The sequence below is a fragment of the Pyrus communis genome, chromosome 6, assembly GCF_963583255.1.
Source record: "Pyrus communis chromosome 6, drPyrComm1.1, whole genome shotgun sequence".
Lineage (NCBI taxonomy): Eukaryota > Viridiplantae > Streptophyta > Magnoliopsida > Rosales > Rosaceae > Pyrus > Pyrus communis.
In genome coordinates this window covers 25,119,702-25,342,976 of record NC_084808.1, presented here as the reverse complement: position 1 = coordinate 25,342,976, position 223,275 = coordinate 25,119,702, and the positions used below count along the sequence as shown (strand labels likewise).

At 37.2% G+C, this 223,275-nt stretch overlaps 28 protein-coding genes, 1 non-coding gene and 2 pseudogenes across 33 annotated transcripts; 18 read left to right on the top strand and 13 right to left on the bottom strand.

Annotated features, from left to right (window-relative positions):
- Nucleotides 1–15,767: 15,767 nt before the first annotated feature.
- Nucleotides 15,768–20,993, bottom strand: LOC137737829 (protein NRT1/ PTR FAMILY 4.6-like). The gene is made up of 5 exons (XM_068477396.1): nt 20,870–20,993; nt 20,630–20,738; nt 20,093–20,310; nt 17,474–17,914; nt 15,768–17,242 (listed from the first exon to the last, which is right to left on the bottom strand). Exons 1-5 carry the CDS (start codon nt 20,870–20,872, stop codon nt 16,256–16,258), a joined length of 1,758 nt encoding a protein of 585 aa, XP_068333497.1. The 5' UTR covers nt 20,873–20,993; the 3' UTR covers nt 15,768–16,255.
- A 12,108-nt stretch (nt 20,994–33,101) lies between these two features.
- LOC137738302 (putative pentatricopeptide repeat-containing protein At5g40405) lies at nt 33,102–35,067 on the bottom strand. Its single transcript, XM_068477941.1, has one exon. The coding sequence runs from the start codon at nt 35,018–35,020 to the stop codon at nt 33,173–33,175; it is 1,848 nt and encodes a 615-aa protein (XP_068334042.1). The 5' UTR covers nt 35,021–35,067; the 3' UTR covers nt 33,102–33,172.
- A 4,716-nt stretch (nt 35,068–39,783) lies between these two features.
- Nucleotides 39,784–41,893, top strand: LOC137737864 (homeobox-leucine zipper protein HAT5-like). The gene is made up of 3 exons (XM_068477433.1): nt 39,784–40,239; nt 40,733–41,124; nt 41,305–41,893. Exons 1-3 carry the CDS (start codon nt 40,107–40,109, stop codon nt 41,773–41,775), a joined length of 996 nt encoding a protein of 331 aa, XP_068333534.1. The 5' UTR covers nt 39,784–40,106; the 3' UTR covers nt 41,776–41,893.
- A 5,516-nt stretch (nt 41,894–47,409) lies between these two features.
- On the bottom strand, nt 47,410–49,400 carry LOC137738431 (uncharacterized). The gene is made up of 2 exons (XM_068478066.1): nt 48,533–49,400; nt 47,410–48,032 (listed from the first exon to the last, which is right to left on the bottom strand). Exons 1-2 carry the CDS (start codon nt 49,093–49,095, stop codon nt 47,618–47,620), a joined length of 978 nt encoding a protein of 325 aa, XP_068334167.1. The 5' UTR covers nt 49,096–49,400; the 3' UTR covers nt 47,410–47,617.
- Nucleotides 49,401–51,450: 2,050 nt separating this feature from the next.
- Nucleotides 51,451–52,697, top strand: LOC137736821 (uncharacterized protein At1g27050). The gene is made up of 2 exons (XM_068476097.1): nt 51,451–52,010; nt 52,111–52,697. The coding sequence occupies exons 1-2, from the start codon at nt 51,666–51,668 to the stop codon at nt 52,414–52,416; spliced, it is 651 nt and encodes a 216-aa protein (XP_068332198.1). The 5' UTR covers nt 51,451–51,665; the 3' UTR covers nt 52,417–52,697.
- A 72-nt stretch (nt 52,698–52,769) lies between these two features.
- LOC137736820 (ultraviolet-B receptor UVR8-like) lies at nt 52,770–55,252 on the top strand (annotated as a pseudogene).
- A 356-nt stretch (nt 55,253–55,608) lies between these two features.
- On the bottom strand, nt 55,609–59,081 carry LOC137736819 (protein PTST homolog 2, chloroplastic-like). 3 transcript variants are annotated; one of them, XM_068476096.1, is made up of 8 exons: nt 58,327–59,077; nt 57,917–58,034; nt 57,298–57,487; nt 56,969–57,198; nt 56,603–56,748; nt 56,379–56,526; nt 56,005–56,073; nt 55,609–55,920 (listed from the first exon to the last, which is right to left on the bottom strand). In XM_068476096.1, the coding sequence occupies exons 1-8, from the start codon at nt 58,905–58,907 to the stop codon at nt 55,825–55,827; spliced, it is 1,578 nt and encodes a 525-aa protein (XP_068332197.1). In that variant the 5' UTR covers nt 58,908–59,077; the 3' UTR covers nt 55,609–55,824. The 3 variants fall into 3 exon arrangements, 1 of the variants encoding a protein (XP_068332197.1); XR_011068797.1 differs by having other exon boundaries at nt 55,858–55,920; nt 56,349–56,526; nt 58,327–59,080; XR_011068798.1 differs by lacking the exon at nt 55,609–55,920 and having other exon boundaries at nt 56,620–56,748; nt 58,327–59,081.
- Nucleotides 59,082–63,467: 4,386 nt separating this feature from the next.
- LOC137737889 (protein NRT1/ PTR FAMILY 2.13-like) lies at nt 63,468–69,252 on the top strand. The gene is made up of 4 exons (XM_068477464.1): nt 63,468–63,785; nt 64,092–64,309; nt 65,895–66,475; nt 68,222–69,252. Exons 1-4 carry the CDS (start codon nt 63,587–63,589, stop codon nt 69,090–69,092), a joined length of 1,869 nt encoding a protein of 622 aa, XP_068333565.1. The 5' UTR covers nt 63,468–63,586; the 3' UTR covers nt 69,093–69,252.
- Nucleotides 69,253–76,591: 7,339 nt separating this feature from the next.
- Nucleotides 76,592–83,091, top strand: LOC137737027 (AMP deaminase-like). Its single transcript, XM_068476370.1, has 20 exons — nt 76,592–77,151; nt 77,560–77,753; nt 77,852–77,870; nt 78,300–78,446; nt 78,632–78,807; nt 78,950–79,001; nt 79,163–79,290; nt 79,367–79,546; nt 79,723–79,790; nt 79,873–80,015; nt 80,211–80,272; nt 80,551–80,664; nt 80,901–81,041; nt 81,474–81,626; nt 81,723–81,776; nt 81,854–81,964; nt 82,091–82,264; nt 82,344–82,424; nt 82,535–82,633; nt 82,719–83,091. Exons 1-20 carry the CDS (start codon nt 76,653–76,655, stop codon nt 82,785–82,787), a joined length of 2,664 nt encoding a protein of 887 aa, XP_068332471.1. The 5' UTR covers nt 76,592–76,652; the 3' UTR covers nt 82,788–83,091.
- A 5,610-nt stretch (nt 83,092–88,701) lies between these two features.
- Nucleotides 88,702–92,647, top strand: LOC137737036 (uncharacterized). The gene is made up of 4 exons (XM_068476385.1): nt 88,702–89,523; nt 89,633–89,811; nt 91,844–91,918; nt 92,033–92,647. The coding sequence occupies exons 1-4, from the start codon at nt 88,857–88,859 to the stop codon at nt 92,417–92,419; spliced, it is 1,308 nt and encodes a 435-aa protein (XP_068332486.1). The 5' UTR covers nt 88,702–88,856; the 3' UTR covers nt 92,420–92,647.
- Nucleotides 92,648–98,438: 5,791 nt separating this feature from the next.
- Nucleotides 98,439–100,145, top strand: LOC137738120 (thioredoxin H-type-like). Its single transcript, XM_068477745.1, has 3 exons — nt 98,439–98,677; nt 98,931–99,053; nt 99,516–100,145. Exons 1-3 carry the CDS (start codon nt 98,537–98,539, stop codon nt 99,648–99,650), a joined length of 399 nt encoding a protein of 132 aa, XP_068333846.1. The 5' UTR covers nt 98,439–98,536; the 3' UTR covers nt 99,651–100,145.
- Nucleotides 100,146–104,312: 4,167 nt separating this feature from the next.
- LOC137736420 (thioredoxin H2-like) lies at nt 104,313–105,320 on the top strand. The gene is made up of 3 exons (XM_068475690.1): nt 104,313–104,464; nt 104,693–104,814; nt 105,185–105,320. The coding sequence occupies exons 1-3, from the start codon at nt 104,333–104,335 to the stop codon at nt 105,318–105,320; spliced, it is 390 nt and encodes a 129-aa protein (XP_068331791.1). The 5' UTR covers nt 104,313–104,332.
- Nucleotides 105,321–112,551: 7,231 nt separating this feature from the next.
- LOC137737414 (uncharacterized) lies at nt 112,552–114,427 on the bottom strand. Its single transcript, XM_068476874.1, has 2 exons — nt 113,763–114,427; nt 112,552–113,184 (listed from the first exon to the last, which is right to left on the bottom strand). The coding sequence occupies exons 1-2, from the start codon at nt 114,209–114,211 to the stop codon at nt 112,737–112,739; spliced, it is 897 nt and encodes a 298-aa protein (XP_068332975.1). The 5' UTR covers nt 114,212–114,427; the 3' UTR covers nt 112,552–112,736.
- A 2,500-nt stretch (nt 114,428–116,927) lies between these two features.
- On the top strand, nt 116,928–119,011 carry LOC137738290 (pentatricopeptide repeat-containing protein At1g59720, chloroplastic/mitochondrial). Its single transcript, XM_068477927.1, has one exon. It carries the CDS (start codon nt 117,056–117,058, stop codon nt 118,892–118,894), a length of 1,839 nt encoding a protein of 612 aa, XP_068334028.1. The 5' UTR covers nt 116,928–117,055; the 3' UTR covers nt 118,895–119,011.
- A 1,109-nt stretch (nt 119,012–120,120) lies between these two features.
- Nucleotides 120,121–126,111, bottom strand: LOC137738060 (uncharacterized). The gene is made up of 4 exons (XM_068477663.1): nt 125,398–126,111; nt 121,554–122,153; nt 121,171–121,462; nt 120,121–120,550 (listed from the first exon to the last, which is right to left on the bottom strand). The coding sequence occupies exons 1-4, from the start codon at nt 126,025–126,027 to the stop codon at nt 120,516–120,518; spliced, it is 1,557 nt and encodes a 518-aa protein (XP_068333764.1). The 5' UTR covers nt 126,028–126,111; the 3' UTR covers nt 120,121–120,515.
- Nucleotides 126,112–130,334: 4,223 nt separating this feature from the next.
- On the top strand, nt 130,335–133,355 carry LOC137737283 (LEAF RUST 10 DISEASE-RESISTANCE LOCUS RECEPTOR-LIKE PROTEIN KINASE-like 1.5). The gene has a single exon (XM_068476723.1). The coding sequence runs from the start codon at nt 130,671–130,673 to the stop codon at nt 132,579–132,581; it is 1,911 nt and encodes a 636-aa protein (XP_068332824.1). The 5' UTR covers nt 130,335–130,670; the 3' UTR covers nt 132,582–133,355.
- LOC137737284 (uncharacterized) lies at nt 133,315–137,156 on the bottom strand. The gene is made up of 14 exons (XM_068476724.1): nt 136,954–137,156; nt 136,690–136,839; nt 136,499–136,597; nt 135,673–135,774; nt 135,285–135,428; nt 135,098–135,192; nt 134,889–135,018; nt 134,713–134,817; nt 134,325–134,431; nt 134,187–134,238; nt 133,869–133,958; nt 133,693–133,777; nt 133,547–133,611; nt 133,315–133,450 (listed from the first exon to the last, which is right to left on the bottom strand). Exons 1-14 carry the CDS (start codon nt 137,044–137,046, stop codon nt 133,361–133,363), a joined length of 1,407 nt encoding a protein of 468 aa, XP_068332825.1. The 5' UTR covers nt 137,047–137,156; the 3' UTR covers nt 133,315–133,360.
- A 1,519-nt stretch (nt 137,157–138,675) lies between these two features.
- Nucleotides 138,676–139,970, bottom strand: LOC137737761 (glutathione S-transferase U17-like). The gene is made up of 2 exons (XM_068477315.1): nt 139,543–139,970; nt 138,676–139,343 (listed from the first exon to the last, which is right to left on the bottom strand). Exons 1-2 carry the CDS (start codon nt 139,858–139,860, stop codon nt 138,960–138,962), a joined length of 702 nt encoding a protein of 233 aa, XP_068333416.1. The 5' UTR covers nt 139,861–139,970; the 3' UTR covers nt 138,676–138,959.
- Nucleotides 139,971–140,711: 741 nt separating this feature from the next.
- On the bottom strand, nt 140,712–143,046 carry LOC137737536 (glutathione S-transferase U17-like). The gene is made up of 2 exons (XM_068477050.1): nt 142,591–143,046; nt 140,712–141,296 (listed from the first exon to the last, which is right to left on the bottom strand). Exons 1-2 carry the CDS (start codon nt 142,906–142,908, stop codon nt 140,919–140,921), a joined length of 696 nt encoding a protein of 231 aa, XP_068333151.1. The 5' UTR covers nt 142,909–143,046; the 3' UTR covers nt 140,712–140,918.
- A 961-nt stretch (nt 143,047–144,007) lies between these two features.
- Nucleotides 144,008–144,078, top strand: TRNAG-GCC (transfer RNA glycine (anticodon GCC)). Its single transcript has one exon. It is a non-coding gene; the product is annotated as a tRNA-Gly (tRNA).
- Nucleotides 144,079–144,315: 237 nt separating this feature from the next.
- Nucleotides 144,316–148,008, bottom strand: LOC137738319 (pentatricopeptide repeat-containing protein At1g05670, mitochondrial-like). 3 transcript variants are annotated; one of them, XR_011068886.1, is made up of 4 exons: nt 147,890–148,008; nt 145,009–147,433; nt 144,734–144,916; nt 144,316–144,622 (listed from the first exon to the last, which is right to left on the bottom strand). XR_011068886.1 is itself a non-coding variant. In XM_068477957.1 (2 exons), exon 2 carries the CDS (start codon nt 147,321–147,323, stop codon nt 145,086–145,088), a length of 2,238 nt encoding a protein of 745 aa, XP_068334058.1. In that variant the 5' UTR covers nt 147,324–147,433; nt 147,890–148,008; the 3' UTR covers nt 144,924–145,085. The 3 variants fall into 3 exon arrangements, 1 of the variants encoding a protein (XP_068334058.1); XR_011068887.1 differs by having other exon boundaries at nt 145,012–147,433; XM_068477957.1 differs by lacking the exons at nt 144,316–144,622; nt 144,734–144,916 and having other exon boundaries at nt 144,924–147,433.
- Nucleotides 148,009–150,677: 2,669 nt separating this feature from the next.
- LOC137736447 (uncharacterized) lies at nt 150,678–151,968 on the top strand. Its single transcript, XM_068475712.1, has 2 exons — nt 150,678–151,563; nt 151,715–151,968. The coding sequence occupies exons 1-2, from the start codon at nt 150,693–150,695 to the stop codon at nt 151,762–151,764; spliced, it is 921 nt and encodes a 306-aa protein (XP_068331813.1). The 5' UTR covers nt 150,678–150,692; the 3' UTR covers nt 151,765–151,968.
- A 163-nt stretch (nt 151,969–152,131) lies between these two features.
- On the bottom strand, nt 152,132–156,206 carry LOC137737742 (hydroxyproline O-galactosyltransferase GALT6-like). Its single transcript, XM_068477294.1, has 7 exons — nt 155,032–156,206; nt 154,510–154,742; nt 154,140–154,430; nt 153,914–154,042; nt 153,652–153,825; nt 152,840–152,947; nt 152,132–152,750 (listed from the first exon to the last, which is right to left on the bottom strand). The coding sequence occupies exons 1-7, from the start codon at nt 155,906–155,908 to the stop codon at nt 152,544–152,546; spliced, it is 2,019 nt and encodes a 672-aa protein (XP_068333395.1). The 5' UTR covers nt 155,909–156,206; the 3' UTR covers nt 152,132–152,543.
- A 4,898-nt stretch (nt 156,207–161,104) lies between these two features.
- LOC137736510 (glycerol-3-phosphate acyltransferase RAM2-like) lies at nt 161,105–163,945 on the top strand (annotated as a pseudogene).
- Nucleotides 163,946–164,583: 638 nt separating this feature from the next.
- LOC137738250 (exocyst complex component EXO84A) lies at nt 164,584–168,338 on the top strand. Its single transcript, XM_068477880.1, has 6 exons — nt 164,584–164,974; nt 165,357–165,454; nt 165,628–166,672; nt 166,834–167,544; nt 167,676–167,812; nt 168,038–168,338. The coding sequence occupies exons 1-6, from the start codon at nt 164,801–164,803 to the stop codon at nt 168,204–168,206; spliced, it is 2,334 nt and encodes a 777-aa protein (XP_068333981.1). The 5' UTR covers nt 164,584–164,800; the 3' UTR covers nt 168,207–168,338.
- A 1,192-nt stretch (nt 168,339–169,530) lies between these two features.
- On the top strand, nt 169,531–173,166 carry LOC137736305 (probable polygalacturonase At3g15720). Its single transcript, XM_068475595.1, has 8 exons — nt 169,531–169,665; nt 170,052–170,192; nt 170,393–170,563; nt 171,578–171,785; nt 171,862–171,943; nt 172,052–172,160; nt 172,332–172,448; nt 172,912–173,166. Exons 1-8 carry the CDS (start codon nt 169,531–169,533, stop codon nt 173,164–173,166), a joined length of 1,218 nt encoding a protein of 405 aa, XP_068331696.1.
- A 1,821-nt stretch (nt 173,167–174,987) lies between these two features.
- Nucleotides 174,988–176,630, top strand: LOC137737935 (LRR receptor-like serine/threonine-protein kinase ERL1). Its single transcript, XM_068477523.1, has one exon. It carries the CDS (start codon nt 175,217–175,219, stop codon nt 176,612–176,614), a length of 1,398 nt encoding a protein of 465 aa, XP_068333624.1. The 5' UTR covers nt 174,988–175,216; the 3' UTR covers nt 176,615–176,630.
- Nucleotides 176,631–176,766: 136 nt separating this feature from the next.
- LOC137737934 (uncharacterized) lies at nt 176,767–180,888 on the bottom strand. The gene is made up of 9 exons (XM_068477522.1): nt 180,352–180,888; nt 179,694–179,777; nt 179,120–179,584; nt 178,574–178,709; nt 178,164–178,326; nt 177,656–177,784; nt 177,302–177,496; nt 177,070–177,192; nt 176,767–176,959 (listed from the first exon to the last, which is right to left on the bottom strand). The coding sequence occupies exons 1-9, from the start codon at nt 180,554–180,556 to the stop codon at nt 176,852–176,854; spliced, it is 1,608 nt and encodes a 535-aa protein (XP_068333623.1). The 5' UTR covers nt 180,557–180,888; the 3' UTR covers nt 176,767–176,851.
- Nucleotides 180,889–185,698: 4,810 nt separating this feature from the next.
- On the bottom strand, nt 185,699–188,514 carry LOC137736304 (uncharacterized). Its single transcript, XM_068475594.1, has 14 exons — nt 188,443–188,514; nt 188,325–188,369; nt 188,146–188,244; nt 187,910–188,020; nt 187,607–187,781; nt 187,460–187,516; nt 187,200–187,336; nt 187,039–187,098; nt 186,871–186,948; nt 186,534–186,607; nt 186,300–186,376; nt 185,973–186,052; nt 185,802–185,885; nt 185,699–185,719 (listed from the first exon to the last, which is right to left on the bottom strand). The coding sequence occupies exons 1-14, from the start codon at nt 188,512–188,514 to the stop codon at nt 185,699–185,701; spliced, it is 1,170 nt and encodes a 389-aa protein (XP_068331695.1).
- Nucleotides 188,515–196,863: 8,349 nt separating this feature from the next.
- Nucleotides 196,864–200,063, top strand: LOC137737446 (transcription factor BHLH089-like). The gene is made up of 6 exons (XM_068476922.1): nt 196,864–197,560; nt 197,808–198,008; nt 198,289–198,354; nt 198,603–198,671; nt 198,764–198,835; nt 199,396–200,063. Exons 1-6 carry the CDS (start codon nt 197,225–197,227, stop codon nt 199,522–199,524), a joined length of 873 nt encoding a protein of 290 aa, XP_068333023.1. The 5' UTR covers nt 196,864–197,224; the 3' UTR covers nt 199,525–200,063.
- A 1,324-nt stretch (nt 200,064–201,387) lies between these two features.
- LOC137737558 (phospholipid-transporting ATPase 3-like) lies at nt 201,388–212,843 on the top strand. Its single transcript, XM_068477079.1, has 27 exons — nt 201,388–201,833; nt 202,651–202,716; nt 203,152–203,213; nt 203,607–203,688; nt 203,890–204,000; nt 205,066–205,143; nt 205,276–205,372; nt 205,551–205,657; nt 206,005–206,070; nt 206,380–206,501; nt 206,629–206,734; nt 206,826–206,903; nt 206,996–207,112; nt 207,714–207,863; nt 208,011–208,115; nt 208,452–208,594; nt 208,904–209,005; nt 209,117–209,180; nt 209,270–209,482; nt 209,715–209,880; nt 210,024–210,103; nt 210,211–210,450; nt 210,958–211,179; nt 211,260–211,427; nt 211,563–211,913; nt 212,002–212,108; nt 212,209–212,843. Exons 1-27 carry the CDS (start codon nt 201,660–201,662, stop codon nt 212,504–212,506), a joined length of 3,675 nt encoding a protein of 1,224 aa, XP_068333180.1. The 5' UTR covers nt 201,388–201,659; the 3' UTR covers nt 212,507–212,843.
- The last annotated feature ends 10,432 nt before the right edge of the window (nt 212,844–223,275 follow it).

Sequence of the window (223,275 nt, the reverse complement as noted above, 5' to 3'; positions counted from 1 at the left end):
CCTGATTTCCTCCATTTCTACGTCAGTTAATGTCAAGCTTGATGATTCGAACTATCTCAATTGGCATTTCTAGATGGAACTTTTGCTTGATAGCAATGGCATCATGGGGTATGTTGATGGTTCGATTGCCTGTCCATCTCAATATGCTTCGTCATCCGGTGAATCTGGTATCTCTTCTTCTTCTCTAAATGATGAATACATAGTATGGAAAATGCATGACCGAGCTATTATGCAATTGATTACTGCCACTTTATCTCCTATTGCCATGTCTTGTGCGATTGGTAGTACTAGCTCCAAGGATCTGTGGTTTAGGTTAAAGGAACAATTCTCAACTGTTTCTCGGACTAGCATCTTTCAGATGAAATCCAATTTGCAAACCATTAAAAAGGGGTCCGATTCGATTTCTCAATATCTTCATCGCATTAAGGAAGCTCGAGACTATTTGTCTGCTGCTGGGGTCTTTTTTGCGGATGAAGACATTGTTATTCTTGCTTTGAATGGTTTACCTGCTGAGTATAACACTTTCAGGTGTGTTATCAGGGGGCGTGAAAGTGTGATTTCACTGAAAGATTTTCGGTCACAGTTACTTGCAGAGGAAATCATTGTTGACAATTCAGTTCATAATCCTCTTATGACAGCTATGGTTGCTAATACAGGTTCCACTTACACAAAAGGGGCTTCGGTTCAGTCTCAGGGTTTCTCTCCTCATCATGGTCAATCTCAGGCAGCCACTGGAGGCTTTAGACCCTATAATGGGAACAAGAACAAGGGCAAAGGTCGTTTCAATCAGGGCTCGAGATTTTATAATTCTCGACCAGTGTTTTCCCCCATGGCACATATGCTTCCTCACTCTAATCCTGGAGTTCTTGGTCCATCTCCTGGTCAACAGCTTGGTCGTCCTTCTGCACCTATGCCTCACATTTATCAGTTGTGCAATTCTGAGGGACATACTGCCCCATTCTGTGGAGCCTCTTCACATGAGCCAACAAAATGTCACATTTGTGGTCGAAGTAACCATACAACTTGGTATTGCTTCCATAATGATAGGGGTCCCAATTACATGGGAATGCATAACCCTTATTCTGTTTTTCCCCAGTCCTCATATGTTATGCAACCACCGCCTGTTCAGTATAATTCCTATCAAGCTCCTCCTCAGCATTCATCATTCACACCTTCTCAGTTTCATGCACCGCAACCCCCTATGCAAGCCATGCACACAGTGCACAACTCTGCACCTCAGTCCTCAAGTTCTTCAGGTCCTTCTCAAGTGTGGCTCACGGACTCTGGGGCCACCAATCATATGACAGCTGATTTGACTAATCTGTCCCTGGCATCACCATATCCATCAAATGAAACAATTCACACTGCAAATGGGGAAGGTTTGAAAGTATCTCATGTTGGTCATTCTACTATTCATACATCAGTTTCTCCAATCAAATTGAACTCTGTGCTTTGTGTTCCTCAATTAACTCAGAACCTGTTGTCAGTACATCGCATTTGCCTTGACAATAATTGCTGGCTTATATTTGATGCTTTTTGTTTTTGGATTCAGGACAAAACCACAGGGAGGATCCTCTACAGAGGCTTGTACACTAATGGGCTGTATCCTATCCACTCTTTGTCCACTTCCAATTTCCAGAAGAATAATCAAGCTAAGGCTTTTCTTGGACAGCTTGTTCAATCTGATCTGTGGCACCATAGGTTAGGTCATCCAACAAATAATGTTGTCTCTCTGATGTTGCATAAATCTAATGTACCTGTTCCCAAATCCTCATTACCTATGCTATGTCATACCTGTCTAGAAGGCAAATTTAGCAAGCTCCCTTTTCCAAAGCATGTCAATAAGTCAGTCATTCCTTTTGAAACTATTCATACAGATTTGTGGGGTCCTGCACCATGTATATCAGTGGATGGTTATAAATATTACACCATCTTTATAGATGAATGTACCAGATACTGCTGGATTTTCCCTTTAATAAACAAGTCTGATTTGTTCTCTACGTTTGTTGTTTTTCATTCCTTTGTTGTTACTCAGTTTTCTGCCTCAATTAAAATTCTTCAATCTGATTGGGGGGGGGGGGGGGGAGAGTATACCAGCCTCAAATTGAAACATTTTCTTCTTGACAAAGGCATTTCACATCAATTATCTTGTCCCTATACCCCTGAACAAAATGGGGTAGCTGAAAGGAAGCATAGACATATCATTGAAACCACTATCACACTGCTCCAAACAGCTAAGTTGCCACATCAGTTCTGGTCTTATGCTTGTCAAACAGCCACCTATCTCATCAATCGAATGCCTACTGCTGTACTTCATAACAAATCTCCTTTTGAGATCCTATTTGGGACATATCCAATGCTTACACATCTTCGAATTTTTGGATGTGCTTGTTTTCCCCTTCTCAAACCCTATAATAGTACCAAACTACAAGCAAAAACCACAAAGTGTGTGTTTCTAGGGTATGCCACAAAATATAAAGGTTATATGTGCTATCATGTGTCTACAAAGAAAGTGTTTGTTTCTAGGCATGTTATCTTTGATGAACAACATTTTCCCTACACAGATTTATTGACTGCATCTTCCAACACAGTTTCAAATGCACATAAAATTGTCTGTCCATCTCCTAGTTTCAATTGTCATGCCCCTATAGTTACTCCCGAAAATAGAATTGTCTCATTTATCCCAGAATCACCTTATCAACTTTTTGCCTTGGATTTATCTGAAGTCTCTCCAAGTTCTCAGTCCATTACTGCTCCAATCCAAGTCTCTTCTCAGATCTTTGTGGTACCTGAGATCAGTTCCAATTCTGCATCGGAAATACCTGTTTTTAATCCTGATACTCTGTCCGTAGTTTTGCCCATTCCTCCACTTAATTTGCATCCTATGCAAACCCGAAGCAAAAGTGGGATTTTCAAAAAGAAGGCTCTCTTAGCCAGTGTTCAGGATTCTGGGGGCACTGATCTATCCTTGGTTGAACCAGCTAGTTATAAGTCTGCCATCAAAGTACCTGTGTGGTTAGCAGCCATGAAAGAAGAAGTTAATGCTTTATATGCTCAAGGCACTTGGAGTCTAGTTCACTTACCAGCAAACAAGAATCTGGTTGGATGTAAATGGATTTTCAAGATTAAGAGACACTCAGATGGGTCTATTGCAAGACACAAAGCCCGGTTAGTTGCTAAGGGCTTCAGTCAAGAACCCGAATTGGATTATGGGGAGACTTTTAGCCCTGTAGTGAAACCTACTACAGTACGGTTAGTTCTTGCTCTTGCTGCTCAGTTTAATTGGTCTCTTCGCCAGTTGGATGTTAAAAATGCGTTTTTGCATGGCCTTCTACAAGAGGAGGTCTACATGTCTCAACCTCCAGGTTTTGAAGATCCAAATCATCATTCTCTCGTGTGTAAGCTGCACAAATCTCTCTATGGTCTCAAGCAGGCTCCTCGGGCCTGGAATGACCGCTTTACTCAGTTTCTTCCTTCTTTGGGATTTGAAACCACCTATTCTGACTCATCTCTGTTTGTTAAGCATGTTGGTCATGAAATTGTGGTGTTGCTTCTCTATGTGGATGACATCATTATAACTGGCAATGCTTCTGGTGCAATTACACAGGTTATTAGTGCTCTTACTACTGAGTTTGATATCAAGGACTTAGGCTTACTCCACTACTTCTTAGGGATTCAAATCACTAAGACTGCACATGGTTTGTTCCTGTCCCAAACCAAATATGTTGAGGATTTGTTGGTTAAATCTGAAATGATTGAAGCCAAACCGTGTGATACCCCTTGTCTTCCTTACAACAGGTTACTGAAGGAGGATGGGGAACCTTATTCCAATCCTACGTTGTATCGAAGTCTTGTAGGAGCTCTTCAATACTTGACTTTCACACGGCCTGACATTGCTTTTTCTGTGCACCAAGTGTGTCAGTTCATGCAGAATCCAATGGTGTCCCATTTTACTGCGGTTAAACGCATATTACGATATCTGAAGGGCACAATGCAGTTTGGTATATCATATACTAAAGGAGATTTGCAGTTGAAGGCTTTTAGTGATGCTGATTGGGCAAGGGACCCTAATGACAGGCGATCTACTACTGGTTTGGTGGTCTTTTTGGGTAATAGTCCGATTTCCTGGTCCTCTAAGAAGCAACAAACTATTTCTCGATCCTCAACCGAAGCTGAGTACCGAGCTTTATCGTTTACATCTGCTGAGTTGGATTGGATCAAACAGTTGTTAGTTTTTCTGCACATTCCCTTACCTAGTGTGCCTGTCCTCTTTTGTGACAATCTGTCAGCCATTGCCTTGTCTTTCAACCCTGTCCAGCATCAAAAGACCAAGCACATCGAAGTCGACGTCCATTTTGTTCGCGAAAGGGTCTCACAGAAACAACTATCAGTGCAATTTGTGTCTTCTCAAGAGCAATTTGCCGATATTCTTACCAAGGGCTTGAGTGGTCCTCTTTTCCGAACTCATTGCCGCAATCTCATGCTTGGTTCATCACCGCATGTTCTTGAGGGGGGATGTTAGAGTATAGTGTTTTAACATTGTGACACTTGTCACAATCTTACTATAGTTAGATAGTTAGCTGTTATATGTAACAGTATATATAAGAACTCATGATGTAATTACTGTTATGATCGAGAAATATAACAGATTGTTCTTCTCTCTCTAACTTCTCTCTAGTCTCTCTTTCTTTCTCCTCTGTTCTTGATTCAATATACAAGATTACAGTATATGTTAATCATCTGATATAGATTAACAAAAACAAGGTCACCACCATCACCATGCACAGCTCAGACCTCCTTCATCGTCCTCATCCTCTGTTATCTCTTTTACTACGCTCATCTGCGAAAAACCCAGACACTGAGAGTGTGAACCCACTGTATATAAATGTACACTCCACTGCATTGAAACAATCCCCAAGAAACCATGGCCTCCGTTTTCAAGAACCTTTCTTTCTTCACCTCCATTATCCCCTACTTCGTCCCCATCTTCTTCTCCTGCTTCTTCATCGTCTCCCATTCCGAATACTTGTCAAATGCCACGTCGTTACCCTCCATTACGACAAAAAATAGTAATGTATCCGACGGCGGCGAATGGGTTCTTTTGCACAAGAGCATCGGCATCTCGGCCATGCACATACAGCTCTTCATAAACGACAGAGTCATCATCTTTGACCGGACCGATATGGGCCCTTCCAACCTCTCCCTCCCCGACGGCACCGCCTGTTTGAAATGGTACCAGGCATGTTGTTTAGGTTGATAAAAATTCAAACTTTGAATAATCGTTTGAATTTGTTTTATGTTTTGTTTTCTAGAGAGAAGACGGAAGAGCAAAAGACTTTCTGTATTTTTTCTTTTAATCTCCAAAGACAAAATTACAAGACTATATCTTTCCACAGCCGGTCTAAAACCAGATCCTAGAACTAGGGACCTAGTACTCCTCTTCGATCATTAATGGTTCTTGGAGAATATCATCCATCCACTTGGAAGAAGATGAGAATGCTCAGTACAATTAAAAGTAAAACACCAGCTGTAATCTTTCTAAAACTAGGAAAAGAAACTAGCCGTTGAATTTAAAAAGTTCCTTCTAATTTTAGTAAGGTCTTCATCTCTTCATGCTTTTCTGCTTCCTTTCTGATTTCATCTGCAGGTTGTCTCTAAAGCTAGGAGGCAGCTTAATTCTCAACAGCCTCTCCTAAGCTGCTTACTGGCTTCACTCCTAACTTCATTCTCAAGTAATTGAATCGATCTTTAGGCAAGGCTTTTGTAAATATATCTGCCAACTGTTCTTCACTTCTGCAATACTTCACATCAATGGATCCTTGCTGCAATGCTTCTCGAATAAAATGATATTTCCTGTTTATATGTCTGGTTCTCTGATGAAAGACAGGATTTTTGACCATTGATATTGCAGACATGTTGTCACAAAACAATGGTGTTGCATCAGCTTGCAATTCACCAAAATCATCCAACACAAATCTTAGCCAAATGGCTTGAGCTGTTGCTCCAGCTGCTGAGACATATTCAGCTTCTGCAGTTGACAATGCAACTGTGTTTTGCTTGACTGAGGCCCATGAAAAAACACCACTTCCAAAGCTAAATGCATATCGAGATGTACTTCTACTGTCATCTTCACTTCCAGCCCAATCTGAGTCACAAAAACCAATCAAAACAGCCTTCTTGTCCCTTTTGAATTCAATATCATAGCTGAGAGTGCCTTGAATGTATCTGAGAACTCTTTTAGCTATTCCCATGTGTTTTTTCGTGGGACCATGCATGAATCTTGATAGCAAACTAGCAGCATACATTATATCAGGCCTGGTTGCAGTTAAATATAACAAACTACCAACAATCTGCCTAAATAAACCTTCATCAGTCAGCTCACTTCCATCAATTTTCTTCAGTTTCTCACCAGTGGGAAGAGGAATTGTCACAGACTTACAATCCTCCAGGCCAAACTTTGCAAGTAAGGACTTTGCATACTTACTTTGATGAATAAAGACCCTTCTTTCAGTTTGTAGAACTCTCATTCCCAAGAAATGGTGTAAGAGTCCTAAGTCAGTCATCTCATATTTCTGCATCATGTCCCTTTTAAACTCACTGAGCAATGTATTGCTACCTCCAGTGTATACTATATCATCAACATATATAGAGATTATGATCATATTTCCTTCATCATCAGTTCTAGTATATAAGGTAGCCTCACTTATGCTTCTTTTGAAATTACAGCTTGTGAGATAAGTGTCAATCTCACTGTACCAGGCTCTAGGAGCCTGCTTCAAACCATAAAGTGCCTTCTTTAACTTATAGACCTTGTGACTTGCATTTTTGACTTCAAACCCTTCTGGTTGCTCAGTGTAAACCTCCTCCTCAAGTACTCCATTCAAAAAAGCTGATTTAACATCTAATTGGAACAGCTTCCAACCCTTCTATGCTGCAAGTGCAATTAAAGTTCGAATTGTATCTAACCTTGCCACTAGAGCAAAGGTTTCATTATAGTCAATGCCAGGTTTCTGAGCATACGCTTTTGCCACAAGCCTAGCCTTGTGTTTTTGAACTGATCCATCTAGATTCCGTTTGGTTTTGAACACCCATCTGACTCCTATAACAGGCTTGTCTGCAGGTCTTTCCACAAGCTCCCAAGTTCCATTTTTCTCAATGGTTTCAATCTCAGCATTCATTGCTTCCTTCCATGCATTGTCTTCAATAACTTCATGATAGGTTTCAAGCTCAATGATAGTCATATGACATCTTGCATAAATGTCTTCCAAGCTTCTCAGCTTCACAGGTGTATTACTTGGTGTTGAACCTTGACTAGTATTGCCATTGTTACTTCCAGTGGCTTGTTTATCACCAGGCACTAATTGAGTGAGATTTGGAGAGTCACAGCTTTGAGTTTCATGAATGAGTTCTTCTGGTTCAGTTATCTCTGGATTCTCATTTTCAGAACTGAGTGGCATGAAAACAGTTTCTTCTTGCTTGCTTTCCCAATTCCATGATTTGCTCTCATCAAATATAACACTTCTTGAGAGTATGATCTTCTTAGTTTGAAGATTATAGATCCTATAACCTTTCTCACAGCTGCCATACCCCATAAATATTCCCTTGTTTGCTTTATCATCAAATTTCTGTCTCAGATTTGATGGAATGTGGCTGTAACAAATACTTCCAAACACTCTCAAATGTTTTACACCTGGTTTTCTTCCTGTGAACGCTTCAAATGGTGTTTTACCCTTCACTGAGATTGTAGGACACCTATTCTGCAAGTACACTGCAGTTCCAACTGCTTCAGCCCAAAAAATCACAGGAATGTTCTTCTCAGCCATCATTGATCTGGCCATTTCACAAATAGTTCTATTTCTTCTCTCAGCAACACCATTTTGCTGAGGGGAGTATGCCACTGTTAACTGTCTCTCCATTCCAATATTAGAACAGAAATTCAAGAATTCATGGGAGGTATATTCACCTCCTCTGTCACTTCTCAGCTTCTTAAGCTTAAAACCACTTTGCAGCTCAACAAAAGCTTTAAATTTCTTAAACACATTGAACACATCAGATTTGTTCCTTAGAAAATACACCCAACACATTCTTGAGAAGTCATCTATGAATGTTATGAAGTATCTGTTGCCACCAACAGATTCATTCTGCATTGGTCCACAAACATCAGTGTATACCAGTTCTAATGGTTGACTAGCTCTCCAAATTTTCTCTTTATCGAATGGTTCAATATGCATCTTCCCAGAAACACAACTCTCACAGACTTCCTTCATCTCAGATAATGCAGGCAATCCAAGCACCAATCCTTCTCTCTGCATCCTTTTCAGACTGTTAAAGTTCAAGTGACCAAGCCTTTTATACCAGATTCTTGACTCTTCTTCAATTGAAGCTTTTCTAGCCACTGCATTTATAGATTCAAAGGACAATGGAAAGCATCTGTTCCCTGTCATAACAACCTTTGCTACCACATTTTCAAGATTACTATCATCAAATATCACAGTCATGTTATCACCAAATAGAACATAATAACCGTGTTCCATCATTTGACCAACACTTAACAGATTTTCATTTAATCCTGGAACCAGCAGCACTTCATTTATGTATCTTTTCCCTCTTCTTGTCTCAACTACAAGTGTTCCTTTTCCTGTGGCTTGAACGAGATCACCAGTACCCATTTTCACTTTGCAAGTCACTGACTTATCAAGATTGATCAATAAAGACTCTTGAGAAGTCATGTGATTACTGCAGGCACTGTCCACAAACCACACAGACTTACTTGATGCAATTGAACTTGCATGACAAGCATAGAACATTGTTCCTGTGACCAGATTTTCTTCCTTTGCACAATTTGCAACTTGTTTACCATTATCACAGTCCTTAGTTAGATGACCAAACCGATTGCACCTGCCACATTTGGGTTTTCCTCTATATCTGCATATACCAAAGTGATATTTGTCACATACTTGGCATAGTGGTTTCACATTACCTTGACTGCCACTGGTTTGTTTGTTGTGTGCAGGAAACTTGTTGTTCCAGCCACCACCAGTACCATTATTCCAGCCGCTATTCTGATCCCAGTTATTTCCCTTCTTATACTGACCAAACTTTGGATTTAATTTATACTGAGACCCTTTAAAATTTCCAGTGCCACTTCCATTTCCTCCAACTTTAAGACTACTGAAAGCCCTCTCAGTACTTGTGTATTTGTCTCTTTCATCATGCAAGTCTTCCCTCTTATCATAAACTTTCACTGAGGCTAGGACTTCTTCAATCCTAATAGTATCTAGATCTCTGGTTTCTTCAATAATCGACACTATGGACTTGTACCTTCTACTTAGACTCATCAACAGCTTTTGAACAATCCTTTTTTCTGTTACATCTTCTCCTAGAGATTTCAAGTTGTTTACTATCTCAAAAAATCGAGCCAGATAGTTATCCAGAGATTCAACATCATTCATTCTTAGATATTCAAAATCAGCTCTAATGGCTTGTAATTTCACAGCTCTTACCTTTTTGTCTCCTCTGAACTCTCTTCTCAAGATTTCCCAGGCACCCTTTGCAGTCTTCTCATTTCGGATTCTGGGAAAAAGTTCATCAGTGATTGCTCCTTGAATAAGACTTAGAGCCTTGGCATTCTTGATCTTTTCCTCCTCTGTAACAACTGGTCTTTCAACTGGAATGTGCTCTGACTCGCTTTCTCCTTCTTCCTCAGAGGTCTCCTCTCTGGAAGTTTGTTGTCCAGCAAGACCAACTTCAACCACATCCCATAGATCGTATGCTATGAAAATGGTTTCCATTTTTACAGCCCAAAAATCGTAGTTTGAACCATTAAATTGTGGTGTTCGTAAATCACCACCGGAGGAGCTTGATCCGGCCATCTTCTCAGGTAGCACAACACAAATGGTTATAAAGGTACCACCTTTAACCCTTTCTGGATTTGTATCTTCACAGAATCACGTCCCTTCTTCGAAATCAGACCTAGAGCTCTGATACCATGTTTGAAATGGTACCAGGCATGTTGTTTAGGTTGATAAAAATTCAAACTTTGAATAATCGTTTGAATTTGTTTTATGTTTTGTTTTCTAGAGAGAAGACGGAAGAGCAAAAGACTTTCTGTATTTTTTCTTTTAATCTCCAAAGATAAAATTACAAGACTATATCTTTCCACAGCCGGTCTAAAACCAGATCCTAGAACTAGGGACCTAGTACTCCTCTTCGATCATTAATGGTTCTTGGAGGATATCATCCATCCACTTGGAAGAAGATGAGAATGCTCAGTACAATTAAAAGTAAAACACCAGCTGTAATCTTTCTAAAACTAGGAAAAGAAACTAGCCGTTGAATTTAAAAAGTTCCTTCTAATTTTAGTAAGGTCTTCATCTCTTCATGCTTTTCTGCTTCCTTTCTGATTTCATCTGCAGGATTTGTTGGAAATTCAAATCAAAAAAAGGTTGCTACTAGCTATTGTTGAAAATCAATGTCAAAGTTAGGCATGGAAAGTTAGGCAATGTTAGGTATGGTTGAATAAAAATTATTATGTGCATTTAATGTGTTTTGTGTGGTAATAAATAATCTTAGTTTAATCATTTGGTTTGCTATAAATACCCAAGTTCTCAAACATTGTAAATCATCCCATCCAAATCCCACTTCCAATTGTGAAGAAGCTTGTAAGCTTTCTTATTCCAATAGTTTGTAAACCTTTTTCATATATCAAAGTCCAAGTGTTTTGCCAAAGCTTGTTGCTTCCCTCCTTTCTCTATTTCTTTCTTTGTCCAATTTTATTTGAGAGTGCAAAGTGAAAGAGGTGTGATAGAGTTTGTAAACTTATCACCCACATATTTTGGTATTGAGTTAGTAAACTGTCAAATACCAACAATTGGTATCAGAGCCAGAATACCATTCTGGCAGGTGCAGCAGTTATGGCGTCCAACTTAGTGCAACTCCAAGTTCCCACATTGAAGAAAGAAAATTATGAAAGATGGTGCATCCAATTCAAAGCATTGTTTGGATCACAGGAGCTATGGGAAGTTGTCAGTAGTGGGTATGTTGTACCCACTGCCGAGCAAGAAGCCGTATATACTGCGGATCAAAGGAACACTCTCAAGGACTTACGAAAGAAGGACCAAAAGGCGTTGTATCTTCTATACCAGGGTTTGGAAGATTCAACGTTCGAGAAAGTTGCAGAAGCAACAACGAGCAAGCAAGTATGGGATACACTCAGTACAATCTACAAAGGAGTAGATCGAGTCAAGAAAGTGAGGTTACAATCACTTCGAGCAGATTTTGAAACTGCTCATATGGATGAAGAGGAGAGCATCTCCAACTATCACTCAAGGCTCATTGTGATAGTAAATCAGATGAGGAGAAATGGCGAGAGACTCGATGAAGTACGAGTTGTGGAGAAGATACTCCGGTCACTCACATCTAAGTTTGAGCATGTGGTGACTGCCATTGAGGAATCCAAGGATTTGGAGGTGATGAGCGCAGAAGAGCTACTAGGATCCCTCCTAGTTCACGAGCAACGCATTCAGAAGAATGCAAGCCCCACAACGCTAGAGCAAGCTTTGGAGTCAAAGTTGAATATTGACAAACCAAATAAAGGTCGTGGGCAGTGGAACTCACGTCGTGGGAGCTCATCCAACCGTAGCCGAGGACGAGCCCGAGGAAGAGGTCGAGGCTATGCACAAAATCAAGGTCAGTCTCAGGAGTGGAGATCTACTCGAGGAAATGCGCATATCCAGTGTCACAACTGTAAGCAATATGGACATTATGCCAATGAATGTTCACATAAAATTGGTGAGCATGTCAACATGGCAGAATCAAGTGGAAATACTGATGAAGAACTTACAGTCTTACTAGCACACCATGATTCCAGTAGCCAACAAGATGTTTGGTATTTGGACTCTGGTGCAAGCAATCACATGTGTGGAAAGAAGGAGTTTTTTGCCGAACTCAAAAAAGGGGCCTATGGATCTGTAAGTCTTGGTGACTCCTCAAAGTTGCCAGTTGAAGGCAAAGGGAAGATCAAGATCATCCAGAAGAATGGAAGAGAAGAATACATCTCCGATACCTACTACATACCAGGTATGAAGAGCAACATTCTGAGCATTGGTCAACTGCTCCAGAAAGGGTACATTATACATATGGAGAACATGCTTCTCACTCTCAGGAATGCAAGGAGAAAGCTTATTGCACGTGTTCGAATGTCAAAGAACCGGATGTTTCCGTTGAATTTGAACACAAAGATTGGAAGCTGCAACATCGGTGTAATGGAAGATGAGTTATGGAAATGGCATCTTCGATTTGGCCATCTTAATTTCAATGGCCTAAAATTGCTGTCAAGTGGAGGAATGGTTCGTGGTCTACCCCAGATTGAAGCCACACGCCAAGTATGTGAAGGTTGTGTGCTTGGCAAGCAAGCACGACTATCGTTCCCTGTTGGTGATACATGGAGAGCAAAGGCACCACTGCAGTTGGTGCACACAGATATATGTGGTCCATTGGATCCCATGTCTTATGGAGGTAATAGGTATTTTATTACCTTCATTGATGATTTCAGTAGAAAGACTTGGGTCTATTTTCTCAAGGAGAAGTCAGCTGCCCTAAAAATTTTCAAGGAGTTCAAGGCACTCACAGAGGCAGAAAGTAACCACAAGCTTGTGGCTGTGAGATCAGATAGAGGTGGAGAGTACACCTCCAATGCTTTCCAAGCATACTGCAAGGAGCAAGGAATTAGGCATCAACTTACTGCTGCCTATACCCCACAGCAAAATGGGATAGCCGAAAGAAAGAATCGAACCATCCTTGACATGACAAGGTCCATGCTTAAGGAGAAGAATTTGCCAAAAGAGTTATGGGCAGAAGCTGTAGCTTGTTCGATTTATTTGTTGAATCGATGTCCAACAAAGAGTGTCAAGAGGATGACACCACAAGAGGCTTGGAGTGGATACAAGCTGAATGTTACACACCTAAGAATTTTTGGGTGTATTGCATATGCTCAAGTTCCAGAAGCCAAGAGGAGGAAACTTGATGATAGAGGTGAGAAGTGTGTGTTTGTGGGCTATAGTGAAGAGTCCAAGGCATACAAGCTCTACAACCCACTAACTGGCAAACTAGTGGTTAGTAGAGATGTCATCTTCAGTGAGGAAGAGACATGGACGTGGAACAACAAAGAAGTCAGTAAAGAGAATATCGTCTCCACTGATTTTGAAGAACCAGAAGTTGTACCACTGATTGAGCAACAGCCTGCTCAAACAATCACAACAACTCCAGTGCACAGAATTGCAAGGAGTGGTCCTACATCTAGTGAGGAAAGCAGCTCCTCAACTCCAGTGAGGTTAAGGAGTCTCACAGAGATTTATGGACAAGAAGAAGAAGAAGAAACCAACCTTTTCTGCTTGTATGCAGACTACGAGCCTTTCTCATTCAATGAAGCTGTGGAAGAAGATTGTTGGAAGAAAGCCATGGAAGAAGAGATCCATGCCATCGAGAAGAATGACACTTGGGAGCTGACAAAGCTCCCACCAAATCAGAAGGCTATTGGTGTCAAGTGGGTTTACAAGATCAAACGTACTGCAGATGGGAGTGTGGATCGATACAAATCAAGGCTTGTAGCAAAGGGCTACAAACAGAAGTATGGAGTGGACTATGATGAAGTCTATGCTCCAGTTGCGAGACTTGACACGGTAAGATTGCTAATCTCTCTTGCCGCACATCATAAATGGAAAATTTATCAACTAGATGTCAAGTCAGCCTTCCTTAATGGAGTACTTGAGGAAGAAGTGTACGTGGAACAACCGGAAGGCTTCCAAGTACAAGGAGAAGAAGATAAGGTGTATCGTTTGAAGAAGGCTTTGTACGGCCTCAAGCAAGCACCACGAGCTTGGAACTCAAAGATCGACAACTACCTTCACCAAAATGGATTTCAGAAATGTCCATACGAGCATTCAGTTTACATGAAGAATGGTGAAAAAGGGGAGTTCTTAATTATTTGTCTCTATGTAGATGATTTATTGTTTACAGGAAACAATGAGGCAATGTTCCATGAGTTCAAGCAATCCATGTTCAGTGAATTCGAGATGACTGACAATGGATTAATGTCATACTTTCTTGGCATAGAAGTGAAACAAGAAAGTGATGGTATCTACATCTCTCAACAAAGGTACATGAGAGACATATTGAAGAAGTTCAATATAGACAAGTGCAACACTGTCAATACCCCAGTCGCAACTGGATTGAAGCTGTCCAAATGAGGAGAGGGTGAGTTTGTAAACTCAACAGTGTACAAAAGCCTCGTTGGAAGCCTAAGGTACCTTACAATCACAAGACCTAATATAGTTTATGGTGTTGGACTCGTGAGTCGATACATGGAAACACCAAGGGAGTCTCATTGGCTGGCCGCCAAGAGAATTTTGAGGTACATAAGAGGTACTCTAAACTATGGTCTATTTTATAATTTTGGTGAAGATGCAAAATTATTTGGTTATTCAGATAGTGATTGGGGAGGTGACCAAGATGAAAGGAAAAGCACAACTGGCTATGTGTTTTTTCTAGGATCAACAGCTTTCTCATGGACTTCAAAGAAGCAATCAATTGTTACTTTGTCATCATGTGAAGCCGAGTATGTTGCTGTAGCCTCAACCGTGTGTGAGGCAATTTGGTTAAGAAATCTGTTGAAGTCAGTGTGTCATCCACAAGTGGAATCGACTGTGATTCACGTAGATAACGTGTCTGCAATCAAACTTGCAAAGAATCCTGTTCAACATGGAAGGAGCAAGCACATTGATACCAGGTTCCATTTTCTAAGGGACCATGTGAAGCAAAAGACAATTGAACTTGTCTACTGTCACACCAAGGAACAAGTGGCAGACATCTTCACAAAGTCATTGCCAATTGAAACATTCCGGCTACTGCGTGAAATGCTAGGAGGCGTTCCACCCGCCGTACCTGGCCCCACTCTTCGCTTCCCTGAGGCCGTCGGTCCTGACCGTCGAAACGAGGGACGATACCATATCGTACGGCCAGGAGTTTTCTGTTACTTTTGTTTTATCCGAGTACCGGGCCGATCCCGGGATTACGGTGGCGCTCGTGACGCCGTCGTTTACGACGCACTCGTTCGCAATGAATCAGAGGATGGTGGTCTTGGACGTGGCGCGCCTGGTGCACCTGTCGACGTCTGCTTACAAGATTACGGCGTATGGCCCACCGAAGAACACAGTGGCCCCACCTGGATACTACTTGCTATTTCTTGTCCACGCTGGGACTCCCAGTCACGGTGTCTCGGTTCGAGTGCAGTGAATGTCTCCATTCATTGGGCAACATTAGTTTGGGATTTGATTGAGAATTACTGTATTCGTTCATACACATTACTCCTTAACAGTAATAATAACCATAATTTAATATAGTTGGGAATTATTCGACCAATTTAAAGTTTTGTTCATGCTTATCTGATTTTTTGACGCATTAATTCGAATGGTTAAGAATATTATCATTGCAACGATAATATACGATTATGTGATCATAACATTGAAAAATAAATACAAATCAATGAAGCTCAAACGAATCCATCTAAAGTTAATTATCTTAATTTTGACTTTACAAAAGTCATTAGTGCACTCCTCAATTACATCGACAAGACGAAAATTCTACTTAAGTGAGTGTAGAATTACCTTTTTCGAAATTTCAATTTCAATTTCCTTATTATAGCTTGTGTAGGTTCCCTTCCCTTAAAATCGAGGGTGAATATTTGCATCTTACAACCTTCACTAATGAGTTAATCTCGCCAGATACTTTATTTATTATCGTTCCAAAAAGGAGCATAGGTTACTTGCAAAAACATGACATGAGCACACGACACATATAATCCACTGGTCCATTGCCAATCTGACAACATGAACCAAACTACCATACATTTCTATTATGATAGATAACTTAATGACTACAAGATTATAAAGAAAAAACTGTGCTTATATCCCATTTCTGTGTAGGCCTCTCTGATTCAGTTCTGACTCGCTACCAGTTTGGGCATCATTATTTACAGTCCAAGCTGTTGTCTTGCAAGTTATGATCATCATGCCACATATATGATCCTGCCAAAAAAACTGTTTTGCAGATGACTTTACGGCACGGGTATACTGTTACCATAACATCTTATATCAACGATACGTAGACATGTGTAAGTTTTTGTTTGCATAATATTGTATCATTGACACAGCACATCACAGTAATAGTGTACCCGTACCATGTAAGTTGTTTTCCTGTTTTACTTATTTGTTCTTGTTGATCTGTATTTGTATCTGGTTGCCCAGAAAAGATAGTGCAAGAAATTCAATCCACTCAGCACACACATGAGCCAATAGAATCTCTCCAGGTGGTAGTGATTCAGCATTTTACCGGACAGCCATTTGTGGTCGGAGTATTTCCCTGAAACATCATTCACCACAGAAACAATCACTGAGCTCAGATAATACCCCATTGCCAAGGAAGCCCAAGTGAGAGCTGTTGCCAGAGACCTCATGCTCGTCGGCGCTTCCGTGAAGAAGAACTCCAACAGTCCGGCCAATGTGAAAAGGTCCGCTGACCCCAGGAACAAGTACTGAAGCGCAATCCAAAAGAACGTGATGGGGAGTGGCTCGGTTGAGTCTAGCATTCCAGAGTTGGACGCTACGCGCTTGCGCTTGATCTCCACGAGGGCTGCTATTGCCATTGCAATGATGGAGAGGGCTAGGCCGGCTCCTATGCGTTGCAAGTGCGTGATTCCCATTTCGGATTTCTTGGCCCTACGTGCGAATGGGATGATGAAGAAGTCGTAGACTGGTGCTATGATCATGATGAAGAGTACGGGGAAGATGGGGAGGGAAGCAGGCGGGACTTTCAGAGAGCCGAGCTTTGTGTCCATGGTCGCAGCTTGTTGGACGGAGAATGTGGAGAGCTGAGCTAGGCAGCAGTTGAGAATGATCGTGCATGCGAAAATCGGGAGGATTTTAAGCACGATTTTGACTTCTTCTACTTGCTTCACGGTGCAATGTAGTTTATCGTGGACTGGCTTGTTCACTACAACTGCTCTGTTTAGGAACTTGAGGCTTTCTGTTGGTGTTTGGTTATCAGTGGCGTAATCCTCCTTCTCCACGATGTTTGGTTCTGATACTGCTTTGGTGATTAGGGTTGAAGAAGGAGTTGGAGCCATGCTCACAATGGCATTGCTTGGACTTCCGGTCACACAGCTGTGAAGTGTGGCAGCAATTAAAACCTGCTCAATAGCAACAGAAATTAAATTAGATTACTTGGAATTCAAGCTACCTTTTAAGGCCATTCCCCGTATTTTAGATTAGTTTAAAGCAGAAAATCGCTTATATAAAAAATCTGCGATTTAGATTTCATCCCTTGCTTAAGTAACCTAGATCTCCCCGATGTGTTAGTGATGTGGAATTTACATTATCACGAACATTACAAGGTGCACATATCATCTTACTTTTCTTACCTTGAAAATGGTTGTTAGGGGACTTCCATTAGGTATCTTGTTCCTGTAAAGAGTAGAGCCAGCAAGGAACACCGGTATGGACAACAATATGCTAATGGTTGCAATTCCGAAACCCCATTCCCACCCTTTGTTGTCTTCAATCCACACCACCAGTGTCACCGCAATCAGGCCGCCACAAGCAAGGCAGAAGACATAGTAGTTGAAGAAGGTTGATCTCTGCTTCCTGCCTTGTGGAGTGCTCTCATCAAATTGCTCGGCGCCATGTGATGGTAAAGAGCCCTTTATCCCTCCGACCCCCAATGCCACCAGATACAGGCCTAGGAACAACATGGCAGCTTTTCCACCTTCAACTTCTTGGCATGGATTGTCGAGGCTGTCTTTGGTGCATGATGGTGGCTTCAGTGAAGGTAAGCGAGCTTGCACTGTGAGTAGGATCAAACCCTGTGACAATGTTGGAAGTTTGAATCGATTGATAAGGCAGATAAGCATTAGGCAAAAGAATAAAACATTTGCAAGTTAAGAAGACTAAAATATCTTAAAGTTTGTGATTTTCGTGCGAATGTAAGTTAGCTCAGTTGGTCAAGGCATTACATCCATTCCGGTAATCAATTTCAATCTCCTCCCGTGAATTAAACTAATTTAAAATATCGCCACGTCTATGTTGTGAACTTGGGTTTGCCCTTGGACTTAAGTTGGGCTGACCAACTGCCATAAATATGTGGGCCATGATTGGGCCACAGATAATGGGCTCTACACCCTTCGAAGTGACCAATAGAAGAGTTCCAAAGTTTATGGTTCAATCAACAGTAAACCCCAAAATTTTCTATAGGCAAAAATGGAAAGCTAAAAACATTGGGATTGGGTCCCCAATCCACGTGTTGAATCCCCACTTCAATTTTTTTGGAAAAGGACTTGCTTATGAAATGTCACTACGGATGAAAGTAATGTTTTTGCCTTGGGGTCCTATTTATCCTAAGACCATGGTTGATGGCTCTAATTTGATGTACATTTTGTCGAATTCCACATCCCTCTCGGCCTCTGGCCCCTATTGAAACCGTAACCAGACACGTGGTTCTGTGAATATGGATAGAAGACACCGTCGTTGTATATGATACTTGCCTCTTGCACAGTTAAAACTTATACGAGATCCAAAATAAGGAAATATATGTTGGATGTGGATCTTTCAACCACAATATATATGATTGATTTTACTTGGTACAATCATGTTTCCCAAAACATGGGTGTACGTGGCAGAAAAAGGGCCAGCACAAGGGGTGGAGGTGGTGCACCAAAGAAAGGGATCATTTCTAGATCTCTTTCTCCTAATTCATCAAATCGGGAGGATCCGTGCGTTGAAATTTGATCCAACGGCTGAAGTTATTATAATTTTTAAAGTGTGCCTTTGTTTGTAGTCGTTGGATCAAATTTCAACAGCACAGATTCTCTGATTTTATGGATTAGGAGGAAGGGATCCGGAGATGATACATTTCCATACACTAATGAGTGATATAGCTAGTGAGATCTTATCATGTAGTGCTGAGTAGTGTTTCTATCAAGCAAGTCTTAAGCAAAGACAAGGTTGTGAAGGGAGAAGACAAAGATTGTATTAATGCATGCATTGCTGTCAAACTGAAATTGAGCATTCGAAGTTTCTCACTGTCATGGCATGACATAAGAAAACAAATGCATAGCAATACATGGGCCCTCAACCTCGACAACAATTTATATGCCATGAGTACATTGTTATGATGACGTTTCATGCCAATAATACATCGTTATAAGGACAAGGCGGAGCTAGAAAAACTTATAGGGGTGGGCTATGTTTTCTTTCTTGTTCATGATAGGCTAATTTTGCCAAAAACAAAAAAAAAAAAACATGGGCTAGTAACAGTTGGTTCTGTCTAGTATATACTGCTCTTGTCATCCTGCATTATCTGTAAAAAATAAAAAAATATGTGCAGATAGCACCACTCTTTCGCCTTATCAAGGCTGTGAGCTTTCTCACATCAGAAAAAAAAAAAAAAAAAAAAAAAAAAAAAAAACAATGAAGTGGTGTGATGTCTAGGCATCAACTGAACTCATTGACTACAGCAAGTTATGATTCTAACTAATATATCCATACAAGTTATCAATTTCTGAGAGGCTGTGAGGGTTTTATGGAGCTTGCTCCCAACCCCAGTTTGCACAGACTCCGAGTTCCTGTTGCAAGCCACGTGCCCTTTGGAGTTTGGACTCCCTCGAGAGAACCAACCCAATTATTCTATATATATTATAGAATTAATAGTCCTAAAAATGATGCAAAAGTTAAGGGGAAAGGAATGGAAGAAATGCGTGCAGATTATCAGCATATATATAGCAATTAACAAAAAGCAAGAGAAAGCTTGTAACCGAAAAAAGAAAAAGCGGTGTTATTTATAGATGTTTTTAATCTCTCACACGTTCACACACTGGTATTATTTTTTATTTTTTTTTATTTTATTCGATGATTGAAAATTAACAAGAATGTGTAACAAATAAAAATTAGTATGTAAATAGCATTAGAAAGAAAGAGAGTTGCAAGCAGAAGTAACCAAAAAAGAAAAAACGTTCAGAGAGAGGAGGACTGGAAACTGTAATTACCAGAAATTCAATAACTGTACTTATCAGGTAGATGTGATAAGTTGTGAAGAAGGCATCGGATAAGAAACCACCGAGAAGGGCCAGAAGGAAGGCGGTGCCCATGAAATCTGTGACATTGTTTGCGGCTTTGGACGGAGATAAATGCATATAATCCTTTAAGTACATGACCAAGTTGCTTGAATTTGCCAGATATGCCAAGTTCTCCAATACCTCCGCCACTAAAAAATATGCATAACAACACAAAAACCTATCAAATCAGTGAAAAAAAGCACCAAAATACTTAGAAATACAACATAATCAATGATTTCAAAAACCCAATTCTTTGTTTTGGGGTTTGGAGTGATGAGGATTAGGTAGAAATGTTCTCTTGTTCATCAAGTGACCAAGGAATGAATGATCACTTACCTTTGGATTTGACATCAAGGATGGAGAATAAATGAATGTACTTTATGTGTTTTATTCTCAATCCTTGATGTGAAATCCAAGGGTACTTAAACCAGGTGATCGATCAGGTGACAAAGAAAAAGAGACACATACCCAGCACAAGGGAGGAGGCGAGCATGCCACCATGGCGACCTCTGATTGCAGGTCGGCTTCTCCAGTCCACGTAGCCTTCCCATCTGGTGCTGAGCTGCTGTTCTTGCTCCTACAGGAACCATTACAAAAACTCATGTGACTTAAAGGGGTGTTGCAACTTGCAATAAAGAAAAAGCAGCATGACAGGAAAAGAAGTGTGAGGGATGGGAGGAAAAAAAAAAAAAGGAGAGAGGAACCCACCATTTCTTTCTTGTGCGCCCTCCTTTTCTTCCCACTTTGGATTTCAATTTAATTTGGATTGGATCCCTGGTGCCAGAGGGTTTTGATTAATAAAGAGTGGTGACTGGTGGTGGGAGATTTAAAGAGTTGGGAAGGATTGAAGGGAGTCCAACTTGGGGAGAGACTGGTCAAGAGTCAATAGACCCTTTAGAAAATGACTTAATTTCCCTTTAAAATCTCACATTGCATGTCACAGTAGAGAATAAATCAAATGAATACTAATACTCTTCACATTTTATAGTCTAATGAACATATAAAAGTAATTAATTAATTTGTGCATGCATGTTAAATTGTAATTTTCAAAATGAATCCATGCAAGCAAGTATTTTGAAATCAATTATTTTTCATGCTCAATTTATATTATTGGAAGGGTAGATGTTTTATGGAAATATACCATATAACTAGACAATAGTAAGTGGTGAATTGCCCTAGTGATTAGTACTGTTTTCCTCTTCAATCCCCAGAGTCCTAGTTTTAGACTCTTCTCCTCATCTTATAGCGCGTTTACTAACTCATAATCAGAATGAGAATAAGAAATCTGATTCCGATTACGATTACGGATTATACCTGTGTTTACTAAAATTTGGAGGAATCAAAAGTGCGTGGGGCCCACACAAAAAATGGAATCCAATTCTTGAAATTGGAGGATTTGGATTCCCAACATATACAAGGTATTTGGATTCCGGATTGCCCTAGCAATCGGAATGATAATTTTTTTCCCTTTATGCCCTCACTTACTTTCATTATTTCCAAGATTATCCTTTTAACCCTAGACTTATTTTTCTAAAAATGCTCCTAACAATTTCTTTCCATGTCCTTCTAGCTCATTAAGCATAATTTCATGCTCATTCACATTTTGCATAACTCCATACATATGCCGACAAGAAAAAACTACAACTTGAGCGAGAAAATTTAGATATTAAAGTCAATACTTAAATTTATAAAAAAAAAATAAACAAAATCATTTTAGTATGTCTATGAAATAAAAAAGCAATTTAATTTTTTCTTACTATTATATACTATATCAAATTTATATTCCGATTATGCTGAATTAGTAAACAGATTTATGGAATTGTATTCCAATTCCGGACAGTTTTAGTAAACAACTTCAACAAGAATTTGATTCTGATTCCATCTCATTTCAATTCCCCCTCAATCCAATTCCTCTCAATTTGATTATGGATTAGTAAACGTGCTATTAATGTAGATTAGTGTAGAATATCTCACATACTTAAAAAAATTAAAATAAACAGTAAAAGAGCAGTAAATCATGTTATATATACATCTTATTGTCTAATTAGTGTTCCTTAGTGCTATTTTTTATTTAAAATTAACAAGAAGTTTCATTAGTATATATTTTAAAAATAGATGCTTTACAGAAGTATACATGTCTGAGAGAAAAATAGGGAAGCATCAAATCATCTTGACCCAAAATGAAAAAAAATGAGCCAAAAATTATTGGGTACCCCTTGTAATCCTTGTAATGTTTTCCCACCAAACTATATATTAAATGTAAAGGTGTTGGTGCCTCACCTTCTATGGTATGTAGGTTTCACAGAATGGGGATGTTAAAAGGGTGCTCAATATATACTTATCTCTTCTTTAAATATTTCTGCTGATCCTCTCTCCATTGATACCAAGGCTATCTTTGAGATTTCAAGAGCATTGTACGAAATTTGTAAAGGGGCTCTTCTTTAAGATAGTTTTTCAAAACAGTAAGACAATGTATTAATGTTAAAAAGTAATAACTTAAATCAAAACAAACTTTAAGACTCATTGATTGTAAGTTTACAAATAACATTAAATAATAAGTAAAAAAAGCTACGAATATAACCTTTAGTAAATAATTGAAAGTAGTTCAATCTTAACAACCAAAAGCTTCAAAAACTTTTCGCTCCCCTTCAAAAACATGAAAGTAGTTCAATCTTATATAATAAATATTAAATGGCAAATTTTTTTGGGAGCTTCTTCAAATTTGAAATCTTATGCGATTACACTTTTCGCTCCCCTTCAAAGTCGTCTCTGACTGTCACCATCTCTTCTTTCAAATGATAAATATAAAAATTAAAATAAAGAACATATTCTCTGTTCTTTTAATCTTTAACAGAAGCATAACGATCAAATTACTTAAATTATACTTCCCCCGGCAGAATGGAAATCCAAGTTGCATGAAAGAGTGGAGCTTAAAGATATGGCATGATCACAATGTTAGCTATTGGACAATTGTGATTAAAAGATTAGTGATGGAAGATTGAAAGTTAGTCAAATTTAAGCTTTCAAGGACATACCTGATACCCACCATCACCAAAGCTTATGACTCATCAGTCTTACTTACCATCTGTTAGTGGTACGACCGCGGATTTACTTGTCCTAATGCAAATACAATAATATATATATAGCAGTAATTATCGAGGTCTCATAATATTGTCTAAACCATTAGGTTAGTAAATTCTTTGAATCTAACGATTTTCCGTCTATTATATATCTTCGTTCCACAAAATTTTCTTAAAATCGATTAGGGTGAAACGTGGTTGAACATGATCACATATTCCATTACGGAAAAGTAGTACCATATATTACTATGCCGACGTTCACGAAGATATGCCTTCAATCAATCATCAGTTTTATGTAAAAAAGAACTTGATCTCTTTTTGTGCATATATATACACACATGGAGGGCCGACGGAGAGTGTTGGGGGCATTTTGACTATCTGACTTGCGAGAGTCTGAGAGAGAATGTGTTGTTCTAGCCTCTACCACGACACTAGCTCCCACTATTCAGTTCAGTGTTCTGTGAACCAAAGGTCTCTCTGCTTGGTGTTGGAGAAAACACGTATCCAGATAAAAACATTGGGCAGACATTGGGAATCAATTCATAGCATAAAAAAAAAAATTAGGTTTTGTGTCTATAACTTGGTACTGACCGATTCTTAGTACATATAAGATACAACAATCGATATATAAAGTAAATATTAGCATGTCTCTTCAAATCCAAGCTTGCACTATAAATTTTATAATATAACGTTATTGTGTTTAATACGCATATTGAATACACACACACACACACATACGTACTTTCTAATAATATTTTTATTTTTTGTATATGCGTTAATGAATTTGTTAATTGTACTTTTTTAAAACTGCACAATACCATACATATATTATATACATACGCACATACCTTTTATGTTCAATACATGTTATTTTTACACATTTTTCAATAATGAAAATAAAATTCACATTTCCTGTACATTTTTTAACATATTAATACAGGTATGTATGTTTCACGTATTATACACACATTTCATATATTTATTAACAATGCGTTCAAGTATAATTTTCTACCTTAGCAGTATATGTTGTTTTAGTTCTAAACTTCAATAAAAGCCCCGGGGGTTTAAACTCAACTTCATTGACGGAGGACATATGACAAGAATCTAACTCTATTTAACATATATGAAAAAATACATGGCAGTAAGCTACTGTAATTAACCTAGTAGTAAATAAGATGATGGGTAAGATTAGATTTGGTTCAGCATTCAAAACTCTTTTAAAATTTAAATTAGTTATAAATAACATTTTTTGTAAAAACGATAAATTTATAATGAGAAAGTGAGGAAATAATTGACTGTGAACTCTAAATTCTCGATCGAAATTCAAGTCTAAGCGTTAGACGATGTTAAATAAACAAAACATACAAATTAGGTTTAAACAAATGCACGGTGAAAAAACATTGCATGTGTCTCCTGTCTCCATAAAGCTCCTTTTCATTAACAAGTGTATAATAATCTCCGCCCGATTATATATATTGCCCCGTATATATGGCTATTGGCTAGTTATGTATTTACATTATGTAGCTCGTGTTTTTTTATTAACTTGTTTATTATCCTTAACATGCAAAGATGCAAAAATGAAAGAGACATGCAATGCAAGTAGGTTAATTAGCAGAAACAACACGGGGTTTCCCTTCTTCTAAAGTTTTTTAATGTAATTTTCAACTTGTGGCCTCCCATAACTAGTCATGATAAGCAAGTAACCCTAGCTGTCCCGTTACTGTGACTGAAGGTCACTGTTTCAACAAAGACAGCACGGTTCAGATCAGTTCAAATCAAAGGCCGTTTGGATATGATTCTGGCAAGTTTGGATCTGCAAATATATTCTGCACATATCATGAAGTATTAATATTATTTTCCTCCAACTCAAAAATACTTATTATCTTCCTTCTTAGGCCAAACATTTAGCATATCCCCTTATCCATTTCATATAAGTAATTTGGTACCATGTTCCATTATATCGTCTTCTTCCCTCTTTCATATAAAAACTTGGAAAATACTAGATGAGAAACCATATTTTAAGACCAAATTATATAGACTACATAATGTGGTGGTTGAAGAATCCAGCAATCAACCGCTACATTATGTCTCTATAAAAATCTAACAATCAACCACCACATCATGCGGTCTATATATAATACTAGAGTCTAAAAACATAATCCTAACATTTTTCAATTTTTTATATGGAGGAGGAAGGAAGACGATGTAATGTAACATGATATCCGCATTACTTTAATGAAATGGACAAGCGGATATGCTAAATGTTTGAGGCCAAGCATTGAAAATAGATCAACTTCACAATTAATCTACTATATATATATATATATATATAGATATATAGATATAATGTGGCCGCATTGCAATTTACAAGAACGTCCAAAATATATATACATATATGAGTTGAGATCCTCTCCGGATCTCGGACGTAGTACGGAGTTGATAGACAAAGAAATTTGAATCACTCATTTTAAATCTTACGATCTTCAACAGTTCATCTCACTGCTCATTTCACACAATTCAAGGATTTGATCTCTCTTTTTCTCTTGAATGGTCTAAATTTCTCGGGTTTGTAGGCTCCGACTATAAGTTCCAGAGAATTCTACATATATAATTAAGGTCGATTTTAGAAGAAATAAAGTAATGTTATCTCAGTTAGGTAATTTTACGTGCCGATCGATATGTTGTTTTTGCTTGTCACTACTCAGCTAAAATGTTTTCTGTCTTTCCCGATATGTTAAAAATTGTGTTAATCTTCACGGGATGTCAATGACATCCATGTGTGTTTAAGTTAGTTAATCAAAACAAATTGCGGCTGTACCTGAATTTATTAATTAATTATATTCTTAGATTACAAACAAGTAAGAAACAAATCTACAGATCTAAGATTCATTCTGCTCTGAAACCATGCAACTGCAACATGGTCTCTAATGGATGAGGTTAGAATTAGGACAACTCTGTCTTTGACAAGGTGAATTTTTCTACTCATTGCCTCATTCATTCGAATGACAAATTTTTTAACGAAGCAAATGTCAACTGAGAATATCACATATACCAAATTAATGAACCCATTTTCCATGATATATATGGCTAGCTGTACCTCATTTGCCTTGACCTTTTCAATCTACCTTATCAAACTCATTGAATCAAATCAAGTTGTCTTATTGCTTGTTGCCTAATCGATTTTAGAGGTTAAAATATTGAGATGGCAAGTTGAGCTTGTCTTCCCATTTGTTTTTACATTTGCAAAAAATCTTTCAGCATAAGTAACTATCGTATCGTCACATAGGGATATTATTTCACCCGTATTATATGTGTATCTATTTATTAAAGGGATTTGATAAACACACACCATTTCCCTGATAAAAAAAATTGCATAAAAATTACTTCTCTTTATTAAATATTCTCACCGTCCATGTAATATCAACAACTCCGTCACACCAAACATTGTGGTCCCTAGAAGATGCTGTACAGGTGTGATTGAAGGGTCAACAACATTTTCATTTTTCCTATTTCTCCCCATTTCATCCATCTGTCTTTAGCTCACAGTGACATCATTTGTGTGTTCAATTCAAGCCATTGCGCTGAGTACATACATTATACATGCAGGCAAAAATTATGGGACTCACCGTCCCAGAACATAGAGATAGCCAGCAAGCCATAAATAAAGCTTCCAATGAAATTTATTTATTGTTTGTTAAGTACGTCGCTTTAAATTATATAAGACATAAGGCCAAATGAAAAGGGTCTACCCTTTTTGTTGTAACCCTAACGAAAAGTCTACGTACGTATATCCTTATCTCAATTGCTAGCACAGATCACACAGAGAGAATTCCATCGTATGCAAAACCAGTATTGCTCACGTTACTGTCATTAATCACTCAGAGCAATATATTGGTGTTGTAATCCAGTTTGTGTGCATGATACAGTGATCCGGCCGGGGAGCATGATAATTAAGGAAATTAGGTGCATGCATGTGGATCGCATGCACATATATATATATATATATATATATATATATATATAGACACACACACACACACACATATATATATATATATAGTTGAATTCTTTTTTAAGCTGACTTTGGAGACGACCACGTGTGAACTGTGAACTATGATATGATGATCTGCCCTAGGGTCCGGCAGATCCATTGTTCATGGTCATTTTGCTCCATTGATTAGTCTAAGCCCCGAGGCTCAGGGCATTATTCCTTCATTTTGGTCCCCACAATGGCTGGAATATAATCAGAAATGCAACTTATAGTCCGAGAATCCGAAGTGCGTGGACGGTGGTGGACTGTTAATCATAGTGAGAAATGCAGCTCATATAGTCCGACAATCACTATGATATAAAGTGAATAACGGTCAATTATTAATTACGTGGAGTACATTAGCGCATCAATAAGTGATAGTCACTTGCATATACTTGTAAAGTCCAACTTGAACTAATAATTCGTGGGTTCACTATTATGTCAATAAATATTATTACTCACCCTAATTATGATTAGCAATTAACCCCAAATGGAAATTTTACCTTTCTTGTATCATAAATATTAGTAACATATATATATATATATATATTAATTTATCCATATTCATAAACAATTATGGGCACATTTTTTGTATGAAAAAAGATAATCATTTGTACAATAAGATATTTTGCATCAAATAATATTGTTTGCTAAAAATACAAACAAATTAATATTCTTTATGTTGTAGGTAATTATTTTACATGGTTATTACATACATTAGACATTTTTTATTTGTTATTATATATGCGTGTTAAAAATAATTTATCTATATTTACATGTAAAATATAAGTAAATTAATTTTGAATCAAATAGCATTTATTTTGTAGGTAAATTAACATAGTAGTTACATTATTTTGGTCAAGTTAAACAGTGCCTAAATTATTTCGTAAAAACTAAACCAAGACAAATTATCGCCATTAAAATAAAACAGTAGATACATTATTTTTTTTATAAGATTAAACAATAGGTAAATTATATTGTAGGTACATTATGTTTGTAAAAAAAAAAAAAAAAGGAAAATTGAAAGTAGTAGATATATTATTTTTACGTGCATTATATATATATATATATTGGGCACATTTTATTACTAATATATATGTGTGCAATGGTTCACCTATATTATTATATAAAATATAGATAAATTTATTTTGAATCAAAATAACATTTCTTTTATTTTATAAGTAAATTATTTTGCATGTATTATTACTGGGCAAATTTTATAGTGCCCTTTCAGATTTTCATTTCATAAGAAAATGACAAGTTAAAATTAAAATTGTCTAATTTTATGCAAATTTGAAAAATAATTACGAAATATTAAGGAAAGTATAACATCAATGTTTTTTTTTTCCCAAAAGCATTAACATAAAATTTGTTATGATATATTAATATGCAATGATTTTAAACATTAATGCATTTTTTTTTTCATTAAGCCCTCCCTTCAAATTTGCATTGAATTAAATGTATACATTAAAACTGTAATTAGGGGTGTTTTAGCCATCTAAAAAATGCAAAATGTGTGAAGGCGAACAAAATTAATGAATTTGCTTATGTGGAGCTTGTCATTGGGTTTTATTCAGGTAAAAAGACTATGTAGGGTTTTATGTAAAGAAACTTGGATTTTAGGAGCTAAAGTCATATTTTCAGAATTATATATGGTGGTTGGTTAATAAGAGAAATTCCACGTCAATTTTAAAAGATGCCAAAGAAAAGGCCACAATCTATAGAACGGTAATATCTTATCCTTAATTGTATAGATAGATAAACATGCAGAAAAACAAAAGTGAAAGAACGGTACAGATGCTGTTGAAATATAGGGTTGATAATATCTTATGTGGAGCTTAGTCATTGGGTTTTATTCAAGTAAAAAAACTATGTCGGATTTTATGTAAAGAAACTTAAGTTTAAGGGGCTAAAGTCATATTTTTATAATTATATATGATGGTTGGTTAATAAGAGAAATTCAACGGCAATTTTAAAAGATGCCAAAGAAAAGGCCACAATATATAGAAGGATAATATCTTATCCTTAATTGTATAGATAGATAAACATGCAGAAATACAAAAAGTGAAAGAACGGTACAGATGCTGTTGAAATATAGGGTTGATAAAATCTATCATATCAATGAAAGGATGATCTCCCTGTATGGGTTCAAAATCGAATCCAAATTCCCCTGAAAATATAGGTCAAACATATACATGTGTGCATGCATGGCCGTCCGAATCATTTGTGGCTAGCCTGCTGCTATATTAGATATTCTTATCCCACGCCACCCCATCATCCCCTCAAAAAAAAAAAAAAAAAAAAAAAGTTATTAGCATCATCATGACAGGAATTAATCGCAGAATATGTATTTTGCATCATCGCGACAGGAAGTAAATTAAATCATCCTTTTTTTTGTTGCCCAAGCTTAAGGCACACGTCTTTCCAAAGCTTGCAACTAGGGCATCACTCGTGTTTTGCTAGCATCTTGCCTTAGATGCAATACTAGAAACATATCGTACTTGAAATTTTACTGCATTTTTACTGAACCACTTACTATGGTTAATCTAAATTATCTCTATTCTTTCTAAAAAGTAGGCGTGGTGTACGCTTTAGACAACCTTTTACCAAAAGTTTGATTAATTGTTTACAGTCACGTAATCCCATTTTAATTAACAAATGATGCTCTTACGTGATTACAATCAGTTTGCATGTGGGTGGATAGAATGTGGGTTTCCACTTATGTATTTTTGATTCGGAACTTTGTCTTTTAAATTATTATAATAGTTCCGATGATAAATTTAAAAATATATATAATAAAACAAAAATAATTGCATTCAGTTTCAGAAAAGGACTTTGGGTGGTGTATTTTCCTTGGCAAAGAAGAAAGCAGATACCTTGCAACTTGCTTGGACACTAGTAAACTAGTGGCAAGAACACTTGCTTTTTCAGGAAAATACGTCTCATAAATAAATCTGGGCCGTCTTGTGACATCTCAAAAAATTTAAAATCAATTGTAATTGGAAACATTGATCCAGTTGACTAAAAATATCTAATTTTGGTTGGCTAGCACACAATATAGTTCAATGAGATTTTTGTCATCCTAAGGATCAAAACTAACTATGGTACTAAGGAGTGGGGACATTTTAACAAATATAGCGTAGGTCAATTAAACAAGTGGTAGATTGTTGTAATTAATGGATAGGAGATTCGTTTTTAAACTAGTGTAGCTTAAAATAATATTATTGCTTGTAATTAAACGAAATGAAATTACAGCAAGGTTTTCATTTTCTAAATTAATCAAATATTTCTTCCGAAAAAAAGGTTGCTGCTATTAACATTGGAAGAAAAAAAAGTAGTTGTTTAAAACTAACATGGATTTGTTAAAAAAAAGAAAAAAGAAAAAAAAAGGACTAATATGGATTTTTGTTTTTGGTAAAGAAAACTAACATGGTTTTTCACATGGCTACAGTTTTTGAAATTCATACAGTAGTTTTCTAATAAAAACATTGAGTATATTAGAATATTGCAAGGTTTAATTAAATGAAGCATAATCAAGTATAGTAGCTGTTATTTTGGGCACAAATAGCATTTCCAAATTGTTTTGTATGCTATCTAATTGATGTGGAGGTCACTCAGTACTACGGTCTGGTGGAAAGGTCTTAAGTTCAAATCTCGTGGATATCGAATTCGATACCAAATTAGGCTACCCATTGTGTGGATGAGCCGAACTCCCCCTCCTTTAGTTTAAAAATATCGATGTACTAAAAAAATTGATGTGGAGACCTAAGTTAATTAAACAAAGATTAAAAAAACTTAGCAATTTAATTATATAACATTTTATGTAGTTCGAAGGTCTTGATTTGTGTCTCAAGAATTATAAGGTCTTTAAGCCAAAAGGGTTATTGAGATTGACATAACTCTTCATTTTGGTCTCTGATATTGAAAATCAATAGAGTGGTCTCCAAGTCTATCCATCATAAAATCATTTTGTCATTCTGAAAAACCTATCAATTCTTTAAATTGTCACATGAACGATCACGTGACCACCTTTTAAGGGCATTTTTGTCACACAAAAGTCTTCACTTAATGAGGATATTGACAGATTTTTCACGTAATGACCAAAATAATTTAGAGTAGACAAACTCATGAACCATTTCTATCAATTTTCATTGTTAGAAATCAAAGTGAAAAATTATGTTAATCTCATAGTTTATTTTAGCTAAAAAACCGAAATATAATAACACAGGACATAGATTATCCTAATAATTATCTGAGTTGAGGACTGGGATTCGCATCTCTCCTACCATTGACGTTGAAGAATTATTATGATTTAAGATATATTAAAAATGCACGCGAAGCCAGAGGAATTTGAACTCAGAATTGACACGACCCGTACGCCTGTCTCATAGCCGTAGTAGGGGGCGGCACCGGCACCCTTGAACTGCTGGCTGTTCGAAAGATTTGTTTACGCGGATTCCTTTTTTCCTACCAATAAGAACGAAGGTTAGGGCCTGAAAGTAAAAGAAGAATATGTAAGCATTAGAAACTAGGGTTTCAAATTCAATTATTGAAGCAAAAGCAATTTTAATTGAAATTAGAGTTAGGCATGGACAATTATTCAGTTGACCCTCTTCAAAATTGGTACAGGACATCCAGGCATCATTGAACCTGATTATTTAATGTTGCATAAGCGATTAGACGAGATTAGCTCCTCATTGTCGGCCAAAGACACAAAGTGACACTTTCAACCTGAAAGAGAGAGGACAAACACATTATGAAAAGATAAACGCACACACGCATATAACTAAACCTTGCACAAAAAGGGAACCAACCAGCAAAGCGAAAGGAACATATAAGCTTGGGCGGGAAGTCATAAACGAAAATAAGCAATGTGAGACGCAAATTCATCTTAATGAACTCGAAAAATTGAGGAGAAGAGCAATATTACGATGATAAGCAAAAATAGCGGAGGGAGGACAAGAATCCGACCAATAATAAACTCCATAATGAGGTTAATGTTGCATCATGAATCATACACAGAGATTTGAATTTCTCAATTGTGTTTTGAGTACGTACTCTGCAAGATCCATGATTGCACATTTAATTAAAATTAATTGGTCTTGTTCATCAGCTAAATGGAGCTTAATTGGCTAGCGGTAATGTGTAGTGGTAGTTATGCCACAACAAAGTTTCTATATCTTTCCTAAATGTTTTCACACACAGCAAAAAATATGGACCGACCAAACAACGACTTAGCCCCGAAAGCTGATAATTTCATATTAAAAAGTGAGATACATGCCTAATTCTACAAAGACGTGTAGATTTTTATATTGGAAATGTCTCTTTCTTAATTCATAGATTAGGTTTGGTCACGGTAGAAGGACCATCTCAGTGACTTTGGTTAAACCTTTTCTACCATAATTACATAGAAGCTTACAATTTTATGAGCCAATAACATGAAGCCACATGGAGACCGTCAGTTGGCCATGTGGGTGTGTTCGCTCTTTTGCAAGTATTGTTAGGCTATATTCTCATTGCAAGTGGTGGATTATCGTCAGGTGGATATGACATTCGTCTTAATTAAACCCTCTATGTCCCGCTTTCAGACACTCTCCTTGTCGTTAGTATAGCTTAGATTAGTGATATCGGTTGTTGTGAACAAGAATACTTGTTTTGTCAAAAGAAAAAAAAAAAAAAAAAAAAGATTATATTGGGCTGGATCTAGTGGCTTAGATAGACTTAGACTGTACTAGTAAAACTTTGGAAGTGGACTTGGCTGGGCTGTAGCCTAAACTTAGTCCAGCCCATTGATTAGATTCAAAGAATGAAGAATAAAAAATCACCTTTATTTTTCGCCATTCTTTTTCTTTCCAGTCAAAATTTAAAGGACAAAAATCCTAATGAACATTTGATTTAACATCACCAGTAACCCTTGCAAGAGCACTCACCATCTTTAAAGTGGTGAAACCTATTCCTATCTCTTACAACAATCTCTCTGTTAAAAAGCTTAGATATCATTTTGGTTACGTCATGGCAATCCCAACAGACCCTGAGGTTCTTCACAATCCGAATTGGCACGCCTTCTTTTAAACTGATCAAACCGAAAGCAATCGCTACCTTCTCGCTATGTTTACACAATGCATCCTCTTTCTCTTCTTCTTCTATGTCGAACAGCACAGGATTTGTATTAGCCACATAACCGGCCAACTTCAGCCGCCGGGAGATTTCTCCCAGCATTGTCTCAATTTCATTGTACCGAGGATGGGACTTGTCTCCCACAAGGAACTCATGAACTTCTCCATCGACCTCTAGGACACTACAACCGGGAAGCTTCCTCACACCTTTTGCCTTCATAGTCTGACGCACATTACTAACTCCGTCCCAAAACTTGGAATCGGCATAAATATTGGACAAAAGCACGTAAGCGCCATGGTTCTTGGCCTCCAGTTCTACTATCTTCCTCAAGGCTAGCTCACCTATTTCCATATTCCTGTACATTCTACTAGCGTTCAGCAAAGCCCCCCAAGCACCCGCGTGAGGCTTCATTGGCATGTCGTTTATGAAGCTCAGGGCTTCATCTAAACGCCCGGCACGACCATATAAATCAACCATGCACCCGTAGTGCTCTAGCTGAGGCTCAATCCCGTACAATTTTCTCATTGAGTCGAAATGCTGACGACCCTTCTCAACTAGTCCAACCACAGTGCAACCCCTCAGAACCGAAACAAACGTAACTTCATTCGGATGAACCCCTTCGTTGTTCATAATGGAGAAAAGCTCAAGACACTTCTCACCAAAGCCATTCATAGCTAGTCCTCCCAATGCACTACTCCATGTATACATATTCTTTTCTTTCACCCCCCAAAACACTTCCATGGCCTTGTTCATGTTCCCGCATTTCGCATACATGTCGATGAGTGCAGTCCCCAGCGTCACCGTCATCCGCACCTTGTTCTTCTCTATATAGGCATGAGCCCATCTCCCTTGATCCAATGCCCCCAAGTGGGAGCAAGCCGATAAAACCGAAACCATAGACACCTCATTGACCCTCACACCCTCCATTTGCATCAAATGAAACAGATTCAAGGCTTCCCTAGACTTCCCACATTGCGCATACCCTGCAATCATCGCATTCCAAGCAACGGGATCCCTGTGAGGCATTTCATCAAACAGGTCCCGTGCAAAACCAACGTCACCGCATCTCGCACAGGCACTCACCATAGCAGTCTGGCAAACCAAATCCGGCTCAACAATTTCTCTAAACACTCTGCGACACGGATCTAAAGAACCCAATTCAGCATACATGAAAATTAACCCGCTTTGGACATGTGGGTCGTTCTCAAACCCGTGCTTTATCAATCCGCCATGGACTGTAGGACCGGTCTCACGTGCCAAAAGCTGCGCGCAAGTGCGAACCAAGAAGTTGAAGGTGTAATTATCGGGTGAAAGATTGTCACTTGATCGAAGAATTCTGCTGTAAAAGTTAAAACTTTTGGATGGCGTGGAGCTTTTGGAGTAGGCTCTGATCATGGAGTTGAAGGCGAAGAGTGTTGGGTTCTGGCATTGGTCGAGGACTTGATTGGAATAATCCAAATTGGTGGGGTTTCTGAGGGCAATGGCGGCGACAAAGTGGCCGGAAAGGTGACGGTCATTAAGAAGGCCGTTAACGAGCAGTTGGGAGTGGATTTGCTTGAGCTCTTTAAGGGTGCTGTATGTGTCCACTAGGGCAATTGTTGGGTGTTTTGCAATGCATCTTAGGGAGCTCATGACTGGCAAATAATCATAGTGATGTGCTTTTGTTTCGGGTGGCTATATGATGCATTTGTGTGTCAAACATCTAACAAAAATAATGAAAATCAAAACACCCTTTTGTTCTCCTTCAATGTCATTTTTTTTGGAATCCGAATCCTCATTAGATCCTCTCTATGAGGATCCTAAAAATTCATGAATCGTATTCGTTCATTGTATATCGTACAGTCATAAATTATTTTACATTTTTTATTTAAAATTAAACACAAATAGTACCTGACAAAAACTGATCATACGATGTACGATAAACATACACGATTTATAGATCCCCAAGATTCTTACAAAAAGGATCCATAGGGGATCCTGTTGGATTTTTTTTGTTCAAGTAACATTGGGAAATTGATTAAACGAGCATTTTCTAAATTTCGATTCAAATTATTAGTCTATCACTATTTCATCGATATTTAATTGATATGTTGTCAATAATTAATTTTGAGTAGTTATGATATTTGCTTTCTTGTCGGTTTTGTACATTTTCATAAACATAGAAAAGGTAAATTGCATCTACTAACCTAAAAACACTTAAATAGCACAATATGATACGATCATGTTTATCTCACTCCTCATTTGTTAAGTCAAATAAGAATGGAAAGTGAGTTGAGGGTAGTTTATATTAAGTGAAAGACTATCAGTGATTTGTGTAATTTAAAGAGTATTCAGTAAGGTTGCCACCTCAGAACAACGTTTAAAGGATATGATTTTTGTGTGTGAGGGCTAGCGGGCGGATGAGTTGCGTTACTAAAGTTTCTTCTCTCTTTGCTAGGTAAATTCTCCTATAATCCTATTAACCATGCTTGGAACCAGTTGGCAGGGAAAGAAGATATTACCTTTTATATGCAATGCAGCACCGGATACATGAAGTTCTACATCCTATACGATGAGACTTTTTGTTGAAGATGACATCTGAGTGCTATAAAAGTATTGTCTGTTGGGAAAACTTTGCATCTCCAGTTTGTAAAGAATCAAGACGAGCTAGGGTTAGCTAGCAGAGATGCTTGTACTCGTAGCTAGCTAGCATCCAACAAAATAAAGTTAAAGTAGCTACGGCATGCAGTAGTACAGTTTCCATATTCCTCATGGCTCATGCATGTACTCGTAGCTAGGGCACGAGTGTTTCCTTCAGATTATCCCAACAGAACAATGTACAACCGAAACCTCACGAGTTAAAGTAGCTATCTATATAGCAATGTGCTTGATGTTTGGAATCTTTGGATGCATTCTGCTCAGTCCTCAATAACATACTGGATTTACTACTGTGCTGTTCTATATATCTTCATTGCCAATGATATTTTCTGCTAGCAATTAATTGTCGTATATGAAATTTGAATTTTGAACTCACGGTTAATTGGAAACTAGATGCACAAGACCAGACGGTCACGTGCCATTGTCGATACCTTAAAGGAAAACAGAAAAGAAAGCAGTACAAAATAAGAACATCATTCTAACCAAATCCAGTTGATTAATCACCAGGCTTGCTTGATATGTAAGTTGTGTTCTTCTAATAATCATTGTGTACAACAATTAGAGGACTAGATTAAAATATTTTAGATCATATCTGACGGTCTAAAAATACCTACAGTTCACTGCAAAAGGAAATCATCATAACTCAAGTTGCTCTCTTAATTGTGTCATAAGACTCCTAACCATTCCTGATGGGATAACATGATAAGGTACTCCAATAGTCCAATGATCTGATCAGGGAAGCCGACTATATGCATAATCTACGAATGCATGATATGCATGCTACACTCGATATGTCGACTAGATCTATGCAACGTTATGTTCCTCCAAACTATCTTATATTCAAAAAAAATTTACTGTTAAAATATAATGATTATATGATTAACAAAAGAAATTAACGATTGATAGCCTCGCCCTAGTATAAAATATCCCAGAGTAGACTAGGAAATCTACGCAAAAGCCTTTGACATTGTGGGAGTTGACTGTTGAGTAGGAACCAAAATTCAAACCGTATGGCAAGTCCATGCGTTCACTGGCAGGCTAGCTAGCAAGTAGCAGCCTTGACTTCGGACATGACACTCAATTGCTCGGATCGCAGCAGTTAGCTTATCAAGAAGAACACCTTTGTTGAATAATACTCCGCGTTCACCGCCAACTTGCTTTGCTGCAACCGTCTCAACTCTCTAGTCGTGAGCACAATATAATAAACTATTAATAATATAGTTGAAGATTTTGTTATACTCGCAGCCAGTACATAATAACTTCAATTCTTACGTCAATTAAAGAAAATAAAATGTTAAACTTTTGGCTTGTTTAGAACTACTTATGAGTTCTTAGAACTTGTGATACTATAATCGTAGTAAGGTAATAGGGTTATAATAAGGGTATGAAAATGGCGTCGTTTATCTGTTAATTCGGTTCGGTTTGATTCTCAAACTATTGAAATCAAAACTGAACCAACTAATTTTAGTTCAGTTTGATTTTTCAAATTCAATTTGATTTTTTTCAGCTTTGATTTGATATTCCGCTTGGTTGTTTTTGGTTTTTGGTTTTTCGAATTCACCCCCAATGCTTATGGGGTATTGAATTTGATTTAAGTCGACCGAAACTCCACAAAATAGTTGACTGCAAAAGAAAGAAAGAAAAAAAGTCGTTAGCATGTATAAAAAAAAAAAAAGGTGTGTTATCCACACATCATTTTTTACTTCTCACACACTTTTTGTTAATTTTTATCATTTTATCTTCTTCAATTTATCTAATCTGATAATCGAAAATAAAAAAAATATGTAAGAAATAAAAAATGAAGTATGGATATTACACCTCAAAAAAAAATATAGGAAAATTTTGAAATAGATCCAATTTTATATATTACCTTTTGAAATAAGTCTAATTTTTAGTTACTTGAATTCATTTCAAAAAAAACCCCAAAAATATATAAAATGAGATAGGAAGTATGAAAACAATAAGGGTAAAATAAAAAAAAGCAAGAGCCGATATTGTGGACACTGCGGCGGCTGGGGAGTTTGCGCCAGTGGAGCCACGGAGGGTTGGAAGGAAAACTGAGAGCGTGGTAGGTCAGTTGTCAGTACCCTGAGAAATTAAAATTAAAGCATCGTAGGGCCCATTAGGCCACAGGCCTCAATGACCCCTTCTTGTCATCTATGTAAGACTATAGTCAGATCCATTTACCAAAATACCCTTTTAGTAGGTGGCATTAATTGAAGGTTTTTATGTTTTTTTTGTTTTTTTTGGTCGAAGATAAATTTCATTATTAACCGAACAAATGTGCATAAAAGATTCAATTACAAGATAAGCACTACACAAAAAACAAAACAAAGCCCAAAATAGAAAGAAAACAAATCAAAAAAAAAAAAACAAAACATAAACCCTAGTAGCTTGCAACCCCTGTCCTCGTCGTAGCAGCACAGATACACCAACATGAAAAGCCTAAGATCCAACCAAACGACATCCTAGAAGTGAAGGAAATGAAAGAAAATAAGGCTCCATTGTTCTCCACCAAGCACCACCACAAAGATTGCAACCACAAATCAAGGGAAGACCATGAAAATTCACATCCCACAAGCAACATTGCCTAAAGGCAAACAAGGGGAAGGTGATGGTGTGAACTCCCGAGTCAGAACTCAACACACCTTCTAATAAACCTACAACTTGTCGCGGTAAAGAGAAGTGGTTGCAGATCAAGACTGATGTTGGATCGAGAAAGGACAAAGCTAAGTGGGAAGGGTATGAATTAGACTAATGAGAAATATGGAGGTGAACAGACAACAAGGAATGGAGGGAACCGGAGGACAGACTTTGGGGATAAGGATGGTGAGATCGAAGGCAATAGGAGTGTAGAACAGGAGATCATGAGGGAGTAGAGGAAAACGCAAGCTGAAGCAAAAAGGAAGAGAATGAGCAAGAAGCTACCCCAACCCTAGCCACGTCTAGGATCGATGACTGTAGAAAAGTTACCAGATTTGAGATCACTCACACAACAATGAGAAAAAACTCTCAGTGAGAGAGAATGATTCACGAAACGGGAGAGAATTAACATAATTGAAGGTTTGGCAGGTAATTAACATTGCTGATCATATAGACGTATTGTTCCAATCTAATTTTCTATAATTGAAATTCATCAATTCTCCGTTCCGGATTCTTGCATGTCACTGAAGTATATCTTCAAGTTTACGACATTTATTACGTGTTTATCCAATGAACGATTATATAAGTTACACTCACAAGGAAATATATCTAACTAACACCTAATTCCGTCCTCTCACAATGCTTTGAAAATGAGATGGAGACACTGATCCGTTGTTGAGTAATATCAAACATCACATCACTCGAATACAATAAAATTACCTGAGCATTGAGCAGCAGAATATAAGTAACTTTGGCCATTTTTTCAAATAAACAGATAAAATACTTTGGACCCAGACTTTTTACGTTAACAAAACAAGTGGTAAATCTCAAATTTCGTCACAAATTTAACCACTAATTTTTTTTTATATGAACATTGAAGATTATCCAATTATTTGTTAGTTTAAAACAAGATTCATATTATTTTACTCTATTTTCTAAAAATGCAAGCAACAAATTGGAATAGAGAAACCAGAAGGGGGGCATTCGGTAATTCCATCTACCTGTCTACTCTCCCCCAAGAAAAGAAAGCCTCCCGTCTCTTCACCAAAGCTCCTTTTATAACCCCACCAACAAGCTCTTTCCCCAATAGAAGAATCTCCTCTCTCTCTCTCTCTCTCTCTCTCTCTCTCTCTCCCCCCTCCAAAGTTTTAAAATTTCTGGCTTTCACAAGTTCCCAACCATAGAAAAAGCAGAAACTTGCAGCAGCAGAACAAAAACAACTCTTTCTTCTTCTGCAAAACAACCCCATGATTTTACCATTTTTCTCTCTCACCCCAAGCTCTTTACTCTCACAAGAGTGATGGGTGTAAGCTCCACTTTCTCTCACACTTTCCACATTGCAGTAATCCTCACATTAAACCCACCACTCTTAAGCCCCTGATAATTCGATTAATTACACACACAGCATAGGAATTTTGTAAACTGATTGCATTAATATATGACGAGTGGGAAACTCTACGGTTCTTCTTCTTCTGCGGACATGAAAGTAACTTTTCGAAACGAAAAGCGTCCTCGCTCTTCTGACGTTCTCGAGTCTCTCTGGATTCCCAATCCTTCCTCTTCTTTTTATGGTAAATTTTTTATCTGCTTTGCATTTTATTTTCTGCTATTTTATTTGTTGGGATTGTAGCCTTTCTGATATCGTTTTTCTTTTCTGAGAAATTGACTCGTGGGGTTTTCTTGGTTGACTTGATGGATTAATGTTAAAGCTTGAAACTTCCACACTTAGCATCTGAATCAATGCACTAATTTGTTAAAAATCGAGTTTTTGTAGCTGAATTCTCCTAGTATTCACCAAAGTTAAGCACTTTTTCTATTAAATGTTGCCAGTACTTGCTTAATTAACATGTAAAAGATTGGAAGTTTGGAGCTTTTTGGATTTTTAGATAGAAAGCTTGAAGCTTTTTGCATGTTTAGATGGAAAGTTTGAAGCTTTTTGCAAGTGAAGTTTGAAGGATCAAAGTTTTTTGCTGACATGTTGAATAGTTTCTCTAGTTGCTAGTTTCAGTCCGTCAACAAAATTGGAGGACTTCCATAATTTGGTTGCACCTTTTTACTATGCAGGCTCAAATTCAATGGTTAATTTTGAAAATGTAAGTGGAGGGGATTCATTGGATAGGCCATTCTTCCAACCTAAAGAAGAAAATGAGGATGAGGATTATGACGGTAGCTACCTTCATCAGCCCGGAAAGAAAAGGCGGCTCACGGCGAATCAAGTTCAGTTTCTGGAGAAGAATTTTGAGTCAGAAAACAAGCTTGAACCGGAGAGGAAGGTGCAACTTGCTAAAGAACTTGGCTTGCAGCCTCGCCAGGTAGCAATCTGGTTTCAAAACCGGCGGGTGCGGTATAAGAACAAGCAGTTGGAAAAGGACTATGATTCATTGAAAGCTAGCTATGATAAGCTCAAGGTTGATGCTGATAATCTCCTCAAGGAGAATGAAAGTTTGAAGAATGAGGTATAACAAATTCCTCAATTCAATATGTATTGCCTTTTAATCACTCACATTCGGCTGATAAGCTCGGTTCTGAAGCGCACATTCAGCTGTTAAATTCAGCTATGTCTGTCGTACTTTGGTGTACTCTAGAGTTTAATTTTGAGTAACTAGTAATTGTGTGGTTTTGTTATGTGTTAACAGATTGATTCGATCAAGGATATTTTGCTTTCGAGAGAGAAAGGAAACCCAGGAAAGGGAGATTCGGATTCACAGGTTGCGATCAATACATCGGATTTGGAGCCTCGGAATGCAATTCTGAATGCAGGTTCAGAAAATGTGACCAAAGTGGCAATGGTGGTGTGCAAGCAAGAGGATGCAAGTTCTGCAAAAAGCGATGTCTTTGACTCGGACAGCCCGCACTGCACTGAAAATCATTCGTCGTTGTTAGAGCCGGCGGATTCCTCCCATGTGTTTGAACCAGCTGATCAATCAGATTTCTCGCAGGATGAAGATGATGATCTGGGAAAGACCCTTCTGCCCCCACCACCACCACAGTTGTTAAAGCTTGAAGATTGCTGCTATGATTATATACCCCCTCCAAGCTCTAGTAATTTTGGGTACATCCCTTTGGACGATCAGGATCACCAACCCTATTGTTTCTGGCCTTATTGAGAGAGAGAGAGAGAGATCACGTTTCACAGCAGACTGCCGCTTCATTTCTTTGCACTATCTAATTAGTTGCCAGTTGTAATTATAGTTAAAACAATAAATGAATCCAATCATTATGCCACTAATTATGTTTATGCTTACGGGTTTACGATACAACATGGTTTTTCATTCAAAGCTGCGAGATCTCAAGTTTGAATCTTCCTGTCCCTAACTAGAAAACAATATCGACATGAAAAGATAAGAACATAAGGAATTTTAGTGCAAGTAAAAGGAAGGGAAACATCGTATCTTAATGCATATTTTGGAACTAGATCATGCTGCTGCATTCGATTACCTGTGTTTTAAATTGATTCTTCTGCATTAAGATAGGCAGCCCCAACGAAAATACAGTAAAAAAATAAAGAGAAAAGCTGAAACGGCGGTTCTTAAAAGTGGGGCTCTTCACGAATTGTTTATCATGTCACTTTTTATGATAATATTATAAAATATTATGTAAAAAACATGTGATAAGATAGAGTTCATGAAAATTTTATTTTAAAAGAGTTTTCTATAACAGAGAATTATTTACACATACTTTTAAAGGAAAAATAACGAAAAGTAAAAAAAAATTTAGTTTTAATGAAAAATGACAAATAAATGCGTAGTGAATAATATCAGGACAAAAGAAAAAAATGTGATTTTTCGTTAAAAATAAACAATACCGAAAGTATTCCGATAAAACTCATTTCTTTTAATCATTGGATTTCTAGGAAAGATTACATTAAAATTCGAATTATTACCATGTTGTTCAACATAGCACACGGAGATTAAATAAAGATCACCAATATTTTAATTTTTGTTGTAAATTAATGTGTTGAATGCTACGTCCTTGTGAAGTAACGGCCAAGACAAGTATTATTTTATACTTGAAAAAGATGGCGGAAATTTACAGAAATAGAAGGCTTTCAAAAAGTCAAATTTTCTGGTATAGTTCGTCTTCGGTGACAATTACTTGTGTGGGATTGGAAAGGACTTTTTGGACAACCCAGATCCCGATAGCTTATTGGGGATGTTGACACCTTGTTTACGTTATTCAAAGAGAGATAATGTTAGGAACACTATTTTTTTTTGAACTGAATTGACAAATAAAATAATGTGATTCTTGATGATTAGATTATTATTTAAGTATTGGTTAATGTGTTTATTTTATATTAGTGACATATCATTTAGTTGGCAAATTTAATTCAAAATTTTGATTTCTATAGCATTACTCTTAAAGTGTAAGTATTTTACAGGTTCAGACTAATTATGCAACTTAACTTCAATTTTATAGCTGAGGGAGTATGACGTTTGATTGTGGCATGTGGGAGGATGAGTGTGTTGAGAATACCAATTTTATCTCGAAAAAAAAGAAAAAAAAAAAGATATTATGTGTTTATAAGCAATTGAGTTATTAACTATATTACTAATTGATTTTATGATGAAACATCAACTTCGTCATGATATCAGAGTAGATTGTCTTAGGTGTGGAGCCCAACGGCCAGTGATTTGTGTTGTTCACGTGCTAAACTTGAAAATTCGTCATACATAAAAGGACATATTAAGAATTAGTCTCATATCGAGAAAAGAAAAAACCTTCTACATGCTGTGTCATTTGATTGTTAAATTGCCTTTTGTCTTCATGGCCTCCACTGAAAATTAATTCTACTATTCTGTGTGTGGAATACCTCATCATTTTTGGGGCAAAAACAAAACCGTCAATTTCATAACTAATATTTTTGTATAAAAATATGTAAAATATTTCAACAGTTGTGTATACATTTTTCTAATATTGCGACTGTATTATATACATATTTCTAATCCATACGTTTGCATTTGTCCGCAAGATTGCGTCCGTTGCAGAAAAATCTTGCTGATGCAATCGTGGGACGTTGCACAAGAAATCGAGTCCTTGACACTGTAAAACAAACCCTAATGAGGGAATATAATACATAAGGATATGATCCTCTGATTTATTTAATTAATTTTATGGAATATAGATTGCATCATGCATGGTCCATGCCCAGATATTAAAATGGAGGAGGTTGCTGAGAGAGAGGGGTTGAGTCTTGTTGGTTCACGTGAAAAAAACAGAGATAAAAAAGCAGCAGCAGCAGCTTTGGTTTGATGTGAAAATTTTGAACTTGTTGGGTGAAAGAGAAAATACCAGTGACTTTGATATGACACCAATGAAGAAGAACTTAACTTTTGACTGAAAATATGGTGCTTAATCGAGGATTTTTTTTAGTATGCGTCGTATATATTGCTTTATGTGATGTGTGTTCGAGGGTTCGATTTGGGTGCGTTGATTGTTTGATTTTTGCAAGCTTGTGAGTTGTTACTTGTAAAATTTGTGTGGGTTTTGTTTGAATAGGTGATTTGGCTGTTTGAATTGAGAAGAGATTATTTTCGGATCTCTTTCACCAAGACCACCGGATCAAGTGATCCGCGTATTTGAAATTTCATCCACCGGTAAAAAATTATTATAACTTTTATGGGGTCAAAAAAGGTGGGCCGTTAGATGAAATTTCAAAAGCCTAGATCACTTGATCTGGTGACATTAGTCTAAGAGATTCGGAGATGATCTCTTCTCGTTTGAATTGAGGGATTTGGATGTTTTCTGCAAATTGATAATTAAAGAAAAGTAAGAGGATTATCTCTCTCCTCCTATTTGAACGGTTACAATTAAACCATATTAACATCTTACATTGATTTTTTTTATAGAGACAAAAAAATAATAAGCAAAGTGTGGGAAGATAAAAGGGAAGGAAAGAGGAATAAGAGAGAAAGATAATCATACTCCGTAAAATGATGTTGGGAAGACTAACGACAAGTTTGGGGAGGAGGGTTGAGTTTTTTATTCTTTTTTGTTATTATTTCTATTTACACTAGCTTTAAGAGATACTTGAGTTCACGTTACATTAAATGAACGAGAAATGCAAATTGAAGAAGTCATAAGAAAAAAATTGCTAACGTTTCTCAAGATGCAAGGAGTAATTTTCCAAATGGCTTATTTTAATAAGCGAAAAACTTTTCAATCGTGTTTATGAAGTTTTATTAAATACTTTGTCGATTTTTAAGGCGAACCTTATTGCATTGTATGATATATCTAACTCGAAATCTGACTAATGATTGCTTGTGGGAAGCAATAGGATGGAAAAGTGGAAACTTCTCCTCCCAAACATCCCCTACTCAATTGGGAAAAAACAAATTCAATAGAGGGTTGGCAAGAGTTTTTGTCACGACAAACATTCCCAATCACACACAATAGAAAAAGAAGCAATTCACTCAAGCAAACTTTTGACTTTTACATTTGGAGCAATTTAGTTCATCTTCTTAGTTATGGGGATAAACTTCGAGATTTAAATTGCTTTTATCACATCGATAACAAAACCATCAACATATAGAAAGACCCTGCTCGTGAGACAGGATGAACAATACATATCATCAGATTGTTCTATCCAAGTTTTTCTTGCAAATTGTAACCCAACCACATATCAATGTGTTCCGCGTGAGGTGTGAGAACTCCAACAATGATCACACTACAACTTCTAATGGCTCAAGAAATCTCCCCAGCAAGTAGTTCGGAGTTGGCAAGCTACGCCACGTGGACACGGCCATTTCATAGTTGGCAACTATGCCACGTGGACACAGCCGTTGGCCACTTCAGTTTTTGTAACTTTTAGATTATTATTATTATTTTTTTTTTCTAATTAGACCACCACACTTCAGTTTTTGTAACTTTTAGATTATTATTATTATTTTTTTTTTCTAATTAGACCACCACACAGTACCGACGATCTCACAATCATATCGAAGCAGACAATCACTTTCTCCAGAAGTGTCAGAAGGGGCTAGAACGTACACCATATACGTGGCAACTTTCTACTGGGTCAGCACAACACCATAGGCACTTTAATGGGCCAGGCCCACATTCGGGCCGTGGATGAATAGCTTGCTACGTGGCAAGCAGGCTATGGTGGTTCAGAAAGCGAAGGCTGGGCCCACTGCACAAGGGTCCCTTTCCGTAGTCTGTTTCAGGAGAGGCGCAGGACAAGAAAGCAAATGGGTGGGCCGGGATATGATATGGATTTTGTTTGATTGACAGGTCTGTCCCTGCGGGACCATCCACACTCCTCTCCCGGCGATGGCACACGTATACGGTCTCTTTCGTTGGTTCTACCCACGTGGCCACCCACACTTCGTCAGCTGATTCAACGATGGAAGTGGGCCAGTGACTACACTTCTCCGGATATCTCCCACTAAATTCATCTAATCAATTAATCTGAACTCTTGAAATTTGATCAAACGATTAAAATTATTATAACTTTTTAAAAGACCCCTATTTGTAGCCGTTGAATCAAATTTCAAAGATCCAGATTTATTGATTGATGGGCTTTGATGGGAGAGATCCGAAGAGGATATCTTCCTAGTTTGTTCTATGCATAGCAGGACAGTGGCTAGGCAAGCTGATTAACGTCTTCGTCTGATAATACAATGTGACATGCAATGTTAGATGTAAGTTTCAATTCACATAATGTTTATAGGATAATACTAGATAGACCAAAATTTTAAATTAAATTTGCAAATCAAATGATATGTTACTAATAAAAAATAAGCATGTTAATCAACACTTAAGTAATACATCAATCATCAACAACCACATCATTCGGTTTCTCTAGCATTACCCATATTTATATGGGTGGAGTGAAAGGGTGAGCCCATTTCATGTAAATGACGCTTTTATGCTTAGGGTTAAAGCTTATTTGGAAGTGCTTTTAAGATGAAGCACTTGTAAAGAATATTTTTGCGCTAGAAAGCACTTAAAGTGTTTTTCTAGAATTTGCCTGCATTTTTATTAAGAATTGGTTCCAAATATATTTTCACCAAAAATATTTTTAACCATTTTAAAAACACTTCCAAACAAATTTAATTATTTTCACAAAAAACACTTTTAAATATTTTTACCAAAAACACTTTTAAATATTTTCACTCCCATGCATAGAGCTAGAAGGATTTTGGTCCCCACATGCTCAACCTTACATTGGGCCACTTAAGATACCTACAAATCACTCAAGCAAAAGCAATCCAATCCTAAAGCCCAATAAGAAGAGTTGGCACTTGACACCTAGTCATTCCTTTCAAAACAAGATTGCTCAACTCCCAACTCCTTGAGATTCTCATGTGTCACCGGTTATATACAGGCATGCACAAATCTCTTTCATCATGTGCCAAGACGGGAGACAGACAAAGATAGACACATGATTGTACAAACCCGAGGAGTGGGGAAAATTGAAAATTCCCTCCAATGCCAGAATGGTTCATTATTAAAATTGCCGGGGTACCATAACCATAGATTGACAAAGATACTAGTCCTTGAAATCAAGGGTTGGACAATCACTTCATATTCAGAGAGGCTAAACACATTCTGGAATTCTTTACCAGTGCTTGAGGAATAGATTTAGACAAGCAGAGTGGATAGATTTCGATCGATGATTAAGGCTATCCCATATGTCCAATCATTGTGTTTAACAGACAAACAAAATGCGATATTCATCAAATGACAAGACAAAACTCAATCGAAAGGTAAGCATATCATAGATTGTAGCAACTCGGTTCTGATACATGTGCTTTAATTGCCCCGAACCACAACTGAACAAATCATATTAGTAACAAAATACGAGGGTATTCATAGAACTTCTCCACCATGTTGTGTAATGAGTTAAACTATGCTTTGAAAATTTGATACAAATGAACATGTAGAAGCGAATAGAGAAGTATACAAGCTCAAAAATTCAATCGTCGGTAACAAATTTAAAATTTCATGTCAGTTTGATGAGCTTAAAGACTTCTTAAGATTCCGAAGGATGCTCCACATGAAAGTGGAAATAAAGAAGAGGACAATACCGGTAACAACTGCATATTTGAGGCCAAGGTTCACCAACAAATTTACCAGAAGCCCAGCCAACACAACACCAAAGAAATTTGCAGACACCGCTGACCAGAATGGCATGTCGAGAATGGAAGCTATGATGGCCCCTGTCCATGCTCCTGTTCCCGGGAAAGGCACAGCCACAAACAGCATCAGACCAAGCCATTGGAACTCCTCTACAGGGCCAGCTTTCTCTTTAGCCCTCACAAACAGCAAGTCAAGGAACCGAGCTGCAGCCTTGTTCTTTCCAGCAAGGAAAGATGCAAATCTCTTCAGGTAAAGTATGATGAAGGGCACAGGAACCATGTTCCTACAGATGCATAGTCCCAAACTCTGTCAATCCCTAACTTTGTGAATTTCAATGAAAATTTTGACTAAACTACTCTTCTTAGGATCACAAATGTCACATTGTACAAGAAAATGGCATAGATAGTGCATAAAGGTAAAATGCTGAAACTTGAAGCACCCTTTTGATCAAATGGGCAAAAGCCAATAGGCCATTACGAGCGTTAGGATTTCAGACTGACATACTAGCGTCCCACTACTAATCACACGTATGTACTGTATTTCATTTTGTCAATTTACCGACGTGGGACGTTTTACATTCTTCAACAAGGAAAATGCTGAATGTATGAATTTGTTTAAAAGTTAAGAACCACATTTGCACAAATATTTCCAGAAGCAGGCACATTCTATCAAACAGACACAAATCAATCATTAAAGACCTGTCAAACAACATTGGCGAAACAAAATCCCAACAAAAATAAAGTAGAATGTCGAAAATGGCTATAGTAGAGAAAAATGACTAACCCAACAACAGATAGAGCTGTTAGCAGAACAGGCTTAAGCTGCATCCAGTAACCAACAGGAATGGCCCCACGAAGCTCAATGACCGGAAGTGTGGCCAGAGCAAACACCACAGCCTCATCAGGCCAGCCGGAGCTTCGAAGCGCCGTCGCAATCTTCAGGCCAAAGTTGGAGGCTCTGATTGAATCCGCAGCCGCCGCAGCAGCAGCATTTGCATTTCCGGAAGCCGCGAACAAAGCAAGCGACACAGATGCCCAGACCAAAACCCAAAGGGCAAATTTGACCGGCCGCTCCTCAAACAACGGCAAAAGCTCATCTTCCTCGTCTGTTTCAAGGAACCCACGTGAGGAAACTCTTGATGCAGCGCGAGGGAGGGGTGAAATTGCAATAGAGGGGTTTAAATTGGGCAAAGTTTGAAACTTCAACTCAGCATTGGGGCTGGAAGGGGATTGTTTGATGTGGGTAATGATTGGACGGCTATTTTCTGGTGAAAATACGAAGTGGGTTTTTCTGAGAGACAAATTTGACGTCAATGGTGATGTGGATGCTGATAGAGATGCAGCCATTGCAGCAGAGTTAGGTGAGCGATAGAACCCAAATATTGTGACTTGCGAATTGAGGCAAGGTTTTAGGGGGTTTCTGTTGGGGAGTTAAGCTCTCTGAGTGAGGATTTTACTGCGTCCAGGCAGGGATTTATGAACACCCATCAGAATGTTGGAGTGTGGGTGGAAACTATAGGGTTGTTTTATTTAAAGTTTTGGTTTTTATAGTGAAATTTCCGGAATTGGCAAGGTTGGGGAGAGATGAGCATCGAGGGTTGAACTTGAGCGGCATAAGGGCAAATCCACCCCTAAAAAATGTGCTGGTGATAGACCTCTTGAACAGTTGAATTGGCAAAATGTATTTCCACCTCTAAAACTAAATACCCTAGTCAATTTTATTAAAATATTATTAATTTTTATTATAAAATAATAATTTGATTTTTAATAAACGATGAGGAACTGAAAAATTGGGCCACTCTACCACTGACCTTGAAAGCCCAAAATACTAGAAGCTCCCAGTCCGTCGTCAACCTGCCAACCACGTCTCTTTCTGTCAACATTCTCACTCATGGCTCCCCCCAAAATTCTGCTCTCCAGCGACGTTTCCAGCAACCTCAAGCAGCTCTTCAAACGCGTTGTTTCGGTATCTCTCTCTACCTCTACCTCTGCTTTTGTATCCTTTTTCTAGCTCCACTAGTTTTTAATTTCTAATTTTACTGAGTTAACTCGTTCTAGGTCAACAAATCGGCGGCAGGTCCATTCGACACGTTGTTATGCGTGGGCTAGTTCTTCCTCGACTTGACGAGTTCAGTGACTACATTGAGGGCCAGGCCCAAATTCCCCTCCTGACCTATTTCATCAGTGACTATTGGTGGTCCTCTTGGTGCAAAAAAAAAAAAAAAAAAAAAAAAAGCAGGTGCCCTCCGACTCCACGCTAGCATTAGCATGACGTCAGATGGTCTGGTCCATAGCTCTGTCAATTCTGGGTTGGCCTGGAGACCAGCTTGGGCTGGGTGCCAGCCTATTTGCTGGGGTAGAGTGGATTGGATGGGCGCCAGGTCAATAATTTGACTATTAGCCTAATGGTTCCTCGATGGAACTGCTCTAAGAGAACAAGTGTGGAGGAATTAACGAGGTTTTGGTGGAGTTTAAAGTTATGGTAAGGATGGGAAAGGAATTTACCCCAACAAAGACGATTGTAATTGCATTTAATTTCCCTTCTTTGCATGAATGAGTTCGCATAAGAATATAACACTTGTACTAGTGGTGAAGCTAAAAAGTTTTTTTTTTAAGGTTCTAAAAAACGTTACGCGCTAGTTGGACGACGGGTTGAGGCCTAACGTCTATGCGGATTTAAGTAAATCTATTGTATTTCGTGTAAATAAGTGTCTGTTTATACTTAAAATATATATAATTTCATCATAAACTAAAAAATAGAATGACATATATATTATGAAGTATTGGAACATAATGAAAATATAGGGAGTAAATATATAATGTGTGTTTATTTAAGTGTTCAATAAGTCTCTTATAATTTACTGGAAACAATAAAAAGCAAAAGGAAAGTAATATATTTTCTATCCAAGTGAGTTGCAACCTAGGTAGGTGTCTAGTCGGGTCTGGGCGGGCACCTCAACAGGTCTAGGCACTCTTTCTTAATTTTCAAACGCCTATGCGTTAAGCGGGGCCTAGGAGGCTCTAGACAGAGATTTTTAGAACAATATTTTTAAAACATAGCTAAGTAGTGGTAGATGAAGTCTTGTGAAATTCCAAAAAACATTGCGCACAACGTCAAAATTTTTAAGTGAGGCATTTTGTGGAGGTAAACGCGTACATATTGTGTGTTTAGCATACATTCCCACACTTTGTTATCTTTTAATTGTATCTTTAAGTTAATATTGTTATATTTAACATAGAGTTAAATCATGTAAGTATAGGATTATGAGGTAAAACTTATAAGATGAACGGGAGGTAAGAGAGTTAATGGGCTTTTTATTATTTTAAGAAGTAATAACTAACTTTAAAACTTTTTTAAAAATGGTATGGTTCCCTTGAAATATATAATTTTTCTCCTATTTCTTCTTCTTCAACGTGAGCTACCATAATCAACTATGCAACTAATTGTTTTTTTTTTTTTTTGGTTAAATCTGCTTCCGGGTGATTTTAAGTGAGAAGTGAGTGATAGAATTGGTGATAATGATAAATTAATTATTCTTCGTCATGATCCGATACGACATCGTACCAAACGATGAAAGGTGACTACAAACGAAAAACAAATATTGTCAGAATTGTTTGAATATATCCACTATTTTTATGTACTCGAGCTCGAACGATAAACTCATGTCATGCATTTTATTTTTCTTGGTGAACCACACAAATATGTTTCCTATTCCTTTTCCGATAGATATTTACCCAAAAGAAGGAAAGATATTTTCTACTTGAAGAAAGAAAAGAATTCCGAGACTTTTTACAGTTCAATACCACCAATAATCAACCCACATGGACGGTCAAACTCCAAACTCGCTTATAATACACTTGCACTATATCGCAAGAACAAGCCGGGAACTGAAGTGTCAACTCGAACATCTAACACTATGAGCCGGAAGAGAGACAAACCCTACTTCTCCCGCCACGCCCCCTACTCCGGATCGAAACGCCGTCGTCCCCTGCCTCCACATCCGGAACCCGAACCCGAACCCGAGCTCGACAAGCCCACTTACAAGCAACCGCCGCCGCCGGCTCTGGTCGTAACAGGTCTCCCGCCCGACTGCTCTGTCCTAGACCTCAAGTCCCGGTTCGAGATCTATGGACCCATCTCCCGCATCCGCATTGACCGCGACGCGGTTGGCTACGTCACCTACCGTGCCGCCGACTCCGCTCAAGCCGCCATCGCTGCCTCTCTCGACCCATCATTCGGTATCACCATCGAATCCAAAAAAGTACTGATCTTTCCTCATTAATTGACCCAGAGAAGCTTTCTTTTTACTATTTAATTTCTGGGTTTTCGAATTTTTGTTGAAATTTGGGGTTTTGCCGCAGCTGCAGGTGCTTTGGGCGACGGACCCACTTGCCCAATGGCGGAAGGGAGTCGGAGCTGGTGCTGAAAATAGAGATTCCGGTGCCGGGTCGTCGGCCAGTTCGAATCTTGTGAGGGCGGGGGTGCCGCTGAGGGGGCGCGGCAGAGGGAACAAGCTTGCTTCGGCAATAGTGAATCCCAGAGGCGGCGCTGCTGCTGCTGCTGCTCCAACGACTGCTGCTCCTGCCACTGCTGCTGAGAGTTCTTCGTCGGCGTTGGATGCGCCTTCCAAACCCAGAGAAATCGTTGCTTATGATGATATCCTGTAATACTATGAGCTGCGTTTTGGGATTTGGAGGGTTTAGTTTTGTAACATTAGCAATGGGTTTTAGTTCATAGAGATATGAGAGGGTATGAAGTTGCTTGAGTTAGCAGAGATAAAAGGTTTGGCTTTCAGATCATTGATGATTGATGTTTTTATGTTTGTTCGTGAATCCGATGTTTTGCATTTGTTTGGTTTGTGAATCTGTATGCTCTTTTGTTTTATATTTTAATGAATAAGGCTGCTCCATGTTGTGAATAACGTAATGCAGTACTATATTTGCTTCAAGCCTTCAACTGTTCAACAATGTAGTTGTTCTGATTGTGAATGTGATTGCATTCTGTTTGTTGGGTTAGATTCAAGCTGCGGACCTATACCAGGCCTTGGAGGCAAGTGCCAGATTTTAATGAGTAGGAGAGGACACGGCAGCTGCCCAAAAACATGAATGGAGCTCTGCAGATCTTGGTGATTGTATCAAATATTCAAATCAGAACTTTGAAAGCGGCAGAGGAAATTTGTAACTCAACTGCAAGAAATATATGTAAATCTCAAAAGCTATGAAAATGTTAAGCCCAAAGAGCCCACGATCGAGCAGTTTAATAGAACAGAATTGTAAAGCAAAGTAATTGAAAACAAAGAGCAGAGACTAGAGAGCAATCAGAGAATTGTTGTAATGGAAGAGAATGAAGAAAGCAGAGGAGTACAGCAAGAAGAAGCAAGCAGCGAGCAAGAGATATGGAGTTGGGGGGCAGGAGCGGACGGGCAGCTGGGCACGGGAAGGCTACAGGACGAGCACCTCCCTTAACTGTTTCACCTCCCTACTCTCTCCTCTGCCACCGGACCCATCTCCTTCCTCGCCTGCGGCGGCGCTTCCCTTCTCGCCTTGACCTCAGGTCTCTTCCTTACTTCCGTCTAAATATTACAAAAATACTATATTTTTCATTTCTTTTTTTCATAGGAACGAAAAATAAATAAAAACCACGTTTTTGCAGGTGGGAAGGTGCTGACGTGGGGAAGGGGCACATCCGGTCGACTAGGTCATGGTGATGTGGTCAACAGCCCAGATCCCATGCTTGTTATGTCTTTGAACAACTTCTTCATTACTCATGGTTCAGCTGGTTGGAACCACTCCAGTTTCGTTTCAGGTATATTCTGGCAGTTTGTATGGTTTACGCTGGCGGTATTCTACTTCAAACTAATCTAGCCAATGTGTAACTCGGGTGCATAGGAGGACGCTGCTCTAGCCAATGCAGCTATTCGTGCGTCTGCTCAGGCAGTTGATATACATATATATATATATGTGGTGAAATATGTTTATGAATCTTTGACACTTTTATGCCTATTTCTATCTGTGTGGAATCGAAAAACCAATTTGAGATTTTACCCCAGTTCTTGAATTTTGCATGTTTTACTGCTTTGTATTTAACTCGATGGCAACTTGAATTATGGGGAATCCGGGAATGTTCAACTTATTTCTGGATTTGGGACTTTTCTTGCTTGTTTTCAGATGCAGGGGATCTTTTCACATGTGGAGATGGCTCATTTGGTCAGCTCGGGCATGGTGATATCCAGTCACAATGCCGTCCTGTCAAAGTCTCCTTCTTTGTTGATAAGCATGTGGAGCAAATAGCATGCGGAATGCGCCATTCGCTTGTTCTGCTGAAAGGTAGATTGTAGGGTTGATCTTGTATGATTCTGGCAGATGCAATTCTTAAATGTAGTGATGCTGATTTATGTGGATGTATATGTTTCTTGACATGCTTAAAGCTTTGGCTTTTTGAACTACAAGAAGTCATTCCCTTTATTTGATATAACCCATTTGTCGTAGTGTATGATGTTTTCTGAGATCAATATGCTGCAGGTGTTTCAGGAGATGAAGTTTATGGGTTTGGTTCTGGAAAGCGTGATCAACTGGGTATCTCCAAAGATAAAGATCAAATCAATTAGTCTTTCTTGACCGAACTTACGGATTTGAAGGCGTGAAAATTGCTAGCATCGCTGCAAATGGAGATCATAGTGCAGCATTATCTGGTGAGTGCAGCAAATCCCCCTTTCTTGAATTGGTGATATAAAGCTGATGGCTAGTAATACGAATATCCAGCTTAAAAATGTTCCAGTTCACAAAAGATCGACGAACTTCCTTGCTAGTCGTGGTCCTTAGTTTCCCATATAGTAAAGAAGCCGGTGCAGCCCATAGAAAGTACCAATTGATTCTCTGAACTGTTGTTTTCTTTGTTGTCTATGGCATCAGCTGAGGGGCATTTGTACACTTGGGGAAGAGGGTTTGGTGGCAATTTTAGCACTCACTGCTCACAGCGTTTACCTAAGTTGTTCTCATTTACCAGAGTTGCTGTCCGATGGAATCATGCTTTAGTATTAGCTTGTATGTACATTGATTTCATGTTTTAACTAGTTCTGTGTATTCATATCTGTGGTGAAAAGATGTCGTGTTTTTAAATAGCTGCCCTGCCTCAGATACATCGTAAACAGGTGCAGAAATTCTTATGCTTGGTGGAAATCACCATGGAGTTCTTAGTAATCCTGAAAAAATGACTCCAGTAAAGCACTTAGCAGGTTAAGGCATTTCATCGTACAGATCTGAAAATTACACTGGATATTTCTGGTAAGTTTAATGTATCTGAATGATCTTCGTGCACAAATTGTGATTGCTGCTGATTGCGTGTGTGATTCTTTACGTCAACAGAATCAAAGGAAGTTGTCGTGGAGAAAATCCCCGGTCTCGGTGAGAGTAGAAGTGTGCAGATTGCAGTTGGAGCCGAGCACTCTGCTAGTGTGGCACAGGATGGAGTGATTAAGACATGGGGTTGGGGTGAAAATGGTCAGCTTGGCTTGGGAAATACAGATGCCAAACGAGTCCTCAAGAAGTGAGTTTCTGCCACAAATTTCGGGAAGAAGCCGACACAATCAAGATTTACTGTGGCAGCGGGTTCACAGTTGCCATAAGAACTTGGTGTCGCCGTTCTCAGACTGATTAACCACCTATTTACCTGAGCTTTACCTAGTTCATGCTGTGTAAATATATAAGTTATACAGGGTCGTGTTTTTTGAACTGAAAGGTCCTGGGTTCAAGTCGTGAAAACAGCCTCAAGCAACCAACCTTACTTTCGAAACAAAAAGCCGTAAACTTAAAATAGAGTCTGCGATCAGAGCTAGAAAAGTGACAGTTTTCCGGAAAATTTCCCATTGAGTTACTTGTCACAATTTGAAAATTCGGGTTTTACATGAAGAAGATTAGAAGAAAAGACGCCAATGGTGATGTTACATATGAATCATGACATAAAAGAATCACATTAGTTAATATCTACACCCTATATGTTCAAGAATCTGGGGAAGAATTGCTGTCTGTGCTCGATGAATACCTTCGTATGCTTGTAGGGGACTTCAGTTGTATGTGTTATGTTATGATCAGGACGTTGTTTTCATACCCGTTGTTGCGAACAATTGGGCGTAGGGGATCAACCCGCCATTCACCATCGGCAATGAACTTAATCTGAAATGCAAGATACAAAAGATATTAATCGATGGGGTTCCGGAAATATAAAAGCTCAACCGGATAACAACAAATTTTACTTGCCTCGTATCTGCCCGGATACAATTTAAGGCACAAAGAGAAGACTCCTGGTCTCGACTTCTCCATCTTTCTCTGCAAGCAAACAACACAGGTAACAACATTTGTATTACAAAAGCAAGTAGAAGACCACTGCTAAGAAACATGGTAGTAGTACTGGTATTTCGAAAACGCGGGTAAATGCGAGTATAAATACCTCATAAAACAAAAAATACATGCACATGATAAAATAACTTATTATTTTTATTAATCGTTTGCAGTATTTCTGCATCTAATAATGAAAGGAAAGTAAGAAAATAAATGAATGAGTGGACGAGGACATGCATCTACTCTTATTACTTAAGCCTAACCTAACTGATCAATTCAAGAGGAGATCAGACCTGGGTGGTCCAACCATCATATGATCCAGCTATGAGCACTTCTGAGGCTGAATTTGGCCAAACAATGCAAGCAGTGCGAAGAAGTCGTAAGGCCTTGCGAGCATCACCAATCCGCTTCTGTTTCTCCTCCACAATCTTTTGCGCTTCGCTGATATGGGTGGGTAACATGTCAATGGTCAAGCAAGTCATAGTCTTGTTTTTAAACTAACAGAAATTGTGCATACATTATTGCCATTGCCACCTTTCCTTCTAAAACAGCTATCTTTGCACGTGTTGAACGCAATTTGTCCCAGGCATGCATAATCTCATTTTCCTGAAACTCCCAAGCATCAGCAAGGTTCTGCAAATCTGCAGAGTTGCTTTCTTGACCCTGATGAAAAATATAGAATGTGTTTAATATAATGACATGAATCCTCTTGAAACATTATAACTGTATGAGAACGCTTCCAAGAGAAACTGAATGCAAACAGAACTTAAGGATTCCATGGCAAAGAAAATGAAAGCGAATACATAGTTAAAACTTTAGAGTGAAAATTTTCAAACTAGATATAATTTTAATATTTTTTGTAATTAAGACTGTTCATACCCACCTCCTGTGATGCAGCTTCATCGGTTTTAGACCTCAACAAGCGAAGTGCAGAGATGAGCTCTGATTCAAGGTGCTTGATGTGACCACGTATTTGCTCGTGATTGATCCCTTTCTGATTAGAATCCAGTTCAATCCTTCGATCGGGTTCATTAGTTCCTGCTCTTAGTTGAAATATGCGATCTCTTGAAACATCCTCTGACACTTCCGTTTTATCACAAGAAAATTCATCAGCTGTACATTACACACATTATATCATCAATCAAAGGTTACTTGAACCAAATATTGAACCATCAATCTGGTGAAAACTGAAAACAAGTAACTATAAAATACCTTCAAAATCCAGATCCGAAACTCCAGCCCTCTGGGTGCTCCAAGTTCTCCACATGTCAGGTCTGGGTGAGTCTCTTAGCACATCAATGTTTGAAAGAGATCTGTTGTGGTTAGACCTGTCTCTTGAATCGTTAAGAATGGCTTTGGTGGGGTTTACTGATGCAGGTCCGCTGCTTGTCAAGGCCAGCAACTGTCTTTTACAATGCAACATGCATCACGTTATGTTCTAGAATTTCTACATGCAAAGGAAACAATCACATCAAACACTTAAAAACAAATTATTTTCATGCCGATGCTGTCATTGTGACTGCCAACATAAAAGTTATCCTCTCTTTCAAGTTTCAAATGAACTTCATGCTGGAAAGAACAAAATAAGTTTCATTAACATTTGCTGATAAATTAGAATCATTTTGTTTTAGACATATGCAATCCTCAAGAAATATACCAAAAATGCAATTCGATTCTGAAATATATATCATCAGCTTACCACCATAAATGTATACAGAAGCATGTAAACTGGAAACAAGTAAAAATTTCAGGACTTTGCATAATGCTTTCCCCTAGAATATCACCCCACCAAAAGACACAATATATTTCAAAGTAAATTAAACGAACTTACATCATCAGCTGAGTCTTCTTTCTCTCTCAAAGTAAAACCAAGCGTCAAATTTCTCTGTTTCTCCAATCGATTCAATATACCCGCAATTCCAGTATCGTCCTCTGTTGTAGCGGCTTCTCTACACATATATACAACAGTTGAGTTGAATCCCTTTCCCAAAGAGTATTCATCGATTCTAGTGTTAAACATAGAGTATCAATGAACGATGAATATCTTGTCCTCCCCTTTTATTTTAGATAACAAATCTCATCCACACAATATATATCCATGGTGCAAATATTCAATGAAAATTTCACAGTTTGCACATCGCTTTCCAAATTAATGACATAGAAAACAAAAAGAATAATTAAACCAGGGAAAAAAACAAATCTAAAAACTTGAACAAGTTTCAATTATAACAGAATCCTCACAGTGATCGACCAGAGGACGATGCTGCTTGAGAAGAATCATCAAGAATCGAAGAACCCACGCCGGAAATCCCAGTTTGATTGCCGCTGGAGGCACCGCTGTCGAATTCCAATGTGGAATCCCAATTCCTGAAGTTGCGTTCTTGAGCTCTATCTTCGTCATCCAAATCCCAACCCAACGAAAGCCAACCGCCTTTCTTCGTAATTGCATCGACCAAATCTTCTCTCCCAGCTTCCAACAGCTCCTTCTTGCTCGGAAACGCCTGGGGCTTCTTGGAGCTCTTCATGAACTCCAGAATCTCAGCTTCCAAGGTGAAATCATCCCCCTCGCCATCCCAATCTTTACACCGGCTCGCAAACCCAGAAGACCCACAATACAACCCGTTGTAATTGTACCCTTGTCTCGACTCTGAAAACCCTAGAATCAAAGAACAGCCGGTCATCGGGTGATGACCCCGCAGCCGCCGGGTTATTGCTCTTGAATTACCGATGAAAAGAATCGAGGGAAAGGCGCGAGGGACGACAACTGGGGAGGAGGAGGGCGGGAGGATCAGGTGGTTCGCGGCGGTGGTGGAAGAGAGCATGGCTCAGGCATTTCGACGAACAAATGGGGGTGGAAGGCGGAGAAATGGAAAAAAGGAGGGGAGGGGGAGCGAAGCAACGAACAAAACCACCGGGACACGTAAACGGGCATTAAAGGCAAAATAAAGGCGAAGGTTTACGAATAGAAATTTAGCGTGCGTTTAGAACTCCCAAAAAACAATTGTTTGATATTTTAGTCATTAATTAATGCATGTTGCAAGAGGATACGATAAGAGGACCAAGGGACCAAGGATTCCGTTGAATGAGAGAGATTCTCCAATGTAAGTCTTCTTTCTCGCAATTAATGTTGAAGGGAGGTTTGTATCTTACACGATTGATTGTCATTAGGACTAATATCATTTGACATAGAGGGACTCAGATCCTCTCTGGATTAGTCCCGTCGGGATCCTCCTCACGAATTAATCTCATCCGTTGATGCATATCCAACAATCGGATTGGTTGTATGAATATGGATATGAATGAAAATTGAAATGTCTGAAATATATAAGACATAAACACAGCCCTAAAGAAGTTGAGGGGCCTTAGGAAATTAAACAACATGAATATGGATGAAAATTAAAATGTCTGAAATATATTACAATTTTCATTTTGCAGTTTTGGAAGTTGACCTTGGTTGACCTTAAACACGAACGTCTCATAGTATAACTATGAGTCTTGCTTGTTCACGATTCTCTTCAAAAACGATATATTTAGGCACCCAATTATGATACCAGAATATTTTTTACTGCCTATTTTGTTGCCATATCGATTGAATCCAATTTCTCAACTTTAATTTTTTTTTTCAGAAATTGAAACATTTTATTTTCTTCATCTTTCTCCGTTAGAATTGACCCATATCTTGTCCTACATCATATTCTCTTTTGAAATAATGAATAATTTTAGTGGTTTATTATTTAAACACCTGTCATTGCTCTCAAATGCTTTTGTCATTGTCATGTTACTAATTGCATGATAAAGATCACTTGTCCATTTGATTTGAGATATATAAACCTCCAGCGTTTGTGTCCACCAAAATGGTTTCATGTGGAACTTGAATTCAAAAGGTCCTCCCTTGTGTGTCATCCTTGGACGTGGAAGCTCCTATCCTAAAATTTATCAAGTAAAAGGGGTTAGGCTATTGGATTAATTACAACTAAACATGGATGTTAGTTAGTATAGTACCCTAACAAAACGAATTAGGCTTCGTGTTTTTTTATTTTTTTATTTTTTTATTTTTTATTTAAGAGCGACGATAGCATATCATTTAAAAATAAGGGCTGATTACAACAGAACAAGAAGGAGGGAGACAACAGACGAGTCCCCTCTCTAAAATAATCAACCATTACATTCAAGCACGAAAAGATCAGACAAAAGGATGAAGATCTTAGTTCTCAAAAAAAAAAAAAAAAAAAAAAAAAAAAAAATACAAGAGATGAAGATCAGTAACTGGATCCAAACACAACTCAAACAAAGTCTGGGTTGAAAGCCATGCCTTACATATATGCGTAGTACGTTTCTCGCTTTCTCAATGAATTCTTACATGCATGTTATCGGGGATTTATAAGTATAGAGAACTCGTATAATTAATATTGTGATAAGTATTATAATCTCGTGACATGCAATATATTTTCAATGATAAAAAAATTTATCATGACACTCATGGCCAGTCCAGGACCTATATAAGACACATGTCCTATTCATTTTAAAATGAGCCAAATAAAGTTCGATCTTACAATCAGGCTAAATTAACCACAATCTAAAAAATAGAATCGAACTCGAACCCGCTCATTAGGACTTAACGCTTTTTACATGCCTAATTTGAAAGAAATTTTGAGATCTGACACCAGACCACGTATCTGTGTGGATTTGATACACAAAAAACATTACATACACCTTGATGTGTTATGCTAATCCTACCTTATTTTGGCCCGCCCACTCTCTCAAACCAACCCCAATCCAGTTTTCCTGCCCAAGAACTTCTCCTAATTTGGCTCCAGTGTCTCTCTCTCATTTCATTTTTTCCTATTCTGTTTTTTTTTATAATTATACTTTGGCTTGGATTCCTCGTGTTAACTCATTCCTCCTCAGGAGCTTGACAACTCAGTACGAAAAAAAGGACGATGAATGCCTTATTGCTTTTTTTTTTTTTTGGGTGGGGGTCCGTTATGTCCAAGGTAGGTGGCTTCTTCTCCGGATTTCTCCCTGTTACACATATATTAGCTTCCTTCATCACGCTCCAAATTAACATCACAGAGAGAGAGAGAGAGAGAGAGAGAGAGAGAGAAAACAAATGGCGAGGGATAAGAAGAGAAGTTGCAGCAGCTCTTTCTTGTCCTTCTCCTCCCCGAAAGGTACATCAATAATCCCTTCTTATGAAAAAACTCTCCTTCCTCCGAGCCATTATTATTGCCACAAAACCATGACCAAACAATGCCTGAGTGGAAGCCCATGCCTCACATCTTAGGTGTACATATATATGTTTATATGTGTTTTTTTATTCTTCTTTGAATTATTTAATCTAAATCTCAAAATAATTGCAAGTGGGGAAAATAAATATGCAGAAATCATTTTCTTTTATATATATATATATATATATATATGCATGTCTTCTTTTTTTCATATATGATTTTTATTTTGTGTGTGTGTGAAGGTACTGAATCAATTTCGACGATGGCGACATTTGGAATGGCAGCAAATTTTATGGTGTATTTGCAGGGACGAAGCCAGAAATTTAACTAAGAGGAGGCACCTTAAAAAATTTAAGTTTTTTCTTTTTGGACAAGTAAAGCTAGTTTTTTCACAAATGCTAAAAAAATTAGTTACAAAATGCCTAATTTTATTACTTTATTGTCTAATTTTGTCTTTGATTATTGTATTGACAATCTAATGCTTATTCGCACTAATTACTCAAATACATGCAACTCAACAAGGTTTAGACATTAAGTGCGTGAGGATAAAAAAAAAAGGGCATTTTAAAAACTAAAAGAGAATTTTTTACCATTTTAATATGATTAATAGAATAATTTTTAATGAAAAAAAAAGGGTGAGAGGGGGCATGTCACCCCCCCCCCCCCCCCCCCAACTCTCCCCACAAACAGCCTTACAACCCTCCGTCCATGTGTATGGAGTATCACATGGAGCAGGTTACTGCTGCCAGTATAATTAACATTTGTCCTACTGTTTATTAACAGTCGTTGGTACCTCCATTGCTGATATTTATCTGCCTAATTTTCATTTCTAAATTGTTGGTTCCCAGCTTCTTGAAGAAAGCTGCTAGAGAAGTGGACAATGAACTAAAAGATGATGGATCTTGTACAACTCCATCGAGGCTATGTAGCATTCAACAAGTTGAAGAGGTAATACATGTTATGAAAGTCCTCCCCAGAATTTGTTTCCGGTGTCATCTGCTTGCTGGCCTGGCCCTTGCCCAAGAACCAACAGTTGTAGTAGTACTCGTATCACAAGCCATGAAAATGGATCGTCACGTTGGACTGAATTTCGGAATTCCTGCTGCATCGGCGAAAATGATGTCAATTATGACGCTCTTGATTTCCCTCACGTTGTGCGACCGTGTCTTGCAACGAGCCCTAACAAAGTTCACTAAATGTGAAGGTGGGATACCACATTTAGTGAGCAACAAAGGAGAGCTTTGGCTACATCACAATGCTTCATCGAACGGGGTTGTAGCCACGTCGGTTTTTTGGCTATTTCCCCAGCAAATGTTGCTCGATTTGTGAGATGTTGGGCGTTGTTGGGCTCCTTGAATTTTACAACAAAGAGTTTTCTGAGAAGATGAGAAGTATTGGGAATTCTCTGCCCTATCTTTGCTTGGCCGGGGTTACTTATCTGAGTACTGTGGCGGTGTGCATTCTGAGTAGTGTTACAGGAAGGCATGGTCAGCCCAACTGGTTGGACAATGATATCAATGCAGGATTGGACTATTTTTTACCTTTTTGTCTCGTAAAATTATCACGTGAATATTTTTAGCACATTAGAAAGAACAAACTTTAACGTCGAAATGCAGTTGAATAGCATACATTTAGGAGAAGAAAGTAAGATTGTCCTCGCTGGATTCATAACTTTTGAATACATTTGATTGGTTAGGAAGTTGGCTAAGTGTCTTAATAGACTAACTATAATTTGGCTTGAGTTATTATTCGGCATGGACGAATATCGTAAACAAATACGTCAGCAAGTGAACATGCTTCATCATCAATCTAACCATGAAAATTGTGAGTCGAGATGGTCGATCCGCAATCCAAGCATCAAAATCACGCGGCAAAACGGATATATCCAGAAAATGCGACTACATTTCGCACGACTAAAAGGAAAAATATGGAAATGATGTATTGGGCCATATTGGTAAAGAAAGAAGATCATAAATTGGGCCTCAATTTTTTTGTAATGGGCCTGTCTTTTTTTGTTTTTTTTCCTTTTTTTTCTTTAGAGATAAGTCAGCCACAATTAATGGAGGCCGCGCACACTTCAATGTGGGACTTCTTTCGCCATCTTCCCTATATATACGTCTGCCCCAGCCAAGCATGTTACCTCAAACTCACAACTCTTCATACAGTGCTTTGAGAAAAGCACTTCCTCAAAGCTTAGCTAGCTAGTGTAGTGCCCGCTGCCCGCTTAATCTTCTTGCATGTTGATAAGCTGAATTAGAAGATCAAAATATATAATGGCGATGACGGCTGAAGGCAAGAAGCAGAAGCAGCAGCAATCAAGCCACTGCCTCTACGTCACAAAGTGGTTTCAGAAAAGCACTTCCTCAGAGCTGTCACACAAATTTCCTTTAAGCCCAGATAAAGAACCAGTTGATAGAAAACGTGATGTCACAAGAAAACCTGGTGGTTGGAAGGCCATGCCTTTCATCTTAGGTCTCTCTCTCTCTCTCTCTCTCTCTCTCTCTCTCTCTCTCTCTCCCCCCCCCCCTCTACCTCAACCTCTCTCTTTCTCTCTCTCATGGAGGATGTTGCACCGAAATCGTTGTGTCCCAGGTCATTGATGAAAAAATATGCAAGTTTTTTTGTCGACACGATCGAGCAGGGGATGCTATCGGTGGCATTTTACTGTCATTCCATGATGTGTTAATACATCTTTATCCATTACATTGCGGTCAAACAGTCTAATTTATTAAAAGATGATAAAAAAGGAAAACGTTTTTAATGGTGGTGGTGGTGCAGGAAATGATACGTTCGAAAGGTTCGCTGCTTTTGGGTTGCTGGCAAACTTTATGGTGTACTTGACGAGGATGCTACACCTAGACCAGGTTTCAGCTTCCAACATTATCAACGTCTGGTCTGGTTTGACCAACTTTGCTCCTCTCCTCGGTGCCTTCATCTCCGACGCCTATGTCGGCCGCTTTCGGACTATTGCTTTTGCGTCCATTTCTTCTCTCATGGTAGCTCTCTTTCTAACTTCTCTCTCTCTCTCAATTATATATTTATTTTATTACTTTTTTGCCAATGCTTTCTTTGTTTTATCTTGGCAACTTCATTAGTTTGGCAACTGTTTGTCCTAATATGTTAATATTTGGTTACTATTAAATACTACTTTGACTAAATTTGAAGATAATTCATAAAAAAAAATAATTTAAATCGAAGTTTGTTTAGTCATCTAAAGTATCGAATAAGTTTCGTTAAAAAAAAAATATTGAATAAGTTAACACTGTGGTACCAAGTAATATATTCATAATGAATCGTCAATTTATTTTGATATATTTGAATGACTAAACGAACTGCTATTCGAATTTCGAAAGAGTTTTTGTACAGATGATCTTTAAATGAAAACTAAGAAATTGAGCAGTTTCGATTATTAAATTTTCATATACATTATTTTTTTTTGTTGAACAAAGTAAAGATACATTATTAACAAGTCAGAAAATAAGTTCATTCACCAAAAAGTAACACAAGTATTATCCACTTAATAATGTATCAAATACTGTATATAGATATAAAGTATTGAATTTAACAACTAATCACTCCTAAACCCTGTATTTACTTTTCAGATATGTGATTTATAAATCTGTGGCCCTTCTAGGGCCATTCTTCATTAATTAATACCAACAATTGTGCATGGTATTATTAATATTTGTTTCATGTGTCACGTGCTTTAGTACTCTTTGGTTGTGGGGTTTAACTTTTAGAGGTGGGAGAGCGCCGGTGATGATCTTGTAGTTGACTTTGTTGTCTTCTTGTACGTAAAATCTCAGAAAGTCTTTGAAAAGGTACCCAGTGAGTTGATATATGGATTCGAAAGGGTAAGGTTTCTTTAAAACCTACCCTTTGTGCACAGTTGAAGTTTTATTTTAATTTTTTACACGACGTTGTTAAGTTAGAAATTTGAGTAAAGTTGCGCAATAAATCAAATATAATTTTGTGTTGAACACGTCAACTAGAGAATGAGAGAAATCGGTTGAAGTTGAACTGCCAGTATAATAGGTAATCCAATAAGGAAACCCAGGAATTGAAGCTAGAGCTACCAGTCAATATGGTATACGGTTTTGGAAAGCTTAGCCAACATTTCGAAAACACGCGAAAAGTTACGAGATGAATAACAGTAGTCTTTTTAATCCTGTCTTTATTTAAAATCTACTAGTCAATCAATAATATAAATATTATAATGGAAAGGCTCGTTACTCGTTGGTAATTTGTTATTCGACGGGTTAGGTCACACTGAATCCCATTCAGGGATTCTATTGTTCCGAGTTTAGAGAAAATAAACGAGTTTTGTTATGAAAATGCACATCCGAACCCAATCACCTCGTTGTCATCCCTAGCGTCATTTTCATTAGTTTTACAAGAAATTATTACTTTCACTGTGTATGCAATTTTGCTTTGTAGTAATTTTTTTCTTAATTGTAATAGAAAATTTGCTACAAATTTTGAAGTAAATAAAAGTTCAATTAGATTTTTCTCTGTGGAACTCCTTTTTAAATTTTTACCCATTAGTTAATTTATTGTGTAACATTACTTATATAAAAACAGGGAATGGCGACAATTACTTTAACAGCGTGGCTGCCGCAGCTGCATCCTCCGCCATGCAACCCACAACAGCAAGCACTGAGTCAGTGCACCGGTCCAACCCGAGCTCAACTCGGTCTCCTGCTACTGGGCCTAGGGTTTCTGTCCATAGGCTCAGGTGGCATCAGGCCATGCAGCATCCCATTTGGCGTTGACCAGTTTGACCCAACCACCGAAGAAGGAAAGAAAGGAGTGAAAAGCTTCTTCAACTGGTACTATGCTACGTTCACAGTGGTCTTGTTGATCACCCAAACCGTAGTGGTTTACATTCAAGACAAAGTCAGCTGGAGTTTAGGGTTTGGGATCCCAACGGTGCTAATGGCTTGCTCTATCCTGCTTCTGCTTATCGGGTCTAGGGTTTACGTGCATGCAAAGCCACAGGGCAGTATGTTCACTGCGATTGCACAAGTACTTGTTGCTGCTCATAAGAAACGCCACGTTAAGCTTTCGGAAGAAGCAGAAATTATACAAGTTGACAAATTCTATGATCCTCCAATATTCAAGGGGCATTACGCCTCTAAGCTCCCTCTCACAAACCAGATCAGGTAACAAATCTTTGTCGTGATAGATCGATCCGTTCTTTATTCATTAATTAATCATTGATTTGAAAGTATTAATATGCGTAAAGTTGGCATCTCCGGCCTAATCTATTGATTATAGATTTTAGGTTTCCAAACATGAGAGATGATCCTCGCTGAATTCTCTTTGTGATGAGGATTCCGGGGATCCTCCAATCATATCTGTTTGTCGTACATCGTGCGGTCAATTTTCGTCAGGTACTGTTTATATTCAATTTTAAATAAAAAAAAATTACAATGATTTATGACTGCACGATGTACGATGAACGGATGTGATTTAAGGATCCCTAAAAATCTCACAAAAAGGATCCGGCGAGGATCCTCACTCTCCAAACATATCTGGAGTGGCCAAAGTAAAGTTTAATTAGGTTTCTTGAGGACGTGTTTGAATCGTGACAATTAATAATGAGTATTTAACAAATATAGCCAAAAATTAACTCTTAATTTCAAAAATTTCACTTTTTATAAAAACTTTCAAATATATCCAAAATTTCAATTAAATAGACACAAATACCCTCAAATTTAACAATTAAATAAATTAAAGGTTTTTTAGCTATTGTCACCTCAAGCTCCGGTCCAACTTCACCTTTGCTTCTACACTCCACCACCACGACCCTATCCCTTTTGACCCACTCATCACCGACATTGAGCGCCACTGCGATTACCGCAAGTGGAAGTAGCAAAATTTCAATCATGCCTTCAAAGCCTTTTTTCTTACTAATATCATTTTTAGTTTTAAGTATAAAAATAGTTTTTAAAGTTAATCTGCATGTTGTTATATGATTGTATTTGTGAGACCCACATGACGCCACATCATCACACTAACATAACAATTGACAGATTTTTCACAAAAAAAAAAGACTAAAATGATCACGATGGACAAATTCAAAGAAAGACTAAAATGATTCACGATAGACAAATTCAAGAACACTACTATTGATTATCATTAATTGTTAAGGACCAGATTAAGGAGTTACGTCAATATCACGAATCATTTTGGCTAAAAATGCTTTAATTTATTTAATTGTTAAATTTGAGGGTATTTGTGTCTATTTAGTTAAAATTTTGGATATATTTGAATGATTTTATAAAAAGTGATATTTTTAAAATTAAAAGTAAAATTTTTACTATATTTGATAAGTACTCATTAATAATACTTAATGAGTGTTGTCTAACCTCTTTGTATTACTTGTAATAAATTTTCCTTTTTATTGATGAAAGGTTTTATTTGACTTGCACAAATGACAAATTAAATATCTAATTATTACAGATAAAAAAAAATTCCAATTATTATGACTAGCCACTGACTGGTTTGGCCCAATTGGATTGACAAATAATCAAGAACCATCATCACATCACATTAGATTTTTTGTTTTGAACGATCATCACATCAGATTAAGACTCAGATTACATAAGTATTCATAATATAAGCTCATCGTTAACCACCGTCACATTTGTAAGGTGGGGTCCATACTTATATGTTTATAATATTATAATATTTCATTTCGGTGTCAATGAAAAATAGTAGTAAAGTTTTACCATAAAAAAAAATTAATAGTAAAATGTCTTAGTTGAATTCAAATTCAATTGCTTAAGTTAACTACAAGTACAAAAGTAGGGGCAAAATTTTGTCTACTATGAACTGTGTTTCTTTTAATTTTTGACTTGTTCATCGTGTTAATTAACTATTTTGGTTCATTGTATTTTCATTAGGTTCTTGAACAAGGCTGCTGTAATATTGGATAACGATCTGAAGCCTGATGGTTGTCCAGTCGATAACTGGAGGCTGTGCAGCGTGCAACAAGTGGAAGAACTTAAATGCGTATTAAAAACAATCCCGATATGGTCAACGGCCATAGTTAGCCTGACCGCCATGACACAGCAGGGCACATTTACTGTGTCCCAAGCCCTAAAAATGGACCGTCATCTTGGCGCTAACTTCGAAGTCCCAGCTGGGTCCATCAGCGTCTTCTCCTTTCTCACCATTGGCCTCTGGCTCCCAATCTACGACCGGATTATAGTCCCGTCCCTCAGAAAAATTACAAAGGTCGAAGGTGGGATTACAGTCCTGCAGAGATGTGGAATCGGGATTATATTCTCCGTCCTGTCCATGGCAGTGGCCGGAGTTATAGAAAAGGAGAGAAGGGATTTTGCAAATTTGCACCCTGACGCACATGTGTCATTCCTCTGGCTAGCCCCACAACTTATTCTGATGGGGCTCTGTGAAGCGTTCAATATTATAGGTCTACTGGAGTTTTTCAATCGGGAGTTCCCCGACCACATGCGAAGCGTCGGAAATGCCCTTCTGTCTTGCTCCTTTGCTGGTTCGAGCTACTTGAGCAGTTTCATGGTGACTGTGGTGCACCATGTGACTGGGACAGAGAAGCACCCGGATTGGTTGACCAATGACCTCAATGCTGGGAGATTGGACTACTTCTACTTCCTATTGGCTGGGATTGGGGTTCTGACTTTTGCCTACTTTCTGTTTTGTGCGCAACGTTATCATTACAAGGCCACAACTGTGAACGTTGAAGAGAAGCCATATGATACTGATCATGTGCAGTTCGGTTCAACAAATGCTTAAACATGGCTATGTATATATGCAAATAAAATCGAATCAACCTGCTTTAGTATTAGATATATCCCCAGAAAAATTTAGGGTAATTTTCACATTATGGGAGTTGTAACTTTTTGGTATGGATATGTTCATATAATTAATGAATAAAATTGCAAGAATAAGGACATGTATGATCTTAAGTGGACAATTATAATATATTATACCAATAGTGAGGGAATAAATTGGTTTTAAACTCGACATCCATAAGATTCAAATATAAAATCTTTCACTTACAAATAAATATGATACTAAACCCTTATATTAATTCGATAGTATTTGTTATAACTAAAATATAAAACCCATAAAAATAATCATGAAGATTTTTTAGTAGCCCAACTATATGTATTGTCCTAATTTTCTAACCAATACTAACTATTGTGCAACACATAACATGACACAAATTGGTAAAAAAGTCATGAGTAGGTGCAAAACAAGAAAATGTGAGCAGACGAAAATTAAAAATTTCAAAAATCATTTCATTTATGAACATACTTAACCTGATCCGTTTTGAAAATCATAAACGGGAAAACGTACTACGTACATATATGTAGTACCAATAAATTTAAGCATGCCGAGTTAAGTAAAGAATCCAACGCATCACATCGTAATTAACATCTGTGGCATTGCATGACAGAGGCACTGGCGTCAACCAGCTCAAACATGAAATGTAAGCACTGTCGTCAACCAGCACATATATGAAATGCAGACACTGTCCTAGTGTGGGACGTTTGGGTGGACAAGACTACTACTGAGATCGCGCATTCAACATGCCTAGATTACTAGAGTGGGAGGTTTTGGTCGACAAGACTACTACTGATGAGATCTTTGTTTGGTGGCTTCTTGGTTGGTTTCCAGTATGTGCGAATATGAGCTTTCAATAATGATAGTGATCGGTCGGTGCTTTGCAATTTGCAAGGTGGACGAGACGAGAAAATATGAGCCATAACTAGCTACCAAATTGCCTTATTGCTTTGTTGCGAATCTGGAACCTTCTCTTGTTCTGGAATTTATGGTTGTAGTTTCTTTACCGACGGAATGTTAGTGAAAGCAGAATTATTGGAGATTTAATGGACGAGGAGAAAGAAAGAATGTGAGAGATGGGATATTAAATCAGAAACTCTAAATCACTTTAACAAGAGCTAATCCTGATCTTCTAGAATGTTAATGCACCAGCAGAATCTCCGACGTACTCGATCTACTGTCTACAGGCTTACAGCTAGCTTGCCCTAATTAATCCCTGAAGGAGACACGGAATGGTCGTATATAGTGTGGATAAAGTCGTCTAATCAAATTCAATAGAGAAATTATAAAGTGGTTGTGTATAGTGTGGATAAAGTCGTCTAATCAAATTCAATAAAGAAATTATAAAGAGACTCTCTGAGACTATTTATAGACTCTTTGCCAGTTTATAATTTAACGTTAATTCATATGCTAACATTACAAAATATTGAGCCAAAAAATGAAAGATGACAAATAATCTATAAAGAGTTAATACTTTTAAAAGAATCTCCTTAGTATTTCTCAATTGAATATACACAGGATTGCAGGGCGCAAGTGCTGTGTGTGGCTCAAATTTAACGTTAGCTTTTAGTTACCGCTAGTTACCGCTGCACAACTACTTGATTCTGGTCCCAATCAATGTTAATAATACTGTCATATCTACTAGTCCTTGCCATAGTAAGCTACCGTGTGGTGGGAAGTCGACCTGCATGCATGGACAGACCAGGACCAGCATCTTATTTATATAAAATAGACCGGAGTTAGGGAGTATACCATGAGGATCCTCTCCGGATCCTTTTTATGAGGGTCCTATAGATCATCAAATAGTGTCCGTTTACCATAGATCGTGCAGCTAGTTTTCGTCAAGTACTATTCATATTTAATTTTAATTTAAAATAATTTCTGACTGTGCGATGTACGATAAATATATACTATTTGAGGATTCTCGGATCCTCACAAAGAAAATCCGGAGAAGATCCTCATTCCAGAGTATAGTAGATTTTTCACTCTCAATATTTATATTTTAATCTCAAATGCAATATTCAAATTTCTTACATTTGATTGCAAAAGTGGTGGATTTTAAGACGTGTGATATTCAAAACGAACATAGATGAGAAGCCCTAAAGTATATTTTGACTGATATGTACCCAGCATTTGTCTTTATTATTGGAGATTGCCTGATTGATTGATTGAAACTAATGCTTTCACTAGTAAAACGTTGCTCAGAAGGGATTTGATGGAAATCCAATTAATTTAGAATTCTGTTCCAAAAGGGCTGATGGTTTGAAATCCATTTTAGAATTCGATTTGGCTTCTTGGTGTGGTTGTTTCCTGTTTAGAATTATAGTTTAGTTGTATTTTTTTCAATTTGTAAGTTACATGTTTTAAATTTAATTCTTATGTATAACGAGTTCAATATCATATAATTATCTTATTTTTGCCCCGAAAAAAAAAAAAAAAAAAAAAGCATGTCAGGCAAATTTGTACTAGATCGGCTGATGGGACACGTTGCTTCTCATGACTTAGGCCAATTAACTAAACAAAATATACTTTATTAAGTTTATGCATCATTTTAACATTTACTTTTAGATTTGCCTATTCATGTTGAAATATGCAACAATACTGTCACTTAATATTACAGTTTAGTAATATTTATCTTTACTTATAAGTAAGAGATCTTATATTCGATTCTCGCTAAATATGAATTTGAACCACATTATTATAGCAAGCTTATTGTAAGGCTTATCTCATTTCCTCACCCCCTTATAATGTGTAATACTATCGTTTGTTAAAAAAAAAAATGTAGTGATACCTATTTGGGAAAAGTAGGAAAGAGATTTGCCTACTTAATTGTCTAACGTCTATACTATTGGAACAAATTTTTGCCTACATGGTTCCACCGGCGGAGCCACATTAAGAGCTATCGTGGGCTATAGCCCAGGTAGCTTTTGATAGAAAATAAAAATTTTCATGTAATTTTTATTGGTTTTCGAATGTAGCTCACCATATATTTAGGGACTGATTCAAATTCTCTCTATTTAATTATATAATACAGTTTACAAACGATCTCTCTTTCTCATATCTTTTTTCTCATCGTTTCTTGTACATATACAAGTTTGAATTTGTTTGAATAACGAAAATTCTTAGCTCACCTTGTGAAATTTTCTTAAACTAACTAATATTGTAAAAAATATAGTATCAAATTTTTCTGTTTATAAAAAGTTAAACCCTTAAGCTAGCCCATCCGATGAAAATTTTCTAACTCTACTTGGATGGTTCATCAAACCTTTGCTGTATTATTGCCTACTCAGTTACCTAAAACATTCTTTAAATCAATTCAAATATTACAATTCAAATTTTCTGGAATTGTTCCCTCACTTTTGGTCCAAAAAGTAATCATATGCATGCACGCATGACTCGGGTCCTACCTTGTTTCTACCGCATGCACACCCACCATCCCCACCATATCTGTAGTGCTGGCTATACAGACGAATTTTTTAGCCGACTGATTGGTACACTTGGAATCTTGGACCATTTAATTCATGAACTGCTAGTCAATTTGAAAGCCCTCTCTCCCACATGCGAACAATTGTCGTTCGCTACAACCACGAATTGGAGGGAGACCGATTGTCTACCCTCCTTTTATCATGCCTATCCCATTTATCTCTTATTTATATGATCATTGTTAAATCACGTCAATATTTTATATTCTTATTACTTTATATTTTATTATTTTTATTAAAAAATTAATATAAAATATTGACGTGACTTACCTATAACCGCATAATATAAAAAGGAATGAAAACGGTATGATAATGAAAGGGCATACAATCTGCCTCCGAATTGGAGAGCCGGTAACTTTACTAAGTGACTGTAACTGTCAAAAAGATATCTTTGATAAACCTAAAATCAACTCACTCAGTGGAAATAGCTTTCAAAATCGAAAAATCATTTGATCCTGGATGCGTGATGCGTGATGAATCAATCTCTTTCACGTTTCTACCTTCGTGCAGTGTCATGCATACGTGTACCCAAAAGAGCCTGGCACTCACTGAATTATACATATGTCAGATTGGAGAACACATATTTTGACATTTCTTTTTGTATTCCTCATTTTCAAACTTTTTTTTTCCTAAGATCTGAACAGTCTATGTTTGAATTTATCATTCATAAACTAGCCTTACCAAAACATAAACGAATTCAAAATTAAGACTTCTATTTATAATAAACAAAATAAACGAATATAATTCTACAAAGAAACAATAAAGTTACTACCATCTAATCCCATAGTGAGATAATTTTCGAGTTTGAGTAATATTTCAAATAATAATCCTTGAAAAATTACTTTACAAATAAACGGTTGAATTGTTAAACTACATTATGAAATTATGAAATAGACCCTCAAATAAACGGTTGGATCGTTTAGGTCACGATGCTTAGTGCTTGTTGTCTGTCTTTTCTCACGACCGATGATAGGGGGGTGTGCTAAGCTCGAAATTATTGTGGTGCGAACTGCTCCAGTTGTCACGCATAAAAAAACAAACTTATCTCTTTCCTCCGTTGAAGAAACAACCAATATTTTTTTTTATCAAAAGTCTGGTATGCCTAAGCAGAAACAACCAAAAAAAACAGCGACGACGATGGAGATATTGTTGTGATTTCCCGTGGGTGGGTGGGCGTGTCAAGTTAGAAATTATCAGGAGGAACTGTGAAAGAAATCTGGGCTTAGATTTGGATGAAACACTTGATTCCTAGGTTTAATTGAAGGTCCATGAAGAAATGGGTTAATAACTTAACGTACAAGAAATAATGGGCGAGAGAAGAGAACAATGAAATGGGTTCAGTTCGTGCCTGATCCAGCTCCATCATGAAAAATGTTACTGACGAAATTGGTGCGGATATGACCATTTCGATAAATTTGGACAATGTCATTTAGTACTACGATGTAATAATATTTTTATTTACTTCTAAGTGAAAAATCTTAAGTTCGAATATCGAAAACGACGAGTTGGCAAGCAATTTATTTTCGCATCCCTTGGTAAAAATATATCATTGTATCTAAGTGTCCTAAACTTTCTTGCTCCACGACCTATCATTATGAACTAATCTCAAATGTTGGACTATAGTCTTGAGATAACGAGGTCCAATTGTCCCTCCACTACTCACAAGCCAAGTCCAAAGTTATCCACTCAAAAAACTCCTTGGTTATCGCCCAATTTAGTTTCATAGTCCATAATATTTTAACCAAACCAAATGACTTTTTGAGAAAGGCAGGCATATACTTGTAGCCGGGCAAAATGGTGGTTGATTGATTTTTGTTTCAAAACAAATGATAAAACTTTTTATTTTTTTTACAAAGCGATAGAAATAATAAACCTTTTTTTGCAATGTAAAGTCAAAGACAATTACGTGCTTCACTATTAATCTGTCTCTAATTTAATCACTTATACAGTTCAATAATTGTAGAATTTTATATAAAAGATCATGATACAACTACTAACGAAGTCATTCAAAATAAAAGAGACTTAATTTTGCTAAGCTTCCATGCTTTAACATGTACATTCTTAAAATAGTACATTCACAAATCGACATTTACTCAAGAGTTGTCGGATTTTTCTACGACTCCAACAACAAATACACAATGATTTTAATTAATTCTTATATTATACCAACTTCAGCAATATAATTAAGCGGATAATCTTAGATCATAGCAAGCATTTATATGTGCATGGCTGCTATTCTGATGACAATGATCAATGAAGATCCGACTTATCATTAAGCCCCGAACGTGGACAACTGCATAAGGTACTCAACGAACCTCTGAAAATCTTCATAGGACCCTCCTCCTTCGGCACAAGCAATACCCAATTTCTTCTTCCACTCCACCGCCTTGTTCCTCGTCACCTTCCCACTCTCCCCCTCCATCATCTCCCTCACCAAAACCTCCACCCCCTTCCCTCTTCACATCGCTATAGATCTCCAACCCTACCCCCCAAGTCGTGCATGCATACCTACAGTTCACTTGCTGCTTCGCGAAAAACGGCCAGCAAAGCATCGGCACCCCTCCACATATCCCCTCCACCGTCGAGTTCCAACCGCTATGAGTCAGAAACGCTCCCACGGATGGGTGCGCGAGCACTTTGTCCTGGGGGCACCATCGGGCAATCATGCCCCGAGGGATGCGAATCAAGAGGGAAAGAGAAACGACAGACTATTTCCAAGAAAATGTATTACTTGCCACATTCCCATTAAAGAGGGAAGTTTTGCTTTAATATCATATAAAGAAATCATTGGTTTAGTTTGAAGATCATTTAGCCATCTTTATGTCTTAAGCACATCGACAGTTAACACGTGACAATTTATGATATGAACCGATAATTTCTTTGAATCAATTTACGAATGACAACTACACGACCTGTCCCTTCCCTACTCTAATTTAGTCCTTACCCCTTCTTGAAATTATAAATAAAAGTAAAATCATTCCTGCAACATCAAAAAGTTTGATTAGAACAACTGCTGCTACGCATGTATTGCAACAACATCATCAGGGAAAAGACATTTGTTATGTAAACAATTAGCATACTGCATGCAGTTGTGATGTTAAACATGTTTGTGCAACAAAAGGGTGTCCCGTACAAGGTATAACATAAAACTAGTTGAATAACTTTCAATTCATTAAACGTGAGGGAAACTTTCATACTAGAATATGTGATATCATGCTTCAAATGAGTGGACTTCATTAGATCATTGTTCGACTCTTGATAGCAAGATTAGTCCACCCTTGTACATATATATGTGTGTGTGTGATGGTATAAAATAACAAAGGTCCTTCAAGTTAATGAACGAAAGAAAGTGATGAATGATGATATTCTAGTGTGGTTGAGTCCATACTATAAATATGGATTCCAACAAACAACCAATTAAAACATGAAATCTATATATGGACATTTAATTAAATGTTTAGTAATATTTGTGATGCAGTTCGGTTTCGATTTGGTTTTCAAAAGCCAAAACTAAAACCAAACCGTTTCGTACGTTGCGGTTCAGTTTCAAAACCAAAACCTTTAAAACCGCAAAACCAAACCGTTCGGTACGGTTCAATTTGGTTCGTGGTTCTAAATGCCCACCCCTAATAAAATCTATTTATATTGGGCCGAATGAGCTTCGGCCAGTGCCTAATATGCAAGGCCCAAACGTTTCGTATTTTAAAATATGACGAGTAAGGCCCGGCCCTATGACCGAGTTGGAGCAGTCCGAAGCCCACTTTTAGTTTCCACCATTGGATGAAAATGTTAACTCAAATATTAAACAGTTGGTACAACATATGCACTCCACGTGGAACATGGGTCCCACCAACATCGGGTTCTTCGACACATTGGCTAGAGTCCTGGGTCCCACTCTTAAACCCTCGGGTTCCCTATAAAAGCCCAGTCTACCAAACGACCGTACGCAACTCCTCCGTCGTCAGCTCTCACCTGAGAAGCTTTAATCGCACAAAACGCGCGAGAGTCCGCGTTCCGAGTTCCGATGGACTCGTCCTCCGCATCCTCAGCTCCTTCGGCTTCCTCTGTGCACTTAGCCATGGCGGCCTTCGTTGGCGCCTCCCTCATGGCCATCTCCGCCTTCTACATTCACAAGCGCAGCGTCGATCAGGTCCTCCAGCGCCTCATTGAGTTCCGCCGCAAGCCTAATCGAGTTTCCGGCAACCGCGCCGCCGTCGAAGCTGAAGAGGAAGAAGTTTACAACGATGACGAAGATGAGCGAGGGTTTGATTCCGACGGCGAGGTCGCTGACGTGGCAATTGATCGGAAGATGCGGCCGAGGTCGGTGGAAGATAAGGCTCTTCACTCGTATAGGATATCTTCTTCGCTGCCCAATGTGGCTATGAGGAGCGGCGATTGGGTGGAAGAGGAAGCTAGGTTCGATCGGCCACGCAATTTTGGATCTCCAGGGGTTTCTTCTTCGTTGGACAAGCTCAATTTCATTCCCTCCGGGCTTCCGCTTCTTCGGACCGATCAGAGAAACGGTTTGCGTTCTAAGCTTCTACTTGTATTTCTCAGTATTTTAACTTAAATTGCGGACATTTTTCATAGGAAATGATATTTTCAGAAAAATTGCTTTTTTTTTTTGGTAAAATGTGACTAGGGTTGGAAATGGAGGCCAACTTTCAAAATATTGTAGGTAGAAATGGATTAGTCACGAAGAAAACTCAATACTTTCAATCCGGGATTAGAAGGGATAAGTTTCCGACTTCACTAATCCATCTTCTACCATGAAGTTGGACAAAGCTTGGAACTTGGCATTCATTTCTTCTTGAATTTAGTGAGCTATCTAATCCAATCCAATATTAGGCATCAAATGTGGCCTTTAGGATTTTGGGTACTTGATCAATCCCAATTAGCTTTGTGTTTTTATTTCATCTTGCTTTTTGTAGGAGAGGGTCAGTCTGCTACTCACTCTAGTACCAATACAAGGACACCAATTGGTAGGTTAATGACTCCGAGATCCCAGGCTGGAAATGCCCTCGACAGTATTGGAGACTCCGACGAGGAAGGAACTGAGTATGCAAATGAAGATGACGATATTTTCAACTACGGGAATGCAGATGCTTTAGATAATTCCATAACTGTACGTGTGCCTTTAATCCTAGTTTATTTTTTCCCATGCTTTGCCTTGATGCTTATTGGAAAATGATCATTATTTTTTATTTTGTTTTTTGTTTTCAGTCAGTTTACCAAAATGAAGGTACAGATGCGAAGGGTTGAAAGCAATGATGCAAACCAATAGATTCAGACAATTACCTGGTCATGCCATGTTCATAAAGAATCCATTCTTGACAATGACGAAATAGATACTGTAAATAATCATCCTATAATGAATGCCAATACTGTACTTATCATAAAGTAAGAAATGTAGAAATTGCCTGGAACCTTTTTTGAAATGAGAACTGTTGCGTGTGTATGGCTAAAATATCAACAGATTGTACTACAGCACATAAGAATCTCACTATACATGATACATGTTTACTTTGCGTAGTATAGGGCCCTCTTGATGAAACAAAAGCATCTAGAACCAACCCATTTTACTAGTAATTGGATTTGCAGGATGTAAATTCATACCTTCAAGGTTCTTCTGCACTTCTACATAAAAGTGATGCTAAGAATTTTATACTAGGTCAAATGTATCAAATGACATTAAGTGAAGCAAAATCTGTTGTGGATCATCAAGGTGATGGAAAGGTAGATACAGCTTCAGCACACTCGGTGAAGAAGGATCTAAATTTTACCAGCATAGTTTCACCAATGACTTCATCAATGCGTGGTAATTCCAATGACTTCATTAATGTTGCAGCATATTCGATTCTGACTTTGTAATCATAGAAAGGCTGCTTTTGTGGCAAGTGAATTAAAACACACATTTAGTCATAACCTATGATGAAATATATCATTGAATGATGGCTAATAACTTGTGATTCCATTGTGATTTTTCGAAACAATTATGTTCAGAGTCAATAAGCAAAGAAGAAGAGGAAGTACATAAGATGATTCAAGAATGCTTGGATCTGCGTAAGAGGTATCTTTACAAGGAAGAGGTTGCTCCATGGATGGTCGCTAGGCTAGAATCTATTGCATCAGAGAAGAAAAGTGACCCATTTCATTTTGATCCTGTGGAAGCATCAACTGTGAGTCATTCTATGCTCATTTATAATGTTTCCTTCCTTCCTTGCAGCATGTAGAATCTGTAGGGATTTGGAGTGTCCAACTGAATTATATTGTCATTAAGTTTTTGTTTAATTCCTTATTTCTTTCAAACTTTTCTTGCAGCATTGCTTTAGGATGGAAGATGGTGTCATACATGTTTATGCGAGTGAAAAGGGTAAGCACTAAAATTTAATTTGTAGTTTAGTATAAGTGATACATTATTAGGTGTCTGACTTTGTCAAATGGGCTTACTCTTGTGTGAGTATTTTTAGCTACTTGAGCGAAGAAATCTTGCCTTCTAAGACCTTACCTTTTACTAAAATTTATTTTCTGCCGACCCTGTAGATGTATTCCCTGTTGCAAGTGCAACGGAATTTTTCACGGATATGCATTATCTTCTAAAAGTTATGTCTATTGGAAATGTTCGCTCTGCATGCCATCATAGGTTGCGATTTCTTGAGGAGGTTGGTTCATTAAATTTGTGTTTGTCTTGACATATGTTTTGGGTCTCTATTTATGACTTGTCTGAACATCATGCAGAAATTTCGTGTTCATCTGTTGCTAAATGCGGATATGGAATTTTTAGCTCAGAAGAGTGCACCACACCGTGATTTTTACAATGTTAGAAAAGTTGATACACATGTGCATCATTCTGCTTGCATGAACCAGAAGCATCTCCTCTCATTCATCAAGTCAAAGCTAAAAAAAGAACCTGATGAGGTAGATACTATATCCCTTTATAGTTGTTCGTTTACTGAACTTGCTTTGAATATTTGTTTCAGCACTGTTATTTTTGGTCATGGATTTAAACTTTAAAGAGAAGCCATGGCCATTTGGTTTCTCAACAACAGTTAAATTTTACTTCCTTACTATGGTGCTCAACTTAAACTGGGCAGGTTGTCATATTCAGAGATGGAAAATATCTTACACTTAAGGAAGTTTTTGAGAGTTTGGACTTGACAGGGTACGGTTAACCTTGATCGTGTTATAGGTATCTGTCAATTATAGACTCTATCTCTCTGTAACTGACGTGTTTTGCATTTTAGGCATGACCTGAATGTTGACTTATTGGATGTTCATGCGGATAAGAGTACTTTCCATCGATTTGACAAATTCAACCTAAAGTATAATCCATGTGGACAGAGCAGACTTCGTGAAATATTCTTGAAGCAGGACAATCTTATCCAAGGTATGATCACAATGAATGTGAAGCCCTTGATTTCAGTAACTTCATCTACACTATTTTCTGCTGGGAAGGATGTGCATCTCAAAATCAACTGCATCCTAATGCAACGCAACCTATATTGCACCTTTCTCTTAATCTTATTCTATTCCTTCTGCTCGTGTCTCACAAAGTTGGTTTGATTATTTGTAAAAATTGCAGGGCGGTTTTTAGCAGAAGTGACAAAAGAAGTTTTGTCAGATCTTGAAGCCAGCAAATACCAGGTTTTTTATTTGAACTTTTATATTTACTTTATATGGTCTTGGAAAACGTAAATTATCTGTTCAGGTCTCTAGGTCTTTCTCTCTCTCTCTCTCTCTCTCTGTGTTACCCTCTCTTCCTCCCTGTGCTAATTTTAGTAAAGTATTTCTCTAAGTGGGTTATCATGTAATGGTATGTTTGATGAATGCCCATAAACTTCAGGAAATATTGTACTTGTATGAGTTATTTATTAAAGAAAGATTGTTAGTAAACTTTTTATATCATTCATCTTTTTTTTCAGATGGCAGAGTACAGGATTTCAGTTTATGGAAGAAAACAAAGTGAGTGGGATCAGTTGGCTAGTTGGTTTGTTAACAATGAAATTTATAGTGAGAATGCTGTCTGGTTAATACAGGTATCTAAATATTTCTTACTTTATCTTTTTCTTTTCTTTCTTTTTCTGTTCTGTTGTGTGAGTGGTCAACTGTTTGTCTGCCCTGCGGATCTTGTACTATTGATGGCGTTGTTCTTACTGCGCTGGGCTCATATCATTAGATATAGCCTGCGCCTATGTGTGGTTGGAATTTGGCTCATCAATATGCACCTATTTTACATGACCTCACAAGGTTTAGTAATAATCAAAATTTGCAGCTACCACGGTTGTACAATATCTACAAAAAGATGGGAATTGTCACCTCTTTCCAGAATATTTTAGACAACGTGTTCGTGCCACTCTTTGAAGCTACAGTTGATCCAAACTCCCATCCTCAACTACATTTGTTCCTGATGCAGGTTGGTCAAACTTCTGGATACATAGATGCCACTTATCCATTAGAAATACAATTTTAGAGTTGTGCTAGATAGTTTTGTGTGTCGAGAGAATTTCATGATCAAATCCCCTGAAATAACTTAAATGATGGTTTTAGTTGGGTAAAAGACTCTTAAATCAAGAAAATATTATGTTTCCTATGCTTGAACATGCATTTTCCCAAATACTCAAAGTGAAGAATTGTACAAAAAACTGGGTAGAGGTCCGTAGTATTGACAGTCTGTAGTTTTACAACGTAGAAGGTGATAACTTCTAGCAATCATTTACAATGAAGGATGAACCTTCTATACCCTTAAAGTCATCCACCATAAATTTCCAGATGGTGAGAATCTTAATACTTGTAGCTTTGCAATAATTATACCAGATGTGCTAACGTGGCAATCCATTTGAAACAGGTGGTGGGTTTTGACGTTGTAGATGATGAAAGTAAACCAGAACGCCGTCCAACTAAACATATGCCAACACCATCTGAATGGACTAATGAATTCAATCCTGCATACTCTTATTATGCATATTACTGCTATGCAAACTTGTACACTCTTAATAAGGTTAGCAACTCCATATCCTTTTAAATGAAATGGATGATCAATTATAGTTGGGTGATATTGAAATTGGTTTCGCTCTCTTGTTTTCCTTTGTTTCAGCTGCGTGAATCTAAAGGAATGCAAACAATCAAATTTCGGCCTCACTGTGGAGAGGTTATTGTCTGCAGCCTAAACACAGGTATTACTCTTTAGTGATGATTGTGATCTCATGATTTTTATATGTCATGCAGGCGGGTGATGTTGACCATTTGGCTGCTGGATTCCTTGTATGCCATAATATTTCTCATGGGATTAATCTTCGGAAAACCCCTGTTTTGCAGTATCTGTATTATCTGGCACAGGTTAGCTCTTGTGACTTGATTCGCTCATTTGTCCATGCCATTTAGTTTCATTTCCAGTTTGCTATTGACCTTTGCTTCTGCATTATATGTGATATCAATACAATTAGTAACCTCCTCTAACTGCAGGTTGGATTGGCAATGTCACCTTTGAGCAACAATTCCCTTTTCTTGGATTACCATCGCAACCCCTTTCCTATGTTCTTCCAACGTGGTCTAAATGTCTCACTCTCAAGTGATGATCCTCTCCAAATTCATTTGACAAAAGAACCACTTGTGGAAGAATATAGTGTTGCAGCACAGGTTTGTTGATTTATGATCTTTGCCAGTCTTCATAGTCGTGGCCCTGTAATGTGCATCTTATCAAATCAGTGTGATGCAGGTATGGAAGCTCAGTGCTTGTGACCTCTGCGAGATAGCTAGAAATTCTGTCTATCAATCAGGATTTTCACATGTAGCAAAGGTGAGGAAATTCACCAAAGGAAAATTCTGTGTTCCTGAGAAATATGAACCATCCAATTAATACCCTAAAAGGCTTTCACCGTGATTAATTCCTTTTTTCTCCTCGTGCAGGCTCATTGGCTTGGTAGCAAGTACTTCCTGAGAGGACCTGAAGGAAACGATATGCAGAAGTCAAACGTGCCCCATTCGAGGATTGCCTTTCGACATGAGGTAACTGTTTATGGTTAAACTACTCCAATGTCCGTCCCTCCCTCCCCCTTCCACTTTTTCATGCTGAATGATCCGCTTTTTGCAGACTTGGAAGGACGAAGTACAGTATATCTTTTCGGGAAAAGCGAGGTTTCCGGAAGAAGTAGATCCATGAAGCAAATGTACCAAAGTGTTGCTTCTTCCTAGTAGTCCGATTCCAATGGAATGACAGTGCTTAGTTAGCGCCGACGTCAAAACTTCCCCAGGCCCTTGTTCAGCTGATTTTGAACCGAAATTGGGCGGTACTAATTTAAGTCGCGTACAAGTTTTGAAGGAAGAAACGTAGGAAAATATTGATCCAGTTTTGTTCTAGTCTGTAGACTTTGGCTTTCTATAGGCTCCGAGTCCCTGGAAATCATCCTCTGCCATTGTTAACGAAACCTCTACTATCAAGCTTTAAGAAACCAACCCTAATTATATTTGATTGACGTGTTATCGTAATGTTTATGATGTTTGTCTTCCGATTTAGATTCCCATGTTTTTGGGTTGCAACGATTGTAAGCTCCGGCGGACGCACAGCCGGTGCCTACAACGGTTGCAAGTTTTTCAGGGCTCCATGGTCCGTCAATTAGGATCGGATCTATGTGAATGAGGATCCTCTCCGGATTCGGATCTGGGAATCCTCAAATTGTGTCTGTTTATCGTACATCATGCGATCAGAAATCATTTTAAATATTTTTATTTAAAATTAAATATGAATAGTATTTAACAAAAACTGACTGCATAATATACGATGAATAAACACAATTTGAAGATTCCAGAATCTTCTTCCGGAGAGTATCCTGCTGGCATTTCTCATCAGTGGGAAGAACTAGTCACAAATACAATGTTCAAAACCGTTACATTCGGTGCCAGACCGTCAAACCACCAAATCCCAAGTCACTCGTTCACTCATCCAAATCAGAAAACATTCAAAAACACATAAAAAAGTCACTCGTTCACTCATCCAAATCAGAAAACATTCAAAAACACATAAAAAGGCGAATGACACTTTACTGCAGTGTCAAACAAATAACAGGTCTATGTATTTTAGCGAAAACAATCATTACAACCAATAATTTAGGTTGCTAACATTATCTTTTGTCAAAAAGAAAATTTAAAAGAAATTACTATTAACATTTTAAAATTTGAAAAATACGAAAGAGATTTTATCGAAGTGAAACTCTTTATGAACTTCCACCTACTACACAGTTTAACATTAATTTTTCATGCTAATATTGTAAAAAATTGTACAAAATATTGAGTTGACAATAAGTCTATACAAAATCCTACTGTTAGGAGAATCTTCTTAACATTTCTCTTAAAATTTTAATTCTATATTTTTAAAGGGAAAAATAGCTGAAAAGTATACAATTTTTGGAGTAGCAACGTATTTACCCATAAAAATTGTGTTCGTATTGTGCCCCAAACATTTTATTAAGGGCAATATTGTAAACTCATCTTCTAGGGATAATACTTAGAGGTTAAGAAAAACTATTAGTTTGTTACGATAAGATTCCTCTTAGTTAGAAAGTTGCTATGACATAGTTAGCCTACACAACTTGTATATATACTAAAAGTGTAACTTTATTCATTTGTGAAATGAAAAATAATTTTTCTAATATGGTATCACCTGTCGACGTCTCACAACTTCTCTCTATTTGATCCAAAATTTCCCGCTTATCTTTGTGTGCTTATCTCTGTGCTTTCTTGCAGATTGATCGTCTTCGATCTGCTAGTCTCCAATCTTGCTCGTTTCCAATCTTGATCGTCTTTGAGTTCTTTTCTTCTTTGTCTTTATGGCCATGACGACCTCCGCCTCTCCTTTATCGACATCAGATTCTCAGATTCATCCTCCGACTGCATCCTCAAATCCTAATTCTTCGAACTCTGCTTCAATTACAATTCAGAACATTAGCTTTATGGTTCCGATTAAGCTCACCATTACCAATTACCTGACATGGAGTGCTCTCTTCACTTTCGTCGGTATAATCTCATAGGTTTGATTGATGGCTCTTTGCCCACGCGCCTCAATTTCTTACTGATTCTTCAGGAAATCGCAGCGTATTGCTTGGTTTGAGAATGATCAAAACATTCTCATCTGGATTAACTCAACTCTCTCTGAATCCCTAATTCCCTATATTGTTGGAATTTCCTCAACTTGAGAACTATGGGCCAAATTGAAGTTGCGTCTTACCGCCACCTTACACTCTCACATCCACAAACTCCGATCTCGCCTTCGCAGTCTCACTAAATGGAATCTCATTGCTGCTCAATATGTTCAATGCACTGAGGAAATCGATGATGCTCTTACCAGTACTGGTGCTCCAGTTGAAGATTCTGAATTAATCTCTGTGATTCTTCACAGCTTACCTCCAGAATTTGACTCTTTTGTGGATGCAATTTAGTTTCGCCTTGGTTTCACAAAAATTGATGAGTTACATGGTTTGTTTCTCAGTAAAGAGATCCAACTGAATAATCGCAAGCAAAGTGCACTGGTGTCATCCTTTCAGTCCTACAACACCTCCATTCGTATTCTTCCTTTACCTGTTCACTCTACCTCTCAAGGATATGTTGCTCATAATTCATCTTCTTTCAACACTCCAAGTTGTGGACTGGATCGAAATTTCAATCGAGGCAACCACAACAATCGTGGAAATTTTAGGCTAAATAATAATAAAAGGTTCAATAATTTCAATCGAGGCAACAATCATCGTTACAATCATGGAGCTTGGTTTAATTTTTCATCTAACAGGCCTTGAACAAGTGTACATTGGTAATGGCAAAGGTTTGCTTATCACTCACTCTGGTTCTTCTTCTATTAACACTTCACATAGCAATTTTGCACTCCAGAATGTGTTATATGTGCCTAATTTGAAACATAATTTACTCTCTGCAAATCAATTTTTAATTGATAATCACTGTTTCATGCATCTTTATCCATTTCACTTCACTGTGAATGATCTTTTATGCGTTTTAAAGGTTATGTTCAGCATGTTTTCTATCCATTTCATCACTTTTCTAAAACTGATGACAAGCATACAACACTCACTGCTACCATAAAAGCTTCAAGGAACCTTTGGCATAGATGATTGGGTCACCCTTCAGTCAAGATTATCAATAAACTAGATTCTCATTCTTGTATCTCAGTTTTACAGAATACGAATAAATCTTTTTGCTTATATTGTGCATTAGAAAAATTTTCTAGACTACCCTTTGTATCCACTACCTGTACCACAAGGAAACCACTATAACTCATTCGTACAGATGTTTGGGGACCCTCACTTATATTGTCTCATGATGGTTTCAGGTACTATGTCATATTTATGGATAATTTTACCAGATATTGTTGGTTTTATCCTCTGAGATATAAATCTGATGTACTGTCCATATTCATGTAATATAAATCTATGGTTGAAAATATTATGTGCACAAAGATTATTGCTTTGAGATCTGATTCTGGTGGTGAATTCATGAGCATTCTATTTTCTAATTTCTTGGCAAAGCATGGTATCCAACACAACTATCTTGTCCACACACCCTATAACAAAATGAGTGTACAGAACGTAAACACATACATCTTGTGGAAACTGCACTGACCCTTTTAGCATGGTGAGGAACTTTAGATGATGCCAAAAGGGTCAGTGCAGTTTCCACAAGATGTATGTGTTTACTTTCTGCACACTCATTTTGTTATAGGGTGTGTGGACAAGATAGTTGTGTTGGATACCATGCTTTGCCAAGAAATTAGAAAATAGAATGCTCATGAATTCATATGCAGTTTCCACAAGATGTATGTGTTTCCCATGGTTGAAGCCTTATACCTCATCTAAGTTGGGTCCCAATAGTAAGTCTTGTGTTTTCTTGGGCTATAGTCTCAACCATAAGGGGTACAAATGTCTTGATCCCATCACAAGGAGAATTTATATCTCTCGGCATATACTATTTGATGAGTGCACCTTTCCATTCCATTAACTTTACCATTATTCCTCTATTTCCTAACCTCATCCTCTCATCCCATCTTCTGCCATATGATCAACCTTAACCTTTACCTTCATTCCTACCACATCTCCACCACCTATACCATCTGCAGCATCCTCACCCTCATTTCAATCTGCACCTCAATCTAATCCCACTTCCCCACTTGTACCTTCATCAGATTATGTACCTAGTGATCATTCCCCATCACCATTTAACATTCATCCTATGCAAACTCGATCTAAGTCCAGTATATACAAGCCTAAAGCTCTCACTACAACTTAACATCCCTTACCCTCTCATTTGTCACCAGATTACTCCCACAACCTATCTACAAGCTCCAAGCATCCACATTGGCGTCATGCAATGCATGAGGAATTTAATGCTCTCCTCAATACTGGCACATGGTTACTTATTACTTAGCATTCCTCTCAGAACATTGTTGGCTGCAAATGGGTTTTCCGGATCAAACAGAATCCTGATGTATCTATAGATCGATACAAGGCATGGCTTGTTGCCAAAGGCTTTCACCAACATGAAGGTCTTGATTACACTTAACCATGTGGCTAAATATGTGACAATCCGAATCTTACTCACTCTGGCTGCTCAATTTGACTGGTTTTTGAGCCAACTCGATGTCAGCAATGCATTCTTGCACGACACTCTCTCTGAATCTGTTTTTATGCAGCAGCCTCCTGGATTTGAAGACTCTACCAAACCAAATCATGTGTGTCAGCTCCATAAATCCTTAGATAGCCTGAAACAGGCTCCTTGAGCCTAGTATGATAAGTTACTTGCTGCACTTCATTCTCTCAGATTTATTGGCTCTCAAAGTGATCATTCTCTCTTTGTGAAAAATGATCATTCCTTGGTTTTCATTATGTTTATGTGGACGATATTCTGGTCACTGGTACTTCCTCTACAGCTTGTCAAACTGTGATCAAACAGCTCAGTACTATGTTTCCTATTAAAGATCTTGGAGCTTTGCACTATTTTATTAGCATTGAGGTCAAACGGTCTTTTACTGGAATTTTCCTATCTCAAACGAAATACATTTTGGATCTGTTAACTAAAGCCAAAATGGTTAGAGCCAAATTTTGCAGTACACCACTCAACACCTCCAATATTGATCATGACTCTCCTCTTATTGAGAATGTTTCTGAATATTGATCTTTGGTTGGTGCTCTCCAATACCTAACCTGGACATGCCCAGGTCTCAGTTTTGTTGTTAATCTTGTGTGTCAGTTCATGCATACTCCCAGAGTTTCTCATTTCCAAGCTGTTATGAGAAAACTTAGGTATCTCAAAGGAACCATTGACCTTGGCCTCTGGTTTTCTAAATGTTCTTCACTCCTTATATCACAGCTTTCTCAGAAGCTGATTGGCCTGGTTGTACTTTGGATAGGCGATCTACTAGGGGCAATTCCATTATCAGTTGAAGTGCTAAAAAGCAACCAACTGTAGCTCGTTCTTCAACAGAGGTCGAGTATCGGCCCCTTGCAAACATTTTCTCTGAAATCACTCGGATTTGTAAACTGCTTACTGATATAGGCTATTGTCTGCCTTGTTCTCCTCAACTTTGGTGTGACAATGTCTCTGTTATATCTCTTGCCAATAATCCTATCTTTCATGCTCGGACGAAACATGTGGAGACCAACTATCACTATATTCGGAAAAAGGTCTTGGCCAAACCAGTCTGCCTTCACTTCATCTGCACCCAATATCAAGTGGCTAATATGTACCAAATCTCTATCTAAGTCCAGATTTCTGTTTCTCCAAGACAAACTTCAACTTCGAGTTTCGCAGTTTCTTTTAAGGAAGGATATTAAGGGCAATATTGTAAACTCATATTCTAAGGATAATACTTAGAGGTTAAGGAAAACTGTTAATTTGTTATAATAAGATTCCTCTTAGTTAGAAAGTTGTTATGGCATAGTTAGCCTACACAACTTGTATATGTACTGAAAGTATAACTTTATTCATTTTTGAAATGAAAACATATTTTCCTAATACATTTCACCTCCTATTTAATATTTGGCAAACCATCTCCCAAAGGGCCAAATACCCTTCATTCCACCTCTACCCCTCCCTCTCTCTCCCTCTCTCCCTTCCCAAATTCCCTCCCGCCGCTTCGTTATCTCCAAAACCCTTACCACCACGCCGCCGCCTGGTGGTGCTTCTCCGATAACCCGAATTACAAAACCGTAGAACTTCCGCAGCAGCCGAAATGGAGGCCACGGCGGCTTCGGACCTCTCCGATGGACCAGTCCTCAGCCTCATCAACAAGCGCATCCGAGCCCTCCGCAAAAAGCAGAACCGCATAATCCAGATGGAGGAGTCTCTTGCCCAAGGCAAGGTCCTCAACAAGGAGCAGGAGGGCGTCCTCAAATCCAAGTCCGGCGTCTTTGCCCTAATCGAAGAGCTCGAGAAGCTTCGACAGCCTCTCGCTGACGCCGTCGCCGAAGAGCAAAGCCTCGCCGTGCAGCGCCATCAGGTATCCGCCTCTACCCAGCCTATCTCCGATGATAAGCCCAATGTTGTCCAGCCCAGTGAATCGGACGATTGCCAAGCTGCCGCCGTCGAAGAGCTTCTGAATCTGCTCTACTTTGGGTCCTTGTTCGACGTGAAGTCGCAGAGTGACTTCACCCGGATTATTCTAACCAGGACCCACGAGAGAGAATGCTGCTTGACCTACGATACCATCACTGACGACGACACTGAGATGCTGGCCCCGAGGGACTTGGATTTGATTTCGTCTCTCGGTGGATTTTTGATCTCGCGGCCCGGCGATTCCAGCTTGTCGCATAAGAATGCGTTGCAGCAATGCCTCGAACACGCCAAGCGTTGGCTCGCTAAGTCGGAGCAACCCATTGAGCCGAATTCCAATGTGACATGTAAAGTTTCTATCTTTTTGTGAAATATTTAGCTGGTTTTTGTAAATGATTGAAATTCTGTTTTCTATGTGGCTTCTTTGTTGACATCAATGGTTTAATTTGTGTGCAGATGCGGGCTTGAGAGAGAGGCTCAGTAAGATTATGGCTTCGGACTACTTTACCACAACGCCGCAAATGAAAGAAGTTTCGGCCGCAGCAGCTGCAGGGAACTATGCTCCATTTCAGGTGCCGGTACATGAGCCTATCTTGCCTGTTGAGGTGCCTGTCCAGTTGGATTTCCAGCAGAAGGTATTATTGATTTAGTTGTAAATTTTCGTCATTTGTGATATGCTTTGAGTTGTTCTATTAACAATTTGGGGCTTAATTCATTATGATGGTTTTGGTGTTTTGATTGTGAGGCATATGATTTGTATTATTGTGGTATTTCTTATGAGATATTGTTTTATATTTTTCTGAGTTGCTGTTGGTGTTAAAAGAATAAAAGTAAAGACTATTTCAGCATCTCTGCTTATAACTGCATAGAAATAGTTGCCGTTGAAGCAAGCAGAGACAGTCTCCAAAATGGTGGATTTGGGTTGGTTACGTGGCAAGCTATTGAATCTGGCAGTCAAAACGCTGAAACATGGATGCATGTTAGGTGGACAATGTAGCATGAGTACTGAACTTTCTTTTATTTTGAAAGTTTTAAGAACTGTTGGCTTTGTCTTTTCTTATTCGTGCTACTGCTTCTCTTGTGGGTGATGCCAACCTTGAACTCTAAGATATAGTGATCTGATTCAACTCTATTACTCTCAGGTGTAGTAATAGCTTTCACAAGTTTAAAAAGGGTTTAATTTGACCGGAAACTGGAAGTCGGTATTAACAGTCTTATGAAGGAATGAGTTGTTGGCTACTACCTACCCTTCCAGACGCAAGTTAAGGGTTTAGGGAAACCATGAAATAGTGAATGATGCTTTTTATTTAAACTGACCAACATGAAATTGGTATTTGGTGCTACATGAAACTAAGATTGTTTGAACCGCAAGCATAATTAGGTCTCACAAAGATTTGTTTTTATCTATTGGACATCAGAAGTTTTTATTCTTGCTGTGTATTGTGTATGGGAATATGTGCCCTCCCCTTCCCAACAATGATCCGTGAAATTTTTATGTGCTTCGTATATGTAGGACAAGAATCCCAATTATTCTTAACACTATGCCTAATAATTATTAGAATCTTTCAACATGCACGGGTGTATTTGGTTTGAGATTAATAGGAGTCTTTTTTTTTTGGTTATTAATGCAAATGAAAACATCATTATCTCCTTCACAGATGAACTATGCATAGTAAAGTAATGCAACTTCGGACTTTGTGAAGGAGGTATTTGAACTCGTCCACTTTTGCTAGTTGTTGGGAACAGTGTATTGATGAATAATTCAGAATCCGAATAAGTTCAGTCCAGGGGACAAATCAATAGGAAATGCTATTTTCTTTGTATGGATAATTTATGCTTGCCTACTTTGGGGGCCACGTGACTGACATTCTTGAATTTCTATGCAACAACTAAAACTTTGATTAGGCAATGGTTAAAGAGGTACTGTGTCTCCTTCTGGCTGTGTAGTATTTTACTCTCTTTACTTCTTAAGGTCAGAGGTAGAAAAGTGTTTGTGGTTGTTAATTTATAAATAAAGAATATAAAGAAACATCTGTTTTAGCATCAGCCTTCTTTGCATGCGCGGGGTGATGTAAACAAGTGCATCGTGATCAATCTAAATATTGGATTCAAGATTATCTAATGCATGGCCACCTTTCTCTTTGTTATTATATCTCCAGATATACTAAAGCTCTGTTTTATCTTTTCGAAGTTTCTATTAGGTATGGTAATTTTGTGGCTTTCTTTTCCTTTATTTTTTGGTTTACCCGAGCGTGGATGATAAACAAGTGAGAATGCAATTTTTACTAGTTTCCTTTTGACAATACATTTGGCGTCGTTTTCTTTATTTCAAGTTCATTGCTGTGCTGTTTTCTGGTCACACACCTCCTCATCTTACTAGCACTAGCATCCATCCCTATATGGGCTGTTAACAGTCGCACTCCGTCCCATCTTTCAGTCACCCCCTTTCTCAACTTCTGCTATCTTTTTGCGTGCTTTACACCATATTTGTTTGAAGTTGTTAGGAACAAGAAATTATTAGCATGAAATCTTTAAACTTAATGAAAGTTGTTTAATCAACTATAAGTAAGTGTAAAATGATTATTTGATTTTTTTCCTGTTATTGTTGACTGAGTGATAGATTTTGGTCAAGCAATACGCATTGAATTTTCTTTAAATGCTCTGTAGGTTGAAGACACTGCAAATTTTCAAGGACATGATACTGGTGATAGCCAATCGAGTCATACAGAGGAACTTCAGAAGGTGCTCTCAGCATAGCATTCGACAGTTGGTTCTTCTTATTTTAGCATTTTAAGGTCAATTTTTTTTTGGAATTTGCATCTAGTTTATTGAATGTGGGAGGTTCTTTCTTTGCAGGATGAAGTAGTGAAAGAAAATCAGTCGGAGGCTGTCTCAGCTCAACAAGAACAGGTTCAGCTAGAAACAGAAGCAGACTACAACCAGAGAGATGTAGAATTCGAGCAACAGCATGCTTCTCGCAGACCATACCAAAACCAAAGAGGTGGTCGTGGGGGAGGTGGCCGTAGAGGTTACGCTAATGGCCGTGGAGGTCGAGGTAATGGCAGAGGAGGTGGTTCCTTCCAGAATGGTCGCAACCAGTATTACGACCAGCCAGGAAGTTATTATCCAAGACCCTACTATAACAATAGGGGAAGGGGCGGTAGGGGTGGCGGGTCCTCATACAACCACCAAGGTGCAGCTCAAGAGGGTCATACCTCGGCCAACGTTGGAGTTGCTTCATAATGGTACTTTCAGTCTCTGTAGAATGTTTCTTTCTAGTTTTTGTATGGGGCGGTGGGGTGGAGACGTTTGCCGCATTGCATGAAACATGGTTTTTCGATGTGGGCGGTTGACGGACTCACCACCTGGGATGGTTTTTGGTCGTCTGTCGTTCAGTTAATGTGTTTTGTGTTGGAAAACCTCCAAAGATATAAAGATGTTGAAGTATTTTTGGGACATTGTTTGACTTTAATTAACCCCGGTGCGGCGGTGCCTGATGCCTGATGATTAAATTTCTTCGTCCGACTACAATTTATGATGGAAATGGTTCGTGTTTGGGTTTACTTATCCGTGTTGAGTCTCGACCCTCGAATCTGTATGCAAATAATTTACAGTTGCTCATACTGTTTGTCAGAGAAATTAAAGTTGTTATTTTGTATTTGATTATTTGAACAGTGTGTGCTGTTTTGAACAAATGAAAATATAAGGTTTTTTTTAGTTAAAATAGTCTCTAAGATTGACATAATTTTTTACTTTGGTCTTGAGATTTAAAATTTGTAGAATTGGTTTTTGAGTTTGTTCATTATCAATCATTTTAGTTATTCTGTGAAATTTTTTCGTTAAATAAAAATAAAATGACAATAATACTCTTAATTTTAATCAAAAATATTTTGACATATTATTTATTAAATTGAAGGTTTTTTATTTTTTATTTATTTTATTTAATAGAAATTCTTCATGGAGGGAGATGGTGGAATAACTCATTCACCACTACTATTTATTTCAAATCTCAATTACCAAACTGAGGAGTTATGTCAATCTCAGAAATTATTTTGGCTAAAATATCTAGATATAATTGTATAAATAATATATCTGTTTGGTATATCGAATTTCTTTTTTGGAAAAATTACAGATAAAATATACTTTTAATACTTAATTTCACATTGAGACTACTTTTTAAATATTTTAAGGAGAGAGAAAAATTAATACATGTGAAAGACGACATTATTTACTTTTTTTCTTTTCTTTAGAGTGTAAGTTACAAAAATATCCTTTATCTTTTGCATTTGTTCACACTTCTTTCTCCTGTTCCCTTATCTTTTTTTTTTTTCTCTTTCTCATGCTCCCTCTGTCTCTTTTTTTTTTTTCTCGAATCTCTCTCTCCCTTCCTTTTTCCCATTTCATCAGTAAACAAATAACAAATACCGATCCATACATCAATAAAATCTTAATTTATGCATGTGCCTGATCAAGAAGACACGGTACGATGAAGCACAAACCATTCTTCACGATTTGTCAGAAGGTCATCTTCAAGAATTTAACAAGCCCAGGTAAAAAATTTGATCTGAGGAAATATTGCAGGAGCTAGCTAGAGCAATGTTAACTTGTAGGTTTGTCTACCAACTCTTTATATTTAAATATAGAAAAAAGCTTTTCTCGGGGAGCTTGACCACTTGGTGAAGCATTGAAATCCTCTAAGGTAAAGGAGACTTCCCATATTTGAAGAGATTTCTTCATTTAGAAATGAGTTAGTTTGCTAATTTTGTAGAGATTTATAGATGTTGAAGTGGATCTTAATTTGAATTCTACTATAAGTTAGAAGGCCAGTACCAAAATAGCTGATATCTGTACAAGAACAACAGCATTGAAATTTATTTTTCTTTACCTCGATTAAATTATGGTAACAAAAATAGGGTGACATCTTTATAGTTCTGAACTAACATATATAGTTTTATTTTGTTAATTTGAACAAAAGCATACTTATTTTCTAGTTACTGAGCTTAAAGTATCACTATAATTTATGTTTTATTTCTTCTTCTTATTTGCTTTCAGGTTCAAAATCTACTGATGAAACAAATAAAGATTTGTATGCGAGGATTAGTGAAATATAGTTTACTTTGTACTGTAATTTTGTTGTATTTTCGTTGGGTTGTACAGGGAGCTGAGTTTGTAAATGAATCTATTAAATGTGTTCCTTTTGGTCTGCAAAAATGGTTGAAGACGAGTTTAATTGATTCTGTAAAAATAGTCAAGGATGGGTTAAACTGATTCTGCAAAAATGATCGATGACAGGTTAAACTAATTCTGCAGGCGAGTTGAACTAATTCTGCAAAAATAGTCAAAGACTACAAAAATGGTCGAGAACGGGTTGAACCAATTCTGCAAAAATGGTCGACCACGAGTTAAACTGATTATGTAAAAATGATTGATGACGGGTTGAATGATTATGCAAAAATTATCGATGACGGGTTGAATGATTATGCAAAAAATGGTCAAGGATGGGTTGAACTGATTCTACAAAATGGTCGAGGACAGATTGAACTGATTCTACAAAAATAGTTAAGGACGGGTTGAACTGATTATGCAAAAATGATCGAGAACGGGTTGAGTTGATTCACAAAAAATAGTCAATGATAAGTTGAACTGATTCTGCATATAGTTTCAGAACTGATTCTATAGAAGTAGTCGATGATGGGTTAAGTTTATGATATATATTAATTTTGTTAGAGTTGTGAGGGCTGAGTTCTATTAACAGCCCTAAAGATTTAGGGGTATGGTTAGTATTCTAAAACATTATTTTCATGTTTTTGGGTTAGGCTTTAATTGTTTTTATATTTTTGTTTCTTCTTGACATGTTTAAAAACTGGTGGAGTTACTTGAAATATAGTAAAAGTTTTTGTCTCTATATACAAAGCTTTCTTTTCTTTCTTTTTTTAAATTTGATCCAACGGTCAAAAATTATTATAACTTTTAAAAGTTTTTACTAACTTCTCTGTTTTTGGTCGTTGGATCAAATTTTAAAAACCTAGATCACTTGATCCCTAGGCTTTGAAGGAAGGGACCCGGACATGATCTATTTCCTAGATAATATATCAGTTTAGCCTATCAATTTTTTTTTTCTTTACATGTTTTGTCTCTCCAAATTTGCTCCCCTCCTTTCTCACTTTTTTCTTTGTCTTTTCTTTTCTATAAAGAAATCAATGCAAGTTGTTGACGTATGATCTTTAAATAGAAGGAGAAGAAAGAGAATAGAATCATACCCCCTTTCTTTATGGACATGGATCCGCTCCGGATCTTCTTTGTGGGGATCTGGGAGAGCAATCAATCAAGTCTGTTCATCGTACATCGTAAGGTCAGTTTTCGTTAAATACTATTTATATTAAATTTTAAAATTTAAAAGATTTCTAACCGTACAATGTACAATGAACAAATACGATTGATTGATCTCCTGGATCCCCACAAAGAGGATCCGGAGAAGATCCTATTCCTTTCTTTATTACTCCAGCCCAAAGACAAAGTCTTTTTTTAAAACGAAAATTAATGAAAGTGATTTGAAAACTTTGAGTTTTAACGATAAGAACAAAATAAAGGGTAAAGTGAATAGTACAAGGATTAATTTTTTAGTGTAAAAATATAATTTTTCGTTAAAATAAACAGTACCAAAAGTTTTTTGTTAAATTTCTCTTTTTTAAATTGATCGCTATCAGCCCACTGTTTGTCTGGTCCACGAATAAAGTTTTAGTGGGGTTTTTTTTGTTTGCTTTCTAGTCCCTCCAAGGAGCAGCATCAAACTAATCTAAATTATATAAAGAGAGATTCGTATTTTGGGTGCGTAGTTAGAAGCTCATATGTTCTAATCAGTGCGACTACGCTCACATATGATATATGCTACATTCATAATTGTTATCTTTTAAACTAGTATTGTTTTTTTGATTTAATAAGACATTCTATATTATTTTAATGTGTAGGAAGGGACAGTTCAAACTAAATTCGAAGATGTGGACACACTACACTAACTAGTTAGTTTAACCCACGTCTATATTTTTTTGGAAATCCACCACGGAGAATTAAGTGTTGCCTTTTGAAAATCTGAGATGCTCTTAAAAGTTGTCCATCAATTGTTCGACGAATTCACTCTATGGCATTGGACAGGGTAACTGCTAGCCTTATATGCCGTGTATGCGTTGCTATGGCATCTTTTGATGGACTCACTTAGCATATGTTGACATTTGTGGACTTGCTCACTCAAAAGCTATTGACATCAGTTGACATGCTCACTCTATGTTGGCATATATCGACAGACGTGCAATATGACTTGACAAATGATTTCAAGTCTACCCAGACTCGATGAAATATCAATTTACATACTATTCCATCCAAAAAATATTTGCACGCGCTGCTTGCACAATTTTTATTGATCCTTCAATAATTTTTTTCTGAATCAGCCACTTAGTGGGTTTATGTGCATTGCACGGTGGTGCGCAACTTGGATGGAAGCAAAAATTTGGGACCACAGGAAAGTTCAAGAAAGAGATGCCCTTTTATTAGCCTCACTTAATTCATTAAATTAGCTTCCGCATTACAGGAGCTCATGGATTTGAACTTTATTCACATAGCTGTAATTATATTTTAAAGTTGTTCCGGCAAGAATTCTATTATCTTTTGAAGTATATTATATTTTAAAAATTTTAATCGTTAAATTCTAAGCATTGTACTATTAATCAAGAATCTAATGAGCAAATATCTTAAAATATAACGTAATCTGATACATAGAAAGAATTTTCATTTGGTCATGTAATTAACCTGACTTTTGGTATAGTTTGGGATTGCTACTAATGGTGAATATATGCCATTCTCCTTGTTTTTACGTCATGTGACAAAACTTGCCCATTGACATTAACAGCAGCCAAGTGCTCCTCTTTACACTCTAATTGGTGTAATTAGGGATCCCAGCATTTACCATTTAAGTAGAAAGTGAAAAATGATTGAATTGACTTAGATCCCAACTCCACAAACAACACCACTCACCACTATCAGACTTTTACTTTTTTTTTTATTTTTATATTTAATCTTTTTGCGGTGTTTATTTTGACTTAATTAACGTCTAGGATCGATCTACTAAGAGTATATGGATATAGTTTGCCTTAAAAAAAAATTGGTTTGTAAGAGGAAGGTGCCCAAAACCTTTAAAACAACACAAGTATATATTATTTTCCGATACGAGGACAATTAAGTTATAACATTACACAACACTTCTGTACTCAATAACTCTTAAACGGGTCGGTTGATCATTTAAAAATTGGCTTGTAAAGAACGAGTGTACAAATACTCTTAAACTCTACTATAACGTCCTAAAAATATCCATAAAAGGGGGAAAATGCTATATATACCTTTTCGTGGACGTATCATTAAAACTAGTGCCGAGTCAGTTGGACATATAAATCACAATATGGTCAATAAATATGTTATAAATACGCTTCAATTATAGCAATAGTTGCTAAATTATGGTTTTGAAAAATTTTCGTTCATGAATTTAAATATTAGTTTTTATCGTCCCCAAATAAAACCTTGCTTTGTCCTCCGTCGAACTTTTTCTACCAAACGTAGGGGTACAAATGAAGAATCAAACGTCCACGAGGCAAAAGGAATACAAGTTTATATAAAAAATGAAATGTCCTTTTAATAATGATTAATATCAAATCCTAGATGCCTTAAATTTTTCCTAATTAAGTTCAGCGGTGTACAATTCATTTAGCAAAATATGGTTCAATATCTTAGTGAATTAGGTGTTGAGTTCTACTCATGCGTTCCGAATTTGAAACTTCTTATCTGTCACATCCTGGTCCGGGCCCCCACCATATCCCGGGCTCGACTCCACCGTAGCACGATATTGTCTGCTTTGGATTCCGATCACGCCCTCACGGTTTTGTTTATGGGAATGTTATATTGATAAGAATTCTAAGACATGATTTGATAATTATTCTAGACGCCGATCGTTCGTGACGGCCATCATGCCTCGATTGAGGTCAGAGTGTGTCTTTATCTCTTAAATTATTACAATAGTTTCAAACTTTCTCAATAATAATAATAATAATAATAATAATAATAATAATAATAATAAAAGTAATAAAAAAAAAATGGTCCAATCAAAGAGGCGAACGAATCCGATGCTTGAAGTTGATCGCGCAACTTTTGCCATTCGCCCTACACTATATAAACCCCTTCCCACCAACACCAAATATCCATGCCAAGCGCAGTCGATTTGAAGAAAATAGTTAAGCTTAACTATTTAAATTAAGCTTATTATTGTGTTTTATCGTCATCTCTCAGAGACAAAGAGAAGAAGAAGAAGAAGAAGAAATGGGAGGTAGCACGTCACACTTTGAAGACTCGGATGAATCGGATGAATTTCCACGTGAACAGAAGTCTCGCATCGTGGCCTTCCATTCCGAGGACCAATGGAACACCCACTTTGCTGCCGTCAAAGACAGCAATAAACTGGTAATTAATTATGTTTAAGCCCTTAAGAAGTTTGTAGGCTATGTAATTCAATTGTTTAAGGACATCCATTTTTACGTTGAAAGTCTCGAGTTCAAATTCTCCATTGTCGGTACTATCGTTTGTATAAAAGGAAAGCCATGGAGCCAACTGATTAATATATGATATATCAACTCTATTATACTCTACTCTGTTTATTTTAATGAAGTTGCTTAACTGATTAATATTTTGTTTGGATGGTGATGGTGATGAACAGATGGTGATTGATTTCACGGCTAAATGGTGTGGACCTTGTAGAGCCATGGTGCCAATCTTCAGAGAGTATGCTGATAAATTCACCGATGTTGAGTTCGTCAAGATTGATGTCGACGAGCTATCGGTATATATATGCATGAATACTACTCATATTTTTCTTTAACTTAATGTATATATTCCAATGAAAGATGTTATTTACACCTCAAAAAAGTTATGATGCACTGATTTCTTGTAAAAAATATAAAAATGGAACTCACAAGCCGGAAAATGTAATGACTTTTTTAAAGTATCAATAACATCTTCTTGAAATATGGATTTGATCCATAACTGAACATGACGTATATATATATCAGAGATGTTGTCTTAATTACCAAGTGACCAAGGAATACATCGCCACTCACCTTTGAATTTCATACCAAAAATGGAGAATAAAAGAACTTTTTTTTATTTTTTTTATCAACCCGTGATTTTAAATATAAATATGAGTGACCATAAATTCTCGATCACAGATGACAAAAAATGAGATTATTAAAATATATATTATATATATGGTGTATAATTGATAAATGTTTATGGATGGATGCAGGATGTGGCAATGGAGTTTAGTGTGCAGGCAATGCCTTCATTTGTATTCGTGAAGAAAGGGGAGGTGGTTGATAAGGTCGTGGGGGCCATGAAAGATGAACTGCAGAAGAAGATTGAGAAACACAGGAGATCATAATTAAGTTTCCAGAAGAAGATTGAGGAACACAAGAGATCATAATTAAGTTTTAATTAGTAATCAATGAATTAATTAACTGATGCTGTGGTTTCTTGGATGGTACTTATGTACTCACTTATGAGTACCATATATACTTATTTTTAGGTTTGGCCTAATCAAACACGTGTTTCTTGTTTTTTAAAAGTTATTATGACACTATGTTTTAAAACAATAAAACATGTATTAAAATAACATTGGGCCAAATCTAAAAAGTAAATATATAAAGTATTTATTAGTAAGTACCTAAGTATTATCTAATTAAAGCTCGATCAATAATATATTATAATGTCAACGTGATACCAACATGTGAGAGTGGAAAAAATAAAGCGAAAAGGAAAGAATATAGGAAAGCTGAATAAGGTGTAGAGTGAATAAGATTGATTATGTATTCTCTAATTTTCGTGATTGTCTATGATGTTAGTATTTCTCAAGTGTTATTTGACTCTTTTTGATAAATTGTAAGCTATGTATCAATAAATTTAGAGTAGTGTTATTCACACAATTAATTTTACTTTTCACATACTCCTCTTAATTTTTGGTCATCGGATTGAAAGAATTGAAGAAGATCAATGACCAAAACTAACAAAGATGTGTGGAAGGTAAAAATGTGTGTGTAAATATAATTATCCTAAATTTAATGGATCACTTTGTATTGCTTTCTTTTGACTAATTGGCTTCGTAAAATTCTTTAAAAAAAACATCGTAAACCTATTTTGTGGAATATTGCTACACTATAACGAAATATTCTTCATAAATTTTAAAAAGTTCTGTGTAAAATGGCAACATTTCACTATTTCGCAAACAAGTTAACAATAAAATGTGTTGAGTTTTGGCGAGATCTTTTGTGTATACATTAAGGACAATGTTATAATACATTTGGAAATATCGTCATCAATTGAATGACGTGAGTATTTCCAACGGTCCTTTTGTCTAGGTGGTTGGATTTCCAACTGTAAAAAGTTTGCAAATTTTCTACAGCTACCACATGGCAAGATTTGGGGCATCCAATGGTAATAGTTTTGAAAATTAATTAGAAGGCAAATTGGTCTTTATTTAAGGCTTGGGTGTTATTTATGATCCGATCACGGGAAATGAGATGAGTGTGCAACACATGTGGAATAAGATCACGTACAATTTGTCGAGCAAATTCAAGGCACATCCTAGAGTGAGCAATCTATTGAGTACGTACAGACATTTACGTAAAGATTTGAAAGCTTGGCATGAAGCCATTGCTAAAGCAGAAGGAATTTATCAAAGTGGCGATAATCTAGCCAACCAAGTAATAACATTTTATTGTTAAGTCATGTTAAAACATAATTTAGGTAATTAAAAGTAGTAATTTGATTATGTAATTTATTATGTTGTTTTAGATTTCATTTTTCAACAACTACAAACATAAATGCGATTCCATGTTGCCAACCAGAAATCGTTCACAAGGCACGAATGTTGGAACATTGTAAAGCATACTTCGAAGTACAAAGTTCTACCAAGCGGTTCAGAAGTTGTGTTGAAGAGACTCCCCTGCAAAAATCAACTATCGAAGAGTCGCCATTGGAGACCCTAATTGAATTGGTCGCACTAACTAAAGAAACCTCGAGGCTTATTGGTAAGAAGGTCACTAAGAAAAAAGCTACAAGAGGGAGTTCTTTGAATAATAATTACTCAAAATTAGTTAACGAATTGGCTCGCCAACATGCATTGAATATGGAGCGAGACAAGTTAACATATGAACACAACAAGACAAGGCTAGAGATGAAATAAGGGCGAGAGAACGAGAGTTATATTGGCAAAAACAGTAAGAGAAGAAGTATTAGGAGATCAGTCCCGACGCCTCGACGAGGAGTCCCCTAATTCAAAACATTTTTGGAAAAGTGAAAAATAACTTGTCATGAGTAGAAGGTTTTCTATGGAAGGTGAGGAAATTCCATACATTCCAAGGGAAGATGAACTGAGTCATACTAATTTTATTCCCTAAGTTAAAATTAATTATGTTTGTTTAATGTTATAGTTTTCCCTTGTATTTGAAATAATTTACTAGAGTTAGACTTTATTTGTGAAATAATGACACGTGGAGTATAAGACCAAAAAAACATAAAGAGAAAATAAAAAATTATATATGTGAATAGTAATCGTATTTGCCTTTGCCCTCCCTTTTCCCAAACGGGTGGACTTGCGCAAATGCAATGACTATTTAAAGTAATAGTAAACACAATCTCATTGCCCTTTCCCTTGTCTTGCCCTTGCTCCTAAAACTGGTGAACGTGCTCTTATGTGCATTGCATGGGTGGTGCACAACTTGATGGAAGCCAAAATTTGGGACCACCGTAAAGGTCAAAATAGAGATACCCTTTTATTAACCTCAATTACTTAATTAAATTGAGGAAATTGTAGCAATGATCCCTCAACTTTAACTCAATTGGAGTAATGGTCCATCAAATAAAAACTATTGGTCATTTAACTCATCAAAACGTCTAACTACAGTCTTTTTCGTCAACTTCGTTAGAATTCTGTCAAAAGTCGCATGCCACGCACGTGAGTCTGAATCAATGGGAAAATATGAAAAATCAAATGAGAAAAATTGTGGCAATGGTCCCTCAACTTTAATCTAATTGGAGAAATGTTCTCTCAATTTAACTCAATTCAGTAAAGGTCTTTCAACACTAACTCAATTTTAACCCAATTGGAGTAATGACCTTTCACACTAACTCAACTGTAGCAATGGTCATTCCTGGCCCACATGACTTATTTTAACAAAATTCTAACGGAGTTGACGAAAAGAATCATAGCTACGTGTTTTGATAAATTAAGGGATCATTGCTTTAGTTGAGTTAAAATTGAAGGATAATTGCTACAATTTTCTCAATTAAATTAGATTCCACAGTACACAAGGCTCATGAATTTGGATTTTATTCACAGAACTGTAAATTATGTGTAATTGTTATGTTCTGAAGTTGTTTTAGCAAAAACTATGTTATGTTATGAAATATATTATATTTGGCTTTTTAGCCAAAATGGTCCCGAAGAGTTGCCTAACTCCTTACCTTGGTCCCTAAGATTTGAAATCAATAGAAGTCGTCCCTGAGATTGTCCACCATCAATCATTTTGGTCCCTCGGTGAAAAATTATGTTAAATAAGGATTAAAATGACAAAATTACTCTCAATATAATAAACAATATACCAAGATGATTTAACAAAGATTGAGAGTATTTTTATCATTTTATCCTTATTTTATGGAGATTTTTCACTGAATGATCAAAATAATTGATTGTGAACAAACTTAGGGACCAATTATATCGATTTCAAATTTTAGGGACCAAAGCGAGGAGTTATGCAAATCTCAGAAACCATTTTAACTAAAAAACCATTATATTTTAAACACTTTGACGGTTAGATTCAGATTATTGTATAATTGATCAAGAGTTTAATGATAAAATATCTTAAAATATATTGAACTCCGAAACATAAAAAAAAAAAGAAAAAAAAAAATCCGTTTGGTCATGTGATTATGCTGACTTTTAGTTTAGTTTGGATGCTACTAATGGTGAACATATGCCATTCTCTTTTTTTACGTCATGTGACAAAACTTGCCGCTGACATTAACAGCAGCCAACCCTCTTTACACTCTGATTGATGTAATTAGGGATCCCAGCGTTTACCTTTAATTAGAAAATGAAAAATGAGTGAATTGACTTGGATCCTAATTCCAGAAACACCACCACTCACTGTCTCTCGGACTTCTACTTTTTTTCTATTTCATCTTTTTGCGGTGTTCATTTGAACGTCTTGAATTTATCTGCTAAGAGCATATGGATAGAATTTGTCCTTAAAAACCGGCTTGTAAGAGAAAGGTGCCCAAAAGCTTCTAAACAACACTAGCACATATTATTTTTCGATACGAAGACAATTGAGTCCTAACATTATACTGCGCTTCCGTACGCGATAATTCTTAAACCAAAAAATTGACCATTGTAAGAATCGACTTGTAAGAAAAGGGTGTGCAAAAACTCTTAAACTATTATAATTAATGTCCTAAAAATATCCATAAAAGTGAAGAAAAAAATGTTTGATGTACTTCTTCATAGACGTATCATTAGAACCAGTGTCATCTCAGTTGGAGATATAATTACAATTTGATCAATAAATACGTTCTAAATACACTTTAATTATAGCAATAGCCGTTGAATTATGATTTTGAAAACATTTCGTCCATGAATTCGAATATTAGATTTTGTAATCTCCAGATTAAATCTTGCTTTGACCTTTATCAGTTTTTTTCGCCGTCAATTTTTTCTACCAAACTTAAGAGTACGAATGAAGAATCAAATGTACACTATGCGAAAGGAATATGAGTTTATATTAAAAGAAAATGTCCTTTCTATAATGATTAATATCAATCCTAAGGTGCCTTAAATCTTTTCCAAATTAAGTTCGGCGGTGTACAATCCAGAGCGTAGCATGGTCCTATCAAAGAGGACGAATCCGAGTTCATCACGCAACTTTTGCCCATTGTCCTAAACCACTATATAAACGCCTTCCCACCAACACCAAATATCAAGCCAAACGCAGTCGATTAAAAGAAATTAATTAAGCTTATTATTTTGCTTCATCATCCTCTCAGAGACAAAGAGAAGAAGAAGAGCAAATGGGAGGCAACATGTCACACATTCAAGACTCGGATGAATCTTCACATGGACACAAGTCTCGCAACGTGGCCTTCCATTCCAAGCATCAATGGAACACCCACTTCGCTGCCTCCATAAACAGCGATAAACTGGTAATTAATTATATTTAAGCTCCTTAAGGAATTTGCAGGCTTTTTAGTTCAATTGCTTAAGGACATCCATGAAAGTCTCGAGTTCGAATTCTCCTTCCTGCACTCTTGTTTATATATAAGGAAAGCCATAATTAAGCTCTGTATATGATATACAACTCTACCATACTCTATTTATTTTAATGAAGTTGCTTAATTGATTACTAATTTAGTTTTGATGGAGATGAACAGATGGTGATTGATTTCACGGCTACATGGTGTGGACTTTGTAGAGCGATGGAGCCAATCTTCAGAGAGTACGCTGATAAATTCACAGACGTTGAGTTCGTCAAGCTTGATGTCGACGAGCTACCGGGATATATATTTATGCATGAATACTTCTCCTCATATTTTTCTTAAATTTTACATATATATTACCAAGAAAATTGTTAGTTACACTTCAAAAAAGTTATTATACATTGATTCCTCGCAAAAATATTAAATGGAATATATAAGCAGGGAAATGTAATGACTTTTGTGAAGTATTAATAACATCTTGTTGAAAAATGGACTTGATTCGTGATTGAACGTGACATACAAATATCATAAATGTTATCTTAGTTGCCAAGTGATTAAGAAATACATGGTCACTCACTTTTGAAAATAATATCATTAATGATGGAAAAAAAATAAAAAAATTTGTCAAGTCGTGATCTTAAATTTAACTATGAGTGGATGGATGCAGGATGTGGCAATGGAGTTTGGTGTGCAGGTAATGCCTTCATTTGTATATGTGAAGAAAGGGGAGGTGGTTGATAGGATCGTGGGGACCAGGAAAGATGAACTGCAAACGAAGATTGAGAAACACAGGACATCATAATTAAGTATGGATTAATTAACTGATGCTTTGAATAAATTATGAAAGCTCGATTGGGAATATATAATGATGATGACGTGCTACCACTGTGTGAGAGCTGAAGAAATAAAGGGAAAAAGAAAGAGAAGAGGAAAGTAGAGAGAAGAGGAATTATTATCAGTCTTTTACTATTGGAATCGTCACAATTAAGCCATATTGAAGAGGAAAGTAGAGAGAAGAGGAAGGGAGGAAAAGGAATTTGGGCGAAAGATAATCCTACTCTATAAGATTGATCATGTATTCTTTAATTTTCATGATTGTCTATGATGTTTGTACTTCTCACGTGTTAATTTAGTTTTTTTTTTTTTTAGTAAATTGTGAGCTATGTATCAATAAAATTTATCACTTAATTTGTGAGCCTTGTATTGCTTTCTTTCGATTAATTGGCTTTGTATAAAAAAAAATTAAAAAATAAATAACTAAATAAATAAAAACTTCATAAACGTATTTGGGGAATTTCGCTGCACTATAATGAAATATTCTGCATGATTTTTAGGAAATTGTGCAGCAGCGAAAATTCCGCAAACCAGTTATCAATCGTGAATAAAATTCGTTGAATTTTCGCAAGATGTTTTGTGTGTATATTAAGGACAATGTTATAATACATTTGGAAATATTGTCATCAATTGAGTGACATAAGTATTTCCCTTTCAAGTAAAAAAAATTGAAAGATAAATAGAAAATTCCAACTGGGCGTACAATTTAGCAATAACGTAGTTCCGTCTATTTGAACATCTCTAGTACATCTATAATACGAATTTTAAGAAGTTTGTGGTGTGGCAAAATTTCCTCGAAAATATAACTTATGACATTTCTTTAATTTTGGAAAACCGATTAAACATTGTGAGTAAAATTCCATTTTAAAAGTGCAATTTTGAGTTTTTGCAAGATCTTTAACATGAGCATCCAAGGAAAAAAAGTGTAAGAAAAAAGTGCTAAGATCTTTAACAGTTATATAGGAGATACGCAATAAGTATATCACACGCATGCATGGGCATGGCCATTCTTGGTGCAAACAGAAGTAATCTTCTACTTCCAGTACTTATATGAACTCTACTAACGAAATAGGTTTGTAGCTTTTGCGAGATTCGACTGGTATGGAAGCAGGGACTGCTACCTTGTTTTATAGCTAGGGTTTTCATCAAATCCAGCCTATTATCGGACAGAATTTCAACCCATACTCTATTAAATCAATTAAAGTCCCATCATGATTCTATATCTTTGTGTTTAGCTAATAAGGGTCCTAATAGATTGCTTATAGTTAAGACTCCAATATATCTACTACATTAGGGCACCGAGAGTCCTTGAACGTCTAATGACTTGTAAACCAAGTCATCTAGCCTACCAATTTTTGGATTCCAACGTTCAAGGTATCACCTCCACCCAGCACTCTCCTCAGACCATCCTTCTGTTCTGCACTGAGCTTCACCGGAAAGACCACGTCGAACTTGATCCTAAGGTTTCCTTTCTTGACCGGATCTTTAGAGATGGGCATTACGCCATCACCTCATTAGCAACCACCTCCTCATGGCCAGGTTTGATTATGTCTCTCACCGGGATCATGAGAACCCTTCCATCGAACGTTGTCAGATTGACGAATGCTCCGGTGAGAGCCTCTAGTCTAGTAGAGATAATTTCTGAGTGACCACAAGGTCATTCCCATCCCTCTTGAAAGAGGGTGGGGTTTCTCGTCGATGACAAAGATGAGATCTAGAGCAGCCGGACATAAGCCCGGCTCTTGGCTTCCTTTCTCTGGGAATGCGATCTTTGTTCCCTTCTTCCAGCCAGGCTTGATGTCTATCTCTAGGATTTCCTCAATAGTCTTTGGCTTACTGCAACAGAGAAGTTATTTCAACATTATAATGAAAAAAAAAAAAAAAAAAAAAAAGAAGCACAATTACTAGAGGGGGCAAAAATCTTCTGGAAAAGAAAATGCGTTTTAGAAGGGAGGAACGTATTGTTACATCCAACTAGTATAACTTGCGTGTGATCAAACTAAAATGATATGGACGAACATATTGACCTGACCAACTGAGATAATCCATGTCTACCTAATTACACACAAATTAATAACACATCATTTAGGTAATAACAAGGTAAGAAAGATCATGAAGCCTAAAAGAAATCTAATCCAAAATCCATTTTAAATGTTTCTTAATTATTCAATTTTAGATTGAATTAAAAGTCAAGATCACCCACCCAAAACGGCAATTTTATCCAATGTAACAGTAATCCCCCAGCTTATTAGATTCTGAAGTATATTATATTTATAAAAACTTTAACTGTTAGATTTTAATCACCGTATTATTGATTAAGAATCTAATGATCACATATTTTAAAATATAACGTAATCTGAAACATAAAAGAAATTCCATTTGGTCATGTGATTAAGCTGACTTTTAGTTTTAGTTTTGGTTTTGGAAGCTGCTTAGGGTGAATATATGCAATTCTCTTTGTTTTTTTACGTCATGTGACAAAACTTGCCCGTTGACATTAACAACAGCCAACTCCTCTTTACACTCTAATTGGTGTAATCCCAGCATTTACCTTCAATTAGAACATGATAAATGGTTGAATTGACTTTTAATAAGAGATCCCAACTCCGGAAACACCACCTCTCACCGTTTGTCATTTTGACTTAATAAATGTCTTGGATTCATTTGTATGTGGTTTAATAGAGTATTGTGTTTCTAACCATAATTTCAAGTTCGAACCCCCCCCCCCCCTCCCCCCACTCGCTAATAAAAGTAATTTTTTAAAATAAAAAAAGAAACGTCTTGGATTCATCTGCTAAGAACATATGGATAGAACTTGACCTATAAAACCGACTTGTAAGAGAAAGGTGCCCAAAATCTTTTAAACAACTCTATCGTATGTTATTTTTTGATATGGGGACAATTGAGTAATAACATTACACCACTCTTCTATATGCAATAACTCTTAAACCGAACAATTGATCATTTTAAAAATAGGCTTGTAAGGAAAGAGTGTGCAGAAACTCCTAAAACTACTATAACGTCCTAAAAATATCCATAGAAGCGGAAAAAAATTGCTATATCTACCTTTTCGTGAACATATCATTAGAACTAATGTCGTCTTAATTGGAGATATAATTCACAATATGATCAACAAATATGTTATAAATACTTTATTTATAGCAATAGTCGTTGAATTATTATTTTGAAAACATTTCATCCATAAATTTGAATATTGGCTTATGTAGTCCTCAAATTAAATCTTACTTTGCCCTCTGGTCTAGAATTCTCACATCTCTTATTTTCATAGGAAAGAGAAAAAAAAATATATGAGAGAATCCTACTCCAGCCCTCTATCAATCTATTACGCCGTCAATTTTTCTACCAAATGTAGGGGTACGAACTACGAATGATGAATCAAACGTGCACTACGCAAAGGAATGAGTTTATATATAAAAATATATATATATATATATATCCTTTTTCTAATTATTAATATCAAATCTTAGCTGCCTTAAAATTCTTCCGAATTAAGTTCAGTGGCATAGTACAAAGAGGCGAAACGAATCCCATTCTTATATTTCATCACAGAACTTTTGCCCTTGCCCAAAACCACCATATAAACCCCTTCCCACCAACACCAAATATCCACGCCAAACGCAGTCGACTGGAAGAAAATAATTAAGCTTATTATTTAGTTTTATCATCATCTCTTAGAGACAGAGAAGAAGAAGAAGAAACGGGAGGCAACATGTCGCACATTCAAAACGACGAATCTTCACATGAACACAAGTCTCGCGTCGTTGCCTTCCATTCCAAGCATCAATGGAACACCCACTTCGCTGCCTCCAAAGACAGCAATAAACTTGTAAGTAATTATAATTAAGCTTTTTAAAGAGTTTGTAGGCTTTGTAATTCAATTGTTTAAGTAATAACTGATATAACAGAAATATAGTTAAAAGGGTATTATTGTAATTGGGTTATATGGCTATATAAGGGATTGTATAACTTTCATTTCCTAAAGTTCAATTGTATACATTTTCTCCAATCAATCAATACAATCTCTCTTGTTTCTCTCTATCATCTTCCTCTTCATCTGTACCAATTCTTCATCTTTTGTAATGTAGTTAATATAGTATGCGAGCACCAAGGCTCACCCCATGGATCTTGGTGATCGATTCCTCTTCTCTCATTACTTTCTATCTTTCTTCATTACTTTCTTTTGTTTCCGCGTATTTGATCGTTTATGCTTCCGTATTCATAGTTCTTATTTTTGGTCTCTGGATTTTTCCGCTGAGGGTTTTGTGTTTAGTTTTGGGGTTTTTCCTCTGGGTTTCAAGATGAAGCCGGTGAGACCAACACGGCACCACTACTTGACCTTCACATGGAAGACGTCGGCCCTTTCCTCTTCCTTTACCTTTGGAACAACCACCTTCAGCATGCCATTCTTCATCTCCGCCTTGATATTATCAGTCTCAAACACCTTCTCCGGCAGTTCGATTCCGGTGTTGTACCTCTGAGCCAGGAACAGAGAGTAAACTGAAGCTGATTCGTAGAACAGGTAGAGTGTCATCATGAACACGAAACAGTGGCGTTTAGGATTTCTGCTAAATCGACGGTGGAGAGAGGGGAGGAGAGCTAAAATTCGTAAGGGTTAGGGTTTTCATGAAGACTGCATAGTTTCAGAACTTGGGGATATGAAATTCGAAAGAAATTAGGGATTTGAGAGAGAGATTTAGGCTATGAACAGAGAGTGTCGGTCAAAATCTGGGTCGTCAAAAGATTACGGTGCCGAGATCCATCTTCTTTCTACTGTGCAAATCTCGATTCGGTGGTGATTCTTTCTGTTATTCGTCTGGGAATTTCTCTTCTTCGTTGCTGATTGGAAAGTGGGATCTTGGACTCTGTCAGGTTGTTACTTGTATCTGTCCTCTTCTTTATGCATATATGGTGTTTGTGGAATTGCTGTAGAAGATAAAGTGTGAGATTTTATACATGAGTAATTGTGAAGGCCATTGACATTAGTTGAAGAATGATGAAATATAGTTTCTTAATTGTTTGCCAATATAATTTTTTGTTGATGGTTATTCAAATTATGCTCTCTGTGCTCTATATCTGCCACTTTGATCCATGTTCTTTTCTCTATTGTGGACAAAATTTCTCAACTTTGTGCAGTCCACATGTTTGAAGAAATGCACAGCTCAAGTTGTTTTGTGAAGTTGGTGAAGACACATGTTTGTCAAGTTGTTTTGATGTTTTTTGGATGAATTGTCTAAGATAAACTATTGTTTCATTCAGTGATTTGGTTGGATTACAAGATTTCAAGAAAGTGTCATTCTTTCTTGATGGATAAGAAAGTATCATTCTTTCTTAGATTCCATAGAATTTGTCAAGAGTATCATTCTCTTGTTGCTTTAGAATTTGTCAAGAGTGTCATTCTCTTGTTGCCTTAACATTTGTGTCAAGAGTGTCATTCTCTTGCTGCCTAGAAGAATTTATCTGTTTTGATTTCTGGATTGTACTTGTGTCTTTCATCATGGCTTCACCAACGGCTAAAGTTGTAGTCTTAGTGATGATAATGGAGTGAGCAAAGGTTTTGGTTTGTGTCTCAAATCTTCAAGAAGCTACAAAAGCTCTCAGTAATCTTTTGGTCAGCAGTTATGTACATTAGGAGGAAGTTCTGAGTGGGTAAACTTGCCACCAGGTTTAACTAATTGGGTAGAAGAACCAATTGTAGGCATGATATGGACAACATTCTTTACCTGAGCAACCTTGAGAAGTGATGCAGCATCCGAAGGAAAAGCAACACGTGCCCCAGCAGCAAATGCAGCAGCTCTTACCATCCTATCAGCCTTTATAGGACTACGGTTTAGCTTCAATAGTAGTAAAATGCATAGAGTTACTTGTAATTGTTCCAGCAAGCTTGCTGTTAGGTTATTCCAAAGTTGGTGTAGTTAAAAGTGCTACAATGTTGGATCACCAACTTTATTCGAAATGGTTACTGTCAGCATCAAAAGTGGAACTTGTATCAAAGATGTGGGACTGAACATTCAAATCACTTTATATTTTCGAGATAGCAAGGTTGTCTAAACTATCATACACTACTCCAAACTGCAAAAGACGGGTTTGGGGTTTTCTGCAGCGTTTAGCTTCCTAATAGTAATTGCAGATGTATTTACAAAAGGATTGCACAGTCCATTGTTCTTGAAGCGTTGCAGACATCTTGATCTTGTAGTTCCAGATCAATCTCAAATACCTGGCTAGTTCAAACTTCACTTGGATACTCAAAGTTTAGTTTGAGGGGAGAGTAATAACTAATATAACATAAATATAGTTAGAAGGGTATTACTGTAATTGGGTATATGGCTATATAAGGGATTGTATAGCTTTCATTTCCTATCAGTTCAATTGTATACATTTTCTCCAATCAAACAATACAATCTCTCTTGTTTATCTCTATCATCTTCCTCTTCATCTCTACCAACTCTTCATCTTTTGCAATGTAGTTAACATTAAGGACATTCAGACCAACGTGTGAGAGTGGAAGAAATAAAGTGAAAAAAGAAAGAATATAGGAAAGATAAATAAGGTGCAGGGGGTGAATAAGATTGATTATGTGTTCTTTAATGTTCATGATTATCTATAATGCTTGTAATTGAGTGTTAGTTCACTTTTTAGTGATAAATTGTGAGCAATGTATCAATTATCACTTTGTATTGCTTTCTTTTTTATTAATTTGCTTTGTTAAATCATCGTAAACCAATTTTGTGGAATTTCGCTGCACTATAACGAAATATTCTAGAATTTTAAGAAATTTTTGGTGCGGCGAAACTTTCACTAGAATTGCAAACCAATTAACAATCGTGATTTAATTTGTAGAGTTTTGGCAAGATCTTTTTGTGTATACATTAGGAACAACGTTATAATACATTTGGAAATATGGTCAGCAACTGAGTGACATAAGTATTCCAGCAGAGCATAAAATTTAGCCATAACGTAGTTCTATCCATCTGAACATCTCTAGTATATCCTGCATGAAATTTAAAAAGTTTGAAGTGTGACAAAAGTTCCACGAGAATATAATTTATGATAATTTTTTATCTTCAGAAAACCCATTAAACATCGTAAGTAAAATTCTTTTTGAAAAACACAATTTTTGAGTTTTTGCCGGAACTTTGACAAGAGCACCAAAGAAAAATATTATGATACACCATTAGAAATTAATCTCACAATTTATGGAGCCCCATTAGCATTTCTTACAATATTGGATTCCAAACATTCAAATTAGAGTTCCTAGTATGCACAATTCCACCATGGAAAGATAAAATATTTACATGATCTTACATTGACAATTAGGGTTAAATAGATTTGGTTTTTATCCCAAGCATATGAATTCTCATAGCCTTCAGGTATCACCTCCACCCAGCACTCTCCTCAGACCATCCTTCTGTTCTGCACTGAGCTTCGCCGGAAAGACGACGTCGAACTTGACCCTAAGGTTTCCTTTCTTGGTCGGATCTTTAGAGATGGGCATTCCCTCGTTAGCAACCACCTCCTCATGGCCAGGTTTGATTATGTCTCTCACCGGGATCTTGAGAACCCTTCCGTCCAACGTTGTCAGATTGACGACCGCCGCGGTGAGAGCCTCTAGTAGGGATAATTTCTGAGTGACCACAAGGTCATTCCCATCCCTCTTGAAATGAGGGTGGGGTTTCTCGTCGATGACGAAGATGAGATCAGCCGGAGAGAAGCCCGGCTCTTGGTTTCCTCTCTCTGGGAATGTGATCTTTGTACCCTTCTTCCAGCCAGGCTTGATGTCTATCTTTAGGATTTCCTCAATAGTCTTTGGCTTACTGCAACAGAGTTGTTGCTTCAACGTTATAAGGCAAAAAAGAGCTACAACAGAGGGCAAAAATCTTCTGGAATACAAAATGCGTTTCACAAGGGCGGAACCCATTGTTCCGGCCAACTGGTATAACTCGCGTCCAACATATTGTCCTAACCAACCGACATAATATCAACGTCTACCCAAGTACACACAAATTAAGAACACGTTATTTGGGTAATATCAAGTTAAGAAAGATCATGAACCTGAAAGAAACCTAATCCAAAATCCATTTCAAATGTTTCTTATTCAATTTTAGATTGAATTAAAAGTCAAGATCACCTACCTAAAAACGGCAATTTAATCCAATTTTAACCATATTAACAGTAATCCCCCAGCTTATCATGCCTTAATCAAAGTCAACTAAACAAGTCAACAGACGCAGAACTCTCAATTAACAAACCATACAAACACATCACTTCCCGAAAATCAAAATCTCAGTTAACAAAAAAAAAAAAAAAGAAACAAACTTTGCAGCAATTCCGACATATTAAAAAAAAAAAAAAAAAAAACCAACCAGAAAACAAACAGAAACAGAGTACTCACCCGAACCCATCAGGAACAGTTCTCGAAATCCTCATCTTCCTCCTCGCCCCCCTGTAAAGATCCTCCAAACTGCACACCAACTTGCTCTCTGTCGCCGCAGCCTTCTTACTCTTCAAATTACCATTACGCCCTTCGCCATTCACACTGCTCTTCTTGAACACCTTGTCCCCAACGCCGCCAGATCCGCCGAAAAACTCGGCGAAAATGTCATCCGGGTCGCCGCAGTTGAGCCCCTCCTCGCCGTAGATGTCGTAGATCTGGCGCCGCTGCGGGTCGCTGAGAACATCGTACGCCTGGCACACCTGCTTGAACTTGGCCTCCGCTTCCTCGTTGTCGACCAGGTTCTTGTCGGGGTGCCACCTCATCGCCAGGCGCTTGTACGCCTTCTTCAGGTCCTCCTGGGTCGCGTTCCGGTTCACTCTCAGCACGTTGTAGAAATCCACACCCATGTGATTGCTCTGATCGAAATTATCAACGGCTCTGATTTGATAGGGGATAGTCGGAGAGAAAAGCCGGATGTGGAAAAGTGGTTATCCAGCAGAAAGCAAACGCGGTTTTAAATTTGGCGTTTGGAGTTATAATTTTCAGTGTTTGGTGCGCGTTTCGTCAATGGAGCGGTGGTGGGGGTATTGGAGTGAAGGACACTGCGGGCATTTTAAATAAATCAAATCTGTAGCAGAACGTGCAGTGAGGTGGGAGCCTAGCAGACTTGAAGTATCTTTGTAGACTTTGTTTTATTTTTATTTTTTAAGGAAATATATTTGTAGTTACAGTTGCACAGATTCTGGTAGGTCGTTGGTATTGCAAATTTTTTATAGGTGCTGAAAATATAAGTGATTTGATGTATTATTTTTCGTGTTATAATAAAATTAAACGATATAAAATGATGTATTATAGTTTTATAGTACATTAATAAAAAAATCTACGTGTTATACTTGAAATGGTACGTCTATTGTGTTGGATGTATATTGGGACCAAGGTGATTTCAGACCATACAAAGTTCGAAAAATACACATGTGAAAGTCCTTTGAGTACCCTTCTAATGTTTGGCATGGGTGTCTTTGTGCTCACAAAATATTTGATGTAATGTCTGCTCTACACATCTCGGCAACACTTGGCATGTTGCGTTAAGAGCACTTGACAAATTCTCTCGATAGCACTTATCAGATTCCTTCAGTATATCTCGATATCTATTTCATATGTGCTCAACACAGTTCAGTTGACGACAAGAAGTCCAACAAGTGTTTGATAAAATGTATGGGCAAATAAACTGAAATTGTATTACGTGCTTCGCGCTTTGTTTGTTTTAAAAACTTAAATCTTTAACACTAATACCCACAATGTTAGAATCTTAAATCCGTCAAGTCTTAATACATCCTAATGTTGGTCCACGTTGCAGAGCTAGATGAGTGATATTTGGGTGGCCGCTTTATACGTAATCTTTGCGTAACACGACATCGTTTTGGTGCTTTTTTAACCTCGTTTAAGTTGAAAATAGTGATTAATACGCCGGCCTTTCTTCTTTAAATATGTGACATTGTGAGTATTAAATTGTCAGTGTATCTTGTGAAGCTGTAATTTGGCGGTCGACATGCTTTGGAGCATTCAATGATTGTAATGAGCAAGAATTGTAAAAAAGCAGCTGGCCGGCGAATTGACTTATGAAAGTAGGCAATGACATATTATTTGCTTGCTTATGGGACAAGGAGTTGTTGTCGATGCTACTTGCAACCATGAGTGTAACGAAATGATAAAGAGTAAATTAGATTTAATATTTCGAAAAGTAACATTCGGAAGGAAGGCAGAATAATCAAAACACATTGAGGGAAGAAGGGAAGGAGGAGAAAAAAGGGGATTGCCACCGGCACCCAAAGTACATGCTAGGGCCGATGGCTAGGGCTTTTTTGTGCTTGTATTTTCTTCTAATAATCCAGACTATTTAGTAGTATAAAGAATGGAGGGTTATAATATCATTCTTCGTAAAATATTATTTGTCATTCTACGATACAAAAAACCTTATTAAGATTGATTATTTACAAGTGATTCATCATATAGTGTATTAGATCAATATAATAGTGACAGACTATTCATATGGGTAAGATATTGGGAAAGGGATCATCTCTAGATCCCTTCACTTAATCCATCAAGTCTGGGGATCCGGACCGTTGAAATTTGATCCAATGGCTACAAATAGGGGTCCACTTTAAAGGTTATAATAACTTTAGCCGTTGGATTAAATTTTAACAGACTGAATCCCCAAACTTAATGGATTAGAATGAAAAGATCCGGAGAATATCCCTTTGCACGATATTGGTTAGAAGTTTACAAGTGGAAGTTTGTTTGATGCCACGAAAGAAGTCATCATCCACGTCCAAATCCAATGGCCCAGTGGTGATATGGCGATGGCGGTAAAGCTACTTTTCTCTAACCGACATGAAGAAAGCATGGAAAGATGAACAGTTTTCAGTTTTCAATTACGAAATGCTTTCTCTTTAAGTGATTGTCAAGTTGTCTTTAATTTAGCTTTTTCCGTGATGATAAAAGAGGAACGCCAAAGCAAAGTGTCATCTATTTAAAGGGGAATGCCAAAAGTCTAAGCATTCGCATGGAAGATAAGATAAGAACTAGGGTTTCTTTAATATAGTGCTTTATTATTTCTTTAATAATTCAGACTAGTTAGTTCGAGAAATAAACAGTTATAATTGAATTAAGTTAATATTTTTTTTTTCAACTTATCAATCTAATAGATAAAAAATCAAATTACTTATTTGTCCGCACTATTGAAGATAAACCTGTCAAAAATAAACATGAACTAAATAGGATAAAAAATGAGTTACAAAATGTTGATACGAGGGCTTAAAATTGCGCCACGGTTACTAAATGTTCTATAATGGATTCCTTCCTCACTGGACAAACATAGCGTTTATTGTTGAAAACCTAGCTCAAATAATTTGACGCCTCAATATTGTTTGCATAAAAAATCGACTAAATATGCTGACTATAGTGAAATTTTATGAAAACTCCATAAATTTGTATAAGATCATCATTACGTAACGTTTTAATTTAATAATATAATATTATATATATTTTATATGTGATAAGTTTTCGTGAAGATGAACTCATTCCATCTACCACAACATCCATTCGAGGTAATTTGCTGCCACTCATAAATGTTTCTAGCAACCACACGAAAACAAGTTTTGGCAAAAAATAAATAAAAATAAAAAAGAAGATAAAACCGATTTCGATCTGCTTATGATTTGGCGGCGTTGCAAAGATTCGGCAGCGCGGCAATGGTTCTGGCAACCACACCAACCCCACGTCCTCATCATCTCCCTCTCCCCAACACCAACAATGGAGACTCCCGCACCCACCACCACGCCCATCTCCTCCGCCTGCTGAACGAATGCACGGACATGTCACAGCTCAAGCAAATCCACGCCCACACATTGCGCACCACATTGTCCACCAACCCCCACACCCTCTTCCTCCACAGCCGAATCCTGCATTTCTCCTCCCTCGCTGACATCAACTACGCGTTTCTGGTTTTCGACCAGATCGAAAAACCCAATTCGTTTATGTGGAACACTCTCCTCCGGGCCTGCGCTCGAAGCTCCGAGCACGAAGAGCAGGCAATACTGTTTTACTGCAAAATGCTGGAAGAAGGGGATGTTTTTCCCGACGAATATACTTTCCCGTTTGTTCTCAGAGCTTGTGCGTACTTGTTTGCCTTGTCTGAAGGGAAACAAGCGCATGGAAACGCTGTGAAACTTGGGTTTGATTCGGATGTGTATGTAAGCAACAGTTTGATTCATCTGTATGCGTCTTGTGGGTGTTTGGAGTTGGCAGAGAAGGTGTTTGAGGAAATGCGCGAAAGAAGAAGCATTGTGTCGTGGAATGTTATGATTGACTCGTATGTTCGGGCTGGGGAGTTTGAGACTGCGCTGAAGGTGTTTGGTGAAATGCAGAAGGTGTTTGAGCCTGATGGGTACACAATGCAAAGCGTTATAAATGCTTGCGCTGGGTTAGGGGCTTTGTATTTGGGGATGTGGGCTCATGGTTATGTGTTAAGGAAGTGCGACAGTAATGTAGCTAGCGATGTTTTGATCAATTCTTCGTTGGTTGATATGTATTGCAAATGCGGGTCCTTGAAACTTGCTCAGCAAGTATTCGATAGGATGCCTAAACGCGATGTAACTTTGTGGAATTATATGATTCTAGGGCTCGCCCTGCACGGGCAAGCTGAGGCAGCTTTGAAGTGTTTTGATTGTTTGGTTGAAACGGAAAGCTTTGCGCCCAATTCTATCACATTTGTCGGAGTTCTGAGTGCATGTAATCACAGAGGAATGGTTGAAGAAGGCCGTAGGTTTTTTGATATGATGGTAAAGGACTACAGGATTGAACCAAGGCTAGAACACTACGGATGCCTAGTTGATCTTCTGGCACGTGCACGTTTCATCGACGAAGCTTTGAATTTGGTAACAACAATGCCTGTTAAACCCGACACTGTAATATGGAGGAGTCTTCTCGATGCTTGTAGCAAGCAACACGAAGCTAGCATTGAGCTAAGCGAAGAAGTGGCCAGGCAGATCCTCGAGTCCTCAGAAGGGGATGCTTCTAGTGGTGTTTATGTGCTCTTGTCAAGAATCTACGCCTCAGCTAGCCGTTGGAATGATGTCGGATCAATTAGGAAACTAATGGCGGAGGACGGCATAACAAAAGAGCCGGGGTGTAGTTTGATAGAGATTGATGGTATAACCCACGAGTTTTTTGCTGGAGACACATCGCATCCTCGCAGTAGAGAAATTTTTCGGGTCCTTGATACGATCAAAGAGAAGCTGGAGGCAGTAGGTTATGCGCCGGAATGTTCCCAAGGAGATTTGATTGATGAAAAACGATGGCAATCGGTTGGTGTTGGGCTGCACAGCGAGAGAATAGCCATTGCCTTTGGACTGTTGAACTTGAAGTCTGGCGTGCCCATACGTATATTTAAGAATCTGCGGATATGCAACGATTGCCATAAGGTGACCAAATTAATTTCTGAATTATTTGACGTGGAGATTATCATGAGAGATCGTGCTCGATTCCATCATTTTAAAGATGGCGTCTGCTCTTGTATGGATTATTGGTAGCTTTTTGCTCTTGTATTGTATCACCAGTGCCATGTAAATAGAAAAATGCTATGGAGACTCGCTCAAAAGTGGTACTTTTCTTAACTCTCTGCCACCTCATGTTTTTATTACAATGTTTTGTAAAGTTGGCATGGAAATTAACGTTAATTGTGAGGTGGTAGACAGTCTTCGGAGAATCCCACTTTGATTAGCATTTCTTCCAATATTTTGAGATTATCAAATCCTACGAGACAACATACTAATTGGCAAGAATGCACCGAAGTGGATTTGAGATACTACAAACCCTAATTGACTTTTGAGTAGAGATGTCAAGCTTACATGGTCTTAACGAGCTTATCAAAGGTCAATAACTTGATCCTGTCAATAATACTATGTACACAAATATTTCTTTAGACCACTCGAAATTCACACAAAAATTTCTGTAGACCACTCAAAATTCAAAAAATATACATGTGAAGATCGTCTCAAGATCCTTCAAATATTAGTACGCGTTCTTTTTGTGCTTACCAAGTATTTGATATAATGCCTATTATACATATCTTGACAGATTGCGTCAGCAACACTCAACAAATTTTATGAGTGTTTTTATTATTACTCTTCAGGTTGTTTCTTGTTGACATGTTCACAATATGTTTTGATTAACGATAATAAACCTACAAAGTGTACAGCAAAAAGCCTTGGTGAATAAAGTAAAACATTTTACACGCTTGGCGCTAACACCAAAACTCCCTAACGTTCAAATCTGCATGGCAGTGTGTACACGTCATGGATTATTGGGAGAAGAGATCCTCTTCCATCAAGATCATCGAATTATGTGATTCAGACCTTTTAAATTTCATTTATCGATTCATCTATTTTAACGTCTTAAAAGCTATAATAATTTTAAATCGTTAGATAAAATTGAAAAGATCCAAATCACTTAACCCGATAAAGATACGAGAGATCTCTTCTCGATTATTGGTAACTTTTTGCTAAAGTCAATATATAATTCTTTTGTTTTTTATTGTTCACACGTCGGTCTCCACACATTGTGGGGCAGGAAAAAAGTAAAAATAATTTCTTTTACGAGTTCAAAATAATTAAAAATAATTTAGGTGGTGGGTTTGGTATTGATTTGGTTTGGGATCCACCGAACCTTCTACTCTGTTTCCCAAAAGCCACCGATCAAGACGTAGACGTGCGTTTAAACCGGCAAAAAGCACATGCTAGAGCTAAGACCCACCAAATCAATAAAAAACATCATTTTCCAAAAATAATTAAATAATAAACAAATCCACAAAATAATTCTACAGCCAAAAGCAATCCGAAAATTCTCGCAGGAAGAACTAGCAGCAGCAGCAGGAGGAACAACAAGGGCATCAGTTCATCTGAAATGCTAACACGAACAACATAACTTTTTTACAGATTCAAGCAAGCCCCAAGCAAAAAACAGTGGACAAGAACACGGTCCTTCAAACACTCTGCATATGACATCGACTGAAGGCGGGGCTTCGCGGTATCCGGTAATTCGAAACCTTGGTATGCCACACAATGAAGTCTTAAATCTAAATATGTACACAACATGATGAGAGTGTATATACGCAGCCGGACCAAAACTTTGATTTCTATTTGGTGTTGCCTCCTATAACAAACCTTGTTTTGCAAGATCTCTTCCAGCTGATACACCAAAACAAGAACAAAAAAAAGGTAAAGACATAAGCCACATGAACTCGAAGGGAAACACCGCAAAAGATAGCAAACCGATCCATTCCAAATCTGAAACAACAACTAAGGGCTCGTTTGGGAAGTATTTCATACAAGAAGCATATAACTGGTTCTTTTTAAATGAAGCACTTCCAAGTGCTGTTGGAACCCAAAGCATTTCCCCTACAAGCTTTCAGTAATTTAAAAGCACTTCGCAAACGAGCCCGAGACCATAAGAAAATGACAATAGAATTGAATCACACTCGAAAAGAATTGCCTTTTAACTTGAATGTTACCTGAACTACAGTCTCCTATAAATACTCAAATCAGAAATGGTTATAAGATTTCAAATCTCCTCATCCATATTCTTTTCCGCCTTCAATTAGAAACCCTACTTTTCGTTCTATGAATACAAAATTTCGCTAATCATAAGACTACAAGATGAGATATTCATAGATAAAAGGCAATGCTATCGAGTTTTTACTTGTTAGTTCACTAACATTTTCAGCTAAACGGCATCGGAAATTGCAGAGTTGATCACAATTAGTACATTGAACATAAACAAAGTAAATTAATAGAAGCCAAGCCCTCACCTTTAGAATCTGGCAACACCAGGACAACCTGCATTGTCACATTGTTTGGTGGAAGCTGCAATCGAAGTGGAAAGAGCTGCTGATTCAAAGGGCTTCGAGCGCAGACGATGATCCCCTCAATCCCGGTCTCCTCCTCGAGCTTACGAGTCAACTCATCAACCCCATTTCCTTTGAAAGTCATAGAGTAGCCCTGCACTGCCTCATCATCCACATCGCCGTTATCTTCAGCTATATGGTAATATATAGTCCTCCCTTCCGACTTCGGCGGCGACGCCACATATGAATCACTCGACTGCAATTTAAAATCATCAAATTCAATTAGATTAAATCGAACAAAATTCAGATCGAAATACGAATTATAAAAACCAAATTCAGAAACAAACCTCTTGTCTTGACAAATGGCTGGATCTGACGGAACCGGCTGATGGGGAGCTGGATTCGAAGTCTAGAGAATCGGAGTGGGGAAGCGGCGGCGGGCCGGACGGCTTAGCAGCCGGAGAGTTGATTTGAATCTCCACAACATCGACATCCCACAGAACCCAATCCTGAGTTGCGGTTCTGTGAGGAATATCATGGGTCACCGAGTTCCGCCACGGCGGGAGTCCTCCATTTGCTCGGAGGAAGTTGCCGTACCGGGTCTTGAGCCGGACCTGCTTGCCATCCCTGACGGGCTCCCACTCGACGGAGGAGTCGAGCCGCCGAGGCAGAGTCTGGAGCACTTTCCGGCCGGTCATGCCGAGGAGGTAAGGCTGGTTGGAGGCGGTGAGGTACTTGCCGAAGCAGCTCTTGAGTCGGATGATGTTGTCGGTTTCGGGTACGACCTCGACGGTCCACCGTGCCCTCGTGGACGACCCGTTTCGTTCCTGGGCGACGGACTCCTCGTCCTCCTCCGCTAGGAGGTACTTGTCGTGGTGGCTGCGGAGGCGCACCGACTTGGCCTTGTGGAAGAAGTCCATTCCGATTCGGAACTTGTTGGATTTCGTCTGCGGATAAATGGTTTCGGATTAAAAAATCGGAACTTTGATGGATATTCTCGGTTTCTGAAAATATGGAGCGTACGCATTGAAGTTATGATATTTGTACTGGTCAAAAAACGACAAGTTCCCAGTCAGCGCCCGTAACTTACAGCGTGGCACCACGCGGTTGTGTGTACGTGGCCTCATCTCTTTGTGGGTTCCGTGTGGGAGAGGCTGTTTGGGGGCGGCATTCTTTTATCGAGTTCATTTCTTATCGACTAGAATTTGCCTACACATTTTATGTGTATAAACATATTTTTTTTTTAAAATGAGAAAGAGATAGAGAGAAAACGTGGGGAGTAAGAGTTTTTTGTTTTTGGTTTTTTATTTTTTATAAATATTGAAGGTATTTTAACATCATCTGTAGGTGAGGTTTCAATAAAAAACAGTAAAATTTGAATTTGTGAAATTACATTATTGCCCATCATTTTTTTGTGTAATAGAAGACTAATTTGTCTTTTTACCCTCTTTTGGTAGACAAAGAGAGTTTCATTAATTAGCAAAGATTAGATTAACGGCTTGTTTAAAAGTGTTTTTAAAATAATTAAAAGAGTTTCTAATGAAAATATTTTTGAACTAACTTTTAGTAAAGCGCAAGTAAATTATACAAAAGCATCATATATGGTTTTTTTTTTTCTTTCAGAAAATACTTTAAAAATATTATTAGAACTCAAAAATACTTTTTCTTAAAGCGTTTTTAATCATTTGAATAGCACTTCCAAATAAGACCTAATTTAGAATGCATCACAAACACATTGCACAAGGGTTCACCAAGTACTACAAAGCCTAAAGCCACGTTTAACACACGGACTATATGGGAAATGGGGGTTCCTATGGGGAAAAGATTTTTTCAAGTATTGATTGTTTAAACAGTATTTCATATGTTATAATAAAAGTAGAAGAAATGATTTGCATCCCTCCACATGTTATAATACAATGAAATCCTCTTAGATACTAGACACTTCAAAAAATTTCTCCCTATAAGAGAATATATTCTCGATATTAACATATTCCCTTATGGATAAATTAAAAAGAATGTTCACTTAAATAAAAATTTACTAGATTTGCGTTGTCACGAGGTCATTCACAACGAATTGAGTTGACTAAAATCCGTGTAGTAACAAGATCATGTTAATGGTTAAGATATTAGTGAAAGATATATTTTTTCTAGTTTAAGGTTGCAGGCCCTAACTAGCCCAAAAACATCACATTTATTGTAAGCATACCTAAAAATAAGAAATTTATCATAGGTAAGATCCAGTTAGGGTTTTCCTTTTAATATATTTTTGTAGATAAGGGTAGGATTGTCCACTTTCACTATAAATTATAATAGTGTAATGTCTATTTCATGACAGATGTACAACTACGTCAATCGCTAATATGAAAATGGCACCATGAGGCGATTGTGAGGAGTGAAAACTTGACCAACTGTAAAGGAAAAGGAATATCTCCGGATCCCTTCTACCTAATTTTACTCATCAAATAATTTGGATTCTTGAAATTTGATTAAACGGTTAAAAATGGGGATTCACTCTAAAAGTTATAATAACTTTAACCGTTGGATCAAAGTTTAAAGACCCGAATTGTTTAATGAGTAGGATTAAATGGAAGGGATCCGGAGAGGATCCCTTTCCAAATGTAAATGTGTTTATAAACTAGTGCGACTTTCGTGTCCTCCTACGGCCCACCCATTAAGTTGTGGTGCAGACGGGTTGGTGTGCATTTTCTAGAGGAGAGAATGCTACGGAGACTCTCAAAAGTGCAATTCTTTATGTATTTTCTGTCATTTTGTATTTTTAGCACATTATTTTATATATTAGCATGAAAATTGACGTTAAAATATGAGATGACAAATAATGCATAGAAAGTCTCATTTTGAAAAATTCTCCATACCATTTCTCAATGGGAGGTTATATTGCAATTTGCAAACAATTATATGTCTGAAATCTAATGAATAGTCAAATTAGGGAACTAAATTCCATGGTTAGAATATAAAATTGCAACTAGTGTGTTATGCAGCTATTTAAATACCGAGTACACATGCATCCAATACTGAGAAATAACTTAAGTGTGTAGAACTCGTGACATTTAAGTTTGCCTCTTGTTTTAATAAGTCCTCTATAGTTTGGATCCTAGAGATTTCTTGTGGAAACAAATCAGTCGGCTCTAGTACCATATTTTTGTATTTGACAAAATAAAATGTAAGATTCCTCACTCAATTGGAAACGTACTGGCATGTCCAACCAATGCAATATCCTTTTTTTCTTTTTAATTTTATCATTATTAAAGAGGAGAGGGGAATCGAAAATGTTTAAATAGTTCAAGAGAATGAGAAGGTTCAAAGACAGAACGCTTAAGTGAAAATCCAACATCTTATTCACTAGGATATTGAATTACATGCAGTATCATGTATAATCACCAAACATTATAACATTTCATTGGCTAAATGCATGACCACGTAAAAATTTAAGATAAATACTAAGGAGACTCTCCATGGACTCTAAATCACCTTATATATTTGATACAATTTTTGTGCTAATGTTATAAAACCATGTATAAAAAATATGAGGTATTGGCGAGTTCATGAAAAGTTTCACTCTGAGAGAATCTCCTTAATATTTTTCAAAATTTAATACAACTGCTAAGCATTTTGAGGAACAATTAATAAAAAAAATTTCTTTTAAAAAAGGACAACGAGTGACAAGCCATAGTTATCCATCCCTTACGATGGTCAGAAGACTCACAAAAGCATTTCAGTCTCCTTCTGACCACAAGTATGGCTTCCACAACAGCAACGGGTTCCAAACCCGAGACCTCCACACATTTTTTGTACTGGTTGAAGGAAGCCTCACACTCTACTTTTGCTACTGAGTTATCAGCTCGTGGTTAGGAATAATTGATAATTCATCTTGTGATTAATTAAGAGAAGTGATTTTTGCAATTTTATTTATTTTTATTACGCATCTATTAATTTTTTAATAGTTGTTCGATTAATAAATTGAAAATTAATTAACAACCTAAACCAAAAAAATTAGTGTAAAAATGGGTCTATAAACCACAATTCCGTTTGCCCCAAGAAGAAGGAAGTTAAATCAATTGAACAATCAAAATGGTACCGTATGTCATGATCAAACTAAGATGCTTGATTAAAATTTAATGACAATTAACAAGCCTAATTAACTAAAATTAATTAAGCAAAAACTGAACATACCTGCTTAGCCAGATTTTTCGACGACGCCTTCGGAGACTTAGCCAGCTTTCCCGACGACGGCTCGGAATTAGGCGGCTTGGTTGAAAATACCGAAATGGGCGACCCGTACTTCGATGAGTTAAGCTCGTCGGAAAACGACGAAAAACTCGACTGCTGCGACAGCAACGACTCTGACGCCGGAACATCCGTCTCCAGAACGTCCCACAGAATCCAGTTCTGGGTCGATGACGTGGTGGGGTCGTCATGAGTGAGCGAGTTTCGCCACGGCGGCGGCCCACCATTGGCGCGCAAGTAAGTGCCGCACCACGTTCGCAGCTTGACCTGAAACCCGTCACGTATGGGCTCCCACTCGAACTTCCAGTCGACGAGCTTGTCTAACTCCGCCTGGATGACTTTATTGCCGGTCATGCCAAGAAGGAAAGGGAGGTCGGTGGCGGTGAGGTAGAGCCCGTGGCAGCTCTTGAGGCGGATGACGTGGGATTTTTTCTCGACGAGCTCGACCGTCCACCGGGCCTTTCGGGAGGTGCCGTTGCGGCTCTGGCGGACGGACTCTTTGTTGTCGTCGGCGACAAGGTACTTGTCTAGGTGGCTCCGCAGCTTCACCGCCCTGGCGGTGTTGAAGAAGTCCATGATTGATGATCAAAAAATGAGACCGTACTTTAAAAAATTAGGAAGATTGGGGTTTTGGGAAAAGGCTGGGTGTGTTGGGTTTTGCTTGTTGGTATTAAACTGCTTTTATAGGTTGTTTATATTATAATAACTCTTAGGCTCGTTTGGGATGGACACTACCTAGAAAGTGTTGGAAATGAATCTTCCGGATTCCTTCCACCAAATCTACAAAGTTCATTAATTCGGGTCCTTGAAATTTGATTCAACGGTTACAAACATGAGTTTATTTTAAAATTTATAATAACTGTAGTCATTTAATCAAATTTCAAAGGTTCGGATTGATGAACTTTGTGAATTTAGTGGAAGGGATCCGAAGATGAAAGTGTTTTTGCTAGAAATATTTTGAAGACAAACACGGTGAAACAAACGGTTGGATAGCAAATACATTTTCTTAAAAATGCTTTTTATTATTTTGTTCGGTGCACAATCGAAATTGTTTTTATTTTTTAATTTTAGACAAATGACAGTCACACTAAATTCATCTAAATTGAATACAATGATAGATATAGTTGAGCACAAGATAATCTAATTAAATTCAAATCTAAATGAGTACCACTACATTTACCACATTTTTTTTAGTACAATAATATTTTTAAGAGAAGTTCGGCTAAGCCTTACCACATATTGATACCAACATTTTTACCACATTTTTAATAAAAGTAGGGCACACCAATACATGTATGCATCGTTTCTATTAGATAAATAGTACAAATGATGCTATAAATATAAGGTAAGCATAACATTTTTTAATCCATATTTGTTTCAGAAAAGGAACATTTAGACCTTAAAAAAATAGAAACAAGATACTTGACTAGAAGATTGTTATAGTCAAGCATTTGGATTCGTTCAAGTGTTTTTTTAAGATTCACTTACATTTTCACTAAGGATTGGTTTCAAAAACGCTTTCATAAAAAATGTTTTCAGTCATTTTAAAATAATTTTCAAATGAACCTATAGTTGAGCATAAGATACACTAACTAAATTCAAATTCAAATTTGCCTGAGAAAACAGACTTTTAGACCTTAAAAAAAACAAAAACTTAATTAGAAGATTATTATGGTCAAGCATCGCGAAAGCAGAAGATGGGAAGAAAATGACGATTAGGTACTTTGGTGATGGAGGAAGAAGTTACCTGGCGGCAACAGTTCATTGACGAGTGGAAGCTGTTTGGGTTATGTAAAGGTATCGTGACTCTTGAATCTTGATGCCCAGGGACTGGTTTTGTCTTGGTACGGCTAAGCCTTACGGGGTTGATTGTCGTATATTCTAGAAGGTCATATCCGTGGACCGATGAGATTATTTTAGAAAGATTCATGCATTTCTAAGTTTGAGTCTCAAAATAATTCAATCTACTGTATCAATTAGCCGAAGTAACATAATATCTCATTTTAATTTCGACGGTTTAAAATCGATAGAAATTTTTTTGATATATCTGCTCTTTATTATTTTGATCATTTTTGAGAATTGAACTCATGATTTGATTAGCTCAACGAAATTTTTTTATGAAATGACCAAAATAATTGAAGATAGACAATCTCATATATCACTTTTATTGATTTTAAATCTTAATTATCAAAATAAGGAGCTATGATAGTCTATGGACCATTTGGCTAAAAAGCCATTTAGCGTTTCCTTAAATTGTCCATTATTTTATAAACCATTGAATTTAAATTAAGACATTTACATTAAGACATTTAAAACATTATTAAGATGCACTATTAAGAGCATTTTAATGCGAGAAATTGAAGTCCATTTCTGCGTGTCTTTTTTCATTGAAATATGAACAACGACAAAGAGTGTGAAAAGGGGCAATAACTCTCCAATTATATTCTAATATAAATACTTGATTGACATGGTCTGAATGAGCCGTTGACATTTCTTGTTCATATTATATAGTATTAGTATTAATATAATGCTCCATTTCATTCCATGTGTCACTCGTATTAATGCTTTAAAATGCGCCAACCGTTAGGTTCTAGTCAAACGGCGAGCATGGCCTAGCCTAGGCATCCAGGGGCTAGTGTTTCTTTTTTTTATTTTTAATTAAATTTATTATATAACTTATCATAATGTCTACTTATACTTAAAAATACATAATTATATTAAGATACATAAATTGCAAAATAGAATGATATATAAATTATAAAGTACAATAACGTATTGAAAACATTGGAAATAAATATATAATTAGTGTTTATTAAGTATCCAACAAGTCTCTTACAATTTATTAAAAAAAAAGAAAAATGGAAATTATTTATTTTCTATTTATGTGAGAGTCACGACCTAGATGATTTAGACGGATCTAAAAGGACGCTTAGGCATATCTAGACGTCCGTTTATATTATGTAAAAGCCTAATTAATTTTGGCAATGACGAACAACGCCTAGACGAAAATTTTTTGAACACTACAAGTAATACATGAGATGGTACACTTGGATTTTATTCTGAATTTTGATTGCTGTAGTCACAATTTCAGCTACACAAATGTATACATCAAATGTGTGTACACAAGTTCTAACTGATCGGGGCTTAAGCAACCTAACAATTTAAATAAATTTTTTTTTTTTTTAATTACAAAATGATGTATACAAATGAGTTGATAGAGTTTAAACTTGTATGGGCCATGCAGTCTTGTCTCAAGGAACGTAAATTATAGGGCCAATAGTAACGAGATGGGCTTTCAACAATAACATCCAGACGTGGGCCCACCTTCTGCTTGTGGTCAAATAAGTGGAACTCTCCCGCCTTTTTTTTTAAACAATAACTTACATGTGTGAACATCGTACGTAGACATAATTGTTTTTTCTTCGTATTCTAACGCCTTTTTTTTAAAACAATAACTTACATACATGAACATCGTACGTAGACATAATTGTTTTTTGCTTCGTATTCTAACGCCTTTTTTTTAAACAATAACTTACATACATGAACATCGTACGTAGACATAATTGTTTTCCGCTTCGTATTTTAACTTTATTAAAAAAAAGGTTAAAAATGTGTGCAGCAATAGTGGACGACGTGCTCAAGGGAAAAAATTGCACCCGGACGCTGTAACCAAGCACAGAAAGGCTTTTTATTTTATTTTAATAATTTCACAGAAATCGAGGTGCTTTTGAGCTTTCTTGGTTCTTGCCTCTCGGGGCCTATGTCCGTGGACCCCTACCATGAGAAAAAAAAGAGGTAAAAAAGCCTAATATGCTATTCACTACACTTTGTCAACCGCAGTCAATGGAAGAAAACTAAATCACAACTTTATTGTTCAATTTCCTTTTTTCTTTCTCTTATTTTTTAAAAAAACGTTATTATCTACCGTAATAGGAAAGATGAGCTTAGTTTTATAATAGAAAATTATTATTGGCATTCCAAAAATCACATTCTACACTTCAAACTTTTTATATTTGAAAAAAAAAAAAATAGACTTATGAGGAATGTAGAACGAGATTTTTAGAGTGCTAATAACACTTCCCTTACAATAAGTTACAATAATGTGGTTTGAATTATTTTAGACGAGAATCGAAGTTAAAACCTCTTACTTACAAGTAAACAAGAATATCACTAGATTTCAAAAGAAAAAGAAAATATTTGAAATGTCATATAAATTTTCATACTTTTTTATTTTGTTACGCGAACGAAAAATTTAAAGTGCATTATCATATTAACTTTTTGAAATTATTAATTTGTCATCTCACCTTAACTCCGTTAAAATTTTCATCTAAAATAAGTTATGTGCTTTGCACATGACTTGTGTTTATTGTTATTTCGAACATTTCAACGTAAAAAATATCATCAAACTTTTCCATAGATGAAGCGTATCTAGTAACTACCATTTTGAGTCATTTTCACCTCGTAATAAAGAGGAACAAGTGCAAGTCGTTCCCCTTCTAGGAACAACAAACTCTCATACCCTAGTATACAAGATAAACCCTATTTATGTACTTTTTAAATAAACTCTAGAATTATTTTTGCTAAAGGCAACTTATTAGAAAGGGAGTGAAATGTTAAAATGTCAAAATAACTCTAAATGCAATTCATGTGTAAACTTATTTTGGATGGAAAACTTACCGAAGCTAAAATGAGATGACAAAATAATGATTTTGAAAAGTTGGTATGATAAATTGTTGAAAATTAGTTTATATGATCAATTAAAAGAAGTGCATGTATACATATGACATTTCAAAAACAAAAAAAAAAAAAATCTATTAAAAAATAGTGGTACCCTTTTGCATAAAAGAATTATTCAATTTTACAAACAAATTATGCGACGACGCTTAATCAAGCAATAATGGCAATCATTTTGAAGGGAGAGACCTCATCACTTAAATGCAGGAATTCTTAAAAAAAACAGGAATTCTAGAAAAAAACAAAAAATAAATTAATTGCAAACTCCTTATTATTTATAAAAAGAAAGTTAATAAAAAAATTAAAAAAAAATCACCCACGAGGGCCACTGGGCCACCAACAACTTTCGAGTTTTATTGTCTTCTCTCTCGATCTCGACCTCACTCCACGTGACCCTCAGGTTCAAGATCTCGTTTTTATCATTCGTGACTCCTAAAACTTCACTCTTTACACTCCCCTCCTCACACCCATTCCCATCCACATCCATGCCTCCACCACACTCCGTCGCACTCTCAGCCCTGATCCTCCTAACACTCTACTCAGCTACCACCGCCGCCCACTCATGTTTCCCAAAACCATCGTCCTCCTCCACATTTTCCTGTCCACCATTCACTTCGCCGCCGCCGTTCCCCTTCTCTTCTTCACCAGGCTGCGGCCACCCTTCTTTCCAAATCCAATGCTCTGCCCCCCACTCCACCATCTCCATCAATAACCTCACTTTCTCTCTCATCAGCTACGATGCCAACGCCTCTTCACTCCTTCTCTCTCCCCACACCACCAACTTAACTGCCACAAATTGCTCATCCTCTCACTATTCTTCCATCCCCAGCCGATCCATCAACATCTCCGCCTCCCCATTTCGAATATCCGACGGCTCCTGCTCCCGCCTCTCAGTTCTCAAGCCTTGTTCCCCGCCGAATCTTCCCAACTGCAGCCACTGCCCTTGGGAATGCAAGCTCATCAAAGACCCACTCAAGCTTCTCCATGACTGCGGATCTCCGCACCCCCCTGTCACCCACCAGGGCTGCCACGCCGACGTTTTGAGCTTTCTCGACGATTTTCTCAAAATTGGGATCGAGCTGGAGTGGGACGAAGCTCAGGACTCTTACTTTTCCAGATGCAGAGCTTGCAAGTCCAACAATGGCTTCTGCGGCTTTAACTCCTCCGACCCAAATAAGCAATTCCTCTGTTTTCACGCCGAACCTCACCTTACGCCGCCATTGATCAGCAAAGACAACCCGAATCGAATCGCCATCTTGTCCTCTGTGTTCACATTAACTTGCTTCCTACTCGTCGCCTCTGTTATCATAGCCGTCTTCAGGTCCAAAAGATTAAGCTCGGCCGCAACAGAGGAAGACCCAACAACTCTGTTCCTCCACCGCCACCGCCCCGCCAACCTCCTCCCGCCAGTTTTCACATACGAAGAGCTCGAATCCTCAACAAACCACTTCGACCCGAAACGCAAAATCGGGGACGGCGGGTTCGGGTCTGTCTATCTGGGTCAGCTCTACGATGGCAGAGTTGTTGCCGTAAAATACCTCCACAAACCCCTCCGCGGCGCCGCCGCATCCGGGAAAGCCTTCTCCAACAAATGCTTCTGCAACGAAATCCTAATCCTCTCCTCCATTGACCACCCAAATTTAGTCAAACTCCACGGCTACTGCAGCGACCCGAGAGGCCTCCTTCTAGTCTACGACTACGTTCCCAACGGCACCCTCGCCGACCATCTCCACGGCCCCAAGAGCCTCCATCGGAAAGGGTCGATGACGTGGCAGGTGAGGGTCGACATTGCTCTGCAAACGGCCATGGTTATGGAGTACCTGCACTTCTCGGTGGTGCCGCCAGTGGTCCATAGAGACATAACGTCGTCGAATATCTTCATCGAGAAAGATATGCGGGTTAAAGTCGGGGACTTTGGGCTTTCCAGGCTGTTGGTATTCCCCGAAACGACGTCGTCCAGCTCCGGGTACGTTTGGACCGGTCCGCAGGGGACGCCCGGTTACTTGGACCCGGATTACCACCGGTCGTTCAGGCTGACCGACAAGAGTGACGTGTACAGTTTCGGTGTCGTTTTACTGGAGCTGATTTCGGGGCTGAAGGCGGTGGACCAGCGGAGGGACAAGCGGGAGCTGGCGCTGGCGGATTTGGTGGTGTCGAAAATCCAGATGGGCCTGCTCCACCAGGTAGTAGACCCGGTTCTGGTCGTCGACGGTGACGTATCCGACGGCGTGGATGCGGCGGCTGAGCTGGCGTTCAGGTGCGTTGCGGCGGATAAGGACGACAGGCCGGACGCCAAGGAAGTGGTGGAGGAGCTGAAGCGGATCAGAAGCCGCACTCGTGGGGTGTCCCGGGTTTCGAGTTCGAATGTGATTGGCGACGACGTGACAAAGGGATGATCACAGAGGGTGGGGCCCGTGGGGGGAGGGAGTGGGGCCTGGTGTGCATGTGCGGGGTTTGACTGATAAGTGAAAGAGTGAGGGAGGGGGAAGTCAGAGATGGCGGAATGTGAATAGATTTGTGTTTGGTTAACTTTGGATCTCCCCTGTGCTTTTCCCCTGCTTCTGGTTTTTACTCTCTCTCTCTCTCTCTCTCTCTCTCGTCTCCTTCCAAATCAAATTTCGGCATCTGCTAATTTATCAGTTCCAATTCGATCGACGATCATGTCCTTCATTGCTTCGGTGTGTGTCATATATCGAAGCATTGTAAATAAATGTGGTTTCTAAATTTCCAATTTTGGTGGAAATAGTTGCTCAGCTAATTTGTGTGGAGAATATTAGCTATCTCGGTAGTAGATACCCCCCAAGTTAAGGGGACAAGAGAGGCGGACATGTTCAAGTTAGGTATGCCATGCCACCTTTAAAACGTATGGACCTGTGAGTGTCCAAGTCGTACTCAAATACATTGGAGCCTGTCCCTGTGAGAATGCGTAACCATCAAGCTGATTAGGCTGTTCTACGCACGGTTCTCCGTTCTCCCAGTTGTAAACACAGAATTACAAAAAGAAAGAAACATCAACCAGCTGTTTCCAAGGTAGGAAATTAGGTTGTTCTTTTATTTGAAACCAAATGTACATATTTGTTCATGTTCCACGAGTATCCCATGTAGATAATACATTTGAAGTTATGTAATGTGTAAAGATAATACATATAGTACAGAGAACACATACAACACCTGGTTACGGGAAATATGCGTTCTCCAAACGCTTGGCCTCCTCGCTTGCAGTTGCCGCCTCCTCATCCCTGCCTGTCAGTTTATAGCCTCTCTCCTGCAAGCAAGACATACACCACTACATGAAACTCTTCTGAACGATATCGGTCCTACTGCTCATATTCAAATCGAGTGTTACAAAGCTAAAGTATACCAGCAGGCGCCAAAGGAAAGGGATACCCTCTCTTGATTTGATCCGCTTCTTAAGCACTTCAATTGCTGAAATCCACACACAACTGGCAAAAGTCAGCAGAAAATCACCGGTGGGGTTTGATGGCGAAAGAATAGTGTGTATCATACCTTTTGCAGCTTGTCCATTGTTAAGCAGCATACAGTACCATACCTCATTGAATATATCAATCTGTTCACCCGATGCTCCGATCATCTTGGATGATAGCACATAAGAATTCTTTAGCGCCTCTCTATGTAGAAATAGAGAAGAATAAGGCAAGGAAATCAGTTCTCAATGTTAATACCTTGTAGTTATCTGCATCAAAGTCGTGACCAAGCAATTCTAATGCTTGTTTTTCGTTACCCTTCCCATACTCGTACGTGGCTTCTGCAAGCTGATAACGAAGATATGGTCCTGTTATTTATAATGACAAACCAAACCGTAACAGTGATTATCTTCTAAATTCATTCTCTTGCTGATAGTATGGAAGAAAAAGCCCTGAGTAAAAATGATGTGGCTATTGATGATTAGATTATTACTAAGCGTTGATTAACGTGCTTATTTCTTATTGGTAACACATCATTTAGTTTCAAATTTGGGGAAGGTAGCGATCAGAACAAACCAGTATTGCGTTCTGCATGAACTGTTGCTTCTTTTCGTTCATCTTAGTAATTCTACATGAGGAACAAAGTAGGAATCAAACATTGAAAGATAATGGTAGATAGAGTGCCATTGAGTGAGAGTGGGAGGTTCCTTTCACCTGGATTTCAAGCCCTTGAGCAATTCTTCTGCCCTTGAAATTTCACCAGTATAAGCCAACGCCCATAAAACTAATATGTCAAACTGCCAATCTAAATACCAGTTGGCCTGAACAAAGTGGAACAAATTCAGATAACAGAACTAGATTAAGTGTATGACAACAATTCAAGCACACGAAGCATGGAATGCACATCATCCAGTAAAATAACAATCGCGATATGGGCTACCAGTTCATATCATTCTTTCCTATATTATAGTCCTAGCGATCGAAAAATTTAATAAATATTCTCCGTCAACACATTTATACAAGCCATTCTTATTATGTTCTACTCTTTGCTGCATAAACGAGCACACCTCTTGAGACGAAATGAACCCAAGGTTCAACTTACTTGATCTGTCACACAATTCGCTAAGGTCTTCAAATGGTCCTCAAAGGCATCCATTTCACCCCGAACATGCACCCGTAACAACAACCCAAGGGCATTCAAGTAGACCTAATTGCAAAAGACGTTAGGAATGGAAGATGCAAAAGAGCCGGGTGATCTGAAAAATACTTTCAACAAACCTCTGGACGTGGAGCATCAGGTCTCTCCAACTCCTTCCAGATAAAATGGTCATATAAATCTCGGATTCTTTGGATTGGAGCACGACCTTCTAAATAACAAAGAGCTACATGCCACCAATTGTGTGTGAACCTGATGATCGTAACACTTATTAGCATCTAATTACCAAGTGAAAAAAAAATCAAACTATAAACTAATTCAATACTCATACATGAATGACGAACACAAATCCCATGAAGGTGAGCATTCTTCCATGAACTCTACTGCTTCTTTAAAGCGGCAATTATACTGAAGAACATGGCACATCTGCATAAGAAGTTAGAATGCATGAATTACAACATCAAGAACTTAAGCATTTGAAACTTCTTGACGAAACAAAGTAAATGATTATAGCTCACATTATGTTGCACCCAGCAGTCACGCTTGTTGATTTCATATCCCTTTTTCGCAGCTTTCTCAGCCTCTTCCATTCGTCCAAGCTCCAATAAAGGAAAAGCAAGCATGCCATATACAAAATCTTCTTGTTCATTGCTGGGTAGAACCTGTTAGAAAATTGTTACGAAGCAATGAAGAAAACGTAAGAAGTTTATTTAAAATTCTTGAAACCATAGACAAATGTGCTCTCCTAATTCCTATATCTTAAGTCATAAACTACAATTCTTTGGTTGAAATTGCTCAATGCTCATGCAAGATGCTCGAAAAATAACAGCTAAAAAATTATCTTCCACTGCGTCAACATTGTTTAACGAAAATAAAACTTCATATGGTGATGGTGCAAAAATGAACCTGTTGAACAAGATCCAACGAAAGGCCAGGTCGAGCCATGTAGAAGCAGAGCACTTGGGCCCTTTGCAGAGAAGCCAAATCTCTAGGAAAACTTTTCAGGAGCTGCAAAATATAATGAAATAACATCATCATATGAGTTAGTCATAATACCACATGACGGTGTTACGATCACACCAACATATTTCTTAATAACTTGATTGATTACCACGTGGTATCATGCCATGAGTTAGCTGGGCTACATTTTTGTTTCATGTAAAAACAATTTCAGTCGTCATTTAACCAACAAAGCCATTGCAAACACTAAACTTATGTTGAAGGGTTGTCATGCTCATACAAAATACTTAAACCACACAGTTTCTCCTACCATATCTGCCACTCACCCATGGACCATTCAGTTTCACTAATATAGACGAACAAGGGGAACCAAGCAATTGGAAACATTGTCAAAAACATCCGAGCAACATTACGCTTCGTTAACACCCATTTATGTCTTGGATTCGGGATGATATATCATATATCGGTTATGCAAACCAGAGAAGATGCCTCCAAATCGTAAGGGCAGTGAACTCTTTACCATAAAATTGGAATTTGAAGTGAAAAAAGTTTGTAGTTTGAGGCCTATTTCCACAACGTTTTTCAATCGAATTTCCTCAACGTTTGTACATATAACTGTAGAAGTAGAGTCGCACTGGATCATCTGCTATACCAGCATGACTGACCAAATAGTTACTAACGAGCTGGTTAAAATTGTGAATAAACCAAAAATTAAAAGCTAAGGAAACCAAGTAGATAGCAATAAAAACCCGATAAAGAGGAACTGGCCCACCTTTGAATGCAACTCGAAAGCAACATCATCGTCTCTATCCTTAGAAATCAAACAATTGACAGCATCAAACACTGCTTTCTCGTACGGGGTAGCTTGTTCCTTCGCACGACAAATTTCTCATAACTCCACAAAAAGTAAATATCCAAAGATTAATCAACCCAAAAAGGTAAAAACTAATCGAAAAAACTTACCAGCCGGGACTTGGCGGCTTGGAGATGAGAAGGAGCTCGGGAAGGATCGGATGAGAGGAAGTAAGCAGCCAGAATGTTAGCAAGCACGCACTGGTCGTCGTGCGCCGCCGCCTCCAATATCACCGACCGGCGCCGCCGATAGTTTAAAACCTTCATTCACTCATCAAAAATGAAAAACCTCAAACCCATCTCGGATTTTCGCATACGAAAACAAGAGAGCAATCGAGAAACACTGAAAGAGAGAAATAAATTGTCGGGACCCACCTGGTCGTAGAAGGCGTTGATGGCGGAGATGCAGGCGTCGGAAGAGGTCCTCACCTCGTATCCAAATTTATCAACTTTTAACTCTCCCTCCATTTTCCAACTCCCTGTAGCTAGCTGAGGCTGCCACTCTACTCCCCGGCGATCAAAGAACAGAGCTTTTTGCTAAGAACAGGGCCAGCGACCCCAACTAAAACTGGGTTTTGTTTTCTTTTGGCTGTAAACATTGGATATATATATATATATATATATATATATGATAATAAATAATAAATGTGAATAGGAAATTAACAAGGATGAACAACAAAATAATATTGAATAGAAATATTGAAAATCGAGGCTTGCGTATCGCAATATTCTTGAAACAGAAATTTTGTCCCTACTCAGTGCTTATAGTTTTACAGACGTCTGCTTCACAAGAATTCAACGATCAAGTCAAAATTCCAGCATCGGAAAAATTGACTTCTGGCAAATTTCTATGTGGTTCTCTGAGTAAAGATGTTTTGGATTATAGAAGAAGAATTGTTTTTTCTGTGTTATAAATGTCATGCAGATGGATGCATATATAATATGATTATGCCTGTTCGCAACAGGTATGAGGAAGGGATGCATTTGTTGTGAGACATCCTTTCAGATGGGTGTTTTCTTTCTGCGTTTTTTCACACTTCAGACTTCATCTGAAAAGATGAGTACGTTGGTAAAAAAATAATTAATTAATTAAATTCGAAATTAATTAAAAATAATTACTTAAATCTGAAAATAATTAATTAATTTAATTATTAGAGCCCAAGAGCTCCAAGGCCCATATTTTGATAATTAATTATATATATTAATATACCCCAAAGCTCAACCCTAAGGGTGAGCCCAATTTTAGTCTCCAAGGCCTATCACTCCAATCACTTTCTACAAGGGACAAAGCCTTATAAAGTGAGGAAACTTTTTGGGAATGACCAACGTGGGACAATAAAATTTCTACTCAAAATTTCCAACAATACCCCACATTTGAGTTGAAATTTCATTCAAACTCCAACAACTACCCCACATTTGAATGCAAATGTATGACTAGGCTGCCTAAAATTGAGAAAGAATAGACATGAGATGCATCCAATGAAGTGTCTTTTGGACTTGAACTTACCCTAGTGAAAACATATCGAGATGTGAGACAATGAAATTTCTACTCAAAATTTCCAACAGTAAATTGAAAAATTAGTGTGAAAATAGTTGAGGAACTAGGAAGATCGTTCTCAGTACCCAAGAAAGACTAACCATATTATGAATGATAAACGGATATGATTGCAAGATCTTCGAATCCTCACAAAGAGGATCTGGAGAGAATCCTCATTCCCATATTTAATGCATCGGTAACCAGGTGTGTTTGAGTTTATTATTTTGATCAAGAAAAATAAATATCCTATACATGAGCACCAGGTGTCATTTCAGTTTATAATTTTCTTTGTAGGTTAAATATCACTACCGCTACACTATGTTAAGTTTAAGTAACAATGAGCGTCATACTTTAAAACATGTTAGTTTATAAGTATCATAGTTATGAGTTCAATATATTGAACTTGTGAGTATTGGTTCACTGTAGGTATATGATTCATATATAAATTTATTATATTAGTATCACATTCACTTTTATCAGCTTAATGTGAAAGCCGTAGTAGTCTCGAACCGAAGAAAATGCTATCTAGTTATGTGAAAGGGCGAAGTAGTCTCGAACTTAAGAAAATGCAATCTTGTTATTGACAACTTGGAAGAAGATGATTATAAACTAGAGTCTTTGCCTTGGAGAAAGAAAATTAAACCACATGAATACACCATTTTTCGGGGAGAAATTTCGGAGTCCAGACCACCAAATCCCTACGACCTAGACTTAGAAAACCTCCGTTGTGAGTACTCACAGACATAAAAATAGGCCAGGCTATAAGTTTTGTCAAACTATCGTGAACATATGTCTCGCCTGCATACTATCACTATGACGTCTTAGATACATGTAAGTTTCTCGCCTAATTAGACGGAGGAGCGGCTGCAGCTCTTGCTTTGGCAGCAAGAATCTTGGCAATCTCAACAAGCTTGTCAGTCTCAGGCATAACATCCTTCACAGCAGCATGTGCACAGAACTTGTCAGCCCATTTTACCAGCCCCGGCGTTTTCGTTTGGTCGAGCAGTTTGATTCCATGCAGCTTCTCGTTTACTCTGAGCCACCCCAAGAAGCACCCGAACGCAATGTCCAAGTATCCGATCTCATCTCCGCCGAAAAATACGTTGCCTTTGCTGGATTTCTCAAAGGCTTCCTCCAGCAGCGCCAGCCCTTCTGTCACTTGTTCGATTGCTGCCTTCTTTGCCTCCTCTCCTTGTGCAAAACCAATGCCCTTCATGGATGGATACCACTACAACCATTTCAATTGAATGAGACATAAATTAGTAACGTGGATTAATTGTACCAAAAGCTTAAGCTAGCAACAAAGAAAGACGTTGTGCTTGGGCTTTGAATAAAAACTTGCTATGCTTCTAATAAAAGCGTTTCTATTAGCAAGTTAGACGTTTATGAGAAGAAGTGTTTTACGCATGACCATAATAAATCATTACCTTCTCGCTGATATAGGCAGCCCAAAATCGTGCAGTAGCGCGATCGTAGGGGTCAGAAGGGAGGATAGACGGACCAGATGCCCAAACTTCGTCAATGTACTCAACAATGATGAGAGATTCACAAACTGGTTTGTCACCATGAATGAGAACTGGCACTTTCTTGTGGACTGGATTGGACTGAAGAAGAAGCTCGCTTTTAGATCCGAATGTCTCCTGTAGAAACTCGTAGTCGACGGATTTGAGGTTAAGGGCAATGCGAGCCCTCATCACGAACGGACTCGGCCACATTCCCAGAACTTTGACGTCGCTGTTGCCCATAATTAATCCTCGACTAATTAGCTTAGCACTCAACTAGTGATCTAATTCAAACACTGATGAGTTCTGCAGGGTTTAGTGTATGTGCGTGTTGGGTGGATCTAAACAAGGAAACACAAGGATTAAGTAGGAAGAAGAAAGTGTTTGGTATCAATGAGCCTACTGGCATTAGTCTGGTGCATTTGGTTGTTGGATGCACGTTTCAACTTTGAAGGGTAGGCAACATTCAAAGTTTTTTTTAATTAAAAAAAAAGTCATTGAATCAAAATCAAAAGAACGACTTACTTATACCTAGTATACTATTGTGGCATTCTCGGCTTAATAATACGACAGATCTCTTCCATCAAGGTTATCGGATTTATTGATCCATGTCTTTTAAATTTCATCTAACAGCTCATCTATTTTGATCCCTTAAAAGTTGTAATAATTTTTGGCCGCCTGTTTTGACCCCTTAAAAGCTATAATAATTTTTTACAGTTGGATAAAATTTGAAAGGTCCGTATCACTTGATCCAATGGCCTTAGTGATAATACAATTCCAAAATCATTAAATTAGGGTTTTGAGATTTTCCAGACCTGTGCCAAAATAAAAATTGCAAACCTTGACCTTCTTTAGTGAAGCTTTTCGATTCATTCCATAAAATGAACCGTAGGACTGAAATGTTTTGAGCCCCTGTGCACAAGACAGAAGTAGCACAAGTGAATCACACAACGATGAATAGTTGACAACTAGTTATACAATTGTTTCTTTCAACTATATGACAACTATCTATACAATTGTTCTTTTCAACTATACCGTTACCCATATTATAATCAGGACGAATTTATATAAAAGACATCTATTGAACTAATAGATGCACGTAAATGATTTATTTCACTATCAAATAAACATAAAAACCAGACACAAAATAAAACGAAGTCCATGAGTTTACCAAACTACAACATCGTCTAATACATCCGACTTAATAATTTACCAAACTACAGCATTGTCTAATACATCCGACTTAATTTCTTAATCACTAGTTTAAACAACAAGATCCATTGATTTGTTTCACTAATTAATCACTTGGAAGCACCTGCAGCTCTCAATCTGGCCATAATAATCTTTGCAACCTCAGCCAACTTGTCAGTCTCCGGCATAACATCCTTCACAGCAGGATCTGCACTGAACTTCTCAGCCCATTTGACCAGCCCTGGGATCTTTGCTTCGTCCAGAAATTTGACCCCATTCATTTTCTCTGTGACTCTGAGCCACCCCAAGAAGCACCCGAATGCAATGTCCAGGTACCCAATTTTGTCTCCACTGAAGAAGTCCTTGCCTTTGCTGGTCTTTTGAAAGGCTTCCTCCATTTGAGCCAGCCCTTCTGCAACTTGCTCGACTGCTGCCTTCCTTGCCTCGTCTTCTTGAGCGGCACCAATGCCTCTCAGCGACGGAAACCACTGCACCCATTTGAATCCGTTACTTGATTAAACGAATAAATGTGCACCGACGTGTACAGTAGTGCACTATACCAAATGTTTTTCGACAAAAATTTGCACGTCTCATGTTGTATATCTCTTTTCTTTTTCTTTTTTTCTATTTCCCTAATCACACTCACGATGTAACGAGAAATAAAAAAACAGTGGTATAAAAAATAATTCATAGGACTCTCTCTCTTTGTTTCATTTCAACTAAACTATTACCACTCAATACCATTTCTACACCACTTAGTACTACGGTCTAGTGGTATTCCTCTGCACTTGTAAGTGAAAGGTGTTAGGTTCGAATCTCGCCAAAAGCGAGTTTGAACCATATTATTGCTAACCTATTGTGAGCTTACCCCCTTCCCTTTAGGGTAGATAATATAGTTTGTTTAAACAAACAAAAAAAACCATTTCTACAAAAGATATTCAACAATATCTACCAAAGTGAACATATTTTAGGGCTTGTTCGGGAAATTCTTTTGTACAAGTAAGAATGCAGATATGCTTTTGTGTTTCTAAAAAAAGTAATTAGAATCCCCACATTTTTTTTCAACTTGTTTAGATTAAACAGTATTTTTTTTTTTTTTTACAAAATTTGATTAAGAAGCTTTGATCAATTGCCAACTCAACAATTTTCTACTTATTTAATATATATATATATATATATATATATATATATATATATATATCTACTTAAACTAGATAACAACTAATTTCCTACAATTTATGAATTTTAAATTCGTATTTAAAACTCACAGTACATTTGAAAATAAACAAACCAACTTTTAGTACGTTTAGAATTTAAATGTACCAAGAAACAAAATGTACTAGAAATCCAAATATTACCTAAAATTAAATGTACCAATATTATAGATAATCAAACACACCTACAATTTGACCAAAATAAAAACGCATCTATTATAAAATTGTAGAAAAAAAATGTTCAATCAAATTCTTAAAAGAAACAAATGTTTAATCAACGAAATTGAAAAACGAGGTGCCTATATCAAAACGTCCCTTTCTAAAAACACTATTAATCATTCTATAAGCAATTCCAAACAGATGTTATTTGAGCCATATTAAGGAGATAGACCATCAACAAACCCCTTTAAACATATTTTATTAAGTAATGGAAAAACAATAGAAAAGAAACAAAGAGCAACATAATTCCTCACATTTAACTGGTTAATCCAAACAAAATTTAATAAATTAACGAAATTAGCCTACAAAAATTAAAAATTAAGGACACGAACAAAAACCGTGCACTTACCTTCTCATCGACGTAGGCAGCCCAAAATCTTGCAGTAGCGCGATCCAACGGGTCAGAAGGGAGAATCGACGGGCCTGAGGCCCAAACCTCATCGATGTACTCCACAATGATGAGAGACTCACAGACGGGCTTATCACCATGAATGAGAACTGGGATTTTCTTGTGGACTGGATTGGACTGGAGAAGAAGCTGGCTTTTGGGTGCGAACGTCTCCTCAAGAAGCTCATATTCCACTGACTTGATATTGAGCGCGATCCGAGCCCTCATCACGTATGGGCTCGGCCACGCTCCCAAAACCTTTACGTCGCTCTTCGCCATGATCAATGATTCAGATTCTCTATCAAACTCAGAAAGCTCTCGAAATGCAAATGCAAAATCTGTGTTTTGGGGTTCCTGTTATTTATGAATGTGCATGAAAGGTGAAAGCTGAAGGAGGATTTATGAGGAGGTTTGGATAATGGGTGTGAACGTAATGACAATAGGTGTGGCAGTGGGGTAAGGTTTGAAACGTAGGAAAAAAGAAATTTAATGCCCTGTGTTCCGAGTCCATAATTCGTGCACTATGTGGTTGGAAAGAGACTTGCATGTACTTTTCAAGACGATGATGAAGTGTTCCGAGTCAATAATACGATGGGAATGTTAAAACACATAACATTGGGTATTATTTACTAACGATGCTATCAAGTCTGGACAGTTGAGAGAAACTTAATACAATCGAGAGCTAAGTTGACAATGAATCGAACCTATTATTTGCTGTCACGTCCTTTAACTTACCCGCTTGAGATGTCGTGATCTGTTTGCGGTACCGTATATGAACAGTGTTTCAGGTTCAGCGTTTTCAACTTGAACCTAGTTTTGGTTCGTCTTTGTGTTCAGATAGGGAATAGGATGTTGTTGGTGTGTCGTGCGGCGGAGATTGGAGCACGTATGAGCAAATTTGAAGTGTGTAGGCTTTGGAACAGCGTGGCTTACATGGCATTCAGTCATTTGTGCTTCGCGGGTACTTTTCTTGTTCGTACGTGTGAACACATTTGAAGTCTGTAGGCCTTGAACTGTAGGCGCATGGTCTTATTCTGCCACCAGATTGCGTGCATTCTTTTCCACAATACACCTTTTACAGTCTCTGACATCACTCCTAGGAGACGGAAATGGATCTTTTTCGGATCTCTTCTTTCTAATCTATCAAATTTGAAAATTTAAACTGTTGAAATTTGATCCAACTATTAAAGTTATTATAATTTTTAAAGTAGATCTCTGTTTGTAACGGTTGAATCAAATTTCAATGATCCGAATCTCCGAACTTGGTAGATTAGGAGAAAGGTTCCCTTCCCTAGGAGACAGGAGGACGGAGCTGAGAGCCGTGAAGGTGAGTGACAGTTGTATATGAAGATGCTACTTCTGGAAAAGTAGAGCAGAAGCACCAGTGGTCTAGTGGTAGAATAGTACCCTGCCACGGTACAGACCCGGGTTCGATTCCCGGCTGGTGCATATGTTTTTTAAATTTTGAATAAACTGAGTTGCTAGCCTCAATGACGGATCTAGCCCCTTTTTCGACTTATTGGAGATAAAATTTCTCACTAAGGTTTGAAATGTAGTAAATTCATGACGACTGAGCCCCCATTGGGGATGCTCTTATTACTTGCTGTGTGTGAAGCTTTCAGAATTCACAAGCATATAGAAAATGGAATTCGAAATTCCAGGATCTCTTCAAAGTTGCTTCTTTTGTATTGATTTGTTGCTTTCCTTTGGAAGCATACAAGTAACAGAAGAAATCTTTGCAAAAACAGTCACGTTACAGCTCTATCGGGGTTCAAAGCAATGGCATGACTTGTTGAGACCAGAAACTCTCTCGGGGCAGCCCGACATTTGCAAATTCTTCCAACTTCCGAGTCTTTCATTCTCACTCGGTCTCTTTGGTCTTACGTTGGCCCTTGAAGCGGTTGTATCAGCTTAACCCTTTTCTTTGCTCATTTTCCGGAATGCAAGCACTTTTGCATCTTCTCTGCTTTTACACCCTCCGACTCTACCAAGACTGCTGCACCCAGTCAAACTAGTTAAGATCAGAAGAGTGCCGACATAACACTTCTAAGCTGCATCCAACGGTTTCATGCCAAATCATGAAAGAAGAAAAATTCACACATACCAGGAGGGGTGTGTTTACACAGCATTTGGGCAGTGATGAAATCCAACAGATGAACTTTTGAGTGAAATAGCCATCTTGAGATTGCTTGGATCTGTTTACGGGACATCTTATTCCTTAGGGCCTGGCTTCGTCCATCTTTGATTTCATATCAAACGTTCGATAGCCAGGTACATACGTAGGTCCCTGGGTAACAAAGAGTTGTAGCTCACAACGTGCACAGATAGATTCATCTTGTAAAAGGAAAATGTCTAGAAATGATGCCATTAAGAACTTACTACCATTTCAACATTATCATTTCAGAAAGGCTGTGCAATATCCTTGGATCTCCAAGAGAGCAGTTCAGCTAGTTTTTTCATTCTTGGGCTTTGCCAACAAGACAATTCTCTATAATTTCGTCGCAAAGATCTAGAGTAATGTCCATGTTCCCTTCTTCATAGTTCATATCGACAAAAACGTTGTATGCTTCTCTATCTGCAACCGCACCATGTCTCCGCATTTCTTCAAATAGTTCCCTTGCCTCCGCAAATTTCCTTCTCTTGAAAAAACCCTTAATAAGTGCACTGTAACAACTTGCCGTCGGAATAAATCCCTTTCCTGCCATTTCTTTATGCAAAAACCAAGCCTCTTTCATATTCCTTGCCTTAGAATGCCCTTTTATCAAAATGTTATAGGTGTTGCTATCAGGAATCACCCCACAAGCACACATGCTCCTATAAATTTCCGCTGTAGTACGCATATTATTTCTAATGCAGTACTGCTTCATGAGAGAATTGTAGGTTGCCGCATTAGGCACTATACCCTTCTCCAACATCCACTTAAGTAGCCTCTCAGCATCTTCCACCATTCCTGACATACAAAATCCATTCATAAGCACATTGAATGTAACAACTGTAGGTTGAAGCCCTCTATCGAGCATCTCACGCAGGACCTTCTGAGCCTTAGCCATATCCCTCATCTTACAATATGCATCCATCAGAGTGGTACAAGTAATAGTGTCAGGACAGGGCCCTGCACCCTCCATTTGTTCCACCAATTTTTCTGCCTCCACTATGTTTCCCAACTTACAAAGGCCGTTAACAATTGAGTTGTAAGTGAAGACATTAAGTTGAAGGCCCTTCCTGCACACCTCATGAAGAAGTTCATTTGCTACATCTACCTCCCCTCTTTTACAAAGGCCATCAGCCAATGCCGTATAAGTGACAACATTTGGGGTAAGCCCCATATTAACCATCTGGTTGTGAAGCGAAAACGCCTCTTTCATCTCGCCTGTTTTGCAATAACCATCAATAAGGGCTGTATAAGTAACTTCATCTGGTTCTAATCCTCTGCTAACCATTTCATGGAAGAGCTTATCTGCTTCTGTCATCTTCCCTATTTGACAAAATCCATGAATAATAGCAGTATATGTAATATAATCAGGGATTATTTTCCTATCCCGCATTTCGTCAAATAGCCTATATGCAGCAGGAATATTACCCAACTTACAGAATCCATCAATTAGAGTAGTGTAGACGACATTACCAGGAAGTACTCCCAGAACCATCATCTCCCTCAGTAACCCTTCTGCTTCAGATAGTTTACCTGTTTTACACAGAAAGAGTATTATGCCGTTATATGTATAGGAATTTTGCTTCAATCCTTTTATTTTCATTTCCTCTATGAGCTTCAAAACCTTCTGCAGTTCTCCAACATAACAATATCTGCTGATTAAAGTACTATAACTTACAACATCAGGTACACAGCCCCTCAACTCCATTTGCAGGAGTAAATGGTGGGCCTCTTTTATTTTCCCTAATCGACAAAGACAATGAATGATAATATTGTATGATGTGGTGTTCCAATGAATACCCACTTCAGGGTATTCGATGAAGAATTTTATTGCCATCTCAATCCCATCAAAGGTGTTTGATAGCCGAGTAAGAAATAAATTACAGGAATCAACAGAGATAACCAACCCATAGCTCAACAATTTCTCAAAAAGCTTTCTTGCTTCATTGAGCATCTCAGTTTCAACAAGGACCCGGAAGAAAACATCAAACACATGGGTATCTGAACCCCAATCCTTGTAAGTGTATATCAACCGATCAGAAAAGTGAGCGAATGAAAGACCAACATCTAACTTGGGTTTTGCCCAAAAATTATGAATGAGCTCATGCGCTGTTTTAAGATCCTTTGATGCTGCAGCAATTTGTACAACGACACAACAGGCTTCTAATGATGGGTCCTTTCGTAAGCATGCCCAGTCAAAGAAATCCAGAACTAGTTTATAGTCATTCTTAATATTCATGAGAACCCAAATAAGATGGTCAGACCTGAAATTAGATTCATAAGGCTTCAGAATACTGCGAAAAGGCTCAGAGCAGCGAAGCTTAATTGTGGTGGAGATGCGATGTACAAGTTCGGCATCTTTGATGGTAGGTTTCTTGGGTGAATAGTCAGGAAAAGGCCTTGTATCTTTTGATCCTAAAGAAATTCCATGACTTAAAAACCTCCTAAAGACGAATAGAGAAGAATTTACAGCAATATTTAAGCGGGGACGATGACAGGAGATCTGAAAACAATAGACTGACAAAATGGCGCACCTCTTCATGTCTATCAGAGGAACCCATCAAGAAAAATTTTGGGGACCCATTTCTATTAATGCAGCAGCTCTCCTCCATTTAGAAGAACCAAAGCAACGAGGTTGCTTCATCACATGACCTGTAAAGTAACCATTAAACACAAACACTCAACGTATAAAAACTTTGTAAAGTATACTGCCTATACACCAAAGCATACATTTCTTAATCAACCTTCTTCCAATCCTCTATATATACTGCTGGAATATGAATACACAGCGGTACGAAAGTAGAACACTTGCATGGCAAACGCTTGCAATTTTGTATTTGAACAATGAACAAATTCTGTTTGCAAAACCAATAAAACCATTCAAGTTGCTACTATTTACATTGATTCTGAAACTAATAAAACTTTCTAAAATTAATCACACTCACACCCACAATCTGTCACCAACTAAAACAAATTAAAAGTGGTTCACGCATTCTATCAAACACTTGGCAAGCAATCAATAAAAAGTACTTAAAACCGAAAAATAAAATGCAACAAGGTGACAAAGAGTGACAAGCTTTCGAAGCTGGGAAACATGAGAGGTGTTACCTTAAAAGCGATTGACTGTGAAAAGCTCGAAAGCTTCGAACTTCCAAAAACTTGTTTCGGGAGGATGGCTGTTGCCGGTAGGTATCTCGAGTTTCATTCGGCCTCCACTCTCCTCCTCCCGCGGAAGAGCACAGGCGTTTTAGCGAGAGAGACAATGCTGGATAAAGATATTTTATTGGGCCTATATGTTTGGGTTAAGTAAATGGCACCAATGAATGGTAATTACAAAAAGACTTGGCCCGGGCCCAAAATGATAAGAGAGTTTATACAGCTAGTTGTTGTGTGTTTCAACATGAGCAAAAGATGGGTGTAGAAATCCTTTACATCGGAGTTGATGGTTGTCATTTGAAATCTGAGATGCTTTTAAAAGTTGTCATTCAACGGCTCGACGAATTATCTTTGTGGGCATTGAGTAAGGTATCTGCTAGCGTCATTCCTTTGGACTATGTGTTGTTATGGGCATTTTTTTTATAAACTCACTCGGCATATTTTGACATCTATCGACATGTTGGCTCAAAAACTATTACCATAAGTCGCCTTCCTCAATTGAAAGTTATTGGTATTTGTCGACAGCCGTGCAATATGACTTGGCAAATGATCTCAGGCCTACCAAGGCTTGATAAAATGTCAATTTTCTCTAATTGTATACGGGAGGTCTCAAGTTTGGCTAACTTGAATGGCAAGTTTAATACCTAAATATTGTGGCAAAGTCATTGAATTAACTTTGATTCTGGCCCTTTTACTCTTAGGGTAGAATATCATCGTACCAAAAATAAAAACATGTAGACAAATAATATCTTGTGATAAACTCATAATATCGTCACTATAACGTCCTGATTGAATGTAAGTTATCTCCATGATGAGTTCACCATCTCACATGTAAAGTCCCACATGTTAGATGCCTTCAGTTTTTTCTAGCAAACAAAGGTCTGCCTATGTCTCAAGCCAAAGCGTTGGAAAGAATTATTCTTCACCGTCTAAGTTGACTTCAGTTCTAATCAGGTCATTTAATATTCTCAAACTATTTATTTAAAAATCAAGTTTGTGCTGGATCTGATTATAGTCAGTAACAAAATGATAAATAAATATGGGGAAAATTTTTGGCACAAAAAAAAAAAAAAAAAGAACACCTTAATTGAAGCAGTGCTTGGTGGAATATGCGCATGAATTGTTGAGGGGGATTATAATTAATGAATGATTACAAGTTTAATGTGAAATTTCTTTTTAATTAGTTACAACACCTTAACAATTTGGTTTATTTATTTAGTTCTAAGTAATATTTTATACTAATTTATATTTAAAAAAAGAAAAGAAAAGAAACATGTGAATCCGAAACACAATGGTAAAAAGTCGTATCCATTAGGGTAACTCACCACTCGTCATTAACAATTTGAATTTGGATACCCTACCAACAGAACTATGCCCCAGTTACACATATTATTGGAGATTAATTAAGATTAAAATTCGTTATCAACAAATAATGTCGATGATGATGATTAAATAATTGGAAAGTTCAATAAATGAAGGAAAGATCATCATTGCTTCATTTTCAATCCCCATTTTTTTCATTCCATAAAATTATGCTTTTGATCTCTTTTCCTGATTTGGGACTGAAAGTGGTGGTGGTAGGAATATATACTTATTGCTCCAATCAAAAAGTTGAGTTTGTGAATGGAAATTCAAAAAATATATAGAAAGCTGGGGCTTCGCTTGTTTTGGGGACGAAAGGGTATGGTAGGTAGGTAGCCGTATTGGGATCTCAAACACACAAAAAATCCATATTCTGTTTCAGAATGTTTTCAAAAGAGTTAAAATTGATTTCAGACGCTTAATGCGGTGTTTGACGTAAAAACAAAAATTGTTTTTGAATTCTAAAAACTATTCTTGATATTTTTTATAAAGTGTTTTCAACATAAGTGATTGATACGAGAAGCAAGTCAATAGTTATTCACTTATAAGCAAGTCGACCAAGGAAATGGTTATTAACTTATTACTTCATGTCTTGATTAATTAAAAATTATTGTTCAAGATCTCTTGCGGAGTCTCTTAAAATAATGGACGTGACTCGATGTATAGATACGAATTATATATTTTTTTATGTACGTGGTATCAGATGCATGCATGGATAAATAGTGAAAAATGTGCAGCCCCTTCAGCAGGCAAAAAGATATAAACTTGTGTTCTTATATATAACCAAAAGGATGATTCGAGGAGTGTAAAACTTGCTTGGTAATATATGTTGGGAATTGAAACTAAACAAAATCCCAAGAGATTTATAAAGAGGGAGATAATCAATTCAATGCTAGGCAGGGGGAACAAAGGCATCTGCTAGTAGGGAAAAGAGAATCAAACAAGATCAAAAGCGAGCTAGTATTCTAGTTTAAGTGGTTATGAGCATTTATTTTTGTATTTAAGGTATTGAGTTCGATTATGTACTTTTTCCGCTTCGCTATGAATAAAGAAAATAAAACAAAAACAAAAAACAAGCTATTGCCAGCCAAAAATTGAAAGTGTTGATGAGATCACAAACTACATGCTCCTTTACCATCAGCAAAATATTAATATTTGTATCATCGCACCTGATCGTCTAGCATACTATTTGTTGAATATATATTAGGGTAATTAGATGTCAGTTAAGATGATACAAGTAGTTTTATTTATCGAAAAACCCCCGCCCCAAAAGTGTGACCTCTCTAAGCTTTCTTCTTCCACTTCATAATATATATATACACACACACACACCAAGGCCTCACTTCACACACTTCACACCTTATCATTTTCTCCTCTCCAAACTCACAACAATATGAAGTTTAGCTCTCCTTCAACATCAACTCTCTCCATCATCTTCCTCTCCACCTTCCTCCTCCAACTCACCTTCATCTCCTCCCAAATCTGCCAAAGATCCTGCGGCAAACTCCCCCTCAAGTTCCCATTCGGCACCGACCCCGGCTGCGGCGACCCGGGCTTCAACCCCCACGTGTCATGCAGCCAGGGAAACCCTATCTTCACAACCCACACCGGATCCTACCCCATCACCAACATAGACTACACAAAGAAAGTTATGTACATCTCAGACCCCTCCATGTCAACATGTTCATGCAACCAACAATCCAAAGGTTTTTCCCTAGACTGGGACGCACCCTTCAGTTTCCAAGACGACAACGTTTTTGCCCTACTCGACTGCTCGCTTTCCAACTCTCCAGTCTTCCAGCAAAACTCCCTATATACAGACCAAAAAAACAACTCTAAAGTGTCCCTATGTGACAACCAAGGTGCTCCGATTTGCAGCTTCTTGTACTCGTGCCAGGCGATCAGCACGATCAACCTCCCGATATCCACGTGTTGCGTTTACACGCCGGTGGATCTCGGGCCGGCTTTCGAGATGGATTTGGAGAAGCTGCAGTGCAGTTCTTACTCAGGGTTTTACAGCTTCAACGAACATGAGTCTGACCCAAATAGTTGGAACTACGGGATTGCCCTCAAGTACAAGTTCAGTGTGAACAACGAGTATCCGGATTCGTGTGTTAATTGTGAGAGGAGTAATGGGGTTTGTGGGTATTATGGTAATTACAACTCGTTTATATGTAATTGTCCGAATGGGATCAACACTACCAATGATTGCTTTTTTGGAGCTTCTTATAACTATGGTTCAAGGCTTCGATCGTCGCAGATTGGTACGTCTTCATTCTCTCCTTTTTCCTTTATGTGGTTTTGTGTTTCATTTTTTTATTCACACTCGGAGGAAAGAACAGGAAGTCCACTATTGTAGTCAACTTAGTTATGCTTAAGTCTATGTTTAATTTTTTATTTATCTTTTTTTTGCAGGGACTTGGTTAATCTATTGCTTGGCTTGGCTATTGGTTTTGGTATTGTAGCTTGTGAAATTTCATGGATGAATTTTAGAGTTCTAATCAAATGCAAGTTAGAGGTTTGACCTTTCCATAAATCATATGAAGTATATTGAGATTAAACTTTTTTTTGTTATAAAATGTTGAGGTTTCTCCCCAATATTCGTAACAATACTAGGTTAAGTCAGTTAATTTAGACAATGTGCCACTACGCCTGTCCGACATTTCCATAAATCATATGAAGCATGTTGAGATTAAACTTTTTTTTGTTATAAAATGTTGAGGTTTCTCCCCAATATTCGTAACAATACTGGGTTAAGTCAGTTAATTTAGGCAATGTGCCACTACGCCTGTCCTCTTGCCCTGATATCGTATAAAAAATAAAATAAAGAACTCAAAAACCCAAAGGAATTGGCATATAAGAAAGAAGGTCAGGGAATTTGGTTCCTTCTTTTTGTAGCACCATCACCACTAAGAAAGAATAAACTTTCATTACAAAGGCTCTTTCTGTATCAACACTTTACAGATAAGCTCCAGAATGCAATCCACTGTTCCATCACCATATATGGTTAGCTAGATTCTAAAGAACAGAACAGTAACTTTCTCCATCTAGCTTCTTTACAATTGTAAAGACGGTAAATGAGGGACCGAGAAAGCAAAATAGGTGTGAAATTTTTGACAGAGTTAACCCCCACCGGATATTTACAGCGGTATACTGTGACTGCAAAACTTGTTTCTCTGTATTCTTCTTTTCACATTCTCTACACTGTAAGCAAAAAAATGTTCGATCAATGCATCATTCCTGGTCATCGCATATTGCAGCACCGGGGTTTCCCTTGTTGCAATTTGTCCCACATGCATATCATTTGTCTCGGAGATTGGTAATGCGCGGTGTAATAGTCGTTGATGCACCCAAACTGGCAGAACTTCCAGCTATGCACATACTCCACCGGTTTAGATTTGTTGAATTGCTCTACCCACATTCCCATGCTCACATCTTCCATCTTGAACAACTGCACAACACATATGAATTTAACGATATGGAGACCTGCACACGGACTACACATGCGAACAAGGAAAAAACAGTATTTTCATCACATACTCGCAATTTGTGCTTTTCAAACTCGGATACGAGGGACTTTGCTATGTCAGAGGAGATTATGTATCCTGGACCATTTGCATAGGGTGGATAATCTTCTTCTGGCCATTCCTGGAGCTCACCAAGGAAGAAAATGAAGGATGAGAGATTGTTCATGACACAACCCATATATCAATTCTATATGAATGTGAACTAAAAAGTGACAACATTAAACTACATATTGACTGCCAGAAGCTAAATAGTAAATACTATCTAATTCTTATCACCAGTCACAATCGCATACGTCATCATATGTGATGAGGCAAATGACAATTAGGTAGATAAGAAAACCGAATGATATATTCACGATAAAAGCTAGAGTTTGGTACAAATACTAAGGCTGTCAAATTTCTAAATAGTGGTTCCTCTATCTCCTTTTTTAAGTAAAAATTTGTTCCTCCATCTCTTGATTGCTACAAAGTACAAACACATCATCTCTAAACACCTTGAAGTAAAAAATATTACTCTAATCCAAAGCATCAACACTCAACTAAGAGGCGTCACAAACAGAATTTACCAGAAAACATGAGGCAAAAGATCAAAGCTAAGCGTTAGAAGAAAAACTAGTAAAAATAAAAAATCAAAAGTTGTATGCATTGCCCTTAAAATCAGATAAGAGAATGTTAATCGGACGTATACAACTTGAGAAAATCAGAATTACCCAATGATTTAGAGAAGACCAGAAAGGACTTATAAACAGTATAAGATGTATATCAATCTCAAGTTTGTGTACATTGTCTTTTAGAATCATTGGAGAAGAGCAGAATAATGCATACCTCATACGTCACTGCCCATTTACCATGGCGAAGAGGCTTGTGGTGGTAGTTCATATTTCCAATATAGAAGCTTTTATATCCACGAACTTTCCGTGCTTCCTTGAGCACAGCATCCACCCTGATAAATGTGTCATCATCGCACTTCATGATATACCTTGCAGGCACCGTGCGAACCTGTAAACAACCACATACATCGATGTTAAGTATTATCCACAAGGTAATAATAAGTATAAGACAATTGAAGTCTTGTTATGAAGCTTACCCCATATTCGCAGATTGCAACAGTCTTCAATACTACCAGATCATAGTTATCCATATAAGGAACTATAACAATGTCCCCAAAATAATCTACTTCTTTCATTAGTTCCATATTCACTTCCTTTCTTCCATGCTGTCAAAATATAATTCCGAATACTGTAAATAATTGACATAGAACTAATGCACGAGTGGTTTATCAAAGCACAAAACACAAATTCTACATTCCTTACCAGTGCTACAAAAAAACGAGCCACAACACGCGAAGATTTGATTAATTTATGCTGCATCCAAGACTTTCTCACAGCCATACGCTCTGCAAAATGGTTCCCAGCGGACAGAATGCCAATGAACAACTCTACATGCCCGTAGGGAAGAAATGGAGCTTTCCACTTAGTCACCATTTCGAGGTGCATCTGGGGTGAAAAACTAGGATGTGATGTGGGCAAGGAGGCTGCAAGCACAGAGTGCACATCAATGTCTCCATTTACAGAGAGTCCGGTAGCATCCTCAAGAACAAATCCCTGTCACCCACGAATAAAATTTTACGATATTCCGCATTCCTTACAGTATAGGCCGATATCACAACAAAAGGGTACTCACCGTGCGATAAGGGAAAGCAGTAACATGCCTCCCATCGACATTGATATGGAAACCTTCCAAACCAGCACTTACGGTAAGAACAAACAGCTTTCCCTCTGCAAAAGGGTATGGCCAGTCTATGGTCACCTTCTTCGTTCGTCCAATCAGCCTGTTCAACCACCATGTGGCCTTTGATTCTTCCGTCTTATTGTCATCATCACGAATCCACTTCTCACATTTCACCTGTCCATCAACTTCGCAAAACAAAAGAATCAGAAAAAGCATACAAACTCACCAAGGTTACATGAAACTCTTCAAAGCTTCACTTAGAAAAAGGACATTGCTAATAATTCGAAAAAGAAACACAATATGGCATCGGAACATTGAATAATCGAATCACAACCGCTTTATTTAGATTAGCTAGACACATCTAATAAAATATACTATTTACCTACCAAACTAGCATTTAGTTAAATGCAGCACAAAGACCCCTATTTCTCAATTCATTAAGCAACGCAATTAGAACACAATGAAGCCACCTACCAGTATCTTCATCAGCCAGGGACCTCCAACCCTCGCAGCGGAGTGCCGAGCCCCATTGCATCCGGTAACAAGTGTTCTGCTCGATCACCGGCTTCCCACTCCAATCCCCCTTCAACCTCGGATTGAAATGCAGTATCCTCGGCGGGTCCTCCCCCTCCACATTCTTCAAACCCTGCAACTCCATCATAAACTGCGAGACCATCACCGCCTCGTCTCCCTCCTTCAACACCGCAATCTTCGGATCGTACTCCGAGTGGGCCCACCTCGGCGTGCCCACCACCGTTATGTGAGACCCCAGAGTCATCCCGCAGGGAAGAACCATGACCCGTTTCCGGGACTCGAATTCCGACCCGGACAGCAAAAACGAGTACGGGCACGGCTCAGAGCGGTTCTCGGGCTTGGTCTTCAGGTCAGACTCGAGCCTTCCGGCCTCGAGCTCCGCCCAGAGCTTCTTCCCAGCTACCCAAGCGCTCTTGGCGGTTCTATGAAGCTCGGAGACTTGGTCCTTACTGACATTGCCGCCGAACAGAGTGTCCTCGAACACCAAGCCGGAAACTTTCTTGACCTCCCGCATTTGCCGCTGGGGTGTCCGGTTCGGCGAGCCGCCGGCGACCCGAAACGCATCCTCCGCCGGCCTACTCGGGGCGTCCCTCTCGCCCATTTCCTCCTCGCTCTCGAGCCAAAACGTCCTGGGAAATGCGTCCTCCAGCGTCTCGAACAGCCCGTCGTCCAAACCCGAAGACTCAAACCCGGATTTCAAAACGTGGGGGATTTCGAAGCTGATCAGGAGCAGGTAGACGATCACTGCCCCAATAAAAACCTGAATCATTCTGAGTCGACTCGGCGGCAGCAACGAGTCGAACTTGCCTCGCTTCATCTGGGTACTTTATTCCCGCAATGCCCCTCAAAGTTTCTGCTTGTTTCGGACAATGGGCATAGAACGATCACTGTATCAGTGGGTTTGCTCTGCTGCCCCTGCTTCCTGCAAACCCTAGATTCGAAGAAATTGGGGAAAATCACAGGTTAATTCGCACTCACAGTGACAGAGTTAAAGCTTACAGAGTTAAAGCTTGAATTTATTTTCATAAATATGCAGATGTAGATTTTTAAATAATATTTTTCAGAGAGAAAGCTTGAATTTTTCAGACATTTGTCCTTGGCAAATTTGACGCCTTTCAATTTCTATGCCGTAAAGGGAAACCAAATATTATTTGTTTTCACACGCTCCACTATTGTAACGGCGCCGTTTTGCGTAACTAGCTTCCAAAATAATTCCGCGGTGGCGTCGGCACGTGGTTAGAGTATTTTTTTGGTAATTAATTTATTATTTATCGTAATTTTTTAACTGAATATATTCATTACTCAAATTTTGTAATGAAGAAAGAATACGATGAGGTGGTTCATACTCAAGACATATTCTTCAACTCTTGGTCAATTTTTCTTCTCTTTTTGAGATTTGTTCCTATTGTATAATAAAAATGTAAAATAAAAAAAAAACAATATTAAAAGGAGGTTAATATAAAATAAAAAGTAAACCGTCATTTAGCACTAAGGTTTAGGAGTATTTATATTTATTTGTGAGTGAGAAATTTTAGATTCCTTCTCATTAAAGGTAAATTTGAATCATATTATTGCTAGTCCATTTCCTCATCCTTTAGCGTATATAATATCATTTGTTAAAAAAAAAAATATACGTCGAAATTGTAGGTCGTTTTCTAATTTTAGAAATAGAAGTTTTATTCTTTCTTTTATTCATAACAACGATTTTTGTTATCTTCCTTTATGTTATAGATAAGAACAGTATAATCAGACTCTCGAATACCCTTATAAAAATGATTTAGCAAATATAATTTCATAAGAATTTTTGTAAATTAACTTGATTATGTAGCTTTTGAAAGGGAAAATGTCAAAAATGTTTCTTCTTGTTCAAAATTAACTTGACTAATTGAAGGGGTGTGACTTGTAAGGAGTCCGGATCCCCCCGGATCCTCTTTGTGCAGATTTCAAAAATCAGTGAATTGTGTCCGTTCATCATACATTGTGCGGTAAAAAATTATTTTAAATATTTTTATTTAAAAATAAACATAATCAATATTTGATAAAAACTTATCGCTTGATAACATGATTTACGGATCTTCATAATCCTTATCAAAAGAATCTGGAGATGATCCTGTTGGGCTTGTGAGACCGTTGAGGACGTGATTTGAACGGGTGGGGGCCGCTACTCACCCGTGGGATTTGAAGTTGAACAAAGATGTACAACAGTCACGCAGTTTGGTTGGTCCGTTGGTGGTGCGTCCTATTCCTCAGTGCGCGCCACTTGTACCAACTTGTTTTTGTGCCACTTGTCTCCTAAATTTAGTTCCAAATAAAATTAAGAGAGTATTAAGAAAATATATATCGAAAATTCAATTGAAATTTTAAAAGATTGTAAAGGAGTTATATATTTTTCATAGATTATGTAAATTTGAGCGAATTTCCTTCAATATATCTTATTATTTATAAGCATGTTGGTCGATGGAATGTAAAACTTTCATTTTAGTGTTGGAATATGCTGAGAAATAAAAGCGAGAGGATACTATTTTTTCCATTTCAATGTCCAGTTATGAATCGAGCAAAAATGTTTTTATTTTACAACAATCCATTTGCATAATTTACTTAAGAATAGTATTTTGATTTTAGCAAGATAAGGCTTTTTAGCTAAAATGATAGCTGAGATTGGCATAAATCCTCACTTGATCCTGGAGATTTAAAAATTGTTAGAATTGGTCCATGAGTTTGTCTACCATCAATTATTTTGGCTATTCTACAAATGCTTTTTATTAAATAAGGAGAAAATGACAATATAACCTTAATTTTTTGTCAAATTATATTGGCTTATTGTTTATTAAATTGAGGGTATTTTTATCATTTTGGTCCTTATTTAACAGGGATTTTTCACGAAATACAAAAATGATTCACGGTGGACAAATTTAGGGACCACTTCTATTGATTTTAAATCTCAATGATCAAAGTGAAGAGTTATACACATCTCAGATACCAATTTTAACTAAAATGCCCAAAGATAATCCAATAAAAATTGCATTATACGAGTAGTGTATAATTTAAAACATTCTTCTCGTGCATTCAAGGTCTCGAATTTGATTCATGATAAATGATGGGCTGATATCGTTTTCGTGACTGCGACATCTTGGCATGTCTTTGTCCTTCCAGGTATCATATTCCAAGGGGGCCAAAATTTTTTATTACACTTGATTAATTAAGCAATAAGATAGCCTAATCACATTCACATGCATTGATAATTTCGATTAGAAGTTAGCCATATGGAACTGCAATAAGCATGAATACTGTTGCCTTTTTAGTTGCAATTGTATAACTATTTGCCAGATCTAAATTAGTTGTATAATTACCACACAAAAAAAACGATTAAATTAGCACCAAATTATTACAGCCTGAATTATGCTATTATTTGCTGTAAAGTTTAAACTTTCCAATTATTTTCATTTCGGGCATGAGTGTGAAAACTGAAAACTGTCCAAAACAAACAAGAAAATAAACAGAAAATAACAAACAAAAAAAGATAAGAAAGGACAAAGCCCGTGCGACCGACAATTTATGTCATCAGCGTCCACTAATTTGCTACTGGGGCCAAGTCAGTTAGTTATGTATTTATTTATTTATTTAAAGAGTGATGTTTTCCACATATTTTTTTTTATAATCTTTTTCACATTTCAATTTCAGTGATCAGATCAATTGAATTGAAAATGATCAAATAATATAAATTAATAGAGTACGTGTAAAAAGTAACAATGATTGTGTGGATAGCACTATCCTAAATAAAATGCTCGTACCATAAAAAGAAACTAATAAACAAATGAATATTAACATAAAAGATAAGAGTAAGAGCTAAAAGAATGGATAAATTTTTATTGTACTAGGAAAACAGTTCAATACATCAAGTGTTATAATATAAGTGGTTGAAAATATTTTTTTTAAGTACCCATTACTTGTATTATAACATTTGATGTACCAGACCATATTTCCTGCATACTGAAAAATCTCTCTTAAGAATGACAATGAGTCGAAGCGGTAATGGTATGTCATTAACTAAAATTTGACTTTAAAATAGAAAATATGATTGTAAATGCTCTAAAGAACCAATTCGATCGAACCAACTAATCGAATGACACAACTCGCAATGGCTGAATTTTATGATAGTTTGTGCTAAACTGCTCAGAAATAAACTTATATATGTCGCAAGTTACATGACATTTTTTCATGCACTTAGGCTAACAAGGTTGATAAGATGCTAAGAAAGATAAAATAAAAATCAAACTTATTAGGCCCAAACTGCCCAAACCAAATTGTCAAATATTGGCTCGGCTTTGGTTTTGGGTAATTCAAGGCCAATATGTACCATGCAAATCCCTCACAATTTTCTTTTCTTTTCTTTTTGGTATAACCCTTATACTGTCAAATGACATTACAATCCACTTATATTGTAATGCGTTTTTATGAGTCGGCTCTACAACTTGCACTCTATTACAATTTACAGAAGATGATCTTATCCAGATCTCACCCGCCCAGCTGAATTCCTCTCCCAATTCCAGGTAATTCCTTTGCTACTTCTCTCATTTTCGGTTTCAATTCAATGCCCGATGCGGACTTCAGTTAATCTGTAAGTTTTTTCGCAGTCGAAAATAGCACAATTTCAAAACTACGAGTTGTAGCACGTTGTTACGACATTGCCAACTTCGATGACACCTATGCTTTTGCCGATAACCAGCTCCGAGTAAGTCATGATGCCGACCGGACTTTGAAGAAGAAGGAAGAAGAAGGATCCGGATGGATGCCATCGGAGAGGATCCTATTCCATAATTTACAACATACCTACAACACTACTTTCAAATACTCATAAGAATTCACAGGTGACAGGTCCGTCAACCACCACTTGCACTTTGTCAACCAAAAATTTTTCAGCATCATGCACGTAATTAATTAAGTCGAATTTGTTCCCTTGGCTTAAAATTCATGTCAATGATGAATCGATGAGAGTCACAATCGAGTAAATTATTCTTTTGGATTTAAGTCACGCGTACTACATGTTGAGTAGCGAAAAATTAATTAAATTGATTATGTACGTTAGCAGTTATCTGGTAAGAAAGTCGCACTTCGCTTTTAAACCAGATTAGTATACGTAGTAACATGTCTGCAACTACACAAAGACAAGGAAGTTGGCCGTGGAATAAAGACAGCAGCAAATTGCTGCGCACACAATTGATTCTACTCCAAAAACAAGGCTCTCCTACCCTTGGATCTTCCATGCATAACCAAGTTCCCTCTCATCAATGCCACCTTTTTCTCATTGTTCTAATAAATTAATTAAATCATAATCCAAATTTGTCCCTTCTAATACGAGAGATTTTTCAGTGTGCTCGAAAAACGGGCACATACGTCATATATGTCATTATATAAGTGGATAAACATTTTGAAAAAAAAAAAACAGGTTCGTTTCAATGTGCTTTTAAAATTATTAAAAGTGCTTTTAAAATTATTAAAAGTGCTTTCATAAAAAATGTTTCTGGGTTACATAAGCACTTAAAGTGTTTCATGCAAGAAACACCAATTATGTGCTTCTTGTAAGAAATGCTTCAAGTGTTTTTTTTTTCTTTAGAATTTACTTACATTTTTACTAAATATTGGTTCTAAAAATATTTTCACAAAAAACAGTTCAGTTATTTAAAGCAGTTCTAAATGAGTCCTACTTCACTTCACTTGTATAATAACATATGGCATATAACACTCGAGCACATTAAAAAAAAAATTTGTCTTTTAATGCACACCCTGGCATTAAATTTTATAACTTTCACACACGCGATTCTCTCTATATATACCTAGCATGTACAACTTCTATTTCAAAAAACAAAAAAAAATCAGCTAAAGAATACTCTAAACCCTAGTTTTAGAAATCATAGTTCGAACCATCTTTCATATTTTGTATCAACAAAGTCTTAGAGTTCGAATGTCCGCTATCTCTAACTTACTTTTTAACAACAAAAAGATTTGTTACGATATGATTATGGCGAAGTTCCCGACGGTTGATCAGTGCACGTCAGATGGACGGGAAAAGCACACGGTGGTTGCCGACATGGACGGGACTTTGCTTAGAGGCCGAAGCTCCTTCCCTTACTTTGCTAGTATTGCCTTTGAAGTTGGTGGGATTCTGAGGCTCCTATTCTTGCTTTTAGTTACACCACTAGCCGGACTCCTCTACTACTTTGTCTCGGAATCAGCCGGAATCTAAGTTCTCATCTTTGCAACGTTTGCCGGCGTTAGGGTTTCAGAGATCGAGTCCGTGGCCAGAGCCGTGCTGCCAAAGTTTTACTCGAGCGATTTGCACCCCAAGTCTTGGCGCGTTCTCTCTGCATGCGAAAAGAGATGTATTCTTACTGCAAATCCGAGGATCATGGTGGAGCCTTTCTTGAAGGATTTTCTTGGATTCGACACGGTTCTGGGGACGGAAGTGGCGACTTATAAGGGTAAGGCTACTGGGTTTGTTTCCCCACCTGGTGTGCTTGTGGGAAAGAAGAAGGCAGATGCTCTTAAGAAGGCTTTTGGAGATGTCCAGCCAGAGATTGCGCTTGGTGATAAGCACACTGACATTCCTTTCATGAAATTATGCAAGGTTCGACGATTTTCATGCTAGCTTTTCGTTTTAATTAATACTATTTTTGTTTTAATTTTAACTCTCAATCATATATGCAAATTCACTAATATTGTTTGGGCCTAAAATATTATTGCTGGGCCGAGCAGCAGGATGCGCTCGGCCCAAGGTGATGACAAATAATATGGGCCGAATAATAAGGCCCGGGCCAGCTGGCAGGGTCAGCCAAATCCTAAAAAGTCCAGATAAATAGAAAGGTCGAGGAAGTCCTGGTACAACTAGGATTCTCGACCAGCAAGGAATGAAGTCCCGAGAAGAAGGAAAATTCAGAATCCCAGTGGGAGTAGGTTTGTTCGAGGAAGAGGCGAAGTGGGACAAGGACTCCCAATCCAAATCGGAGTCGGATTCAAGGAATGGGGCACTATAAATACAAGAAATCATGCAAACGGAAAGGGAGCTTGAACTCAGCATACAATTGCCCTGCGCAAAACCTCTCAATCACCTTGAGATTTTTCCTTTTCTTTTTCCTGCCGACACACCTTCAGTTTGGATAAACAGCACTGTGGAAGCAACCGGCGAGCACCTTCAGTTTGGATAAACAGCACTGCTGCCGCAGGATCAGCCGACCAAGAAGCATCTTCAGTTTGGATAAACAGCACTGCGTCGAGGCCGACCGATTATCTATCCAAGTCTCGGTCGAGGAAGGTTTTCGAACCTTTGTTGGCAGAGGTCACCTTACTAAGCTTTCTCGGCATAGTTAGGTGTTACGAATTACATTGCTCGGCGTACTGGTTGCCGAGTGGTTTTATGATTGGATACTCACAGGTGAGTTTCAGGGTTCGGCATTCCGACGGCCGAACTACGTTTACCATCAAGACATATATCACGTTCGAGTACCTGTGCCCATACACCTTGGTCTCGATTCGACGTGCTTATACTCTCACGAATATAATCACAGTGACCGAATCGGGCTCGGACGATTTGTGAACTCCGCAGAAGTAGCAGCCTTGTCTTCAGGCTGTAGAACCCAGAGACCGAGAGTGTTCCTTCCTCGGTCGCAATCGCAAGTTAAAGAAGTCCGCAACGCGCTCAAAGCTACATCAACAGATTTTACTCCTTGGCCAGGCTCGGCCGACGAGTTGGCACGCCCCGCATTCGACCGAAGGACGTAGTTAGCTTATTAGTTACTCGGCCTGCGCGCCACGTAGGTTTTGTAATTTTTAGGATCAACAAATATATTCTAAGATATTGCATGCAATAAGACATTTATACAATTATACTATTTTTATTTTAATTAGAGTCGTCTAACTAAATTTAATTAAAACATGTAAACATGAAAAATTGTTGCAGGAGGGTTACATGGTGCCAGCAAAACCAGAAGTGGAAGCAGTAACAAATGACAAGCTACCAAAGCCCATAATCTTCCACGACGGCCGTCTTGTCCAAAAGCCAACACCTCTCGTGGCGCTCCTCACCCTCCTCTGGCTCCCCATCGGCTTCTTCCTCGCCTGCCTCCGTATCTCAGCCAGGGCACTCATCCCCATGTCGCTTGTCTACCATGCCTTCTGGGCCCTCGGCGTTCGCGTCACAGTTAAGGGCACCCCACCACCAGCCCCCCAAAAATCCACGGGCCACACCGACGTCCTCTACATCTGTTCTCACCGCACCTTCCTCGATCCCATCTTCCTCTCCACCGCCCTCGGCCGTCCCATTCTCGCCGTCACCTACTCCGTCTCCCGCCTCTCCGAGTTCATCTCCCTAATCAAGACCGTCCGCCTCAACCGCGACCGGGCCCTCGATGCCGCCATGATCAAGAAGCTTCTAGAAGAGGGTGACCTGTCAATCTGTCCGGAAGGCACCACGTGCCGGGAACCCTTCCTCCTGAGATTCTCCGCACTTTTCGCGGAGCTGACGGACGAGCTGGTCCCGGTGGCGATAGTCAACAAAATGAACATGTTTCACGGGACCACCGCATGTGGGTGGAAGGGGATGGACTCATTCTACTTCTTCATGAACCCGAGCCCGGCGTACGAGGTGACGTTTCTGAACAAGATGCCGGCGGAGCTGACGTGTGGGGCCGGGAAGTCGAGCCATGAGGTGGTGAATTATATACAGAGGGTTATAGCGGCCAACCTTTCGTATGAATACACCGGGTTCACCAGGAAGGATAAGTACTGGGCTCTTGCCGGAAATGATGGGACCGTGACTAAGAAGCCGTTGCTTCACCCCAGTAAAGTCATGGGCTGCTAGCTTTATATTTTGGGAATTATTTTTCTAAAGTTTTTAGAACTTTGATTAACTTAGCTTATATTTGGGGAAAAGCCTTATTTAAGTATACTTTTTATAGCCTGGTTAAATGTTTATGTAGAAATACATGGCATGGGAAAAGTAGAATGTTTATCAAGAAGAAATTATGTATTTGTATTTCCCTATTCTTTGTTTAGAATAATATCAATTAATGAAATATTTCTTACTTACAAAAAATTGTTAGAAGCATACTATTTTATTGAAAAAATAAAACACCTACAAAATGCTTCCCAAAAGAACATTTATCAAAATAAAGTTGAAATTCCCGCACCGGCGATATCTTTTGAATAAGAAAAAAGTATGTCAAAATTTCATTTTAAATTCAAGTACTTTTTAATTTTTCTGTCAAACGCTCTAACAACGCTTACAATTAGTCATTCTGACACTTTCAAACATATACAATTTCGACATTAGAGGTGTTGTTATTAGTACTAAAAAAAATTCTTCTACAAATATTATTTTATACGTCAATAACACCATCCTTTTAAAAATGAAAAAACTAAAATATGCAAGTGAAGGTCCAATGGCTATGATAGATTCAATCTACAGGCCAACGAATGGTCACAATAGATCTAAAACAGACTAAGCGAGTCCTACGTGTTTGTAAAATGGTTGCAAAGCATGAGCATATTGTTTCCCCGCATTTGTCTGCCTCCTCTTCCTCTTCCTCTTCCTCCTCCCACTTCAATCTCTCCCTCTCTCTCTCTCCCTCTGCGATCAAAATCATGAAATCCTCGCATTGATTTTGTTTCCAACTTAATTAAGCGTCGAAGAAGAATTAGTTAATCATAATTAACAATGGACTCGACGACGATTTCACATCTTTCACACGGATCGATTTCGTCGAGCATCGGAGACTCGTGGGAACTTGAAGGCAATCTTCCGCTCAAAGATCGCCTCAAGGCCTTTAAAACCAACCAGTTCGACCCCAATGTCTACGTCACCACCAAATGCCACACCATGAGTGAGAAGGTCCCCAATCTCTCTCCCTCTCTCCCTCTCTTGATTTTCATATTTTTCAAGAAAATAATGCACGGGAATCTTCACAAATTCGGAAAAACAAAATGGGATTTTCGTAATTATGCATTTAATCGTGTTCACTAATAGTTTTAGTGATGCATGGTGAAGAATTTAGAGCTAGTTCTCAATAATTTATTTACGGAACTATTTGCCTAATGAGATAGACTTACATGAAATGGGTTCATCGGCACCATAGCGTTCAAAACCATTTGTATATGTGGAGTGTATTAGTGGTTTGGGACGCTGTGGTAGCGGTGAACACGTTCCACCTAAGTCCAAATCCTACAGCACAACAAACAGGGTCTTACAGTTTATGGGTTGGAGATGATGACAGGAAATAAAGCATCTTCACTCTTACCTTGTTGACCTAAAAAAGGCGTCTGCAGAAGAAATGCGTAAAAGTGTTTACGCTAATTATCCGGCATTTATCCGGTGAGTGAGCATAATTTTCTTTGAATGTAATGACGATGATTTTTTAGTAGACGTGAATTAGGCCAGTTGCTTAATCATGAGGGTATTTCCAATTTCCTCAACCCTTATATTGGAACTTTAGAATTTTCATAACATATTACACCATGAAAGTGTTTGTATTGGTTCATTTGCAGTACATCGAGGGAAATCACTGAACTTGAGGGACAACTCCTTTCCATGAGAAATCTACTTTCTAGTCAGGCAACTTTAGTTCATGGTTTATCTGATGGAACTCGAGTTGATTCATTGTCCACTGGCAACGAAGATTTAAACGACGAAGACATATTAGTAGAAAGTAAGGAACTTTCTGAGATTGAGAACTGGTCAGGAGAATTCGAGGACACCCTCGAGGTTCTATTGGCTGAAAGAAGAGTGGATGAAGCGTTAACTGCCTTGGACGAAGGGGAACGCGTAGTGCAACAAGCTAAAGACAGGAATAAATTGACCCCAGCTGCATTCTTGTCACTGCAGACTACCATCACTGAACAGAGGCAAAAATTGATGGATCAGCTGGCGGAGACAATGAGCCAACCTTCCACGCGCATCGTTGAGCTTCGCCCAGCTGTTCTAGCTCTCAAAAAGCTCGGGGATGGTCCCCGTTCACACACGTTGCTGCTCAATGCTCACCATCAAAAGTTGAAGTCTAATATGCAAGGTCTTAGCTTATCTAGCACTTCATATGGAGGAGCATATATCGCTGCGCTTTCTCAACTGGTCTTCTCAAGCATTGCGCAAGCGGCAAGTGACTCCCTGGCAGTTTTCAGTGAGGAGCCCGCTTATACATCTGAACTTGTCACTTGGGCAGTCAAACAGACCGAGGCTTTTGCTCAGCTCCTCAAAAGGCATGTTCTGGCTTCATCAGCAGCTGCCGGGAGTCTAAGAGTTGCCGCAGAATGTGTTCATATATGTTTGGGACACTGTTCGCTATTAGAAGATCGCGGGTTGTGCCTCTCTCCTGTCTTATTGAAACACTTTAGGCCATTCCTTGAGCAGGCATTGTACTCCAACTTGAAAAGAATTGAACAGAGCAGTGCTGCATTAGCTGCTGCTGATGATTGGATGCTTCTTTATCCACCGGTAGGCTCACGCCTTATGGGTTCGACTTCATCTCTTACTACTATGAGCCAAAACCAGCCAAAGCTTTCAAGCAGTGCTCACAGATTCAGTTCAATGGTTCAGGTGATCATTTATCTCACTTTTACTTTAATACTTCTTCTGAGATTTCCAACTTAATTCAATTTGTCACAATCACGGCGTTAGGAAAACGGGATGGCATAATTTTGACTATGCAGATAGTTTCTGAACTACTAATTTGTGCTAATAATATCTAATGGATTTAGGAACTTCTTGAGGATGTGGTGCCGCTTGAGACCCTGCAGTTGGATGGTCCGGCATTAGAAGGCATTTTACAAGCGTTCAACTCGTATGTAACTATACTGATGAATGCAGTGCCTGGTTCAGCGGAGACTGAGGAGAACTTGGAAGGGTCAGGACATAAACTTGTTAGGATGGCGGAGACAGAAGCTCAACAGCTAGCTTTGCTAGCAAACGCATCATTGTTAGCAGACGAGTTGCTACCACGAGCTGCTATGAAGCTTTTGCCCCTGCAGCAGGGTCAGCAGGCTAATAAACCAATGGAAACCCCTAAAAGATCTTCGGACAGAGGAAATCGTGTCCCAGAACCTAGTAGGGAATGGAAGAGGAGGCTTCAGCGCTCGGTCGAGCAATTGAGAGACAGCTTCTGCAGACTACATGCCCTTGATCTCATCTTCACAGAAGATGGGGACACGCGTCTCAACGCGCAAATGTACACTAGCATGGACGGAAACCTAGACCCCGAATGGTTCCCATCTCCGATACTTCAGGAACTTTTCGCAAAATTGACAACCTTGGCGAACCTTGCAACGGATATTTTTGTGGGGAGGGAAAGGTTTGCGACTATCCTACTAATGAGACTGACTGAGACTGTGATCTTGTGGCTTTCAGATGACCAGAACTTCTGGGCAGAAATTGAAGGGCCAAAGCCATTAGGCCCTCTCGGCCTTCAACAGGTATAAACATACATGAGAACAAAAGTAGCTTAATTGACTAAGAGTGTTCAGCCCCTCACCTAAGTCCCAAGTTTGATTCCCCCTTCCCCCAATATCGCTTGTGAACAATTCTTTATTTAATTTGTATGCAGTTCTATTTGGATATGGAGTTTGTGTTGCTTTTCACATCGCAAGGCCGGTACCTTTCCCGAAATCTGCATCAAGTTATAAAGAACATCATTGCTCGAGCCATCGATGCAGTGACTGCTACCGGAATAGATCCATACAGGTATGCATAAGAGAAAGATTCTAAACAAACTGGCTATCTATATAATTACATCGTCTGATGAGAAAAGTTGAACATAATCTTATTTGTGACGAGATTGATAGGCATATAGTTGTAAACAACAGGTGACACCTCGGAATCTCTTTAGGGACTTGGAATCAAATGGCACCATTGTAAATTAGCATTGGTCAGTGTAACCCTAACGATAAAACTATTTCTTTTGGGCAGTGTTTTGCCGGAAGATGACTGGTTTGCCGAAGTAGCTCAAATAGCAATAAAGATGCTGACAGGGAAGGCCAACTTCTCGAACGTGGAACAAGATGTCACGAGCCCTAATCAATCTGCAAGATCTTCTCATGGAAGTGAGACCGGTTTTTCTCAGCACTACAGAGAGTAATTATATTCATTCAGATTCTACATTAACAACAATAAAACAGATATTTTTTATTATTTTATTGGTGGTCATTTTTCCAATTAACACATCTTATGATGTTTACCGATTTGAAGGCGTTGGAGAATAAAAACCTACATCGGGAATATGACAAAAGATATACAGTTAAAATGCGAGAGATTTCACTTCTAATATCACCAAAGTTTTTTGTGATAAAACTCAACACTTACTAATAAATTTACCAAATTAGTTTTCTCATAAACGATTATGGCCCTTCCAAACAAGCTTTAGGTGTGGAAAAGAACATTAGATGGATAAAGTAGCAGAAAATTTTCAATAGGTTGCCAGATTACGTGAGACTTGAAAGCAACGGAATACTATACCATCTCTCGAATGGCGGATCCATAGAGCTACTATAATTATAAGATATAAGAAGTAAAGAAAGAAGCCTACTTCGATTATGTTCATCTTCCTTTCGTACGTTCATGATATTGCTTTCGCATGGCTCTTAAAGGCTCAACTAAATGAACTCTAATGGATTTATCTGGCTCCATGTGATTTTTGGGAGAGTAATCAACTGTACACGTAGTTTGGACGTTAGGATGTATTTAATTGAAAATTTGAGAGATTGTAATTCTTTTAATGAATTTATGGGTATTCAATCAAGATTTTAAGTGATTATCTTAAATTCAACGTATATTCAATTAGGATTTAAGATGCCACTTAGTACTATGGTCTAGTGGTATTTCTCTTTACTTGTAAATGAGAGGTTTTAGGTTCGATTTTCGCCAAATGTGAATTTGAACCACAATAAGCCTATTGTGAGGCTGAGCCCTCATAAATATTCAATTAATTTCTATGATTTATTGCCACTTGTGTCCAAATGCAATTCAAATCTCCCTTGTTGTTGACCAAAAAAAAAAAAACTCTCTTAAAAAAAAAAGGAATTTATTGAGAAAGTTTTCTGAAATAGTATTTGAATTAAACTAATAAGATGAATAGTAATTTATTGAAATAAAAATTACAAAAATGTTTTATATATGTGGCTACTGAGTTTCCTGTGATATCTAGGTAATTACTAATTTTCTCTCTTGGAATAATGCTACTTTTGTATCTGGATTCGTAGACGTTTAACTTGGAAAAAGAAAATCACAATTGTGAGGAAATACATGGAATTTGAGAAAAAGAGGATCTCAATTTTATGATTTACTTTTATGAGAATTTGTTATCCATATATATAGATATATTGTCATATAGTCTAGTGTATTTCTCAAACCATTCATATTGTTATCAAAATTTGTGGTTTAATTTTTCCATCCTTTGGTAAAAAATGCAGGAAGGATTGGTTAGCCTTTTGATGATTAGTGTTGCATTGTCTCAGTTGATTGATATTGGATATAGTGAAACAAGATATAATGTTCTTGATTATGGTGCAATTGGAGATGGCCAAACGGATGATTCCGAGGTAACTTCTCTTGTTACTTTCTTTTCATTTTCGTATATGTTTTATAGTTATGTTTTTGTATGGTTCTCTTCATGAAGTATTGGAAGGGGTTGTATATTTTTAATGGAATGATACGAGGTAATGCAACACATATTCTCTTGTTTTTAGTCTCCTTGAATGGTTCATGAATTTTGGTAACGCACCCATACTAAAATCGCCACACTACTAATTCAGACTATAAGTTTTACGCAAAAAATAACTTCTTAGTGAATAGTCTCTGGCGACATAAGTATTGCGGAACGAAAATGCCGTGATAATTTTATTTTCTTTTTTCATTTTACATTCTCTTACTCCTTTAGTTAGGGAAAACTGAACCTAATTATGGACCATTGTTCTACTTGATATAGGCTTTTGTAAAAGCATGGAAAGCTGCATGCGGAACAGCTGAAGCTGGTGACTTAACAACACTCATTGTACCTCCAGAAACATTCTCATTGCAGCCTGTGATATTTGCAGGCCCTTGCACTTCTAAGACAATGCATTTTGTGGTACACCTAACAAGGACATGCTATTTCTTCATCTTTTAATTTCCATTTGTTGCTTCTTTTTCATCATCCGTGGCTAATGACCTTTAACTACGTGAAAGTCGTATTATTGTTATTACCGACCATTGCATCCAGGAGTCAGGACTAAAATTTTTGATAATGGTGTAAATTTTCCTTGATTTCGTATTGGTTGCGGGGAATAGGTCCTAGGGAATGTGGTGGCACCCAAAACGCTGGATGCATGGAAGGAGTGCCCATCACATGGCTGGCTCGAATTTGTAGGTGTGACCAATCTCATAATCAATGGTTCAGGAACAATCGACGGCCAGGGTTCAGCTTGGTGGAGGAATGAGAAGAACTGCAAAAGACCAAAGGTTAGTTGATTTCGCCAATTTACGGACCAAATAGGTGGTTGAAATTCATTATTTAATCATTTAAATACACAAAATTGACACTTATCGACACACTTTGTGATGTGCGCATACCCACCGTTATAGACCTTATATTAAAAAGTATACAAGCAGCGGCGGAGCCAGGAATTTAAAGCGATGGGGTCAAAATATAGTTTTAAAAAATCCATCATACTTTCATTTATAATTGTCCACGACATGTTCTCATATTTTGGAAACATCGTATCACAACATTATTATCAATGGAATCAAATACATCTTTCTTAATGTACACAATCAATCTATCATTCAACCATTAATCACCCATCTTATTAAGATGTGGATTCTTCATAATTTTCATCACCGAAAAAACTTTTTCAACTGAAGCAGTCGCAACAGTTAAAATCAGTGCTAATTTCACTAGCAAGTACACCAAGGGATATTGTCTCTTCCTCTTTGTCTCCATCAACTTTTGTGCAAAGCTACTAATTCCTTTCAATACAGAAAACTCATTATGCAAACGACATAGCTTTGTTAAATTAAAAACGTATTAATTAAAAAATTATTTTTTACTTTTTTAGGGATAAGTTTAGAAAAGGATAAGTTTACAAGTAAAAGGTTATTGGGATAAGTTTACAAGGCAGCGTGCTGCTGCAATGCTGCTGTTGCAGTGCTGCTATACAGGTTCATAAAATTTTCAAAGGGATAACTTGACAAGGTTAGTAGGGTCAAGGGATGCCAATGCCCCCTCATTGGATCCGCTAGTGTATACAAGTAAATATATTAATTTCGTGTGTCTAATAACATTACTCTTATTGCAAGTGGTAAGAGCATACCTCCCTCTATGCTCAGTTTCCTATGTTTCGATTCTCCTACCCTAGTGTTGCTTGTATCAAATAAAATCATTACTCGTACATGATAGCATATGAATTTGTTTGTATCTTTTTATTATAATTTTATATTACTCAATTAAATTTTGATTTATTACAATTACTGCAGGGTATAAACTTTCACAAATGTGATAATCTTGAGTTAAATCTACTTACTCATGTAAATAGCCCAGGAGCTCATATTGGTATAAACCAGTGCAACAACATCGATATCCACCATCTTACTATAAGTGCACCTGAAGATAGTCCAAACACTGATGGAATTGACATCTCAAACTCTACCCATGTCAATATTCACGACACTTATATTGGAACTGGTAATTAATTTAAATTTGATTTATTTTGTAAGCAAGCATATGTAGCCAAATCAATTTCTTTGCATTTTGTTAACAGGAGCTGACTGTATAGCTATCCACACTGGCTCTTCCGATGTCAACATTACCAACATTGCATGCGGACCAGGCCATGGAATTAGGTTTATCCAAAATAACCACAGAAGATAGTGTTATGTGAATTTTATTGACAACGTACTAATTAGATGTTGAGCATCTAAAAATTAAGTTAAAATTCTTTTTATGAACAGTGTGGGAAGCTTAGAATCGCACGGGGCTTATGAAGCCGTGGGAAATATTTACGTGAAAGGTTCTAGTTTCAACAGAACTCAAAACGGAGCAAGAATCAGGACATGGCCGGTAAAATTAATTACAACTATGTAATCGAAAAGAATTCCAGTGTGTGTGTGTGTGTGTGTGTGTGTGTATAGTTAGTAAATATAATTTCAGTCTCTAATTAAATTAACATACATTTTACTCGTTTTCTGTGCTTGATCGATTCACTGATATCATCCTTGTTAATTTTCACAGGGAGGATCTGGGTATGTCAAGAATATAACTTTTGAGGACATCACACTTACTGCAGCTAAAAACCCCATCATCATCGACCAATTTGATTGTGATGATAAACACGGTTGCACAAATAAGGTATTTTGCTTTAAATATTCTTTCTTTAATTTGAAGTGTTGGTTCAATAATCAAAACTGTGAACCTGTATTCACATTCAAACATGGCATGTAAAACATTCCACGTTAATTACCACATAGTCTAATAAGATAAAATATTTTCACGGATATTTTTACCAGGTTAACACATTTAGACATGTTATTAGTATCATTGTGTAGACACTATATGCTTCCGCACACTGTAAAATGAAAAGAAATAAAGTAGACGAGAAAATAAGGCAAGGTCTAAGTTCTAATCCTGCTTTTTTGACCTAATCCTACATTTTTCTGCCCTAATTAATTATCATGCTTCTTTTCCCTAGTGCTACACCAGTGCCCTAATCCTACATTAAACAATTACATACATAGTCTAATAAGAGAAAAATTCACGGTTTATAGTTGTTGACACGGGCTTGACTTGTTCCGAATGTTGATGATTACCACAGACCTTATCAGCTGTGTCGGTGAGCAATGTGAGATATATTGGTTTTGAAGGAACCTGTGGTAACGGGGAGGCGATTGTGTTGAACTGCAGCCAGATTTCAGGCTGTCAAAACATCGTTATTGAACATGTTAACATCACCTCTGCGGTTCCTGGGAAGAAGGTTTATGCAACCTGCAAACATGCAAAAGGAACTTGCACTGACACTAATGTGCCCGTATCTTGCCTCAAGGGAAATCCAAACTCAATTGCTCCATAGCTTCAACGTCACCTAACCCTAATGTTGTACTTCCTTGTGACCGTGTAATAAGAGACTTATTGTACTCTCTCTTTTTGTTGGAGGAAGTTTTCAATGTGTAAGAGTTAATTCTGGCAAAAATTAATATACTGCAATAAGCAACACACATAACTCAATAATTCACGTATGTTAATTGTCTTATAGAGATTAAATGGGAAATGGAAGCACATGTGAATTGGTATAGATTAGAGAACATGGCTGGAAAATAAAACCAAAACACCCTTTAATTTACTAGAAGAAGGAGAACTTTACCATTTTTCTGATTTATTGGACCAAAATAAGCAAGCCATCACATGGAGGGCTGTTTATCATGTGCAAACACTGATATGCTTTTAAGCACCATACACTGTAAAACGAAAAGAAACAAAATAAAATAGAAAATAAGGCCAGTTCTAAGTTCTAATTAATTATCAAGCTTTTTTGACCTAGTCCATTTTTTCTGTGAATTTGCTTCTTGCCCTAATCAGACACTAATTTTTGTTAATTATCGTGTTTCCTTTCCCTAACGCTACACTAGTGCCCTAATCCTACATTAAACAATCACACGATACATACATGATTTTCTTTATACACACAAGACTTTTACGATCACAAATAATACATAAAAATTTGCGATCACAAATAATACTTATAAATCAACTCCTAAAGTACAAAGACAGGTTCACAAATAAAACACAAGATGTACTTTCCCAATTCTAATCTTGATTTCTCATGGCTGTCCATACTACTAGAGTGCAAATTAATTAAATTATATTGGTACCTTAATGCAAAGACCAAAATGGGTTAAGTTTTTAAACATACCAAAAATAATACAAAAAAATTACTCTCAAGTTGTAAGACAAGTGTACAAATATTTGTAAAGGTTGGAAGCCTAGAAGTCCCACAGATTATTTTTTGGATCACCGACTTTGCTTTGATGTACAGTTTTCACTTGGGATAAAAAAAAATTATAATAAACATGGTAGAGCAAATAAGGTATTTTGATTTATATATTATTTCTTTAATTTGAAGTGTTTATCAATTATTCAATATGGATGGTTATTTATAGGGTAATTAATGTTATTTTTCATTAAGTTGTCAAAACTATGGACCTGTACCTGTATTCACATTCAAACATGGCAATGTAAAACTTTCCACGTTACCAAAGTCTAAAAGAGAGCATAATTTCGCGGTTTATATTTGTTGACATGGGCTTATCATTATCTCTTTTTGTTGGAGGAAGTTTTCGATGTGTAAGAGTTAATTTTGGCAAAAGTTGATAATAAGGGGAGAGATGTACTGCAATAAGCAACACACCTAACCCAATAATTTACGTATGTTAATTGTCTTAAACAGATTAAAGGTTGGAAGTCCTCACTCGAGATAGAAGTCCTAAGGATCATTTCTTGGGTCACCGCTTTGATTTAATATACAGTTAACTCGAGTACCCAACTGTCTCACGTAATACCACGTTATATAATATAAATTTAAAAAGTTTTTGTATGATTGATGGGAATTAGTCTGACATTAATGTGTACTAAAGAACAAATTAGATTGATTGGATACAGATTAAAGATTGGAAGTCGTCACTCGAGATAGAAGTCCTACAGATCATTTCTTGGGTCACCAGCTTTGGTTTAATATACAGTTTAACCTGGTATTAAGAAAAATACGTTACTATCTCATGTAATACTACGTTATACAATACAAACTTACAAACTTTTTGCATGATGGACGAGAATTAATCTGACATCAATGTATACTAAATGACAACTTAAATTGACTGAATTGGGCGCTACGTGTGAATATCACTCCTAATTACATTCTACTATTAGATCGGGTCATTATGGTGTACTTGGTCGATCTAAGTCTTTCATATTATATTAAAAAATACTTTTCCGGTTTTTCTAGGATTACATGCACATGATTACCATGCACTAGTCTGACGGTGTCTATAAATATTAAGCCCTAACATACAAGCTGAACACGCATTCTCCTAAAATCCCAAATCAATTAAGCAAACAGAATACTGATGAAGTTTCTTTGGGTTGTACTACTCATCACCCTTTCTGCACTTGGGGAGGGAAACACAACCCCCAACCAAGCATGCAACCCCAACGACCTCAAAGGCCTAAGCAATTTCAAGGCTGGGATTCCCATCGACACCTCCAGCCGCCTAGCGATGTGGGTTGGCGGCGGTTGCTGCGAGTGGCAAGGCATTACTTGTGACAACAGGACCGGCAGAGTGATTGGAATCAGCCTTCCAGCGTGGATCACAAAAGATGATGAACCTTTCCTCGCCCGTATGGTAGGCACTCTCTCTCCTTCAATAAATCTCATTTCATTCCTTGAAGTCCTGAATCTTGGTGGGAACTCTGACCTCACCGGAAACATCCCAGAACTCATCCTTCCGAACCTCCAAAGGCTTTACCTCTATTCAAACAGTTTCTATGGACCTGTGCCTGATTCAATTGCAAGCTTGACGCGTTTAGTAAGTTTGGATCTTCATAACAACTCTCTGAGTGGTCACATACCGCAGGGAATTGGTCAATTGCAAGTCTTGCAAGACCTTGATTTTTCAAACAATTTTTTGTCTGGTAAACTTCCCTCTTCCATGGCTAATCTGTCTGCCATTAGAAATCTAGGGTTGGACTCTAATTTTCTTGAGGGGCCAATCACATTTCTGTCGATCTCTCCGAAAATGTCTCATCTCCGGCTTATAAGGCTGCAGGATAATAGTCTTACTGGAAAAATTCCAAAATTCATTGGCCAACTCCCACAGCTTGAACACCTCCTCCTCTCTCGGAATATGATTGAAGGACCACTCCCTTCTGAGATGTCTTCTCTTAAACATCTCGAAACACTCGATGTTTCTTTCAACCCATTGAGGCTCTCTGCCATCCCGAAATGGCTCCCAGAGTTGCCGTCACTTCTTCGGATTTTCTTGGCGGGGTGCGAAATCCAGGGAGAAATTCCAGAGCTCTTTCCAAGTGCAATACAAGAATTGGACTTATCAGCCAACAATCTCACCGGAAGCATTCCTACACGCTTTGGAGATGAAAACTTTCAAATGCTCTTCTCATTGAACCTATCCAAGAACGCACTCGTTTCAAACATCCCTGTGTCAATTGGAAACTTGAAAAGGTTGATATGGCTTGACCTTCACGCCAACAAACTATCTTCCAACTTACCAGAGGCGTTGGGAAATCTGATCAAGCTGACCAAGCTCGAGCTGCAGCAAAACCAGTTTTCCGGAAAAATTCCAATCGAGTTTTTGAAGCTGAAGGATTTGTTGAAATTTGATGCATCGGACAATCTTCTGGAGGGGAAAATCCCGGAAGGCAAACCATTCAGTGACTTCCCGAAAAGCTCCTACTCCGGAAACAAAGGCTTATGCGGAAAGCCTCTCCCTCCCTGTAAAAAGACTTGAAGGCCTCCTATCTACGTAGCTAAATAACTTTTCTTTCGTACATGCTCAGGTTTATGGTACGTTAAATATTAAGCATCGGCATTTAAGTAGTTAGAAAACTGAAGGATGCTTGTTGCCTCAGTTCACTGGAGATTATGAGTCTATAAAACTACACAAAAGATGACACAATTTCTTCTTGATTTGAAGTGTATTAATGGTTGAATACGAGATTTACATTGTCCCATCATTTACAGGGTGTCAAAGGGGATCTTGGATCAACCCTAGTTGGTGGTAGTTCATGTAGTCAATTCCGTTTAATCGTATACAACATAAGATCTGCTCCGGCAACTCTTCGGGTTTGTTTCCCTGTTTCGAAATGCAAATATAAGATATAGATGAACAACTCCAAAAGGCCAGCAAAAGAAAGAATTAAGGGATTGATAATGGAAGTTTAACTTGCTACTGGGAAAAATTACCTGAATCGTGAGCCCGACATCCAAAATGCAGTGCTTCAGTCTATCTAGGAACGCTTCAAACCCTTTCCTAGAGATATAACTAAATCTGTGCATATCCAAATCAATCTCGAGGTAGTTTTCTCCCTGAAATCCATTACAGTTAGCAAGAAAAGAAACACTTAAGAAGCCATATAAATCGAAGGCGAATTTGGAAGACTGAAGTCAAAAATTAAAGTAATCCAGACAGGCTCACCATGTAAAATTCATGTTGAGGACGAGAAAGAACCGGCTTTTCATTGTAAGCCTGCATAAGTTTCCGCTCTGGTGCACTCAAGTGAAGATCTTCCACATTAGCAACACGTCCCAAAATTTTCAACCTTTCTCGAAAGGATGCAATTGTGTCCACAGGAAAACCTTTGACCTTTTCTACTTCATCGTCAATTACCCTCTGGCATGAAAATAGGCATGAGCGTGAATTAAAAAAAAGTTTACGCAATCTGCTGGGATGAATCACCCAGCATCATCTCTGATGGAAAAGATATTTCCAAAACAAAAGGTTCGGTATGAAATGGGACTACAACGAAAACTTCAAAAGGCTCCATCTTACTCTGATATTTTCTTGAAAATTAGGTGGAAGTTCTTTAACGTACATATCGTTAACCTTAAAGTACAAAACAAAATTCATTCCTTCTCCATCCGTCTCACCCTGAAAAATTGCGGCAGGATACAAGGGTACCTGTAGAATCAATGAGAAGGACATTTTTTAACATCTGAATAAGTTTTACACATATCTAGAAAGCAAAATCAACTGAATCTCATTAACTAGCCAGAAGGTATCTAAACTAACTACTCATCTTGAACTCAATTTGAGAACCTAGCCTGAAAATTGTTGTCACAGGTGGCAGGGTACAAGTCCTCAACCGTTACAGCTTATTGGTTATTATTCAACTTATATTCTGAATCCGAGCTGGATAGTCTGAATCCGCACAAGGAGTTAAGTTGTCATAGGCGCTTAAAAATTATATTACCTGACAAATTTAAAGACGGACAACTGTGCATACAGAGAGCAATACAAAAGGAGAGAGGCGGGGGGAGGAGAGAGAGATCAAACTTACCTGTACATTTACAACAAGAACAGCGGGAAGATCTCCAGAAGAATTAACAACAGGCAGTTCCACAAAGCGAGCTATATGATCTATTTTTCGCTGAGATAAAAATACATCAAGACCAAATGGATAATATGCAGCATAGCTGGGAGCATGCTCCTTCTTTCTGTCCCTGCAATAAAGAAGATCAAATTCAATGGTCAATTGGAAAAGTAGCTTGGCAACAAAGATCTACACAGGTAAATCTCAAATTTTGAATATAGTGAATCTTATATGTTAAAAAAGTGTGCCAATTACGATCAATATTTTACTACTGATTATTTTAATATAAAAAAGTGTGAATGTAGCCCTATATGAATGTACATATGTACATGTACAAGTTCTCAAACTAAATGAACACTTTACTCTGCGAATCTTACCTAAAGTAATTCGGCCCCCGAACTTTGAAAGAATTTGGCTCAATATGTGACCAGGAATCAAACATTTTCTTATCTATAGGGCAAAAAGGAACTTGAGAACCTGCTATTGGTCTTTGCAGAAGCATCTTCGAGGAAACTGGAAATATGCGTAAAAAAACAAAAGGTTAAAGGAATTACAATTGGATATGTTTGCACTAGACTAAAGAGTCGGAATGCTTACAATGTATGAACGCTAAGAACTACCATCAAACAATATAACATTTACTTAACTAACAATCTACGACCAATTTAGGGAATAACCAAGAGAGATACTACTCAACAAAGTAGGATGATGAGAATAACGAAAATTTACTACAAGATTATAGATGACAGTAAATCTTAAAGGAATAAGCGGCGCAAGGACAGGTTTCATGAATAACAAGGTTGCAGCTAAAGACTAAAGAAAATGCACACTCAAAATAATAATGATGGCAAAGAAATGAATCCCATGCGTGTTTACCATTTGCATGCCATATTAGCTTATCAAAAGATAGTTCTAGTTCTTACATAAACTTGCATTGGGATGTCCTTCTTTCCATTTAAAGGGAAGTTTTATGGCAGCTTTTTTCCTTGCACTTGGTGGGCTAGAACTCAGTGACCTTCTCTTTTCAACAGGGGGAACAGTTGAAGCAAGAAAAGGCAGACAGGTGCTTGGAAGAATCCCACAATTGTCCAATATTCCTTCCTCCTTGGGAGAAGATTCATCGACAGAGGAGGATATTTCATCGAGGAACACAGGTTGATTTGCTTCAGTTGTCGAATGTCCATCAACGTTATTAGCATTCATGATATGATTATTGCTCTTTTGAGAAACCACACTAACAGGGTTGTTTGCAGAATCCCCTGGTTTATGTATCTGATCAGTAGAGGAGGCATGCAGGTCATTAACATTATACTGTTCACAATTGGCATCTCTTACTGACGAATTGCTTGATACAGACACGCGTTCAAATCCATTTAGAGATAACACCTCTGCAAATAAAGATATTTTAGTAATTCAAACCTAAAGACATCAAATTAAGAAAAAAAAAATTGAAAAACAATACAATATCACTGAAATTAGACATCGGTAAAACTTTACCATCCTGAACACTATGGAAATCTTCATCGCATTCTTCGGACTCAAATATTGCAACCGGATCAAACCATGAGTCCTCACTACTTTCTGCGGACGCCATCATATTTTTAACGATAATCAGAAACTATGGACGTAGAGGAAATTACAGTACAATGCAATTTGAGAATTACAATGTTAAGAAAAACAAAAATGCCACCAAAACACTGACTAGTTTGTCACTAAAAAACTAAGACAACACAATTTTCAGCAGCAACAAATGCACAAGCAATTGCTTCTTGCTGCATATCAAGCATCAACCAACTCCAAGACAGATTTTCGGAGACGGATTCACATAAAGACTCTACATTTTCCAGAAAATCATAGCTTAAATTAAAAAATTGGTGGTTCTCAAAGAAAATTATAGCTTGTTCTGCGGTCAATTGCTCTATCTCAATTATGAGGTTCTTAATTAGTATCTTAATTACTCACATTATTTTAATTATCAAGAAAATTACTATCAAGAAAGCTCAAATTTTCCCATAAACAATACAATTCAGCCAAACAAGAAAATCCCAGAACTAAATTCCAGAAAATAACTCAGTTCCAAACAAAAAGGTCCAAAATTTCATCATTTTACAACTTCTAATAACAGAGCATTCTAGAGAGAGATGAAAAAATGGACCTTGGAAAGTGGGGTTGTTGAACGTGGAGCGATCAGGCGGGGCGGACCGATCAAACTTGTCCGGCGATCCCTCGGACAATCGACCGGCCCGACCCGGAGACTGTTTAGCCCGCCCGTCTCTCCTCCTCTTCCGGGTCCTCTTCCGCTTCGACGAGCTCAGTCTCCCTCCGACGCACCCCTCCGGCTTCGACACGCACGCCCCCATAACCCCCTCCCTCCCTCACTCTCCGGCTCAGATATCAACAAAACAACCGTCGCCAATTCACCATAACATAATTATAGAGAGAGAGAGAGAAACAAGAGAGAGAAAGAAAGTGAGCTGGAAGGAGTTACCGTTTGTTTGTTGGTTGTTGGTTTTTTTGTTTGTTGGAAGCAAAAGGTTGAGGCGGAAGCTTTAATGGCGGGCAGAGTCAAATAAAAGGAAGGACAAAGGTGGGAGGGAGGCAGCGAGCGACGGCGTTAAGGCATCTCTAAACAGGTGGGTGGTGGGGTTGGGGGCGGGACCCGCGACCAAAATGATTTGACACGTGGCGCTATGTGGTTTTACCTGACCCGGGAACGTGTGGGTATTCACCGTCTCTGTGGGATCTCTGTGTGTGTTTCGACGCTGCCGTTCAGCTTACGTTGTCCCGTAATTTTACGTTGAACGTTGTGCCGTTAGACTCACGTAAATAACGAGTTTGATTTATTTATAACTGAATTAATGTGGAAATTAGTTTTAAGTGTCGCTTCCTGATATCGTTGTATTAAAAGAGACACGTTACAATAACTTGATTAGGTCTCTCTCCAACCACATCTCATATACAAGTATAAGACTACTTATTTTGATCCCATCTGACTATACGTGGCCCTTCAATCCGGTCACTCAATAGTGCATCCCACGTATAATGACGTCTTGTAATTTATACGTAAACATAAATATCTAACTATAAAAATAAATTATTTTTAACGGTAAGGATTGAAGCAGTATTCTTTGTTCCATTTGATTTTTTTTTTCTTTCCGCTCTAATAATGAGTCCAACGAAACGTCGTAGTCTCATAGATAATATAAAGTTGTGCTACAGTTCCTCGACAATTACACTAAGGTCGGCTGGCCTATATCTACCAGTATCATTTGTCATTTTAACCATAAATAATAATATTATTAGAAAAAATTAAAAAAATCATTTGTTATTTTAATTATAAATAATAATAATATTATCTCTTAATAACATAGGAAAAGAGAAAGAAAAATAGATAAAAGAGAAACAAACAAAAAGGGAAACCCATTTTAATAATTTAACCTTTTGTTTTGTCCACTCATTCTTCACCTATCAAAATTGATATTTTCCCTCCTCTAAAAGATGAAAGATTTGCTTTTGATACTCGATAAACAAAATATAAATTAAAATAAAATCCATGCTTTTATCGTTTTATTTTATGTTTGGAATTGTATAATATCATGACGGTGTTATCCACACACTATATTTTAACTTTTACATATCTTTCGTAATTTTCAACTTTCGAATCAAATAAACTGGAGAGGATCAAAGGATAAAATTAAACAAAAGATTGTGTAAAAAGTAAAAAAATGTGTAGATAACGCAATCTAATATTATGCTCACTTATACAATTTTGTTCTTTATATTTGTGAGCATGCAGAACAAAAATGTAATTTGCACGGTGAAGAAAAATTATTGTAATATTTTAGTTTTATTGTACCAAGACATTAATTTTAAATTTTATTGTACCAAACCACTAATTCTTTATTTATTATTCAAGGTCAAATTGTTCAATATAAATTTTTAGTTGAATAAACTTTTGTATCATAAATAATATTAACAACGGCATTAAGATTGTTTATCTTCTTTTATTCGAAAAGTTTTCGTTATAACTTTTTTGTTTTATATAAAAAAATTGAATAATTGCAAGTGACATTTTACCACTGTAGTAAAAGAGCTGAGCTCTTGCATAACAGCATAAATTTGAATCTCATATATAGCTAATATAACCTCTAATTTAACAAAATCTATAATTTGACAAAAAAAAAATTTGAATAATTAATCTTGAAAAGTACAACCCATGTCACTCATTTTAAATGTATTATATGCACTGATAAAATATCTAAATTACCAGTCATATAATACACATTTCACTTTCGAGTTTGGTACTAAATTATATATTTTTTAATAAAATAAATAAAAAACATGTGCATTGAAAAATAAAAAATCAAAAACAAGATACAAATATAAAGGGACATGTAATGTTAAAGAAACTAAATTTGTATATAAAGTTTTGGAAATTAAAAGACATAAAAGTTGATAATTGATTTATTACTTAAACATTTATAAATATGCTTATTTCAATTGGTTGCGCATTATTTAATTTGTAAATTTAATCTTTAACATTATTCATAAAAGGACATGTTGGATGGAAGACTAGTCTACTGCCATATATTGTGGCGTGGGTGACGTGACGGGGGCCCACGTGGCAGCTGTGAAGAGAGTTTTAAACCAATAAGCAAATAATCAAATAATGAATTACAAAGGTCGACACGAAACACTAAAATTAGTAAACTCCATGAGGAACGTTCGTGCATGTCCCGGATAGCAACAGCTTTAAAAACTTAAAGGGTTTATTCGGCAGTATTTTTAAAATAATTGAAAATGTTTTGTGTGAAAATGATCTTGGAGTCAATTTTTAATAAAAATTCAAATATATTATGTAAAATCACTTGAAGTTCTTCTTAAAAATAGTACATAATCGATGTTTCTTACAAAAAACACTTGAATTGCTTCTAAAACTGAAAAATATTTTCACTAAAAACGTATTCAGATTTTAAAGACATTTCCAAAAAGAGTCATAATAATACTATATCATCAATTTTTCTAGAAGATGAACAACAAGAAGATATTTGACACAGGATATATGGGACCTTTGCCTTAGGTGGTGGGGATTGGGACTGGGAATGCACTGCACGTCCTTCAAATGCTTTGCTTGCCACAACTATTTCATCAATCAATTCCCACACCTTTGAAATTTGAATTTAGTGAGAGAAATTAGCTTTTGTTTCATGTAATGACGGAACCAGAATTCAATGTTTAAGAAAATCATTATATTGGTTTTTAAATTCTATTATGCAAATGCAGTAAAATATATCACACAGGTCGCAAATTTAAAACACTTTGTGTCACTTCATATTTTTTATAATATTAACATGATAATAAATATTAAATTATGATGTAACAAATAATGTAAAAATTCAAAAGAGTCAGAATAGCATTTCCATTGAAAATAATATTGGAGTGCGCGTTACTCCAAAAGATTTAGGTGGGTCTATCTGCCCCGTCGACGACAGGCTGGATAAAGCCTGAACATTTTGTTTGTTTCCATCTACTTTATCCTTTGGGATCAACTTTTTTTTAGTCTTACACGGATTCGAAATTTATGGAAGCACGGAAATTGAAAATTAATATTTGGACATACAATTTACATAATTCCTACCAACCTAAACATAGAATCAAGTTATTTTAACGTATTTAGAACGGATTATTCTATTGTTGTTAGAAAATTATTTAATCTTTTCAAAAGCAATTTTAAACAAGAATCGACCTTAATCTCTTACGACTTTTACAGATAATTTATGTGTGGGTATGTAATGTATTCAAATCTCCACAACCAAAGTAAAAGAAAGGAGAAAAATCTCTACAACCAAAGAGATAAGAAAACAAGTGAAAGTTCAAAGGGAATGGCCGTATCACATTCATATGGCCAAACCAAAGTTGACCAATGTTAAAGTTAGGGGAGGGGCCATTAATTGTCATCTGGGAAGTAGTTAAGTAGTTGATTCAAGTGCCGTCCAGGTAAATCTGCACGCCAACTTATGTTGCATCTAGGTTTTACCTTCTGTACGTCTTATTACAAACACCGATCCAACAATCTTCACACTTCGTACATCGCCCATGAACCCATCATTTCATCAACATATGATTTACTAATACCTTCGGAGGGAGAACGAGAGAAACCTAAATGCAATTTTAACATAGCAATATTTAAACTTATCACGTATAGTTATGTATTTTAATCTGTACACGTAACATCATGCAATAAATTTGTACTATCATCACTTTAATATCTTAGTTACATCTAAGTCCTCTTTAAACGAGTTAATTGCTCAACTACATGAATTTCTGGTATCTTCGATATCATCACCCTAACGTCTTAGACCATCTTCAAAGAAGATGTCGAATTTTGAACATAAAATTTAAATTTTGACATCTTATGTGGCACTTTCATATCTTTTAAAGTTTTGTTCTCCAACCAATATATCAAATTAAATTATTATTTTATTATTTTATAAAATAAATTATTAAACTAATTAAAATTTAATAAAGAACATTTAAAGTTTAATCAGTAATATGTTCATCCTCCTTAATTGAAAAGAAGAAAAAAGTGGGATAATTGTATCAGTCAACTCAACATTAATTATAATAAATGATTAAACTAATTAAAATTTAATAATTAATTAAAAATTACATTTGAAGCTGCTGTCAAATTTGATTGCAACCTCTTTTGATGTCAATTTATGTCATCGTCACATAGGATTTGGTACTTCGGTTAGAGAATATTAGTATGGTCTTTTTTTACTGTTATAGCTAATGTGTACATTTTAGCATGCTCTTAGTCACAATTTGTAAGGTTGGGTATCCCTAATGAATTTTGTAACAATGGTCATCAAATTCAACTTAACATTGTTGTCTCCAAGGAAAACCAGACAACTGGAGTTTAAAATATATAACTTCCTAGGCTTGGATTTTATAACACTATCGCCGAGCTCATAGATTAGGATTTGAATTTGAAACTAATAATAATATAAAAAATATTTTAAAAAATGGAAAGGAAAAAAAAACCAAAGAAGAAATACATGGTCAGCCCAAAAATTAATCAAGGTGGGCTGAAGCCAACATGGCCCAACCTGTTCTACATCTACAACACGAACATTTTAAGAAGAAAATGCGTCGACGTTAGGAGAAAAACTTGAGGATTACCTATTTGCTGAAGAAGCTGTGTGGTGGGAGGATCAGTGTGAGCAGAACAATATACAGCATGCTCGAATTGCAACGCCCAAATCTTGGTAATCCTTGAGATTTTAAGATTATGCTTTAGTCTCTTGCATGCTCGTACTTGTATGCTTGTAAACTTTAGTCAAATGTTTAAAATGATAAGGTGGGACTCCCACCGTGGGAGTGTAGACGAACCTAATTCGGAATGTGTAAGGCTTCATCTTGGGTTGTTGAGCACTCTGAATCTATATGCATTGATATTGTGCAATTATCCTGATCATTAGATTACGCAAGAAAGAAATCGATCATTCCGTTTGAGCTGATTGCTAATGCATTAGAAGAATTAGACAAGATTACTAATCATCACAAGTATTCACTGAGAAAACAGATTGTAGGCCAACTCCATACCTTTCTATCACTTACTGAGATACCTAGAACAGTAGCTTCCAATTGAGGTTTTGAGGAAGCCGACTGTGGGGAACAACAGTTAAACTGCCAGTGCAATGTTAAACAAGATTATTCAATGCAGAATGACCAATCGATGAGTTTTTCAATTTACAACCAGTAAAATTCACTTGCCTCTGACACGCATGAGTCCAAGTTATTGTTCTCTTGTAAGTTGTTCCCAGCTGACTTGCACTTTTGAGATAGATGTGAAGCTGCAAGTTTTTTAAATGTCCATATAAGTAGAGTACATGTAAACATCAACTCTCAACTTTCTTTCTCTTAGAAAGAATAAGTGAAGTAAAGCAGCCCTCGGAAGCAAATTTGTTTGCATCGAACATGGTATTTGAAGTGAGACAATATCTTCACTCACAGTGAGTGTATCATTTTCTTTTTTGATAAGCAAGTGTATCATTTTCTGATACATGAGATTCTAGAAGCAGAAAGGTTTTCATGACAAACCTGTATTTCCTCCATCGCCAGACCCGTAAGCCTTTTCTTGAGATTTTCCTGTATATTTCTGGACTGCATCTTCAATCCTGGAAAGTTAATAACAATGTTAAGTAAAAATTAATGAAAAACCACCCATTGTGCATCATTGCATTTGTTTATGATCTCCGATAAGAACATATATCTGCAATGAAGCATTCCTGTTTTCTACAACTTATGCATAGATGGTAAGAGTATGAGCACTACCTATTATCTTCCTTCGTCAAAATCATATTGCATCCTCCTTGGTGTTCCAGAATTGAGGAAAATACCCCTTTGTCCTGAAAAATAAATTGACGACAGTTCCCACAAGGAAGCAATGAGTGTCTTCACTAGAAGATCAATCAGAAGATGTTGGGGAAAGTTGTACATGCATCACAAGAGGCAAAACCATAAAACTTAAGAAATCACACCATGTATCCATATACATTATATGTTAAATTGTTAATTGACCAATTGGAAATGTGGCGTTCAATAAAACTTTGAATGTGAATTCATCAAGTGAAAGCATGGCAGGTTAAACCTAAAATTAAACTTTTTCTACCTCTTCATTCATACTTTTAACAGTGTCTTGAATCCGCCTTAAGACAATCCCCAAACTTCCAACTTCAAAACGCAATGCCTGATCATGGAGTTCATCAAGTAAGTTTAGAAGTCAATAGCAGAACTCAGTAAGGTCTAAACAAAAACAAAAACAATATGAAATTTAGACCTGTTTTTCTGAAATCAAATTCTGTATGACCGCATCCTTTGCTGATATAACTTTCTGAAGGTAAGGGTGGTTAAGAAGACATTGATGAGAAAATTTTTGGCTAAAACAGTAGACTAGTTTTACGAATCAATCGAACAAATGAATCTCTGATGCATGGATATATCTTCTATTTGTGTCTGGCTTGTATTACAAATTTTTGCTGCCTCCATCTGAGCTTCTAGTTCTGAGATGGCTTTATCCTTTCTCCGAGTCTCGTCTTCATAATTTTTTAGTTTGTTTTCCAGGTCACTGATCTTTTCTGCATAAATTAGTACATGGTCAATAAATTATTAGTGGTTTCAAATTTAACCTTTCCTTCAACAATTTAATAACGTAATTTACAACATCGAAGAATTGATATATAATGATAACTTGGAGTTACCAATAAATACTTTCTCTAATGTGGAAACAGTATCCAATTTGCTCTTTAAGCCTGCCACTGTGAACAAAGCAGTGAGTTAGGAGGGATCTGACGCTGCAACTTCAAATGGAATATAAGCATACAGTAAAAATTTAAAATGTTGCTTGCCTACTTCCTCTTTCTCACTAACAACGCGTTGCACATTATCCACGACTTTCTTTACCAAAATTGCCTCCTTTTCTATTGAATCGAATAGCAAAAGATGAGATTTTATCTTCTCAGATAGGAAAGCAAGCTTTCTGTCCCTGCATTGAATCGAGCGTTTCATTTCACAAGTGGATTCCTAAACATGAACATGACACCAGTGAGTCATATTTTGGTTAAATAGGTTCGATACAAATTCATCGTGGGATCAAAAAACACTGACAACATTGCATGGTAATCTCTCTCGATGTCATAATTCCAACGAACCTGATAAGCGTTGACGAAATTTTCCCTGGACTGGAGTAGGTTATGAATCGTTCCCTTCAACTCCTTTTGCCTGTTCTCGAGCATAGAATTGTCACTCTGAAGGTAACTCACCTGCAAGAACAAGATTCGAAAAACAAAAAACAGCTCAATTAAAACCAAATTTGGCTGTGATCTTTAACAAGCATTTCAACAAACACCTTCACCGCAAACATAAACAATTACATAATCCCACAAACCTCTCTTTCGAGTTTCTGTCGCAGCTCATTGGAGGAAGCCAATTCCGCCAGCAATTCCTGCAACTTTCTGCCGCATTCTTCCTCGGTTTGCTTTTGTTTCTGCATCCAAACACTCCGTCAATACGAACAAGTAAACTCAAATTGCAATCGGAGAGCAGCGATTGATTTTAAAGGGAAACCTGAATAAGAAGACGGAGCTGTTCGGCGGCGGAGCGTTCCCTTTCCTGAAAGTGTGAATTCACAAAGAACGGTGAGGGAAAGGGAGATAATGGAGGTGGCGGCGATGAGAAATCTTACTCGGAGTTCTCGGACTTCGGAGATCAGAGTTTGAAGCTGGAGCTTGAATTTGGAGAATTTCAGCAACTCCATTTCCGTCTAGTGTAAAATAATAAAATTGTTTGGATGGGCGCCGCAAAAATGGCCTTCACCGCTTTTAATTCGCATTTGATTTTCCCGCCACTGGAATTTCGCGTCCTTTTTTTTTTTTTTTTTTACGGTTTTTTCGTTTTACCTCTCATTTGACGCGAAATTTAACTTTTAAAAATCATCTAACTGTTAAAAATAATCCAAGTTTTAATTAATTACCTTATTGAAAAATTGGTTGAAGCGTGAACTCTCTCTTCTTTTATATATTAAACCAACACATGGCCACACACAAAATGTGTGTCGTAATTTTGTATTTTTGTTTTTTAAATGGAAGGAGAGAGGAAGAGAGGGAGAGAGACCGTGGGATGGGAAGAGTGAGGAGAGAGCTTTGCTTTTGGTGAGTAAATTGTAATAATTGTCTTTCAACTTTAATCAAATTGGAGCAATGGTCTCTCAACTAAAAATCTCTTACCATTGGTCTCTCAACTAAAAATCTTTTACCATTGGTCTCTCAACTCATCAAAACGTGTAGATATGGTCATTTTCGTCAACTCCGTCAAAATTCTATCAAAATGAGTTATGTTGGAATGACCACTGCTACAATTGTGTTAAAATTAAGAGACCATTGCTCCAATTGGATTAAAGTTGAAGGATCATTTCTTTAGTTGAATTAAAGTTGAGGGACCATTAATACAATTTTTCATATTTGCTTATTGATTTAGCCTCACGTGCATGACACGTGACTCATTTCACAGAAGTTTTAACGGAGTTGACAAAATGATCATAGATGCACGATTTGATGAGTTGAGGGATTAATGGTAATAAATTTTTAGTTGATTGATCATTGCTACAATTTACTCTTTTATTTTTTTTAATTAAAAATGTGTTAGAATCACGTGTAGCCGTGTAGGTGAGGTATTGAAATAAATAAATAAATAAATAAGCAAAATGTTGGTTGTGTGAAATTACATTATTGCCCACATTTCCTATTTATGTTCAGTTTTACTTAGAGAGTTAGGATGATAATTTCATGGGCTTTTAGTCGACAATGAAAATTTTATTAATATTTAGATATCTAGATAATTATTACAAAAATAATAATAATGCATGCATCTTTCATGGCAAACTTACTTGATAAATAATCGAAATTATTCACTCTTTATTATCATCTAAAGATTACATATGTAAAAAATTATTCACCTCGAAATTTTTTTAGTCATTCAGATGCATAAAACAAATTGACCGCTCATTATAGAGATGCTACTTGATACCAAAATCGTTAATTGTCTTAACATGTACGGATGACTAAAAGATTTTCAAATTGAATGATTTTTTTGCAAAAAATGGATTGGGTGATTTGAATGTTTATACTCTCAACCCTCGATCAATTTGGCCAATTAATCTTATCGTCGACTGCTTTGAATGTTTTCGTAGTGTACAGCTACCTAGCACCAGATAAAATACTGGATACGTTTGACAGTTGTGTCTGAAATTAGTGTCCAAATAGGGTCGCAAAGATGATGAAAACATGTTGAGAGAAGAATTCAAAAACTTATCACATATGTTCCCCATCTGCTTCTCCAGTTGGGCTGTCTGGCATTCCTCCATTTGCTTTAATTTATCTTTCAAATAAGCAGGATTTACAGCTCTCATTTCAAACACAAAATTAATAATTCATAAGAATCTAGAAAATATGCATGTTTTTTTAATTGGTGGATAAAAAGGGTTACCAATGGGACTGGATATTTTGGATCCAAATTCGGATTCTCCTGAATTTGGATCCTGTTCAGATGTTAGTATCGGAAACTAAGGATCAAGAAATTTGAGCATTTCGTTTGTATGAAAGAAAAAGCAAAATTCTTAGTTTACGTAAGGTGGTCAGCTAAATGAATTAATAGAAACCATCAGATTTAATTTCAGTGATCCGAATTTACTCATTGGCTCCAAAAAGTGAGATATGTCCAATTTCCTCAGGACTAGGATTCCCTCCCATTCTCTTTCCATTTCCTTCAATCTCCTCCTCTCACATTCTTTATTTTGTCTTTCTCTTTCTATAAAAAAAAATTAATATAAGATGTTGACGTAGCTTAACCGTGACCATTTAAATAGAATGTGAGAAAAAAAGATAAGGTAGACAATCCTACTTCATTTCCCCACTACCTACTATCTATCTTCCAATTATTATTAGCCAGGTGTCTCCTGGGCCACACATCATTTCACTGGCCTTAAAAAAATATGGTCTAATTCAGGACTCCAGTTTATGTACTTTCATTCCAGACGACACTGCAACTGTGATATGTATCATGTATGCCCTCAACCAACTAAAGTCCAAATTGTTAATGTAGTGCAGCTAAGCACGAGCTGTTTTATTCTCTCTTTTTTTTTTTTTTTTTTTTTTTTTTTTTAAAGAATTCAATTCTATCGTACAAGAATTGGACAGTGTGAATTCAAGGTATAACAATAAAAGTAAAAATTCAAATCAATTTAGGTCATTCAATAGTTGTAGCATTTAATGTTACATAGTACAGATTAATTTTTCTCTCTTTTGTTAATGTCAAGAGAAATTTTTCCTACCCTTAATGAACCGATTACCAAAATGATACAAGGGCGTGCTAAGATTGTTTATGAAATTGTCAAAAGTATTTTATACAATCTAAAAGTGTTTCTTGTTACTTTTGACCAAGAAAGAACTACGTTTGGCATAACACCTGAAAACAGTTGTCGGTGGTAAAAGTGCTTTCTGAAAAATCACTTATTAAATTTTTCAAGTAGATTTTCAAGAAATACTTTGATTTCTAATAGAAACTTTTACATGTTTACAATAAGAAGCCCAAAAAGCATTTATCAGCATAAGACTGGACCAAGGACATCTATGAGAAGACCTAGCAACGTTTATACATTTCGTAAGAATATTTTCAACAAAAAATTTGGAACGAATAAAAACGCTTTCAAAAAACTAAATCAAATTCCCAAACATACCCTAAGATTGTAACACATGCTTTATGCATGGAACTGTCAAATTTCATCAATTTTTCCTTTTCCCATAATTAAGATTTTGCACAGAAAATACATTTTGAAGAACATGAACAGTGATAATTTGTTGTTATGGTATGGAAAACCAGAGAAAATTTTATCAAAAATTAATTAAAATTTTGAAAATGAACGATCGGTATGAAGATAGCGATTTTTATTCTAGTTTGTCGTTAGAAAGATAGCGAAGACACGCCAAGAGGTTCGGTATCATTCGAGCAACAATCAATTGGAGGGACGTTGCTAGCGTTAAAGCGACACTCGACGGTGACAATCGCTAAATTCTTACCGATCCTTCATTTTCAATTTAAAAATAAATAAATTTGTTAAATTTTTCTTTTGTTTCCTTTATCATAACAACAAACTATCATCTTCATGTTATTCAAAATATATTTTCATTCCAAAATCTTGATTTTGGAAAAAGGAAAACTCGATGAAATTTGACAAATTGCATGCATAAAGCATGCGTTTTATGTAACTTATGTTTGAGATTGATCTCATAAGATGCATTTTTTTCATAACACGCTTTAACTAAAAGCCGAATAATTTTTGTTACAAAATATTTAAGTACTCATATTACCCATAATCATTTTAAAATTCTTAAAATATTACCAAAAGCGTTATTGATTTTATGAAAGCATTTTTATTCATCTAAAATTGTTCGTTGAAAAAATTCTTAGTTGCATATGCTCTTATAAACTATGAATTGCTTAGACATTATGGGACCATGTAATAAATTAAAGGATATCTATGAGACAAACTAGCAATGGCTAAGCAATTCGTAGTTTGTATGAGCATTTTCAATTAAGAATATTTTCAACAAATAATTTTTTTTTTTAACAAGCGATATTATCTAACTAAGGGGTGAGATAATGAGCTAAGTCTTACAATGGACGAGCCATAACAATGTGGTTCAAATTTGTCTTCGGCAAGAAAAAAACCTAAGACCTCTCATTTACTAGTGAAGAATAATACCCTAGATCATAATACTAAGTAGCGTAATTGCAAATGCTCATATAAACTACGAATTGCTTAGCCATTGCTAGTTCGTCTCATAGATAATTTCAACAAACAATTTGGAACCGAAAAAATATGCTTTAACCAATAACGCTTTTGGCTTTTAAGAAGTTTTAAATGTTTATGAGTTATAAAGTACTTAAATATTATATATATATATATATATATATATATATATATATAAACTTGTTGTGCTTCTAGTTAAAGCGTTTTATGAAAGAAAAAAATGCATCTTACGAAATTAATCTCAAACATGCCTAAAGATTGTATCACGTAAAACACATGCTTTATGCATGCAATTTGTCAAATCTCATCAATTTTTTCTTTTTCCATAATTTATGATCACTCACCAATTAAGAACAGGGTAGGATTTTCTCCTTTCCTATTCTCATCCCCTTCTCTCTTCTTCTCTCACACATTGTTTTTTGTCTTATTGTCTTTATAAAAAATATATATATATAAAATGTTGACGTGATTTAACCGTGACCGTTTAAATAGGAGAGGAGATAATGAGAGAAAGATTAGGAGGTGGGAGAGAATCCTCCTCCATTAAGAACACCGGCTGGTAATAAGCCCCAAACAACTACTTTTTTCAGCATTGAAAAATCCATCATTATCCATTATTAAGTAGGGACCGACCATTAGGGCAGATCAGATTAAATTTAATTGAAAACTGACAATCTATAAGTTCATATTAATTCCATAAAATTGTTCTGACATCTACACTTATCAAACACTTCAATTATCGTCCAAGGCCAGTTAGGTGATCCAATTCTTTGTTGATCTAAATACGAGTCGTTAATTGGTATGTTATTTTTAAACGATCACCTAGTTACGTAGAAATTGATATTTTTATCAAGAGTTTTATCTTCTTCTTTTTATACAATTATCGTTTATGAAATTTGAATTTTAATTACAACAAAGCAGAGATTTGAGAGTAGTATCGCATCTTACGGTGCCAACCGTCTGTCTAGTTACTGTATAATACTGCTACATCCACCCAAAAGAGAAAAAAAGTCGACTGAAATTCCAGAGTACCGAAGCATCTGGCATAAAATATGGTATGGTGATTTCCTTACCCTCTTATAGTATTTTTCCCACATGGCAGGCCGAATTGAATTAATTCCTTGATGTAACAGTAAACTTCTGTATTTTGGTTTTCAAAAAGAAGAAAATGCAACACAAAATTCTAAAATTAAATAAAAAAATGTTACAATGTTTATGCAATAAACAACGAAAATAGTCCTTCATTTATCACGTATTCACAATTGTAAGAGATATCGATATGAAGAACAACCATGCATGCCACATAATATGATAGTAAAACCTTCCCGATCAATCAATCTCAACATTACACTCATGACAAATCCAAACGCGAACTTGTAAATGTTAATTCAGCGTGTTAAAATATCAATATCGATGATGATGACGACAACCTAAGTACATTTAATCTTTAGAAAGGCAGAGCTACCAAGCTCTTTTTCCCTTGGCTTTGCTGGTAGCTATATCAATCGCATCGGATTGAACACAGACGACAAAAAAGGACCAGTGTCGCAATCAGCACACGTGATGAAATAGATTAACTGCACGAGTTGAATTTCTCGATCCAAGGTGTGTTTATTTGGAGCAAGGGCAGCATATCCTTTCCGGCGACTGTGTGTGCCTAACCAGAACTGGTAGTAGAAAGAGGCAAAGGTTCGGCACGACTTGTACTCGAAGCAATCTCATAACCATCAATACTGTCCGATGAGTTTTGACAAATGAGTGTTGCATGTACCAAACTAAGTCAGGCCAATGACACAACCTTTGTACTTCAGTTTTTGCTTTACCCAAGAGTTGTTAAATGATAAGTACGTGTAATACAACCCAATAGCTAACTTCAAATTCACGCGTTTACTTATGCTACGGATAGTCACACACGCATTGATTTTAATCATTGATGCATTGTCAGCTTCAGATGCATAAACGGCCAATATCAACTCACAAGCATGCAAGATTGACCTTATGACGGTTGTTTATGGGTACTCATGCGTACAATAGCCTTTTCGAAGCCTCTTATTTTTTATTTCAAATACTAAATTGGGATAAAAGAATACTACCATTAGTTGCCTGTGTGTGCAAGGATTGATGCTGATTGTCATCCACGTGTGCAAAAACGGATCTGAAATATCAATAAATTATGAGTTGCATGCATCAACGGTTAAGATCACCATTTGCGTGCATGTATGCACCTTATACATGATCATACATACACAGGATATTTTTTCAGTCAAAGCAAATGGGAAGCTTTTTTGGCGAGTGCTAAAGTCACTGTTATTAATTATTTTCCTCTAGAGAGGTAAATTCTCTGTGAAAGTTGGTTTGGAATAGAATTTCAACCCGATTGAGATAAATTGGGATGTTTGGCTCATAAGTTATTATAATATGATAAATTTTATAGGAAAAATTGAAAATTTTAACATGAAACGCTTTTAATTTTTTTTGTCAAATGTGATAATAAACGTTGTTAATCGTCATAAAGCACTTGAAGCTTTTCCAAAAGCTCATTATTAATAAGTGTTTTATAGTATATAATTGGTAAATATGAGACATCATTTGGTTAAAATATGTGACACACTTTACAAATGGACATTTGATCTAGAGACACATAATTTTTATGATATTGAAGGAAATTCTTATGTTCAAATTCTACGTACGTCTATCATTTAAAACAACTAAACAATTACATCAAATATTGTGATTGGATATTTGGATATTCATGATGTAAATATTTGGTTAAAGATTGAGTTCGAGATTAATTTAAAAAAAAAAAGAAAAAAAAAGCATCTAATTTTATTTTTTTAAGAACTATATTTCCTTTTTGGGAAACAATGATGACGGTGATAGGCCAGCGAAGGCTGGGCCTCCATGCTGTCCAAGCTTCCAAAATTGGTCCAATTCTCCTCTAACCAAATCTAAAATTATAGATTAGTCAATTCTTTAATATTAATTACACCTTTAACACACATCATAATCATAACAATGATTAAACTATAGAAAACCCACTAACCCACCTTTTAGGAGATCATAAGCTACGTTAATCAAGCATTAAACAAGCCTAATCCATGCACATAATAATCAACATATCGTGACCCGAGATCTCAAACAAGAGACTACATTGAACTTGTACTTGGAGGTAGCTAGAGAAAACTGGAGCTTGACTCCAAGTTGAAAATCAGAGTAAGCACAACGACGAACGAGCAAACATATTATAACACTACAAATATTATTGAAAATAAAAAAACACTACAAGATTTATTAAGAAGGTTACAAAATTTATAAGATTACATTGTGACTAACTTGTTATTTTACGAGTCACAAAAACATCTTATGTGTAAGTTTTTGTTTATAGTGGTGTTTCAATCTAATAATACAATACTTTATATAAAGTTTTTATTCATATGTAAGTTGCTCGTAAAAAGATACGCATTTTCCTTGTGTCAATAAGTTTTTCAGTGCAGTTATTACATCATTAGTGGGTATTAATGATTAATTCATGTTATAATACGTGAATTTATTTAGTAATATTATACATGAGTTGTAAGAGTATTGTAACACAAGCCATTGAGAGCGTTTAAATCAACACTTGTAGTTTCGTACTCAACTTGAATACATACATTAGTGACATATAATTTCGTCCTCCATTTTTATTGTAATACGTGACTAAGAGCTGGTTTGGTATTGCTGTGCTTTGAAAAAAAGTTGTTTCTGCTGTGCTGTGAGAATAAGCAGCTGTGAAATAAAGCAGCAGAGTGTTTGGTAAACTTTTTTGTAAAAGTGCTTTTGAAAAAAAAAAGCAGTATTAGAGTATTTGGTAAACTTTTATGTAAAACAGATGTGAAAAAAAACCGGTTTTTCAAAGCTGGGTTTGGCAACTTCTTGTTTTTGGCTTTTTTTCACCCAAAACTGTGAAAAAAAGCTGAAGCTGGGTGTTTACCAAACACAAAAACAGCTCCCAGCTTTTTTTTATAGCAGTTTTTTTTCAGAATCACCTCAGTACCAAACTAGCTCTAACAACCTAACAACAGTGAGACAACTTAAGATTCACCGTTATTGTGATGATCCGTTTCAATGAGTACGTGGGATTGTAGTATCAACAGTAAGGCAATGCATTCGTGTACGTGACCGTATGATTATTGATCAAAATGCCTCCCCACCGTCAGTGTGATTGACTGGGATTGCACTTTGATCGGACGGTGGAGAAGGGAAGTGAAGGTTTACATAAGGAATAGTGAGAGAGAAGAAAGGGACAGAGAAACGCTGGAGGCTGCGATAAAAGCTCTCACCGTAAGCGACTTCGTTTCGCAGCTCCCGAGGCCGCTGTCGATGAAAAAACAAGTTCTTTGCGTGGAGGAAGACGAGGAGAGGCGCAGTGGAGAGAGAAAAGAAAGAGTAAAACTCTCCAGTACGCAGTAGGCGCAGTGCGCACCAACGACCTCCACTGTCCAAGGAGATCACGCACAGCACCAAACACTTTCTCTCTCTACATCTCTCTCCGCTTTCTCTCTCTACTTGTTGCGACCTCCCATTCGACTTTGAGATTTGTTTGAACTTACTATTTGAATCCGGCGAATGCAAACGTTAATCCGAATCCAAACCCGAACTTAAACCGTATCGGAGTGTGAAAATGGATCCGCCGGCGCTCGTCAACGAGTGCTTGTTCCCTAACGCCAATGCGACGTCGTTTAATCTCTCGGAGATCTGGGAGTTCCCGATGAATGGAAGCGGCGCGAGCGCCGGAGATTCCGGAGGAGCGTTGGGGCTGCGGAGGCCGAACTTCTCGCAGAGTTTCGCGCAGTTTGGGGACGTCTCGGGCGCGATTCGGGACGTCTTGGCCGATAGTGATCCGAATACGATGAGCTTGGACCACCGAGGCAACCACGGCGGCGGACATGGCGGTGCCTCGAGGAAAAGGCCTGACGCCGACGCCGAGTCTCCCAAAAGCAGTGGCCATATTGGCGTGGTATTTATATTTTTCCTTCATTCAATATATAATTCAATTGTATAATTGCTTAAACTCGGATTAGCTTTTTGCTAATTATAGCAAACTATTTCTGTTTACTGTTTGTTCTAAAGTGATTTTCTTTGAAATTTCTAATGATTTTATTTGAAATTTCTAAATCTGCACATCTGTGATTGGAAATAGGCCATTTCTTTAATTGAACAATTTCTAAATCTGCATATTTTTGGTCCAAATTTTGTGTTGGCAGAGTGATTGTGATGGGAAACGGCTTAAAGCATCGCCTAGATGCAGAGATGAGAGTGCCCGTGAGTCGAAAGCCGAAGCGGAAACCAGTTCAGGCAAGCCGGCGGAGCCAAATGCTCAGCTGCCTGATCCGCCTAAGCAGGACTACATACATGTCCGAGCTAGAAGGGGTCAAGCTACTGATAGCCACAGTCTTGCAGAAAGAGTAATTTACGTCAATTGTCCAAGTCCTTTATTTTCGAATAATATTTTAAACTACTCTAATTTACAGGGCGGAGATTAAACTCTAGCGCTGTTATTTTCAGCTACCTTATATTAAGGGATATAATTCGAGAAACGGGACACAAATCAAGCATGTATAATCCATAATAGTTACCTTTTGTTCACATAACTTCATCGTCGATTTTTGAAGAATTTTCGAACAATCTTCTTGAGCTATTAAATGATAAGTACTGAATGAAAATTTGGAAATATGTGGTGGACAGGCTAGAAGAGAGAAGATAAGCGAGAGGATGAAAATTCTCCAGGATCTGGTCCCTGGTTGTAATAAGGTACGGTACGGTATGGTGTGCCCATACTTTTCATATATTCATCTACTAGTCAATACCCAGTTGCATCTCAATGTGTTAGAAATCGCCTCACAGATTTTTTTTCGATTTTTTTTTTTTTTACTGAGTTGATTTTTTTCGTGTTTTTGCGTAAATTTATCTCCTAGTCTGCATCAGTACTATTGAGTTTTTTTTGAGCCTTGGATTAACATGGTAGAAAACTGCTGATTACAGTATGCTATCTGATTCAGGTTATTGGAAAAGCACTGGTGCTTGATGAGATAATTAATTACGTCCAATCGCTACAGCGTCAGGTTGAGGTATGAATCTTGCAATTGTTCTTCATTTTTACGATGAATTTTTCGACATGTAAACTTATGCTCGAGCACTATCAATGTTTGGGATGTTGCAGTTCCTGTCGATGAAGCTTGAAGCAGTTAATACAAGAATGAACCCCGGCATTGAGGCGTTTCCTTCTAAAGAGGTAAGTCCATAAGATTATGTGCAGTTGTTGGAGTTTAGAATCACTTTCACGTCGCTTTTTTCTTTCTTCGAACGCTTCATTATATAGTACCTTCTTGTTTTCTTTTTGCAACTTTTTTCCATGTGCCATGTATTATTGCACACATGAAATTCATCAGGCTGAACGTATACATGTCAGCTGATGTTCTATGTTTAGTCTTATTTGAAAATCGGTAAAGTAAAACCGAAGCAAGAGGACAACCAAAAGTTCCTCAAGTACTTCTTTACTTGATGTGAGGTTGTGCGTCTGTGTTGTTATCCATCGTTGTCTGTTTTAACGAGGGAAGACCACATTTCTGTGTTTTGAAGACCACAGTTTTCGTACTCTTTCATCAGAACTTCGTTGAGAATCTTGAGATCCACACGCATTGCTCTTTGATGAAGCTAGGCGTGTCGATTAAAATAGGAATCCATGAGTTAAGAAACAAAAGATGAAAAATACAGATGTGTTGGTGGGATTTGATTCATTCCTCTATTTTATGAACTGTCATTCTCATAACGGATCAATTTGTATTGTTTCAGTTCGGTCAACAAACATTCGATGCTGCTTCAATGGCTTTCGGTACACAGCCTCCAAGGGATTATAGCCGCGGCAATTCACCCGAGTGGTTGCATATGCAGGTTGGTGGTGGTTTCGATAGAGCAACATAGCCTAGAAAACTCGTCTTAAATTGGGAATAAAAGCGCAAAGGGAACGCTTCCTCCTTCAGTAGCTGTTGAAAAAGTATACTGCATTATGTTAAATCAACGAACATCTCCATCTGTTCGCGTGTCGGAAAATCGAACTTCGAACTTCGAACTTCGAACTTCGTATATCATCCCTATGGCAGGATACACATTCTTCCCCGTATAAATACCGAAGCGAATACCCCGGGGGCAATTAGTGACGTTCTTGTTAAAGAATGATGCGTGTTCTATATTTCATATGCTCCCACGTCTTGTGTAAACGTTGTTAGAACATTGATGATTTGTTATTAAGCTGAAACTACATTAATTAAATAAAATTAATTAAGCCTCTGCTCTCTGGACGTCCATTTTCTTGCTAGGCTTTAATGTTTTGATGAAGTTTACAACTTAAGCTACCATCCTTTAATTCGATGTAAATACATTTGTTGGGCCTGTTAAGAAAGAAAATGGAGACATTTATTAGGCCCAAAGCCCAACAAAACAAAAATTGCAGAAAGAAGTTGGCCTCGTAACAAATAAAAGAGAAGAGTGTCAATTTGAACCCCACTTCTTATTTAAGGTCATCTCAATTTTTATCTATGGGAACGGATCAATGTCACTATTTTTTTACATAATTTTTGGCACACTTTTTTATGGAATTCACTTCGTAATGTATTTCAACGATTTGAACTATCTATCTTTTTATGTATTCCCTTAAAAATCATGTCTACCAAAAATCATCAAATCCGAAACCATCTGATTGTTAAATAATGGGTTTAGGGTTTTTTTAGTAAAATCGTATTCGTCAATTTTCTTCACTACAAATGAATATCTTAAGGGTTTTGGATTTGTCTAATTTTCTTGCAAGAAACACGGTTCAGATTGTTAAAGTACATTCCAGAGTGGACCCCACAAAACGTGTGCCAAAAGTTATGTAAAAAAGTGGTGCCACGAATCCGCCACTTTTATCTATATATTGTTTTTTTTTTTTTTAACAAACGATAATATCTATGCTAAACAAAAAGGGTATGATTAGCCTCATAATAAGTTAGCAATAATATTGTTATAAAAATTAATTTTTTCTAAGAACACCCCATATGTTCCCAAACTACCGTTAAACACCATCACATCTACAGTAATCTTCTGATAACCAAATGCAAAAACGAATGCTTTTATTTAATTGAGGTTTCATGAAATTTAAGATAAGGTTTTCGTAACAAATTGTAGACAAAAATAACCATAGCCAACGTAATGGTTTCCTTGACATTTTCAGTCGAGTCAAATGAACATGAGTAGAAAATTATACTAAATAGTAAGTTTACTAAATGTAATATTAGGTCGTAGTTAAGCATGACAAGAGATTTGACCTTGATGAATTAAGTTCAAAATTTCTTTTTAATATTTTAGCAAAAGATACATATGTGACATTTCATATATAAATTTTAATAAATTTCGATCTTTCGAAGAAAAAAAAAATTGTAATAGGGACAAAAAAAAAAAGAATTTAATTGTGTAATAGAGACAAAAACAAAAAGGGTGAAAAAAGGTATTAAAGCTTCTTATTAAAAATGATATTAAACCCTAAAATGTGCCCCATAAAATCTAACGTCTGTCAACCGCCCCCAGACGCGCGTCTTCTTTCGACTCTCCAGTAACCGTTACATTCACCCACGGCGAACCAAACGACGCCGCATAGAAATATATCCGATATAATCCGAACCAGGTCCCGCTTTGCGCTTTATAGTATTGACCCTCCAAACACCACGCTCTCACTCGCGCGTCAAGTCACAGTCGCTCTACTTTCCTTGTTTCCGCACCGGTCACCATATGTAGAAAGCCCGCCAGATCTCGCCACATACGCGCAGAGAGTACTCGCGCTGAGGAAATTACCCAATTCGCGGTCTACAAGAAAAAGAAAAAAGAAAAAGAAAAAAAGGGAGGAAAAATGAAAGCATGTTTGAAAGGCCGTTGAATACCGCATGCACTTCCTCTGGCTCCGTACGACGAAGCGTTTTGAACCACCGTTTACCGCCGAGAAATAGGGGAGGAGACGATTGAGGGGCCGATCGGAGAGTATTCGTTGGAAGCGACTCGTCGTTTGAGTTCCGATCGGGCCGAAGATGAGTGGATGGAATCGGTCCTCCAGAGGAGCGAGGCTGGGCGGTGGTCGCAATTCGAGTTTGCCGCCCGGGCGCACGTCGACCGTTCGACTCGGAAGAGTCCAGCCACAGGCGCCGGGTCACCGCACGATTTTCTGCAACGATCGCGAGGCTAACATTCCCGTCAGATTCTCGGTTGGTGACCCGAATTTTTCTACTTTTTGTCGTCTTATTCTCCGTTCACTCATTTTTTTATTTTTCTGTTTGGTTGCTGAGAAAATATGGCGGAATTTAGAATGATCATTGGAATTGAAATGTTGGATTGTTAATTTATCCTCCAGGAATATTGGAACTTCACTGACGTAGTTCGATAACGTCCGTTTCTTTACCTTCGTTATTTTTTTTTCTGTTGAATTAGTTGTGGTTAATTATTGTTGGTTTTTTATGGATAGTGTGGAATTGAAGAGATTAGGGTTTCTGTAACGGAAAAAAAAATTCAATAAAAATGCTTTTTATGCTTAATGGAGCTTCCTCATGGTTCCAAGGAATGACCAATGTTCATACAAACCACAATGCTGTTGTGGAAGTAAATTTAAGCTCCTTCGATTGTTTGTGCTTTTTTAATTAATTAATTCAACTCTTAAAATTTGCTAACAACAAAAAGGAATATAAATAGGCGAGAAAGATTGTCAGCCTGTATAGAAGCATCAATGTGGGTAAACTCGTTGTTGTCGATTGAGTCGTAGTGTTATGCTTTGTAGATTGTTAGCTGCCCACTTTTCATCTGGATCGTAGAACAGAAGATTAGGATATGGCCTTCTCAGAATTTAGAATATGTTTCTAGCACAGTGGATGTTGTCAGGATTTTGTTTTACCTCCACCATGTGCCATCGACAGGTTTATGAGTATAAACATATAGGATATGTAATCTATGTCCTGTTATCTGCCACTTTAAATCTTACTTCATTTTGTTTGTATTTGGTTTTATTTATTATGCGTTCAATTGTTCCAGGGGAATTCCATATCGACTACAAAGTACAACTTCATTACATTTTTGCCGAAAGGACTCTTTGAACAGGTAATTCACATGCCTCCAAACTACGTGGATGAATATGATTATATTAGAATTTAAAATTATTATATGATTCGGTGCGGCAATTTCTGACCCAACCTAATGACAAGTTGGAACCAGAGCTTGTGTTCTAAATCTTATTATGGTTGTTTTTAAGTACTGAAAATTAGACTGGATGGATAAGAAAAGTTTATAGGAGATGCATTCCCTTGGTAGATAAAGTTGGAAATCTTAAAATTAAGGGCAATTTCAATGAATTTGATTTTAGTTTTCAATCAGCCTGCTTGCTGATGCAGTTCGAAGCTTATCTTCTTTTTTTGTTGTGATGAAGTGTAGGAGTATCATTTTGCTATGGGTTATGCATAAACAACTTGACTAGAGTTGCCAATACCTATGATTTTATTTTGTCATGGTCCTGAGAAATTGTGTTTACACTGACAGTTCAGGAGGGTAGCTAACCTCTACTTTCTGACGATCTCAATTCTATCAACAACGCCAATCAGGTATGTTAACTTTATTTGGTTTGGTACTTGTTTTATAAGGTCTTAACAGGAAAACGTGTATGAAGTGGAAAATGCACCTCAGTAGAGGAGATGCCAATGTTATTTGTTTATTTTTCGCATTCAGTTACACACATTTTGAAGTGGAAGTTTGTTTAAGTTTCTGAAAATAAAAAGAGCGATGTGTGCACCCTATTTTTCTTCAGTTTGGGTTCTTTGTTTTGTTATTAACACACTTACGTGCACTTTGGAAATATTGCTTACAAATTTGCTTTGGCATCTCTGAATATGAAAGGGTACTGACTACAGTTGATTCACCTGTAATAAATTAATTTATAATACTAATAATTGTTACAATTCTAAGCATAACGTTTTCAAGTGTGTCTAATATTGCAGTCCTGTGCATCCTGTAACCAATGTGGTCCCTCTGAGTTTGGTGCTTTTTGTTTCTCTTGTTAAGGAAGCATTTGAGGATTGGGTGAGTACCAGTCTGCCTATTATATCATGCAACCTTGATTTTTAGTATAGCATTTTTTGTTTTTCTGTATTGCCAATATCAACCTTTTCTCTCTGTGATAGCTGCGGTGTGAAGTTTTATCTATCATTTATGCAGTTAAGTATGAAAGCGAGGACGAATGAATAACTATGTACCTTTTTATTTTGAATTTATGTTAAACAGAAGCGCTTCCAGAATGATATGACCATAAATAATGCTTCTGTCGATGTCTTGCAAGATCAGAAATGGGAAAGTATTCCCTGGAAAAAGTTGCAGGTTGGAGATATTGTCAGGGTGAGTGTACTGCTTACTTATGTTTCCTTATGGATATGCATTTGATGTGCCATAATATGATATAGGCACTTCTATAAGGTTATTGTGTTATGCTGTAACATGGATATTGGTTGTAACTCCTGTGGATGATGATGGTTGTTGTATGTTATAAAACATTACCCACCCAACCCTGGGGCAGGAAAAATAATTCCCATTTATCATATAAGCATTTGAGCATCATGTCGTTTTCACCTTATGGTGCATCTATTTATTTTCTGCTGATTATTTTTCTCGAGTTTGTCATATTATTCATTTATCTTCTATTCCCATCATTGTTTATGGCTCATTTGCCTGCCATTGTGATAGAACTTTAAGGGCTTGTGAATTATCGTATCCGAGCTTCCTTCATTAGAGACTTTGCTTTGTATTGGGAGGTTTTGCTATGTCATATTATGTTTTGAGATTTTTCTATGGATAAACAAGTCTCCATGACTATTGGCGCTTTTGACAACCCAGCTCTGTGGGAGTTGATTCTTCTTTGTGGCAACAAGGGTGGTGGGAGATAGAAACTACTAAGTGCTGTCGTCCAGCCGATGCATGGTCTTGTTGGCATGTTGATGATGTGTGCGTAAATAATTATGCAATAGTTGAATTGGCACTACAGCAGAATAGAGATTGTTGCTATTGGAGAGGTATTGTCATGTTGATGATGTGTCCAAACATGATCATACGATAGTTGAATTGGTTGGAAGTTCTCTTGAATGGTAACTCTTCATTGTGATGACGTGTTTAAATAAACTTGGTCTTGTGATGGCTAAGAAGGTTGGAAATTCCCATTACTAGTAACTTTCATTTCTCCCCCCTTGCTGTCCAAAGTTTTAGAAACATGGAATTGAGTAATGCTTTATATGGTCATGATGATTTTTTTGTAGCAATCAGAAGATAATTGATTCATATTGTCTTGGATGTTTGCTGTCTTTCTTTTAAACGTTTGAGTTGTTCTGTCGTACATTTGCATGTTGTTTCCATTAAAAAAAGAATGTTATCTGGCACTACCTAGAAGCTGATGTTTTGTATTGGTTTTAGATTAAGCAGAACGGATATTTCCCTGCAGATCTGCTTTTTCTTGCTGGTACAAACCCAGATGGTGTCTGCTACATTGAGGTTCTTGATTCTTTCATATCTTTTAGTTTTTGAATATTCAGTCATGCATGTTTGACATGGATGGAGTCACCCTTTTTTGAAATAAATAATAAGAAAAATCTTTTCCTTTTTTTGTTTTTGTTTTTGTAACAGACTGCAAATTTGGATGGGGAAACTAATTTGAAGATCAGAAAAGCATTAGAAAAGACTTGGGATTACTCGACTCCTGAGAAAGCATCTGAATTCAAAGGTTTAGTATTTCCTGTTAACCTGCCGTTCAGCAAGTCTTTAGAATTGTACATTCATATACTTGAGTGTGCTTCAAACAATGATCCAAGTAATCTTGTTAAATGCGATGGGTATGAAATTTGATTGCTAAATTGACGAGTCATTTGTTGCGGTTGTGATGAACGTTTAATTCATTGCAGGAGAAGTGCAGTGTGAACAACCTAACAATTCTTTGTACACCTACACTGGAAATCTCATTATTGACAAGCAGACATTACCTCTATCTCCAAACCAAATTCTGCTACGAGTATGATGTCTTTTTGTTTCTCAGTATTGGAATTTATTTTAGAACGTGATTTTAATATTTTCCCTTGGATTTTGCGCCCATTTTTTTTTTATGTAAAGTTACTCTTGCAGCTGATAAAAATGGTCTATGTATTACTATCTTGCATTTCAATTTTCTATGGAACTAGTTGGTCTGCATGAATTTTTTTGCTTCACTAATAGTTATAGAATTGTGAATTATGTTAATCTTTGTGTTATTGATCCATAATGGTCTTGTATCGTTTATTTGATTTGATTTTGCTCTCGTATCCACTTGTGAAACTGACCTGGGAAACTCATTGGAATTGGGACTTTGCTATGTTTTTACAGGGTTGCAGTCTCAGGAATACTGAGTACATTTTTGCGACTGTTATATTTACAGGTCATGAAACCAAGGTATGTTGTCATGAAGTGGAGTAAATTAAATGCCTCTATTTTTAACTCCCACCCTTTATGTTTACATATGTAGAGTGTAGTAAACATGAATTCTTGGATTAGTTGCCTTCTTTGTCCGTCAGTGTTCTTACTTCAGTAGATGTTTGTGACTTGGATTCTCTTTCAGAAAAAGTACTTTTGTGCTATTGTCTTACACATGCTTCTTTTACTTGTCCCATTCCTCTTATTCTATTGGTACCTCCCTCTTGTTTTTGTATTTTCTGTCCATACTTGTGAACTATTGATAATTTTCTATTTTGGTTATTGCAGGTTATGATGAATGCCATGAATGTTCCTTCGAAAAGAAGTACACTGGAGAGGAAACTTGACAAACTTATACTCGCGCTTTTTGCTTTTCTCTTTACGTTGTGTTTGATTGGAGCTATCGGCAGGTGCGAGAATATGCTATCCAGTAATTTGATTGTGTATTTTCCTTTGGAATTTATTATATTACCACTCAAATTCTTTACATAATTTTTCCGTATCATGATGATGTTTCTGGTTTATGTAATTCTATAGTGGTGTATTCATCAACCACAAGTACTACTACTTAGGTCTCTGGGGAAAAAAGAGCGGCGACTCGGCAATGGCATACAGCTCGTTTGACCCTAATAACCGTTTTCTGGTAACATTCTAGCTTCAGCAGAACAATTGCTGTAGAGATTGATTCATGTTGTACTATTTCTTTTTGCTTATGTTGTTTATTGGTCTTATAGGTTATCATTCTGACGATGTTTACCCTCATTACTCTGTACTCAACAATAATCCCTATTTCTCTTTATGTTTCCATTGAGGCAAGTTTCTTCACTCGACACTGCAGCTGCTTGCTATTTAATACTTTTTTGATGGGTTGAAAATTCTATTAAAATTATTTTATCCATTGCAGATGATCAAATTTATCCAGTCTACCCAATATATCAATAATGACTTGCGTATGTACCATTTTGAAAGCAATACCCCTGCCTTGGCTAGGACGTCAAATTTGAATGAAGAACTTGGACAGGTAAGTTAATCCCATATTGGCATTTTAATTGTGGAGCACAAAGTTTTTTTCTCGCTAATTTATTCTAGGAAAAACAATTATTTGTTACTATTTTCGTTTACTTTATATTCTAATATTACTATTTATCATAGTTAGTAAAATACGGAACGGGTATAGTACGTGAAAAGAACATAATTGTATTATTAGGCAACTTTGTTATTTAAAAATTGGGCCAATTTTTAAAATTTAAAATTTATTTATTTACTTTTTCTATTAAAAAATATTTTAAAAGTACGGTAGAATATGTGAATTTTATATGTATTATTGAAAAATGTGTGAAAATAACGTGGTTTAACCATGAAAAGTACGTACATGCATGTATTATACGTGTATTATACATTGGAGTTTTAAAAAATGTGCAATTCAACGAATCATTAATAGGTGTTCGAAAAAAGGAATTTTTTTAAAAAATACGACGTAGTTGTATACACCAATTTACTAATTAGAAAAGATTTACATTGTTTTAGTATCCCAGAGGAATGTTTTTATTGAAATCTCTATCAATTTGCTCTTATAATGCTTTTGTTGATGGTGACACCGTGACAGTCTATTCTTTGGTCAGGTGGAATACATCTTTTCTGATAAAACTGGAACTCTAACACGAAACTTGATGGAGTTCTTTAAGTGTTCAATTGGAGGGGAGGTCTATGGAACTGGTATCACTGAAATTGAAAGGGGAATAGCAGAGCGGAATGGTATAAAACTTGTTGAGGTATATTTCACTCTCTCTCTGTGTAGTACATACATACATACATACATGTATGTATGTGTGTGTGTGTGTGTGTATATAAATGATATAATTATGTTAGATATTAAATGAAAAAATCTTCCTCTTAATGGAGTTATGATTTCGCTACAGGGTTACAATTCAGGCAATGCAGCCCATGAGAAGGGATTCAACTTTGATGATCCTAAGCTTATGCGAGGAGGTTGGAGGAACGAGCCTAATCCTGATCTTTGTAAGGTAGATTTTTTTATTTGCTAGAAGTATATTTAAATATCTTCATCATTACTGTGGTGTGGAGCTACATGCAGCATGCTCAATGTTGGAAGTTCTTTTTCTCCTTTCGTTTTGGGGGATTATGATAGCTGTTTTCGCTCTGTTGTAGTTTTTCTCCTTGCCATCTTGTTTTATGGTCTTTAGGGTCTATGGAAGTTTATTTTCTTTGAGGGAATTCCGTACAGAATTATTCTTACGACAACTGAATTAGTGTATCTCTGATTCTCTGACATACCATGAAGGCATATCATAAATTCTTAGCTTTGATACTTTTATTGATAGTTTTTGTTCTATTGGTAGGAATTCTTCAGATGCCTTGCTATATGTCACACAGTGCTTCCTGAGGGTGAAGAGTCCCCAGAAAAAATCACATATCAAGCTGCATCCCCTGATGAGTCTGCTTTGGTAATTGCTGCAAAGAACTTCGGCTTCTTCTTTCACAGGTATACACTTCTCGTTTCTGTCCTATTGACTGGGATTGCTATTTGTCATACTTTTAAACCACATAGTGACAGATGTGTGAAGGGAGGTTCGGTTTGGTCACATCAGATAACACCAAACTATTTTTATTTGATCCATGAATTTGTTTCCATCTGATCTATATTTCAACTGTTTGAATTGGGTCTCTTATTTTTTTTGTGCTAATAATGTTGCTTTCCATTCTTTTTTCTGGTTCTGCTAGAAGTGCCTTGAGAGAGCTGTTATCAATTAGTCCAGCTTATTTAAGGTTGATATCTTCCTTTTTTTCTCAGACGTACACCAACGATGATATATGTTCGTGAATCTCACACTGAGAAAATTGGTACAGTTCAAGGTGTGTCTTACGAGATTCTCAATGTGCTTGAATTTAATAGGTGGGTTATGTCCTTGAGCACATTTGTTCACTTGTATTTTTTGGGCCATGGTACTTTTATAATTTCATCGTTGATTGCCTAACATTTATTACATATCTGTTGCTTAACTAGTACAAGGAAGCGTCAGTCTGTTGTATGCCGTTACACAGATGGCAGGCTTGTTTTGTACTGCAAGGTAATAGCTTATTGGGCTTTTATATTCGATGAAATTGCTGAGCAGTTGGCAAATAAATTGACATTAAGTCAGGAACCTGTTATTGATAGGGTGCTGATAATGTAATCTACGAGAGATTGGCTGATGGACAAGATGATTTGAAAAAAGTATCTAGGGAACACTTGGAATTATTTGGATCTGCTGGATTACGTACTCTTTGCTTGGCCTATAGAGATTTAAGTCCTGATACATATGAAAGCTGGAATGAGAAGTTTATTCAGGCTAAATCCTCACTACGGGACCGTGAAAAGAAGTTGGATGAGGTATGTTCTGTTGAATCTGGTTTTGGTAGTAAGGGGGTGTGACTTTCTAGATTTGGTGTGAACTGTTATAACTTCATTAGCTTTATTACTTCGAGTTGTTTTCTGTTTTATTCTTCTATGCATCCATTTCGTTTTTGTTTTACCAACCCCCGCCCCCTCCTCTCTATTTCATTGTTTATTTTTAGTGATGTTGATATTAAATCATTGCAAAATTATTTTGAAATCAATGAAGGTGGCAGAAATCATAGAGAAAGATCTCATTTTGATTGGATGCACTGCCATCGAAGATAAGCTTCAAGAAGGAGTCCCAAATTGCATAGAGACTCTATCAAGAGCTGGTATTAAGATTTGGGTGCTAACAGGGGACAAGATGGAAACTGCAATAAATATAGCTTATGGTGAGTGGTATCTTATGAGAGCTGGGGCTTCTTTATTCCCTTCACATTCTCTCTCTCTCTCTCTCTCTCTCTCTCTCTCTCTCTCTCTCTCTCTCTCTCTCTCTGTGATAACATTATCTTTTGTTTTCTTAAATTTGCTGCAGCATGCAATTTGATCAACAATGAAATGAAACAGTTTATTATCAGTTCAGAAACTGATGTGATTAGAGAAGTTGAGGACAGGGTAAGCAAAAAATATATAGCTTGCACGTTTAGCCTGTACATACATTAAAAATCACTATCAGCCACGATATTTGCCATTTGCATAATACATTCTGATTCTGGCGTTAGGGAGACCAAGTGGAAATTGCACGTGTCATTAAAGAACAAGTCAAAAAAGACCTAAACAGGTGCCTCGAGGAAGCGCAAAACTATCTTCACAGTGTGTCTGCACCAAAACTAGCACTTGTAATAGATGGGAAGTGCTTGATGTATGCCTTAGACCCCAGTCTACGAGTGACGCTACTCAACTTGAGCTTGAATTGTAACTCAGTTGTTTGCTGTCGAGTTTCTCCTTTGCAGAAAGCACAGGTGAGTTTTCCAATGGATTTCAACTCTTAACATTATGTGTTTGAGTAATAAGCCTATGAATTCAAGAACCTTTATGAATCATGTGTTGGGCTACTCCCTATATTGTCAATTGGTTTTATAGTGGATCCTCAACTTTTTCATGGTATCAGAGCAGGCTGTCCCACGTGTGAAGTCAAATGGCCACATGTGCTCCATGTCACCTGAGTTGTGTTGTCCATGTGTTAGGCTTGGAAATTCACCACACATGAGGGGGTGTGTTGAGAATGAATTCCACATTGATGAGAGGAGGGACCTTGCATGTGCTTATAAGTAGTTGGGCTCTCCCATATTGGCAATTGGTTTTAGGGTGGAACCCCAACTTCTTCAAGAATAGCTTCACTAGAGAAGCATTAGGAAACTAGTTTTAGTTCTTAAAATTTTGACTCTCTAATATATATAATATTTAGAAGTTTCATATTTTAAAAGTGAAATTATGTAGTTCACTTGAAGCATTGCCACTGTCTTCAGGTGACAAGTATGGTAAAAAAGGGTGCAAAGAAGATAACATTGAGCATTGGTGATGGTGCCAATGATGTGAGCATGATCCAAGCTGCTCATGTTGGCGTTGGAATAAGTGGGCAAGAGGGAATGCAAGCAGTGATGGCTAGTGATTTTGCTATTGCCCAGTTCCGCTTTCTTACTGATTTACTGCTTGTGCATGGACGGTGGTCATATATTAGATTATGCAAGGTATGGATTTCTTGCAACTTCCAAAACTTTAACATCTATTGTGTGGTCACGAGCTTGACAAATCTTATTGCATTTTTCAGGTTGTTACATACTTCTTTTACAAGAATCTTACATTCACGTTAACTCAATTTTGGTTCACCTTTCAAACTGGATTTTCTGGTCAAAGATTCTACGATGATTGGTTTCAGTCATTGTATAATGTCATATTCACAGCCTTGCCTGTAATCATCGTTGGGCTTTTTGACAAGGTATTGTATCTGTCCATACACTCAATAATGCATTTTTTTTTAAATTGCGTCTGGGAGAAATTATTATTTGGGTCGTTGCCTTTTTAGTGGATGAGGCGTATAAACTTTTTTATGAGTGTCAACTTTCTTTATCAGGATGTGAGTGCAGCCCTCTCCAAGAAGTACCCTGAACTATACAGGGAGGGAATAAGAAATGCCTTTTTTAAATGGAGGGTTGTGGCAGTATGGGCTTTCTTCTCCGTTTACCAATCTTTAATCTTCTATTATTTTGTCACTTCATCAAGTGATCGTGGTCAAAACTCATCCGGAAAGATGTTTGGACTTTGGGATGTCAGCACAATGGCCTTTACTTGTGTTGTAGTGACAGTCAACTTTCGTTTGCTTATGGTGTGCAATTCAATCACAAGGTGGCATTATATTAGTGTTGGAGGAAGCCTTGCAGCGTGGTTTATATTCATCTTCATATATTGTATCATAGACCAGAAGGTTGGTCCTTTTATCTTTGTATTTGGTTTGTTCTTTGAGTTTTTTATCGAAATATTTGAGATATTTAACTTATTTATTTTTATTGCAGAGAAATCTTTATTACGTCATATATGTCCTGATGAGTACCTTCTATTTCTACCTGACACTTCTACTAGTCCCAGTTTTTGCACTTTTTGGCGACTTCGTTTACCAAGGGTAAGAAAATGAGATCTCTGTTGCAATCTGCAGCTTTTCAATAGGTACGGGTTGGTTTTCCATTTATCATTGATGAAATAACCGATGGTTTGTTATACAGGATCCAGAGATGGTTCTTCCCTTTCGATTATCAGATAATTCAGGAAATTCACAGGCATGAGCCCGAAGGTAGAAGCAGGGATGATTTACTGGAAATCGGAAACCAGCTCACCCCAGCCGAGGCAAGGAGCTTTGCCATAGCTCAACTCCCTCGGGAGGTATCAAAACACACAGGGTTTGCTTTTGACTCGCCTGGATACGAATCATTTTTCGCTTCCCAGCTGGGAGTCCATGCCCCTCAAAAAGCATGGGATGTCGCTCGGAGAGCCAGCATGAAAAGAACAGCGAAAAAGAAATAAACTGGATTAAGAAGATTCTTGTATAAATTATCATTTTGACGTCACGGCGTAGGAAAATTTGTAATTAGCCCTGTGCCATATCACCCGTAGTTCTAGCTCTTTTGATATATCCAGTATCTGTTTTACGTCTTCAGAAACTGTAGTGGTATATCCTGGTTGTACATTTACATGATTTAAATCAACTTAGAGAAGAGCATTCTCTTCCAGTGTAAGAGAAACTGCATTTCGACCATTTTTCGCTGTTGATGACGAACTGTTTTCTCGCTCAAGGTCGAGGTTGTATATTCGTCCCACATTTTTGTAATGTGAGCTGTAAGAAGCCCTAACTTATAACTTCTGTCAATTGATTGCGATAATGTTCAAGGTTTTTGCCTCATATTCTTCAATGTGCGCTGGCTCGATAATGTAGTTTGACTTAAAAATGGAAATTTCAATCTGCCCTAATATTGAGGAATCAATGGATCATATTTTCAGGTATTGTAGGCAGTCCCCTTCCTTTTGAAATGGTGTTGGAATCCCTCCTGAAGTTGCCCATTCCTTTGCTCTTGATTTCCAGAGTTGGATGGCCATAAATCTTAGGACACACTGTTCTACCATACATGGATTACCCTGGAACCTTATCTTTGCTTCAACTCTCTGGTATTGCTGGAAAGGGAGGAACAATCTTGTCTTCAATGATGGTCAACAACTGCCTGTCTCACCCCAGAAGTTCATTTTTCAATTTGCAAGGGATTGGTATGATGCCAACAAGTTTTCTTCTAGTAAGCCTCCTAGACAAATCATCTCAATCCATTGGATCCACCCGCCAATTGGTAGATATAAAATCAATACAGATGGGAGTTGTAATGACCCATTTAGGCACATAAGTGCTGGAGGTTTGATTCGCAATTCTGAAGGGGATTGGATTAAGGGATTTGTTGCTAATTTGGGCAGAGGAACCATCATGGAAGCTGAGCTTTGGGGTGTTTTCATGGGCCTTTCTATAGCTTGGGATGAGGGATGCAGGGATGTGATCCTTGAATGTGATTCTTGGGATGCTGTTATTTTGATCCAAAAACCTATTCTGGATTCGCACCCACTCTACAACCTCATTATTGGCTGCAAAGAAGCCATCGGAAAAAATTGGAGATGTGAAGTCACTCATATCTATAGAGAAATGAATGCCTCAGCTGATCACATGGCTGACTTGGGTCATGGGCTATCCCTAGGCCTTCATGTTTTTGTTTCTCCTCCTACCACTGGTAGTAATTTTCTTGTTTCTGATTCTATTGGCAGGGCCCTTCCTAGGGCTGTTCTTGCCTGATTTTTTTGTTTTGTTGCCGGGCTTTGCCCTCCGTTGTACCAAAAAAAAAAAAAAGTGTTTTATGACAAAAGCATAATGGAGGGGAGGGGAGAATCAAATATAGGATCTTGGGTGCAAAAGCACGGGCACTAAGAGCAATTCCACCTTTAAAGACTTTGCACCAGCATCCAGGCTATTTATCCATTCAAGTGAACATTAATAGACCCCAGTGAACAATAATAGGCCAAAGCATCTTCACCCTTAAAAAAAAATGGGCTGGCACCCCAATCTAAAAATGCGCTGGCACAAACGATCTCCACCCCTACAAAATATGCTGGCACCCGGCACATTTAAAATATTTTAAATTTTTTTATAAAAGAATAAATAAAAAAAATAGTTTTAATTTCGGATAAAAATTTTAACCAATCTTGTAACGCCATGTGTCATTATCCGAACGTACTATTTTGTGAATATACAAGAACCACAACCAACTCAATGACAGAAGGACAAGAGAGAGCACTACGAAGCAAGAAAAATTACTCTCCATCGTATAATGATAATCTTTGTTCACTTGTTTTGGTTTCTTGAACCATTTCTTCATCTGCACAAGAACTAGATTCAGAAGCGCTTCCTTCTTTTCAAGAGTGCAGGTGCAGTCGCCTTCTTCAACGAGCCGCGGCCAGTTTTTCTGACAAGGATTGCTGGCATTCATTTAATGACTCTTCATCTCCCTCATACTCATCATCACCTTCACAGACAAAATGAATCCCCCACTTTTCAGCCGCCTTTCATCAAAGGCGGATCTCTCCTCGTCACATGTATCTTATAACCGTCTTTTAACTACAAAACGGTACCAAGCGATCCCCAATCGGGTACCAGCACAAGTGAACTTGGTCTTCATTCGTGTTTGGTTCTCCACTACGAGGGAGTTCTTCTCTTATGTCATCTGGTATTTGCTGGTTGAGAGAGACTACAACGCCTATGATCACGCTTTTGCGAATGCCGTTTTTCTTTCGGAGAATGTAACCGCACCTTGAGAAAACCAGTCTGGTATCTTGTTTCCTAGCATGCTAAGATTCCGTTTTTTCCTCAAGTAGCTCTGCAACAAAAGATTTCAAACCGATGACGACTTAGTTACAGTTTTTATACGTGTGCGTATGTGTGTGTAGAGAGAGAGAGGACCTTAGCAAGTCTTTTCTTAACAACTGAGGAGCAAGCATTGCAACCACTCGTATATATACAACCTCACCAAGGATTTCAAGCACTCAAGGCCCGGAATACCGACAACTTTGTCACAACTTGTAAGTTTCAGCTCCACTAAGTTTCGCAGGTTTGAAATATCAGAGATACTTTCTAATGAGGTGCTGTTTGCAACATTTACCTCTTCCAAACTCGAAGGAACCGGAGGAAGAGACTTGAGAGTGTGAAAGTCTAAGCACAATTAGTATTGCACCCTAACCTTTCATTCCTACGTAGTAACATAAACCAATGAGAAAGTAGAGAAAAGGCATATATATCCAACTTCCAATTATATAGTTAAAGATAAGATTGTTGACATCTGAACAGTCGCAAAGGAAGAATTGTATGATGGAAGAAATGATTAATTTTATCTAAGAAACACTTTTAAAGCGCTCCCTGATCAACTCAAACTTTAGACTAAAACCTTATGTGTTATAATTTTTTAATTCAAATCAACAAATCTTAGTGCACAATGCAACGTCTCTTTTTTTTTTTCATTTCAAAATTGTCTTTTATATTAATTAAACTAAAATCGAACAAAATTTGTTTTGAAAAAATCTAACAAATTATGAAATTTAATATTAATTCCACAATTAAATCTAGCCATGCTTAATTAGCATGGTTCAGAATAAAGAGAACAAAATAATAGCTTTGGAGGGGTTTTGTTTGTGATGTTACATGCATATTGATTTATCGAGCCATGAACACATAAACATATATCGAATAAGTGAGAAACATTTCACTCATTAAGTTGTCGTGTACAAATCCATAAATTAACAAAAATAAAAATAACTAAAGAATTAGCCTGAATAATACAGGCGCCAACTATATATACATATATATATATATATATATATATATGTGTGTGTGTGTGTGTGTGTGTGTAGGCCAATTGGCATGGCTTTTATGTCTATAGTGGATGAAACGACGTACGTAAACAAAATTTGAGGTTAGATGAAACTACGTACGTAAACAAAATTTGTGATACAGATACATATTATTATTTAATTAAAGTGTCTACCTTAGCTGGACAGCTGGTTCAGATTACCAAAGGCTTAACTGAAAGAATTGGATCTGCTCCGGACCTTAGTGTCCGAAGCCTAAAGATTAATTTATTTGGATCGCTGATTGTTGTATAAAAGAAATTGAAATCGTTGATTTTATGTAGTAGGTCAGAAAAATGAGTTAATGTAGACTATAAAATTGAATTTGTACGGTCCAGATAAATTGATCTTTAGGCCTTGGACACTAAGGTCGAAGGCGGATCGAATTCCATAACTGAAAGTTGTGATTTGACAGAACATCATTTCAATGATCACCAAGTTGACTGATTTTGCTTTTAAAACTCCTAATTTTGTCATAAGTTCCTACACTACATATTGTAGTCTAGAAGCTCTGGTTCTTCGATTTTTACTATTTAGATCGAATCTGTTTACTTTCCGACGTCGGGATAAATGGTGCAATTGTTTTTTTATTTCAGGGAAGGAAAAGATTTACAACAAGAAGCTCTTAGGGCAAGCAAATTTATAAAAATTCTAGAATCAAATACAACGCGCCTCAACATGAAGATTCTGCCACCACAAAAATTAACTATTTAGATCGACAGAAGATGCTTGCCACGCTTTAGCCAGTGCGTCAATCACAAAAATTAACTTCGTGGAAGATATGACAGAAAGAAATATTGGAAACAGCAAGCAATGAACTTTTGGATGTTGGACACCAGAGTAGCTAAGTTGCGAGGGGATAGAAGAGGTCCCATTCAAAGCATTAAGAAGGACTTTAGAATCCCCCTCCACCTCCAAGCAAGAGAAACCACGATCATGAGCAGTCTTAAGACCATCAAGGACAGCTTGACCTTCAGCAACAAGAATATTATAACAGTTAGATCATCTGCGGTTAGCGACAAAAAAAATTGTCCAAGTCACTTCATTATTATTATTTTTTTTCCAAGTTACTTCTTTTTTTGTCCAAATTTCATTAGGTCTCAAAGCGCATTGGATGCTTAGTGTGTTTTTAGGTCTCCCCAATCTATAAACCTGTGTGACCGGGACTTGATATTTAATCTTTGTCTCAAAAAGAGCAAAGCAAAAATCTTAACCTTTGGAGGTAGACAAAGCTTCCAAATATATTAATCTACGTATTACAATATATAGAGAATTCCAAACTTTCCATAATTAGAAAGAAAAATACATTTGTGAGGAGTGTAAAATGAGATTTTTAGAATGTTAATAATAGTTTCCTAACATGTATAATAAACAAAGAATTTATATATAATATATTGGGTAGAAGATATATTGATTATGACAGTGTAACAATCACAAACAAATAATTATTGTATGAGAGCAATAAGCTAATTAACTAGTAGGAAAATCACTTTGCGCGACGTAGGTACTTTCGTCGCGCAAAGTTAAAAATCGTTGCCTAAGGGTTTGCGCGACGCAACTTCGTCGCGCGTTAACCGTCGCGCCAAGGCAGTGACGGCAGGGTTTGCGCGACGAAGAAGCAACCTACGTCGCGCAAAGCATCTTTGCGCGACGTAGGGACCCGCGTCGCGCAAAGCCGCTTTGCGCAACGCACGTCCTACGTCGCGCAAAGACGCTTTGCGCGACGCGGTCCCTACGTCGCGCAAATACACTTTGCGCAACATAGGTTGCTTCTTCGTCGCGCAAACCCCTCTTTTTTCTTTTTCTTTTTTTTGAAAAAAATATTTTTATTTAATTTTTAATAAATATTGTAATTAAATTATAAACAATAATTAATAAACCAAGAAAAAGTATATAATTATAGAATATATGAAAATGTACATACAAGATGTCCGAACAAAAAAAAACAAAAACTACAACAAGTAGTCTTCTAGGTTTGATACAACAGGCTACTGGGTATCGGCTAGGCGATGTGGCTGGAGGGTCAAAGATAGAGCAAGATCAGGTGCTGGCATCGGGATTTAAAGGCCGGACATGTGTAAGGCCCGTAAGATCATACTTATCTTCTCGTCCTGGGCCGATAACTGGGTTGCAATATGGGCTTCCCGGGCTGCTTCTTAGACCACAATCTGGGACACCGTGAGAGTAACCTCAGTAAAAGGTGTAGGCTCCCCAATCAATGAAGCACTCACGACTAAAGCAGTAGCTGCTGAAAATGCGGAATGCTCATTGGTCACACTCCGACGACAAGTGATCAACTGCGACATCTATACACTTTTTGAACCATAGAAATATAATTATAAAATGACTAGGCATTAAGTCATAACATACCCGCTGTATTTTAGGAACTTCTTGTTGCATAACATCTGATTTTAAGCGTCTCAAAATAAAAGGTCCCAATATAGATTTCATGCGGCCAATCAAATCTCTATCTTCACCAATTAATAGATTTTTCAAGTCAACATCCTTAGTAGTGAAAAGATCTGGCATCATAAACTCCAGCATAGACCAAAGCTCCTACAACAGAAACATACAAGTCAATGAGTCATTTAACAACAAAACTAAAATCTAAAAGAAATTAATAAAAGCATGAGTTTCACTACAAAATCAATAGTAATCTATTAAACCTAGAGTAATACCATTCCTCGATTCTCTTCCCTCCATTGTATACCTTCATTCTCAGCAATTTCGATGACCTACACAAAGCAAGCAGTAAGAAAAATTTTGAACGAAGCTTATATTTATAAAGTTGAGAGATCAAATAATCCAATTAAAGAAACCAAGATATACTTTGGACAGTTCTGAGATTTCTTCTTGCAATGTTTCCATAAAAAGATGGGAAGGTAAAATTCAAAGATCATTACTTTCATTATAGCCAAATACCCCCATGGCAGGGGAAGAAGAGAAAAATAAAACCTCCAGTAATTGTTATCAAAACTCAAACTTCCCAAAAAGAAAACAGAACAACAGTAGCAATATACAATCGAGTTAAATAACACCAAAACAACAGTAGCAATATACAAAAAAGGCACCATCATAATGTGGGAAAATTCAAAGTAAGCGCCTATTTTTAACAATTGAACCGCCACAATTTTAAGAACTTGCGCGACGGAGGATAGATACTAACGTCGCGCAAAGTGTTTTTGCGCAACTACCTCTTTACAACGTCTCGCAAGTTATAATTTTTTTTTAAAAAAATAATTATAAAATTTATTGAAAATGTGACTTTACTCATTTTAAATTTAATTTTTTTACATAAAACCCATAATAATATATTTTTCTAACAAAAACCCGATCCGAACTACAATAATAAATTTAAAGTTACTTAATAAATATACATACTATTTAATTTCTTAAGTATTATACGTACAAAATAAATAAATTTAAAGCTACTTAATAAATATATATACCATTGAACTTGATGGGAAACGCATTGTACGAAACTAGTTTCAACGATCCAATCGTCAAATTTGTTTTTATATGCTTCAAGATCGCATACGCCAAAAATCGCAAAAAAAAACATGCAAAGGTCAAGTAACGGGACAAAACTTTTCAACGGTTATAAACGAAAAAACACGATTTAATGGTAGTTTTAACTCCGATTTTGATTATTTTTTACAGTTACACTCCTGGATCTTATATGAATACAATGAACTAATTTGATCGTCAATTTAAAATACTCACCCAAAGTTTTTTTTATTTTTTTTTGCCCTTTTGCTTATGAGTACAAAATAAATTAATTAAAATCTACTTAGTAAGTATATATACCATTGAACTTGATGGGAAACGCATTGTACGAAATTAGTTTCAACGATCGAACCGTCAAACTTGTTTGTATATACTTTGAGATCGCATACGCCAAAAATCTCAAAAAAAAAACATTCAGAGATCAAGTAATGGGAAAAACTTTTTTGACGGTTATAAACGAAAAATCACAATTTAACGGTTATTTTAACTCCGATTTTGATGATTTTTTACAGCTACACTCCTTGACCATATATGAATACAACAAACTGATTTGATCATCAATTTAAAATATTTACACAAGTGGATACTACAAAATCTTATGTTATACTTGATGAAAGTATTAATAAACTTTAAGTGTTAGGGAATCTATCGTTTTGATGGGATACGCATTATACGAAACTAATTTCAATGATCAAACCGTCAAACTTGTTTGTATATACTTTGAGATCGCATACGCCAAAAATTGCAAAAAATAAACATTCAAATATCAAGTAGCGAGACAAAACTTTTTGACGGTTATAAACGAAAAATCACAATTTAACGGTTATTTTAACTTCAATTTTGATGATTTTTTATAGCTACACTCCTTGACCCTATATGAATACAACGAACTAACTTGATCGTCAATTTAAAATATTTACACAAGTGGAAACCACAAAATCTTATGTTATACTTGAACTAATTGTTAGGGAATTTATCGTTTTGATGGGATACGCATTGTACAAAACTAATTTCAACGATCGAACCGTCAAACTTGTTTGTATATACTTCAAGATCGTATACGCCAAAAATCGAAAAAAACTAATATTCAGATATCAAGTAACGGGACAAACCTTTTCGACGACTATAAACGAAAAATCACGATTTAACGGTTGTTTTAACTCTAATTTTGATGATTTTTTACAGCTACACTTTTTAACCCTATATGAATACAATGAACTAATTCGATTGTCAATTTAAAACATTTACACAAGTGGATACCACAAAACAAAAAGCCAATCCAAAAGGGCAAAAAAAAAAAAAAAAAAAAAAACAAACTTTGCGCGACGTAGGTACAACTGCGTCGCGCAAAACATCTTTGCGCGACGCATTTGTACCTACGTCGCGCAAAGTTTGTTCGTTTTTTTTTTTTTTTTTTTTTTTTTTTTTGCCCTTTTGCTTATAAGTACAAAATAAATAAATTAAAATCTACTTAGTAAATATATATATCATTGAACTTGATGGGAAACGCATTGTACGAAATTATTTTCAATGATCCAACCGTCAAACTTATTTGTATATATTTTGATATCGTATTCGCCAAAAATCTCAAAAAAAAGACATTCAAAGATCAAGTAACGGGACAAAACTTTTCGATGGTTATAAACGAAAAATCACGATTTAACGGTTGTTTTAACTCCGATTTTGATGATTTTTTACAGCTACACTCATTGACCCTATATGAATACAACGAAGTAATTCGATCATCAATTTAAAATATTTACACAAGTGGATACCACAAAATCTTATGTTATGCTTGATGAAAGTATTAATAAACTCTAAGTGTTAGGGAATCTATCGTTTTGATGAGATACGCATTGTACAAAACTAATTTCAACGATCAAACCGTCAAACTTGTTTGTATATACTTTGAGATCGCATACGCCAAAAATCGCAAAAAAAAAACATTCAGATATCAAGTAGTGGGACAAAACTTTTTGATGGTTATAAACGAAAAATCACAATTTAACGGTTATTTTAACTCCGATTTTGATGATTTTTTTTATAGCTACGCTCCTTGACCCTATATGAATACAACGAACTAACTCGATCGTCAATTTAAAATATTTACACAAGTGGATACCACAAAATCTTATGTTATACTTGATGAAAGTATTAATAAACTGTAAGCGTTAGGGAATCTATCGTTTTGATGGGATACGTATTGTACGAAACTAATTTTAACGATCGAACCGTCAAACTTATTTGTATATACTTCGAGATCGCATACGTCAAAAATCGTAAAAAACAAACATTTAGATATTAAGTAACAGGACAAACCTTTTTGACGGCTTTAAACGAAAAATCACAATTTAACGGTTGTTTTAACTTTGATTTTGATGATTTTTTACAGTTACACTCTTTGACCCTATATGAATACAATGAACTAATTCGATCGTCAATTTAAAACATTTACACAAGTGGATACCACAAAAGAAAAAGGTAATGCAAGAATCCCAAAAGAAAAGCAAAAGGGCAAAAAAAAAAAAAAAAAAACTTTGCGCGACGTAGGCGCAACTGCGTCGCGCAAAGTTTGGGAAAAAGCGGTAAAGCATTTCTAATTTGGCGCCAAAATCTTGCGTGACGCACAAAATGTCGCGCAAACATCCTTTGCGCAACGGCACTTTGCGCGACGCAGGATGGCGTCGCGCAAGGGTGTTTTGCGTGACGCAGACATTCCTACGTCGCGCAAAACGTCTTTGCGCGACGCCAGCCTGCGTCGCGCAAAGTTCCGTCGCGCAAAGTTCCGTTGCGCAAAGGACGTTTGCGCGACGTCTTCTTTTTTGCGTCTCGCAAACATACTTTGCGCGACAAAATTTGCTCCGTCGCGCAAACATATTTTTCTACTAGTAAATAGATATTTTATCCTTTCTCCATGTAACTATAAACTGTCCTCAAAGGCTCAAACTCAATTCTTATCCTAGTACCTAAACAAAAGGGGTCAATCCAAACCCTCATCATTTGAGTTCAAGATGAGATGGGGACAATATAGGAATAAGAAAATCATCAAGTGGAGACTAAATACTATATAGAGAATCAGCTATAGTTTTTTTTTGTTTGACAACAGGGCATAAGGCCGAACGAAAAGGAAGATTAATTACACAAGAATATCACGAAGCCACGAGATTCTAGATATATCTACAACTAGCAATCGACGACAAGAAAGATGAGCTTGCTAAAAAAATATTGGACTCAAACTGCATGACAACCCTAAACGAATCAAATCATCAACAACAACAAAAATTTCACGATAGATATGACATATATATTATTATATGAATTGCATATTTTTATTTAAATTAAGGAGGAGACATATATCAAGTTTCTGTCCTTATATGTAAGGGTGTATTCAATTGGGATTTTGAAGGATTTTAATTCTTTTAATGAATCTAGTGGTATTCAATTAGGATTTTAAATGATTCTCTGAAATTCAATGTGTATTCAATCATGATTTTAAGATAGTTTATTAAAATCCTTAGAAAATCCGATGAATTCAATTAGAATTTTAAAGAAGTTTATAACATTCCAGTGTATTCAATTAGAATTTGGGAAAATTGAGGAATTAGAGGGAATTTGAGAGATTTTGTAGTGTATTTTAAGCATCCACAAACCTCACCTCTACCCATGAGATTTCAAGGGAATTGAATTAAAATTTTACATTAAATCTCTACAAATCAATTAAACTTCATAAAAATCCATGGATTTATAAATCCATTAAAATCTCTCAAATTTCCAATTGAATATACCCTCCTTATTCTTTTATTTGGACTGGACGTTCCAGACATTCTTGATTTGTCTATTACACTGCTCATGCCTTA

Excerpts from the sequence above, each read along its gene's own strand:
- LOC137737829 (XM_068477396.1), bottom strand. Across the intron at positions 20,311-20,629 it reads CGCCTCCTCCCTTGTGCTGG|TGGCGGAGGTATTGGAGAAC; the intron begins GTATGTGTCTCT and ends CATATTTTTTAG. Across the intron at positions 17,243-17,473 it reads CCCTAACAACCATTTTCAAG|GTTTTAATTGCTGCCACACT; the intron begins GTAAGAAAAGTA and ends GCTATTGAGCAG.
- LOC137738302 (XM_068477941.1), bottom strand. The coding sequence starts at position 35,020 with ATGAGCTCCCTAAGATGCATTGCAAAACACCCAACAATTGCCCTAGTG.
- LOC137737864 (XM_068477433.1), top strand. The coding sequence starts at position 40,107 with ATGACGAGTGGGAAACTCTACGGTTCTTCTTCTTCTGCGGACATGAAA. Across the intron at positions 40,240-40,732 it reads TCCTTCCTCTTCTTTTTATG|GCTCAAATTCAATGGTTAAT; the intron begins GTAAATTTTTTA and ends TTTACTATGCAG. Across the intron at positions 41,125-41,304 it reads ATGAAAGTTTGAAGAATGAG|ATTGATTCGATCAAGGATAT; the intron begins GTATAACAAATT and ends ATGTGTTAACAG.
- LOC137738431 (XM_068478066.1), bottom strand. The coding sequence starts at position 49,095 with ATGGCTGCATCTCTATCAGCATCCACATCACCATTGACGTCAAATTTG. Across the intron at positions 48,033-48,532 it reads ACAGCTCTATCTGTTGTTGG|GAACATGGTTCCTGTGCCCT; the intron begins GTTAGTCATTTT and ends ATGCATCTGTAG.
- LOC137736821 (XM_068476097.1), top strand. The coding sequence starts at position 51,666 with ATGAGCCGGAAGAGAGACAAACCCTACTTCTCCCGCCACGCCCCCTAC. Across the intron at positions 52,011-52,110 it reads TCACCATCGAATCCAAAAAA|CTGCAGGTGCTTTGGGCGAC; the intron begins GTACTGATCTTT and ends GTTTTGCCGCAG.
- LOC137736819 (XM_068476096.1), bottom strand. The coding sequence starts at position 58,907 with ATGCTCTCTTCCACCACCGCCGCGAACCACCTGATCCTCCCGCCCTCC. Across the intron at positions 56,527-56,602 it reads AAGGTGGCAATGGCAATAAT|CGAAGCGCAAAAGATTGTGG; the intron begins GTATGCACAATT and ends CACCCATATCAG. Across the intron at positions 55,921-56,004 it reads TGTATCCGGGCAGATACGAG|ATTAAGTTCATTGCCGATGG; the intron begins GCAAGTAAAATT and ends CTTGCATTTCAG.
- LOC137737889 (XM_068477464.1), top strand. The coding sequence starts at position 63,587 with ATGGCGATGACGGCTGAAGGCAAGAAGCAGAAGCAGCAGCAATCAAGC. Across the intron at positions 64,310-65,894 it reads CGTCCATTTCTTCTCTCATG|GGAATGGCGACAATTACTTT; the intron begins GTAGCTCTCTTT and ends ATATAAAAACAG. Across the intron at positions 66,476-68,221 it reads CCTCTCACAAACCAGATCAG|GTTCTTGAACAAGGCTGCTG; the intron begins GTAACAAATCTT and ends TATTTTCATTAG.
- LOC137737027 (XM_068476370.1), top strand. The coding sequence starts at position 76,653 with ATGGACTCGTCCTCCGCATCCTCAGCTCCTTCGGCTTCCTCTGTGCAC. Across the intron at positions 77,152-77,559 it reads TCGGACCGATCAGAGAAACG|GAGAGGGTCAGTCTGCTACT; the intron begins GTTTGCGTTCTA and ends TGCTTTTTGTAG. Across the intron at positions 82,265-82,343 it reads AATATAGTGTTGCAGCACAG|GTATGGAAGCTCAGTGCTTG; the intron begins GTTTGTTGATTT and ends AGTGTGATGCAG.
- LOC137737036 (XM_068476385.1), top strand. The coding sequence starts at position 88,857 with ATGGAGGCCACGGCGGCTTCGGACCTCTCCGATGGACCAGTCCTCAGC. Across the intron at positions 89,812-91,843 it reads AGTTGGATTTCCAGCAGAAG|GTTGAAGACACTGCAAATTT; the intron begins GTATTATTGATT and ends AATGCTCTGTAG. Across the intron at positions 91,919-92,032 it reads ATACAGAGGAACTTCAGAAG|GATGAAGTAGTGAAAGAAAA; the intron begins GTGCTCTCAGCA and ends CTTTCTTTGCAG.
- LOC137738120 (XM_068477745.1), top strand. The coding sequence starts at position 98,537 with ATGGGAGGTAGCACGTCACACTTTGAAGACTCGGATGAATCGGATGAA. Across the intron at positions 98,678-98,930 it reads TCAAAGACAGCAATAAACTG|ATGGTGATTGATTTCACGGC; the intron begins GTAATTAATTAT and ends GGTGATGAACAG. Across the intron at positions 99,054-99,515 it reads TTGATGTCGACGAGCTATCG|GATGTGGCAATGGAGTTTAG; the intron begins GTATATATATGC and ends GGATGGATGCAG.
- LOC137736420 (XM_068475690.1), top strand. The coding sequence starts at position 104,333 with ATGGGAGGCAACATGTCACACATTCAAGACTCGGATGAATCTTCACAT. Across the intron at positions 104,465-104,692 it reads CCATAAACAGCGATAAACTG|ATGGTGATTGATTTCACGGC; the intron begins GTAATTAATTAT and ends GGAGATGAACAG. Across the intron at positions 104,815-105,184 it reads CTTGATGTCGACGAGCTACC|GGATGTGGCAATGGAGTTTG; the intron begins GGGATATATATT and ends TGGATGGATGCA.
- LOC137737414 (XM_068476874.1), bottom strand. The coding sequence starts at position 114,211 with ATGGGTGTGGATTTCTACAACGTGCTGAGAGTGAACCGGAACGCGACC. Across the intron at positions 113,185-113,762 it reads ACTGTTCCTGATGGGTTCGG|TAAGCCAAAGACTATTGAGG; the intron begins GTGAGTACTCTG and ends ACTCTGTTGCAG.
- LOC137738290 (XM_068477927.1), top strand. The coding sequence starts at position 117,056 with ATGGTTCTGGCAACCACACCAACCCCACGTCCTCATCATCTCCCTCTC.
- LOC137738060 (XM_068477663.1), bottom strand. The coding sequence starts at position 126,027 with ATGGACTTCTTCAACACCGCCAGGGCGGTGAAGCTGCGGAGCCACCTA. Across the intron at positions 121,463-121,553 it reads GCCATTTGTCAAGACAAGAG|TCGAGTGATTCATATGTGGC; the intron begins GTTTGTTTCTGA and ends TTTAAATTGCAG. Across the intron at positions 120,551-121,170 it reads GGTGTTGCCAGATTCTAAAG|CTGGAAGAGATCTTGCAAAA; the intron begins GTGAGGGCTTGG and ends TTGGTGTATCAG.
- LOC137737283 (XM_068476723.1), top strand. The coding sequence starts at position 130,671 with ATGCCTCCACCACACTCCGTCGCACTCTCAGCCCTGATCCTCCTAACA.
- LOC137737284 (XM_068476724.1), bottom strand. The coding sequence starts at position 137,046 with ATGGAGGGAGAGTTAAAAGTTGATAAATTTGGATACGAGGTGAGGACC. Across the intron at positions 133,778-133,868 it reads TTGATGCAGATAACTACAAG|ATGATCGGAGCATCGGGTGA; the intron begins GTATTAACATTG and ends CTATCATCCAAG. Across the intron at positions 133,451-133,546 it reads CTTTCCTTTGGCGCCTGCTG|GAGAGAGGCTATAAACTGAC; the intron begins GTATACTTTAGC and ends TCTTGCTTGCAG.
- LOC137737761 (XM_068477315.1), bottom strand. The coding sequence starts at position 139,860 with ATGGGCAACAGCGACGTCAAAGTTCTGGGAATGTGGCCGAGTCCGTTC. Across the intron at positions 139,344-139,542 it reads CTGCCTATATCAGCGAGAAG|TGGTATCCATCCATGAAGGG; the intron begins GTAATGATTTAT and ends AAATGGTTGTAG.
- LOC137737536 (XM_068477050.1), bottom strand. The coding sequence starts at position 142,908 with ATGGCGAAGAGCGACGTAAAGGTTTTGGGAGCGTGGCCGAGCCCATAC. Across the intron at positions 141,297-142,590 it reads CTGCCTACGTCGATGAGAAG|TGGTTTCCGTCGCTGAGAGG; the intron begins GTAAGTGCACGG and ends AAATGGGTGCAG.
- LOC137738319 (XM_068477957.1), bottom strand. The coding sequence starts at position 147,323 with ATGAAGAGGTGCGCCATTTTGTCAGTCTATTGTTTTCAGATCTCCTGT.
- LOC137736447 (XM_068475712.1), top strand. The coding sequence starts at position 150,693 with ATGAAGTTTAGCTCTCCTTCAACATCAACTCTCTCCATCATCTTCCTC. Across the intron at positions 151,564-151,714 it reads GCTTCGATCGTCGCAGATTG|GGACTTGGTTAATCTATTGC; the intron begins GTACGTCTTCAT and ends TTTTTTTTGCAG.
- LOC137737742 (XM_068477294.1), bottom strand. The coding sequence starts at position 155,908 with ATGAAGCGAGGCAAGTTCGACTCGTTGCTGCCGCCGAGTCGACTCAGA. Across the intron at positions 154,743-155,031 it reads CCTGGCTGATGAAGATACTG|TTGATGGACAGGTGAAATGT; the intron begins GTAGGTGGCTTC and ends TGTTTTGCGAAG. Across the intron at positions 154,043-154,139 it reads CTCGTTTTTTTGTAGCACTG|CATGGAAGAAAGGAAGTGAA; the intron begins GTAAGGAATGTA and ends ATATTTTGACAG.
- LOC137738250 (XM_068477880.1), top strand. The coding sequence starts at position 164,801 with ATGGACTCGACGACGATTTCACATCTTTCACACGGATCGATTTCGTCG. Across the intron at positions 167,545-167,675 it reads GCCCTCTCGGCCTTCAACAG|TTCTATTTGGATATGGAGTT; the intron begins GTATAAACATAC and ends ATTTGTATGCAG. Across the intron at positions 167,813-168,037 it reads ACCGGAATAGATCCATACAG|TGTTTTGCCGGAAGATGACT; the intron begins GTATGCATAAGA and ends TCTTTTGGGCAG.
- LOC137736305 (XM_068475595.1), top strand. The coding sequence starts at position 169,531 with ATGCAGGAAGGATTGGTTAGCCTTTTGATGATTAGTGTTGCATTGTCT. Across the intron at positions 171,944-172,051 it reads GGACCAGGCCATGGAATTAG|TGTGGGAAGCTTAGAATCGC; the intron begins GTTTATCCAAAA and ends TTTTATGAACAG. Across the intron at positions 172,449-172,911 it reads AACACGGTTGCACAAATAAG|ACCTTATCAGCTGTGTCGGT; the intron begins GTATTTTGCTTT and ends TGATTACCACAG.
- LOC137737935 (XM_068477523.1), top strand. The coding sequence starts at position 175,217 with ATGAAGTTTCTTTGGGTTGTACTACTCATCACCCTTTCTGCACTTGGG.
- LOC137737934 (XM_068477522.1), bottom strand. The coding sequence starts at position 180,556 with ATGGGGGCGTGCGTGTCGAAGCCGGAGGGGTGCGTCGGAGGGAGACTG. Across the intron at positions 179,585-179,693 it reads TTTCCATAGTGTTCAGGATG|AGGTGTTATCTCTAAATGGA; the intron begins GTAAAGTTTTAC and ends CTTTATTTGCAG. Across the intron at positions 177,785-178,163 it reads TTCTTGTTGTAAATGTACAG|GTACCCTTGTATCCTGCCGC; the intron begins GTAAGTTTGATC and ends TTGATTCTACAG.
- LOC137736304 (XM_068475594.1), bottom strand. The coding sequence starts at position 188,514 with ATGGAGTTGCTGAAATTCTCCAAATTCAAGCTCCAGCTTCAAACTCTG. Across the intron at positions 187,782-187,909 it reads ATTTCGTCAACGCTTATCAG|GAATCCACTTGTGAAATGAA; the intron begins GTTCGTTGGAAT and ends GTTCATGTTTAG. Across the intron at positions 186,053-186,299 it reads TGGCGATGGAGGAAATACAG|CTTCACATCTATCTCAAAAG; the intron begins GTTTGTCATGAA and ends AAAAACTTGCAG.
- LOC137737446 (XM_068476922.1), top strand. The coding sequence starts at position 197,225 with ATGGATCCGCCGGCGCTCGTCAACGAGTGCTTGTTCCCTAACGCCAAT. Across the intron at positions 197,561-197,807 it reads GCAGTGGCCATATTGGCGTG|AGTGATTGTGATGGGAAACG; the intron begins GTATTTATATTT and ends TTGTGTTGGCAG. Across the intron at positions 198,355-198,602 it reads TGGTCCCTGGTTGTAATAAG|GTTATTGGAAAAGCACTGGT; the intron begins GTACGGTACGGT and ends TATCTGATTCAG.
- LOC137737558 (XM_068477079.1), top strand. The coding sequence starts at position 201,660 with ATGAGTGGATGGAATCGGTCCTCCAGAGGAGCGAGGCTGGGCGGTGGT. Across the intron at positions 207,864-208,010 it reads ATGGTATAAAACTTGTTGAG|GGTTACAATTCAGGCAATGC; the intron begins GTATATTTCACT and ends ATTTCGCTACAG. Across the intron at positions 211,428-211,562 it reads TCGTTGGGCTTTTTGACAAG|GATGTGAGTGCAGCCCTCTC; the intron begins GTATTGTATCTG and ends TTTCTTTATCAG.